Here is a 288,358-nt window from a genome sequence, read left to right on the forward strand (position 1 = left end):
CACGATGGGACATTAACTGCTGAATATTAGCCAACTAGCTTAATTAGCCAGTAATGGCTGCGTCCACGCAATATTAGTTTGCAATCTGGATGTGAAGTGGTGATTTTTAACTTAAGTGGTTCCAGGAACATCCATCCGTCCACTATCCATTTTCTAATCCGCTTATCCTCACAAAGGTCGCGGGCACACTGGAGCCTATCCCAGCTGTCTTCGGGCAGTATGCGGGCTACATCCTGAACTGGCTGTCAGCCAATTGCAAGGCACACATAGACAAACAGCCATTTGCGCTCACAATCACACCTAGGGACAATTTGGAGTGGCCAATAAAACTGTCATACACATTTTTGGAATCTGGGAAGAAACCGGAGTACCCGGAGAAACCCGAGGCAGGCATGGGGAGAACATGCAAACTCCACACAGGAAGGCCCGAGCCAGAATTGAACCCTGGACCTCTGCACTGTGAGGGCAATCTGCTAACCACTTGTCCACCGTGCCGCCCTCCAGGGACAACACTTATGTGTTATTTTTATTTTATTAACTGATGGAAAATTTGTCACCAAAGGGGTCCGAAGAGAAACTAAATATAGCAACATTGTTGCCAAGTTGGTAACACTGAGTAGCTGCTCACTTCTCCATACGCCTTACCTGTGCCTGAGTTTTCATGGTAACAATACTTGCCATTGGCATTACATCCCAAAACAATATGATTGTGATAATTGGATTTTAAATGTGCTGTCATTTTTTTTTCATTTGTGCATTTTGTCCGAAGAATGTCAGAGACTGCTTAAGAAGTCATCTGTGAACAGTTTAAAATTGTGAAACCAAGTGCTTGTGCACTTCACATGTCATCAATTAAAGCATTTCCAGTCACACATATTTTTCAAAACTTTGTGTTCCGCTTTCTAAGTAAAATGTGTTTAACGTGTGGGACTTGAAACATTAGACAAACCTCTGAGTAACATGAAACCTGTCATTGGAAAGGTTTACACAGAAAAAACATGACTCGTGTCTCTGATCAAATATGAACTCGAGCTCATGGAACAACTTCACTTTTACCTGCTGTTTCTCATTTTACCTTCTCATGTGGCTACATAGGATTGTGAATATTACAAACACCTCCCAATACCACGCGTATGGCTAAAAAAAAGAAGGCCTCCTATGACGCTGGCAGAAAGGAACAAACGTTTCACTCTTTAGTGCTCCCAAAATGAGATAACATAAAATAGTTAATAGTGGAAATATGCATAATTATATAACACTGTAGATAAATGTTTTGCTGTAAGTACACCATATATATAAAGTTATTAGTTTAGTGAAAGTTGAATGCTTGAATTGGAATTCTAGCCCCTCCTCAACCCCGCTCTGTGGTTTTGTTTGTAATTTGTTGTTTGTTTCTATGTCATTACTACAAGAGTTTATGTATAAATATTGCTGCTCCGGCAATTGAACTTCCCTCACAGAATGAATAACGTCTCTTTACCACTTTACTTAGCATGGCAGCAAAACCGCAGTGGGTGCAGCTTGTCGACATGTAGCTTCCTGTGTGCAGGTCAACTAATGTTGCAGCTCAGTGAGATGTCAGTCCTCATGAAGTGATTACACCATTCCTCAACACGGCATCATTATTTTCACCACTCGTGGAAATGAGACCGAATTGTTACGTCAAAGGATATAGGGATGAAAGCGTGACACCTAGTGGCTTCAAATCATACTGCAAGCGTCCATATGATTCGATCCAACTGCCCCATCTAACTAAAGAGATGCAATACACTTCAGATCAACAATTGATCCTTCAGTTAGGCAGTGGTTAAGAAGTGAACTGTGTTTCTAATATTTTGTCCCTACCACATAGCTCATTGAGATATACTCTGATATGAAATCATCTTTCCCCATTGTAATGAATGGAAATTCTATTAATCCGCTTCAACTTCCTATAAAACACCAACAAAAAAGTTTTTGGTTTGTTTTTGAGAAAACACTAATTAGTTTCATGCCTTATGAAACCATGGTCATAATATACTTAAATAGAATGTAAACAATTAAACAACTATAAATACTATAGAAATATGAATAGTTTACTGTAATGGGGAAAATAAGGGTTTGAGGTGTATTCGTAAAATTAGATTATATTGATGGGTAAGTGATACATCGAAAGTTAATGAATTATTGTGGATAACTATATAATGGTTGTTAAATTGATATTGTTCCACAAGATGTATTGTAATTTGGAATATTGTGTATAGTCTATTTTATGTATGGGTAGCTATGAATATTCCGAAAATACTCGGACATACTAATAATGACATAAATGTGCTCCTGTGTTCAAATGCTAAATGCTTAAAGGCTTATGACACTCCAATTTCAATGCTAGTATCGCTAGCCTATCTATGCTGTTTTGCATTGAGTGTTAGCATTAAGCTAGCGGACTTTGATAAGACATGGTTATGTGATTAGTTTAAATCCACAACAACACAATTTTCAGATTCCTAAAATTAACTACTCACAACAGGTACTTGATCAGAACTTCAACAGATTTTTAATGTAGCAAAAGGTTGTTTTATTTCATGATAGAATTATTCAAAATAATTCATAATTAGGGCGCATGAGAAAATACGTCGGTGACTGACCTGTGATCCGTGAGGATGCAGACGGCTAACGGGTGGCTGGAGCAGTAGGCCAGGTAAAGGGACTTGATCTGACACATCATATTTAAGAAGCATCCGGCCAGCCGCTGTTGGCCTTCTGGGACTCTGCAATGACAAAGTCAAGGTCAGAAGAGTGGCATGACAAGAGAGAGCAATAAGAAAAGCAAACAGAGGAAACCAAAAGGGGACATCCTTGTTTTATTCTCCAGATGTCTATAAAGATAAACTCCAGCACGAATAAGAAAGTGGGGGGAAAAAACATCTTGTGTTTGATGACATTAGAGCAGGTGTTGCGACTCTTGTGATCAGTGAATGTTAAGACTCATAATGAGGTGATAATTTCCTCCCTCCAGAATGAAATGCTTCAATAAATGATGACTTACTTTAGACATTCCTCCAAAGAGGCAACCAAGCCCTGCTGGAAGGTGAGAATCTCCTCAAGGTTTCCACAAAGAGTGGCGCTGTCTGCACTGCTCAGCCTGTGCACACAGTCATTGAACACTAAGTAACTAAATATTCAAATATTCCACTCGGAGAAAAGGTGGCAAAAATACTCAAACGCTATACTTTATACAGGATGAGAAATATGACCTTAGTGCTTGTATTGGCAAGGAAATCAAAACTAAAAATCATTGGACATAGCTTTAGTGCAAACTCAGTTCTGACATGATAATCAGGACTGAATTGATGAGAGTTCATTGGCTGAACTGATGTGATATGAATGATTGTACCTAGAAGAAGTGATTGGTGGGTCATTCCATGCTAAATCACTTGTACTTGTGATTCTGATGGCACAACACTAAATCTCAAATTTGAGGTCAATAAGAGCACGAGTTCGGGAGCTACGGCCCACTGAATTTTAATTACCGGTAATCCTGCAAAAAAGGGCCGTGGCCGACTTCCTTTAAACCCCTATAGCTCAGGAACTACTAGAGCAATCTTCACAAAACGGGTATTGTTGGAAAGAGAATACATCAAGGGATCCTTTACAAGATTGTTGCATATTTTTCGACCTTGAAATTGACCTTGTGGATCACATGACCTTCAATGTTTTCATGAAATGTAATCTCTCAATCTCCTCAAACACAGAAAGGTTTCAGAGATGTAAAAAAAAAAAAAATTCGGGCCCCTACTCCAATTGACCCACAAATGTGAAATTTAGTGTTGTGCCATCACTAGCAACGAGCGCAGCAAGTTTAATTCAAATCAAAATCCGCTTGGTTAAACCCACTGGGTCATTTGGCATGGAACAATACGACCCTGGTGAGGAAAAAGCCGTCCCCCTTACTTGTCGCTGGCTTGTAACGGTCGCAGGTAACAACTCAACACCGTTTGCAGCTCTTTGACAAACTCGCGCTCGTGTTCCAAGATGTCCTGCACCACCTAAAAAAAAGGCAACAGACACAGTACAGTGGTGGCATTCACGACTCACTTGCTAGTCATATAGGGAAATATACTTATTTTCCTGTTATTTTCTTAGATTATTTGTTTTTTGAATATACAAAATATGTTACTTAATGTCATTTTCCATTTTGGAAAAAAAAGGTCAACATTTGATTTTGCTGAACAGTTTTATGATTGATAAGCTTTAACATAAAATATCTTGTCAATTAAAAACAGGTTGAACATGATGCTGTAAACTCACCACACTGTAGTAGCTTTTGGTCAGCTGAGCTCCTTTAGGAGACAGTGTTTTTTCTACGGGGGAGAGATTCACAATGAGTCTTTTAATGCAGCGATTCCCAACCACTGTGTTCAGACGGATCATCAGGTGGGCCACCAGAAATGACCAGAAGTTGTTTCCAATCTTGTAAATTTTTGTCACACAAAATCAATATAGAAAAAATGGTTCACTTTTTTCCCCCCCAGAAATAAATAACGTGGCCGTCATTGCGCCATCCGACTCACCGCAGGCCTTGACCTCGCGCACATAGTTGCTGGGGAACCATCCCGTCTTTCCATTGAGGTTGCCCTCCCACCAGCCGCCTTCTTCCTGCCGCGTCACGACGATGACGTCGCCTTTGGTGAACGACAGCTCGTCCTCGTTGTTCTGCTTGAAATTGAAGCGGGCCTTCACCATCAGCTGCCCGCTGTTACTGCTGCCATTCTCCGACATCTCCTGTCATGTGGGTGTTTACATATAAGAGACGGTCAAATTCAGTTCACTCGTAAAGGTTATATCACCTTTTAGGTGCATCCTGAAATTTCAACGCAAAGCTGAATATCCCAAACTTTTTGTGACGAGCGTATGTGAGCTTGTAACAGAACAAGAGAGAAGACGGAGAGCATACCACAGATTTGGATTGTCGCCGCAGAGAGCCTTTGGACTTGGCGGAGGAGATTGTGTGCAAGGATGATGTCCGACTAAGTGATTGTGTGCCGGACTGCGGACATGATCTCTCTGCAGCACTGTCTGTGGACACACAATATGTAGCCTTGATTATCGGGTTTTCTTATCTCATTCAAACTGGATAGTCAAGAACTCCTGGCATGGGGTGAGTGTGCATATGCTAAAATCATATCAAGTCAAGTACAACTTTATTGTGAAATGTGCTGTATGTTTAACACACATCATATCAGTGACTTCTGAATTTCTGGCCTTACAAGATAAACTGATGTCCAAGACGCATTGCTGTTATTTTCTCTCTCTCTTTTACAATGAGACGTGAAGATTTGGGCAACACAGTGGTTAGCACGACAGCTTAAAAGTTCTGGAGTTTGAAGTTGGAATATCTGCTCCAGCCTTCCTGTATGGAATTTGCATGTTCTTTCTCACTGTGCTTGCATTGGGCCTTATCCAGGTACTCAGACTTCCTCCCATATTCCTAAAACATTCAAGCCATGTTCATATTCAAAAACAAAGATCACAAGGGAGAAAACACAAAGGCCTCTTGTTGGATCAACTAACTCATGACTGATGCACCTCAAGTCATTTTTGCAACCCCTATAAAAAGTCAACCATCCTTGTAAAAACCACACCAAAGTAGCTCATTCCGTTATCTTTCATAACGAGACTCACAACAAAGTCTCCTTCCAGCATTTAAGTGCCTGCTTTGCAAGTTGGAAGTTCTGTCAAGGATTCTGCCTCGCCACAATCCCGTTTTGTCCGCTGTGGCCTATCACAGGGCTGCCATGGTTGCCGCAACATCAAGTAAACGTAACACATCGCGACTTGTTTCAACCAAGGTTATTAGAGTTAATAAAAACTAATAAAATAATTCAAAGTAATATTTTTTTGAAAACTGTCCTTCAAAAATTAAAATACTAGTCAAGTCGACAGTATTTATAGAGCACTTTCAAACAGCCATCGCTGCATACAAAGTGCTGTACATGGAGCAATTTAACATGCACAATAAACAGTAAGACAAATCGGTAATAAAGGCGGTAGAAAGCACCAAACAGTAAAACCAAGAACAAATCTAAGTCATGCTGAGTCGAATGCCAAAGAATACAAGTGAGTTTTGAGGAGGGTTTTGAAGATGGGCAGCGAGGAGGCTTGCCGAATGTTCAGTGGGAGGTCATTCCAGAGAGAGGGACCAGCAACAGAAAAGGCTCGATCCCCTCTGAGCCTCAGTTTAGTTCTTGGTACTTCTAATAATGTCTGGTCCACAGACCTGAGGCGCCGGGCAGGTGTGTAGGGGCGGATGAGCTCAGACAGGTAAGGTGGCGCGAGATTATTCAGAGATTTGAAAACAAATAAGAGGATCTTGAAAATAACTCTAAAATACAAAACGAAAACGATTTAAAAAGGCCGCTGGTGGTGAAGTGGTACACTCGCCTGACTTGTTTGCAGGCAGCGGGGGATCGCTTCCCACTCAGTGACGGTGGGGATGTGGGTGTGAATGTTTGTTTGTCTCTACATGTGCCCTGCGATTGGCTGACGACCAGTTCAACATGTCGTCTGCCTTCAGGCCAAAGTCAGCTGGAATAGGCTCCAGCAACTCCCCGCAGCCCTGTTCAGGATAAGCGGTGTTGAAAATGGATGGATGGATATATGATTAGATGGTTGTTCGTCCGGCAATTGGCTGGCAACCGGTTCAGGGTGTCCCCCGCCGAAGACAGCTGGGATAAGCTCCAGCACCCGCGGCGACCCTTGTGAGGATAATGGATATATATAATTAAAACATAATGATTAATAATTAACTGACACCACATCCTACGTTTAATGAACGTGTACAGCGAAAATATATTTTGCTTTTGTCTTTGTCAATTAATATCATACCTGTTAAAAGATGTTCAGTATTTATATTTATTTTTGTCTTGCTGTAAGTGCATCCAGAAGAAGGAAGGTCGAATAGCTATTTGGCAATTGCACATTACTTTATTACACAATGCTTACTGACTCCATATACCAAAAACAAACGAACAAACAAAAAAAACAAATGACTAAAAAATAAAAACTAATACAATCTAACAACCGCTAGGAACCTACCGGTAATTAAAACTAATTTTTAAAAAAGTCAAAATAAAAAAGTAATTATAACGAAAAATTATTATAATCCTCTTCGGAACTCATCTCCACAGTCATTATGTCATGATCAAGACAAAACAAATAAAAAAGTGATGTCCAAAACGGATCTATTCACAGAGCTGTGAGTCTGCAGCAGCATTCGGTGATGTGCATGGGAAGCAGATTTTGTCTGACAAGTCACCACTGACAAAATAACACTGAGACTGAGGGAAGAAAGTGAGCAGAGACCAGTTCTGCCTCCTGAAGCAATTAGCCCCAAAGCACTGCAGGCCCACAGCACTGTAAATATTTTAAGCTGCAACCTGAGAGTAGTGTGTGTGTGTGTGTGTGTGTGTGTGTGTGTGTGTGTGTGTGTGTGTGTGTGTGTGCGTCTCAAGGGCGATATTAAAGTTCACATTAATGTACAGTATCTGTGTAACAACACCAAACCCTCATTTGAATGGAAAATGAACAAAGCAGGATATTAGTATTGCATCAAGCAGAGCAGGCAAATCTGGCACCTAGCAGGACACAAACACACACCAGCTGGCCTCTGCCAGTAAAGCCTTGATCAAATGTTGCATGACACCAATTGAGCAACACAGACTGTGTTGTTGCCTCTTAGCCCACCAAGTGGTACAGTTTGCCGCAGTACAATTTGAAATTGCAAAACTTGGAGCCGACTTGTGTCTCCCCCGTGGACTGTGGGATGATCGCTGCATGAGCCACACAACACAGTGCACTACCATAAAAGCAGTCAATTCATTCCACAAAGAGGATATCTTACTTTTATGTGTTCTTGTCTTGCCAGTCTCTGCATGTAGAGTTTATAAAAATAAATAAATATATCGATAGATAAACGAATATTGAATTACTGTATGTTCGATTGTAGTTCTATGGTCCATGCTTTACTTTTTTTTTCATTGATTTTGACATTGTTGGCCTTTGTATTGCCAATATACAGTGTGTATTTTATCACTGGTGTACTGCACATGTTGACGTTCAAGAGTCCGTCCAATATACAATACAATACATGCTGATTTATATCGTGCTTTCACAACAGCGGCAGCTGTAACAAAGCGCTGAACAAAACAGTTAACATCAAGTAAAATAATAAACACGACACATAACATAAAACACGGACAGTCTGAATGCTCAAGAAAATGCACACTGACACCCTGACACCACTCTGAGAGTATGTGTGTTCTGAGAGGCAAAGCACGCTCCCTACCCATTAATTTCCGAACGCCAGCTGATGTTATAAACGAATCAGCAGCGCATGCTTGAACTGTTTCCATCTGTACTGTCTGACACACGGTGCTACAGCACTACTTTTTGGGGCAGTCTGAATAACCAAACGATACAATTAAACAACATACACTGAGTTGCCGAATTGACGGCGTGACGCAGCGCACGCTCTGAGCGTATTTCCGAATGCAGCCACGATTCTGGAACGGGGATTTTCAGTGCGAGTCCTAGCTTTATTTTCTCTCTTTTATTTTTGTCAAATTAAAAGGATTTTAGCAATAAATTTAAGTCACAATGTTGTGGTTCAACCGCCGGACTTGAATTCCCACTGGGATATGACTCAGAGTCACTGAAAAGTGAGTCTGCTTACTCACAAGGACAGTCCGTTAAAAAGCAGAAGAACCTTCCAAGAAGTCACTGTGTCCTCTATGCCATTTTGTTTTTGTCACAATTATGCAGCCCACATGCATAATTGATTAATTGTGGAAAAACTGGTGAAGCAATCGATGGTGTAAATTCACCGTGGCCTTGTTTGCGAAGCAGCGGGATGCAGGAAGGTCACGGAAGGACGGCGCGGGCTGCCTCTTACCTTGTGTGGCAATGTTGACAGCCAGCAACGTGGTCAGGACCTTGCCAAAATTCTCCCCGCTGTACAGGCAATCAGGCTCAAACCCCTGGAAAGGTACACACACAAAAAAAAAGCTATAAAATCACCATGTCGCAAACAGGGTGCTGTACGCCAATAATTGGATGCACAATTGAACACTCACTGGAATTAAACAGGCCTCGGCTGTACACACACTAACTATGTGCACATGAAGCATGACCCATATTCTGTGAATTAGTAGTCTATAAAACAGCCAGACACCATTACGATTCACTGCACATGCTGGCACGCAGTGCCGCGTCTCAGACAGCTATCTCATTTCCTTCAGAGCTTTGGGTTTCATATTTTAAATAAAACATCTTAAATATAGAGTTTGAGTGGCCCGGCTTCAATCTTGCTTTTGTCTGAGGACCATCACATCACCTTCGTCAGCATCACATCCTGCACCGAAGCACGAATGCACTGAACTAATTGTCAGACAATTTTTGCATTGGTGGTGATTTTAGAGAAGAAACATTTTGTATTCTGATACAAACGTGGTATTCGGATCATGATAATGATACTCATGAAAACAATACCGGAATTATTTCCAACAGAAATATGCCAACTCATTTGGCATGACAAATGTAACTTTTATAAATAGAAGACCCACCGCACACAGAGCGATGAGGGCGATTGAGGCAAAAGTGTACAATCATGATTCATGAAAGTATTCAGTCGGCACCTCACAGCTGCCAACTGACCATCACACACATAATCACTGCAACAGAAAATCCGTGACTCTGGTGGTCCTATCGAAAACAACATTTTGAAATGCCATATCCTATGCAACTGACCCCCATGCCCCCACCCCAAAAAAACTGGCATGATTATGGCGGCAGAGACTCTCTCCGCTTAGCTTTTCAGCCACACTTTCATATAAAATTTTCCACAGTGATTACGGGTAAATACTGTAAAACCAAATATGCATACACACCAAATGCTGTGTTGGTACGGCTTGAAATTGGGACAACATTCATTTGCAATTCGTATTTCAAATTACGGGCTGCCGCTCACGGAAACTGTCTCAATGTTCTGAACTCCTATTTCCAAGTAAATGTTGTATTGAGCAAAACAGTAATGCAGTAACATTACATTGGATTGGATACAACTTTATTGTCAAATGCACATTTGACATGTCCTGAGAGGTTGTGCAGTAGCATGGATGTGATGACAAGGTCTTGTGTTGACATCATTAACCCTTTCATGCACAAATAATAACCTACATCGGGATTTTTTTTCCCCTCAAGTTAATTTATTACTCTGTGGGCATGAAAAAAAAAATAATGGCAGTGAATGGCAACACACATAAGGGTCCATTGTAGTGGTTGAAGCACAACTGTGACATGAAGATTACGGTAATTAATACAAGAGAAAACAACATGTGAAAAGTTGTCCACTCGAGTAACCGCTGTGCCCGAAAGGGATAAATAACTAGTTTGCTGTAATTGAACCGCACCTCCATCGCTGGCAGCCAAATCGTGAGCTCCATTTTGCCCCAACTACTTTTTAAACAAACCGAACAATGAATTGTACAAATTCCAACATGTGATCAATTATCACCAAGTGTGTTTTTATGAGCATTGCCAATAAACTCACAAAGTAATTTGAACAGGTATACTATATTGAAGTTTGTAAATTTCTGATAAATGTTGCACAGCTGTATGTAATGTATCAATCTCCTTGTATGTCTTTTGCAGTGGTAGGAATTAACGAAGTAGAAATACTTTGTTCGGTGTTACTCTACTAAAATCCTTTTTTTCAGGTATATGTACTTGAGTGTTTATTACTACAAAGATGTTTTACTTTTAATACCTGCATTTGAAAACAGATAGCTGTACAGGCTTGATGTATTTTTCAACCTCTACGAATAACGGCACAAGAAAATAAAACGATGTAAATCGCGTTCGATAAGGGTCCACCGTGTCTGAGATCTTAACTGATTGAATTCTTGCCACGATATAAACGAAAGTAAAAAATATCACATTTACTCACCTTCGTGTGCGTCCGTGATACATTCATGCAAACTGAATCGATGCGGCACGACACGGGGGATCATCCCAAAATAAGCGAAACGTGCCCACAAGACGTCATATGAACTTATTGGACATAACAAAAATTAAAATCCAACCATGACCACACAATCGCACACTCTAATAAATCATCCCATTCAACTGAGGAAAGGAACAAGAGGCCTTGAGCTCTTCATGCCACTACCTCTTTCGGTATGTCAGTGCAGAAGTGAAAACAGTATGACTGTCTTCTTTGTGGAGGCATAGGATAAACAGGCACTATTTGCTGCAGTGGCGGGAAAAAAAAAAAAGACACAATCACGTCAGCGACCAAAAGATGGGCAGGGCTGGTTGGAGGGCCTCAGGCTGGGTGGCCACGAGCTGCTGCTGGCTTCACAAGGTCTAATTATGGTCTGAGGGGGACCTCCCAGACATAACAAGCCAGTTAGGCATTGGGAGCTCCAACACTCCATCGTGCAGTGAGTCAGACTGGCATAAAGCAGATGATGTGATTCAAAACCAGACCAAGATTATTTATAAAATTAGAGAGGACGTGTCCAGTGTGGCACACACCGAGGGAGCGGACACTCCCAACATCTGCAACATATTCCCTCCATGATAATGGAAGCATTCTTCGAAACAGTCTGGGACACTTCATTGTATTACAACTGATACGACAGCCATTACTTTCATTGAATTCTTCCACCACAATCCTTTTTTGTTTTGAAACTATTTCTATTTATAAGCTTTATTATGACACATAACGACACATTCCTAATCAAAAATGGATCAAAAAGTATATACAGAGAAGTTTCACATACTGCATTTGCTGTTAGGGATTTGTAGAGTTACGTATTTTTTGATTTGTTTTTGGGAACCTCCACTTCGATTTTTACTGGGAAAAAAAAACACCGAGTGAGTTGAGGAGTTTCATTTCGACAAAAGATTTGGGACTACTGTAGAAAACATTTGGGAGGTATCAATTAAGTGATTTTTTTCTATTTGGGGCAGGGCTCGGTCCATATCCGCAGGGAAACACTTCACACAGAAATAATTATCTTCTTTTGGTGGTTTCTCTTAAACAAGGCCATGGATAGGGAATATCTCACTTCTCTCTATGTGTTGCGCCATTGTTGGCAATACTCCCTGCTTTACATTCCTTCATGTCACTGCTGTCCCCTTTTTTCTGCCTTGTAGGACCCCCTAAAACCTCAGTCGATCAAGATCTCAACCGCTGGTGACTTTACTTCTCTTTAGTTACATCTTTGTTACATGACGAAAAAGTAAGGAGTTAAAAAGTACAGATATTAAGTTTTCAAATGTAGGGAGCAATAAAATACTTCAGTGAATACAGTGTACAAATTCTCAAACCCTGCAGGCTACCTGGTTAATCCTGCCAGTCGAATACTGATACAATATCAAAGATTAAGACTAGTTAAGTTTATTTATTAAGACGAGTATCTAAGGATACTTAGATCTCTACTGTGTAACTGTTAATGGCTCGTAGGGTCAATGGTTCCCTTGATTGTTCCACTGTTAAGAGTTTAGAACTAAAATGCCTTGTTTTAGAGGCTACATTAAAGTTCAATTTTGTGACAAGACAAGCTATTGAAAATTAAAAGTCCAGTACTGAGAGGTTATAGCAGAAAGTGTTACATTTGAGTAAAACCTACGCCATGTTCACTAAAGGTTTGCATTTTAAAGCATATTTGACTAAAATAAAATTCATTTTCATCAAAATCGCAACAAATTATGCAATTTAAGTACAGTATATTACTCAAAGGAACAACCGGTTCCGCCTCCTGCCCGAAGACAGCTGGGAAAAGCTCCGGCACGCCTGCTTCTGTCTGAGGATAAAGCGGTTCAGATAAAGTAAAGTAATTCAACTGAAAACGCTACGAAAGTACGGTACGAAATGTCCAACTACACTTTACTTCCTGGCAGACAGAACGCCTGTTTATGTGGCTCACTCCACATGGACGTGCTGCGAAATCCGATACACTCCAAGCAGGCTCGGCTGATCACAACACAAGCAAGCAGGTCTAAGTCCACTCACGGGGAAACCTGCACCGGTGCTAAAATGGCTAATAAATCGACGCAGAAGCGGTGGCAAGGTTTCTTCGCTAAATCCAACCGCAAACTTACCTCCACTTTCAAGGACGAGCATCCTCTCAGAAACTCTCGAATGTTGCCTAAGCAGTCGGCTTCGGTTCGCGGATCCGGGCAGTACTAAACACAAACACACGGGAGAGAAAATAGCACGCTCGAGCACGAAGGGCAAGCAATACTTTTTTTAAACACGCCGACTCGAAGCTAACGCCACTATAGTAGAGTCTGAAGTGGTCGCAAGAATGAGAGTTTATGAAATATGGAGTCAATCCGCATCCTCCTCGTTGAAACATAGCTATTAATGACATCAGCGTCAAGCTTACGCCGACGTATACAGTTCCGCTTATTTATACAACTTTCGAATTAAAAGACAAATAAAGTTGTGTTGATGATTGAAAACCGAGATGTCGCGCTCTATAGATTCAATTATACCGCAAACGATAGGCCAACGGCGAGAGGTGTGGGACAATCGCTGCACGAAAACTTCATTATAAACCTACATTTCACACGGTTAATTTTGGTACTTTTTAAAAATAGTTGCCTGCAAATCCGTGAGGTGCGGTTCTTCTTACTAATACTTCCCTGTGCTTATGGTTGGTATACTGTTCGTTTAATGTGCAATAAAATATATCCATCTTCTACCGCTTATCCGGAAATATACAGAAAACCAAAACGTAAGAGCTATTTCCGGTATTATTGTTCTACACTCTGTTTGACACCGTCTTCCTGCTTGCCGCCAACTTTACAAAAGAAGAGGTCGAAGCAAGCAACCGGGAAGAACCTTCGAGGAGGAAGTGACGAACCCTGCCTGCAAACTTATCAACTTTACCATCTATTGGCATTTTAAGTCTGAAATACCCCCCCATTAAGTTTAATAAAACCCACTACCTCTCCATTTGATGGTGTTTAACTGTATTTGGCAAAGCGAAGGTTCTTCCCGTTTCTGCTTCCACCGCTGCATAAGCGTCGAGAATGCGGAACATTATCAAAGTATTTCTTGGCAATAGTACAGCAAATATTGCCCTTTAGCCTCGTATCATATACATTGGCGACGTCATTAAAAGCAAAAATTTCGTTGCAACTTTTAAAATGGGCGGCCTGTGCGTCTGTGTTGATATCAAATCCCCCCCTTCGTGTCTACTATCGGACCACATTATGTCAACTTTTTTTTTCAAACTTCTCTACCTTGGCACTGAAACCGGGCACAATCTTTTCGACCAGCTTGCATAGTACGAGGCCATCCTTCAGCGAGGCTTTCAAGAATTCCTCCGGGTCAGCGATGTTCTTCTTGGGGGAGCCAAGCACTCCCAGCGATATCAACCACGTTACGGTCTGCTCCTCGGGGTTCATGGCGCCGTCAAACGGGCATTGCCTTGGCGACGGTTGTCCGCCTCCTCCTCCCTCCGGTGGTCAGGTTCCCGATCGGCGTGCAGTGCACCTCGAAACCCCGTACTTCTGCTTGAAGTTCGGCAAAAGGCGTCAGAGGGTGGGGGTAGGGGCCGGCTGTGTTACTACATGCCAAAAATGATGATCACCCCTGCTGGTAAGCAGACACCTCAACAATAGACAGCAGCAGAAGTGCACTGCCAAGTACAGTAGCGCTTTTCTTACAAAATAATCCGCCCCCATTTCTGTACATTTCTGCAGGATATTGCGACTAACCGAAAGTCACAACAGATCAAAGATTGTGCCTTTAAATTGGCAGTTTGTTTACACGACCTCAGATCATTTTTCTTTCATCTCTATTTTTCCGCCTTTTTAGTCATTTGCCGTTCGTTATGCGTCATGTAAACCCATTACGGACAGTTTTCCTCATTTTTGGACATGACATTAATGAGAGGAGAGTATCAGCACTTGTTTTGGGCCACAGCCCCGTTTTTCATGAACGGAGAATGTGGGCGCTGTTTGACTGTTCGCAACAGTACAGCTGCGAATGCCAGGACGAAACGTGCAGCCGAATGCATCCCGGCGGAGATAGAAGGATGGGAGTCAGTGCTCAAACAAAGCAGGAGACACTTAAAACTGGTCAGAAGTGAACCAATCTGTGCGTTACGAACCCACAGACGAGCTATTAAGTGTTGGAAACTAGAGTTGCTTGTTTGCTTTCATATACTGTATAACCATTCATTTATATTAACATTGAATATGTCAACATGTCAACCCTAAGATGCGAAATTCACGTCTAACGAAATGTAGTCAATCAAAGCACACTTCAAGGAAGCACCGGTAAATAAAAGGGTCTGTCTTAACCGGTGTCGTCTATTACATGAAAGTGACTTCGCCTGACAGCAGGGATTATTTTACAAATAAAAGTTTTGTCTTGTCGACATCGCCATTTTATAACGCTGTTGCCTTCGGTCCTCTGTGGAAACACTCGACAACCATCGTCAGCGACATCCAGTGACTGCTCGTCTTCATTGTTGATGTGTGATCACGCGAGAGCAGAAACTTTTTTTGTGTGTGTTGAGATTATAGGAGCAGGCCACACACAAAGACCAAAACTGTTAAAATGCCCGATTTTCTGTCGTTAGTGTCTGTCACGATTTAAAAAATCTTTGAAGATTAAAAAAAAATAAAAATCCCAGGCCTAAAGCACTTTCCCAGCCTTCTTTGCCACCCCTTCACACATTCCTTGAAGTATTCTTCCAGGATCCTTCATGGCTTCATTGTCATGGCCATCTTGATGTTGTCCAGATCTTCAAAGCAGGACCCCTTTGTGACTCCCTTGAGCTTGGGAAAGAGGAACAATATATCTCACTGACCCAGTGAGGGAGGTTGCTCCATCACGGCCATGTTGTTCTCGGCCAGGAACTATCAGATGCTCAAGGGATTGTTCGCATGCGCTAGTAAAGGCCACAATTCCCGCGTACTAAGCAAAGCAAACACAGCAGAATCTCTTTGTGGAAGTACTGGCTGAGCATCTGGTCCACATTGAAATGGAAAACTTGGAAGTTGGACTTGTGTGACGCCAGTCTTTGAACTTTTCTGTCACACCTCGTACATCTGTTCAACAACTTGACTCATGCAACACGACATGCACAGAGGAGAGCCCCAGTCATGTGTGCAAGTGTATTCGCGCCGGATGGCTAGCTGCCGCCACTAACCACAAATAGCACTCGGTCTCTAAATTCCAACACTGTCGGTTCGGATAGTATATGACAGACACTGCCAGTCCTATGCTTAACAGGATTTGGCACAGAACTGCAGCAAACTAATGATTACACTCACTCGTGAGGCGAACCATCTCAAGCTTGTATCAAATTTTGGCTCATGATATATAGACCCCGTCCCCTCAAAAAAAAAATAATGCAACAGCTTGTGCCTCGAAAAACCAATTGGGGGCACTCTTAAATCAAGGCACCACTATGCAGTCTGTAGTAGTGTTTGCTGCCGTCTTCCTTTCCGAAATTGTCACAGTGACTAGGAAGCGAATCTGAATGTATCAGCATATTTTGCAAAAAAAAGATTCTAACCAAGCCTCCTCAATGGTGTCTGTCAAGTGTGAGCTCATATTTCCCCCTTCTCTTTGACTAGTCTGCATTCGTTTCAGAAGACTCAATCCAACTAGCCATCCAATTTCAGTCATATCTTAATTATAACCTTGAGCTCCCTATCCCAGCGGAATCATAAATCTGTACCACCATATTACCCCAAAATGCCTCAATGGATTTTTTTTTTTTTTGCAATATGCGTTGGCCAGAGACCTACTTAAAGTACAAGTGTCAAATTCAAGGCCTGCACACCAGATCCAGTCCTATATGTAGTTTTAAGGTAATCTGTAACAAGAGACCACTATTGAATGCAAAAGTTTATACGTGTAAACATTTGCATGAATGTATAGGTCTGTCATCGACCCATTCTGTAAAAATATATTTTAAATCACAGGTGTCAAAGTTAAAGCCCAGGGGCCAGATCTGGCCCGTCACATCAATTTATGTGGCCCGCGAAAGCAAATCAAGCATGCCAAGTTCCATGATGCTTGCTAAAGTCTGAACCAAAATTTAAAATTGTTTTGTGTAATCCACAATAACAGTCATTATTCGTGACTTCTGATTTTAAAACTAGTTATCCATCAATTTGTTGTGTGCTGTACATGTAATATGAGGCGATTAAACATTTATATGGTTTCCCAAAATTCACAACGGCCCTCCAAGGGAAACCGTAACTACAATGTAGCCCGGGACAAAAATGAGTTTGACAACCCTGTTTTAAATTATCACAGGATAGGCCAGCTGTAGTTTGACAAAAAGTTTCGAGGTTGTGCCCTGTAAACTAAACGAGCTCAGAGGGTCCGTAATTTATGTTGTAGAACTCTGGTCAGATAACAGTCATGGGAAAAAGCACTCATGGTAAGCCGTTCAGTTGATAGATGAAGAAACTATATAACTTCAATCTAGGTTTTTATTTTTATCAACCCAATACTATTAAGCCCCTCCGTGAGTCGTCACCTTACCGTGGTGGAGGGGTTTGTGTGTCCCAATGATCCTAAGAGCTAAGTTGTCTGGGGCTTTATGCCCCTGGCAGAGTCACCCATGGCAAACAGGTTCTAGGTGAGGGGCCAGACAAAGCACGGCTCAAAGACCCTTATGATGAGAAAAATATATGGACCAAGGTTTCCCTTGCCCGGACGCGGGTCACCGGGGCCCCCCTCTGGAGCCAGGCCTGGAGGTGGGGCTCGTTGGCAAGCGCCTGGTGGCCGGGCCTACACCCATGGGGCCCGGCCGGGCACAGCCCGAAGAGGCAACGTGGGTCCCCCTTCCCATGGGCTCACCACCCATGAGAGGGGCCAAAGGGGTCAGGTGCAATGTGAGCTGGGCGGCAGACAAAGGCGGGGACCCTGGCGGTCCGATCCTCGGCTGCAGAAGCTAGCTCTTGGGACATGGAATGTCACCTCTCTGGCAGGGAAGGAGCCCGAGCTGGTGTGTGAGGCAGAGAATTTCCGACTGGATATAGTCGGACTTGCCTCCACACACAGCCTGGGTTCTGGTACCAGTTCTCTCGAGAGGGGTTGGACTCTCTTCCACTCTGGAGTTGCTCACGGTGAGAGGCGCAGAGCAGGTGTGGGCATTCTCATTGCCCCCCGGCTCAGTGCCTGTACATTGGGGTTCACACCGGTAGACGAGAGGGTTGCCTCTCTCCGCCTTCGGGTGGGTGGACGGGTCCTGACTGTTGTTTGTGCATATGCACCAAACAGCAGCTCAGCATACACACCCTTTTTGGAGTCCTTGGAGGGTGTGCTGGAGAGTACTCCTGCTGGGGACTCCCTTGTTCTGCTGGGGGACTTCAATGCTCACGTGGGCAATGACAGTGAGACCTGGAGGGGCGTGATTGGGAGGAACGGCCCCCCCGATCAGAACTCGAGTGGTGTTTTGTTATTGGACGTCTGTGCTCGCCACGGATTGTCCATAACGAACACCTTGTTCAAACATAAGGGTGTCCATATGTGCACTTGGCACAAGGACACCCTAGGCCACAGTTCGATGATCGACTTTGTAGTTGTATCATCGGATTTGCGGCCGCATGTTCTGGACACTCGGGTGAAGAGAGGGGCGGAGCTGTCAACTGATCACCACCTGGTGGTGAGTAGGCTCCGATGGTGGGGGAAGATGCCGGTCCGTCCTGGCAGACCCAAATGTATTGTGAGGGTTTGTTGGGAGCGTCTGGCGGAATCCCCTGTCAGAAGGAGTTTCAACTCCCACCTCCGACAGAGCTTTTCCCATGTTCCGGGGGAGGCGGGGGACATTGAGCCCGAGTGGACCATGTTCCGTGCCTCTATTGTTGAGGCGGCCAATCTGAGTTGTGGCCGTAAGGTGGTTGGTGCCTGTCGTGGCGGCAACCCCCGTACTCGCTGGTGGACACCAGCAGTAAGGGATGCCGTCAAGCTGAAGAAGGAGTCCTATCGAGCCTTTATGGCCTGTGGGACCCCAGAGGCAGCTGACGGGTATCGACTGGCCAAGCGGAACGCAGCTTCGGTGGTCGCCGAGGCAAAAACCAGAGCGTGGGAAGAGTTCGGTGAGGCCATGGAAGCCGACTTCCGGACGGCTTCGAGGAAATTCTGGTCCACCATCTGACGTCTCAGGAGGGGGAAGCAGTGCACCACTAACACTGTGTACAGTGGGGATGGGGTGCTGCTGACTTCGACTCGGGACGCCGGTGGGCAGAGTACTTCGAAGACCTCCTCAACTCCACCAACACGCCTTCCTTGGAGGAAGCAGAGCCTGGGGACTCTGAGGTGGGCTCTCCTATCTCTGTGGTTGAAGTCACCGATGTGGTTAAAAAGCTCCTCGGTGGCAAGACCCCAGGGGTGGATGAGATCCGCCCGGAGTTCCTCAAGGCTCTGGATGTTGTGGGGCTGTCCTGGTTGACACGCCTCTGCAACATCGCGTGGTCAACAGGGAGAGTGCCTCTGGATTGGCAGACCGGGGTGGTAGTCCCTCTTTTTAAAAAGGGGGACCAGAGGGTGTGTTCCAACTACAGAGGGATCACACTCCTCAGCCTCCCTGGTAAGGTCTATTCAGGGGTGCTGGAGAGGAGGGTCCGTCAGGAAGTCGAGCCTCAGATTGAGGAGGAGCAGTGTGGTTTTCGTCCCGGCCGTGGAACAGTGGACCAGCTCTACACCCTTAGCAGGGTCCTCGAGGGTATGTGGGAATTCGCCCAACCAGTCTACATGTGTTTTGTGGACTTGGAGAAGGCGTTTGACCGTGTCCCTCAGGGAGTTCTGTGGGGGGTGCTTCGTGGGTATGGGGTACCGAACCCCCTGATACGGGCGGTTCGGTCACTATACCACCGATGTCAGAGTCTGGTTCGCATTGCCGGCAGTAAGTCGGAATCGTTTCCAGTGGGGGTAGGACTCCGCCAAGGCTGCCCTTTGTCGCCGATTCTGTTCATAACCTTTATGGACAGAATTTCTAAGCGCAGCCGAAGCATTGAGGGGGTCCGTTTTGGGGGCCTCAGTATTGCATCCCTGCTTTTTGCAGATGATGTGGTGCTGTTGGCTCCTTCAAACAGGGCTCTCCAACTCTCACTGGAGCGTTTCGCAGCCGAGTGTGAAGCGGCTGGGATGAAGATCAGCACCTCCAAATCTGAAACCATGGTCCTCAGTCGGAAAAGGGTGGAGTGCCCCCTCCGGGTCGGGGAGGAGATCTTGCCCCAAGTGGAGGAGTTCAAGTATCTTGGGGTCTTGTTCACGAGTGGGGGCAGGAGGGAGCGAGAGATCGACAGGCGGATTGGTGCAGCGTCTGCTGTGATGCGGACGTTGTATCGGTCTGTCGTGGTGAAGAAGGAGCTGAGCCAAAGGGCGAAGCTCTCAATTTACCGGTCGATCTACGTTCCAACCCTCATCTATGGTCACGAGCTCTGGGTCGTGACCGAAAGAACGAGATCCCGGTTACAAGCGGCCGAAATGAGTTTTCTCCGCAGGGTGTCCGGGCTCTCCCTTAGAGATAAGGTGAGAAGCTCAGTCATCCGGGAGGGGCTCAGAGTCGAGCCGCTTCTCCTCCACATCGAGAGGAGCCAGATGAGGTGGCTTGGGCATCTGATTCGGATGCCTCCTGAGCGCCTCCCTGGTGAGGTGTTCCGGGCATGTCCCACCGGGAGGAGACCCCGAGGAAGACCCAGGACACGCTGGAGAGACTATGTCACCCAGCTGGCCTGGGAACGTCTCGGGATCCCCCGGGGAGAGCTGGAAGAAGTAGCTAGGGAGAGGGAAGTCTGGGCTTCCCTGCTAAAGCTGTTGCCCCCGCGACCTGGCCCCGGCCGGATAAGCGGTAGATGATGGATGGATGGATGGACTATTAAGTTTGGTAGCGTTCAAAGTCCATTTACTGAAATGTTATCGGGAGACACAAACTGCGGGAGGCGGCAGGGGCAGATCACAGTCCTGCCATTTCAAAGGTGGCACGGTTTCCTCTGAAAAGTTTTTTTCCCCCGGTTTTGACATTGTATGGTTATAGCCCGAAATGTGAAAACAGTGTTTTCTAGAAGCAAAATAATCAGAAGTCCTGACCGATTCTAAACATTTGGCAGTGGTGGTTAACCACTGAATTCTTAAAGTGGCCTTTTGCATTTCCCTTTTATCATCTTACTTGGGACATGCTGAATTATTGGAGAGGGGGTCACTTATTGAGGAAAGTACAGGTAATGTGTTTGTACTGGAATAGAACTTCAGTTCAGTTTTGAAGTTCATTTCTATCAGTCTTTGATGACGACACACTGAACAGAGTCACTTTTTGCCATTTATTAAAAAGTACAACATTTTGAGCCCAACACTCAACCTCTTCTCATTATCCAGCAGTGTTTCATGGAGTTGTCTCAGGGCTGTGGCAGACACTAAAGGACAACAAGCATTCAAAGCATCAATGCACAGACAAGATTTGGACCACCCAAACAAATTGAATAGTCTCACTACCTCCACGGATTGGGACGTGTTCATCATCGGCCTACTGGTCTGACGGGAGTACCAATGGACAGAGTTGCAGTGTGTATCGAGGTTTGTTTGCCGTCCAGTGTTCATCCTGCAACGAGAGAACAAAATTAACCTCCGCCCTTCTCTTTGTGTATTCACTAAACATGCACACACACAAAAAAAAAAAATCTTTAAAGTCCTTGGTCCGACTGCCTTTCACTTGAACGATTGTTTCCAGTTGGGTGGTGGCAATGGTGGTGGTCTTCCAGAGGTGTCCTTTTTGTTTGAGGAAAAGGTTTTGAGACTGACAATGGACGTTCATTTTATTGCAATTTTACAGTGACAAAGACAGCCTTGGAAACTGTTTTGCCTAGAGCATTGAAAGCATTTATGCCAACCTTGCTTACTTTAGACAAGTATGAAAAGGATCTCCATTTTCAGGGTTCAGTTGGCAAAAAAAAAAGGTTCGTTGCGGGCAAGGGACAAAAGGTCTTAGCTTGCCTTGGAGCCCATTCCAGTTTTGCCAAATGTAGCTACAATTATCAAGGCGCATTCAAGTTGAAATCCATTCTTTTTTTTGTAGTCCTTTGAAGCCCTAGTGTCTTGAATTCAGTGCAATACAGGAACAATGAAAGGCATTTACAGATGTGAAACAGAAGAGGGTTGCTTTGCTTACCAGCAGCTGCCTATGGTTCTTGTAGGATAGAAGCTTGCATTTGGTTGCTCTTGCCTTTGGTTTTGTCGTAGGGTGCCAGCGAATGGCTCTAGGATGACAGATCCATTTCCGAGGGAACTACATTGGAACATTTTGACAGTGACATTTGCCTAACCCTTTGAACACAACAGTGACGAGTTTCTCTTTTGAGTGAAGGTCCAGAGCAGAGACTCACCAGCTAAACTTTACAGAGAACTTCTACACAATGCTGTTTTTTTTTAAAAATCATATCCAGGCGTTTGGTCTTGTTGGAGTATTGATGCTCAGTGGTCAGGGTACAACTAATAACTTTTATTAGAGTCGGAAAGCCAAACTTATAGGGCATTGCAGATTCCAGCAGCAGTGAACGTGTATTAAAAAAAAAAACCCTCGGTAACTGTACCGTCACATGAGAAAGATATATTTATAAAAAAAAAAAAAAAAGGCGTGAACACATGAAAATTTGGAAAACTAGGTACAATTTAAAGCTAAAACGCAATCCACAGATTTAGACATGGTGGGATTTTGTTTTGTTTTTGTCAGGCTTCTCCCACAAAGCTTTGAACGCTGCAAGAATACTTCCGTCTGCTTCAGCGAGACTTCCATGTCCATTCTAATATCTGTTGCGAGCCATGCCTCTGTCGGGTCGACTGCCTCCACGGCCGCCCCGTGGCCCTCCGCGGCTTGAGCCGTACGAATCGCGAGGAGGGTATCCTCTCTCGCCAGGGGGAGGAGCCCTCTCCTGCCTACCCATGCGCTCGCCACGGGGAGATGGGTACGGCTCACTCCGACTGCTGTAACTGTCGCGCCCGCCATAGCCATCCCGGGAACTGCCGCCATAGTCGTCGTAACGACCGCTTCCACTGCCCCCACCGAAGGACGGTGGGGGCCCCCGTGAAGGTGGGGCGCTGCGAGAGTTACCTGCAGGGTCAACGGGTCAGGTAATTGGCAAGATACAATTGACATTTTCTGTTGTTCTTGCAGGTTTGCTTCTCTTTCTTTGCCAGTACATTGAATTCTGTGATGCGCTAATTGAACAGATGGTTGCATTTACATCTACCATCTGGTGGTGGTGCTGATGGTAGTTCTAAATTGAACACGGTCGTTGCAGGCATTTGGGGGCAGTTAAGATCCAGCCACATGGAGTACTCGAGTTATTGGTTTCAACATGCCATTGATTTCTGAGGACACTTCTCCTTTTTAGAGCTCCAAGTTTTCAGAGTAGTCTTGATGGTTATTTGAAGGAAACTCCTTGAGGGAGAGCTTTTTGTAGGGCAACACGTTCTGTTCTGCGGTTTCCAAGGACTGTTTCTGGCTCCTTATGGTGGTCAACTCTGGCCTTATGAACAACATTTCTGAGGCACATTTATCTTTTGAAGAATGCAGCGGTAATAGAAATTGGACAAACAGATGCCAATGCTTGATCAAATTAATAGCTGGGGAAAAAATGTTTGTTGGCAGCAGCAAAGGGTCTGAGAACATTTCAAAAGTTGTTTCCTTTGGGTGGTTCTTTCATGGAAACAAGGGTTGGGTAAGTATTCAGCTCCTCTTCGTGCTTGTTCTTTCGTCTTAGACCTGAATAGAAATATCTTACCGTAACCATCAAACGAGTCTCGGTATGAGCCGCCGCCTCCGCCGCCACCACCACTCGAACGGTCCATGTAGCTTCTGGAATCCCGTCCTCCACCATAGCCATCACGGTCACTGCAATTAGTACAAAAAGTGTCTTGATTGTGTGAGGTGCAAGGATGAACCTTTGCGAGGCACCCTAACTGGTGGGCTGAACCGGTTAACATTTAAAGCTTGGTGTTGACTGATCTTGGCTTTCTGACATCTTCTCTTCCAGTGAGACAATTCACAGAGGAATTTCAACGTGCCCTTCTGCTGCACAACTTTATTGACAGAACACACACCAACATTTCAACACTTGTGTCGCAGTACAGCTGTCTAATGCTATTTTAGACAAAAAGGAGTTGTAGCATGGTCGCTTTCAAAATGTATCCTAAAATACAATAACAGCACAAGTGAAATCTTTATTTTTGGACCCTCCCTATGATGGCCCGTCTTACATGTTATGCTTCAGAACTGGCTCCTGGAGAAAACCATCCAAAGGACCCCCGTTAATTCAAGCAACTATATTGAGCATAGTGGGCATTTGTTTTTATGTTGTCCATTGTGCAAACAAAAGGTCGGGGACTCATGTACTCTGCTGGAAAATCAATGACATTATTAATTAATCAATCTGACTTTCCAAACATAATAGCCCACGAAAATAAACAAACAAAAAAATTAATAAAACAGCTGTACAATAAAAAGTTGTTCAAACGGCAAACACCCTTACTTGTAACCCCTTGACATTGAGCCGTAGTCATCCCGGGAACTGGAGTAATCGCGGTATGAATAATCCCTGGGAGGCGGACCATAGTCCCTTGAATCTCTTGAGTTATAATCTCGGCTGGAGTAGCTGTCAAAAGATGAATCAGATTCATACTGGTAATATAAACTGATTTTAGCATTTTAAATGATTGATTCTGTCTAGCTACATGCGGTGCAATGCATGAGGCTACAAATACAATTAGGACATATTTGTATGAAGAGATGATGGATGAACGGTACAAAAAATAAAAACAAGTGGACATTCGATTTTAAGTGCCCTACCCATCCTTTGAGTAGTGGTCATCTCTAGGTGATGGATAATCATCCCTTCTGGACATCATGGAGTCTCTGCGAGGAGGTGGACCATAGGGGTCCCTGTCCCTTGACATTGGGGCTGAAAAGCAAAGTGGTGACATGAACATTTTGTCATTAAAATACAATATTTGGATTGGGATGACGAAGAAGAAAGTAATCATTTAACAATTTAATAAATACAAATATAAATGTTTTTTTAACCTAAAATTATCCAAATCCCTGGAAATCTAATTTACCACATATTTTTTTTCTCCAAGAACGCAAACCGATCAGCTTTAAATTGGATAAATATCTGCTTGTCATCAGAAAATGATCAACATGATCAAATGCTCTGACAATTGATTATTAAAATAATAGTTACCAATGGAGGACATAGGAAAAAACTTACGTCTGTTCATTGGACCAGATGGGGCAGATCTCTTTGGCGGGGGGCCTCCATTGCGTATTGGGGGTCCTCTCTTCATTGGCGGGGGGCCTCTTGATGACATCCCCTTAAAGAAGGGTTCGTCGTCGTCGTCATCATCATAGTAATCTGCAAGCACAACAAAAAACACAAAAAATACATACATTGACCGATATTGATATTCCATTCCAAAGTCCACAAATGAAGAATTACCTCTGGATGGGCCTCTCATTCCACCTCCCCTTGATCCACGGAGGCCCCTGGGTGGGCCACGGCTGCGAGAGTGTATGGGTGGGGGTCCTCGTCTGCCGCCATTGTCATAATTAGGCTTGGTAGCCTGCTCCACTTTGATGGCCTTGCCATCAAGAGACTATGTAGTACATAAAAAATGAGAGCCCCAATTGTAAACATCATTTTTTATATATCACGAGAATGCATTAGTTATTATTACTTTTTGTAAAAATCCATACCTTTCCATTCATCTCACGTGCAGCATCCTTTGCATCGGCTGGACTATCATATGTCACAAATGCAAAACCCCTTGACTTGTTTGTTTCACGGTCTTTCATCAAAAGAACTGGAAACAGAGGAAAATTGAATTAGTACATTACTGGGGTACGCCTTCAGTTAACCTCAAATCAAAATTTGTCTATCTATCTAGATAGATAGATCCTGTTGGTTGCCCCATGTTAGAAAATATTTAACAGCATCCAGTTGTGTGGTTTGGTGTTACCCAATCATTTTTGAGCAATGGCACATACATTACGTATTGCACATTTTACACACACGTGTCCCACATTTTCCAAAATAACAATAATTGTAGTGAATTAAGTATATTAGGAATCATGAATGAAGATGAATTACATTTTCTATTCTCTTTTTCTGAGATGCAACAGCTAAACAACAACTTATTAATCAACTATTTTGATCACTAATTGTCTACAGCAGCGAACCCCAACCTTTATTGTGCCATGGCACACATTTTAGAAATCGCACAGCACACCACCAAACAAAATTGTCACAAAAAGAATATATACGTCAAATTCATCCTTTTTGCCATCTAATAGAAGATCATTTATTTGTTCTTTCTGTCACTATAAGGCCAAACAAAAAAGATGTGTGTTTCCGGTAACAGGAAATTTCAGCATAGTGCAGTAGGTCGGACACATTTTTTTAAATCTTTTTTTTTCATCAAAAATGTAAACAAAATAACCATAAAACATAAAACAAGAAGACATTGAACCCGCCGCTCCGTGACCAGCGCCACCGCCACCTATTTAGTTTTCTCTCCACTCCGGACTCGGGGGGCCGGGGCGCGCCGCCGCCCTCCTCCGCTCTCGGTGTTTACTCGGCCCGTGGTGTTCATCAAATAATTCGCTGATTTTTTTTCGATACATCAAAGGATGCTATTTTCTTAACATTACGGTGTGAGCATGCAACTGTAACACAGAAAACGCGGTTTAAACTGTCGTCGCAGATCGCGGCCGCCGCCATGTTTCAATGTTGTTGACAGACGACAGGGCAAACGACGCACGAGTGTAGAGGGTTGTTTGAAAAAAAAAAAAAAGCCGACCGTAAAGTTTTTTTTCGACGTAGAAATTCTCGGTCGGTCGGGTTACTGGAAACACACTACTTTTTTTTCTACGCCCAAGTTTCTGGCATAGATAGAGGGACAAAGATCCATTATTTGTTATTAATAAATATTTTTCTCACCAATTTGGTCCGCGGCATACGTGATAGCTCTCATGGCACACTAATGTGCCCCGACACTGGCTGGGAATCAGTGGTCCAGATAGAGACTGTTCAACTTAAAATCATGCAGAGCCTCCAAATTTCAGCCTGCCAGATTCCTGTAATCCCCTCTCATGTACATGTATAATACTTTTAATCAAATGTTTTTTTTTTTTTTTACAAAAAACAGCCAGAGTTACTAATTGAAGATGAGCGCACCTACCCTTTTTTGCAAACATGGTTAAGAAAACAGAGGTCTTCCAAACGCTTGTTACAAGAATGCTCGCTGACACCGGCATAAAATTCATTCGCTTGGGAGAACGAAACTGTGTCGTTCCGATTTTCTGGTCTACAGTATTCACGTACCCTATACTTTTCTTTTGGCCACTCCAACAACCTTTTGCCCCGAATGTGAACAGGGCATCGCTACACAGCACGAGACATTTCGTCAAACAACTCACTAACAATGGCAAAGCGCAGTTAACGGAACAATCAACAACAATACTGTACAATGGCTTACTGGCACTCTGCATTCTGTCAACAGAATTGCCAACAACGAAAATACTTTTGTTCAAGTGCGTTACGATGCGTCGACCTATGAATCTGGGTTGGTTACGTAAAAAAAAAACTAACGAAACTATGCTTGAAATTGTCTTAGCTGTAGCTTTTACTCAAAAGATGGTTGGCCAAGTTTACGTCACTCTTGACTTCTAAGGACCCTGTCATGTCTAGTCCTTGCATTCAGTAACCATGTTTTTACCCCTTGAAACAAGTTGAAACTCCGCCAGCTAAGCGCAATCGTGGTGCTCATGCTGTGCTCGCACGCGGGACGCTTCTTCAATACTGTACTTCACGCTGTAGCGATAAGATGTACCCTATAACATGACATGGTGGCTGTTGTGAACGGATGATAAAGCTAAGAAACAGCCATCCTCACCTTGAACAATCCTGCCATACTTGCTGAAGTACTGCTCCAAGGCCTTCTCGGTGGTCTCGGTATTCAGCCCGCCGATAAACAGCTTGCCTGGTCGGTCTGCCTCTGCCATACTGCACAAAAATCAACTTCTATAAACAAAATTGTCTAAGGAATTGTAAAAATTTTTCTTTTAAAGAAGCGTGCGCCATAATAGGTAAATAATGAGACATGAGGCGTAACCTACCTTGCTTGGGTTGTTGAGGAAGCAAAATGGCGATAACAGTGCCCCCCCCCCACCCCAGCTGCAGCGCGTTCGTTACTCGAGGCGCGAAACGAAGCGTGCGTTTGCTTGTAAACAACAAGATAGCTTTCCGTTGGCCACTCAGGATGTTCTAAAGGAAGAGACAATACCTCGGTATGAGTCCTCTGTCTGTTGATGTGGCACAAAAAGTCGAAAGGCGCCACAAAAGAGAAAAGAACGCTTTTCAACAAGCGTACTCAGGCTCCACCCCTTCTTCTTCGCTGTCTTCTTCCTGTTTGGATTTGATTGGCGTGTGGCAACCAGCATACAGGCGCATTACTGCCACCTACTTTACTGGCATGTGGTAAAGAGGAAACGTCAACAGCATCTGTCAATTTAATTATTCTTTCCGATTTGAGCCACTGAGAGCTCGAGTGGGTTAACTCGTTTTAAAAATTTGAGATTAAGTGCAGAAAATAAATGGGAAAATATATATTTTTGTTATGCAACTCAACTCAATTTTATTAATATGACACATCAAGAACAACCACGGTTGAAAGTGCTACGCATAAACACACCGAATTCGACGGCAATACTTTTTCAAGAAAAAAATAATTAGAATCAACAAAACAATACCATTGTAGCAATTAAAATACTGTAAAATATTGTTACTGTTAAAATAGATTACATTAAGTGGATTTAACAGTAAATTACTGTTATTTTATAGCGAAATTCTCTTCAGCAGTGGTTTTCAATTTTTTAATGGTAATTTTCTACTTTTGATAAAAAGGAAGAAAAGAAAAAAGACAGTTATATAAAAATGTATGATATTGGTGAGGTGCCTTTTGATTGTCAAATGAAGATCGAAGAAATCGTGAGTGACTTTTATAACTTTTATTGTGAATTCCGCGACGCCAGCTTTTGTGTTGAGCGCATCGTTTCCGCGTCACGTGCAAGAGTGAAACGTCACCGTTGGTTGTGCTTGAGGCAGACAGGACAGAGAGAGGCAAGGCGGAAACTGAGCGCAGCTATTGCTGACGTCGCTGCGTTTCGGCCAGGCAGGACAAGAACCAGCTATCCTTGTTCCACCAGCGCACCTTTTTTTCGGACAAGATATATTCCCTTTTGACGCAGGCTCAAAACTTGACGACTCGCACATAAAATGAGACGGCGAATAGAGTTTCGTTATTGGCTGCTTTTCTTTTTCGTCTCACGTTTCTGCCCGTGCTCGGCGTTCTATCTTCCGGGTTTAGCCCCAGTTAGTTTTTGCGAGGTCGGCAAAGGTGAAGCAGATTGCCAGGTAGGAAAGAAGCGATCAGTCTCTCGTTTCGGTAACGATGCAGTGGATTTTCGGCCGAATTCGGCGTCTTTGCCTATGTTTGGTTCAATGTTTACGTTGCTAGCTAACGTTAGCATTTCCTCAAGGCCCCGATTATCGGGTGCAAACAGCATGAGCATTGTTGTGTCCCTTGCTGCTAGCTGGGCTTGTTGCACTTTTTCCACCCTGACGTGTATTTCAGCGAAATTCTGAATCCTTTATGTCGTGAGCAAATCCGCCGAATTGATAACAATACGTGTCTAAAAAGCACCCATGAAAAGCTGTAAATTTCCCCAGTGTGGGACAAATAAAGGATATCTTATGAGGTCCATGATGGAAGTCTGCTTCGATTTACACTACGAGAAACAAAGCAGTACTGAATCAGTCTCAATTTGTATTTAACCATTCCGTTTAATTTCATTTCAAACCTTTATTTAAACCTCGAAGGCTCATTTAGGGAAGCGCTCGTTTTCAATGATATCGAGAGGACTAAGATAAAGACCAGTAACATTAAAAACATTTACACAGAACGTAAAATAGTTCTTGTCTTCCATCCATCCATCCATCCATCATCTACCGCTTATCCGGGGCCGGGTCGCGGGGGCAACAGCTTTAGCAGGGAAGCCCAGACTTCCCTCTCCCTAGCTACTTCTTCCAGCTCTCCCCGGGGGATCCCGAGACGTTCCCAGGCCAGCTGGGTGACATAGTCTCTCCAGCGTGTCCTGGGTCTTCCTCGGGGTCTCCTCCCGGTGGGACATGCCCGGAACACCTCACCAGGGAGGCGCTCAGGGGGCATCCGAATCAGATGCCCAAGCCACCTCATCTGGCTCCTCTCGATGTGGAGGAGAAGCGGCTCGACTCTGAGCCCCTCCCGGATGACCGAGCTTCTCACCTTATCTCTAAGGGAGAGCCCGGACACCCTGCGGAGAAAACTCATTTCGGCCGCTTGTAGCCGGGATCTCGTTCTTTCGGTCACGACCCATAGCTCGTGACCATAAATGAGGGTTGGAACGTAGATCGACCGGTAAATTGAGAGCTTCGCCCTTTGGCTCAGCTCCTCCTTCACCACGACAGACCGATACAACGTCCGCATCACAGCAGACGCTGCACCGATCCGCCTGTCGATCTCCCGCTCCCTCCTGCCCCCACTCGTGAACAAGACCCCAAGATACTTGAACTCCTCCACTTGGGGCAAGATCTCCTCCCCGACCCGGAGGGGACACTCCACCCTTTTCCGACTGAGGACCATGGTTTCAGATTTGGAGGTGCTGATCTTCATCCCAACCGCTTCACACTCGGCTGCGAAATGCTCCAGTGAGAGTTGGAGAGCCCTGTTTGAAGGAGCCAACAGCACCACATCATCTGCAAAAAGCAGGGATGCAATACTGAGGCCCCCAAAACGGATCCCCTCAACGCTTCGGCTGCGCCTAGAAATTCTGTCCATAAAGGTTATGAACAGAATCGGCGACAAAGGGCAGCCTTGGCGGAGTCCTACCCCCACTGGAAACGATTCCGACTTACTGCCGGCAATGCGAACCAAACTCTGACATCGGTGGTATAGTGACCGAACAGCCCGTATCAGGGGGTTCGGTACCCCATACCCACGAAGCACCCCCCACAGAACTCCCCGAGGGACACGGTCAAACGCCTTCTCCAAGTCCACAAAACACATGTAGACTGGTTGGGCGAATTCCCACATACCCTCGAGGACCCTGCTAAGGGTGTAGAGCTGGTCCACTGTTCCACGGCCGGGACGAAAACCACACTGCTCCTCCTCAATCTGAGGCTCGACTTCCTGACGGACCCTCCTCTCCAGCACCCCTGAATAGACCTTACCAGGGAGGCTGAGGAGTGTGATCCCTCTGTAGTTGGAACACACCCTCCGGTCCCCCTTTTTAAAAAGAGGGACTACCACCCCGGTCTGCCAATCCAGAGGCACTCTCCCTGTTGACCACGCGATGTTGCAGAGGCGTGTCAACCAGGACAGCCCCACAGCATCCAGAGCCTTGAGGAACTCCGGGCGGATCTCATCCACCCCCGGGGCCTTGCCACCGAGGAGCTTTTTAACCACATCGGTGACTTCAACCACAGAGATAGGAGAGCCCACCTCAGAGTCCCCAGGCTCTGCTTCCTCCAAGGAAGGCGTGTTGGTGGAGTTGAGGAGGTCTTCGAAGTACTCTGCCCACCGATTCACAACGTCCCGAGTCGAAGTCAGCAGCGCCCCATCCCCACTGTACACAGTGTTAGTGGTGCACTGCTTCCCCCTCCTGAGACGTCGGATGGTGGACCAGAATTTCCTCGAAGCCGTCCGGAAGTCGGCTTCCATGGCCTCACCGAACTCTTCCCACGCTCTGGTTTTTGCCTCGGCGACCACCGAAGCTGCGTTCCGCTTGGCCAGTTGATACCCGTCAGCTGCCTCTGGGGTCCCACAGGCCATAAAGGCTCGATAGGACTCCTTCTTCAGCTTGACGGCATCCCTTACTGCTGGTGTCCACCAGCGAGTACGGGGGTTGCCGCCACGACAGGCACCAACCACCTTACGGCCACAACTCAGATTGGCCGCCTCAACAATAGAGGCACGGAACATGGTCCACTCGGGCTCAATGTCCCCCGCCTCCCCCGGAACATGGGAAAAGCTCTGTCGGAGGTGGGAGTTGAAACTCCTTCTGACAGGGGATTCCGCCAGACGCTCCCAACAAACCCTCACAATACGTTTGGGTCTGCCAGGACGGACCGGCATCTTCCCCCACCAGCGGAGCCTACTCACCACCAGGTGGTGATCAGTTGACAGCTCCGCCCCTCTCTTCACCCGAGTGTCCAGAACATGCGGCCGCAAATCCGATGATGCAACTACAAAGTCGATCATCGAACTGCGGCCTAGGGTGTCCTGGTGCCAAGTGCACATATGGACACCCTTATGTTTGAACAAGGTGTTCGTTATGGACAATCCGTGGCGAGCACAGACGTCCAATAACAAAACACCACTCGAGTTCTGATCGGGGGGGCCGTTCCTCCCAATCACGCCCCTCCAGGTCTCACTGTCATTGCCCACGTGAGCATTGAAGTCCCCCAGCAGAACAAGGGAGTCCCCAGCAGGAGTACTCTCCAGCACACCCTCCAAGGACTCCAAAAAGGGTGGGTATGCTGAGCTGCTGTTTGGTGCATATGCACAAACAACAGTCAGGACCCGTCCACCCACCCGAAGGCGGAGGGAGGCAACCCTCTCGTCTACCGGTGTGAACCCCAATGTACAGGCACTGAGCCGGGGGGCAATGAGTATGCCCACACCTGCTCTGCGCCTCTCACCTTGAGCAACTCCAGAGTGGAAGAGAGTCCAACCCCTCTCGAGAGAACTGGTACCAGAACCCAGGCTGTGTGTGGAGGCAAGTCCGACTATATCCAGTCGGAAATTCTCTGCCTCACACACCAGCTCGGGCTCCTTCCCTGCCAGAGAGGTGACATTCCATGTCCCTAGAGCTAGCTTCTGCAGCCGAGGATCGGACCGCCAGGGTCCCCGCCTTTGGCTGCCGCCCAGCTCACATTGCACCCGACCCCTTTGGCCCCTCTCATGGGTGGTGAGCCCATGGGAATAGTTCTTGTCTTGATTATCGAAATTGTTCATGGTAATAATTGTGCCGAGTTTGAGTGATTCTCACTTTCTAAGTACAATACAGTTGTATTTAGGTACAGTTCATGTACGCCCCCCCACCCCAGTTTTCTTTCAATATTTAACGTCACTATTAATGTTTGATTGTATTATTGTGTGGCCATAAAGACTAATTATTGCTTAAAAATCACTAAAGTCATTAAAGTTAAAAAAAAAATATCACTGCGAAGATATAATTGAAAATTCCCTTTGAACACAGACTGCCCATAAATGTGATTGAATAATTTGATTCAAAACTGTCAGAGCCAAAAGGTTCAGTGAGATCACGATTCTTTCTTTTCCCTTAAATTGGATAAAGAGCTGATCTACATGGCTTGTTGCCTTTAACTATTTTGTAAATACAGTTTAGTTATACAAGAAATTTACAAACAAAACTTTAGCCAAAATGTTGGCAACCTGATCTTGTCTTTTATTTATGTAATTCATTCCTGCCAAATTACTCTGATACACATGTTTTGCTTGCCTGCAGACACAGATAGAGCTCTTTGTCAATCGCTTGGATTCAGTCGAGTCCGTCCTGCCTTATGAATATGACGTGTAAGTGACTCTTTCTCCAACTTTTTGAGCACCCACTGTCCTAAGGAGTGTGCCTGTGCTAATTGTATGTTATACATTTATTCAAGATTCGACTTTTGCAAGGATGAAAAGGAAATGAGGCCTTCGGAGAATCTGGGACAGGTGTTGTTTGGCGAACGTATCGAGTCCTCACCGTACAAAGTAGGTGTCATGCGAAAACAAAGCATGTGTAATTGTGTTGCTTATTTTAGATGCGCATTCATCTCTCTTGTGTCCAGTCAGAAATGGATTGCTGATTCAACATGGGCGCTTTCCCCTCTTTTCGCAGTTTAACTTCAAACAAGATGTGAAGTGCAAGGCGGTGTGCACCAAAACGTACAAGAAGAACAGCCAAGAAGACGCTACCCGACTGGATTTCATCAAAATGGGAATGCAGCTCAACTATCAGCATCACTGGTTGGCTTGGTCCCAGTTTAGCTGAGCTTATCTCGATACTTTCTTTGCTTAGGGTGATAACAAAAAGAAAAGTTTGGTGTTTGAGTGGTGCTTGCTGTTGTTTCAGGATCATCGACAATATGCCTGTCACGTGGTGCTATGAAGTCGAAGACAACCAGAAATACTGCAACCCGGGTTTCCCCATTGGTTGCCTTGTTACTTCTGACGGGCGACCTAAGGATGCTTGTGTTATTAATGTAAGCTGTGACGACCATTTCTGAAATTATGTTTAAATCGGTACACAAAATGACACCAAGAGGTATTTTTTGACGCTGTGTGTTGAAGTCCTTTGAAATATGTAGCCTTGTAATCTTTTGACATTTTTTTCCCCTTCCCCAGGCTGAGTTCAACAAGAAGAAGACATTTTACGTTTTCAACCACGTTGACATCAAGATCTTTTACCACAACGGAGCCGCTGACGGGTGGACAGGAGCTCGGCTGGTTGCTGCCACACTGGAGCCCAGGAGGTAAGCATTGACGATGGTTGCATACACACTACAACCATCAAGGGTGAACGGGATCCATTTGGGGACAATTATGCAGATTTGTTTAAATTTTAAAAGCGTTTTCCATTTTAGGAAACAAAACGAATAAAAATAATCTTTGGAAGAGAACGCTTGCCATCATAAAACATGCATTCACTGTAAAAGATGTTTGGAAACTCAATTGCAATCTTGCTTTTACCATTAAAAATGTCAGATCTTTCTGTTGTAACTACTTGATGCTCACATCACCGGGAAAAGGCACCAGGCTACTTCCGATTTTTCTTTGTAAGCAATGCTTAATATGGGCCCAATGAAGGTAACCGTTAATGTTCACTTTCTCACAATAAAATTTGAATTTATGTGGGTTTCAAGGGTAGATCTGTTAAAGGTGGTTTTATGTGGCTTTCAAGGCATTTTTTTTCCTCCTAACAATACTCGTTGGATTTCCCTTGTTGTTTTTCAGTGTATAAAGTATCTTTCGATCGTTTTAAACCTTAGAGCTGCATTAGTAGGAATAAATATATTTGGACATGCTTTGTGCCCCTCCTCCACCACAATAGTATCAACCATGCAGATGAGAAGACCCCAAACTGCGAAAGCACGGCCCCGATGGAGGTGCCTAGCCAGTTCAATAATGACGTGTCCATCGTTTACACCTACTCAGTCACGTTTGAAGTAAGTCTTTGTATTTATTTAAGACACGTGTATTACAATACACGATTACTATCATGGAACTTTTCGCCTCCTTCTACAGGAAAACAACTTGATCAAATGGGCATCCAGGTGGGACTACATCCTGGTGTCTATGCCACACACAAATATCCAGTGGTTTAGGTAGGAGCGCTTGTTTCACATTCATATTTACACCATTTTTTTTTTTAAATCAGCAGGCGCTAATGCATATTTATGTATGTCTGGGTCTTTAGTATCATGAACTCCTTAGTCATCGTGCTTTTCCTGTCCGGCATGGTAGCCATGATCATGCTCAGAACGCTGCACAAGGACATTGCCAGATACAACCAGGTCGACCAGGTACAAGCAACATCCACACTCTACATGTGCATGATCGTCACAAACGGGTTAGCGGAGGCGTACGCAAATTGTCTGACTCCTGAAAGCTTACATGAGCCTCTTGAAACAGAATTGACTTGCCGCAACAGAAGATTGAGCATTAGCCACCATTGCCTTTTACACAGAACTCAGCAAAGCGAGATATTAACGCTGTGTGTGTAGTTTCATACTGTATTCCACAATCGGATACCATCGTGGGGGTTATGTTGCAGATCACCCCCGCAATTATTGAAGATTCAAGTCCGCGTCAAAGAAATTGCCTATTTCAATACTCACTAGGTATGTTTTTGTAGCAATTACGGAACATAACTTGGGGAAGTCAAGTCGAAACATTTCTTTACAATACTTGCTATGTGGCCCCATGAGTTTAAACACAGCATTCTGATTAAAATTATAAACATTGTTAAAAATGTTTTAAAGTTTTTAGAAACATGTTGATTAAAAAAAATAAAAATAGCCCCATGACATTTGCTGGATTCTGTGTAAATGGCGAAGACAGATAAAGGATCTTCCGGTGACTAAAGTTAGAATCAAAATTATGATTTATAAATAATGTCGTCATATAGTTGAACGAGTAAATTTCAAAGCAAAGACTTGTTCCATTTTAAAAGGCATTTTAATTGGTGATAGCCTTTAATTGAGTACTTCGCTGAAATCCCTTCATCTCTTGAGGGTGAAGGATTCCCCCCTGTATATCAGTGAATTCTACAGTGTGAAATACCTTTGAGCCCTGAACATGTGTCAGGGAATTCACCCGAATATCTTGAACTTTGAATAAAAAGACTCGACTCAACTCAGGAACAGATGTCTTTTGTTGATCAGCAAAGGGGGCGAAGTTCCTCGAAGGCAGCACAAGTCGTGTTTCCTCTCAGATCGAAACCCCACCTTCGCACCTCCGCTGAGCACTTTTTATTCACATGATATGCAAAATACAAGTAACATATCAGAATAACATTCCTCCTTATTTGCATTTCGCGCTTCCCAGCCCAGCCCACCGATATGCCCCTCAGTGGACACCTGGAGGCCAAAACATCTTCCCGTGCAAACAATGGATACCTTGTTAATTCAATGGGTAGATTTCGCATGAATCGAGACACTGTAACAAACTGAAGGACATCTTGTCATGCTGCCCTCCTGAAGTTGAACCTTCCTGTCTATATTATCAGTTAATGAGGCCTTGGCTTCATTCAGCTCAAGTTGGCCCTTTTTTCCCCGTGTGCTCCATTGTGTACAAGTTGTGAGAACATAGCGTTCGAGGTCAATCAAGCATAACCTGAAATGAAACTATGAAACATAATATTAAGTTTGTCTTTCTCCATCAACGTGTTGTCACATTTCGCAGGAAAACTTGATAAAGCTTCCATCGACCAAGGCGAAATCTACTCCCTTTTATGTAAGCCTGCTGAAAAGCAAACATTGTTGTGGTCCTTCGATCAGGTGTTGGGGTGAGATTGAAGCACAAGCCGACACCCGAGAGAGGAATGTAAAATGTGGTGTGACTGCAGGTGTATAAATGTATTAATTTCAAAGGTCAGACTGATCGTAGTGGAAGCACACCAAATTTTACAGCTCTGTGTTCACCTCTTGTCGCTTTGCTAGCAAATTTTGAGCGAGCAGGTACAACTCACTGCGTGGTGGCTGGTTAATTGTAAGCTTTTCACCTCACACCGTAGACTGCTTTGTTGATTTTCTGTCTCGCGTTCCCCTTTTACAGGAAGATGCACAGGAGGAGTCGGGCTGGAAGCAGGTGCACGGCGATGTGTTCCGCCCACCCAGGAAAGGCATGCTGCTCTCCATTTTCCTCGGACAGGGAACGCAGATCTTCATCATGACGTTCATCACGCTGTGTAAGATCACGCAATAGATAGAAAATGATTTATGAGGCAAACAGGTACAACAAGAAAGACAAGTCAGAATTTGACATGAGACCTTGCTGTGTGAGGTGACTATGTTTTTTTTTGGGTCTAAACTTGACCCTGTCTTTCAAACATCTGCTTGGTTTTTATGTTATAGAACAATTGATTTGGCCGTTCATGTCCCGGTATCGTTGTGCGTGAATGCAAAGCATTTCGTCAGTTATGTATAAAGTTTTCAACTAGGGCTGTCACTGTTAATATTTTTTAGAATTAATTCTATCTATTAAAAAAATGGCATTTGAGCAGGGCTGTGTAGACTTTATTTATTTATTTATTTTGATCTACAGGAAGCAACTTGGCAGTGCCGCCCGGGTACAATTAAGGGAATGTAACGATGGACTGTGCTTCCTTTTTAGTCCTGGCCTGCCTGGGCTTCCTCTCCCCGGCCAACAGGGGCGCACTCATGACGTGCGCCGTGGTTCTCTGGGTCCTGCTCGGCACCCCCGCCGGCTACGTTTCGGCACGCTTGTACAAAAGTAAGATGGCTGACAAGAAGCTTTACGCAACTCAAGCTGTGACCCTTTTCATCAGGTTGTTCTGATCTTTTATTTTATTTCAGCTTTTGGAGGAGAGAAGTGGAAGACAAACGTCCTGTTGACTGCGCTCCTGTGCCCCGGGTTTGTTCCCTGACTAGAAATGTCTCCTCTGTGCTGGACTCATTCCCTCACCACCTCTTCTTCTGCAGTATTGTGTTTGCTGACTTCTTCCTGATGAACCTGATCCTCTGGGTCGAGGGGTCATCGGCAGCCATCCCCTTTGGGACCCTTGTGGCCATCCTGGCCCTGTGGTTTGGAATTTCTGTGCCACTTACTTTCATCGGTGCCTACTTTGGATTCAAGAAGCCTGTACGTATCATGGGAAATATAGTTTCACCTCTTAATACAAACTGTGGAAGACCGGTTGAGACCCCTTTTTGTTGTCGAAGGTGACTACTTAAAAATAATAATTTCCGGGTTCAATTTGGAAGTTAACCACGATCAATTTTATTATTTGTCTAGATAATTGGTTTCAAACTCGCTGCCTGGGGGCAATTTGCAGCCCATAAGATGATATTTTACGGCCCACTGGTGGACACCAAAGTTTAATTTTAGTGGTTCCTCCACCCTTTTTACCATATCATTGCCTGGGTGGTCTTTTTTTTTTTTCATTAAATAGTTTATGGGCTACCAAAGCTGTGGCTTATAACAGATTTCAGCGAAACCAAATTGTGAAGTGACACCAATTGGAAGGAAAGGGTATCCCATCCCAGAGTTTGGGACATGCAGTTGCATTACAAAAGTAACACGGTACAATAAAACATGTAGCCATTAACGGCGTAATATAACGGTCCTCGTCATATTTTTGTAATGTTCTTACAGTTATTGAGTCCCTTAACGCATGAACAATTTCAGGACCACAACACAGATTTGATCACTTAACTTAGACGGGAAAGCACTCCAAATACATGGTAAGTTATTACCTAAATCAATCATCACACCCAGAATTCCATTGGCTGTCTAGCAAAGTAATGCAGCAAAGTTGTTTGGATTGCCCATTCTGTCCCTCTTCAAGCGTTTCATTTGTTCTCACGTGATCGTCAGCAGTTTTCTTGGCTGAGAAATCATTGTGAGACAAATCGCCGTCATGGTTCCATGGAATAAAATTCAAACCATACACCCAAAGTAAAAGCTGGGACAAACCAAAGTAAAAAGCAAGTGAATACATTGTGAGGAAACAATAGTCGTGCTTTTTCATTATGATTTTCGTGAATTTCGTGCCAGCAATTTCATTATGAAAGATGCTGGTCATTCTGATTGAATGTGAATGTTCAAAATGCAAAACCATTTGCATCTTTGCCCAATACGCCCAGTCTGTCTCTCTCTACATGCAACCTTCATGCCATTCAAATGTTTCTACTGTAAATTCCTGAGAGAATTATGTGCTTTTTTGCGATTTTTTTTTTCCCCCACTTCTTTTGAAATCCACATAGGCAATTGAGCAACCAGTGAGAACGAATCAAATCCCACGTCAAATTCCCGAGCAGTCGTTCTTCACGAAGCCCATCCCGGGCATCGTCATGGGTGGCATCCTACCCTTTGGCTGCATCTTCATCCAACTGTTCTTCATCCTCAACAGCATTTGGTAAGCAGGCACAGCACGACTCCTCACCACGTTTGAAAAAGGGAACGCTGTGACAAATACGTTGCATTTGTTAGGTCCCACCAGATGTACTACATGTTTGGCTTCCTGTTCCTGGTGTTCATCATTCTGCTCATCACGTGCTCCGAGGCCACCATTCTGCTCTGCTACTTCCACTTATGTGCTGAGGTACCTTTAAAACAATGTACCGTGCCGTCACATACATTTCGGTCCAGAATTATTAAGAAAATGAGTTTTCATTGTTGTATTTAAACAACCCCACAATGGATGTGAAAGAATACAATCAAAGTGCAATTGCAATTTCGATGCTCAGCTTGATTGCAGACGTCTTGCAATTATGTCATATACGAGCACTAGATGGTGCCAGTATACTTTAAAACTAGGAGTAGTTTGGCTGACTATGAACAATTCTTCAAAAAATATGCTTCAGGTTGGTAATTACCACTCCCAGTTGGAATTTACCATACAAACCAATGTAAAACAAAGATTTCCATGTTTATTTGAATCACTTCACGTCTTTAAAAAAATGGGTGACTTCAATGCAAAGAAAAAAAATCCAAAACACCATAGAGAAGCTACAAAACTCACAGTGGTGTCCTGGTGGTGTAAGCTTTTGGGAAACGTATATTTGACTCACATATGCCTATTTTATATCCTCAGTGGAAAAAATATTATTACTGCATCTTACTGGGTAGCTGTGACCATCTAATTTACTTTTAAAAAAATTGTGTAAAAGTCAGCCTGAAAGAATGGAGTAAAAATTCAATTTTTATTATGTAAAACTAAGTCATAATTACATTTTCAATTATATGTACAGTATGTATGTGTGTGTCAGTGGTTCTTAACCTGGGTTTGCTTGAACCCTATGGGTTCGGTGAAACAGTCTCAGGGCTTCAATGAGCCAGAGTCGTAATTACTTCAACTGTGTGTATTCTGGAAGCCTGACTTGTCATTCCTGTCTCACGCGTGTGCAGGACTACCACTGGTGGTGGCGTTCCTTCCTGACCAGCGGCTTCACTGCGGTCTATCTTTTCATATACGCTGTGCACTATTTCTTCTCCAAACTGCAAATCATCGGCGCAGCCAGCACGTTCCTCTACTTCGGATACACCATGATCATGGTCCTCATCTTCTTCCTCTTCACAGGTGAGCCTCGATCGTCTTGTCACACATGAAATGGGGTCATTTCTCATGGCACACCTGATGTAGTCTCACAGCAGAGCGTGTTTGTCAAATTCCAATTGGGGTGTGTTGGGAGCACATCCTGGTCTTGAAGAAGCACAACACCAGGAAGTAGTCTGCGCTCTATTGTTTGCTCTTTCTTCCGTCAGCACAGATAAAAACACATTCACTTGCAGCAGTCATGCGTTTACAGTTGTGAGCCACTTCTCATCTTAGGCTGTCCATAACAAAAACAATAATGCTGACCTTTGATTGATTTGTCCAGCCGGGTGAAAGTACAACTACGATCAAATTGGGACCAACTCACAAATGCTATTGTATAAATATCTCACATTTTATTTAAAGGAAGTCTTGGATCCTGACAAATGGAGAAAATTATACAAAACTAACTTGGAATGTCTTGTAATGTCACAGGGAGGAAGATGATCTGCTCTACTTGCATCACTATTGGGCCAGATTAAAAAAAAAAATTACAACGGTTGACGTTATCTTAAGAAGGAGGCTGCAATGTCGCAAGGGGGGACAAAATGTCAAAATATTATCAGCGGAGAATAATCCAAGCCGCATTTTGGAGCTCAATAATCCTTTGCCATTTTCCCAATTTCTATTTTGATCTTATTCATCCCATCCTCAACTTTGATCTCACCGTAATTCAGGCTTGGACTGCAAAGCTCGCAGAGAGAAGATTGACTTCTTAATGTTTTCAAAAGAATAAAGATACATTCTTTTGGCTAAAGTTTGTGTTGCACGAATATCTTTTTAGCTGTCAAGAAGCAAAAGTTTAGGAGATGCAGCGTCTCACAAAAGGTAGTGCAGTATGCCCCTCACATCTTTGTGACGATTGTATATATACTTTATACACGAAAGACTGACGTTGTTACGAAGGGACGGTGAATTTACCCTCTTATGTAGAAGTACAAAAAGTCACTTTTTATATAGCTTTTTATGATTTCAGCATTTTCACTTCGGGGTGTACTCGTTTTTGTTGCCAGCATTTGAGACATTAATGGCTGTTCAGTTGTCTAAGAAAGAAAAAAAAACCCACCGGCTATTCAACCCTGAGGCAACAAAATGTTGCATGGTACCTGCCATTTCTCAGATAGTTCAAGCGTGAGAGAGTTCATATATTTGTTCTCAAGCCATTTTCTACCCTTTAAAGTGGTAAAAAAAAATTTTTTTTTAAACAGATGAAGTGCATATTGCTGTTAATTTGTTGTTTGCCCCCCCCCCCCCTTCTCAGGTACAATCGGCTTCTTTGCTTGCTTCTGGTTTGTAAATAAGATCTACAGCGTGGTCAAGGTGGACTAGAGGACGAAAGGGGAGCGCGAGAGGGAGCTAGTGAGAAGAGACTGTTGTGGCCGTCCGTTTGACGGCCACATGTTTGTAAGGACCAGAAAGAAGTGAGACCACCATTCATCACCTACAAGACCCCCCGAGCTAAGCCCGTCCCCTTTTTTTTGTGCTTTAAAAACCTCTGTCCAATAGTTTTTCTTTGGCGCGTTCACTTTCGACTGCTAATATTCAGAGCGACACTATGACAGACTAACGGGGGGACCTCGTTATCATCGTGAGCATTTTGCTTTTTGTGGAATAAAAAAACAAACAAACAAAAGCATTTTCTTGATTTATGAAGAAAATGCAAATGCCTTTTAATTTTCTATTCCCCTTCCACAAAATCTTTTTGGGTCTCTTTTTTGTTGTTGTTGTTTACTGAAGCGATGGGAGAGAAAAAAAAACCCTTGCTTGTACATACATTGTATAGACAGAACAAAGGAAAGAATGCTCATGACTTTTCTGTTGTCATTTTAGGGCTTTAAATCCTGAACTATATCAGCCTGTATTGTAGTTGAGAAAACATATAAAAACACTGACATTGTTGCTGATACATGTCTTTTTTTTTTTCTCCTCTTTATATTTATGTGTTTGCTTTGAATCAAAGGAGAGGGTGCCCAGCGTTGTAGATTTCGGCTGCAGCATGTTCCAAAATGGAGGATCTTGTAATTCCATCTTGTCTAATTCATTCGAATGAGTAGTGTCTGTGAATTTTACTGATTAATTGCTTTTGTTTCTGACACTGTTTGCTTCAGTGGGGCGAGGGGGGTCGTTACCCACGGTGATAATGCTTTGCAAATATATATGAGTAATCGAACGTCACGTCTCTTGAATGTATACGCAAACATGGATACGTGATGTATTTTCTTGTTTTCACTCTGGTTTGGAAAATGAAGTCAAATGTCATCACTCGGCTCCTTCTCTTGCTCACAAGCAAAATGCAAAATCTTTATTTGAATTGTCCTTTCTCTCTCTCCCAATATTGAGTCGCTAACCCGCGTTTAGGATTTAGTCGCGTGAGATGACGGACAATGTATTATGTCGGTTCTTCACTTAAAAGGTTTAGTGCGGTACATACACCCATTCAGATTTTCTGAAGCCCCCAATTGCTGTATTAAATGGTTGACCAACTGCACAAATATGAATTATGATGAGCATTTGTGGATTGTTACATGTATTTGGGGGCTTTTTAATAACCGTACCTCAGTCTGAGGGTTTGTTTTGGCCACCATAGGCATGAACGTGACCCGTCGCCCACCCCCTCCAAGTTTTTATTTAATTTAGGGATCATTCATGTCATTTGAGAATAACCTGCATATACATTACACACAAAAAAGCCAATGACAAACTATTCGATGTTTTTTAATTGTTTTTGTCTGTAAAAGCACATGTAACACTTACCAGTGAATATAAACCCTTACAGACATTTTCTGGTGATAATACAAAATCACAAAAATACATTAAGTCACATTAAAAAAACAACAACCCAGCAGCACTGTATGAGGTCGATCGAGTGTACAGATGTAAAATGAAATTGTAAAACTAAGAAATACGGCTCGCGTCAACTGCTCATCAGATTTCTTAACACTCAGTAAATTTTATTGTGCTCAACTATTTATAAATGACTCGTTCCATGTAGGGGTTGCAAATACTGTTACCAATTATTCAGTTTTGAGTGCAACAGTCTCTTGACGGGTTTGAGCGGTGACTGCAAATTTAAACTCCAGAATTCGTGCCTCATCCCATTTGAAATGAACAGCAATCAACTATTGCAAAAGACAAAACATCCAGTGACATCTCTGCAATTACACCAGGAAGTAATTCCTTATTTCTTTCAAATGTCATAGATTTTTCTCTCTGTCAGGTAACATATCAGCCATACAAATCAGTAAATTATCAGTGTCTGTTGGAATTTGCATCACTAATTATTTCACACCATCCGTTGGTTAAAAATGTTACCAATTGACAGCAAGGAAGTCATGCTGGTCCTTCACGTGTTACTGGTGATGACTTAAAAATTGAATACAATCTCATCTTTGGACTTGTTACACCCAGGACGGAGCTTTGTGTGTGTCATGTAAGTAAACAACCCTTATTTGTGCACTTGAGTGAAAGAAAATGAATTATGACAAACCTTTATTATACGGCCATAGGTCCCTTGTGTGGATTGACATGTGCAATGAATCACTCTAGATTCGATAATAAGATAATAGATAAAAAGGTACTCTGAAAACCTGTTTGAATTACAATGAAGTAAAATTCTTCACTGGCTCAACCAGATTTATTCCAAACATGAGCTCTCGTACAGACATCACTCTCGAATACACACCCTGAGACGACTGGCTGGAGGCAAAACTTGGTCTCGCTAAAATATTAACCATGACAATCGACCAGCAGGATGTCAAGATTTCAAACATCCAATATAATTTACCAAACAACAGCAGACATTTACATTTGGCCTAAGCCACAGTAAATCTAAACCGGTGAACTGAATGTCTATGCACATACCAAATTGTGAACATTTTAACTAATTTTGAGAATGAAGCTTCAGGTCCGTTACTTATTGGCAATTATTCCATTTTACGTCACATTTGTGGAGTCTATGATCTGGCTGTTGCCTACATACATCATTTGCGATTGTTAATACTGAATGACCCGCACCACATAATCGTTCAGGATAATCTTTCAGAAACACAAGAGAAGCGGGGCCTTTTTTCTGACTTTGATCAGAAAATGGGAATATAGTCCATTTCTGTTTCTCAAGGTGCAGGTCCTGTACCACATCAGGCCAATGATTGAAGGCCAAGGTGTCTTTGAACGTTTTCACCTCAAAAAGAAAAGGCTACCAATTCATGCTACTCCTAAATAATGGATAAAGATCCCGAACAATAATTTAATCTGTGAATGTTAGTTCAAATAAACTCACAAAAAAAGTTTGGGATATTTTGGGTGCACCACAACCTTTGTAAAAATTACACAGTGATTCTGCCCCTCCATCGTGGGGTAATGTTCCAGACCCCACTCCGCAATAAGTGAAATCCGCAATATAGATATATCCTATTTAGATGTATGTTTTCATAGCATTTATACACCTTCAAAATAATAATCACATTTTAAAACATAAAATATATTAAGAGAGAAAGCAAGAGCAATGATGACAAAAAAAATATTGCACAGTGTAACTATATCAATCCCTCTGGGTTTACACTAAACAAATCTCACAATCTACATCAATAATCATGCCCGAAAATGTACATTCTAAAATAAACGTACGACAGTCAATTTCTGTAGGCATAAAAATCAGGATTTCCGTGGATTACATTCAATAATTTTCAACAAAAACTAGCCTGTGCTGAAATACTTTTGTTTTTCATCTGTCAAATTTACATCTCAAATTAAATAAATGTGCCGCCATCTAGTGGGTGAGAATGGACTTACAACCAATATAAAGTTATAAACCGTATAAAAAAACTAGTGGGACCGCGAAGGAGGGGTATTAAGTATCATCCATTTGAGTTTCAGCCTAAAATTTCACCTGAAAGCCAAATATTCTTAACTCTTTGGGAGCAGTGTACAGTTCGATTCGATCGATACATCCAAAATTTCACGTCTTTATGTACTCGGTTTGCCATGGACGGTGGGCTCCCGGTCCGAGCTGACACTGGTCATGGTGGTCTCCTTGCGGCTGTCCCTCGACCTCCTTTCGAAAGTGGGCGAAGACGACGTGGTGCACTCCTCCCAAGTCTGCAATGGAAAGACCCTGCCGGCCAGGCTAGGCAAGTGAGAGTGCGCCCCGGTGCGGCCCTCCACTGCCGTGGTGAGGCAGTTCTCGGCTGCCGAGCTCTGTCCCTGCTTGCAGAATATCCCGCAGAACAAAGCCAGGAATTCCTTCCTCACACTGCGGTGCATGTAGCCGTAGATGTACGGGTGCAAGCAGCACTGCAGGAAGAAGAGCACCAAGGCCAGAGAGGACAGCCAGGCGGGTACGACTTCTCTGGCGCTCATGGATATGGTGTTGAGTATGCTGTAGGGTCCCATGCTGAGGATGTAAGACGCCATGATCACAAAGACGACACGCGCGGCCTTGCAGTGGTAGTGGAAGCGTCGGTGCCTCACACGGGCGGGGTAGCCATTGGCTGATGAGGGGCCGTCCGGTGAACTCGCCTGCTGGGGTGGCATGCTGATCTGTCCTGGAAAGTCCTGAGGGCAGGGCTGGGAGTAGGATCGCGTCTGTATCGGGTGCACCAGGGCGTTCTGTCTCCTAGCCGCACGGAATACCATCCAATAGCACCCGAGCATGACGAGAACCGGGAGCCAGAAGGAGAAGGTGGCTACTACAACCGAGTAGGACAGGCTGTAGGACCACACCACCGAGCACATCTTGTGATGGTGGTTGAAGTCGATGGCGCCCCAGCCGTACAGGGGTGGCGTGCTCTGCAGGATGCTGAGCACCCAAGTGCCGATGATCAAGTTCGTGCCCAAATGAGGGGTCATCCGGGTGGGGTAGGACAAGGGGTGGATGATAGCAAGGTAGCGATCCACCGAGACGACGATGATAGTGTTGACGCTGGCAAACGCAAAGAGATGCATGAGCACCACCAAAGCCTGGCACAGTCTGGCATCCAGAGGCCAAACGCCCGGCACGGTGGCGGCGATGGCAAAGGGCATGACCAACACCGTCTGGAGAAGATCAGCCAACAGGAGGTTGAGGACAAAGCGGTTGGCCACGTGCAGAAGCTGAGGCTTCCTCTGGAAAACCAGCAGCACCACCACATTCCCGAACAAGGAGACGCACACGATCACGGATATGAGCGTGATCTTGAGAACGCTGTTGGTCACCGAGTCCCACACCGGATCTCCACCGAGAAAGTCATAACTGGAATCCGGGGGAGCGTCGGTTACATTGGGGCCGACGGTGGGTGCCTGAGTGCTTGGCATAATTGGCGTCTCTATGCCTGCCTGTTAGGCCTCGTTAGTTCATCGTGAATAACACGGGATACATTTCAATTCCATGCTACCGGCGAAAGTTTACGGATTCTGTGCCGGGGTGGAACCGTTTTGGGTTCTCAGTTTGCATTTTGTGCGCACATTGAGAACTTCCTCTCACAGGCCAAAAATATGTTAGGTTTACCATAGACCGAAAGGTGCAATCAGGCCACCGTTTTTCAAATCATGTTCAGGAAAATGGCTGTTGGCTTACATGATAACAATCCTGAAAATTGGAACATTCAAAATCTACTGCGTTATCGCTACGGTACAAACGGTCATCTGAGGAAATGTTGACATGCGATTGGGCGAAAAATGTCCCAGACAAAACCATAATCGATGATTGTTGCAGTGTTGCTGCTTATAATTGCATTGCTGGAAAACTAACATCCAAGTACGGATTCAAAAGAAGGTTTCAAATAGGTCACCTCGCCAACTCCAGGCTCGGCATTCGTATTTCAGCATTTTCACTCAGTTTTTTTTTTGAAGGGGGGGGGGTGCAGGGGGTGAACGGGAATAGTTTCGTCAATGTCTGTCCACGAAAAGTCTTTTTTTACTTGATTGTTGCCATGGAAACAAAATTGGTGTGAATTAGAGTCTCGCTTGCTGCTATTCCTGCCCGTGACTGTCAGTCTTGGGTGATCCCGTGTGCCTTGGGTGATCCCAAAGTCAGCAAGAACCAGCTTTGACCTTGTGATTAGAAGTATAAAAAAAAGATGTTCGAATATCAGTTGGAGGAGAGCCACTGGATATGCGATTAGTCCATGATGGAGCATGGAGGTCCAGGTGCAAAAGTCTTGGAGCAAATGTTAGCAAAATGTTCACTCAGTCCACTTATGTGTGAATATGTAGTCTTCACTCCTGTGATAGACAGCTAATCAGTCCAGCGTGTTCCATCCGCAACTCACCCAAAGTCAGCAGGAAGCAGCAGCATTAAAAAAAAAAAAAGAATTTGAATATCAGTTCAACAAACTATTGGATGTAAAGAGTCCATTGTGCAGCATCCAAATGCAACAGGCCTCTTGTGGCTCACATCTCCACCCAAAATCTTTAAACATTTTTTTCATCCATATATGAAACTACACGTTTCGACTTAACCCCTAAAACAGCACTCGGGTGTGAATGTCTGGTCGTTCCTCCGGTGATTGACAGAAAGCCGAATCAGTCCAAGGTGATCCCGCCTCTTTCTTCCCCCAAAGTCAGCAGGAACTATCAGCATAACAAACGGGTTGACTATCAGTTCAGCAATCAACAACGATTTGATGTAACAAACAAGCCATTTGCAGCAGCCAGATGCAAAGGGCCTCATTGTAGCTCACATCTGCAGCAGCACACACGCAAACGTCCACAATGGACGCTCCGCTCAGCCACACACGCAGCGGCGAACGTCGGTGAGCAGGCGTGCACAAAATAACGTCTTTACCCCTCAAATGATATTGGAGCAGTCGGTTCCGGTGAGGTGGCTCGGTCTCGTCATTCCACCCCCCTCAACCTCCACTCCCAAACCTCCCCCGCCTCCATTTCGGAGCTCCGGTCGATGGCAGCGAGCAGATGCCGCGCGTCTTCACCGCTGCGGGGGTCTCTCATCCAGACGAGCACATCCTTCCTCTTTCGGATTTGCAGCCTCATCAAATATTTAGGATCGGATCCGCTTTGCCGACTTAACGGTCCGCTCGTGTCGCCGAGGTGTCACACATCCAGAAGCGAGGACACCTGCATGATACCGAGGACCGGCTGGGAATTTGTCACCAGCCCCCTCCTCATCATCCAACATCCACCCCCTCCTTTTTGTGTGTGCTAGCACGCTTTTCAACACCATGCCTGACACTTCGGATTGTACACGTCAAACATTTTTTAATGGTTTAATTTGTTCTTTGTTATCCTCAGTGTGAACAAACACATAAGCAATATCTTTTAAGGGTCATTCCAGAACGGGAACTGGGAATTTTAAATAGTTGGCTTCACAAAATATAGAACCATACATTTTTTCAAATTTTAGTTGTCCTGACACAATAAGGAAAAGTCGTGAAGGTGATTACGTCGGGAAAGCGATTTCTATGTACAGTATTTAAAGTAAAAATACTCTTGAGCACCTCCTAAAGGCATTTTACTATTGTCCAGTCGTATTGCAACTTGCATTTCAAATATAACATCCTAACATTCATATCATTTAAATATTTCCACCTATATGTCATCCGAGAATCACTTCAATTCCGTTTTTCTTTTTTTATTGTACAGCAAATTTTGTTCTTGACGAGTTAGCATAGCAGCTAACACAGTTAGCATGTACTTTGGAGCCAAAATGATGACATTAGCACTGATTTGCAACCCTGTTACTGGAATTACATTAACACTAAAATTATAATTAAAACCAAATCCTTCCAAAATACTCTTTAAAGTTTGTTTGGTGCCTAAATAGTCCTCCAATTCTGGAATTTTTTATGTGTTTGGTTGTATCATATTTGTTATTTTATGTTAAATGTTCTGTAAAGTGCTTACTTCCAGCTGCAGCTGTTGTGAAAGTGCTATATTAAGATGTATTGTATTGTATTGTATTGTATAAACTAAACAGCCTCATTAAAACGTCCCACTCATCTTCCCCTGCATGATTCAATCAGTTGTTTATGAGCTCTTTATTTAAAACTGCATGACTGGCCGTCAGGGGCAACCCGAGCTGAATAGCACTCCAATTTTTATTTGGTGCATGGGTGCAAGAACCTACTGAAAGATGAACAGTTTGCATCAGTTATTTATTACTGTATTAAATGACACTTTTTCCCCTGTACTGTGTATTGATGATGCTTTTTCATTTAATTTTTGGAATATGTATGAGGGACAATGGAGGGGAATTCAGTCACAGAGCTACACTCCGGTGCAAAACATATTTTCTTTCTGAGTAATATTTGCAAGAGATCCCAACCAAATAAAAAAATAACCGCTTCAGGGTGTCCCCTGCCTACTGCCCGAAGACAGCCGCGACCCTTGTGAGGATAAGCGGATCGGAAAATGGATGGATGGTTGTTTGATGGCATAGTTTGGCCAAGGAACTGCAGAGAAGCAGTATCATGACAAACCCAAAAAGGTAAGCAGAGCTGCAATGTTGATACAATACAATAAAATACATCTTGATTTATAGAGCGCTTTCACAACAGCTGCAGCTGTAACAAAGCGCTTTACAAAACAGTTAACAGAAAGTAAATAATAAGCACAACACACAACATAAAAACACGGACAGCCGTGCAATCCTAACCACTTTTCCCTCACACGCTTTGTTACAAATTAGCATTGGCTCATAGCGAACTTGTTGACCTGGGCATGTACTGTATATGTGACCTGCAAAATGCACAGATCAAGTGCAGTTATGAGTGTAAAGACCAGTGTAATTCATTTGCTTGGTGGTCAAGTGCTGCCTCCATCAAAGTCAAAAAAAGTCAGTCGTGTGAGCTCACTTCTCTTGTTCTTTAATTTTTGTTTGTAGGTTTTGGAGGACATTTTGAAAGGTGGTAAAGACATTACCATCTTAATATATACACTATTTCAGTAAAAAAAATCTGTTGCCAATTCATGTTTCCTTACATAGGTTATTCATGAGCATATGTATAATGACGATGCTCACTGTCCACACTTGCATCAACTAATGACATTCACTCTAAGAGGTGTGACATTTGCAAAGATAAAGTTCAGTTTAGAAAGATATTAAGTGCATTATATAATTACATTTTTATTTTATGTAATTGTATTTAATTATAATTGTACTTGTAGCCTTGTCTTTATCTATTTACTATTCTTTTTAACGTTTTGACCCTCTTCTGTTAATAATAATAATAATAATAATACATTTTATTTATAAGCGCCTTTCAAGACACCCAAGGACACTTTACAATAACAAAAAACACAAAACAATACGGGTTGAGCAGCGGCAGCCAAAACGCGCCAGCGTTCACTCAACCCGGAAGTCAGAAAGAAACCACAAGGGAGGGAGAGGGGGGAAAAAACCATGCTCGAACTACCCTCATTTCTTAGTGAGCTGTGCTTATTAAAAAAAAAAAAAAGCATCATAATTAAAAAAAAAAATCCACCTGCCTACATGTTTAGAAATGTGTTTGATTTTTTTCTCTTTAAGATTTCTGATGCATCGTATGTATGCACAGTTAAGCTATTTCAATTGATTGTCCAATAATAACGTAAGAAAGAAAACTCTTTGTATCATTTGTTTGGCTTTTACAAGCCAAGACTTGTATTTGTACTGTCAGCATGGTGGATATTATTCACCTTTGCTCCATTTAAGTGGCTTTGAAACTCAAAGCATCCCCTGAAAGGTTTTTTTTTTAATATTACACAACGCTTACTAACAAATCAAACAATTTATATGCTGTCATACAAGCGCAAAACAAATGTATTCGCTTGTATTAAGATGTGCTTCATTCATGATTTCCAGTCAAAATGTAATTGACATGTTGTGCCATCCACGAATCAACACTGTTGGATTGATTATTTTTAGTCATCATACATTCGCTTATGCCTGACATGATAAATTGATTATGCTTGCAAAGAAGAACGCTTATGCTTGCAATCATTAATTGACTATGCCTGCAATGAAGAACGCTTATGCTTGCAATCATTAATTGACTATGCCTGCAATGAAGAACGCTTCTGCTTTTAATAAAGATACATTCTTTATTATGTACTCACATTTTATCCATTATATACTTACTTTTATAATTAAGAATGCTTGGTGCACTGTGTGGAAGTTTAGGGACGCAACCACCTTTCCGAGGACGTGGTTGGGACGAGATAAGTGTTAAGACTAAACAGTGAGCAAGGGTGAACAGTGAATGGAGCCATCAACACCAGCTGCGGCGTGATGTTTTTGTGACAATTGCACACATGTACGGAATTTGCACTCACATACACACACATAGTCAAACAAGTTCAGTGTGTGTTCAACAGCCCCCACCCTTTAGGTTGGACACACCTATGTAGTAGCTTTCCCAATAAATGAGGAGGTGAAGGGGGAGATCGTTAGGGTTACGTGCGGAGAACTGAAACCGAATGCTTCTCCTCGTTCCCTCCTGGTACCAGAATCGAGTCTCCTGTCTCCTCCTTTTGTTTATTCCTGAGTGTCAAATTGGATAAACCTGACAAACACTCTGTAATGAGCCGTTTTATTTCAAGTTCATCAGAAAGGTCTTTTGATGTGATGAATTCAGATTGCAAATGACAAGTACAAAGGAGCCAGTGCTGCTCTTTATTATGTGCACGAGTAGTAGGCTTCAAAGGGACCTGACGCAGAAACGCTCCAATTATGCCTCACATAAAATGGAGTGGAGCATCCATGATTTCCTGCCACTCACTGACACCTATTGGTCAACACAATGAAACACAGGACAGAAGCAGAGTCCATTCAGTGAGTCTGAACTTGTCTCCAAAAGCGTGCGTTTCATTTAAATCAAATGCATTATTGCTTACATTATTGCTTGTACGTACATACACTGCGGATGTTCTATTCTTACGCCGCAATGTTCAGATTCTACCTTCAAAAACAATACTTAAGTAATTTATAAATAATAATATTCCGTTCTCAGAGATAGTGTTTCTACGTGAAATTCAGGTTTCTTACGAATTAGGGTATCAAGGAAAAGTTAGGGTTTCAAACAGGCCCTGAACTGGCCGGGTTTACATGGATCCTTGTATTCCAATTTGAATGAAACCGCTTCATGTAAATACTGCATCCGGAATATAAAGGCCAAATGGAGACTCGTCAGGGCACATATAACATAACTTGACTTCCACTTTGACTAAAATTAGAATTGCATCAACATTTAATCGTGATTTTGATTTTGGCTTCCCACGTTCTGAAAAACATGTGTAGAGGGCGTGGTGTTTTCGACGTTCCGAAAGAACCCTGAATGCACCCTTTTGCTCGTGCAGCGAGCATGATTCTGCCGTCACGTAGCATCCTTTAAACTTTTGAACGACACCCCGTTAGTTAACTGCAAAAATAAATTACACAACAGAAAGGATAACACCAATTTTATATATTATATATATTTGAGCTAATGGTAAAGTCAATGTAATATCGCATTGACGTGCTACTGGTCAGTTAGCATCACCCTACGGGAGTGATATTCTTTGAAATAAGGAATATTCACACTCAAACGCTGTCGGAACGCATCCACACAGGTAACATAACAACACTTAAAGGCACATATTCTTCCCAATATGCGAAAAACGAGGTATATTTTCACAGTAGAGCTCTTTGGAGCATTTTTCTTATTCTACTGTTCTTATCTCAATGTGTGTATTCCATGTATGCACGATAACACACTGCCCCTCACAGGCCAATTCGCGCACACCAGGAAGCAGTACAGTATTTATTTTTATTTATTATTAAAATTGCAATTGTAATATATTCCTATTGGACTTTGCTCCTATTTTAAGTTGTGGTTGTTGTTTCATATTGTAGTTCAGGTTTCGTTGTTGTTTCAAATTGTAGTTCAGATTTCAAGGATTAATTGAATGAATGGTTATGAGGCTATGATGCTAATTTGGTGTAGTTGAGTTTTAGTAGTTCACTAAATATTACATTTTGAAGTCAATGACTAATCGTTTAATGATCACAATTTCAATATCAATCAAAGTAATCCTGATCATAATTTCTTTCCGTAATCACCCAGCCCTTGTGCACTTGATCTCACACGAATGTGCACAGTGGTTGGGAATGACTGGCTAATGGAGTGGTGGGAAAAGAAATGAACTTGACCTGAAGCTGACCTGAACATAGAACCCTTTCCTTATGGTTGATGGCCTCCTGTCTCTGAGTGAGAAATGGGTCAAACTCGTGGTCACACAAACAATTGCACACATACATATGTGATGGCGGTGCATGCAGCAAAGGCTAAATCTTTGTAAACACACAGATTGAGAGTGAGCGTCAGCCTTTCATTTCTGAGCACAATAGCAGTTGTCTCCTGAGCCCAAAGAGTTTAAAAGTAATTACTAGTGTTTTCTCCCAGGAGTAATCAGAAAGGTGATTACTCCGCCACACTTGGCCGCCGTTGTCGCCGGCCGTGCACTCACGCTCTTGACACTGACAAAGGAGGTGAGAGAAAAGTGCTTTCAAGAATTTAAAAGTGCTTTTTTTTTTTTTAACAAGCTTCTTTTGGGAGATTAACTTGCAATGAGGGCTACCTGCCTCTGACTGACACATTCCCTCTCTGCATTCACGGCGAAAGGCCACAAAGAGGAGGCACAGCTGCATGAAAGCGAATGGTGAATGGCTATACTCACTACAAAAGACAACAAACCTCAAGCGTAAGGAAATAATGTTTTTTTCTTTTCTTTTTTCTTTAATGTGAGGCTTCCATTCACCGCCAAGGTCATTCCTTCTTTTTTGAGCAGACACTCGAGTCCACAAGGCCTCAATCTAATTATTTTAGGATGTAGGTGGCATGTTATGCTGCCAAAAACGGACCACTACTTACCACTTTAATTCAGTCATTCCATTTGACTGCTCCTGCTTGCCTTCCTTTCCTTTTTCCAATGGACATCACACAGCCGTGAGGCCCTTTAGTATATATAGCCTTGGACTCCGTTTTTACATATAAATCATACATATCTCACGTACAGCTGGTGTAAGTTTATAGTTTAGGGCAATGATTCCCAACCTTTAATTAACCAAGTGACATATTTTGAGTTTGAAAAATTGCACGGCACAACACCAAATGAAATTGTCACAAAAAGAGGATACATACTGTATGTCAATTCCATCCTTTTTGCCATCTAATAGAAGATGATATTTTTGTTCTTTCTGTCACTATAAATTGCTGGCATAGATAGATGGACAAAGATATGTTATTTGGTATTAATAAATACATTTCCCACCAATTCAGTAAAATGTAATAATTTCCCATGGAACACCTTTAGAGCTCTCATGGCACACTAATGTGACCCGACACATTAGGTTAGGGGACATTCAAACTCATGTGAAATGGAAGTAGCACACACCCCCAACCATTAAAAGCACCTAATCAACCCAAAATCCAATTCAGCTGGTCTAGTAGGCTCCCCCCCCCCTCCCCACAGTTTTGTAGTAACATCCTACAGCACAAGTCTTCAGAGAACTTGTACAGCATCAGAGGGAATCTCATTTCTCAAAAGTGAAGAGTGCACTTCCAAGGTGTTAAATATAAAATATGTGCAGTGTTCACAGTCATCACCAAGTGGAGAAACAACAGGCTGCTAAGAGGCCAACAAAAACATTGAAGGAGCTGCAGAAATTGCTGGCAAGTACCTGCTGTTTAGTAAATACGTGCGCTGACTTGCTTCAACATGAATTCATTTTTTGTTTAGTTACAACTTGAGTTGCAGAAGTCAAATTAATGATGGTTTTATACCACAAATTTGAACAGGGGTGTGTAGACTTTATGTCCACTGTATGTTGTTAAATTGTCAAGTTTTTCCACACCATTTTGCCAAACAACCATCTGCGTGCATTCGTAGCGACTTTATTGGTGAATTGTGGAACCCAAACCATTCACCATCAAAGGCAGATTAGACCGCAGACACCCCTCCAACTGCACTGGCCCCCCTCCCAATCTGATCCCATTCATTATGTCCATTATGTCCACAGAGAGAGAAACTGCATGTGTCCTCGCTTGTAATGTGAAAATTGCACATTCCTTTATTTCAGATGGGAAGGCGGGAGCTGAATGGATTTGCTTTAATATAGCAGACATGGGATACCACATACAGAGAGAGAGAGAGTGTGTGTGTGTGTGTGTGTGTGTAAAAGGTGGGGGTTAGACTTCTTTGCTTTTTGCTCACATAGTGGAAAGGCCCTGACAGGTGTGCTTTTGTACACGGTATATGTCTATGTGAGCATTTGTGTGCTTGCAGATGTGAATTAACACAGATAGGAAGGTGTGTGTGTGAGTGCGTGTGAGTGTGGATGTGTGCTTAACCGCCACTCCCTGGTTGAAGCCAAAGGCCTTCTCACTTGCGCGTGCTGTGGTTTTTAGAGCAGGCCAAGATTTGATGCTGAATAACTGGAAGTAAGCGCTCACAATAAAAGTGTATGTGCACACGGATTGAGTTGGCTTCTTTGGCATTATCTTGAATTGGGAGTGATGTCGGATTGAGTGGGAACACCAAAGCCGTTTTGGTAAGCAAAGTCCCCTTCTGCTTGTTTCATACAAATTTATTGTAGAAGTGACAAATTGTCGTGTGCAGTATAGTGATGAGTTTTGTATTAGAAATGTGACAGTTGTTTTGAATTTTTAAAAAATGAATGAAATGTATACATAAATGATTAATTACTCCAAGGAATCAGAGACACTCAATATGGCGTGTGTGTGTGTGTGTGTGTGTGTGTAGGTACTTTACTAGATGTACTGTACATTGTGAGAATATAATGAATATTTTCTCTCTGTATCAGTATGTTTTAAAAAAATAAATTCTATTATTGATAGGGATACTCTACTCTTGTATACATTAAATCAAATTATGTACATTTATTGTTCATTTAGTGGACCAGAGAGGCTCAAAATGGATACAGCTTGATGTTGGAAAAGTGAAAGTTTGTTTGTTTAAACAAAAAACACTATTATTTCAGGCAGGTTTTATGTATTTCAAATGACATTAATTAAATCACATAGAATTAAATACGTTTTGTAGTTTGTGTACCAGGGATCAGACAAAACTCAACATGGACTAATTTGTATAATATATATATTTCATTACGATTTGGTGTGGTATTATGTTGAACCTCTGTGTAGTTTTACATTTGGCCACTAGATGTCAGGGTTCGCCTTAACATCCAAAGCCTGCAACCCCCTCACGCACTCTCCACTTCGTTCTCCCCTCAGTAGTGTGTACCTGAGGGGGGTAAACTTGCGCAATCCTCCACATGCTTTGACAGCTTCCCCAGGAAGCTCTGCTGACATTTGCCTCACTTAATGACACAAGCTAATTAATCATTAGCTGTCCCCGAGGTATTGCAGTTAGAGGGGCTTTGTCATGCCTGCGCCCAGCGGGGGGGCACCCGGCCTCGACACGTTATGTATGCATAACTGCCTCGTTTCCACGCGGCAACATCTTAATTCGCCGCCGTTTAGCTGCTTTGACTGAAGCGCGTTCTCCCTCTTTTCAGCCCTTCATCGCGGATAAAGTGTAATCTGCTCACAGATAGGGGAGCCACCTTAAGTTTCCCGTCAGCTTTCTCGTGTAATACGACGTCGAGTGTCTGTCCAAAACCCAAAGGGGTGCCCTTGGCCTCTAATGGTGTCTGCCTTACAGATCAGAGCTACAAAATACAGCGGAAGGAGTCCCCCAGTTGACATGAGCTTTAACAAAGTCACAATAAGCAAATACTGTTTTCCCATTTGATTGGTTGACATTTCTCAAAATTTTTTGTTTTGGTCTGTGTTTCCAGCCAAAACTGGAGTTAAGACCAACTTTCAGATACTCAAGTGAAGTGGAAAAAAAGCACCAATGAAGGTACTGTAAAACCCTCATCTGAAGGCAAGGAGAGACACAGTTGCTGATGCGCTCTCATTTTTTCTATTGAACAGGACAAACAAACAAACATACAAATACCAAATGAAAACACTTGTAAAGAGCTCCTGAATGCAACATGTGAGCCACAGGGTAGCATCAATAAGAAAAGCTCAACAGGAGCGAGTTCGCAACGATAACATGGCATAGCTCGAGTCACCTATCTAATAATCTGTGCCAAAAAACTAACAGCCCTTTTATATATATTTTTTAGTACAAATATTTACTGTACTGCAATAAAGATTTGACTACTGCTTTCGATGTACAAAAATCATGACCCATTTCATGTCACTCGGCTTTGGCGCTGTCACACTCTTATGCAATGAATGCCAGATGCAAAAATAACGCATAAAAGGATGTGACCATTGATGCATAATGACGCTCATTATTTCCATGTTGTAGTTTGATGTGGTTTGTTGTGTCTGAATAAAGGTGGTCGAATATTTGAAATGTGTGTGTGTGTGTACACACAAACCCGAGCTAACAAGGCCACGGAAGTCGGGAATAATGATCCCTCATGGGGTGAAACCTTCTCCAGCTCGGCTTTGACGCCGACATGTGTAGGAAAAAAAAAATAACCTTTGTAAATCTATGACGGAAAGGAAAGGTGCCCCCCACCAGCTTCTCTTACCGGGGACATGAGTGTTGGGTGGTGCATATGTGCTGCGGGAGGGGAGGCATGGGAGGGTGGTGCTGGTTGGAGATGGGGGATGAGGGGGCTCTCTGATGAGGGGTCGGGCAGCGGGGGGGCTTTAAAGTCTTCAAGGTTTTGGGATGAGACTCAAGGTACCCTTGGGTTGCTGTGACCCCTGACACCCGCTTGCTTGCCCTCACTCTTTGTGGCGTGACGGGGAAATGGTGTGTTTGTACTGTGTGCATGGGGATCGCTTACATGTGGACATCATACAGCGCACGTATGGAAAAAATGCATAAACAAATACTCTGTTACGTTTAGATGTATGTATGGCACCGGTGGGATAAATTCATAGTACATGCGGAGAGATAAAAGACACGGGCTGACATATTTTTTGCTGCACAGGAGGGCGCACATGAGCACTCGCGCATACGAGTACCTTTTAGTGTACACAAATGGTGGAAAATCTAGGTCTCATTTTATTAACCCTTTCATGCACCAATAATGGCAACCTGATAACGTGATAAGCTGTCCACTGTAGTAACCGCTGTCCCCGAAAGTGTTAATATCACAAAAACAGGGGTGTGTAGACTTTTTATATACAGTGCATGTGGCATAACGACTCCGTTGAGAGTATCATGAAGAAAAACTTTGCTGTACTTTTAATTAATTTTCTAGATTTAAAGACGGGCAGTAACCTATGTTTGGCCCATTAAAAATAACCCCTATAATCAAAAAGAGGTTTTTGAATTATTCCATGTCCCACATGGGCCTAATTATTGATATGCAAAGAATAATTTGCCAGCTTTGGTGACCCTGCTGTGCAAGGTATCATTTTATATCGCTTGGATACACAGAAGAAATCTTTCCTCCCGACTTTAATCACGGCTCTGGTTTCACTTCGCTATGAGCGGCCATTCTAATTGTGCAAGTCAACAAATAGAGGCAAGCGTTTTAAAAATGAATTATTCATAAACAAACACAACTTTCTCAGCGACCTTGTTGGGCAAATGTAAGAGTTGTACTTAAGTAGATTTTATATCATATTTTATTGTGTATTTTTACTGTCATTTCTATTATTTTGCCCCTCAAAAGTAATTTCATTTATTGTAACACTTCAGTAGTTCGGTTGACATTCATTTTGTGTAATTTGAACAAGAGGCTCTGTAATTTCTCAAACGGACTAATTTGGGGAGTTTGAAGATATGATAGCCATTTTTGTTTTACTAGATCTAGTTTATTTACAATTTATATTATTCATAAAGAGGAATTAATTTGAAGTTTTTAGCACAGTGGTGTCTAAATATAAAAGTAGTACAGTACAGGTAATTGGTGCCAAGGAAGTGTGCTAAAGTGATGCATACTGACTGAAAGCTGAGCTTTAAATTAGAATGACAGTTTTTATGCTGCATTAGGTGAATGGCCATTCTGCAGCTCTGTCTCATTCGCCCGCCTCATGCACCTGGAGGCAATAACATAAACGTTTCATTGAGATATCTCAACTCCTCTCAGCTCATCAGTGCGGCATTAATAAGAGAGGATAAAGAATATATGCCGACGAGTACTGTGATATTTGTTGGTAAAAGGAAAATAACACTGCAACATATGTTCAATTCAGCATTTTGTGTGTTGTGTTGTATTGTGAAGGTACTTGAGTTAAGTTCACTGCCACCATATAGCGCTCGTCTCTCAAATCTGCCTGATGCAAAGATAAAATAGGCCACAATTTGTTGCAATCGCCTTCCCCACGACACACCGGGGCGTGCCCTTCCCATGGGAGCTCCATCTGCAGGCCCTAAAGTGATGGCCCCGCCCCTTCCGCTGCTTCCACCGCCGCTCGGCATCTTGAAGGCAAACACGGGCCCATGCTGGGAAGCCGAGTTGGCTGAGCAAATGTACCCGACAGACGCAGCGCTTGTGCCTGGAGAACATGTTTAACAATGCACACTCAACACCTGTCTCGGAACGGCGGGTGCGGAGGAGTTGGGTCGATGGGACTACATGATGGGAGCCCTCAGCATTTATTCTGTATCCTACTCGTGAGGCAAAATTGTGCATTCGTCTGCACACTACGAGTGAAGCACTAGATGATAACCGGTAGAAATATGTCACCAGTAGTACTAGGAAGCACACAATTGTCAACTAGTGTGCAATTAAGTTTCAGTGGTAACAAGTAGTTGTTCTACTAGTAAACAGAAATGTCATACAGAAGTGGTACAACTGTCACGGGACATCCAGCTTGTGCACGGAATTGGACGTGCACTACTATGCTCTTTTTCATCACTTGTAAGATATTTCAGCATCGTAGAGAATAGAGTTTTAAAATTCTGCTTCTGGTCTATAAATTGCTGAATGGCCTGAATACATTACGCACATATTAATTGATCGCAGACACGGGTCAATTAGTGGAGCCCAGGTTTCACACCGAAAATGCTGAAGTGGCATTTAGCTGTTATGCACTACACAAATGGAATAAGTTACCAACAGAAGTACAAATACAGGTTCAAAACATTTTTTCTCCTCACATTTGAAGCAGTTTTTCACATCAATTTCACTGTGTGTAATTTTAGAAAGCTACTTTTTATTTCTTCACTTTGCTTTTAATCTTTGGTTTGTAAATGTGCATAAGTGGTGTCGATGCATTTAACATTTTTTTTTTAAACAAGGTACTTTTGTTCTCTTTGCCTTTGAATGTCTTCAGCTACTCTGTTTGTACATGCTTTTAAGTGTTGTGGTTTTGCTAGCGTGAAGCGCATTAAGTTGCCTTGTGTATAACCCCCCTCCCCATTTTCCAAACCGGTTGTCCTCACTATGGAATTGCTTTATAAACAAACTTGCCTTGCCTAGAACAACAACTTGGGCGCACTCGTTGGGTGATTACAGTTCATGTTACTAGTGAGGCAAATCAGTGCGCTAATTGATAGCTACTGTATGTGCTACCAGTACTGCTAGTGAATTGATACAATTCTACTAGTTACCATCTAGTACTTCTCAAGTCGTCCTACTAGGCTGTAGTACGAAAAATGTTACTAGTAAGACAAGATTGCTCCACTATGCCATAACCTAATCATTCTACTAGTGCACTTAACTGTCTAAGCAGTGAAGAGAGAGTGTACAGGAGATAATTCAGGACACTAGAATATGGAATACCTCCCCTCACTGCTTTCTACCTGCTAGGCACTCAGCTTAATTGTGTCTTCTTATGAATCCTTGTGGCTTTCTAATGGCGTCTGCTCGTTTTGGCTGCATGATGGCCATTGCGAGTGACATTCCAAGGCCTTCCCTCTGTTGTTTGTTTATTGAAGGCAACTCTCCCGTCCTCCCTCCCTCGGCCTCGTCCCCTCGCCGGTGTCCGAGGGTGGAGCGCTCTCCCGGAATCACGCAATTACATCTGGCACAACTCTGCATGAAGTAACGCTTTAAGAGCCTTTGTGCGTTCCGCCTTTGAAGATCCGCCGCCTTCTTTCTTCAACTTTCTCCTTTTGTCCACCCCCCCGCACTCCCCGCCTTCCTTCACCGCCCTCTGTTGTACATCCCTCGCAGTCTCAGCTTCCCCCGCCCTTCGCCGTCCCTCGTTCAAGACACAAGACAGAATGCGATGTGTCGTCTCCCTCGCCGCACAAAGCCCCGACGCATTGGACACACCTTGGCGAGCATAAAGGCTTGACAATTGCGAGCGGGCTTGGACACGCAGAGACCGTGCTGCCAAGCCCGATAAAGACACTTCAAAAGTCGGCCTAGCGGACGTTAGTGGGCCTTCTTCTCTTTCGCTTCCCATGGAAATAAGGCGTTGCGGTGTATAAAGAACTTTGATTACCATTTTCTTTGCCCCATATAATGAAATAATATATTTTAATATTCTGCTTCAGGTCTATGAATCCCTGAACGGTTTGGGACTTGAATACATTGAGAAAATGATAATTGAATATATAAACCCAGGCGGGCTCTGAGGCCTGCAGGCTTGGGTCAATCAGGGGAGCCCAGAGTTCAAAGCAAACACGGTGAAGCAGCAATTGGCTGTTATGCCGCATGCAAATGGAGTAAGCTGCCAATAGAAATGAAGTCAGCCCTGAGTGAATGTTTTTAAATTCAGGTTAAAAACCTTGCCCCACCCCCTTACCTTTTGATTTTAAACGGTTTTAATTATTTCACAGTACTGTCGTTTAGTAAATTTAGAAACTTTTTATTTCCTATTTATTTTTACTTTTAAATCCTTTCAATGTTTTTAAAAGAGTGGTGATGTGTTTTAATGTTATCAATGTAATTTAATTTTTATGTCTCTACTCATGCTTTTAAATGACTTGCATTCTTCTGTTTTCAAAATCTCTGAAATTGGTTTGCATTTAAATGTTGTATTTTACCTTTAAATGTTGTTGGGTTTTGGGATTTTTTTTTGCCTTTAAATGTTGTTTGGTAACTATGTGAAACGTATTGAGTTACGTTGTGTATGAAATGCGCAAGATAACGCTGGCTTGCCTTGCCTAATAACATCATCGCCAAAGTCATTTTTAATGTTCTCAGAAGACAAGGGGGGAAAAAAACCTAATAACTAATTCAGAGGCCAATTGCCTTGATGCAACCTTTGCAGATAACTATGACCTAGATGGCTAAACAGACACTAACAGAAAACATTTTTATCACTTTGGTAGTTTTTTTTTCTCAATATTATGACAGTAAAAAAACCAAAACAAAAACCAGACAATTATGCTATCAGCCAAACAATTTTGACAAAACTTTGACAAAACTGACAGAACTGATATTCTGCAAAGAAAGTGAACCCCGGTTTATCGCTGAGGATAAAAATGCACCTGCAATAGGTGAAAACCATAAATGATACCCATTCGCTCTCAACACATTTAAAGTCTGTGTAAATACATACATTTGTCACACCACGGAGAAGTGTTAAAATCCTTCCAAATCTGAATGATTAAAATCAATATATCAATATATAATGAGGGTTAAAAATCATGAAAAAAAAATCAAGCCACTCTCTCCTCTGAATGCGCTGAAACCACGCCCTTGCTCAACTTTCAACTGTCAATTAAGTACCATGACTACGACCTGGAGAGATACTACTTCATCCAGCATGTTATTTTTTCTTCAGTTTTTTTTGTATTTTAACTTGCATGTGAAAATATGCTGAATGCATGTGGTGGCTGGAATACAGTATATCCCATTTCGTTGTCTCAGGTCTTTTCCATGCCATGACAACGATATAAAATGTCAATAATATACTGTATATCTTTTAATTTATATTAAAAACGTGGTTTTAACTATTACACTGGTGAACAGCTAATTCTAATCTGAGATGGGTTTTTTGTATCCTAAACATATTTTTGACGTTGAAAAAAGTCTTTTTTTTTTTTCTTTTTTAAAGCACATCAGTTTATGGACATACTTTCATTTTTTGTTTTGAGATGTTTTTACACCTATAAAAGTTTGTCTAATACGAATTTCACTATGCGTTGTAATTCACAGCCATGACGTTTCAGAAAAAAACCCCACTTATTGCTAAACCTAACCTTTAATTCATAAATATTACTAAATATATAACTATGGAGTGTTGCATATTATTGCATCTATATTGTTGTTATTGTTATTATATATGTTACTATGATGAAATTTATGAGCCAGGTTAAAAAAATGTAGCAGGCCGAGTGGGTGGTCATTCTTTGCTCGCCCCTGGTTCAGATGTTAAAAATTCTTATTCGTGTACCTTGCTTCAAGATCCCCCCCCACCTCCCGACATCATAAAACATGAGTCTTCACGGGTAGCGCCCTCCTCCTTGTAAGTCTCTCGCTCTCTGCCTCTCATTGAAACAGATAGCGTTTTATGCTGGGCACAATCAGGACTATTCAGCGTCAGGCTGAGCAGGGCCTCCCCACCTGCGCTCGCAGTCCAATCGCAACCTAATGAACACATTTGGGAGCAGTCTGTTCCAAATTACTACCAGTTGGAGCCCAGGCCACAGGTAACTCACCCGCATCCCTTAACCTTTTTTTTTTTTTTTTTTTGCCGATCAAACTCTGCGCCTTCATGTCAGCCCACCCGCCTCAGCATCACATGTCTGCTTTGGAGTTCTGAGCTTCCAGTCTTAATCAAATGAAGACTGATATTGGGGTGGGGGAGGAGGGGGTGGCACCGTCAGCATTCCGACACAGCGGCCGGGGGCTGAGCACACAGCGCCAAGCGTATATGTTACATCCATGCAGGTCTGGATTGACAGCTAAGGCGTCCACGTGTTGGGAGCGCAAGTGGTTCAACTGGATAGGTCTCAAAAGGGGACTTTTTGAACTGCATACAGCTTACCTACATTTATAAAGTATAACCAAAATTCTAATACAAGTGGCAGCTTGACAAACAAGTGACTTTTTTTTTAAAAAATCCTTGCGCAACTGCCATTGTGGAGTAAATCGATTGGACTGGTAAATACTTTTGAACGTACCTCACAGGACCACTGAGGTGGACGTTGATGATGTCACCATTTTTCCGTCCACTGATTGATTGATGAGAGGAAAATGAATTCATAGGCAACTTTGACATGCAAAACTCATCTGAAGCAATCTGCATACGTTAATACATTTGACAATCATCATCCTTGGCTTGTATAATATGTTTTATTTATTTTTTGTCATGTTATATGATGAATATTGATTTTAAATTTCAGATGATGAATGTGGGACGGTTTGTGCTGCCATGTTTCATTTTTTTCATAGTCCACAATTACCGATAGTCGTGTCATGTTATCTATTGACTATATTCCTCCTTGACTCCCGTCTTGCCAATCACAACATATCCGCCATAAAAATAATATAATAAAATTAGAAATCCAAATTGAACTTTGGAAGCAGTGTAGTGTGGTTCTTTAATTAAATTGGAATGTTAACCCAATTTGAATACAACCAGAGCAAAGAATGGCTATAATTAAGGTAACAGAGAACAAAACGACACAAAACTTGCATTATATAAGTCAATAAAAATTGCATCACTTTTACTCCCGGCAAGATCACTTCCTTTCATCATGAGAATTGGATTGTAATTTTCAAAATATGCAAAATCCTCTTTCTGTTGCATGAATAGATGTCAATAAACAAAGTCTCGAGCAGAAATAAGGCCAGAAATGCTTCCCTGTCTGGCACCCCATTTTGTACATGCCAAACTGTGGCCCTATTGCTTAAACACATTAGGAAAAGGTCACCTTTAGTTTGTTTTCTAGTTCAGGTATGTGAGCATATGAGAAGTTGTTGTTTTAGGTGTACATGGCAGGCAATTGACATCAGAAGTGTGCTGAAACCAAAGATCCTCCAACATTGCGATACATCCTCCGAAATCTCTGGGCACAAAAGACGGCAAAGCAGGGTGCCTACCCCGCCACGTCCCATCAATTGCAGCCGGCCCCCCGAAACCGCAGGCCAGCCAGCCATCCGCCCCCACTTGGGTGTCCATCACTGCATTTGACAGGAGCGCTGCCCCTTTCCACACTGTCCTTCTGGTCAATCTGCACCTCAATTGGCCTACTACTGATGAGTCGGGCCTGTTCCTTCTGCTGCATGTCAAAAAAAACAAAACCATGGAAAAAAAAAAGCCAGGAGCCACAGAGGAAGTGCAAATATCCTCTAATGGCCTTGATCCAGATGGATGCGCCCATGACAATAGGCTGTCGTGCCTGCGGTTTCCCTGGTTTTGTCAGTGAAAATCGCAGCGGCCACCACAATAACGCCGCAGAATTATGCATGCGGGCCAAGCACCATTGACATGTTAAGGAGAGCTGCCATTTGCCATTGTAATTAAGTTAGCTCATTCCAAGGCAAAGCGTGTGTCTTTTAAAAGGTAACCCCAAAGACAATGGGCTGCGGTGAAGAGGTAATGGATTCACTAGGTAACAATTTCTTTGCTCATTTGCTTAACATAGGCCCCCAGTGAATACAGCTTGATGGGATTTCCTCGAGGGGGGTGTTTTGTGGATTTTCCTTTGCATTGCCCAAGAGTGACCACTGCTATGACGTCCATATGCTCGTCTTAAAGAATGAAAGCCTATGAAATATTTAGCCACTCTGACGCGAGTCGGGGTGTGCAAACATGTTCTGCCGAGGGCCGCCCACACAAATGATTGCTAGAGCCAATTTGACTTTAAGAAAAAATAGCACTTGACAGCATTGTGTTGTATAAAAACAAACAATTAAATAGAAGGTAAAAAAACAAAAAACAAAACAGTTTATGTATCATGAGGTCATGCTTCAATGATATCCAAATTATGCTGCTCCTTCTCCCGAGTGTACATGCATACCTATATACATAATGTAGATTTGGTCATGAAACACCAAGAACATGGCAACTAAGCTGCAGTAATATCACAGAGCAGAAAGAATGAATGGCTGTGCTTATTACATGCTGTCTGCATGTGTTGCTGTACCATTTTTGTTCAAATAGCAGGTTTTCAGATTCAGATTCAGAAAACTTTATTTATCCCCGCGGGGCAATTAGAGTTGTGCGAGAGCGGCTTATTATAGAGGCAGTCAGAGCAAAGGAAAAATATAGGATGAGAGTGGGGCTGTAAGCTTAGGTTTGCACAGCAATATCGATGCTAGTTTGGCTAAACCTGTGTGGTTTAGCCATCCTTTTTTTTCATTTTAATCAAGACTTGAAGGATACATGTTCTATTTTTTTGAAGACCATTTTGCCCTAGTTCTGCCAAACTGCTTATGTTGTGCTTCACTTCGTTATGACGTTTGCAGTTGTGTGCGTGAAACTCCTTCACGTTTCAAGTATTTGCCGATAACGCAAAGCATAAAAACATGACCGAGCGACAGGTCCTCCCTCCTAAAATTTGGGTGACTTGTAAATCAAGTTACCAATGTCACATGTTAGCGGGCCGTTAAAAAATGGACGACGGTCGGCAAATGGACACCCTTTCTGCCCTGAGCAGCCTTCCAAAAGGCCTCCTGGCTTTTGACCGCCAGGTCTACGAATGGTCTCACTTTTGTGTGATACACGCGTGCCGCCATTCTTTCTTTTGTGGTGAGCAATAACACTTGTGGCATCTAGAGGGTTCACCCCACTTTTAAGTGCATGTTTGCCTTTGCCAGGGGGGTGCTTGATCTCCCTCTGCCGGCATCAACTCACGGCGAGAGTGACCACTTTGTGTACAGCTGCGCCGTGTTTGGCCAGTAATGGAAAACCAGGAAGCCTTTGAAACACAAGCAAAGGTGCTTCATGAAGAGGTTGGGGTTGACTCATAGTCGAGGGGATAAAGTTTCCTCTTTGGACGAACCGGGGCAGGTCAGGAAGATGGAATGGAGATTCTTTTCCTGCTGCACTCGCGCAGCTGTGAGATGCAACTCCCAATATATGGCACAGTTTTGTCTTGGGATCCGCTTACATGACAACTACCGAACACAAACATTTAGTTGTTTATCCATTGTCAAAGTCGCTCATGGTGTTGTGGTACACTGGCTGGACTTGGGTGAGCATGCGTGGCATTGGTTCTCATTCAGTGACAGTGTGCATGTGACTGGTTGTTTGTCTCGATACGTGCCCTGTGATTGACTGGTGACCAGTTCAGGGTGTAGTCCGCCTTCTGCCCGAAGTCAGCTGGGGTAAGGCTCCAGCAACTCCCCGCGACCCTCTTCAGGATAAATGGTGTTGAAAATGAAGGGATGGATGGATGGCTGGATGGATACATTGTCAAAACAATCTTTGATCTCACCAAGCTGGGAAAAACGAATGAAAATGCTGTAATGTACATGCCGGGCCAGTAGGTGGTGATAGCCTTAAATAACCTTCCTCAATGTACACTTTCATTCACAAGTTGTTTTTTTTTTTTAAATAAACAACTCAATCATTACATTAATAAGAAATACAGACGAGACAATGTTTGATGTGGGTAAAAAAATGCTTTTTTAAAATTATATAATAATAATGAGGATTGTAATGGGCCCACAAAACAACGAGAGTAAAGTGCACCGAGCGGTACAGAAAATGTATGGAAGGGTTCTTGTAGAATTGTCTGAAATTGTTTTTGTTTTTTTTGTTTTTGTTTTTTTGGTGCCTTTGTGTCGTATCACGTTGTGCCACAATGTGCTGGCTACACTGAGCTCTAGTAGAAGATATACAGCATCAGAGAAGAAAAATAACAAAATCTTATTTTCAATTTTTAGAAAAGCAGTAGATTAACAAAACAAAATTACCAGTAATTAATACATCGTGACAGAATTACCAAGACAAAATTAGCCAAGAAGATAACAGCAAGTAGTGGAAGAGGCGGAGAAGAGACTCCAGTAATATCTGTTGTTCCCATAGAGAAGGAAAAATAGACATTTGCAAGTACTGTCGTGTGTTCTTTTTCAATGTTTTGTTTCTCCACATTTAAGTAGCAGTAAATTGAAAGTTGATCTCTATTAACATAACGTCTATGTTAGCCCATTTGTGGCGTTTTACACAATATGTTAGCATTAAGCTAACAGACGTTGGTTGGAATTATATGGTTTAGTTGAACATTTTGGTGTCTAAATGTACAATGTTTGATTCTCTTTTATACGTCGGACTTACAGTAAACCTAAATTGACAAGTAAGCAGCTCACATGTGGAGAACTGCGCAAGAGAGTCACTCTGTTATTTTTTTCCAAGTTTAGTGTCTTCAGTGATATTCTATGCTAGTCTCACATTTGTTGCTAGTAAGAGATTGAGAACAACCACTAAGAGATGATTACTGAATGTGCTACATCTGTTTAAAATGTTTTTTTACTTCCATATTTTGTACAAGATTACAATAGAACGGTGTCCTAATTGGAGTGTTTTTTTTTGTTCACCCTGTTAGTTTTTTGGGGGGATAATTGCTCTAAATGTTGCTAATGGGCCACAAAAGACAAGTGCTGAGTGAAAGCGTTTAAAAAAAAAAAATGCTTTCAAAGCAGGTCCTGTATGTTAACAAGCTGCTTGTTAATGTTGGCACTTTTATTGTGGTGGTCGCATGTATAATTAAGCTGCTTTATTTGTCATAAAATGACAAATAAAAAATCAATGTGTGGCACATCAAATAGTAACTCATGTGGTGGTGTTTTGACATCATTCCGATCTTTATGGCTTGTCTTGTTTGCGGTTGACTTGTGATTGTTAAAAAAAATAAACAAACACCAAGGTGCCTTTAGTTGTATTTTCTGGGGGTTGCAATGTTTGCACAATGCAAAAACGCTTAGTTCACCGTTGACTTCAGGGTGGTCTCGCCTGTGGTGCTTCTTGTTGGCAAACATTATAATTGGGGGTGGGGGGTGGCTGACTATTACCTGCAGCATAGCAGCTCATGTAACATGATGTGATCCGCTCATAGTTCCATCATATTAGGGGATTTACTTCTGGGGCAAGTCGCGGGTATAATACCGGGGCAGCTCTTTGAAATGGGCGGGAAATCCCAGTCAAACTGTTTTTTTGCAAAGCCACACTGATAATCTCTTAGCCGAGATATTGGCCACATATCCCACAGATGTGGATTCATGCACGCGAGGAGCAAGAGGAGCAAACAATGGTGCCTGAGTGGCCCCAGCATGATCCAATTAGGATGCCAGCAATGAAGATTTTTACAACAATTCAATTATATTTTTAAGGCCAAAAAAAGTTATTTTTATTCGTATCACACTTGTTCTGTACATACATCGCTCTCTATAGACAGGCACCCTGCTGCCTTTCACCCTTTCAGGAACAGCGGTTACTACGGTGGACAGCTTGTCATGTTATCAGGTTACAGGGTGCATGAAAGGGTTAAATGTATCCTGGACATCAAATCCTTGATGGCAGAGAATTATCCCCAGTGTTTTTTTTTTTTTCATTAAATCATTTGTTTGCATTAAGATAAGTGGACTTTAGTAAGGCAAAGCTATTTGGCTGTTTAACATTTAGCAACATGTAATTCTCTTTGTTTCATGAATAGTTTGACAGTGTGCTTCAACCAGGAGGGATTTGAAGTCTTTTTGCACCATCTGCCAAATTGCTGCTTGTTATGAAATGAGTTGAGTTCACTGCCATATTCCAGCGCTAGAATCTCAAACTTTTAATGGCAAGTCAGTACACAAAAATAAATTAGAAATCACACGAACAGCAGCTCATATCTGTTGTACTTTTAAGTTAGGTCACTTGTATCTCACTTTATATTTTCATCAAAATAGCTTTTGTTATTGAGAAAATAGGACTCCATTCCTGTTGAAATAAACCTTTTATTCGAACCCCTTTGCCCAATCTTTTTTTTCACTCACGGATTTCAGAATTCAGCAATACGCCTCGATCACAACACAGATTTTAATTGGCCCAAAAACTCATCTCGAGAGAAATCATTAAAATTTTTTTTATCATGTTTGTTTTATTGGCACGCCGCTCCTCATATGTATGTTTGCCGACCCCCATTGCTCCGACTGGCAGACCACCAGGGGTGCGGAGACCCCCGTTTGACAAGCCCTGATGTGGTGGTGGCATGGCCCCCCAATCATATCTATGGAGATGAGGCATCATGTTGATGACTGTGTATCTATGCTAATACGGGGATCAGTCGGCTGGGAAAGACATCTGGCTTGTGCCACCTCTTTATCTTATCAGCCGACACACCTCAGTGCTGCCTGGCCCGTCGCATACCTGGCATGCTGTGCACATGAAAAGAACGCGCCACTTCCTCTGACCCCTCATCTCTGCATGTGACACTTGTCTCTTGAAGCTGTGGAGTTATTTTTTTTAAGAGTGCATGTAACATGGAAACGATTTAAGGAAAGCCAAACTGTTACTGTATATGCCAGTCATATGAGGCCATGTGTGACTGGAAAATTTGACGCACTGAACCGTGGCCAAAGTTTGAGTTAAATTCCATTTTTGGTGGTTGAACAGGTCATATTGATCAATATTTTCAGAAAATATGACAACTGAACAGGGACTGAGTCATGATAGTCTTTTTTTTTGTTGCAGCTTTTAATTGTGCTATTCTGAGATGTCTTATACATGCTAAAAAATGCAAAATGCCATAAACCAGCTAACGAATAGCCCTGGTGTTGCAATATTATTATAAACCTTGAAGTAATGGATATTTGAAAGCAAATGATGGCACAACAGATGAAAACATACGATATAACAGATACTGTAACTCACAGGCATATAGACTTGATCCTCGCAGTGTCAATTGAGTTGAAGCAAAAATGTGTCGAGCACTGCTTAATTTGACATGAATATGTGCTTCTGTACATTGTGAAGGTCTCAGCTTCTTAATCAGGTCGTGAACATTAACCATTTTTTGCAGAGGACAAAGAATATATGCCGGTGAGTCTCGTTATTATGCCGGAATATGATTTGCTCGATTGTTTGCGTGCAAACATCTGTTGCGTTAGGCCTTATAACTGCCACATACAATAGATTATATTAAACAGCTTGAAGCCTCTTTGAACAATTGTTCTTTATTTGCCAATCCGCTGCTTGTTGTGAAATGAGTTGAGTCAGGTTTTCTGCCACCATAAAACGGTCTTATCTCAAGCCAAAGTAACAGTTAGTTGAACTACAGGTCGTACCTTGAAAAATGTGTTAGACAGGCCACTCGTATGTCAAGGCACCACTTTTTAAAGAAAGTACAGTATATATCTGGATGTATGAGTGAAGTCACAACAAACAAACTTGCAGAATGACCATATTCTTGTTTTTAGTCAAAAATAGGATCATGAAGCAATCTCTTTCATCTCATAAATGTCAAAACTACAAGCTGCCCATCTTCGGCCCAGCCTACATCTTATTACAATAGATTAGATGGAGTCACCCCTTTACCATAACAAGTCATATCTCTAAAGGTTCTGTCTTTTTTGGCCAAAAAGGGGCGAGTCCAGACAGTGAATCCTGACTTAGTGAGCCCCCACCTCCCATTCGGCATTCCCCCTTTTAGGCTCGTTGTCTTCACTCTGCTCCCCGCCATGATTATTTCTTATCATGCATTTATTTGTTTAATCCGCCCCTCCCCCTACCACACTTGGCGGCCCTCTCCTGATGCACAAGCTGCCTGTCTGGCAGAGAATCCCCCCCCAACCACCACCACCTCCGCACCCCAATGCCGGCCCCTCGACCCCCACCTGCATACTGCCCCAACTGCCCCAGCGCCCGCAGAGGCCTCGATCGACCCTCACACCTTCCCCCACTTGCATGAGGCCAACGCTATGGCTTGCCTCTACTCACAAAATAAATAATGGATGCATTAGCATGCATGAATATCTTTTTTTTGGGGGGTGTGTGTGTGTGTGTGTGTGTGTGTGCGCGTGTGTGTTTGTGTGTGTGCGCGCGCGCACGCACGCCTTAATTCATTATTAATCCACTTCAAGGCAAAATGGGCCGCTGCCCTTGCTGAGCTGATGGGCCTCAGCTAAAACCTGCACCATCTCCCAAAATGTAATGCCCCCCCCCCCCCCCCCAAAAAAACCCTCCGCCTCTTTATCAGCTCTTAAGTACTTGCAATCTCCTCTGCGATATACATCTGGAAGGGCAGGGTATTCTGAATTTATTTATTTATTTTGAGAGGGGAGCGGGTGGTTGTGATCCTTTTTTTTCCATCAAGCAGATCATCACCCAAAAAGTGATCCAAAATGGGCAACAATAAAAGGAACACCTGCACCATTGAATGCTGGGTTGTCAAATTCTGGATTCCTCAGAAGCCGAGTATAATTCCCTTCATCATATTACACTGATTGTTACATACAGTGGTGTGTGCGATTGGCTGGCGGCCAGTTCAGGGTCAGCTGGGATATGCTCCTGCACACCAGCGACCCTAGTGAGGAAAGGCAATCCAGAGATTGGATGATAGGGAGCACTCTTCAATATGCTGGACGGTGGACATTGGGCTGTCATTACAAAATCTTTTAAGGATTTATTCGCCTGACGATTATTGCATCCCCACCTCAGATGTTTTTCTGGGAAAATGTCCAACAGTGATAAACATACCTTTACAAATAACACTTCGGGATCTGTTGTCACACAACGACACATGATCGCGTTTGGAAACAGTCTCCAAATGCCTACTTTATAGCTGTCAGCTCTACATGATATGCAAGTCAAGATCGTCTTGCACTTCCTCATTAACATACTTTGTGTGCGCCGATCTGCTGCATGGACTCCAGTGAGCGAGTCTGTTGGGCTTCCACTATTTAGACCGCGCGCCTCACATGTACTAATTTTAATGGGAATGAGAAGAGCTGCTTTGATTGGCCAGGAATCAAGTGAGCTGTGTTAACTCCTGAAACGGCGCAAACGCCCATTTGTAACAGCGCCCGTTTAGGAAAATACCAAAAGAAAGTAAACTCCATCGTGTGCACAGTTAGACTGCACTTTGCACTGTACTCGCGGCGGGCATGAAAATAGGGGCCTTAAGTTTGCCAAAGATGATGTATAGCAACAGCGATGGAACAAGCAATGCTAAGCTAATTTAGCTGGGGAAGCTTTAACATGCACTGAGAAAAGTTTAACCAGGCACGGCCAATAAGTGAAAATATAATCTGCTCCTCTAAAGTATTGATGGGACATACTGTGATGAATTTTGAGCTTCTTCAGTGCTAGTTCCATTTAAAAGCACCAAAATTAGGTAAACTGACTTTATTAAAGCGGTGTGGTTACTTCAAATACATGTGTAGTTCTTTTTAAAAATTTTTTTGTAAACTTCAACGTCTTAAGGGCCAACTACACGAACTGATGTTGTGGCCGGTGCGCAACTACGTGCAAAGTGTGATTCCCACTGTTGGGCGGTGTGAACGAGCAGCAAGGTGTGTCTGCGTGTTTGATGGAATAACAAATGTCTGCACGCTTATTTAGTAGGCGCACACTCATACATGTGGGCGTCTTATAAAGACCCTTTGTGTTTACTTGTTTGTTTTCTACACTTGGGAACACCCCGTCAAGCATTGAGGTTGCAAAGTGTATGTCTGTGTGTGTGTGTGTGTGTGTGTGTGTGTGTGTGTGTGTTGGAGATAAATTTCCATGCATGTAGTTTGATTCAATTCACAGAATGTGCTTGTGAAGATTAAGACACAGTGTATGTGTCTATTTTGTATACCGTATGCATGTGATCTGATGCCCCTGCATCCTACACACACCCTCAGTACACACATATCCACACATGCACGCACATATAGGCCCCAAGCTCCCTTTCCATCTAGTAGGTCGCAGTGCGTGCCTTGCAGCCTTTTCTCAAATGCTGCAACCCATCTCGCTCAGCCCACCACTAGCAGGCCTTTAAAGCAGAGACACAACCGATCAGAAACTACGACATGACACACACATTGCCACATCTATACACACACACACATGTACACACACACACACAGAATGTCATGTCCTCGAGTAGACACACCATTGATTCCTTTCTGCAAGCCTTGCTCACGCTTGCATAACACAAATTCGACTCATCAGGGGTGTCTCTAGGTTTCATGGATGCAGGAGTGTGGTGGGGGGCCGCATAAAAGGACAGAGAAAAAAGCAACACCATGCTGTTTAAACAATATAGAGTCACCATTAGATTTGAGGATTTACATCAGTCTGTACACAAACACAGGGCATATGTTTACTAAATCAACACCCCCCCCCAACCACCAGAAAATATGCATTTCTTGTATACTGTATACACAAAGTTGCATGCAAATAAACATCACCATGTGCCTCTTCTTGCGCGAGCCTCCCCAGGATACATTGAAACACATTTAATTATTAACTGAACAACATAGAGACAAATGAGTGTTTTTTTTTTTTTTGCTCAACAATGATTGGTTGTTACCTGAGCCCTGAGCGACCGTGATGTCATTTTCAGTCGACAGCAAGTGAGAAAATGGCCGCCCGCTGAGAAGGTTGAAAACAAATTGAATTTGCTGCTTAACTCATATTCCACAAACACAATATGAATGCCGTGTTTAGACATACTGTACTTTGGGGTTGACTTCATGTTTTAAAATATTAAAAAATATTTGCAAAATGCTACAGGTGATGTATTTTATACACATATATGTATAAGCAACTGTAAAGGTTTCTCCACACTGAACTCATCCACCCTTGTGTCAAAATCCTGCCGTCCATCAGGCAGCGGGGGTCTGACCCGACACATGGTGGACCCGTCTTTCTGGAATGTTCTTCAACCCGATGTTTTGGTTTGGCGCTCTTCAGTAAATTGCCGGGCCTTGTTGTGAGAGCGAGCGGGAGACGGCACACTGTGCTGATGAACTTTTTGCAACCTTTCGAATTCCTTCTTCGATGCAGGAAATTGAAATATTGTTCGCCAGTGGCATGCTGATGGTCATCTATCACCGAGGCCTGAGCGGGATGCGAGAGGAAACCTCGTGTAGATCAGAGATGAACTGCTGGGGGTGGGTTCAAAGGTAAAAGAGCAGAAGCCAGTGTGAGGGAACACTTTCCATCAAGTGTCACTGAGACACTTAATTCGGTACAGCAGCAATTCCCAATCTCAGTGATGTGGGAAATGATCCAATGACAACAGCAAATTTTAATCAGAGATGGCTTCATGTGTTACAGAACGTATTGATGATGCTGAGGTAAAATATTCAGTCAGGTTGGCTGTTTATGACATGGCCAGCTCAGGGTAAGGAGTTAAGAGTTCGTCTCCATACTCATTGCGACTGTATTCTTTTTTTTTTTTTTTTTACAAATGAACCTTTCTTGACACTGTTCAAGAGTCCAGTGATTGAAGTATAATAAACTCTGCCATTGTCGATAGGTGTACACTTTCTGACTCTTTTATACAATGCTTTGCTTTAAATATTGAAAGACATGCTAACAATCCACCAATAATCAACGTTGTTGTTTCTTTTTTTTTCCCCATTATTTGTTTGATTTCAAGCTTAGAGTACTCGGCATCAAGATTCATGCGCCTCTCTCGATTAGGGGTTCTTGAACTTTTTTGGGTGAGGGGACCCCTTTTTTTTAATGTAAAGCAGTTTGCGTCACATTTTATGTATGAAAAGCATTATCTAAATAAAATCGGATTGATTGATTTGATTGAACAAATTCATATTTTTTTTCCAACGGAAAAGTTGGAATGATACAAATGTAAAGTTGTCACAAATTTGAATCTTTACAAACTGTTTACTGTCCCTCTTGTGTTTTTTGAAGCAACCACATAGATTAGCCTTAGGTAGTAAGTCCACTTAGCTTAATGCTAACAGCAAATGCTAAAGAATAGCTTGTTGTTGCATTGTTCTAAGCCTTGAAGCAACTAATATTTGAACACAAACAGTGGAGCAACACATGTAGGCGGACAATATAAAAACAATCACAGGCATATATTCCTTATCCTCTGTTAAAAACTTCAGATCTTACATTCCTTCATGTTTTTATAGAGTATGATATTATAAAGTGCATTTTTGGTGGAGGTGCGGGGGTTGGAACAAGTTAATCCATTCAATTTAATGGACAAAGATGATTTGAGCATCACCACTGCACCAAGCGTCAGTCAAATATGTTCAAAGTGATGCTTCCACTATACACAAGTGAATAATCATGACCAGGAATTGCAAGTCGCAGGCGCATGACGGAGGTGGAATGGGGGTGGGAGTTGGGATGATGTGAATGTGAGTGTTATATAAAACGTATAGTGCACAGTTGGAACCAGCCCGCATAGCGGTGATGATCCTTTTCTTTCATTTTCAGTGTTTTATAATCTCTTCTCCTCTTCGCCACATCCTTCTCCTTCCTCTGCCGTGAACTTTTGACCTCCGGATGCCAGCTTCCCATGACATCCCCGGGCACCATCCTCACAGGAAGTGACATCAACGCGACTTAAAAAGTAAAAAAAACAAAACAGTCACAGGATGGCAAGTGTCGGATGTCCAGCTCTGGATTGTTGTTGTTTTGGATGGCGGATGAAGGATGACGCTGAGTGGAGCAGCCGGACGGACGCGTGCGCTGGAGGCTGAGTGAGTCGCTGACTGGGTGCTTTCTTTTCTTCTTTTTCCGATCCATTCATGCAACTTCCCATATGAGACAGTTTGCGCATCTCATGTCGGTCGTGACGGGAACCCGCGTGGGGATAACGAGTTTGTCTTTCGCATTGATGAGGGAGAGCATCCTTGTTTTGATTGTGAGTGGAGGATGAGGAGGAGGGGGGGGGATACTGATGAATGATCCGCGCGTGCGTTTTGTTTGAACATTCTCCTCCGTCTGGTCCTCAGAGCATCCGAGTTGCATGACAGTCTGACGTGCGTCTCGCCATGCATGTGGATGGCGTCTTTTCATTCGACCAGCCGTGTGCTCGTGCCTCCTCTTCCTCACCGGGGAGGAAGAGACAGTCAGACCCTGACGTGCACCCAGACAGAAAGTGCTGCAGTCACGTGATGTCTGCACTCTCACGTTCGGCTGTCTGCAGCCTGCGAGGCACGCAGTGCCTTCACTTTCACTACTCGCTCGAAAATATGCATTAGAAAATATGGGAGGCTCAAGAATCATGTTAGGCTACAAAATGGTAGAGAATATATGTTACAGTTTGGGAATGCTTTGGTAACTTGAAAATTAATCCACAGTTTACCGTTTATTTGATTTAGCAAAAAATGCAAAAGGTTACATACAAATGTGGCGAAGACCCTCCATAACTTCCACTAACAACCCAGGCTAAACTGAGCTTCTGCCCCAACATCCAAAGATGTTCGTGTCTCAGTCGAGATGTATCACTTCAACATGCAGTGTCCTCTAACTTGTGATACATTCCATGATCCCCATGACATGTGAATTTACGCAAAGTTTAGAATTTATTTTTCTAAATTTACGTTAAGCTAACCCCACCACATGGGTCACACCCATCTAAACACTTGTTACACTCAATAAATGTAACTTGTAAAATTCAAAGTGAAAAGTAAATCCGCTCTCTGCAATGACTCTGCAATTCTTCTAACTTCCGTACTTCCGGCCAAAGTTCCTTTTCTTCGTCTTCCATTTAGAAGACAAAGTAGAAGACGTTAATCTTGGCAACTAGCGTTTGCTTTCAGCAACAATGATTTCCAGCACTAGAAGGCGTATTGATCCGCCAGTATTGAACCTTTTGGCTACAATGCAACACGTGACAGAACTGGCTAATTTTCCTGGCAAATATGATACCCTCATTGCCAACTGTATTTCATGTCAAACATACACAATACAAGTGATAAGCATTCAATTTTAACAGGGCGGTTAATTGTCCGTGTTAAACCCAATTAATTTCTTAGGTTTCTTAGGTTCGCAGTTTTGTGGTACAAAGGGTTGTCTTAATTGTATCAGCTGCCCCAAATAATAGAAGGCCATATATATATAGACATGCACCTCTGAATGAAACCTATACGCAAAAGTTTTAACAGCCTCTTTAGAGTAAATAAAACAGTTGCCTCCAGTGGATCCCATAAGCCCAAAATGGAAAGAACTTTGGAGGAACCTCACTCAGCACCTGCTGTTCTGCAGCACTTGGGCCTCACTGGAGAGGTCATATTTAACTGCTCATAATTATTATTTATGGCCTTACAGAGGCACGTCTTCCACTTTCACACTGGTGCCGTCATATTGCTGGCTCACACGGCTAATGCCAAGGGGCTAATTTGCGCCTCGTAAGACTGCATTGAAAGTACAGCATTATCTATCTAGCTAGCTAGCAAGATAGCTAGCTAGATAGCTAGATAGCTAGCCAGTTACCTGGCTAGCTATCTAGCTAACTACACAACCTTGCCTACTGCTAGCTTGATGCTAGCACACAATACAAATCACTAACGAGCTTTTGTTCTATTATAAGTTTGAACGTCCAACCTTTCTAAGCAAAGATATTTGAACAGCACATGGTACATGTAAGTATACGTTTTAAGTCAACAAATGTAGAATAATTTGAATGTTTTTAAACAAACTTCCCAATGATAACAGTGATTTCCCCCACAAAGTAAAAACAAAAACTATGTTTTTATTTTTTGAAAAAATACTATCACTAGGAAGTTTGTTCAAAAGAAAAAAAATTCTCTAACCATTGATGACTTAAAAACTATGCTGTGTGCCATTGGTATTGTTTTGTGTTTTTTGTTATTGTAAAGTGTCCTTGGGTGTCTTGAAAGGCGCTTATAAATAAAATCTATTATTATTATTATTATTGGCATTGACTGTTTATCAAAATCAAAGAAAAACATTTGCACAATAACTTGAAACATGGTGCATACAAAAGTGACTTTACTGAATCAAGTAGGTACCCAACATGTTGTGAATGGGTGCCAGTCAACACTGTTGCTTCCATCCATTACCGCAGCGTGAAATAATGCATGACACACACACACGCGCGCATGTGTTCGTCTGTAGGTGTGGCACATTTGTGTGTGCATGTGTATGTGGTCAAGTTGCATGATTCTGGTTGCGTGCGTATAACTCACACTGCTGTTGCCCGGCCGGCCGTTCGCACTGATTGCTTCATTATCCGAGCCTTCCGTGTAGACGCCAGCGCCTAATCTCCCCGGGTGAATGGGTCAGCCCGCTACAGTGGAAATCACAGCTCAGCTTTTAGTTACTCGCTCAGTCATATCGGGCCCGAGGAGGTGAGGAAACCGCGCATGAGCTAGGCCTGAAGAGCAAGAGGCCATTTAGGGAGTAATTAGGCAGACGGGACTGACCGAGCCGGGCCATATATTCTCTGTGGTGACAGAGAGCGGACGGGGGGGTCTATTGGCACTCGACAGGTGCAAAAGGGGAGCGGGCGTCAGGGCCTGGTGGGGGAATGGAAACCAGAGATGAGGTCGTGCCAAATCATAGCTGCATTCTACGGAGTCACATGCTCGCCGCTAGCCTCTTCCTGCCTCCCGTGCGCATGCTACTGTGCGTGTGCGTTTGTGGGGTCAGAGGATCAACGTGTTTAGAGCGGCAGTGGTCATCTGTCATTGTGCGTCTAGCTCACGCTGCAACAAAGAAGACTTTGTTTTGCGTGTCTGCGACTATTATACAGCCCCCCAGTGAGGCGCTTTGATTATTGGGGTGTAAAAGCAGCGCTGAAGCAATGCTGCCGTGATTGGTTGTGACATATTTGATGCTAAAAGTTGTCACATTGATTCTTCTGTGCAATTACATGGAGGAATAATCCACTTGCCATTGTAGCGTCCGTTATGGGAGGAGAATTGGCCACTGTGTGATGTTTTTTTCCACTCACCGTACTTCCTGGCTGGTCTGCTTGAACTCAATAATCCTGGTTACAGCCATTACAAATCCTGCTGTCTTGACGTGAGACCCCAGACAGGAGACAGGATCTGAAACTGGTTTTCATTTAGCATTCCTCTGGGCTTTATGGGCAGGTGTATAACATTACAGACAGGATCTTTATTGGCCTACTTTAAAGGCAACTTTTATTTATTTATTTATTTTTGCTTAGCTCTCAATTAAGGACAAACACACAATGCACACACAACGGATGCAAAGTACGTATGGGCTTACTCATTAAAAGGACTACACATGGTGCATGTAGGCAGTATGGATGCTCGCTGGAGTGCAGGGGTCCACATCATCTGAATGGGACGATGACCCATGACCATCTGTATGTGTGCCCCTGCCCTTCCCCTGCCCTCCCTAGGCCAACACCCATCATGTCAGGTGGTCATGTAGGGTGGCTGTGGCCTGTCATTTTCTAACCTTGGCGTGGTCAGCACTTTGAGATATAAATATTAAACTCTGCTTTGGTCCACAGATACACAGCTATGTCTACATTTTAATGCCCTATAAAATAAATTCAGACGTGTTTCGAAATACTATATATGTGTGTGAAGGTATACATGTGCAAAGGCTAAGAACTAAATAGTACTCACTTGTGGCGATACAGGGTTAAACGACACGGCCGCTTTAGAGCGCATCGTTGTTGGCGGTGAGTGCACACACGTCATGGAGAGAAGGCCGAAGAGCAAGGGATTTTAAAAAAAAAAGAAAAGAAAAAAAAAGTGAGTTACAGCCAGCATGTGGACAGGGGTTTTCCTGCTTGCGCGGCAGCTTCAGAGCGCCTCATTGTCTCAGCGACCTGGTGGGAGATATTCCCTCCATTGTAGGCTTTAAGTGGATTTGTTTTCACAACTCAAACATGTAGTAACATGAAGGCGCAAGAAAGATGTTTGAAAAAATAGCATCCATTTTTCCAGGTTGCGGTAGATTTATTGGACTGACATTTGAGTGGGGAGTGGTTTCAGCGCATTCAGTTGACACGCACACAGCATAATAGAAAGGCTTGATTTTTTTTTTTCTCAAAAATAATTTGAACTTTAAAATACCTGAACCGAACTGATTGGTAGACTAGTCAACTAGTTGACTATATTACTCTGCATCGACGTTTGAAGCTTGAGCACAAAAATAAAAACAGTTGTGGGTGTGAATAGCGATTAGCGTCACTCGCTAGCATCAGACTGGTGGCAAGGAACAAGGGCAGTGGCGCAAAGTGAGGCGTTTTTGTCGCCAAAAAGTTATAGCTAGTAACCAAGAAAGCCAAATGTGTGATAACGACAACTTTGCGCGTATCACAACCCAGAGGCAGTCTTGAAATCCTCTTTGTACGTATCAAGATTTGCCACAACCACTCAATTTATCCTCCTTACCCACAGGTGTTGCTCTCGTCAATGAGATTTTTTTTCAAGGAAAAATATGTCATCCTTTTGGGGTACAATCTGGCAGCGTAACTCCAAACACAAAGAGTTTTTGTCATCATTTTCAGTTACAGTAAGTGTTGTCAATCATTTTTTGTCGCTTGAAAGTATCCTTGCGCCTCTTGTTTACAAACATCGTGAAATAGTCTGTCAAAGCAGGAAGCACATCATTTCTCCCTGATTGTATGTGGGGTGTCTCATAAATTGGTTAAAATGTTAAAAATGTGAATTGTGTCCACCCCCCTCCCTCAGCCCCCCCTCAGGTTCTTCAAATAGCCCTTTTCAAACCCAAAATGTAATTTGCTTTCGGTTATCCAGGCCCAAAAGCGTTGAAAATGTTCTATTTAAAAAAATATCCTCCCTCGTAGAGACATGGCTTCATCCCGGTTTACAACCACATTGCTGGCGGTTACAGCAGGCGGCCAGCAGGCCAACACACAGAACCCGAAAAGAAGGCGTGACCAAAAGTGATGAGGCTTTGGGCATGCTTAGAAGACGCGAAGCTCTTCCGACTGACTGACCGACCAACCGACCGTTTCCTCTCTCCGACTTGTGTCAGAGCAATGAGAGGTGAAGGTGTTTGTAAATTTAATTTTTCTAATCCCGGATTTAGAAGGATCCACTCGAGTCCAACAATGCAGAACTGAAGTGCGGGTCAGCACGGCTCGAACTCCTCTCCGGCCTAAATCTTCCTAGGTCAGCCTTGTACATAAATCATGCCGCTACAGCGCATCCTTCTCATGTTTTTTTTTTTAACCATTTTTGAGCATCAAACCAAATAAGAAGAGGATTTGCGGTATTGAGCACGGTAGTCAGATTAAGATTTATTGCGTTGCCGTTGTGGCAGTTAAACACATTCTTTGTTTTGTGAAGGCCATTATTCCTGCCTCTTAATCACCCCCCTCCACTTTTATAACCTCCCCAAGTCTTGGTGTGTGGCTGGGCAGCGTGGTGGTTGTGGTGGTGGGGGGGGGGGGGCAGAACCACATGTGAGCAAACGACAAGGAAATAACATGCTGCCAGCACCGCCTCTTCAATAAACGGAGCACCACAAACGATGCACAAGGTCCGTGTGCACACTGTAACCTTGAGCACCAAAAATGTTGCACAGATCTTTTTACTGCTACTTTCTAGAAATACACCGAAGTATTTTTTTGTATAATGATACATGATATGATCCATGATAGGACCTCATTCAAACACATTGAATAGCAAAACTGAGAATCAACGGCCGGCTGTGTTCCTCACGTCACGTCACAGGTTGAGGCAAAACTCACCGTCACTTATGCAGCACCAGCTACCTTGAAGCGAGGTTTGACTGGCTACTATTAATGCGGCGAAACATTTCGCGGATTTGTTCCAAAGTCTGTAATCATCGCCTCCGTGGGAACGAATCAGCTGCATTTCTGACAAGTATCGTTCTTAGGGAGGGAGAAGCCATGCTAACTGCTAAGTTAACCTAAAATGGAAACATAAAATTGACACGACTAGCACGTTGAACACGCTAGTTAAACGCTCCGATGATGAAATCCACTTTTCACAGACGTCTGGCTTAAAGCAGAGAAAATCCAACTTTGAACAGCAATAAGTCTGCCACATAAAATGATGCGTTATGCCAGAATCTGGCCCCTGGGCCTTGAGTTTAAACACCTCTGGTAGACAGTATATCAATGTGCTACTAAATCTGATGTAATCTTCATGGGGGTCATCCATGAATGGTTTGTGATTTATTTATTTAATTTTTAAAAACCCGAGACACCTGGGAGCCCAGACGCCAAATTGTTAGTGCCGTAGGTGACACACAGTCACACCGGGGCTAATGGCTTCATTTACGCAGGTCACGGCCAAGCAAATTGTTGGTGTGATGGGGTGGGGGGGGGGGGGGGTTTAGGTGGGAGAGGGACTGGGTGACCAGGCACCCACTGCTTGTTTACTCTGTGCTGGATGCCCAACAACCCCCCCTGTCAGCAGCGACAATAATTATCACCTCATAGGAATTTGGAATCCTCGTGTTAAATTCCCTTTGACAAGTTCCTCGGAGGAGGTCAGGGAGGTGGGCACCGTCTGGGGGGGGGGGAGGACATGCCACCGGTGGGTGCAGGGTGTAGTGCCATGCTTATGTGTGTGGTGTCCAAGGGAGAAGACTACCACCATGGCCCTACGCTCACCCACGCAACCTTCGGACCCCCAACACGGCAAACATGATTTGCATGGTGTTTACAATGCTAATCGGTTTTGGAGGGGCTGAATTTCACTTTGGAGAGCACCAAAGGTGGTCTTTGGGCTGGTGTGTGTGTGTGTGTGTGTGTGGAGGGGGGGTGGGTTCAAATGTAGATTAATTGCATTATAGGTGGTTTTAAAAACAATTAAAATTAAACTATTGTGTACATGCAAACAAGCAATTATTGTAGAATCTGATATAAATAGTGCCACTGTGTGATGTACAAATAATTTCAATGTTGACTCATCCATCTATGATCTACAGAATATATTGTCAACACTGCGTATCTAAACAACCAATGAAATCGTGTTTAAAAAAAAAAATCACATTTTAAAAATGTTGTTGCTCCAGAACTTTGTTTGTATGTACCAGGCTGAGGATAAAAAACAAAGGGTTGATTTCAAGCGCTCCACAAAGATTGACTGAAATATTTTCCGCGTAATCCCGCTAACGGCAAAACAAACAAATGGTAAACGAGCCCCAGCACTGTTGCGATTTTGAACACCTCAGCATTTGGGATTTTTAATATGTTTGTCTCAAGCTGTTTTTATTTTTATTTTTTATTTTTTTAGTGCACAAGTGTAAATCACTGCTTTACAAGGGAGGTGAGAACGCCGCAAAATAAAGGTGGCTGTTAACGTGGGGGTGACTGGGCCAGTAAGCGGAAAAGAAGAGAAGGAGAGACAAGGGTGGCTTGTGAAATACATGAAGGGCACAGGTGGCCAAAGTACTGACACGCTGAACTCAACTCCTTGACTTCAGTACAAAATAGGGCCCAAACGATTTGGATTTTCTTTCGGCCGATAACTGGCAAAATGAATTCCTGATAACCGATTCATTAAAAAAATATAAATAATGAAAAAAAACCTTGGTACCTTAAGGCTTACAGCAATAAAAAAAATTGAATTACAGGCAGAATATTTGACTAGTTGATAATTTTTTGAGGTTGTCTCATCTTGTGATGTGGAAATCGACTGGATAGCGCATTGACCTCACAGTGCAGAGGTCGGGGGTTCGTGGATCCCGGCTCCGGCCTTCCTGTGTGGAGTTTGCATGTTCTCCCCGTGCCTGTGTGGGTTTTCTCCGGGTACTCCGGTTTCCTACCACATTCCAAAAAACATGCATGGCAGGCTGATTGAACACTCTGAATTGTCCCCAGGTGTGAGTGTGAGCGCGGATGGTTGTTCGTCTGTGTGCCCTGCGATTGGCTGGCAAGCGGTTCAGGGTGTCCCCCCATCTTCTGCTCAAACACAGCTGGTATAGGCTTTAGCCACCCCCGGACCTTTGTGGTGATAAAGGGGATTGGAAAATGGATGGATGGATAACATCGGCCCATCACATTGGCTGGCCGATTAATTGGTCGGATCTTCATCCAAAAACAATACAATACATCCTGATTTATATAGCGCTTTCACAACAGCTGCAGCTGTAACAAACAAAACAACAGTTCATTTTTTTACGATCCATTATATCCAATGCCCGTTTTGATAACTTGGCACAAAACCCCCCCCAAACAAACAGAAAACTGCTCTACAAACACATACTGCCAGAAATTGCAAATTTTTAGACTGGCACATGCAATTCTATTAAAGGTCATGGATGGGAAAATATCCTGCTCCGAACATAACCTCAACCCGTGTTTACCAGCCTTATAGAGCCGAGGAACATACTGTAGTTTACAAAAACAAAAAAAACCTCATGGCACACCAAACTGTCACAAAAAATGGATACTTAAATATTTACCTCCTGCCATCTCTCAGGAAGAGCATTTAATTGTCTGTTCTGAGAGAGCATATTGATTAGGGATACATTATTGACAGTGTATTAAAGAATTTTTAGATCAATTTGGTGACGTAGTATCAAATCCCACGGCACACCCAATGATCTGTCACGGCACCACTTGCGAATCGTTTCCCTACATAAAATTTGTGCGTGCGTTTGAGGATAGTTGTCAGGAAATAGCGTCATCCACGCCGCAGCGGCGACAGCGAGGAAATGGATTGCATATGGAAAGCCAATATTCCAGCCATGATTGATGTCCTGAGCTTATGCATTTTTATTTTTCTCCTTTACACGCTCCCCATTCAGTCGGGATGTACCGCAATTGGTGGCACGTCTGATTTTGATGATATCATTCGTCGCCACACTTTTCAGTGCGACGCGTCCGCGGCGTTAGAGTCTGCCGTCGAGCGACATGGCAGCTTCAAAGCCGGTGAGGGAAATGGGTGCTGACCTGAAATGTCTCGCTCATTTTAACCTTCACCAGGCACCGGCGACTGCGCTCTGCTTTTAGTAATCTGCTGCAAACGTCGCCGCTTCTAATCTCGACCTTGAGGGGCAGCCACCCTCAAAGTCGTGGGGCTTTCACACGATATGACAAACCAAAGTATCCCCGCTGTGTCATCGGGTCAAATCACCACTTCTAGCCGAAAAAGTGCGATCGACAACGACACGCTGTCGGCAGAAAGTGATCCAACCCTTTTGGCAAGAGAATCGGCGAGTAGGAAGCAGCAAAGAATGCAGTGATCTGAGCAGAGACCACTAACTTGGCCCAGAATCTTGGTTGGGATGTTAGAACACTTGAGCTAAGAAAAAGCAATCCTCAAAAAGGTTGAAGAAAATTTAGGACAGGTACAGTAAATGACAATTTTGTCAATGTCAACGACAGCTCCATACTTAAGATGTACAAAAAAACGGCGTTGAATGTGCACCAAATAACCTTTAAAACATTAAAAAATTCCTGTGCAGTTCCAGAACAATAATCCAAAACTTTGAAAGAGAAAGTTGTTGAACATAGTGACTGACACCTGTGGCGCCGACTAAATTCGCAAATCTTTTGAAATCATTTTTAAGGAAATGTGGCGGAAAGATGATTGCTTGAAAATTGGCTGCGCGTTGTCATGTGTTTTCAAAAGTATTCAGAAATCTTTAGGGCTGCGGCACTGGCAAATAACAACAAGAGCGGCAATCATGGGGAGACAATGTAGTAAAAATAAGAACTGCGGGAGCACGCAATAGATTTATGGACCCATTTCGACCTTTGGAAATAATTTGAAGTGATTTTGGGAATGTTTCAAGGACGGCTGTTCTGACCGCAATACCTCCCCCCATCGTGATGAGATACCCCGCCTTCCAATACACATCTTGCATATTACGATATTACAATTTTTTAAAAAAAAAGACACTTCAACAAGACTCTGCCATCTGAACCATCGGTGCAACTGTTGTCATTGATTAGTGAATGGAGGGGAGACGAAGTGTCATCATGCATGAGGCCTACTGCCGCCGGTTATAGGAGGCGGAACAGCGGAATGGCGAGCACTGTCTTTTCGGGAATTTGTTCGCACTGGCGTAGCGACATCTACAACTCACAAAAAAACGTAGGTGTGTATTTGGTGTTCTGGTGAAATTCAGGATGAACCTCCTTTACAGGTGACCTTCATTTGACCGTCTCGAAACTTTTGAATACACAATGTCCATTTCGTCAATGTTTAGGTACTTGCGCAACATGCTGTTCGCCAACAGCCAGCTAAACGGCAAATTTCCTCAAAGCGATTTGATATCTGGAAGTTCCCATGGGTATTTTCCTCCATGCCTTTCTGTGACTCTTCCAGTGTCTCAGTCGAAACCTGCTGAGAGCACTCGAAGCTGAAGGTCCACTTTTCTATGAGAACATCCTCTTTGATTACCATTGATCAATTTTTAGGCATCATCTTGGTCACCCTGATGTCAAAATGGGAAGGATGAAGAGGACTGTTTAAATACCAATTCTCGTTGAACGGGCAAATGTATTGGTTCGATCCGGGATGAAACATCTCATGTGAATTTTTGAGATAAGGTCAAAAATCAAGTTCACATGAGAAGATGAGCATGCATTTTAGGTTCATAGTGAAATTTCACCCAAATGGGCACTAACCCTAACCTCAACCCTAACGCGAGTGTAATTCCGTTCCTCCGGTGAAGCTGTTGGCAGTGGACAGGAAATGGGATTCAGGGGAGGGGGGGGGGTCGTCAGGGCCCGTGGGGCTCCCTTGACTTCACTCTGATAAAGAATTCTTTGAACACGCGCCGATCCTGAATTCTTTTGATCTCGATTTGTATGCTAATGAGCAAGGTTTTATATATGGAATGCAAAGCAATAGCTCTCCCGTGTTTGTTCAGACGCTTTCATGGTGGCGCCTTCATCCTTCAGACATCACTTTGTCGTTTGCATTACCCTCCTTGTGAGGATAATCGCGACCCGTGCTGCGTTTAGCCTGCGTGTACGTACGTGGCTGCAAAACTCACCAATGCATGTACACGTCTTGTCGCTTCTTAATTCAGCCGGCGTTCCCTCGGCCTTTCGCAGACTTGTAGCCTCCCTCAGCGGTTCTGGCGACGACGGAGGCGTTCATTCACACGAGCTCTCGCATGAGCGCACAAATGCAGTAACAGGACTTCAGCCCCGACTGGCTCACGCGCGGCACTCGCTCGCTGAGGTGGCAGTGGAAGAAGAGGGAAGAAAAAGATGGAGATGAGAGTCGACTGACTGCCCCGACAAGCACTTAATCCCCAAGACGTTTTTTTAAACGCTGTCATGTTTGTGACCCAGTCATGGGAGGTCAAGCCCTCCTAAGCCCACTTTTCACCAGGCATTGCACTTGAGTCGACTCTTTTCATGCAGTTCCATAACATTGTCAGATGTTGTTAAGGAGGCTGCAGAATCACCGATACTACATCACGTCTTGGTTCACTTAAATTAGGATTTAACCGCCATGCCGGTTCGCAAACTGTGGTCCCTGGACCTCCGTGGGTCATTCAACTGTCGCTTTGGAGTTGGGGGGGAAAAAAAAAGTTGCAATTGTTTTGAGAAAAAGCAATAGTTCTAAATGACAAAGCATTTTTGGGGAAGCTTGCATTTTGTGCGGGAGTTTTGAAAATAAGAGTACAGTGGTACCTCGACTTACGAACGTCTCTTCATATGAAATTTTCAAGTTATGAAACGCCTCAACAGGAAAATAGTGGCCCTTGTTACAAAAGAAATTTCAAGATAAGAAAGGTAAAAGTACAACATGGGCTGCTACTCGCAGCTTCGAGTTTCCTGAATGCAACATACTTATAGCTGCTCTGCCATTGGCTATTATCGAGCGTCATCCTGGCATCCCATTGGCTAAGAGGGACCTCTACCGAATGTGTCCATGTGTGAAGATAGATGTGTCCATGCAGCGTCCTAGTCATTCGCCCCTCGGGTCATGAGGCGTTCCGAAAGTTTTATGTAAAAGGGAATCACCCAGAAAAAGTCTTCACCAGTCGGGCGATCGCTCACTAGGCTGATGTTTGCCTTGGACATTTTCAAAGGATTGTTAAAAGCTGACAAAAGCAAACATCCTTGGATCAGTTCTTGACAAAACACCAGGCAAAAAAAATACACTTCTGAACATGAACTAAAGAGGGCAAAAAACCCCGATAGGAACGTAGTTAAAAGTTAAATGACAATCATTTTTATTCTTTACTCTGTCATGTGTTTTTTTTTTTTGACATTGGTCAGAGTTTTTACCCGGACAAGTTTAAACAAAAAAACTCACACAGAAGATTGTCTTTCAGTCGACGGAAGCACATTATGCACAACTCTCATTTATTCTGCAATAATCTAATTGTAACATGTATTTGTTCCATATTTCTATGCTTTAGAAAACATTTATGTCTGAATTTGGGGGAGGTGGCTTGGAACGGATTAGGGCATTTACATGGAAAACGCGTCTCTACTTACAAAATTTTCTAGTTAAGACATTTTTTCCAGAACCAATTAATTTCGTAAGTAGAGGTACCACTGTATATGTACCAAATTTAACCCTTTCAGGGACAGAGGTTACTACTGGGCAGCTTATCATGTTAAAGGGTGCATGAAAGGGTTAATGGTCGTGTCACCACTTGAACGATTCTGAGCTCCGCTAATTTCTTTGCTTCCTTTACTCGTGTGTGTGTGTGTGTGTGTGTGTGTGTGTGTGTGTGTGTGTGTGTGTGTGTGTGTGTGGTATCTCCGCAGCTTTGGCACCAAAAGGAAGTCCAGTTTGTCCTTTGTTTTGTTACGCTTCTGAAGGGGAGCCTGCAGCAAATTGTGGCTCCATGAGGTGTTGCTCCGATAAAGTACAAACCAAACCATCTGCACTACATCGGCCTGCTGTGAATGTTGGTCTACTGGGCTCGGAGTCAGCGCCGCTTATTAGGAGGTGGCCTAGTAATAGTGGTAAATGGCAATGGGAAGGAATTGGAAGGATGAGAGGGCCATCGTGCTTTCTTTTCTTTTTTTCAAAGGTTTCCACATCCCGAATCCTCTACGTGACACACATGTCAAAGTGATCATAGCAGGGCATACTGTATGTGCGGGGGCAGATTGAAGTGCGCGCGGGAAGTCATTTGACTTCAGCGCATTCATCCAGCACCTGCGCTATCTACTTAGAGCGTGTCAGATGCAAAATAAGCAATCATTTTGGTGGAGATTGTGCACTTTGAGCAAAATGGCAAGCAGATAGATCACTGGGAAAACACGTCACAAGCAAGGAAGAGGTGCAATGTATTTCAACAATGTGCTTATTATTGGGGGTGGTGTACAACTGTACTGCAGCATACTGAGGACCTCGTGTGTCGCCTGCATATTTTCCCAGTGTGGGACGAATGAAGATTTTCTTATTTTAGCTAAACCAAAATATTACTAACAGTTCTGACTGTGATGGGTGGCAGTTTTACACCACTGTAAACTACAACACATCTTTGAATGAACTGATTGGCCCAAAAAGTTGCTAAAATGAATAATTCAAAAATATGGCAGTTTTATTAAAAATGATTGGTTATTAGTTTTTTAAAAATTGAATAAGTCATTATATATGTTTTATTTTACTATTGAGGTGTTTATTCACAATTCATTCATTCTTATTTTTTAATTAAAAATGCATGTTAATTTTTTTCACTTTTTTATGACAATTAATCGATTTACGCATTATTTAATGAGATAAAGGAATTAAAACATGATTTATTGCATTTTAATCAACAGATTTCAATTAAAAAATATGACTAAATAAATGTAACAAATTATTCACAGTCAAATTATTAATCAATCTATATCTATATAGGATTGTCAACACATTTTTCTGTCGTGTTTGAAATGTAAAAGAGATTTGTTTTCACTTCACAAGGACTTGCATTATCGTTGCCAAGGAAACAATTTTGATCCAGCAACTGCCCAAGTGCAGATGTACTTAATGTTGAGGCCAGTTAGTGATCAGCGAATATGAATGAAGAAGCGTGGCCTGCAGGGTGCGGGGGGCGGTGGGGTCGCGGGACCCGACGATACAAAGCCCCTCATTCCCTGCTCTTTCATGTGGAAAATGTCCGAAGAACCCAAGGAGGACTGGAAAACCAACGGCGGGAAGGAAGAGGAGGAGGTGGAGGGAGACCACAATTAGTGGGATCTTCAAATCACCAGGGCAACACTCATTTAATTGACATGTGAAATGTGAATTTGTCCAACAAGTGGATATGACAAAGGAGCGGTCGTCTGAGGTCTGCTGGTGGAAGCGGCAGCTGCGGGTCTGAGGCCAGACGTTTTGTTAGAGGTACCAGTGTTATTGGGTTGGAAGGTTGCTCTCGAGGAGACTATAATCCATTATGCCTTTGACCTCTTCCGGATCGGTAACATCATGGCATTAACACACTCCATGGCCTTGTTCCTCTTAGGGTCTGTTGACACAACAAAAAGCGGACAAAAACAGGAGACTTCATTCTGGAGAAAGGTTTTACATCTTGCAAGCATGTAAAAGTGGCTCCAAGATAAGATAAGAAAAAGAAAAAAAAAGAAAGTAAAGGCTTGACTTGAGTGCATAACCGCAACTGAGAGAAAAATGATTTTATTTCAGAGTTAATCTGTTGCTCCATTTAAAAATCTTGGTCAACTGTTATACCAACGTTGGTGAAACCAGGCCTCATAAAAGGTGCGAGGGTGATTAAGAAGTAAAGGGGGTGTTAGGGGCACTACAGAGTTCAAAATGTATAACCTTCTTACTGTCATTGCAACTTTGGATGTTTAAATTGACTAAATGCTGAACACAAGCGCTGGGGATATTTTGCTCCGGTGAGAGTTGTCTGCATAAAATTTAAATGAAATGCCATGCTTTTTAATCACCCAGGAGGAGTAGGTACAAAGAAAACAAAACGGGCCCCTGAATTGAACCCTGGGGCACTCCATGTAAAAGACCATTTTATATGAATTTTAAAACGTTACATACGCCACACATGAATGAGAATAAAATTGGCACATGTGTTTACTGCTGTGTGCAGTATGCACAAAATCGCCAACATGGGACACCGAACACATGACAGTATCTCCCCGGACGGTCGCGAGTGTACTCTCCTATACCAAGTGCCTGAAGTAGATGTGACAGTTAAGAAGTTAAGATTTATCTGTGAAAGGAAGCCTGATGCTACAGGGCATCCAAACTGCCAAAAAGACAGAGAAGTAAGACTAGCATTACAAGAAGAAATAGAAAAAGCTAGTTGAACGGCGAGCTGATCTGGTGACCACACTGCGGTTGCAAACAATGATCCTAGTTTTTATTGTGGTAAATGATTCGAGGTGGACACTCATCATCAGTTCTCATCATAAATATTGAACAAGTTGAAGATTTATGATTCTCTCTCTCTCTCTATCTCTCTATCTCTTTTTTTAGTAGACCAGACACACACTCATATGTGAGAATTGAGTGTGTAGAGCACCGATCATGAAGAGCAAAGCAGCAGACATCATGTGTCCTCCAGTATTCATATATATGACCTTTTTATATACTCTGGGGTTTAACGAGTCAGGTACAAATCCTCCAAATTGAAAGCCTTCTCATTTCGCTCATGTTCCCACTTTCTATGACTTCGTTTCATTACATTTGGCCAGGCAGCTTTGTAAGTGATGCACAGAAATCAATAAGCTATTTCAGGTCAGAAATCATCACCTCTTTGAGCCATCTTCTGCAGGATGTTAAATAATCTGCCACTCAGTAAAATGGGCTCACTGCTCATTTCTGGAAGATATTATGTCTTTTAGGTGGTTGAGGATCAACAGTGTCCAAATAATCTTTTATTTATATAGCTATATATATATATACAGTATATTTGTATGTATGTATGTATAATATATATTTGTATGTATGTATGTATATAATATATTTGTATGTATGTACTGTATATAATAAATTTAGTTTTTTTAAAATAAAAGATCAAGCGTGATTGCTGCTCTATTTGCTGCTCAATCAATCCCCCCCACACTTAGGTCATATTTGGTATGCCCCAACTAGAGCATTACCATATAAGGAGTGCAAATTGAATGGCACAGGTTTACTAATTCCTTATTTGAGGAATGGAAGACATTTCAAACCAAATTAGCTTAATGAAAAGTATTGTGCACAAACCTTTCCATAAAATTTGCTTTACAGGGCATCTTTTTACATTGATGCTAATTTCCGTTAGCCCGTATATGGTGCAAAGCACTCTTGTTAGCATTAAGCTAGCTAGTTAACATGGTTTGGTTTTTTTAAATTTTTTAATTTTTCAATATACCATGTTTAAGTTAATGTTTTTATTTCCTCAATCACCAGGCATTAAGGTATACTTTAAAATGTGTGTTTTAACCCTTTCATGCACCCTGGCAACATGATAAGCTGTCCACTGATGTAACCGCTGTCCCTGAAAGGGTCAATCAGTCGAGGTGTGTTTCAATAACTTTAATGTATTAAAAGCATGTCGGAGGGTTAAAACTATACTTTTTTTTTTAATACGGACTCTGTCGCGCAGATTTTCAACGATTACGGGGGAGTCTCAGAGATGTATTACTTGTGACAATTTGGTATTCATTGTACTGGTATGTATGATGTCACAGCGATATCCCTTCCACCCATGACACAAGTACTTTTCAATCAGTAAAAATATGCGTACAGCTTGTTCGACCTTGCATATTTCCCAAATGATGAAGTGTTTTTTTCCCCCTGCGTGGTTTTGATGTGTCAGCATAGCAGCAGATGGTTTCATTGTCAGAGGTGACTTTGTAGAAGTGGCAGAGAGTCAGAGGAGACTTTTAAGTGATTCTGCCAGAGTAATCCTCTTCTTTTATCTCTCTGGCTGATCTGGGCCAAATCTCTGTGTGAGAGTGGTTGTGTTACTTTGGCTGCTGCTCGTCTCTCTCCAACGCTTGCCCTCACTTAGCGTCTCACTACAAAGTCATGTTTTCTATCAAATGGTACAATACAGCAATGCCAGCCCAGGTCAGCCATGATACTGCTTGTAACAATAGTCTACGTGTGATTCCATCATGGAATGTAGAGGCTGGGGATCAGTGTGCTTGATAGCCGGATTTTACGCAGCAAGCCTGTATTATGACGATTCAGACACATGATGACATAAGCGCTATAAAATATGTACGTGTGCGGTACTTCTTCATATATCTTTTTGTTGATCCGCTTGATATTTGCTTGGTTTGCTAGTTTCATTCTTGTTTTCTCATACCAGTCATGCTTAGTATCCAGTAGGTGGTGACATTCCAAGGTACAAAGCCCTCGTTAGCAGCTGATGGCAATGAAGCACCCCCACAGCATTTTAGGGATTTTTTTTGTTTCGAGTGGTAGTCTTTTGAGTTTTACTTGTAATAAAGAACTTACACCAGGCAAAAATTCCAATTGTTTGATTTCGGCTATATTACTAATAGTATTTGTTTGTCTTTTTATGCCAGTGTCCTGTAGTGACGGTCACAATTACTCTTCCACCATTTGGCAGAAGATTTAGTGAACCTGTGGATCAGCTTGTTGCCACTCATATAACAGAATAGCTTTGTATTCAACTATGATGAGTTTTGACAATATACATGCTAAATAAAATTTTCTGTGTGATCAAGAGAAAAGAGGCAGAGAAGGTTCCCTACTAAGCTCCCGTAATAGTCATTGTTCCCACTGAGCAGAAAATGCCTGTGAGTCATGTTGTTTGCTCTGTTTCTGGTTTGCTGCAGTTGTATGAAGGTTTTACAATTACAGTGACATCCACGCTAATGTTCGTTAGCCCTTCTATGGAGCTTCACATGACATGTTAGCATTAAGATAGCCTTTTTATGTTTCAATGTACTGTGCAATATTTAATTCTCTGTTTAATGTTTCTAGTTTTACAGTCAACTCTGTGAGCGAGAGAGTGAGTACAAAGAAATACCTTCAATTTTACGACGAATACAACTACTGCAGTTGGTACATGTATGGTAAACTGCCAAAAAAAAAAAGGTACAGAAAGGATTGTTGCTTGTGGTGTATTTCTCAAATGTCCACTTGGTGCTTAATTAATTTTTCTTCCTATCCGTCCTTGTTGAAAGTAAACCATAAGGTGATAAAGTGATGCTAAATGATTGAAGATTTTATCTGATCACAAGCAGATGCCACCTTGCTAGACATTTTGGGCCCCGACAGGCTGCTTGGATTAGGTCCAAGAATCACAGCTGGACTGTCGTGTGCATTCCCGTTAAGGGGTGTCGAAACGGGGGAACTGCATGTGTCATTTGATTGGCCGCGCTGGCACGGCCGCCATGCAAGATGCTGATTGGATAGCTGGATGGAGACGAGCGTGCAGGTCTGTGTGTCTGCTGTGTAGCTTTGCCTCTCTGAGTGCAGGCCCGACGCACATCGGGTGCATTTCAGATTAGAGTCAATGCGTCCGCACGCAAGAATACGTGTGTGTGCGCGAGGTGGATCCTGTGTGGCTGAACTGCTCATCTGTGCAAGAGCACGTTTATCCGCTGTGAACAAATGTGCCCTGTCTGCGCTCGCCAAAGCGAATGGATTGCCTCTCCCCAACCAATAATTAATTATTAACGGCAGATTTGACTCCAGCATCCCCGATCAATGAGGCGGGGTGGCCCACTGTTGGATGATTAAGGCCACTATGAAATACAGTTTCAGAGTCATTAGTAGCCCTTTACGGCCCAAGGAGCCATATAAGGTAGTCCAACTGTGTGATTTCTTCCAGTGGATCAGAGAGAGAATGGTGATCGTGCGGGATGATTGTTGTTGTATGTCAAATATTCTGTAAAGCGCTTTGTTTCAGCTGCAGCTGTTGTGAAAGCGCTACATCATATTTTATGATGACAAAGTTCTGATGAAATATAATAAAAGAAGAGTATTTTATTATAGGATGTTAAATGGACTAAAATTAAAAAGTCCGATTGACTGACTGATTTTGTGCAGTTAGTGGAATGTCATTGTACAGTTGAACCCTTATCAAGGCGGATGCATTCCAAACCCACTCTTGATTGGTGAAAATATGTTAACTCGAGAGATCAATAAAAATCACGTTTTTAAAAATAGTTTTACCCTTCCCAATTCATTAAACCTCACTTTTTAAAGCATTCTACAAATAAGATGCAACGCGTGCTTGCTTCGAGCTTTTTATTTGTCACACAGTTGAAGTTGACTGTAGAACGGACACCAAACAGTAGAAAATCAATTGTATATTTTAGCACCAAAATGTTCCACCAAACCGCAGAATAATGAAAATCGCTTAATGCTAACGTAGGCAAAACGCCACAGATGAGGTAAGTTCACGTAGGTGATGACAAATATTCAAAAACCTGCTGATTAAACTTTTGCAGCAGCATCTCTTAGAACAAATTAGGCTTAAACATTCTCCAGTATGTTGAAAAGACAAAGAACAAAATATTCAACCAAACCTCATCATTTTGTTTTGCTACATCTCAGCTAGCTTCATGCTAACATAGAATGTGTAAAGTCAGTAGGCGTTAGTGCTACGCGGCACAGCGCGGTACTGCACTGAAGGCTCGTAACTCTATATTGGACGTTTATTAATTAAGTACTGTAAAATCCACAAAAAGTTGAGAAGTAGTATCGCATTCACTTGTGCATTTTTTCACCACCTTACTGTGCCGTTATGTACTAAACGTGCTTTTTACGAGACTATTTACATCCCCCCACTCAAAAAAACCCAGTAAAGTTCACGTATTGATCATATGACACATAAATGTATTTTTGCAGTTGCCTCGTGTGATAGCTGCTGTGTAAACAAAACCGCTGAAGACTAGTTTGTTTAAATCCCGGTCTTTAGCGCTCACTCAAGGTTTTGTAAACTGCACCGCTTTGTCACTTCTGGATGGAAATTAGTTGCTGACAGTGAAGGAATCACCTCGCTCATGAGAAATTTGCCCGCTGTGATGAGACTTGACCAGGACCTTGACTGTGAAATGTGAACTATATTGCCCCCCCCCCCCCCCCCATGTGTTTGACATCTTTTACGTCAGGCGTTGTCGTTGAATACACTGTAAAAGTAATAGACAGTTGCCATGACAACCACAGCAACAACGCACCGCCTCCGTTGACCCAATTTGACTTTGCAAACTGCAAAACATGCATGCGCTGGATGTGAAAAGTCTTCCCACCTCTGCTCAAATGGCAGGATTTTGTGATATAGAGAAAAAAATGAGACCAAAATAAATCATTTAAATTGTTAGCCTTGTGATCTGTAACCTGTACAACATGAAGTGGGTTTTTTTTCCTCATCTTTTTGAGCAGGGCATTAAACATAAACAGCTCATATAATGTGTTGCACAAGTGTGAACACCTTTAAAACTGGAACATGGTTGTACTGCCACCATTTCTTGTGCCTCCAATTAACACCAAATAAGGTGCAGCGGTTCTACGAACATTGTTTTGCTTTCTATCAGAAAGGTTTTGTGTTCACACAGACTGCTCTTATCACACATTATGGTCACATGAAATCAAGTTAGATGTTTTTTTTTGCCATGTTTGCTGATTCCTAAAAGTATGATTGGCACAAACACAACACTGCTCATCACCCCCACCCCAAAATAAATAAATAAAAAAGCACCATACCGAACAAAATAACTCAAATTAAAATTGAACAAACATTTTCATAAATGAAACGTGTGTGTGTGGGGGGGGGGGCTTGTGAAAGCATTTGGCCCCCCATGAACTTTTTGACCACGTTCCACACTCTAGGCTTCAAACATGAAGAAAAAAAAGCTGAAAAAAATCATATGAATTTTCTTTCCCGTCATGATTGTGTCCCACTTGGTGTTGATTCTTCACAAAAACAAAATTCCAATTTATATATCATTGTGTTTGAAGCCTGTAATGTGTGGAAAAAGGTCAAAAAGTTTAAAGGGGCTAAATACTTTTACAAGCCAGTGTGTCTACCTATCATTCAAGAAATACACAATATTTAAAAAAAAAACCTAACTAACACAAAAACTAAACTAGAACAATGCCTTTTTGGAAAAAAACAATCACCACTAATAAAAACAAACAAACCAAATTAAAATTATGTCAATTTAAAAAATAAACAAACAAAAAAATAACTGCAGTGAAAAATACAAAACTCTTATGATTTTGAGGTTGTCATTTTGCACAATCTTTTATTATGGTCCGAACCTTTGTTTCATTTGTTGAGCATTCATCAAATTCAACCCATTTGGACGTGCTTAAGCAGATTCACATACATATTTACGCACACATAAAACAGTCACACCATTGTGTGTGTGTGTGTGTGTGTGTGTGTGTGTGTGCCACACGATTCAGCACAGCTCATCCTTATCCAAACCATGGCAGCGCTTGTCAAGGCCAGACGGCTGGCTCTGCTTTGTCCACCTGTCAAAAAAAAAAAAAAAAAGGTCGTCACCTGGCCAAATGTCTCAATCTTCTTCTTAGCTTAGCTTAGCTTAGCTTGCAGCCATCTGGCTCAGCAGCCCTCCTCACCAAACTCTTGTCACTTTCGAAGCAGGTCAGCGCTTACCTGGCACAGTAGTCTTAGCAAACCTGCTATCAAGGCAGACAGTCCCATGCAGGACCGCGTTTCTTGATGTGTGCGTACGCCTCACAGATGGTCATGGGAGGAGGAGCAAGAGGTGGAGGTGGGGTGATGGAAGAACGCTTGTCTGAGGCTTCGGAGGCTTTGGTGGCTCTCAGGCGAGCCGGTGTGTCTCTGGGCATCTGGAATGGCAAAAGCTTTCGGTGCTTTTGCTTGGCAACATCCGACGACGACGCGCCGATGAGCTTCTTTGACCTTGTCACATGTTGCCTTCGCCATTCGCTCCAGTAAATGATTATTTTGCTTAATGATAGGTGTGGTACAAAGAAGAGGGAAAGTGGGCATATGGTATGTTGGTATCCTTGTGAACACGCTTGTCACAGTTTTTGGTTAATGTCAGGGTTTGCGTGGTTTGCGATGCAGCTGCGATTTTACTCATTCTTTTTTTTTTTCAGCCAAGGCATATTAAGTGACACCTTAACTTACAGCTTAATTCATAACTACATATACACATATAAGGAAACCTCGTTTTACAATAGATTTCGCTTGACAAATAATTTGGTTAATGAGGAAAGAAAAATGAACGTGGAGCTACACACCATTTTCGGTTTTACGAACAGTCTTGTCATGGTCAAGGAGCGCTGACAACTTTGTGCCTAAATATCATCGGCCCCATGCGTTAGGTGTTGTTTTCGGGGTTTTTTGTGCCTAAAATGGCCGCCACAACTGCATGATACAACATAATAGCTGCATTGACGCGAACCACAGCGAACATAAACGTGACTGCCCGGTACTGAATTTGAACCACGCACCAATCGAAATAATGTAAATATGTTATTTTGTGGCTGGAATCGATTACTTGCATTTTCATTCTTTTCAATGGGGAACATGTTTGAGAAAATGTTTCGGTTATAGAATGAGGTTCCACTGCACTGTGTATCAAATCGAAATTTCCCCATGGAAATGAATTGAACTGCTAATAATCTATTCTATTGTTTTGAATAAATAAAAATAGCACTGTATTATAAAATCAAAATTGAAAAATCGAATTGAAGAGAATGTAAAACACCTTTTTTTTGCGCATATGCACAGAAACCGTGTCACACGTGTTGGTGTGCCTTTAAGAGGCGTGGCCAAGTGTATGACAGCAAGTTGTCCGATTGGCCGATTGCCATTCAGGTAGCTCAATGAGTGTCTGCTCCTTGCAAGTGGTTTCATTTTGTATTTCTGTGTTTTAAATACTTTGGAAATGGCCCAAAGTGCATCGTAGTTGTAGTTTCTTACCAAAGTGCCATTTGCTAATTATATTTCAGTGCATTTGCATATCCAGAGGCATGGTGATTGGTTTAGATATTGCCGTCCTTAAAATTCAGTTTTTCAAAAATCTCCAAAGGGAAAAACACTCCTGCTTTTCAACCCCTGGTGTCATAAACTCAAATCTTCCGGCTCCTTGGTCACTTTCCGCGGTCACCTGCAAATGATGTTCACCGTATTAGAGAGTTCACCTGTCTATCTTCTTTACAGTCTGTATCTTTAGGCCGCAACAGTCGAGTAAAGCTGTTTATTTCAACTCTTTGCACCTCTCTTAACAGAAGGCCGTGTGCCCTCAATTGGATTACGGCTAATTAAATACTCCACAATTAACAGACAAAGGTGTCGTGCTGCCCTTTGCCCCCCCGCCTTTGTTTTCGTACCACTCCTCCTTCGGGACAACAGAAGTTAGAGCTTGATTTTTCTTTCACCGTCTTCACTCGCAGGCCACGACATGGACACACTGGTCCCCGTGATCCATGTCCATGATGATATTGCTCCTTTATTTCCTTGATTTGCAGGTGTACCAAGCATTGTGGCTGGTAACTGTGTCTTTTGACCCAGGTTGCACTCAAGTTGGTCAACTTTGCGTCAACACATCTGTTTTTCAGCTTGTCACGGAGGTTTGAGTTTCCGGAAGTGTTGGTGTGCCGTGATTAGCATGGGGCCGTCGTTACATGACCAGCAGGTGCCCTACTGGGCTTCCATAAATTGGTTACTAAGGCGTCTGTTGCCACCGTTGCTTTATAAATCTTTATTTATTTATTTATTTTTTGGACCGTTCAGATTTAGTCATTCCTCAAGAAAGCCTGTGCCTTCTGCATCAACCAACTGTTGCCCAACTGTGCCCCTCAGACTGACTGACTGCTAAATCGCTAACTGAATTGAATTGAATTGCGGTTGCACCAGGATGGCCATGTCTGCTCGTCTGGATGCGTCTGAGACAAGTGAGCAAGCTGACACCTTTGGCTCGTGGTTGCATTTATGTGAGATAATGCTTCAAAAGAAACGGATCACAAGCTTAGGTCGGTGACAATCGGTACCACTAAAATGAGACTTGAGGGGGATAATTTGCTTTGTTCCCGTATAGTGTATCATTGCCATTGGGTGGAATCCTTGCATCTACAGTCACGACTTTTCAAGGGGGTGGGCGGAGGGGGGGGGGTTGCCTTCTTGATCATCAGATCACAACACCACTTCCACAAACGATGTTCAATCTCTAATTGGATTTGCAGAAACAATAGCTAATTTATGACGTTGTCATTGATGTCTGTGCCCTCAATACCTGTGGCTACGTCATTTCCCCAAATTCTTGTTCAACGGTCTTAGAGCCATGAATGATGCAATAAATAAAACATTGAGCTGATTAAGCGCGCACATACCTTATTTCTTTCACTTTTCTTTCTGCACTGAACAAAACATCCCGCCATACATTCATTTTCTAATCCGCTTATCCTCACGAGGGTTGCAGACATGCTGGAGCCTCTCCCAGCCGTCTTCGGGCAGTAGGCGGGGGACACCCTGAACTGGTTGCCACCCAATCGCCGGGCACACGTAGACGAGCAATCATTCGCACTCTCAATCACACCTAAGGACAATTTGGAGTGTTCAATCAGCCTGCCATGCATGTTTTGGGAACGTGGGAGGAAACCGGAGTACCTGGAGAAAACCCACGTAGGCACGGGGAGAATATACAAACTCCACATAGAAAGGCCGCAGCCGGAATCCAACCCTGCACCTCTCCAATGTGAAGCGGAGGTGCTAACCAGTTTTCCACTGTGCCACCTCTGAACAAAACGGGTGCATATTATACCCGGGTTTTTAACATGACGTGGGAACAGACAAATGCAATTGATGTGTGAATAAATATGAAATTGACCAGATTTGGTCAAATGAGGTTCCCACCCAGCAGTGAGGATAAAACAAGTTACTGTACTGTCACTGTTGACCTTATTCTGATTGACCTATTGAGTACATAAGAGTTTCATAGTTTGGTTCAGTGCAGTATAGCACTCTGTCATGTCACCTTTTATCATCTTTGTATAAAGTATTTCACTGTTTGGTCCGAGGTAGCTGTGATCAAAAATGAAAGCTAATGATTTCGAAGCAATTTGCTTCTTCATTTGAAACGTCTGCGGCAGGTTCCGCTTGATTTTTAGATTCCGCCCGAGGAGCAGACCGATGCTCATCGTATCAGTGAGGTCAGCGGTTTATCTTCCTTACAGGCTGTTGACTATATCCGTAGGCTTTAATAGTACCGTAAGCTGTTTATTTCAAACCTTTGCACCTCTCTTAACAGGAAGCCGTGTGCCTCAATTGGATTACGGCTAATTGAATACTCCAGAGTCAACAGGCAGTGGTGTCGCACTCCCCTTTGCCCCTGCCTTTGTCTTTTGAACCACTCCTCCATCAGGACACCGAGGCGAAGCAAACTTTGCTTTTAGCAGACGAGTCATTGGCCAGTTTGTCTGTTTTGCGGCGTCGCCTGTAACTGACGTGCGACCGTCTCCGTGTTAAGATAATCATTGGGCAATTAATGGGGACCAAAAGGTGACCGTTGATGATGTGTGATACCTTCCTGTGTGCGAATGAAAGGGGGGTGGTACGGGCACCCAAAACAAGCAAACATCATCCGAACATCATTTATTAACAACGCTATTCTGTTCTTCTCTAGGCGAGTAATTGTTGGCACGTTTCTTTGGTGCCTCTGAGCCAGTGTGATACGTTTTACAATCCAGGGCCTTTCTCACTGAAAAGTCGGTCAAAACTGCAGCATTCTGAGAGAGCTGCAGCTATTTGATGCTCGTTTGAGGGAGTCCAGTAAGAAGACGATTACAAGTCTACTCCAGATAAAAATATGGATTTTATTCAAGCTGCAGATTTTTAAGAACGGTTGTACTGCGCCATACACAAATGTATTCTCTTTTTTTTCCTTTTGAAAGCATTGCTGAAGTATTAGATTGGGTCTCGGTATCAGCAGACACTGAAAATCTAATTAGTGGACTTGGATTCAAAAAGAGAAGGAGAAAAAAAAAGATCTGTCATGTGTCACTCTAAGTAATCAGTTCAAATGAATAAGTCTTGCTTGGACTGGACAAAAAATGTGTTTTCAAGAGTTTTTCCTCGCAAGAGGAAACAGACTTCTATTGTCACTCTTGTTGTGGGTTTTCCAAAAAGTTCTAAGAGCTTAATGGTACACCTCTGCCTCCGCAGTGAGTGACAGCGAGAGGAAAAGCGCCTTGAATACCCAAACATCAAGCATGCTGGAATCTTAAAGACTCTTCCTCATCTTTGTTAAACCCCCTCGAAGGGTTCAAGCGCTGCCGAAAACACTTTACACACATACACAATGCAAGCGGTGCGCGTGTGATTTCCTAAAATCCTTCGCGCACTCTCACAGGCTAAAGCCTTTGAAAGACTCAGGAGAGTTGTTGACTTTTTTTTTTTTTTTCCATTGCGCTTGCAGCAAGTGCCGTGCCTGCGCGCGTATGCATGCTTGCATTCGACTACAATCAAAATACTTTTCCCTCTTTGTTTCTGCTTGCCCTACATTTTGGAGGTGAGATGCAGACCCATCAAGGAGAAAGCTTGAATGGACAATACTACAATTCTTGTTCGGGCAATTTGATTAGAAGACAGCCTCCTGCCTTTCCTTACTTTCAGCTACGTTCGCTGCGATCTGGAAACGTCAGTTGCGGGCAGTGTTGGCGGGCTGGAGATAGCTGCGTCAGCCTCGTCGCTACGGTGACATCATCGCATCGCGGCACTGTTGCAGTCTCCAGATTTTTCGGAAACTTGTATTTATTAAAATCAAATTGCGCTAATTCAACACATTTTTTTCACTGTGTGCAAATAAAATGAAATAGGATTCATACTGTAAAAAAAAACAACAACTAACGAAATTCGAAAACACATTGAAACAGGAATAGATGTTGTAACTCGTTTGAAAGACGGTCTGATTTGATTTCACCTGAATTTTAGCTGCGTAGAACAAGAGAGGTAGCTTGTAGACGGACTTTTTAACCTTCTAACCTTAAAATGTATCTTAGTACGTAATACCAGAATATAAAGACGTCACAAACAGGAAATCGGGGTTTAGTTGGCAACCCAAATAAAAGGCTTGCCAGAAATGTACAGCATATGGTACACATCAACAATGACGTTACGGCGCAATCAGTTGGTGGCGAGAAGCATGATAAGAAACACTCAGCTGAAGTCCGGGGAATGTTTTGGGCTTGCTCTGCCACTCCACTCGGCAGTCATCTGTCGTTTGAAATCCTATTTGCTTCAGAAAATATACTTTGAACATAGTTGGTCCCATATACTGTAAATTAAAAATAAAAATAATAACTGATTCCAGTTGTTTTACTCTTTAAGGGAATCTCACCCCTTGCAAAGATGATGGAAACGAATGAGTGGGGAAAAAGAACCTTTAAAATCGAAGTCGGCAGCGACCATCCTAATACTATTAGATGGTTGCTCACAGGTTGATATGCTGCCTTGCCATCTTGTTGTTTTTTTTAAATTACTTAAATATGTTATAGCAGCTGCACATTTCACTCGGCAATGACAGTCTCCTCTCCACCCCCTCAAAAAACCCCCCACAACATATTTCAACACACGCCTTTTGGAGTCTCTTTCAAAGAACATGTGACACTTTTCAGAAAAGTGTTTTTTGTGTTAACAAAATGGAAATCTTGATTTTGCCAAGCTAATTATAGCTTGCAGCGGGTTGCTAGGCAACTTAATGATGGCAGACAGCGGGGAGTCAAGAATTTAACCTTTGGCTGGATGGAGGCAAGCGGTGACATTTGATTTTGCTTTTTCATATCCTTTTATTTCTCCCTCTTACGAAATGTAATGATATTTTTAAATATTGAGGTCAAATTATTTTAAATGAATAAGTATATTTCTACGTAAATATATTTGCTCTTTATATTTAGGTGCATTTGTTTTCCGGTGGCTTTATGACGCAGAAAACATCTGATGATTCTAAGTATTGCAAAATAGAAGACGGGATGAGAATGCCGCAACAAATGGAAAATGTTTGCTTGCACAACCTACCAGAATATTTTTTGAATGTTTGTGGTTTATTCTTCTCGAGAGGCTGACATCTTCTGGCTACGGGGGTGCATGGCTTGTCACCAAAATAGTTCTGAAGTAAAGGGTGACCCAAAAAGATGCGTACCCATATTTTATTCGATAAAAAATCCATTTTTTAACGAATGTCTTTTCTGTTGCAGGACGTGAAAGGTGAACCTGTGGATGATCGCTTTTAGCTATAGTTGCCCCAAAAATGTCTTGGACAAATCAGCAGAAGATATTCTCCCTGGAGATCTATTTTGCAACAAAATCATACCAGAGTGTACAGATTCAGTTTCGAAAACGTTTCCATTGTCGCAACTTTCCGTGAGAAACCCCATCTTAATCCATTTTATTTGCTCTGCTACCTCCAGCCATTTGTCCAGCTTACTCTCCCCCTCAAAAAAAACCAAAAAAACCCACTCAGCTATCGTGGGGATTTAGTTTTGTAGATCAGAGGTGCAAGAAAAGAGAAACAGACAATTACAAAAAAAAAAAAAAAAAAGCCATCTGGTCGAGGATGTGTAGAAAGATAGGGGAGGGGGCGGGTGGGTGGGGTTCGCTGTGTTGAGGAGTCGTGCTGGGCAATCAAGATGACGGACAGTGGTGAGGAGTGTTTTACATGCTCCCGCGTTCATGCTAAGTAGTCGTACCTGTGAGCTTTCACGGCTCCCCCTGGCTCCCAGGTAAACATTGAGTGGCCGAGGTATGCGCACCCCCACCCCACCCCACACCTTTGTGTGCATTCTTGTTTGTGTATGCTAACGTCGACCCGCTCGGGTGAGAAAACCTGTTTTCTTGCCGTCTGTGGGGTTAGGGTTACCAAAGTTAATTTTCTGCCGTTGCTAGATCAGAGAAGTCGAGTTGAGCAGGTGAAGCAAACGGCATCCATTTTTCATGAGATGACCCCCCTGTAACCGCCCCCCCCCCCTTCCCCAAAAAGAAGAAAAATCCCTTCTCGGATTCGACACAGGCTCAATTGTAAAGATACTGTGAAATGGGCGCACAATTGTTTCTCTTTGCGCTGAGCAAATATTATAATCCTATTCTCTTATGCTTTTCCATCTTGCCCTCTCCCTAATGTTCGCCCCAATGGCGGCCCCCTTTCCCTGAGTGAAACCCCTTTAGTGTGTGTGTGTGTGTGTGTAGGCTTCATTTTTCACTCTCCCTTTGGGGCTCTGTTGTCAGCGGGCAGGCCTTAGGAAGTCTTTATTTCTGCCAGGCTGGGCCTCTTGCGTTCCTCCACCCTCTCCTCACTCCGTTCTCATGGATGCCCCCCCCCCCCCCCTTACCCCCATACACCCCCCCTCCCCTGCCCGTTGCCCAAACCCAGCCCCACCTGCTGGGATCCTGATCCCAGGCCGGGGCAAGGCTTCGGCAGGGGGACAATTACTGCTGCTAAACCACCTCACCACCCCACCCCCCTCACCCCAATACTCAGCCCCCCCTCCTCCAGCTTTGATCATCTGACCACATGGAAGCATAACAGCTGACCACATGTTTCAACAGACAAGACGAAGAGAGAAAGGGGGAAGAATTCAAATGGAAAAGAGAAAAGAAGAAAAGCCCCCCCGCCCCCCTCCACACCACCGCCACCTCTTTTCATTCGAGATGAGCCCAATGCCACTTTGGATGGAGCCTTTTCAGCCCGTGAGCACTAAACTTTCCTTTTGATGGCTACCATTTATTTGGATCAAGCCTTCTTATGTGCACCAGTAAAGTTGCTCATCAATTTGCCAACACTTTTTCTTAAGGGGAGGGGGTGCCACTAAGAGAAAAGCAGTTAGAATTTTTTTTTTTTTTAAGTGAGTGAGTGCTAAGTCTGCTGGTGTTACGGGCCAAATTGTCCCATGGCCAACTGAGCTCTGCCGCTGCTGTCGTGTTCTGCATGGGCACTGTCTGGCATGTTCTCAACCTTGGGCCCCCACTGCTTTCTTCACACAGCTTCGCTCGGCAAAGTCACAGGCTTTTCATGTCAACCCCGCCTGACGTTACCCTGGCAAATTGGCCCGGTCACCGTGTCAGATCACGTCCCCTTCGCAAACAAGAAACAACACAGGAGCCACTTAGATGCTGGGAGGGCTAATTAAAGGTGGCTGCGTGTCATCACAAGGCATTTCAAGTTTTATTTTTATTTTTTTTGATAGTTGGAAAGTTGTACATGATTGATTGGTCATCCACCTCTTGGGTTATGTCTCCTCTGTTTTGAGTATCGCTTAGCCCGATCTGTGCCAAGAGGCTGAGATGGAAAGTGACAGGCCTGAGGGGGAGAAAGAGGAGGGAGTTTGCTTTTGGTCCGCTTGTCAGGGATGGCCTCTTGGAGTGTCCCAATTGTGGAGGAGATCACTTAACCACATTAAGGAGCGCCTCAAAAGAAGCTCTTCAAGCGCCACTTTGGCTCGGCCTGCAACAACAGGCCTTGTTTTGACTGCTCTGCCACCTCGCATTGTCGGACCGCGGCGAGCTGTATGCGCAAACGCTTGCGTACTTGCGAGCCAGGTAGCGGACTGAAGCCCTGCTAGCCTTTTGTATTTCTTTTACAATTGTAGACGTGCTAACTCTTGTAGTTGCTTGCGAACGTTCATGTGAAGACAGCATTTCATATTTTATATCACGTTGCCTTGAATTAGTTAAAGAGATGGTCTAATCGTAAATAGAGAACAGTGGACGCGAATTTTGAAAAATTGATGCCCCTTATACTTGCCATGAAAAGCAAACCAAAAAAAATATTTTTTCACCCCCACAAAAAAAAACATGAGCAGGAGAAAAATCTGTGAATATGCGAACCATCAAATATTGAGCTGCAAATATGCGGAGGGAGGCGGAGGCATCCACTGTAGCCCCCTGTAGCGATCACTCTGTAATTTTGCGGCGCCTGAAAAATTCTCAAAAGAGAGGAGTTTTTAAAAACTGCAAAAGTCATTGGGATCGCTGAGTGTTGATGCAAACAACAGAAGGAGGTGAGGTCGTGTTTTTTTTGCCTGCCTTGATGACAGAAACAAACAAATAAATACTTTTTTTTTAAAGGAAAATGCTGACTCCGCTGCTGGAAACTGTTGATGTTTGTGAAATTGTGACTTTTTAAAAGTGCGGTTTAGCTGGCAAATGGTAACCAGCTCATGCCTAGCCTTGAGCTAACATGAGTACTCTCTTTTGATGAAATTGTTGTTGTTTCACAGCGGTCGATTTTAACAGAGTCAAACAGTAAAAAAATTCCAGTGCAGCCTTTTGAAAGTTTGTTGCATGCATCAAAGAAGAACCTGATACATTTTGGTGATGATCCGGCTCAGTGTTGAACTCTTGCTGTAAATCACCAAAAACTATTTTTTCTCAGTTGCACTTTGTGAAACAGCAGACACAAAGACGCCACCATAATCAGTATTACATTTGCTCTGGTATTCAACACGGCAGAAATAGCGGCAGGTCTTGGATTCCTCTTGGATTTTGTCCTGTGATTACACACGCACACACAAACACACACACTTTCACAGCCGCTTAATTGAATTCAAATAAAGATGAAATAGCAACTCCACTTTTTCCTCTAATTAATAAACCCTGTTAGAGGGAAGAAAAACGAGAATGAATCACTGCAATGCTGCTATTACCCGAGTGCGATTGTAGCTTCATGTCGTTTTGGTTGTTTGTTATATTTTATGATCTGCTGATGACCCACACTTATCAAGACTTAAAACCTTTATGTTTGTACTTAAACATACTGCTAATGTGGTTCAGTCAGACTGTTTAAATTGTGTGTGAGGGGCAGCATGTATGTTATTGTGGATCTGTTTTGGTACAAGTTCACGTTGCCCCCCCCAATCGTAAAAGTAAAGCTACAGTCGTTAATCTGCATTTACACTGGCTCCTTTTCCAACCATTTATGACCCCTCCACCTCACATAATATATGTTTGTATTTTTTTTATTTGGCAGTTCAGAGAAATCAAAGAGCGTCGTGATGTTTGGCGTCGACTGTTTCGGGGCCCTCGACGCGGCAGTGAAAGGCCTCGCCATCAGCGCGGCCAAGCAATAGTGTCAGGATGCATTTTTAAGTGCAGTTATTCAGTGCTTTACACGGCCTCGTAAAGCGCCGACATGGCCCGATAATGAGAAGCATGAATGGAAACTTGCAGTTGCCTCTGGCCTTGTGTGTGTGTGTGTGTGTGTGTGTGTGTGTGTGTGTGTGTGTGTGTGTGTGTGTGTGTGTGTGTGTGTGTGTGTGTGTGTGTGTGTGTGTGTGTGTGTGTGTGTGTGTGTGTGTGTGTGTGTGTGTGTGTGTGCGTGCGTGTGTGTGTGTGTGTGTGCGCGTGTGTGTGTGTGCGCGTGTGTGTGTGCGCGTGTGTGTGCGTGTGTGCGCGTGTGTGTGCGTGTGTGTGTGTGTGTGTGTGCGTGTGCATGGACTTGTAGAGAGCGGGAAGAAAGGAAGCAAGCACGAAAGAAACGTTCACCCAGCTGCTTCCGAGTTAACTCTACAATGACGAAAACATAAAAATGAGAAGAATCTGCTTGAATAGAAAGCCTGCTTGGAACCCGTCGTGTATTTTTTTCTTTTGTTTACTTCGAAACAATTTTATAAAAAGATGCATTATCACCACATTCATATTCTAGCTTGCGGAAATCAACTGATACTGAGACATAAAGACAATGCAGCAGCAAATATAGATGCTAAAATATGCTACATGCTAAATGCTAAGTAAAGTTGTTATCGCGTCATGTCTTGAAGTAATTATTATCTCTTCGTTTGAGTAAGCCACAAAGTTTACACAAGCGCGGCACTCGATCAAAACTCAACAGAACCTTTGAAAGGCAAAATTTTCGATGCAATGAATCTCATTCGACTGCTATCTCCCTCGTGAGTGAGCCAATGAGTGTGCTTAGGCTGTGGTTAAGTGGCCTTGTAAGTGAGTGTGTTGTTTACACCCGGCAACATGGTGAGCGGCGTCAGAAAATCTCGTCTTCATCCCGGTGGAATATAAATGACGACGCGGTGAGTAGGTGGCGGGCGGGCGGGCCAGTGGGTAAGACGGAGTCAGAAGCCGTCTGCTGGCGAAACAGCAGGTAGTCTGAGGGCAGATTGAAAGTAACTCAGCCTTTGCGAAACACAACACCACCATGAGAGATTCACTCAAGAAAGGCACTCGCTTCCCTTTATTGTAAAATAAATTGCGGGAGTTCTCGTTTATTGTGTGCAGCTGGAAGGAGGTTTGAGGCTGCCTATTTGTTATCGCATGAGCTGTATTGTGGCTTTCGTTTAAAAAAATTTCCGAGTGCAGCGTTGCTTAGGTAAAGAAACATATTCGGTGCATCTTGAATGCTTTCCATTTGTCTATTTCAGTATTTCAAACCTTTATTGAGACAAAGGCACTTACAGTGAGTTCAACGAACATTCCTCAAATCGATCAATCAATTTTTCCTCATTGAAATGAAAGTCAATGCACTTACAACAACAAATTGAAGGTTTTACAGTGTTTTGCCCTTTAGTGTTTGTTCAGCTTTTCAAGAGAGAGAAAAATCAGCCCAAACATGTTTGTTGGATGTCATTATGTCTTAGTCCCCCACCATCACCCCCTCCCTCATACATTCCCTTGTTTCACCGTCTTCATTGTTTATGTCTTGTGACCTGTTGTAACTGTCATATGCTTGTGCAGGAGTTTTTTGCCTCACTCAAATTATCCTCAAATGAGGGTAGTTCGAGCATGGGGTTTTTTTTCTCCCCCTGTCCCTCCCTTGTTTCTGACTTTTGGGTTGAGTGAACGCTGGCGCGTTTTGGCTGCCGCTGCTCAACCCGTATTGTTTTGTGTTTTTTGTTATTGTAAAGTGTCCTTGGGTGTCTTGAAAGGCGCTTATAAATAAAATCTATTATTATTATTATTATTATCTTTGTCCTGTGCTGTTTTAGTTATGGACAAAATGTGTGCATATGTGCAAGAGAGGTGCTCTTAATATATTTCATTTTTCAATCATTCACTTCTTAATGCAAGTTTAAAATATCCACAATCCTAACCAACGACAAAAGAGTTAAAGCAAACAACAGAATAACCATGTCCTATAATTCTCACCCCCCCCCCCCCCATACAAAGGGGTCTTTTGTGTAAAAGTTACCATTCAAGGGTGGCACAGAACTGCTACATTGCAAACCAGCATTACATGCAATAATTCATTTTTAGCCCGCCCCCCCCCCCCCACACACACACACAACAAGCAAAACACTCAAAATGTTAATATTATTTTATGACTCTATGTTGTCATCATGTTGCAGTTTTGGGTAGCATAAGACCGTTGTAAGCGCTAATAAACCATGTCTCCCACCAACTGGTGAATGGAGATTGATACATATTCACAGTTTCAATATTTAAAAAAAATCTATCGATCTAGCTAGCTTTCTTGCTAGCTACCTACTCTAGCAAGACTAAACGTACCTAAACTAAACGTACTCTAGCTAGAGTAGGTACGTTTAGTTTATTTTCCAACATGGATTGTGGATGTGAGCACTTGGTGCAAGTTAGTTTAGCATCTAACAATCCGCTGTAGCTTGAGAGCAGGCGGGAAAACAGCAAGATAATGTGACTGTTTGACTCAGATTTACAGTTTTTATGTATGTATTTAATTTCTTTTCCAACCGCCTCAAAGCAAGTGAAAAAAAAGACTTCCATCTTCAAGGTCAGACGTGCTTAAAGCCACGACATCATCAACAAGCGTTATTGTGATTGGTCGATTCGCGTAAATGATATGTACACCAGTTCGATTTTGGGGGTCCATATTCCGTACTTTATCAGAAAACACAGCTGTTATAGCGTTTCATTAATTTCATCACCAACTACTGGCATGGCATGCACACTACAGATTTTCATTTGACGACTCCAAAACTTTGAAAGTATTTGATCGACCCCTTATTAAGGTGCCCTGAACATAACTGGGTAAACAGACATGCTAATTGTATATTACGACTCATCTTCTGAAAAGTGTCTCTTTTCTGACATCTTTCGTCTTCTTATGGGCATGGCGGCGTGTAAATCAGTATTCCCGTGCAGGGAGGCAGTTGCTGGGGCCAGCGCCAATGAGTGTGTGAATTACACCCGTGCATAAAGCTGTCCTTGTGTCCCGCTGGCCAAGTGCTTCAGGGAAGCTGGAAATGATCGTAAATTAAGCAGCACTTGGCTGAGCAAATCATACAAAATCTGGAAGGGTGGGAGGGGGTTTGGAGGTTAAAAAAAAAGGGGGAAGCATTTGGGAGCGGTGAGAGGGGTTCCCATAATACGACATTGGGCTCGCAGAGCTGGAGCATCGGGATGTTCACTATCGGGGCGCTAGACGACATAACAGAGTGCAGGTGGACATCAAATTTGGGCTTTCGGGGCTTTTTGGTTGCAAGCATAGTTGGGCTTGACCGCTCGGCCCCAGCTGATGCCTTCTGCGAGAGATGAATTATTCACTCACTTGTCAAATCAATAATGACCCGGTCTTTAGTGGCCTACTCTCTGCATGCCCTACTTATTGGTTTTGGGAGAAGGGAGGCAGGGGAGGGGTTGGGTGGTGGGGTAGGGCAGTGGGTGCTGAGGGGGGAGTGAGCGTGTGTACGGGGGGGGGGCATCATTTTTGACAACAGCTTGTTATGTGTAGGAAAGATATTTTAGCAGTTTACATCCATTGAGGTGGACACTCGGCCCCCTCGCTGGGATGAATTGGCTGTCATTTGTTGCCATTTTGAGGATTGTTTCTGGGAAAATTGGAACTTTGAATGGTCCAATACCCCACACACAGACACACACACACAGCCCCCCCCCCAACCGCTCGTCACACACAACCCCCATCACACACACACACACACACATATATGAGTGCATTATTAATATGCCTGTTTTGTTCAAATGGAATGTGGCGGGGGGATGGGCGATGTTGCCATGGCATTAAGAGGGGGCATGAGCATGTTTAGATGGCACGCCCAACACTCCCATGCCCGCTGACTTTGAACCCCCCCGCCCCAGCCCATCTCACTCTGCCTCCGATCACGTGTCACTCACTGTCTCCCACTCTGTAATTTTCCGGCTGCTGTAACATTCGCGGGGCACATCGCCACCCGGGGGGATGAAACTTTTTAAATAAATAAAGAATTAATTAATTAGCAGCCCCCACCACCACCACAATAATCTTTCTTTGTTGTGGTCCCATCAATCTGAGCGATTCGAGAGACGACGAGGGAGCGGAAATAGTAGTGAGAAAATCAATTGGGGGGGAAAAAAATTAAAACGCATTGAATTTTTTTTTTCTCTCCCTGAAATGCTTTTTACTTCTCCGCCATTGATCAGTTCTTTTCTGAATATCAAGCCTGTGTGAATATTTCTGACATTTCCTAATGGTCAGGTGCATACATGATAACCACTTGGCTTGAAGACACGACGCCATGAAAGGCCTTCACTCAGCGCGCCGACAGCTATAATGGCCTCGTGATTGTGTGTGTGTGTGTGTGTGTATATTCATAAAAGGGATGATGATAAGGGTTCACACTTTGAGGTAGTGCTTGGGGAGTGGGTGGCGTTTATGTTATCCTAATTCCAAGCCATATCCTCGCTGGGTGCTCATACATCCCATGTTGCTGGTATGGTGTTTACATTGGAAGAGCTGGAGCAGAACCACCTCTTTGTCCCCTTTGGAGGGTTGACATCGACCCCCACAACCTCCCCACAAAATGGTCCTGCCTGGCTACATGCGAGTGTAGCAGCCTGTAACATGCTTGTGTTCATGAGCATTTGTGTACACTGCATTACACAGAGGCCCCTCATGGAGGAAGAATTCTGTCAGGAACAGAAGGTGAGCTTGAAGCTGGTTAATTTTCTCCAAACCGGAGGTTGGGGTCTTATGACCTGACTATTAAACTGTACCCATATTTAGATTTAATTTCAGGTTGCTTCATCACTCACTTTATCCCCGCGAAGAGAGTTGAAGTTTAAAAAAAAAAAAAAAGTATCAATTTGACACTCAATCAAAACGAGTGTTGTATACCACCTTGGAATATTTGAAGGCAAAAGAATTCAGCAAGTTTATAAAATGAGGTTTCCAAATCATGAAAAATCTCACCGTTGTCCCCACTTTCAAAATCTATGGCCGTGTCTGCTGAGTATGCAGAAACCATGGCCTGCTCAGCTAGGAGCTGTCAATCAAGTACCACCGCTGTGACCTGAAAAATGAATCCTCATCCGTCTCGTATCATTCATTAGCTTACACATTCATACATGTTTGAGTCACGAAAATATATGTTGTACCATGCTGCTTGGCATGGCTAGCGGCTGGCTAGCTTGCACGTTCATTTTGGGCAGCTGACAGGCAATGGGCTTTCAATAACGACGCAGAGCTGTTGACAGAGCTAGCTAGCTAACAGCAGCTTGTAGTGGTAGAAATTGACCAGGCAATAATAGTAATTCGCTATTGCACCGGTTGGCCAGCTCATTCCAGACCCCACATGGTCACTGTGCGCCATTTACACAATGTATATGACTAAAATACTTTCCAGAAAGCCCTGTGATAGTTTAGTTCTGATTCCCCTCGACGCTCTGTGTGAGTGACTTAAATGAGTAGTTTTCCTTGGGCCTCTTTGGAAAATCAAACCTCCCTAGCTTTATAGTGTCTTTACTTAGCCCGTGTGGAAAAGGTCATCGAGTCAAGGAGAGATGAAAAGTCGCTTTCTTGAAACTTTTTAAAAATGGCGTCCCGGCACAATGGCGAATATTTCCGACGTGAGCCTTTAGCGTGAAACTACTATTTTCCAAACATGCGCTTACCTTAAAATTTAGGTGTGCTTGTCATATACATTTCATTTGGGTCAACGCCAACTGCGCAATTGACATCAGAGGAAAATTTATGCGGATGAATATGTTCACCGTCCCCAGAAATCGTTCTTAAATGTTTCGCTAAACATTGCTGGAGACCTGTTGGTGTGTATCATGGTTGGCCAGGACATATCGCTCAGATCAAGAGAGAATTTGAAAAGGTTCTTCGCTTCTTGAAAGGCAACGATCGTGGGCGTGGCGTTTAATTTGGTGTACATTGAAAATGGAGGATTTGAATCCAAACTTTAGTGCGGGTTGAGGCATGATTTGGGTTTGAAAATCGGAAATATTTATATGGCTGGAGGACATGTGAATGACTCTGTCTTGGAGGATGGTCTTTATTTTACGCCAAATAACATCCAGTCAGGACATCCGACAGATGCTGCCGCCATATGATCCCTCTTGTATCTTCAAGGTTGCCCTCCCCCTTCCGACCACAGCTTCCCTATCTTCCATTTATTTGGCCCAATGTCAAGACTGAACCATTATTTCACATTTTAGTACTTGTTTCGGTTTGTCAATTTTGCGCTTTCACACTCTTCTCGCCGTCAAAAAGCACTTGTCGCTCCTCTCTTTCTGTTAAGTCTAAAGCACTACATCGTGTCGACATTTAGGGTTGCCCCCCCAACCCCCCACCTCCGAAATTAATGGGGAATTAATGATTCCGTTATCCCCCTGCTGTGCGAGGAAGGGGGGCTTTTGGGATTCTTTTTTTTTTTTTTTTTTTAATCGCCCAACCTCTAGAAACTGATTGGAGCAGAAAAAATACGCCCAGTTCCCCTTCTGCCAGGCTTCACAATGGAGGCGCTGATTTTTTTGATAGGGGCCGATGTTGTCGGGGGGGCCAGCTGGAATTAGAAGTGGATTAATAATTTTAAACAAGGCTAAACCGGCTTGGACTGTCTGTCTGTCTGCGCTTTTCCGATGCTTAGCCAATAGTCCGTCTGCTGCGAGAACACATCAAAACAATTTAAAAACACTAAATGTTCCTAATGAAGAGGTTGGGCTTTAGTTTATAAGCTTGCCATGGCATGAAAACATACTTCTTTCGACAGATTTCATGAGGTTCAATGACTGAGAACAAACTGGGATTATTGATACGCTTTTTTTTTAAACTGCTCTGCGATAACATGACCTTTAAACAAAAATGACCAACTTTCCATTGAGTGCTCTATTAACCCCACGGTTGACATGTTTTTTTTTCTTCCCAAAAATGATATAAAATATTCGGTTCAGTTTGGCTTCTCTTTTTTACATTCTACATCATTTTCTCAACTGTTTTGTTTCCAGGAGCTTGACAACTCACTCTGTCAGTACTGCAATTGAAATAAATCATCTGATGAGATCCGGGATGTCGCACTTGGACTGTCCGGTCACTCAGACGGCTAAAACCAGCACAACTTTGACCCGGCCGGAGTAAAGATTAAATTTAGGTGCCAGTCGGAGTGTTAACTGGTGAGTTTCTGGGATTTTCAAGGGGGCGGGTGAGGAAGGGGAGGGCTGGGGTGGGGGGGGGGGGGGATGATCTAAAAGCAGACGTATTATCATTTGAATTTGGACACAGAACCAGACTTCAGTAATCTCCATGTAATATAAATGTACAAGTGCGTGTTTGTGTACATGTGTGCTTGAGTTATCAGCTTTGTGGTGAGTTTTGTTCAAGCAGTGAGGAGCACACACACACACACACACACACACACACACACACACACACACACACACACACACACACACACACGTACACGTACATGCATGCGCGCACACAAGCCAAGGGCCCCTTGTTTTCTATCTTTAAATTCCCTCTTGAAAATACACCTGCGCCGCAAAATAAACGGCGGGCGCATTGACAGAACAGACAATAACAGAAATTCATAATTTTCTCCTTTTTAATACAGTTATTATAAAAATGTCCTGTGAATGTAGCGGGGGGACATCAGCCCCCTTCTGCGCTATTATCCCGGCTGTCTGGTGTTGCAATTTTACACTCCACTGATTTCGACAAGTACAAGAGAGTCTGCGTTGCCCCAGATTTCACCTTATTGAGGTAAAACTGAGAAATCACTCCCCAAGACAAGCTAATTGCGAAGCCGCAATTGTCCGGCGCCCGTTCCCCCGATTTCAAAAGCAAACAGTGAAAGGGGAACTGTACCAAGTAGCGCGCGTCAAGTCCCACTTTATAACTGTGGAAAATGAAACAGAGCTCCGTGCGGACCTCATAAACGTTATCCCGCGTTATTTTACCGCTGGAATTATTGCTTGACGTATCGCCAAAATGGCCTCCTTTATCACACCGGAATGGTCAACTTTTCCTTTTGTCTCATGCGAGGTTTGAACATTGACGTTATTGCACGTTTGTGTCAATTGAGGGTGTCACGTCTTATATCACATTTTACATCAGCTTCCTTCATGGCTAATGTATGAAGCGCTCCATGTTTAATGCAGCTGACAGACAAGGCAGCTTTCATGCATAATTGAAGTCCCGCAAGAATGAGAAGCAAAGTGGTGGCGCGCTGGCGTTTCACTCTGTTAAACTGTTATTCGCCTCCACTACTTCTTGCTCTTATGTAATGTCGCGGATTCTATAGATGAGCCGCTGCTGTTGTGTGAAGTATATTTCTGAATGTCAAGAAATGTTGTGGATTGAAAAGAAGACGTTCCAGGCTTTTAAAGCATGTTTACTTTGATATCTTAAGACTGAACGGGACCCTCGTTTAAAATCCGAATTTTACTCTCATATTATTTTCTCATTTCAATGACCTGAATTTTTAACCCTTTCATGCACCAATAATGAGAACCTGTAACATGAGAACAGGAATAGCTGTCCGCTGTAGTGACCGCTGTCCCTGAAAGGGTTCATGTCAACAATTTATTCTTATCACTAGACACGTTACTGATAAGTCGACAACAAACTGATAATCAAATTGACACACATGTATTTTGATCATCCTTTCGAGTCATTAATTTCAAATTTCGCCCTCTTTGAGTCCTTCTTCTCTGATACCGTCCCCCGCAAAGCAGACTGATTATCTTTGTGTTGACATTTTGGAAGACATCTGCTTTTACTTCGGAAAAGAATGATCAACAGTTTTGTCGAGTTTTCCGGCATGTTATGGACCAAAACAGGAACTGAAATATGATCCATTTTTGTCTGTGCAGTTTTTTTTCCGCCATTCTCAATTTGAAATGATGCTCTGTTTTTTTTCAAAGTATGGATTTATTAATTATTAAAATAATTCGTAGTTCCAGGCTTTCTTATTTTATGACGGCATCTCCTGCCTACCTTTTTTCTGACTTTGATATGCAAATAAATGTAGGGTGTACACTTTTTATCAGGTCACAATCAAATCTGAACACAAGAGAATCAAAAATTATCTTTTGTTTTTTTTTTTGGGAGGAGGGCGTTTTTTTGTACATTTTCACCCTTGTTAAAATTTGACAGCTTCAATGTTTTTCTCCCCAAAACACAATTTCCAAATATGACTTCGCCCCGCCCCCTCTCCTCATTAATGCCGTTGTCTGTGTTTTTCAACTTTGCTTGCGTCTTTGCAACTTTAACTGCCAATTTTCCTTCTACCCTTTTTTCCCCTTGACTCTTTTTGCCCAAATACTCATTATTAGTTTTCACCCAATAGTTCTGAGGAATTTCAGTGTCCTTTCCAGTGTTGGTTTCCCCCCGCACTTTATCACTCTGGACAGCACTAGCATGGCCACTTCAGAACCAATTAAGTCCGCCCGAATTTTTAATGCATCTTCATGCACACCAGGTGGCTATTTTGAAACAACAATGCCATAATGTCCCCAAAAACATAATTTGACTCGATGGGGTATTACATTGTGAGAAGATGTGACTATTATTGTTTATTGGAGCAACAAGTGAGGCTTTACACCAAAGGGAGGTTTTGGGTTTCTTTGTGCACCCCCCGCTCTCTTGCCATGAGGCTCTCGTGACCCATCAAGAGGTAAAAGGTGTCACGGGTCATCATAGCAGGGGGACGGATCGAGTGTCCGTGCAGATGCAGATGAAAATATTTGACTATGATAGGTTGGAGCGAAGGAGCTTAGTTCTTAGTTCCACTGTTCTTCGCCTGTTGGAAAATGTGTGATTTATTAGGGAAACCCTGCCAATCACACCAGTGCACACTTTAACACCGCCCTCTGTATTTTTTTTATTTTTATTTATTTTTTAAATACAAAACAACAATCACGCTGATCTGGGTTCGTTAAATAGCAAATTAGCAATCGTGAGGGACAAATGTCCGTTGTGCTGTTCTCGGGCCCCGTGACGGTATAGAAGCCAAAGAGGAAAAGGCAATTATTGTGGAGGCAATTGTCCTATAGTGGCATTCAATAGCTGTCAGCATGAGAGGGTTGGGATTGGTTTGGTGGATGCACACCCATGGGCCCCCATACATTATCCTGGCATGAGGTCGCTCTGCACCTGGCTTCTCCATCCGTCCCTGCCCCCGCCCTCCTTCTCAACTGACTCTCCTACCTGTCTCTCCTTCCTCCAACACCACCTCTTCCCCTTTAGTTATACCCCCCCCCCCTCCAAAACAAAACAAAAAAAACGATTAATATATAGATATTTAAACTCTAAAAACAGACACTGGGTTGAAGCTTATGGTTCCAAAATAAGTAGCGGAAGACTATTTGACGATATGAAATTAAAACCCAACTTAAATTATTTACCTCCAGCTCGCCAAATATTTGTGTTGCAGCGTCATCATATCACATGAGCTGTCATTGGTTTAAAAAAAAAAAGAACTATTTTACTTCACAATGTAAAATGTATACTTGCTAAATAATAGGCCATACATTTTTATTTATTTTTTATTTTTGGGGCTCTTGTAATGCATATTTCAGATGACAATAAAAAGAAAGGTGTTGTTTTAATGTTACAGGAGCACTGTAATCTTCAAATTCAGAATTACATTTGAAAAATGTAAGAACGCTGTTAAATCCGAATCAAATATTTGTATTCCAAAGTCACAGAGAGCAACAGCAGGTTTGGGCTTTGGAGCTGCAGGTTGTAGACCAATGGACTATGTCGTGCAAAACAATTTGTGATATTTTTCCTACACTGCAGAATTGCTGAAATATGATCCCATCTGGTGCAAATAAACAGCATTAAAAATCTATATATAAACATTTAATGAGTAAATTAGTATTGGAGCAGCTATGTATTTGAAGCCCTGTCACCCAGCAACCAACCTGCTGCTGCAGTTGTTGTTTCTTTTCAGCAAATCATTACAGTTATAAAATAATAATAATAATAAAATCACCTGCAGCTTTGGAGGCACGATGTATGGAAGAAAAAAAAACATTCCGCTATTGGTGAGGTTGTTGCGTTGCTTTTGATTATACCTCATGCTTCACTCTTTTATCCCCCCCCCCCCCCCCACACACACAAAATCACATTTCTGTTCTATCATTTCAGCATTATTTAGTCCACTCTGTAATTTTTTTTTTCTGTCTTAAGACACAAGCGTGCGAGGGGCCACTTTACTGATGACGTTCTGCCTTAAAATATGATTTAAATTCCTACTGTGACCAAGCTTGGAAGTCCATTTTTCTGTTTTGAAATTAATTGAAGTTGCATCGATCCATTTCAACCCCAAGAAAAACATTTTTTTTTCCCGGTTACACGTTTTTCAAAACTTCAGCACCTTCAATGGCATCACTAGCACAATTGTAAAATGCAGTTAGCAAGCTAGCGACGCCTATACTTTGAAAAGTCATTTTCTTTTTGGATAGTCTGCTGATGTGGCTGCTTTAGAGCGCCTCGTTGTCATCTTTCCCCATTGTAATGAATGTAAATGCCATCAATCCGTTACAGCTCCTCCACCCCCAAAAATTGCATTAAAAAAAAGATAAACATTCTATCATATTATAATTCATACAAACATATTGGAATGACAGTGAACCATGTAAAGAACTAGACACTTGGTACATCATGACTTTAATGCTGCATTTCAATTCATTGCGCTGCTCCCTCCAGTGTGCTTGCCTTGGCCACCAGGACGCAGTATTATACATTCATGCGGACACAAATGAAGAATAGCACTTTTTCTTGTACTATTGTAAGTAACTCGGTAAGATGCTGCAATACTCATCATTCTTTGTAGAGGATGAAGAATATATGCCTGTGAGTATTTACTATCTATCTTCTTGTTATGAGAGTTTGATGAATAAGGCGGGGGAAGGGGGCGGGGGGGGGGGGTGTGACGGCTGGGGGCGTGATCTCAGGCGAATGGCTTTCTGCTGAATCAGCCCCATTCGCTTACCGTATAAGCGGATATTAAGTATGATAAATGCAAATATTTGTGCTCCATATATGTGCTGTTCAGTATGTCAGAAAAGACTACTTTGCTTGAAAAGCGCCCAAAGGCAAGTCAATTGCTCATTTAGTACCACCCTCTCTCTCTCTCTCTCTCTCTGAGAATATGTCTGCACAAGACAAGACGAACTACAATCGGAGAGCATCTGCTTGGCTGAGTGTACATGAACACACACACACACACACACACTCTCGGGGCCCATTAGCGCAGGTGTGTGGGTTTAGATATTCATCAAGTTTGTTCAAGTACTCCCTCCCATGCCAGATGTTAGGGAATTAACGCTATGGCACTGTGTATGAGTTCATCTATCAGGTGGTAGCGTCGTTGCTGTAGGTGCGCTTTGTGACAGCCAGAGGTGGCCAAAGCACTCATACGCTGCATTGAAGTAGGAATAATTGTGTGGAAAAAAAACAACCTGTCTCCAATATTTCAGTCAATCCAGATTTCAAATGTGGCTGACTGTACTTTTCTCCATTTAAGTCTCTTTTTACAGAGTGACCTCCTCTACTTCAAAAAGTAACGAGTCTATTTTGACAAAGTACAAAGTGCAGATGTTTTGTGAGTAAAAGTCAAAAATGATCAAGTAGATTATGTGAAAATCTACTTAAGTGCAACACCGAAGTATTGCCTTACTTTCCGCCTTATGAGAAGTCATTTGAAATTCTGCAGTGTAAATAGCTTCAAATGATGTAACGTCATGTATGAAAAGTGGCAGCATATAAGCCGCTTTCACTCACTTGCTGGTCATACCTGCAGGCGATGCGCTTGTCTGGTGACGGCCTCAATAGTAATGCCTCTTAAATGGGGGCAATAGCAGAATAAATGAACTGGCAAGAAAAAGCCATTGTGCTAATGTGCGAATGGCTTTGCATGACAAAAAGGGCACACATAAAGAACGCCACGTTCGGCACAGAAAGACGCACCACGTGGATTGAAGGTGTTTTGCCCGCCGTATAGTCAACAGGCCACTGGAGGGGAAATAGGCGTCAGGAATCGGCAGGGCGCATCATCAACTTGTGCGCTGTCGAGCAATCACACCGCGTTTTTTTTGTGATGCTTCTGTTGTCTTATGAAGTCATCGCTTGTGTTTATTTTGCACCTTATAATTTCGCGACACGCAGTTAATGTCAATAGATGCTAATCTTACAACTGTTGTGCAATACGGTGCAGTCTAAAGGCTTGGCTTATTTGCTGCTTTAAGGGTCACAGGTTCGAGTCTCACTTAGGAGCCCAGAAATTGCTGAGGTTTTTGGATCGTATGGGTTGACGCCATAATAATTTAAATATCCATGCATCCATTATCTGTACCGGACAGGTCATGGGCGTGCTGGAGCCTATCCCAGCTATCTTCGGGCCATTGGAAGGGTGCACCCTGAAGTAGTTGCCAATCAATCCCAGGGCACACAGAAACAAACAACCATTTGTGCTCACACTCACACCAAGGGACAACTTGGAGTGCTCCATTAACCTGCCATGCATGTTTTTGGAATGTGGGAGGAAACTGGAGTACCCGGAAAAAAACCCACGCAAGCATGGAGAGAGCATGCAAACTCTACACAGGAAGTGCGGAGCTGGACTCAAACCCTGCACCTCTGCACTGTGAAGCAGGTGCGTGCGTGTGTGTGTGTGTGTGTGTGTGTGTGTGTATATATATATATATATATATATATAGATATATATATATATATATAATGACAATATACAGCAGGACATTTTTTCCTCGTGGTGATATTTGACTCTCTGGATTGTTTGGCCACATGTCACCTGCTCAGAGATCAGCTGTTTAAACGCCCTTGAGCGTTATAATGCATCTTGTCAACTTTATAGCCCCACAAAAGATTCACCCCCCCGCCCCCAAAAAAACTTCCCTTGCATTCACTTTTAAAAACAAAGGTGCACATATAAAGTGTATTAATGCGTGTTGTGGTCGTATTCATTGATTGCCCAGCTCCATAAAGGTGTGTGTGTGTGTGTGTGTGTGTGTGTGTGTGTGTGTGTGTGTGTGTGTGTGTGTGTGTGTGTGTGTGTGTGTGTGTCTGCTCGCAGCCTCGCTTGCGTGACAAAGGGCGTTGGGGACTTGCTTGTGTCGGGTGATCCTCTTATAGAGCTCGCTCCTCTTCCGCTTAGCCAGCAAATACTCTTCACTGCGAGGAAGGTGGGAGGGGAGGCTTTGGGGGACAGTCTTGAGGGGAGAGGGAGGTCGCGTAGTAGTTTAGGGGAGGGTGTGGGGGGGAGGGGGGTTGAGGAGGGGGGTGACCAATCAATCAGACCTCAAACTTCAACCTGCAAAACAGTCAGCCACAGACCCTCACTCACGAGAGGTATCAACAGCCAGCTGCCATCATCCGGGTACCCACTGTTGTAACCCACAAAAAAAGACCCAAAAATAACTTGAGAGGGAAGACTGTATATCTGAGACGGACAATACAGACGGACAGCACATGCATGTTCCAGCATTGTTGGGCTAGTCTTTACGCTCTGCTTTCTAATCCATTATTGAGAATCAACCGCAAGATCCTGGCTTTCGTGTGTGTTTGTGTGTGTGTGTGTCTCTCTCTCTCTCTGTTTTCCCTCTCTCACTCTCGGCTTTCTTGAATTTCGTCTGCTGCTCCACTTTCTCGTGTATTTATATCATTGTCTACTTGTATGCGTGTTGACGGAGGCACGCTCAAATGTTTGTTTTCCTCAGCGGAATTACTCTGAAATTAACACGTGCTAATGGCATCTTTACGCCCGGATTTGTCTCGATGATAATGCGGGTCAGAGTGCAGTCACCAATCCTGCCGAATGACAAGCGGCGTGTAAAAAGCGTAAACAAACGCAACATTGACGCGTGCGTGAAAACGCATCCATCCATTGTCGCTTTCTCTCTCTCTCTCTCTCTCTCTCTCTCTCTCTCTCTCTCTCTCTCTCTCTCTCTCTCTCTCTCTCTCTTCAGCAAGCCGGGTCTCTTTCATTTGACGTCACAGCATCTGAGAGGGGGAACTTGAAATGCGCGACTAGACGAGCTGGGGCGGAGGGGGTGGGGGTAAGGTGTAAGGGGCGGGGGGGGGGGGGCTGAAAGAAAAGAAATCAAAGGAATGATCGCGCTTGCGCAAACGTGGGGAGGAAAATGTGAATCAGTCTCCAAAGATGGCTGGGGAGGATGCTGGTGTTGATGCACTTCGATTTTTTTTTCAAGAAAAACAAAGCTCTGTTTAAGTCAAAACTATCACCACGTGTTCATTTGTTTGTTTTTTAAAAAATGTTTTTTTAAGTTTTGCAGCGAGCAAATGAGGAAAACCTATTCGGGGCATGGGGGTTGGTGAAAGACTTTAGGCAACACACACACCTCCTTTGACAGTCAGACGGTGTCCTCACTTGCCCGCCTTCCGAACACGTTACAACCACGGCCAACCCTCTCGCTTTTAATATTGAAAACAAATTCCAGAGAGACCAAAAAAAAAAACAACAACTTTTAACGCGTGTCCAACTTTCACGTGAAATGAACCGTCTGTCACGATGATTGAATGCGAGAGAAGACACCAAGATGGCGCCTCCCTTGGTGTCAAGTTCAAGTGACTCCTTTCAGTCTTGACTTCATTCGGCTTCATAATAACGAACAGGAAAATAGTCACCGGGAAGGCTCGTTTGCAGAAGGTTTTGCTTTTAATTCCAGTCCAAAAAAAAAAAAATCACATTTGATGTCTTACAAGAAAACAATACACAGTGGCCTTTAAAAACAAGGGAGCGATTTTTGTATTAATACAGGCTAAGGCATTGGCGTGGGCCTGCTCTTAAAACATTTGCTTTGCCTCAGTGTGGCACAGTGACACATTTCATGACGAAAACATTTTTTTTCTCCTCCTCGTCGGAATGTGACCCATATCTTCAAGAAAGTGTTACAACATCACATTCTCGCTGGGTATTTTTTGTTTATTTGTTCGTTTTATACAGACGCTATTTGCACATTTTTGGGCTATGTGGATGAGGGGCGGGCGTAAGAAAAAGTAGTTAACGTTTGAAATTAAGGTATAGAAAATAGCATATAAAACATATACTCCTTAAATTATTTAATTAAATAAACGTATTTCATATATCACTGTCACGAGGTACCGTTTTTTTTTACATTTTATTTTCAAAGTTAGTGCTGGTGGTCTGAAATTGTTCTCACAATATACTTTGTGTCTGCATAATATTTAATTCTTGAGAATAGGTTACAATGCAATGCTGTAACTCTTTTTGAAACCCCTCAAAAAAAAGTCCCACATAGATCTAAAATTCCTTTCACTAGATTTTTTCAACACAAAAAAATGCCATTTTGACAAGTTACTCACACATTTTTTAAAAACAGGCATCATCAAACTGCTCTATATGCAAACACAACAACAGACAATACGCTTAGTTATCCACGGAAAATTTACGTTTAAAGCAACTCAGGCTGACAGACAAAACCCCCCTCCTTTTTTTTTGTTTTATTATGTTTTTTCTTGTGACAGTTCCAATGTTGCCGATGCACACATTTATCAACGTACTTGCACAAAGACACTGCTGGAACTATTCGTGAGGGGGAATAAACCATGATTGGACGAGTTTATTTGGGTCGGGAATCCCGATTTTGAAATTCTGTCACCTTGATTTGTAAATCGGCATACACTCGTCTGTAATACAAAGAGTGCAATAGGCGTTTTTTTTAATGCTACAGATTTGACATCTATGTCCGATTCTATAAAAGTAAAATATACAAAAGCAAAGTTCAAAATTGGCAACCCCCCCTACCCGCCCCCCTCCCAAATAAAGATATCCACACACGCGTTTTATAGCTTCCCAGTTTAACTCCCTCCTCCAAGGTCACATGTACATGTCAATGGTCTCATAAAGAAAATATAGAAGTGATGGGGAATATCTTGCATCATATATAGACAAATCCATAATATCCATCCATATAGACTATTTATTATTCGATGCAAATAAGACACGTGTAGGCCTACTAGTTATAAAAAAATCAAAATAAAAGAAAGGAAAAGACAAAAGGATACAATCGCCATGTTGGAGCTTTTCGTTGTTATTGTAGTGAAGCTGAGCCCAAACTGTACAGTTGTTAGAAAAAAAAACCATTTCCATAAATATCATTTTTCTACCCCGGAACGTATACCCATAATTAAATTACAAATTGATAAATATGGCATCATGGATATGTATTTACAACGGCATATTAACAAAAGGCAACGTTATTATATTCAACGGCAACAATCGTAACCTAATACCACATTGTTTTTCTCCACCCAAAAAACGGACGATGACAACAGATTCGACCCCATCAAACAAGGAAATACATTCACGAGTATAATATTTATTTATGATTTTTTTTGTCTTTTGTTACCTTTTAAACTGTGTTCAAGTTCATGACAAAAAAGGACTTTGGCACGTTTTCTTAAGACTGAAGTTCCAACAATCATTTGACGGGGCGACACAACAGTTGCTGCCTGCCACCCTTTTTTAATAATATAAAACAGAGTGAAATAATTCTCCCTTTTTTATTCTTTTCATTTTTAAATAAAATTTTGAGAAAATACATAAAATGAAAAATAAATCATTTCCTGAAACCTTTTTTTTAACTAAAAAGGGAAACAAACAAAAAAAAACCAACAACAACAAAATGACGTAATCTGAGAACGTCTTCTCTTTTCCCATTTATTTTCATTTGAATCTCTCCGAACTGCTGAATAAAAATGTCCAACTTGAGTAATCCTGAGCTCGGACTTGGCCCATTTGCTTGCTTCTGCTTGTCCCGTTTTCTTCGCGGATGCTTGTGTGTGTCTGTGTGTGTGTGTGTGTCTGTGTGTGTGTGTGTGTGTGTGTGTGTGCGCGCGTGTGTGTGGTCAGGAAAAGTCTTAGTTGTTTTAAATTCCACATCCTCGAATGTCGAAGTGCAGCCGCTTCCTTGTTCTCCCCCTTCAAACGTACCATTCGTTAAAGTTCGGCGCCAGCCCTTCGCTGTGTCCGTTTGTGTTTTGCACGGTTGACGGGGGCGTTTTTGTCGGGTCTTCGCTGGAGGCTGAGCCCAGAACCGGGGGTGTGGACGACTCGTATCCGGAACTTGCTGCCGGGGACGACTCGGACCCTTGGGACTCGTGAACCTTCGGAGGACAGAAATCAAACCAAAGTTTTGAACTGAATTGCATTAAGTAAGCGGTAAACTAAAGGTGACCCCCCCCCCCCCCCAAAAAAGAGGGACGGGCTATTGAAGAACCGTTACTTGCGTGCGCGCTGCGTCTGCGTGCGCTAATGTGTCTAATGTTAACGTTAATTACCTTCATGTGTTTCCTGAGAGAGCTGGGGTGCGTGTAGGACTTGTCACACACTTTGCAGATGTACGGCTTGTCCGACGTGTGCACGTGCATGTGCTTCTTCCGGTCGCTGCTGTTGGCGAAACGGCGGTCACAGCCGTCGAATTCGCACTTGAACGGCTTCTCACCTGACGACCAGGGGGGGGGGGGGGGGGGAACAGGTGCACGCAAGTCATGTACAGTAGATGGCCACGCGAGCAGACACACACACACAAGCACACAGATACAGGCGCGCACACACACTCGCGTGCACGCGCGCGAACCGGCGCGTGTGCCGGTTGTGCGCGCGCGCGCAGCGTTATTATATAGCAGCGTAACCTACATTTTTGGCTGCACAACTGGGCTAAACGCTGCTTCCGTCAGCTTTTATTTATTCATCGCGTCTACTCTCACTTTAGTCAACAGTGAAGCAACAGTTTACAACTCCACTCCAACTGTGCACGCACACGAGCGGACCGCGCACACACACGCGCAGTTGACGCACGCTCACGTTCCAACAACACACAACTTTGCACAAACGCGCACTTTGCGCGGTCTATTGGCCTTACCCGTGTGCGTTCTTTTGTGGATTTTCAAGTTCTCCGAGCGGGCGAATATTTTCCCACAGCCCGGGAAAGGGCACGGGAAGGGCTTCTCGCCCGTGTGCACTCGGATGTGGTTGACGAGTTTGTACTTGGCCTTAAAAGACTTTCCCTCCCGGGGGCAGTCCTCCCAGAAGCAGATGTGGTTGCTCTGCTCGGGCCCGCCGACGTGCTCCATGGAAACGTGCGTGACCATTTCGTGCATGGTGCTAAACGTCCTGTCGCACGTCTTTTTGGGTCTGTTCATCTGGTGCTCGTCTATCCACTTGCACGACAGTTCTTGCTTGATGGGCTGCCGCATGTAGCGAAAGAAGGCCCCCGGCCCGTGGTGGCTGGGTACATTCATGCCCATGTTCATGTTGATGGGGTGGTTGTAGTTGTGCAGCTGCGCCGCCGCCGCCGCCGCCGCCGCGCCGTACGGGTCTGCGCGCGGACTGGCCACCGGCCGGTACGGGTCGGTTCGCCCGAAGATGTCTCCGCGCAGGCCTAGATGCATCTGGCTGTTGACCACGTGACCGCTCGGCGACGAGTGGCTCACCCCCTGCTCGTGGAGTCCGGGGAAGAGCAGATGTCCCGGGTTATCCGCGATCCCCGGCGGCCCGTGGAGGCTCCCGGCGGAGGCTGCGAACAGCCCGTGCTGCGCGCTCGGCGCGGCCGACTCCCCGACACTGCGGTTCCGAAAGAGAAAGTCCCGCGTGGAGTTGAACGGCCCCCCGCCGTACGAGCCCACCTGGCCGCCGTGCGCGTGTCCCAGGGCCGCCGCATAGCCGCCGGCTTGCGGAGTGAAGGCTGAAGTCTGACCGGAGGCGATGTCGTGGCCCACGGGGCTAATTTTGAACGCCGCCGCATGCGAGGACTCGCTGAACGGGTTGAGTCCCAGGCTCGCGTCCCTGTTGCCGATGTCGTGGTGCCTTGGTGCTCCGAAGCCGCCCACTCCTAGCGACGCGAACTGCGGACCGCTATCGAGAAGCATAGTCATGAACGTGGGAGGGGTGAGGGGGCAAAAAAAAAAAAAAAAATTTAAGAGGAAATAAATTTAAAATCCAGTTTAGCGGATTGCGCAAGCTGCAAGCGCCGCGCCGAGATTTGCCGCACCGTAAAGAAAAAAAAAATCGAACCCCCCCCCCCAAAAAAAATGAGCACCCCGAAAACGGGGAAGAATCCTTCTCGAGAGTTGGGAGGAATTTGCCAAACTCCCGTTGAGCGCGCTCCGTGAGAACGAGGATCAAACTTCCCCCCTTTTCCAGGCGGATGATGTCCTTGGACTGATAAAGTCAATCACTCACTCCCAGAACATAAATGAACTCGGGAGGCAGTGCTACGACAGCCAATCGCGGGCCGACTTCCCACTTCACACGTGATTCTCAGCCAGGCCGCTAATTGGCCGGATTTCCTTTGATTGGCAGCGTTGCCTATTGAGGGTGGCAGCTCGTCTCAGCTGCCTCCTTTTGATTGGCTCTCGCCGGCGTTATTTTGCAGGTAAATACGAGGTCTTTGCTGCACCGAGCGCCAGTGGGGGGGGGGGGGGACGCGCAGCCCGAACCCAACTTGGACGCCACCGACCCCCGAATTACTTCAACTTGTGGACGTTAACCCTGTTGCGTAACAGGATGGAGAGCACGCGAGACAAAGCGCGTGAATTGAAATGAAGAATGAAAAGCTAGCTATCTCATGTTTTAAAACCAGCCAATCGAATCAGGTGTTGGTTCAGGGACGGTCTGAAATGAGATTTTCTCACATAACTTTTAATCTATCTATCTATCTATCTATCTATCTATCTATCTATCTATCTATCTATCTATCTATCTATCTATCTATCTATCTATCTATCTATCTATCTATCTATCTATCTAAAAACTTGATATTTCTGGCATAATTCCAAATTGTGGCTTTCATGAAGCAGTTTTAGAGGTTTTGGGAGTGGGAGTTGGTGTTTTTTTTTGAAAGACAATCTCAAAAGGGTGTAAGACTGAAGGAGGGGGTGCTGAAGGGAGGGTTTTTGTGTGTGTGTATGTGTGTGTGTGTGTTGGGGGGATAAAAGACAGACAGAAAGATGTCAGTAATCGTAATATCCTGAGTTTTTGGAGGGGGGGGCGGCGTAAAAAACATTGAGCATGTTTCAGAGGAATACTGCTGACTCTCTGCAGGACGCTTACAATCTGATCAAGTTCAGAGACCCGTTGAGTCCTTCAAGCGGCGCTTTTTAACCGGCGAGCCTTTCACAAGCAAAACAGCACCCTCCCCTTATGCCCCATACACACATACACTCGCAATCTATCCCAGGAAGGAGCTCCTCACATTCTTTATTTTATAAAGAGACTTTCTCTGTACAACCCTCCCCCCCAAAAAAACTCTTCTAAAATCAGCCCCTTCATTTCTAGTCGCGCCCTCATCCCATCATCATCCATCAATCCACTCTCCTCAACTTTTTCCTGCACCCCCCACACTCATATTACACAGAAGAGGTGAGTTGTCTGACTTTTCTGCATGACGGCGAAGGCAGCATGCGTGATATATGTACAGTAGTTGTTTCGCCTCGAGGGGCGGGGCTGCATGCGGGATCATTATTTTTTGCCACGCGTGTGTGTGTGAACATAGTTTAGGCCTGTTTGTATGCTCGAAGTTGACACTTTGCGGCATTTTCGCACAAAAACTGCAAAATTTGGAGCAAAAAAACTGAGAACGTAGCACACACACACACACACACGCGCGCGCGCGCGCGCACACACACACACACACACACACACACACGCTCACGCTTGCTTCCCTTGCCACTCTCACGCGCGTGGTCGTGCACGCGCACAATCGTTGAGTTCGCCGCGCGAGATTTACGGCGACCTTTTTTGAACCCTCGACGAGTGACGAGCAAGCTGTTTAAGTTCTCCTCGTTTCTCCTCCATATTTTATTGCCTTGTTGGCTGTGCGCGTTCACGAGGCCACGCTCGCTCTCGCTCCAAGGGAGAATAAATGTTAGGAGGGGAAAAAATATATGGCTTTTGGAAGGAGCGACAAACGGAAACAAGACGTGCCTGACGAGCACAGCTCATGTAGACTTATTAAATGTGATAGATTTTGCTCTTTCTGACAATAAAAATGCAAATGTGAGCACTCAGGTCTTAAAAACATTTTCAGAACGTTAAAAACAAAGATATATATATGAACATGCTCTGACATTTTGCCTCTCCTTTTCAATTAATTAATATTCTGTCCATTTTTAAAATGTAATATTTCCCTTTAATATTTTAATTCCCTTCCCCAGGTTAAAGGACTTTCCCATTATTTCAGCATGCAGCAACTGTACTAATTATATCATGTGTAATATTATATAATGGTTTTACCATGGGTGTGCTGTGTATAATTTGATTATTTTGTTATCTCGGCTCGGGATTACCTCATCGCCCGGCCGTTTGTGGGGGTGCCTCATTGGTTATAACATAATCTGTTTGCCACTGAGCATGCGCGCCGTGCAATACGATGACAATATTGCAGTGGTGCAATAATCTAGAGCACAACTCACGTGAGAGGGCAAGCACGCCCATCCATCCATCCATCCATCCATGCATGCTGCTGCAATTCAATGGTAAAGCCGCATTTTATATTGCGTTTACAGTAGACTGTAGTGGAGTGCATTCAGTAGAAGAAATAGATACATTGGAATGATTATTATTATTATTATTTTTTGCTTAAAAAATTGATATGTGTGCTTTTTTTATGTTTTGTTGTAGCAAAAGCTGTGCTTGGATGATTCAAAAGAACTTGCATATCTAAAAAAATAAAAAGCATTTAGATAGACTTGAATTACATGAATTGAACCATATTATGGCGGTCGACTGGATTGCTGCAACATACCCAAGAGTTATATATATATATATATATATATATATGCAGTACAATTGCCACCATAATAAACACATTGTGAAATATTTGCCAATATCTGAATTTGTGTGAATCAAAATGGAGTCTAATTGTCTTTGTGGAGTATATTCTTGGCTCTCATTGGGTTCCCATCATAAAGAGTCAAGTGACTTCATGTGCACGATGCTGTTCATCTTTCTCTCAATGCAGACACTGCGTATGCAGAACTGTACTGCCGAATGAATGCAATGTTCCATTAGTTGTATTGTTGGGTTGACTGTATGCATGTTTTTGTTGTTGGGCTGCCTAATCCCACTCCCGGAATTGTCGTCTTGTTCGCGCTCTCCTTCAAAGCACGATGGATTTCCGACAATATCCCAGCAAAATTATGATGCCATAATGGCTCACTTGAATTTTTCTCGTACAGTCATTTAGCATGCCACATTTGCATCCTGTCTTATTGTCTCCACCCCCAACCTCCAAAGCTAGTTGTGCTTTGGCCAAATTCACCATTTTTTATTTCGTTATTTTTTTAAACAAATTTGGTATATGTGGCGCCTGTTTATCACTTCATCACATTTTTTTAAGCTGATGAGTCAGATGTCCTGTGCATAAACAATGGTGCTTGGACTAACTTGTCATGAGTTGACTTTTTCTATTGGAGTACACCATGCATGCATCATGATGTGCTTTGTCACTGCTTGTTCTCAGTGGATTCGTGTGTAAGCAGGCTATCACACTTGTCCAAGAGTCATGCTACCATGTTCGTGCAGCTGTCGTCATACATGTTATGTGGTCTTCTTGAGTGACTTCTTTACCGTCTGTACATTTGGTGAAGCGCAGGGATTCTCAAAGTGTGGCATGCGGGCTTGCACAGCAAGCGCAGGGCAGCTGTGTTGTACTTTGAAGTTCATAACAGTTGCGTTTGAGCTTTCACAACTGTTTGTTTTTTAGTATTTATTTCGAGGTGTGACAATTAATCGCATCATCGACGACTCTCGTTATGGACGAATCAAGTAGAGACCAACTACATATTGTTCATATTCTCGGAATTGAAAATGTTCTCTAATTTCTGTTGTCCTTCCCCCCAAAATTAGACATTTGCAATCATCTGCTTTTACATTGAAAACAATTCTCAACATTTTTGACATATTTCTGACAGCTGTTAGAAAACCAAACCAGTAGCTGAAACATTATGACTTTGCTTCTGCACTGTCAATTAAAAAAAAGAAAAAATCATTTTTCTGACAGCTGTTTAAATGTTTTCATCAGATTGATCAAAAACCGTAATCTACTGATTCATTGATATTGACAGTAATCATAATCCAATTGCCTCGATTCCACCTTTATGGGTTTAGTGAGCTGGATGACTGAGAATTTACCCAGACATAAAGAAAAAAACAAAATTCCGAGCAAACACATTTGCTTTTCTATTTTTATTGCTATTGTGACTAAGTTGAAACGACATTGCTAAGTATGCTATTAGTCTAACAACATTCAAGTGTGGGGTTCATCTTCAAACTGTGCATAGAGTACCCAAAGTATTAAATCTACTTTTTAGGAATAAAATGTGCCTGATTTTTGATGAACACTTGGGCCTACTACACTACTGTACTCAATCTTGATGACGGTCGTGTTTACTTGGAGAACTACAGAAAGTATTCCAGGTATTACTTGGAAGTTTGACACTCACTGATGTAGTGGAATTAGGCAGCTCTCGCTTGATTTATCGAAGCATCTGTCTCCAAGCGGACACAGCTACCTATAAATATATACACACACACACACACACACACGCACACACACACACACAGAGTAATACTACATGCATGACCACTCAATAATAAGATGTGAGACACAAATGCAAGCAAGTCAAGGTCAAATTGTCTAAAATGATTTATAGTCGAAAAAGGATGCAGGCTTTGGTTCATTAGAGCAGGGGGGCGGGGGTGGTGAACCTGCAACCTGTGGGCCATACACAGCCCATGAGGGCATTTGGCCTTGGCCGGTCATCCAATTGTAAATACAAATAAAAGCAGAGGAAGTGTTATAAAAAAAGAGCCTGGAAACGTGGTGACCACAATTGCCCATAAAATTCAATATTTTGTGAGCTAGTTTGATGGTCTTTTTTTCATAAATTTAATATGGCCCCCATGGGAGTCTCTCTCTCTTTCTCCCAAAAAAAAAAAAAGAACCTCCCATGAATGAGACGGTGTTCATATATTGCAAAAAACACCGGCGTGTGTTCTTTGTCATCCGTTTGACATATTGTCACTGCCCCACCACTGATTTTTGCTCCCTTTGGATGTGACACCATTAATCATTGAGGTGAGGCACATATTTAAAATCACAAAAGACTCGATGTGGCCTGTCTCACAACGAATCGCCATGGAAAGCGTGGCATTTGTTCAAATACAAACAGGTGATAAAAATCGCACGGGCTTGTCTAAAAATCTGAAACGATACTTCAACGTTGCTTTATGCGATGCGTGGGAATAAATGAAGTTGGGAACCATGTTGGGTTATATTTTTTGTAATTTTAATGTACACCTGTGTGTCTGTTCAAAGCACGGCACAAATTGTTACTTAGTCTTGCAGTTTTGTCCATTCATCAATTATTAAACTTGCGAAGAGATGAATTAATGTAGTGCACATGCAATGGCAGATTTTAGATACATATATGCGTTTGTCAATATATAATAATTCAATAGACAATATAAATGTATTTTTTTTTTTTTTACTCAATCCAATGCCAGAAGGTGAACCATGTTTATTTATTTTGTGTCATTTGCGTTTCTTTTAAACCCAAAGAAACCCAAAGAAAGGCAGATTGTCGTGTGCAGATTGTCCTGTGCAGAGAGATTGAAACCTTTGCCTTTATTGCCCTTCAATGACCTTCAACCTCGACTCATTTTCGGAAATACACGGGGTCAAAGGTTGACCTGCACCGGCAGTTGATTCCTGTCACTTCTGTCATATTTTGTGGCCCCACTTGTGATTTTGGCTTTGTCACTGTCGAGGAACCTCCGCAGATGACGTCAGCATAAAGGCTCGCGTTTATCATGTACCATAAAAATGTCAGTGCTGCCTGCTACAGGACAGTGGGATTCATGTTTTGAGTTTATATTCGTCGTAGAACAAATCAATATTTAAAAAAAATCTGTGCGTGGATGAATGCAATGTTTGTGCAAGTGAAATAGTTGGAAAGCGAGTTTGTCACATGAGCTCATTTGCATTTTTATAGAACCGAGCTGCAGCAAGAAGCAAATCGCACCTTTCATGGTTATTAATGAGTTGAATGATTGTGCAGCACAGGGCTCAAACGTGTTGCATTAAATACATTCCGTATTTTGTTCCGTAAAAAACAAACAAACACGAGTGTAGAAAACACTTAGCTTGCGGTTTGCACAACTTTCCACGTTTTGAAAATCTGGAATTCCAATCAGAAGTTGACGGTAATCACCCTGGACGCACGGTGCCTTTTTCTTTCTTTCTTTCGTTCTTTTTCTTTTTTTTTGTTGGGGGGGGAGGGGGGGTCGTGGCTAATATTTCCAGAGGAATTAAAAACCAACTCAGACGTGGGACTGCAATTGTCTTGTGTTTTGCTGCAGTCATAATCAATCAGCGGACTATGCAGGTGATGAACGTTTTTCTTTTTGTGCACTGCCGGTTTGTCTTGGTGGGCCAAGAAAAGCGCCCCGAGCAATATTTGGGAGTATTGCTGGCACTTTTCAAAGCATTTTCTCTGCTCGATTTGAAAAGGGTGTCGTGCAGCGAGCGCCCGCGTTGTGCAGACCGCCCCAACCCCCTTTTTTTTAAAAAAACAGACCCCAGTGGCTGTCAATCACGGCGCATTCCAGCCAATCCCAAAGCTCCCATTTAAAAAAGCCGCTCTGCCTGCTGTGCTTTTATATTTTGCGCCGTGGCCTGTTTGCGGGGGCACTTTTACTACCACGGTTATTGGCACAAATCAAGAGGGCAAAAGAAAAGTGAGGCGGGATGGGACTCGCGGCAACTATGAGCACTCCGGTGCGTCTTTCCGCAGCGAAGTTCACGGCCAACAATTTCACATGCAGATGATCAAAGGGAATTTGGGAGCAGATATTTTGAAACCTGCTATCCCGCTTTGTGTGTTTGTTTGTTTGGGAGTTTTTTTTTTCCTCCAAAAGAAAAAAAAATTCCCCAATTCGCCGCATGCAAACTTTGCACCCAAACATGACAAGCCTGGCTCGGTTCAGTGGCTGCCCTCTCAACCCCGGGGAGAGGAGCGGCGAACCCAGCGTGGCGCTGCCACCTTTGGCAGGGGAGCACACGGGACTCCCCACTGGCACTTCCTTAAAACTCTGCCCCTCGCACTCTTTGCGAGACTACCCCGAGGCGAGGTCCAGTGCATACGCTGACCACACGCTCCCCCACTTTGCCGAGCCGGGCTACTTAGAGCACAGCGGCCCCAGGGGCTTCCTCCTCGGAGGCGGCATGCCACCGGGCACCGACCAGCTGGCATCGTCACGGGGGAACCAGCATGGCGGGATGGCGCGCTACCGCGACTTGGCCGGCTGCAGGGACGCCAGAGCCGGCGCCTTTTTCGCATGCGGCTTCCAGGAGCAGGCCTCCGGCAGCGAGCCCGGCCAGATGATGCTGAGTCTACCTGGGGACCTTCTCACCCGTGGCCACCCATACGGGGGCGCCGTGAGTCCCAAGGGGGGCGGCCGGCAGCTCGTCACGCAGCTGCTGGGGCTCTACAAGCCCTTCGCGCACCGCGGCGGAGGCGGAGGTGGAGGCGACGCGCTCCTCAGGTGCGCCAAAGTCAAGAGCGAGCTGGTGTGCAAGTGGAGCTCGTCGGACGGGCCCGGCGGCAAGGCGGTGCCGTGCTCCAGAGCCTTCGGGACCATGTACGAGCTGGTCAGCCATGTGACCGTGGAGCACGTCGGCGGAGCGGAGCAGGCCGAGTACGTGTGCCAGTGGGAGAGGTGCGCCCGCGACAGGAAGCCCTTCAAAGCCAAATACAAGCTGGTCAACCACGTCAGGGTCCACACCGGGGAGAAGCCCTTCCCGTGCCCCTTCCACGGCTGCGAGAAGTTCTTCGCCAGATCGGAAAACCTCAAAATCCACAAGAGGACGCACACAGGTTCGTTCGTGCACTTTTGACGCAATGTGGAATTTTCACAACAAACTTTGCATATGGCTCTCCGTAGGTTCTAAACTGCTTATTTATTCGTTTAGGAAGCTATTAAGTCATTAGATGCTGTGAGGCAAACAGCATTTCGCTGCACTTTTTATGGCCCCTCGTGCAGCATAAATGTTTATTATCGTGGACGTGCCAAATAGTGACCCCACGGCCCACACTTGTAGGCCACGATTCTTCTTTAATGATTCATATTATTATGATGATGATGATTATTATTATTCTTAATTCTCGCGGCCATGCAGCTGCAAGAACGAGTAGAGCAGCGGAGCGCCACTTTTGCGTATATATAGTCTGTGCAGGACAGGGGGGCCGCTCCCACTTCATTCAAGTGAAATTATTAAATAAATCCCGGGACACCGGAGAGCTCGTGACGTGGCCGTTACGCGCGTGATGCGCGTGCCTCCCAGGAACGATCCCCACCCTCGTGTGCACATCAGAGGGGAGACATCATGACAGCGTGGGCAAGGAGGCAGCACAGAGAAGGCCCATCGCGTAGGAAGACAAGATGTAAAATGACGCATTTATACGTTGACACTATAAGGCCCCTTTTTTGGTAATCACGATGATCTATTTTAATATCATTTTTACTGTCCTTATTCACAATCCTAATTCGATGTCAATACGTTGTATTGGCCTCCATATTTTTTGTAACGTTGGATTTTTTGTTGTTTAAGGCATCAATAAAGCCGCTGTTGCGGGGGTCATAACTGTGAAAATAAACACTCGATTAATAATATAATTGTTACCACTGTTACGACCACTACCACCACTAATGCGAGCACTTGCAAGAATGGCGGGTGACGATTCCCTTCATTTTCATTATTTCTTTTTAAATATTTGATTTAAAACTCCATTTGAAATCAATGAAGCTGCTACTGTGAGCGTAAAATCACACAATGCAGTGAATCATAATAATTATAATAATAATTATAATAAAAATTAATTAATAATTATAATAATAACAATAACAACAAGGAGTTTAGTAAAACAAATATGCTATTACTTCCCCCGTAAATTGTTTGCCTAATGAAAGCAGGAAACGACCTGCCCCCATGCTGTGAGTCTTATATCCGGAAAGTACATTCACTGTCTCGTTTTTAGTTTTTATTATTTCAATAAAAGTCATTCACTTGGAGGGATCTGTGAAACCGAATATGTATTTATGATTATCTGGCCCATGTGTGCAGTGCAGTGCAAGAAAAGAAGGAAGAGAAAAAACCCCACAGACATTGCAATAATTCTCCCTGGCAACCGCGAGGCAAACGCACCAATGCAATTTGACCTACATTTACGAATGAAAGTCACTCTGTCACTTGTTGCGAGCGTCCTTTGGGGTTGCTTGGATGTGACGAGGCTGAAATATAATGATGATATAATAATAATAATAATAGTAATATGTTTTGTGTTCATTATTTTACTTCATGTTCACGGTTTCGTTAAGCGCTTTGTTACAGCTGCAGCCGTTGTGAAAGCGCTCTATAAATCAGGATGTATTGTCTCGTAAATACAAGTACAACTTACAACTCGAGTAAGAAAGGTGACTTCAGGATACGCTGCACGAATCCGCGAAAACATTGGCTACACCCGAGGAGCTGTCTTTTCAAAAATAACAATGCTTACGTTTGATTACCTTAGATATTCACTTACAAGGAGGACGGGGATTTATTTCTGCCTTATTTAACACGAGGGAGGAAATCCACACCATGATAATTATCATGATATAATTACTTCTCTGGTGCCAGTCATGCTGGCATGTGCAGTGGTTCTAACCTCGCCGCCTCCCTTTCTCCCCCATGTGCACGTCCAGGTGAAAAGCCTTTCAAATGCGAATTCGACGGCTGCAACCGGCGGTTCGCCAACAGCAGTGACCGCAAGAAACACTCGCACGTCCACTCCAGCGACAAGCCGTACACGTGCAAAGTGAGAGGCTGCGACAAGTGCTACACGCACCCGAGCTCCCTGCGCAAGCACATGAAGCTGCACTGCAGCGGGGACGCTCGGAGCGGTGCCAACGCCGCTTCTGGTTCGGCTGGTTCCGCTGACTCGCATCCGGGCGATCCCGGCTCCGACTCCCCGCTACTCAGCCCCATCCAGGACGTGACCTCCTTGTCCCCGGGGAGTCCGGACGACTCGAGGTCACGTCTCCCCCTCGGCTTTGACAACAGGTCGCAGCCCCTGCTGGACGCGCTGCTGCTCCAGAGAGGCTCCTACAGCACCGGTAGCTGCGGCGGCAGCCCCAGGGCCCAGTCCGCCCAGTACCACTGCAGCCAGACCGGCCACACTTTCCAGCACCAGAGCGCCTCGTGCAGGACTTTCCCATCAGCCCCGCACTTCCAGAAAGGCTTCATCAACGGGTGGTATACGTGTCACAGTGGCGTGGACTCCTAACCGTACGTCTGACGAGCAGCGGACATTTCATTAGGTACACCTGCAGAATTCAATTTCATACATTGGTAATCTGTCTCTAGCGCATATATATATATGTATATATATATATATATATATATATATATATATATATATATATAAAGTTGTCAAACCTGAAGCCCGTGGGCCAGATCTGGCCCATTCACATCATTTTGTGAGGCCCACTAAAGCAAATTCTGTCCCCCTCCCCAACCCCCGCCCCCCTCAAATCTATCCCAAGATTGCAAATTGGCTTCACTTAATCGTGTAGGGATCACATTTTTGTGAACTTAATCCCAAGCTTTTGAAAATAATGTGGTAAAATAGTTGAAAGAACTTTGACTATTTTCCTCTACTTCTGACTTTTAAGATTGAATATGTTTATTTGTCATACGCCTGATAAAAACACAAAAGTCTCCCTCCAATCATAAAAAGACTAAGATAAAAAAATAGAGAGCAATTTAAAGAACAAAAGATGAATGCTGATCATTTTATCAACAAAAAGGACTTTCGGAGTTTGGCAGTTGTACTAGCCTAGTTGGAACAAAAAAGACAAAAGTGTGAATACAATGTGCAAAGATTCAGATATTCCTCCGTTGAAGTCTTGCAAATTGCAGAGTTATTACACAGTGTAAATGTTCAAGTGAGCAGAATGACAAAAGAAGAGTATTGCACAACTAGTTTGAAACTAGTATTCCATCAGTTTGTCATGTATTTTTAATACGATGAGGCCAATATACGTTTCCTTGGCTTTTGATCGTCATAACAGCCCTCTGAGGGAAACATAACTGCAAAGTGGACAAAAAACATGACATTCAGACATACGTAGAAAACGATAAACACATCCATCTCTTTGCACATGCAGCCCCCCCCCCCCCCAAATAAAGCTGTAGTTAATCCATCCCAGACAAAGTTGGAAAAATGCATCATTATGATGTGTAGCATGACTTCACCCCCCCCCCCCCCAAAAAAAGAAAAAAAATTCTACAAATGTGGTTCTTTGGCTTAGGAGAAGTGCTTTTTAGTATGACCGAGCATCGGTTTGTAGCGGTTTTATAAATTTATATTGAAACAATGATTTTCCAATTTTGGTTCTACAGTATATAACACTTATTGAGAACCAAATAGTTACTGGATATTATATGTACGAGAACCTCTAAACCAATAGTTTTCAAACTTTTGCAACTCAGTGGCCTACCAACAGCATTAAAATACAGTAACCTATTAGGCCCAAGTGTTCAATTAAAAACAAGGCAGCAGTTTTATTTGTATGAGGTATATTGCGCTTAAATACTTTATCAGAAAATAAATATGTACTTAAAATGTATTACATAGGTTCCAAAAACAAAATACTTGAATTTTTAAAACCAACTCATTCATAACAAATGGAAATTTTATATTCTACCGTACTTCAAAATTCAGGAAAAATTCAACTCTACTTGAGAAATGCATTGTACTGGATTAAAAAAGGTTCAACAGGATCAACACACAACCGATTCAGGGTGTCCCCCGCCTACTGCCCGAAGACAGCTGGGATAGGCTCCAGCACCCCCCGCGACCCTAGTGAGGATTAAGCGGTTCGGAAAATGGATGGATGGATGGATGGAGGATCAACACATGTAAGCTTCATTCAAATGTGTTTATTACATGATTTGAATCACACACATTTGATGTGTCTTAAATTTAGCCATTCTTTATGCGTACCGCTCGAGAGGCACCAAGACGAGCCCAAGAGTTGTACTTGTTGCAAACGTTGGTTGCAAACGTTGAGAATCAAAACTCTAAAGCACTCCATTGAAGTATATCATTGAAAATCATGGGTCGCGATACAGAACCAGGAATAGGATGTAGCCGACAGTGGTGCTATATAGAACCAATAGTGCACATCAGAATCTCCGAAGCTGCTTTACGATTGTTGTTATTATTTATTTATTTTTTACAGTGTAGCCTACCATCATTGAATGTAATTTTTTTCCCCCATTTCGTATTATTAAAACGCTGCTTGTATTGGCTCTGTCATTGCGCAGGTGTACCTAATGATGCGTCCGGTGGGTGTGTTTCATAGCTCGAGCACTCCGTGTACCTTTTTGTGCTTGTCGTGTTACATATTTAGTGATCAGTTGTGAATTGTGTTCTAATAGCCCCCCCCCCCCCTTTTTTGTGTGTTTGCTTTGACATACCCACTCCCACAGTGGGTGATGACATATTTATTTTTTTACATCCTGCACATGTCTATTTGTGGGCTGCTGTGCGTGCGTGTGTGTTTTTCTTAATCATCATGAAACCTACTTCTGCCTTTACATGTATGAATATAAACCCTTCCAATGTGGGGATCTTTGAATGTAAATTTGCCGTCAGACACATTGTATGTTGCTATATCTGAGATATCTTCTCATAACAGCTCCTATTCGTCACATAGGCTTAAGCATTGTAATGGTGCGAGGCTTCATAGTTTTCGATATCGTGCATTGCACACGCGTGTTCTCGTATGTGTTTAATGTACATTTCCGCATTTGTGTGCAACGTGAGCATCCACTTGGGTGTTATAGATGAAAAGGCGTCTTGATTAGCATTCACTTTTACTATACTCTGCTGTACATAAGCCTGCTGTATAATTAACCATGTATTCTATATTTTATTAAAGTGTCTCTATATTCCCTTTGATCAGATGCGCACTTGTGGTCAACTTCATTGATTTATTTCGTTATTTATCCCCATAGGAAGCTCACAATTTAAGGGGGCGGGGGGAAAAAAGCAGGATTTCTGATGAATTTATATCGTGGGTTTCCGTTGTTGGTTTGCCACAAATGGTTTGAACTACTGGCGTGGGTGTCAAGTGCGGGAGGGTTGAGAAGCCTTATGCAGTGATGTCATCACCACCACGCGGCAATTGTTTGTCGAATATTTTCAGGTGTTAAATAAACGCAGCTCCCTTTAATTATTTCTTCGTTTGTCTCATGTCGTTGACAGATTGTGGTTCCACTTGATCATGCGGTAACTTCTCCCACACACAAACACACTTGGAGCTCCTCACTTTGACTCTTAAGTCTTTATAAAAACTAAAATAAGAAATATTTCAACTTCTGCTGCACTGACAAGTCGTAAAATGCTTTGTCACTTCCACAGTGCGGAAATCCAACACAAGATGAGATGACACAGGATACTGAAATAGAGTTGTATTGTCCCAGGTAGAAAAAAATTATCTATCTATCTATCTATCTATCTATCTATCTATCTATCTATCTATCTATCTATCTATCTATCTATCTATCTATCTATCTATCTATCATTTTGGGGCAGCACGGTGGAAGACTGGTTAGCACGCCGGCCTCACAGTGTAGAGGTGCGGGGTTCGATTCCGTCTCTGACCTTCCTGTGTGGAGTTTACATGCTCTCCCCATGCCTGCGTGGGTTTTCTCTGGGTACTCCGGTTTCCTCCCACTTTCTAAAAACATGTGTGACAGGTTAATGAAATGAAAAAAAAAAAAAAATATATATATATATATATATATATATATATATATATATAAACGTATGGCGTTTTGGAGACTCCAACCTTTTTATACAGTGCAAAAGCTTTTATTTATTATGATTACATTTCGACGTTCACCTGAACAGTAGAATATTTTCAATGAATATTGTTTGTTTACATCGATGGGACAATGGATGCCTTTTTGAGGTACTCTGTAGTATTGTCATGTCATGTCATGTCAATAAATGTGAGCATTGTAACACCAATACATTTTGTGCATGTATCTTTGACCCATAGTTTTAAAACTGGAGAACCTAAAACTTCAAGAAAGAAAGATCAAGTGAACAGAAACCAACTAACCAATTTGTTGAGTTGATGACATTTCAAAGTGTGTGTGTGTGTGTGTGTGTGTGTGTGTGTTTGTGTGTGGTATTGCAGTGACCGCACTGGCTGCACATTTGACGAATGAGGTCACTTGCCGGCAGCCAAACTTTGTACCTGTCGCATGTCAGCATTTTTAACGCCATGAAACACGTGGATGACGTCTGTCATTATATGGCCCTCCATCAAAAAGACGCGAGGTCAAAAGTATCCCATTTTAACATATCTTTGAAGCGTTCGCTTACAGTGGCCCGACTAATTCAAGCATTCAGTTGAGTGACAAGCGGAAAAGTATGTTCAATTTTCCCTGCGGTGTTGACTGTTTATGAATTCATTTCCCGGTTTCCATTCATACCAAGTTATGATGAGGATTTCCTCATTTAACCTTCTGACTACTGTACAGCAAACTTTTTATGGTTCAGACATTTCTTGCCTTGCAACGTAATGAAAACTAATCTCATGTGTCTAGATGGTGATTAATTGAAAGTTATGATACAGCATGGCGGCACGCTGGTCCAGTGGTTAGCGTGTCAACCTCGCAGTGCAGAGGTACCGGGTTAAATTCCAGGTCTGGCCTCCCTATGTGGAGTTTGCATGTTCTCCCCGGGCCTGCGTGGGTTTTCTCCGGGTACTCCGGTTTCCTCCCACATTCCAAAAACATGCATGCCAGGCTGATTGAACACTCTAAATTGTTCCTAGGCATGAGTATGAGCGCGGATGGTTGTTCATCTCTGTGTGCCTTGCAATTGGCTGGCAACCGGTTCAGGGTGTCCCCCGCTTACTGCCCGAACACAGTTGGGATAGGTTGCAGCACCCCCCGCGACCCTTATGAGGATGAGTGTATCGGAAAGTGGATGGATAGGTGATACAGCATGTGAGAAGAGGGGAGGGGGGGGTGATGAGGTTGTTTCTGCATTGTGATTAGCTGAATGTCGAGCAGCATGACGCTTTGGGTTACATCTGCAGGCACGTTTACATGTTGTTGATGCGCTTTTTGCATTTTAGGAGCTGCTTTGCCCGACAGTCTCTTGGTGTTCACACACATGTCACTGTGTATTGTAAGATCAAGATAAAGTGATTGATGTTGCCTGCAGACTGACAGACCTGACGAATGTTCTAATAGTTTTGGGCTTTCTCATGTTAAATAAGTCAACAAATGAAGTTTGGTTTCGTCATTGAACTAGAATAATTTTTTTGTTGAGCAAAAACCTGCCTTTAAAACATATAAATGCTCAGTTTTAATGTAGCTTGAGAGATATTATCCGAAAGCTATTGTAGCCTAAAAGCATTTTAGCCAATGTCACCTGCCCCCCAAAACAATTTTAAAAAAATGAAACAAATTATGCATATTGTCCAAGGGTTCAGTTGCCTCCATTCAGCCTTTGTCATCTGTACACATATGAAGAAAAAACACTGTTTTAACAAAATCAAAATAACAACGACTTGGACAATCACACTATTAGGCTAGCAATATGTTTATTGTCGTGGTTGTTTGCTGAGTGGGGTTCCCAATATATTGCCTTTCTGATGTTGTTGCGATATTAGAAGCATTTCGACACCGCTAAATACTATAACTACAACAAATCGAGTCACTGGGATGGTAATATTTCCTAATATCATCATATATAGGATGGTTCGTGAGGGATTGTCTTATTGGAGATTTTGGCATCTCTTTTGATGTTGCAAGCAAAGGTGCTTCCAATCAAAATATGCTCAACTTGTCATGGATCTGTTTGTGACCAACAGGTGGCACTGTAGGGCTCTGCCTGCAGTTGCACACCTGTTGGTCATTGTGTAATTAGTGCCACTTTAAAAGACTTGATGCCCGACCACTCTGTGTTGGGTCATTGTTGCTGTTTGTTTGTTGCTGTGTGCACGTGTCATATTTTGTTTTCTGTCTTGGGTTTTTTTACTACTTTGATTTTGCTGGACTTTATTTGGGTGAGTTTTTGGAGTTTGTTTCTTCTACGTACTCCGGTTTGTGTTTTTGTAAAATATATTTTGGTCAATCCACCCTGCTCCTCCCTGCTTTTTGGGGTCCTCCTAACAACTACCACCTTGCAAAACATGACACAAATATTACCTTTTATGTGATATTCACAACGAAAAGACACAATTGAAGTGCTGAAACGTTATTTTATGCAAAATGAAAAAAAACCCCCACCTTGCTACGTGTTTTGGATATTCCGTTGTCATGATTGTTCTTATAAACCTTCGTGACTGTGTGAAACATTTCGGTTACAGAAGATGAGTCGGCTGCCTGTCAAGTCAGTAAAACGGGCCACGCCCTTCTCCCCTGCAGGCGCGACGATCCTCGCTCTGCGAGTTCGCCGCTTGGCTATGGGCCCACCATCTTTACACGGGCGCGTTCTGCCTAGCGACAGGCAGCCATTTTGGGCGTTACGTCAAGCTAATGTAAATAAAGCCATTCTGTTTGGGGCGCCTATGTGTTGCGCTTCTTCCAAGCCGCGGCGCGTTTAAGCCCCAGCTGTGCGTCGGGCGGGGAGCTGGTGGACCCATTTGTCACAGCGGCTCTTTGGATTTTCTGCATCATCATAACGGCGCGTGGCATCTTGTGTAACGTACGCTGGGCGGCGTCTGCGGGGTTTTGAGGGCTGACTTGGCGACGGTTGGGGGAGGTACAGTCTTCGGCTTTGACTTTAAGTGACGATAATGGCCAAACTGAATGTCTTTTTGACTGCATGTATGGCGACTCCCCCTCAGATTAAGCCAATGGTGCTACTGCCCCAACCGTCTTTGTCTTTCATCCGCCCCTCAGTGCTAACTCTTTTTTTTTTCTCCTTTTTTGTCTTGATCTCATCCGTTTCTATTCATCGCACGAAGCTTCCTGTACGTTCCCCCCGCCCCCTCCCACGTCCTTATACATAGCCCGAGTTTTCGAGACCCTGTCAACAATGCATCATGAAAATTCTGCTGTAAAATAATTATGAAGCTATTAACAATCCCTAAAAGGATGAAACAATGGAATAAAAAGGCGATCTGCGTAGAGCTCACGTCGGCCGCTCTTGGCAAAAGTAATCTGCTTCGCGTCTGAGCTGTTCTCTCAATTAAAGCGCTTGCGGGACAATGTGAGGGTTCACCACTGTAAGGGTTTGTTTACACATCACACAATGGCAGTATGCAGCCACTACATTAGGAACAGTAGAACTGCACAATCTAATGCAGCGGTGGGGGAGCTCGGACTCAAACTAAAATAAACTTTGACTGGTAAAACATATCTTTAGCAATTGTATACATGAGTACATTTAAGAATGAACATCTATGGTGAGTATGATGTTTTGTTTTGTTTTTTTATCGGATAAATGAGGATTCAGAACCTGCTCCAGATAATGTTTATGGTACTTATTATATATGTACTGTTCTTTTGCACTTTTTTCATACGTATTGTTGGCTTCTGTAATTGCAGCGTGTGGTGGCATTGAGGGGTGGATTAAGTCATTTAAGTCATCACTGAGGGCCTAGGTACCAAATGACTGTCCCGCCACTGATCAAATGAGATCCATCACAAGCTGTCTCAGATTCCAGCTTTTTAAAAAGGTATTAAGCATATGTCCCATTTCTGCAAACATTTGGAGAGTTGTAGTCTTGGTCAAGAAAGAAAACCTTGTGGATCATACTTCTGGATCTGGATCAGATTATTTTGTGTGTGTGTGTTTTTTAAAGGCAACAGTATGCTTATTTTTCTGCTGTATCTTAATGCAGAGATCTTAGGGTGCATTATTTAGTACTAATGAAACTGTAGATCGTTTTGCATGGTGGACAATTGACAGAATGATAGCTACTTCATTCCGTGAGCAGCATATAATCATACTGATAATTGAGACTAATTTCAGCCCCCCCCTTAAAGACCCAATTGTCGGGTGTCGCTTAAAGGTGATCCTAAATGATTATCTTCTGGTTTGCTGTGTGTTACGAGTAAGTTTTCCTCTTCTGTCCAGCCGGCCATTATATGTCCAAAAACAAAAGGAGATATGTCAAAAATGAACCAAGTTGTAAGGACGAGTCACTGTTGATCAACTTTTTGGGTGTGAAAAAGACAAAATCTCAGCACGCGTCTGTACGGAGTTGTAGGAGAAGCCTCGAGAACACTTTCTCTCTACTAGTGTTACCATATCCCCCCCCCCCCCCCCCAAAAAACCCCTGCAGCCAATGAGTTGGACTCGCAGGCAAAGGCTCCGCCCCTCCTCATATCTAATACATGGTTGTCTTTTTTGAAGCATCGCAGTTTGCCCCTGCGGATGGTTCTTAAAAAGATGCCCTTTTCCTTTCTTCCCCTCCTTCATCATCATCATCATCATCATTCGTGCCTTGCCCGACTTCACCCACTTCTTGACAGTAGGTGATGAGGCACACTTTCCGGGAAATCTACTCTAATGGTCTCCTATGAGCTCAGCGACTCAGGATGTACTTCACGATTAAGTCGTGCCTTGAATAAACAAGTCACCCGGAAGGATCTTGATGCCGCCTGCCGGTGTTTGTTGACGCATAGTATGAAGGCTGCTGTTGTTGGAAAGTGTAGTGAGATGTGTTTGGGGACTATCCCCCCCCGCCCCCCCGGTCTAGTTAAAATACTGTCAGTTGTCATTCATGCTATTAAAGCATCAGTCAAACGCCATCATTACTTGTCATTAATAAACCAAACAAGATGCAACAGAGTGAATGACTGTAATTCCACGCACCCCCAGCTTGAATCCCAATGTCCCCCTTTTCCCGGCAAGGTCACCTCGTCGTGTTCATACGTTTGCTTCGCGCAAGACTTTTTTCCTTTTATTTTTAATCCTCACGCTTCCCTCTCTGTACTTCTGAGGCATCTTAACGAAATTATCTGTTACAATTGAATGCCGCCGATTAATTATTCACATTTTACCAAGTCCTTTTTTTTGTGCAAACATTTGTTCGAGGATGTCAGGTGCTCTGATCGTCGCACCTAAAGAACACGACGACGCCTCAGATTTGACACACAAAAAAAGAAAAGTACATCGCAAAGAGGTCTTGTTGTCTTTGCTTTCTCAAAACTATCGCGTTTCATTAAGCGACAGTTTAGTTGCAAGATACTTTTTTTTGCTCACTTTATCAAATCTCTGCCGTTTGAAGTTCAACTTGGGGAAAAAAAAAGAGGAGAGAGAAAAAAGGAAGGTACTGATCATGATCCAGGAAGTTTCAAAGCGGTGCGTAATCGCGAGTGTTTAATTTTATCTGTTGCAGTATGCATGGCGAGGCGGCTGTGTAATCAATCCTGTGAAGTCCACATCTGAAGGAAGGATTTCTGTTTCTGATCGCGGCCCCCCCCTCTTGAAGTGGCTCCATTCGCCCAGCGTGTTCGCATCAGATTCGCCGCAACGCCACGCAGCCCCGCCAGATTTGGATGTACCTGACATGATTCTGTTTTATTTCCTAGAGACCCCCAAGGGTCCAACTCAACATTGATGGATGTAGAGTGGCTCTGGTGAAGGGGGATACTACTCACCCCCCCCCCCCCCCCCCCCCCCCCGCCTACTCTTCCCATGGTACAAAACCTCAGGAATTCCCCTTGGGCCTTTTCAATTACAGTTTGACCAAGCTTTACACTGTGATGATGTGTTGCTTTAGGGAAGTGACATTAATGAAGAGGACAAATGTGGCGTTGTCCCTAAAGAGCATGGCGCTGGCACAAAGGGACTTTAATGGGGAGAAATTCACGCTAACCCATTGTCATTGATAGTATAAGCCGGGGCAGACTGCTGTGTCTTTAGGATTCGTCTCAAGTTAAAGAACTATTGATGCAAATTGTTTTAGCGCTAGCCGACGGCTGAAGGGAGCACAAGGGGTGCGTGAGAGAGTAATTAGCGACTAGCACTGCTTTGAGGAGCTCAGGTGATTTTTGAAGGATTTCGGAGCAACGAAGAGGAAGGCGGTGGACCGAATGGCAATCAATGGGGCAGCCTTACCGTGTATCGGAGATATGCGAATCGGAGACGTGTCGGAGAGAGCGAGTGGCAGAGGTGGAAGGGAAGTTCCACTTGAAGGGAAGTTAAATCAAAGACGTCAACGCTTTGTCGTATTCCACATGTGTATATCTTGTTTACTTAAATCTATGAAGTATTTATTTTTTCAAAAAAATAGCTCACTGACATTTTTAGGTTTGTTTGCACTCATAAATTCCTCTTCGCAATTCCTGCCCACTTTATTTACGTTGTACTACATAAAGCATGCAGTCAGTATTCAGCAATGACAAACTTACAAATGATAAGTTGTAAATTTCCCCAGTGTGGGACAAATAACGGATATCTTATCTTACACGTTCAATTCCGTTACATTGTATGAACGCTACATAATAAACCGCGATCATAATCCTCATTGTCAGCATGCACTTACTAAGGTGTTAGCTGATCTGGACCCCTTTTTGCAAATCTCTTTCACATCAACAAATTGATGTGTGATTCGTTCACTCTTCCGTACCTTTTCATATTTTCCATCTTGGCTTTGGCATACACAAATGAGTAAATCCATTGCTCACTGTTCAGTGCTACACTCTGTTAGCAGGTCGTCTCGCTATTCTTACTTTGACATCCTGTTCGGTGTAGCCAATAATGATTTTACCCAATATGGTGCACCCCCCCCCCCCCCCCCGCCCCCACCTCCCTTTTATGGATGAATTAGTTGGATTAATTCTTGCTTAGCTAAAACTCTGAAAGCTGCAGATCTGTAATGATGCAACTTGCTTGACATTTGGAGGGGATTTGAATAGGCTGGCAGGATTTGGGCCACAGTAACTTGGGACTTGTTTGAAACTTTACGGTTAGGACTTGAGGCTTACTTATTACTTCCACACACGGTATGTGATATAGGCCTGTTATACACATAATCAGACTGTTTGTTTTTGTCCTGATTCTGCCTATTCCTGACCAAGGACATCAAAAGACAGATTAAATGTTGACTAAGGATCTTTTATAAAATTATCCTTTGGTCTGATGTGTGTTAATAGGATACGCATTAACGTTAAAATATAAGACGTGCTCAATAGAAGTAAAAACCCCGAACATAAAGGACAATAACACCAGCCGTAAATTTGACAACTCACATACTCGCTCAGTAGGCTATTAAATCTATTTCAACGCTGTCTCCAGAATTTTTGCAACAGTCTTATTTTTGCTGTCAATCCATGAAATTCAGGTTGTTTCCAAAACAAACAAAAAAAGTCCCAGACAACCATCATTCCCTTCTCTCGTGTTTCCCGATTGTCATTAGGATTCTTCTTCTTCTTCACTTTTATTAATCACATTTTATCGTGTAAGATTTCTGTCTTGGAGGACTACATTATCGGGAGCACACAAAGTACGATCAGATGTTTTAATGGCAGATATTTCATATTCATGTGTAGGGTCTGTAACTGATAAACAACCTCCTTAGATTAAAAAAAAATACTGCGTAGTTCTGCCCTCGCCACGTCCCCGCTGCGGCTAGACAGACGGATAACTCCTTCAATGACCACACCCGTTGATGTTTCTTGCAATTTATTCACCGTAGAGGTGATTCAAGAAGGTATAAAACTGTAACAGACACACATAAAACACTTACACGTATTGCAAAGTAAAACGTGGTAAAACAATGTGCCCCACTTGTCTGACACATGACGAACGCCTGACTACACTAGTGTTGCTAACGTTCGCAAGCTAATGCGCTAATCGCTGTACGTAAATGCTAACTGTAAACCATTGGAACGTCCCTCAAATGTAAATTCACGGTGAACACACCCCACTAATTAATAATATGGCATAAATTTACATAATATACACCTACAGGCTGTGCGTAGTATAATGACCTTAGATTATTTGCTAATACATTGACACTCATCTTGACCTTCATGCTAGTGCCATTAGAGTGCATTGCAAGGCTATGGGGAGTATAAACCCAATTTTTTTCCCCTACAGGAAATTTAGCTAGACTGCGGTTCACTTCCCTTGTGGCACTTTTCCACTGGCAAAAAGAAATAAATCCACAAGGTACCTCCAAGCATCCTGACTATCATGCTATCATGACTGGTCGCTTATTGGTTGAGCAGATACCTCAGTGCTGTAATGTTAGCGTTGCTTTTCTGTCTTTGTGGGTTGAATCACGACGGGTGAAGTTCGGTGTTGGACTTGTTGTGGCTTTCTTGTCCATGAGTTGCTCCACTTGCATGTTGCTATTCTTTTCAATCTTGAATGTAAATGTCGTCCATCCACAATGCATGTGTCATGACGTTCCATCGACACTCTGAATCATAGCATGCTGGTTGGTTGCCAGCTTCGCAAGCGCTGTACAGAAAAGTAGCTGATTTTCACACGTAAACAAGACTCGTCACGTCATGTAGTTTCATTTGATTCCCGTTTTAGCCAAACAAGTCACGGGTCCTAAAAACTGGTGACTGTGTTTATCATGCACATCTTTCATAAATCTCAGCTGTTATTCATTTCTCTAAATATGGAAGCAGTTACCCTTTTTCATCGTATTCTGACAGCTTTATATGCACTCTACCGAATCTACTGCACCGCAAGTGCCATGAATAATGCCGAGGACAGTAACTTATAAGACTGCAGATGCAGCAAGTTACATGTTTTATGAGGTGTGTACATCAAGATATGAGCTTTAAGTTGGTTTTTAAGCCCCGCACAACGCGAGGAAAGCATGCCAGAGGCCATGATATTCTTAATCATCATCACAAAAAAAAGTTAAGCGCTTATCTTCTGCATCATCTGATACATACACTCTTGCTCGATGCGTCATTTCGTACACGTGCATAATCGAATGAAATCCAATATGACCACATTGACACTGTCAGAGCGCTAATAATGAGCCGTATGTGCATTATTATAGCATGCAGTGATTGGAATGGTAAATTACTAAAAGCACTACGTTGCACCACTGCAACCACAAAAACAAAGTGTTTGTGTGTGTGTATATATATATATATATATATATATATAAATTAATACCCCATCACAAGTGAGAATTATCTTTTTAATGTCTCAATTTTGGATACAGCTCCTGTATGAGATCTCATTAGATTGCACAGGTGTATCTAATGTTGTGTTATACTGTATTTGATCATATCTCATGAAAACTGCTGCTGCTTTTTTTTTTTTTTTTTGCCCCGCTGCTAATAACCGCAGTCATTTGTGGGCAGCCTGAGCAGCAAGGAGGTTAATACGTTTCTGTCGTGCTCCCCCGAGAGCGAGCGAGAGACAGATGTTTAGGGTGGAGTAGTGGTTTGCTTGTCGGAAGTGCAAGCGTGTGAGTTCTAAATGAAACCCGGCTCGTAAAGACTGAAGTCCCCGTGTGCCGGGCCCTCGCGGACCGCCGAGGTTACTAGAGATTTGATCATTTTCGACGACCCCAAATAATTTTTCCCTTTGAACATTTCCAGTCATTCGTGCTTTTATTTATATGATGAAGCCTATTTAGACAATCAAGGAGTGGGGCGAAATAATGAGGCCTTCCATCCTCGCACCGTCGTCAGCGTGGACACAGGCTCCCTTTTCAATCAGTTTAAAAGCGCCTGTGTTAATTAAAGCTCTGCCCAAATAATTTTCATATAACTTGCTCAATTCCTTCAGATCTGTTGTCAGCAACAAGCCAAGTTTCTTGTAGTCCCCCCCACTCTTGGAGAAATCCCACTGACCCATATAGTTGATCTCATTTTTGAAGAAGCGCATAATAATATAGATTCCATGTTAAGAGAGTGGAGGCTCTATTAATAGTCTCATTTGAGGTGCATATCCTCCTCCTCCTCCACCCCTTTGCTACTGCTGCTGCTGAATTCCCAGTGTAGTAGCATACATCGCATCTCCTTTGAGTAAGGCCGAGATTATTACCTCATGCAGGCCTGAGCCGTTTCATCAGCCGGCGTACAGCTGCTGACTGTTTACAGGCGCCTTTAGCGCAAGCATCACACGTGACAACCTGCGATGCCACCTCAACTCGTGTTTCCGCCGCTAACAACAACATCCTATTGATCTTTCGCACCGTTTTAACAGCTCCGATTGCACCCGCGCTCACACACGTGCCTGAGTGGCTCCAGATTGAAAAACAGGAGCAGCTGGAAAGGCTTTTTTTTTCCTCTCACCCTCGCGTTTTATTTAAGGTAGTGGTTTATCACCCGAAATAAAAAATACTTGGCTCTCCAAGTATCACCTTAATGGCCAACATTAAAAATACAATAGTGTCGTAGGCGCAAGTGTTCACCTAAAGCACAGGTGTCAAGCTCAGGTCCTGGAAGGCTGCTGTCCTGCATGTTTTCCAAGTCTCCCTGTTGCAACACACCTGATTCAAATGAACAGGTTCAATGTCAGGCTTCCGCAGAGCTTGCTGATGATCTGATCATTGAATCAGGTATGTTGGAACAGGGAGACTTGGAAAACATGCAGCACAACGGCCCTCCAGGACCTGAGTTTGACACCTATGACCTAAACCATGGTTTTATTCCACAAAAAGTATACAGGGGTGCCCTAAGATATGAGTAACCTGACTTAAGACTTTTTTCCAAATATGAGACGTCGTGTGGCCAATTCTTTAGTTTGACATGAGCAAAGGTTGTCGGTACGAGCTCTGTATGATGGCACTGAACTAAATTCGCATCGCGTCACAGGAAACGGACAGTGACCGATTCTTCACAAAAATGGCATCATATTTTGATTGAAACTGCCATTTGAAGTTTACTTTCAAACCTAACACGAAACAAAGAGAATTACATCACGGGGTTGCGGCGTTACAACCCTTTAAGCAATGGATATTTGAACACAAAAGGTGGAGCAACACGCGAAGACAGGTAATGTGATTATACTCGCAGAACATATAGACCTTATTCTCTGGGAAAAATTACTTCTATATTACTGCAGCTTACTGAGTAGTGACCGTCTCCATGTAAATTTGTACAATTTGTATTATGCTGCGTGCACACGAGAGGGATCAGCAAGATATCCATTAAATTGAAGAAAAATGTGACAAAAACAGTTCATTCTTTACATTCTTTCTATTATGTCAGTACCGTATGTTTTTAGTTAGTTAGTTCCGCCCGCTCCCATTTGGAACATTGGGCGACGAGCCTCCTCCATTTGTTCCGGTCACTGGCGACCTTTCTTGCTCCATGCCAGCTGACACCCATCTCACTGAGGTCTTCTTTGGCAGTCTGTCTCCACGTCTTCTTTGGCCTACCTCTCTTCCTCTTTCCACCCTCTGGCATCCAGTCCATGGCCACACTTGCCGGTCTCTCTCTTGGCAGCCGGAGTACGTGGCCGATCATTTTCCTTCTCCTTCCAGAGACAATGTCTGACAGTTCAGCCACTCCTGCCCTCTTCATCACCTCCTCGTTGGTGATGTGGTCTCTCCATGAGATCCTCAGGATGGATCTCAGGCAACGCCGATGAAAGACATCTAACTTGTTGGTAATGTTGGCTGTCTTCATCCATGTCTCACAGGCGTAAATCGCTGTTGGGATAACCACTGACATATAGAGGCGTAGCTTGGTGGTCGTAGTGATGGCTTTCGATGACCAGATGTTGCGGAGGCGTTGGAACACTCCCGCAGCTTTACCAAGTCTACTGTTGACGTCTTTCTCCACACCACCTGTATTTGAGATGTTACTCCCAAGATATGTGAAGCTGTCAATGTACTCTATGTCATGTTGGTGTAGAGTGAGTGGTTGAAGGTGTTGGTGCTGTCCGACGGCCATGGCCTTGGTCTTTTCCTGGCTAATTCGTAAACCGACCTTAACTCCGTGCTCATGCAGATTGTTGGTCAACTCCTGGAGTGCGGGCTGGGTGTGACTTAACAGAGCCAAATCATCTGCAAATTCCAGGTCAGCTAGTCTGCTCCCTGTATGTTTTTATCATGTACAATTTTATTGAAGGCTAATTTTCTGATTGTAAAGTACCTGAACATTTTGTGTGTGTGTGGGGGGGGGGGGGGTTGGGGGTAGGAGGTCATCCTAGAACAGACAAATGGCTATGAATGTGGTCACAAAATGAATTCAACTTGTATCTCGTGGCACCACTATGTTAAATATTGTAAGCCACAGCCACATTATGGACAGTTTTGAACATTAACGCCGTGCTTAAACATGGGAAAGCATAAGCGCACTAAAATCATTGTTCAGTTAAATTGTATTCCACATAAAAGTGAAATATAAAAGGAATCGACGTGAGAAAAAAAGTACCGAGATGTCTGCCAACAAACGCAACTCGTACTTCAAAGTTAAACACGTCTGAGCTGTACTTAACAAAGACTGTAAAAACGATCTGGCAAACAACACGGATGCTAAATATTAGCGCGCTGAACTCCACCAAAGACCAAACAATCCAAATCTGGATCAGCATCAAATTGGACACATTCTACTTCCTGTATTAGCTTAAATTTTGCCATTAAGATTCAAGTCACTTAGACGTGAAGCAACATGTCAACAAATCACGCAATTTCGGAAACTGGTTGAATCGTTTTGCACTCAAAAGCTACAAACATTCATCTTAACAATTGCCAGACGAATGAAGCAATTGGTTGCAGTGAATACAGTCATCAAAAAAGTAGAAACTTTTGAGGCTTTTTTTCTTTTCGCCTCAGTCTAGAATTTTCTTTTTTTTATTTTCCACCACACAATTTAAGACTTTAGAAAAAAAACAGCTATGTGGTCAAATGGTAAGATCCAGCATACATCTGCAGCAGTATGAAAGTTTAGCACTGGAGTGTGCTGAATTGTTTCGTGCGCTTTTCCATGCCTGATTCAAGTTTGAACACTGAAGGAATAGCGTCGCAGTGCGGTTGTGTCACAGAGAAAAAAAAAAAAAGAACAAAAGAGCAAAGTTTTTGTCACACCCATAGCTGGAAAAGAGGCAAAGTGAGGCCCATTTCCATCATGCAAAGTTTACTTGGTGACATTTTGTCATGCCGAGATCTTTTTTTTTTCTCCTGCAATTGCGTCTACTCTCTCGTATAAATTTGCTTGGCAAGTACAGACGAGTGCCTCCTCCATCCAGTCAAATGTACATTTTTTTCGTGTGCTATGCATAATTCTGGAACGAGCAGATTTTGACGGCTCCTGTCCAAAGGTGCATTTGGAGTGCACTGGACATTATTTTCCGGTCCATTAAATCTGATAACTATGAAATCAAGGGTCAATTGTTTAACTAATAATAAAAATGTTAATTAATCCGCTGAGGCCGGCAGTGCCAGTTACTGTACATCAGCAAATTCCGTGTTCCCCACTACGCTGTGGCTATCGACGGTTTCTTCAGTCGGACTCATTATCAGGATTTGTCTCCTCTGGCACATTAACTTAATTGGGGAGAAAGTAAGCACTGATAGTCGGGTATTTTTCAATGTTCGCTGGAGTTTGGGAAAACCTGTAGGTTGGCAAGATCCCAAGACCCGCCCCTTTTCGCAGATCGACCAATCGCAGTGATTGTTCATCTGTTTGATCTTCTTGTCAGTCAGCAAAGCAGCATTTGCTCATTTTGCCAGTGTTGGCCTGAAGTGCGGAGAAGATATTTGTCAACAACAACAAAAAACGGCTAGTTTATTGCTTCCACATGTGCGCGCGGTTGAAAAATTGACTCACGCTGTTTCAAATTGCCAGGGGTGAAATAGGAGCATTTAGTGGCAGTCTGGAGTTCTGTCGTCACTTGTTTCGTTGACTCACCTTGCTCGCTGGTCAATTTGGTCGGAAATCATACCAATCGTGAAAATACGATAGAACGCTTATGAGCAAGTGACGCGCTTTACAAATGGCAGGTTATATTTGTCATTTTAAGAAAGTACTTTTGAGCTCTTTGCATTGCCTTTGAAATTCTTCAGCTGTCGTGTTTTGTAAATGCTTCGAGGTGTTGCGCTTTTGGTTGTGTGAAGCACATTGAGATATCTTGTTACATTACTTCTTTAAGGGACCAACAGAAGAAGCTAGCAGCCCTTGCACACTTCCTTAGCGATAATCAACTGAATGAGACGTACGTTGTCGACGACTTGTAGTGTGTGCTGGTTTTATTTAGTACCCCAAAGATAAATCAATACTATAGTGTGGAAATCACATTGCAAGCTTATTAAGACAGAAAGAACAACAGAGTAAAAGTCATTACTGTCGTTTTGTGTTACTGTAGCCATAGCTGCTTAATTGTGTCATATATTAAATCGTGTGACACCGCACGTGTCGTGTAGTTTATAAATGCGTCTGTATTTATACTCCCAGATATTTTGGTGCTTCAGCACGCGAACTAAAAACACACTAAAAGCAAAGTGGGTGTCACTTTTAAGCAGTTGCTTTTGATTCCACTCAGTTTAGATGTACACCCCCCACCTCCCCCCGATTCCTTTGGCATGCCCCCCCCCCTCGCATGTAGTTCTGTGAACAGGCAGCGGCGCTTTTGCGTTTTGCATTGAAATGGAGCCTCTTCCAAACAATCCATGCATCGTCTCCCGCTGCTTCTGATCCGCTTCGTATCACCCGATGACGATCATTTTGACTTCATCGCCCGTTTAATTGTGCGCTAATAATCCACCGCGGTGCTTCCTGACGTGAAAATCTGTATTTGCTTCTGTTTTTATCCATCGTCTTGCAGCCTTTCTAACCGAACACATGCATTCACTCTCTTACAGAGACAAACAAGGACGCTTCATTCATCCTTTTTGGGGCGGAAGGCATTAAAAAAAAAAAGGCACTCGCTCTGCCGTTTCTTGGCACACAACGACAAATGACGGTAAGACAAAACGCGGCACAACACAACATGCTTGCGTCATGGTGTCAGTGTCAGGACATTCTGAGCCTAAGAGGTGTGTTTTATTTCTTCTTCACATTCACTGCCAGCTAAATTGTTTAGCACGGACTGTGATTTTGCCTCTTTTTGTGTGCGCGAGGACATGTTTATGGGCTAATAGGCCTTTGTTAGTGCTCCTCTATTTATTTAATACAATTGTAGTGTGAACAGAAGGAATAATAAACAGGCTGACGAGACATACGATTCGTCTTTAGGTCTGATAAACCCCTGTGTAAGGACACAAAAGGGGGACGTTTCCACTGCGGAAAGTAAATTCTTTTGAAGTGGAACTAATCATCTGAGGGATGGTTCTCGTTGTCCTAACAACGCAGCTGAATTGGAATGAGCCTCCCTTTTTTCTTCTTTTTTTTGTGGCAGATATGTTTTCTTTTTTGCATTCAGGGCTGATGATGATCGTACTTTCACGCCCTGTCCGCCCGCATTGTGCGTCCCAACTCCTTTGCGGATAAGTCTTCACTTGGAGACGCCGAACGCACGGTGGGTGACTCCCGGTCCGTGACGTCAGCCCCCCCCCTTTCCCATAGTAACCCCCCCCCTCTTACCCCCACACTCCTTTCAGCTTTTTAATACTGTCAACATGAAAAGGGGCCGAGCAAATCCTCTCCTACAACACTGTGAAAAGATCAAGACTTTTAAACTTGTCATGTAGTATAATGCACCGATCACGCTTAAAATGGCGCCCATGTCGATCGTCGGATAAATCGGGAGTTTATGTGTGAGAAAATGCTCGCAAGATATTTGGAAAAAAAAACATGCAATTTTGTACAATTGGCGTCAACCCCCCCCCCCCCCCCCCCATTCTTTTGATCCCTGTTTTAAACCACATGACTAATACTACCTGGATACTAATTTGTGCAGGAAATAGCGACAACATAAATACATCCAGAGTGGGTAAAAATGAAGCAAGCATCAAAATGTGGTTATAACATCTTTTGCCCAATATCACAAATTAATCAAAACAAATGATGCGTGTTCTTTATCAGATGGCGAAGTTATTTTACATACTCCAATGTAAGCATTGGTGGCGTCAACAATGAACAATTTTCATCAAAATCCATATGCATAAAAAAAATCCAATGAATAAAAACAAAATATGTTTACCAGCCCAAAAAGTATAACATACATACAAAAATAATTTACCTTGGCACATATCTTCGCATACATAAAAATATTCACAAAAATAAGAAATAAATGACAATGAACAACTTAAATGCAAATTCGTACACATAAAGCAAGGAAAGAAAGAAAATCTACCACCTACCAAGTAAATACATAACTGTAATTTTTTTTTTTAATCTCTCAAAAAATAAAGCTTGGATGAAAACAAAAAGCCTCCTAGAACAGCTGAACTAGTTCTGTATTCCTCATCTAATTTTAAACAATAGTGCAAAGTGACCGAGCATACTACGATGGTTTTTTTTCCTCCCTGCCCCCCCCCCCCACCCCCAAATAAAGGCATTCCTGGCATAAATCAAGTTAGTAATTATTGTCCGAGGCCTGTGATTCACCACGACGGCTCTTTTGTTTCAGTCTGAAGGGCCACAACTGTGCCGTGCAGTTTTGGGTCTCCCCCTGCGGGCGCCCTGGAGGGTTGGGGCGGAGAGGCCCCCGGAAAGGTAACTGGGCCGCTTGACCTCGAGCCGACAGAATTCCAATGTTTACTGTTCCTAAATCTACATTTTCACACCGGGCTCGCTATAAAGTGTCTGCCTTCTTCCTGCTTGTTCCGTTCAATAGCCACTCGGCCATTTTATTGTCTCAGTGGGGCTATTGAGGGGTTCAGGCAGCAGTCATCTGCCGAGGTGAGAGGTTGCTGTGTCTTCCACGCTAGCGGCGCCCCTCAAAATATCCAACTCTTGACCTGCAAAATGAGAGAAAATAAGCCGCTAATGTTTTGTAATGGATGATGCATTATTAAGTGCATTTATGTCACGTTGATTCGAAATAAATGTGGCACACTCCTCTTTGTGACCCTCCTCAAAGCTCACACGGTGTCATGTTATCGCATATTATACAGGATACAGTATGTACACTTGGCGATGGCGCTGCATTATTCATAAACTCTATTCTTGATGATTTATTAAATATGATATCACACGACGGGGAAAGGGAATCTAAGAACAATAGGTTTCACTTTTTTGATCATTTTTAAGCAGAATTCTTTGAGGTGGGGGGTGGGGGTGGGGATCGGCCAGTTGGTGGCACGTCTGCAGTGTTATTTCTACTCCGTGGCCACAACATTAGGTACGCTGGCGCCAAGATATTAATTTTGATCAAGGGTCACTGACCTTTTCTTAAGTGAGAGTTACTTCTTGGGTATTGATTAATGCGTAGGGCTTCCAGTTTCATACACACGTCTGAACTAACAAAAATGCTCAAATCACCTTGAATTATGTGTTAGTCATGATAATTGTTGATATTTAGCTCCATGAAGACGCTGATCATGTTCATGCTTTCTCACAATCGGTGTTAACAAAGATTTAATGAGCGAGGACACAGATAAATATCAACAGGTTTAACTTCATTTATATAAATCTTTCCAAGTGGTTAAGATTTGAATGATCAGTTCTACAATTCACAGAAAATCACAATGTCCCACCGCTGGTGAGCTGTTTTTAGAATCAATCTGTGGGATACTTATGTGATTCCTCGGGGCACCCTGATGAGAGCAGACCCGACATTGGGGTCAGCCATGTTTTTATTTGCCAATATGGCTTCCCAGGGTTACACTTTGCAATCATTCTGTTTCTAATATTTTGGCTCTGTTCGTAGCTGTCCTCGCTTGAATGGTGCCTTGTGCAAGATCCCACTTTGGCGTCCTCCTGCCCCTCCAACACACATAAATACCAATGAAGCACTCATTGGAAGGGGATTGATTGATTGATTGATTGATTTATAAAATCGATCGGCTTGTAAATCGATTAGAATACAGCAACAGCAAAGAACAATTTGAAAATTAAGCTAACAAAACAACACAAACAATACACGAGTAAGTGGAACAGACAACGACTCTTCCACACCATCAAGCTGCCATTCCACTTGGTGCGGCTCCTCATGCCACGCATGCCAAAGTGTGCAAACTGCTTTGTTTATATGAATGATCTTTTTGGGTGTATTTGTGTGTAACTCAGTATTCTCTACCAATGAGTTACTGCAACACGACCAACACAAGTGTAAATTATGATCTTTTGGGGCCAGTGGCATAGCCCCGATGCTGTCACACGAAGGGGCATGTCCAAAAACGTTTTCCTCCACCCATGACGACAGCAGTGAAAAAGCTATCAATTGATGTTGAATCCCTTTTATTTGGACTCATCAGTGTTGTGGCACATGCATCCTCTGCTGATGTTACACGCTTACTACACACACACACACACACACAGTCAGACGCACTGACTGTTAATGAAGCCAGCAGTTTAAATGAGGACACGGCAAGAGTGGCTGGTGGCAAACTTAAATGTAGGCCATTTTTGGTTGTTAGAACTTTGAATAAAATGCAATACTTGAGAGGATAGAAATGCGGAATCCTCACCAACGCTCTTTTCTTCATTCGACAAGAAAGTCAGCGTGGAGCTCAAAGCTGACGTGTAGTCTCAAGTCCTATCAGTCGCTTTTTAAAAAGCCATTTTCCTTAGAGGAGCCAACGGACCAGTCGCGTTGCTTCCTGCAGAAAACTCTGCCGGCCCGCCTGCACTTTTTTTTTTTTTTTTTTTTTTTTTTTTGTGTGGTTTTTACATGCCATGCAAGATGGGCTCACCATTGTCATCACGGCAGACTGGGAGCTGTGGGGAGAGGACGCCCGCGCTGTGCCAGTTGGCTCCGGTAGTGAAAACACAAGGCAGGCACAGCACCATTCTAATCTTCGGCGTTGCAGACACAAAGGTCACTTAGTGGCGATTGCACTTGGAGTGTTCCAACAGCTCGCCGGGCATATTCGCAGCGGAATGTATAGAAATGTACACAGTATACACATGCTGTTGGCTGCCAGCATGTCAACATTCGGCCGCTGCGCCATGTGCTTCGGTCTAAAAATGACTGTTATTTAAATCAGGCACACTCTCGAGGGGGCGCTGGGACGCCACCAACATTTAAATATCCCGCAATGTCAATGATAAATTAATGATTTCATTCAAAATATATTAGGAGATAAACATTGTTTCATTTTGAAATGGTCCTTTTGTTTGCCAGCGGTTATAAAAAAATGCAGTTTAAAAAAAATGCAGTTAATGTTTGGACTGAATAGAATACACAATGCAGCAGCAGGCAGCTCACTCAACAGGAACATTCTAATTAAATCGTTGAGTTCTTAATTTTGTGTTTGAATGTATTAGGTTGAGTACTGACGACTGCAAAAAAGACTCTTGCTCCAGCCCCCCATGAGCCAGGCCTGGAGCGGTAATTTGGATAATTCTGGCTATTGATTGATGGGCCAGGTTGCTATGTGTGCAACTTGGGGTGCTATCCCAGCATGCACATTCATTTGTTCTCCCCCGTGCCTGCGTGGGTTTTCTCCGGGTACTCTGTTTTCCTCCCACATTCCAAAAACAAGCATGGCAGGTTCATGGAACACTCTAAATTGTCCCTCGGTGTGGACGTGAGCGCGAATGGTCGTTTGTCTATGTGTGACCTGCGATTGGCTGGCAACCAGTTCAGGGTGTACCCTGCCTACTACCCGAGGTCAGATGGGATAGCCTCCAGCACGCTCACGACCCTCGTGAGGATAAGCGGATTAGAAAATGGATGGAAGGATGGATGCTGTATACTGTCTAGACAGTATATGTGTGTATGTGTATCTATGTGGAGCATGTGTGTTTACAGTGTGTGTGTATATATATATATATACACACACACACACACACACACAGAGAGTAGTCCAAATGTTTGCATTTCATTTTTGATGCAAAGTTGTGGTAAAGCCACAAATTGGCTTGCATTGTTACTGTAGTCTGATTCCTGATTTATGTTTACACCACCCTGGTTTGGTAGAATTTTGTTGTCTGAGCGAATGCTTAAAAGACTGCAAGTCAAAGCATTGACTAAGTTAGCAAGTCTTAATAAAGTAGATCAATAAATGTTTTTCATACTAATTCATGGTACATTTGCCTTTATTTTCGCCTGAGACCAAAGACCAATATATGTATGTATAATAAATCTGATAGTTTATTTTACAACAAATGAATTGATTGTTTGTGTTTGTTCAAGAATGGAAAGGAAAAAAATATGGAATGTAAAATTGCAATCACAACATCCAGGGGAAAAAAAAAATGCCATTAGATTATTTTTCAAAATCATTCATCCCTCAGCAAAATGTACCATAAGCTAAACTGCACCACAGGCTCTTAGGTGTGTTGTCGCCGACTTAAGCAGCGACGAACAAGCCGACAGGAATAGCAGGACTATTGTTGGAAGGTAAGCTACCATCAATAACGTCCGTATCTTCTCTCTGTCCTGCGCGACGCCACGGGCGGAAGATAGCGAGCGTCGGTTTGTCACGAGCTTGTAAATGCCAGTTTATTTAATGAGTTGCGTGGACGAAAGCGGGCCAAAATGCCTCTCGCTTTCCCCGCCGTAAGTTGCAGCAAATAGAAGGCGGCCTGGTTCGCATTGTGGAGCTTTATCCGTTTTCACGCAGCTCTCCGCCCTCCTGGTGGTGCTTGGCTTACAAGACAATCGTCCTGCAAATATCAGGGGGCCAAGTCATTATCTTATGCTCAGCAGGTGTACACATTATTGGAGTGTTGAACTAATGATATGTAATGAGCTCTCTGTGACACATGTCTAGCCACCGTTACTATCACGAGGCCCATTAATAGATAACAGCATCCTAATTAGCTTCACCAGGAAGCCAGAACCACCGCTTATAAATACATCAAGCTATATTTAAGTTTAGTTTTTTTTTTCCCCTTGCCCCTCCTTGTCGTCGACTCACGAGGACGGAAAACGTGCTAATCCCGTTTCACGATGCTTGTATTTAGTTTGCGCGAGGTGGCGCGTTTCGAAAGCGCTCTGGAGCGACGTCCTTGACGATTCCGTGACTAAAAGACAGGCTGATCCACGTTTGTCACTTTCTTCCTATTTTCTGGCCAAATTGAGCGTCGAGGACTGCCTCAAATTTTATTTTGGAAATGGTTTTGAAGTTGGTACCCCACCGCAAACACTTTCAGGCTGGCGCCTGTCGCCTAGCAACAGCAAACAAAGGCAGGACCCATCTCAAGTTTCCCGTGGAGCGGCCAGTCCGGCACGCCTTTGATCTTGACTGGGAAAATAGCTGAGTGGGCACTACTCGCATTTGTCTTTCATTTAGTCCGGCCCCCCACCAACTCCTACCCAATATGCTCCCCGCCCCCTCCTCTCCCCTCCCCAAATGTTCCCTGAAATGGACAAATCTTCATCTGTCCCCAGCAACCAACACCGCCACTTATAAATAATCGACCGTAGCACGGCAAGTGTTTGGATGTTTGTTAGCTTTCCCGAAGACTGATCAAAGTCTTATTTCATCTTTCATGAGCACGAGTGCAATTTTACTTCCGCAAATCAGTCTCAGAATCATCTTTATTACTCAATATGCTTAAAAACACACCAGCAATTTGTCATCGGTAGTTCGAGCCACTCTGGTACTTCATCAAACGATAGAAATATGTACTGTACATGTAGGACGTAAATGTACAGGGAGTCATTAACCCTTTCAGGGACAGCGGTTACTACAGTGGACAGCTTATCATGTTATCAGGTTACAAGGTGCGTGAAAGGGTTAAGCAATATAAAATGTCCCATAGTGTGGCAGTACGGTGTAAAAGATGCATCAAGTCAAGCAATTTAAAGGCTAAAGCTATATATTTAAGGTTTTTCAAGCCTTTTCTCTTTTTTTTTCCTAGTGCATTTATTCGAGAGCTTGGTTAGTTTTATCCTTGACCCCAACAAAGACTGGCTTTGGTTCTGCATTTGAAAAGTAAACATCACAAACACGGTAAGCAACTGGTTAGCACATCCGCCTCACAGTGCAGAGGTGTGTGGTTCGATTCCGGCTCCGGCTTTCCTGTGTGGAGTTTGCATGTTCTCCTTGTGCCTGCGTGGGTTTTCTTCGGGTACGCCGGTTTTCTCCCACATTCCAAAAACATGAATGACAGGCTGATGGAACACTCAAAATTGTCTCTACATGTGAGCGCAGATGGTTGTTTGTCTCTGTGTGCCGTGCGATTGGCTGGCATCCGGTTCAGGGTGTCCCCCGCTTACTGCCCGAAGACAGTTGGGATAGGCTCCAGCACCCCCCGCGACCCTTGTGAGGATGAGTGTATCGGAAAGTGGATGGATGGATAGGTGATACAGCATGTGAGAAGAGGGGGGGGGGGATGAGGTTGTTTCTGCATTGTGATTGGCTGAATGTCGAGCAGCATGATGCTTTGGGTTACATCTGCAGGCACGTTTACATGTTGTTGATGCGCTTTTTGCATTTTGGGAGCTGCTTTGCCCAACAGTCTCTTGGTATTCACACAAATGTCACTGTGTATTGTAAGATCAAGATAAAGTGATGTATAATTAAATAGATAAATGTTGCCTGCAGACTGACAGACCTGATGAATGTTCTAATAGTTTTGGGCTTTCTCATGTTAAATAAGGTCGACAAATGAAGTTTGGTTTCGTCATTGAACTAGAATAATTTTTTTGTTGAGCAAAAACCTGCCTTAAAAAATTTATAAATGCTCAGTTTCAATGTAGCTTGAGAGATATTATCCGAAAGCTATTGTGAGCCTAAAAGCATTTTAGCCGAAGTCAGCCGCCCCCCACCCTTAAACAAAATTTTAAAAATGCAACAAATTATGCATATTGTACAAGAGGTCAGTTGCCTCCATTCAGCCTTTGTCATCTGAAAACATATGAAGAAAAAACACTGTTTTAACAAAATCAAAATAACGACTTGGACAATCACAATCCGTGTTTCCGTGTTAGATTAAGAAAACGAAAAACAAAATTATCAGTCTCCTTTTTCATTTTTTGTTTTCGATTGGCAGTTGAAAAAAACGAAAGAACAAATGATACACGGATTAATCACACTATTCGGCTGGCGATATGTTTAATGTTGTGGTTGTTTGCTGAGAGGGGTTCCCAATATATTGCCTTTCGGATGTTGTTGCGATAGAAGCATTTCGCAACCGGTTCAGGGTGTCCCCCGCCTACTGCCCGAAGACAGCTGGGATAGACTCGAGCAAGCCTTGTGAGGATAAAGCGGACCGGAAAATGGATGGATGGATGAATATGTCTCCCAGGACATGAAGTGGGAAGTCAACACCATCTCCATCCTGAAAAGGGCCCGGCAGATGATGTACTTCCTGAGGCTGCTGAGGAAGCATGGCCTGCCACAGGAGGTGCTACGACAGTTCTACACAGCAGTCATCGAATCAATCCTGTGTTCTTCCATCACGGTTTGGTTTGGGGCCGCCACAAAAAAGGACAAAATCCGACTTCAACGGACAGTTAGGACGGCGGAAAAAATCGTTGGCACCGCCCTACCCACTCTTGAGGACTTGCACACTGCAAGAATCAAGACAAGGGCACGGAAAATCCTCCTGGATCAACTGCACCCTGCCCACCACCTTTTCCAGCTACTCCCCTCAGGCAGACGCTACAGATCCATGCGCACCAAATCCAGTAGACACTTAAACAGCTTCTTCCCTCTAGCCATTAACTCCTTAAACAGTCACTGACGTAGTCACTCTTCTTGTACTACAAATACTGCTACTGGTTACTCTAAAATGGTTCAATGATTTGTTGTTTACGATGATACTAATGCAGCGTGTTATACCGGAGACAAATTCCTTGTGTGTTCTACATACTTGGCCAATAAAGATGATTCAGATTCTGATTCAGATTCTGATATTACAGACAATTAGGTTAATTTTATGGTGGCAGCCAAAATTATGATTAATTGTGCATCCCTCAGTGTAGGTAAAACCAGAACTGTCACAAGGTCATGCGCATGCCAGTGCAAGACTCATTTTGTGTGTTTGGGAATTTGAAAATTTAAGCAAAGAAACTATTGAAAGTGTCTCATCTAACACAGCTTGGACTATCTCAACACGCAATTTCTTATTCAAAACTGAAAGTGAGGCTACACTGAGCATTTTCCAATGTGCTGCTTATTGCATCATGAGCATCTTCAGAGTGATGCTGATGTGGCATTTGGCTATTCATGTGGATCGTGTGTGTTGAAAGTAAGCTGTGCTTAAGGGAAAAACATTTTGAAGTAACATTTCCAAGTCTTTAATAATTCTTTCCCAGTCAAGAAAAAAAAACCTTTTTTCCTCAATGCATGAACACAAGCGAGGAGAGACATCTTTGGGCTATTGAACGTTATCTTGTGCCAGTGCTCCGCTCGCCTTTCATCCAAAGCGTCTCAGACAGCAGCAGAGATTAAACAAATTGAAGTGTTACACACTGTTTTGGTGTAAATTACAGTAATTGATGTTTCTATGAGGTGCCGCGGACCCTCCGGAGCAACTTCTTCCAGTTTGCAGGAAGACGTGCGGCTCAGTAGGGTGTATTGACTCAGACGGTTTTAATGCTCCCCATTGTTTGGGGAACATACCCTCCTTCGTTCTCAGCCGAGCACGAGCACACCTTGCGCAAGCAAGGATGTGGTTTTCCTTCACAGTGCGCCAATTACACAAAAACGAGTTTGTCCTTTCATTTGAATGAGTGAGTTGTCTCAAACAATTCTGTTGACCACAAAACAGAAACTAGAAATTACATATGAATGCTGAGTCACGTCTACGGGTTCAAATGCCCCCCTCCGCATCCCCCCAAAAATCTCAGACATCTTAAAAACATGAAGAAGATCATGGCCAATGTTCCCTCTAATTTTCCATCCGTCTGAGCATTCACACAAACTCCCTGAGCATTCATTGGACCGCGGTGAGCCACATCAGACATGCACCCGACAACCAAACCAGTATCACACCTGTCCAAAACATGCCATCATAACAAGATATGTGATGCAGTATGTTCTGAAAAAAATAAAATAAATAAAATGACCTTTATATCAACATAGAACGAATGTCGATTTATGACATGAATGAAATTAGCCCACATTTGTTACTTTAATTTTAGCACGCAGGTTATTTTAAGCATAATTAATTAAGCCAGTCTGGACAACTATCGTCACACATTCTCCACTCATAAATAATGGAAAACGTGTCATTTAATAAAACACAAAAACTCTTTTAAGTCAGCTGACCTTTGAAACGCGCGAAAGAGCCTGATTCAAGGGGCTCGTAAACGTTGCCCGTGTTTGGACTTTCTGAATGGAGCCAGTCCGCGAGTCGCCTGCAGCCTCTCGTCCGTGGTGAGTGTGAGTGAATTTGTGTCAATGAATGCACCGAACTATTGTACAACAACTCTGTCGCACCACTGGTACTGTTATGGAGGTGGGAATAGTCTGGCGTCCCGTTTGTAGATTAAAGTGTGGTGGAAATGAAGGAATGAATGTCGAAATGTAGTGCGTGAAGTGCGGCGTTGTGTCAACGTGTGCTTTGAGAGGATGAGATAAGTGCGCAATGGATCATGACCAATCTGCACTTCGAACCGTCCACAGATGCGTAAGAATACTGGCGGTGAAGCCAGCAAACAAAGTAGAGGAGGTTTTCCAGAATTTATTGAACAAAAAAAAAGAAATACTCTTCAATATTGTCTTCCGGTCTCATCGTCCTCCGAATAACCCGCTGATGATAATCGCCCGCAGGTGCGTTGCAGCAGACTCCGCCCACCGACACTCTTCCCCAAAATCTACGACAGAAAAAAAAAAAGAATGAACCAGAAACAGGACGGCAACAAAACAGGATTGTGACACGAATAACATTAAATTGACTGAATACAAAGAATAGGAAGTTTAAAAAAAACAAAACAAAAAAAAAACTACTTTTGGGGTGAAATGAGGAACTCTCAACTGCACCTTATGGCGATATTGATTTCGCCACATAACGAGCTAAATTTTGGAATATTGCAAAGTGATTTTTAAAGCTGCACAGGCAAACTTCTGAGGGTTCTCCTTTTACCTCATAGCTTCGAGAATTCCCTTTTCTTTTCCAAAAGGATTCTTCTGGGATGGAACAGGAAAATAAAAGTCTCTTGAAGACATTCTTCTTTCCCCCTCCCCGAAACCCATTGTGATCCTCTTTTGCATATTTATTTATAGCGTGTTTCTCATTCGCAGCAATCCCATGCAAGAGAATTGTTTTGCAAGAGGTGTTGACACATTACCCCAACACACAAATGAGCATCGACTTCACACTTTTTTGTCTGGTGTTGCCGAGGTTCTAAGAAGAAAAGACAAAGTCAAGCTCAAACGCCGACAGGCGCCATTTAGACAAAATGGAGTCACGCCGATTCCCAAGAAGCCCATCTCAGCGTCCGTCGATGTTGCATTTACAAACGCCTCGATAATGGTTTTATTTCAGAAACCGATTTTCATGCGACTTGAGTCATCTCCACCGAAGCCGATCACAAGCCCGAACGTATTTTCATCATCACAAACTCATCACCTCCAGTCCTTCTGAGAAAAAAAAATGACAGCACGTAGTATGTATGCTCTTATTTGGCATTTTCTTTTGCGGAGTGGAAGCAGCCTTGCATTCCAGAGGAGTGTATTGATACAGAGCAAATGGAAGCCTCTGGGGAGTTAAGCGTTACCGTATTCAGTTTGGTAGATGCAAATGCCCAAGAAGCACAGTGTGTTAAATGCATATTTTAAAACATGCTCATTGATGTCAGATTCTGTGATGCCGCTTTGCCTGCAACGCTAAGGAGCCCCTCTCAGATTTATGTCATGTAAGAGTTCTACTTTATCTCCAATTATGTCATGAAATATTGATTGATGCAGAGATGGATACAGTGGATGGATGCACGGACAGAGAGACAAATTATATATTATAAGTGCAGCATGACATTTGACTTGATGTGGATCAAAGATTGAGGCTTATTAGATTACAGTACTACAACATCAGATGAAAACAAGCATGATCCTCAAAGTATTTCACCATGAAGATCAATCATATAATGTTAAACTCCTTTCCTAGAGAGATAAAGTTAATGTTAAGAGGTTTTTTTCCAAGTTGTCAGGCTCACAAAGCCCTATTTGAGTGGAACCTCTAGAGTTGACAGCAAATATTAAAAAAAATAATAAAATAAAATCAGACTGGCAAATTGGTGCTGTTATTGAATCAAACTTATTTTTTTGTTTTCGTTTTCTTTCACAACATCACATCGAAACAGTAAACCAAGCCTTGGTAACATCTCAGCTGGATTACTCTTATGCACTTTATTTTGGAGTCAGCCAGTCCTCCCTCAAGCATCTCCAGTTGCTCCAAAATGCCGCTGCTCGCCTCCTAACTGGTACACACAGGAGGGAGCACATAACTCCAAATTCTCGGCCTCCCTTCACTGTCTCCTTGTACACTTCAGAGTTCGTTTTGCAAGTATTTTAGCTGTCTTCAAATCTTGAAACGGTCTTGCCCCAACTTAACCTCTCTGAGCTCATCCACCTCTACGTACTTGCCCGGTGCCATAAGTCAGTGGAACAGATGCTACCAAGGACTAGGGGCAGGCTAGGACTATGGGGGATGTGGGTAATAAATAAATAAATATATTAAAAATGGCACACATGAAGTGGAAGTCAAAGACTCCCAGGTCAGTTTTTCTTCCAAGTCCACCCCTGCTGAGGACTAAGCAGAGACTCAAAGGGGATTGAGCTTTTACCGTTGATTTTGCTGGTCTACTCTTTTTGTGTTATGAATCAATTGTTTCAACTGTCTTTGCTTTCATATGTCTGATATGTACTTAATGTAAAGCACTTTAGGTGCAGCTGTGGTTGTTTTTCAAGTGCCCAACAAAAAAAAAAAGAAAAAATAAATCCAACAATCAAAGTTATATTGTCGTCAAGTGAACAAGAAATCATAGGTACATGTTTGAGGACACATTGCATATCTTTTAATTGTCTGGTTTTAAATTTGGTTGGTTTCATATTTTTTTTCGCAAATCGATCCTTATGGTCAAGTCTCCACGTGTGTGGGTTTTTTTTTTCCTTTGTGGTTTCCTAACAAGTGACGCTTTTGGCGATGCAAAGATTCCACCTGATGCTAGCGACATTAACTTAGATTGCCCTAAATGCAAATCATTAGCTTGTACCTGCAACCTGAAATAATAAAAATTTTAAAAAATTCATTCCGCAAATCTCAACGAGTGGTCATGTCCGCCTTTGCATTTGAACTCTTCATATCATGAAAGCTCATGTGGCTATTTCGAGTAAGACTCAATCTGTGTGTGTGAGTTTGTGCCGTATAGATTTATCACCTCTTAAATATATGACATTTCTGCAGAGAGGCCCCAAAAAAAAACCATGACAGTCATGCTATACAGACGGAGAGGGGGTGGGGTGATGGGGCGTCATTTGTCAGTCCTCTCATCGGCGTTCAAAAGTAAGCTCGTATTTGTCTAATTCAACACGTTTTATTTCTGTAACTGAGAAATCTGTTCAGGGGCCCTAACGTTTTTCCAACTGTCATGGTGTCATTTGTCAGGGGGAAAAAAAAAAAAAAGACGAAGTGAAAGTGGATGCCCACCCCCAGTCCGTCTGTATGTTGTGAGGTTATTGCTGTAAACAGGCAAGGTGCGCATGTGTACGAGGCTCACACTTACACAGAGCAATCTCGGTCAACTTTCCCTCTCCAACCTGCTTTTCCCTACGAGAACTTTTGCAATGGATGTGTGAATCGACATTTGTCCACTATTTCCCGTCAATTCTTTGGCAAATCCGGAGTTAGACGATGTCAGTCCACTAGCGAAACGCTAGTCAGTCCACTAGCGATGCTAGTGGACTGACATCATTATCTGTCGACGTCTAGTCCGAAGCGCTAGTGGACTGACAACCGACAGAAACTGTTACACTGACGGGATAAGCACCGACAAGTGATTTTCGCCCGTCTCTGGAGCCGTCACTAAGCAAAGACGATCTTCGGCAAATAACATTATGCATTAGCACGTTGGTATGGAAGTGTGGAACTGCCAATGTGGATTATTTGCAAAAAAAAAATTGGGGGGCTGAAATGTTCAAAAAATAAACAATCCCTATGATATTTAGGAGTATGCAATGTAGTTGGAATTATGTGAGGGGTCCTTTAGGGAAAAAAAAAAAACTCCTACACATGTGAGAACCCCTGCTCCACTGTAACTTTCGAGACTTTGCTGGAGTCAAAATCGGAAGTCGATCTTAACCGTACTGTTCTTCTCTTTCCTCCTTGGCTCTTCCTCGTTTTGCTTTTCACCCCAGTGTGTGTGTCAGTAGCCTGGGCGGGGACACTATCAAGCCATTATCAAGCCCCGCCGCTGATAATGAACGCAGGGAGGTGGTCGGGTCTTGGGTGGCACACTGCTGGAGGAAGGCTACTTTCGGGTAATTACCTGGCAATGGCGACGCCAATGTTGGTTGGCTTTCCCGTGGGCTGAAGATGATTACGGCGCAATCAAGCATGACACCTGTCACTCATTTCATGTTACAGGGGTGTCAAACTCATTTTTTGTCACGGGCCGGATTTTTGTTACTTTTTCCCTTGGAGGGCCGTTATGACTGAAACCATCTGAAGAAGTCAAGAATAACTGTTTATTCACCTTGTGTTTAAGTTACTGTAGTGAGGGGTTTGGTAACAAGAAAATGCTGACAGTATCATTCTTATTTATTAAAATTGAACATTTTAAATTTTGGTCGAGATTTTAGCACGCATCGTGAAAGTTGACATCTTTGATTTGCTTTCGCGGACCACAGAAAATGATGTGGTGGGCCAGATCCAGCCTGCGGGCCTTGTGTTTGACACCTGTGATGTCGAAGATCATGGCAAATTGACACGACCTGAAATTCACGTGCAAATTGATTGCCTTAAACCACGATAGTTTGAACACATGGTGACACTGAACATGTTCAGCAGCATACAGGAAATGCAAGCAAATCTGCTACCTTATACTGTATGCTGCAGTGTTTAACTGAGTCAAGGCACATTTTGCATTGGTTAAAAATTCTCAGGGCACGCCACCAAATAAAAAAGATGTGACAAAACGTGGACAATCAGGTCGATTACATAATTCAACCATCTGGGACAATATCAACTCTAAATCGCCTTTGGTGTCTTCATCAGAATCACTCAGCCGTCATGAAAACATAGCAGGAAAACGAAAGTCTGCGGTCCTGTTTGAAGTAGCCAAACATTTGCATACATACCAGGACAGGAAGTCTCTTAAAATGTGAATCCTACATTTAGACCATTTTCTTTGCTCACTACACTGTGTGTAAAATCAGTTTAAAAGATATTAAATAATTATTTACATAATTTTACTGTCGATACCCAGAGAGAGAGACACACACACATCCTTTGGTCAAAAATGGTCATTGAGAGATTTTTTTTCATTTTCCAGCAGCCCAAAGGTTAAAATGGTAGCCAACGTTTATGAAAATAAGCGAGTAGTTGAGAATGTGTGTCATAACTACACTCTAGTTCTTGTTTTTAGCGAATGTTAGCTAGCGTGTTTCAGGCAGCCTAGCGGCCTAAAAATAACACGCCTGTAACGTCTAACAACTATTTTATATAAATGTATGACAGTGTATTCAATTGAAAATAGGTTGAAAAGATTTGAAAAATCACGATATTCAGTTTTTTTAGACACGTTTTATGCCATTTCTTTGGACCTGAGGTTTGTGCTCTATGTTGCAGGCATAGATCTGACCGAGGCATTATTTTTTGTAAATTATTCATTTTTGGCCCAATTAAGAGAAAATGCAGAAATGTCCATATCATACCTGATGATCTTTCACAGCACCAGAGTGGGGAATGGCTGCATTTGCTGTATTTATGGCTCAGGTGTAGACTTTGAAGAGCCCATGAGGTCAGGTTTTGAAATGGCGGCGTGCACACGGCGGCGAGCTTCCTCTCCTCGCTCCTGTAAATCCATTTTCCTCACAACACGTTTCAAATCAAAGCGGCGTCATCATAACACGCCTTAGGAAACATTAAGCCATAGTGTGCCACTTTCATGTGTGATAGCATGGCCCCGTGTCTGCTTTGATGTGCTCACTTTTTTTTTTTTAATGCTTTATTAATAATGCCACACCCGACTCCTACCATCACCACATCAGATTCTGCTACTCCTTTTTTTTTCTGTTTTCCGGAACTGTCTCCCTGCTTCCATAATCCCGCCCCGGCCTGTGAGGGGGCTTTTGGGATTGGTCTGTTTTTCTATGGGAGGGGGGGGGGGGATTGTTATAGATAAGAGCAGGGGGGTGGTCTCCTGGGGGTGGGGGGTGGCTAAAGGCCAATCAGAGGGCGGTGAGAGGCAAGTGCTGCCTCGCTATTGGTTGTCATGGAGATCAGACATGTCTTCATCTCCTCCAGCGGGCCTCCTCGCTGACTTTTATTTCCTGGAAACGGAAACAATCAATCTTACCAGTTTCTCAATGTTTGCACAAAACAAAACAAAACAAAAAAAATCCCCGAAATGGATGCTCAATATTTGCTCTGATGTTTGATATCGTGATCATGTCAGAGCAATGCTGACAATTTTGGAGCTTTCTTTTTGTGCATTGTTTTCTCTCACTCTGGTATGTAGGAGTGTCGAGACTCACTTTTGCTTGTGATGATTTCTGCAAAACACTTTCTCAAGTCATTCACTTGCAATCTGTGGTTCTACTTTGTGGCGGAAAATAATATATTCATGCGCTAGTTCCTCTCAAAATGTGCTCTATTCTGGGTGCCCATCTTTGAATGCAAGGCCTTCATTGTGAGTTTTGAGATATGGCAAATGTGATGGCAGAAGGCACTTTTCTGGCTCCTCCCCTCAAGTAATCCCCCGTCTACGTGATCTGCAGATCTGTCCAAGGACATCGCAGCTCAGAGGCCGGAGGTTTCGGGCTTCAAAGGGCCTCCTGCCCACTTCCTCCCATCCGGAATTGCGCTTCCTCGGACGTAGGTTGCGTTTGCCTTCCGCCGCCTCCGCCTCCTGCTGCCCTTCTAGCAGAAGGTGAAGGACACTGAATGAGTGGAGCTCCTGGTGGTGGGATCTCCTTGAGTGTCCTCCCCAGACACCCACACTGGGAGAAGACACCTCCCATGGAAGCATTTGATGTGAAAATTTGCTTTGGATTTACGACGGCATTCGAATGCACATGCTTCACCGTCCAATGTTGAAAACCCTGCAGGTGAAACACGTCGAAGGCATCGAGTTTGTTTGATTTTAGTGTGATGTGACACACAATCATCCTGAAAACCTGAGAGAATAGATTGCTGAGAATAGGTCTGCTCCATACTACTTTTTTGCGGGGGTGGGGTAGGGGGAGAATGATATTCGTACAAGTCATTTTTAATTATCCACCAATATGAGACAGAATACTAAGACCACAAATACTTTGGAAGCTAAAATTTTCAATTTACACAATGACAAATAATTGTGAACAACTTTTTGACACACAGGATGATTTTCTACCGCCACAGTGTAGTGGCAACTGCTGGCAAGCGGGTTATACTCAATGTCAAATTTTTTGTTTTATTTTTGCCTTGAGTATCAATGTCTGGTATGTGCAGCCTTTCTGAGTGCCCGATACATTTAAATAAGAGCCCGATAGCGATATACATGGAAGTGGTACCATTCTTAGTTTACAATGGTTACAATTCAACTAAACTACAAAGGCTGTCATCTTAAATGTTCCAAGTTAATTGTGCCGCATGTAGTTACGAGTCACAAAATTTGGTGCAAGTGTACAATTCGGTGATCGCCAATTCAAGGGCCATATCACATAATGGCAATTGAGAAGAATTCCAAATGGTATGCATTATTCACTGAAAATAAAATCAAATTCATTAGCCTGATAGCATAATTTGCTTTAGTGATTAGCTTTCCTAATTTTTCAAGCACCACCTCAAAAAAGTACTCTCCAAGTACTACCATCGTGACCAACATTGAAAATGTAGTAATACGGTAGGCCAGTGTTGATCAAAAGTGAGAAAGAAGTCTAACTCCTAAAATATATATATTTAATATCATTTTAGGACACTGTAACAATCTTACATTAAGACTGCATTTAAATCAAAAACTATTTCAATAATTAATTTTAAAATGTACCGAACGTAAATGTCCAAACATTTATAGAGGAAATATGAATCTATTGGACTTAAAATAATATTCCACTGTATTTTACTTGAAAAGTACAAAATGTGCTGCACTTGATTTGGGGGAGGGGAAATCTTGATTTGAAAATGTTGTGTTTTAATGGTATATCTCTTCAAATTCTTTCTTATTAATTAGGTGATTGTTTCAAGTACCACTCGAGGGAGTCCGTTTACCACCAGTAAGTAACCCAGTAGTTACTCAGTACTTGAGTACTTTTTTCTCAGAGTATGCCATCTTAAAGGTGAAGTCAATTCGAAAAAATTCCAAGCAATATTTTCTATGCGGCCCCAGCATATCTGTTTATGGAATATGAATCAAGTAGCAAAAGCCATCCATTTTTATCCAACTCAGGGGGCGGCCATTTGGCCACTTGCTGTCGACTGAAAATGACATCACACTTGCTCAAGGCTCAGATAATGGCTAATCACGGCTAAACAGTTTTCCCGAGTTTGGTCATGTGACACTCATAAGCTGAGCTGTGATTGGTCGTTACCTTACCCCTTAGGCACTGGGATGTCATTGTCAGTTGACAGCAAGTGGCAACATGGCCGCCCTCTGAATTGAATATAAACTGGTGGATTTTATTGCTTAATTTATATTGTCGACAATTTTCAGTTGACTTCCCCTTTAAAGTTTTGTAAAAATACTTTTACTTGTGCCATTTGGTATCATTCTACACGGAGTACTCTTGTACGTGTGTGAAATTTTACTTATTTTACATAGATTTTACTGGACCCACCTTTGATTGTTGTCCACAGATTTGTCAGAATTTCTGCTACATTCCTTGCACTGCATCAACTTAGTTTGGCTGAGGTACCTAATGACGTGTCTTTTGGGTGTATATAACAGCATCTCATTCTCTAAAGGCACATTACACGTTTTGAAATCTGTTATGGGCTGCGCCAAAGATAAAGTCCATATTATTCCATTGTATGTATTTTTAAAAATCTGTTTAGTAAACCCAGAAATCCCCCCCCCCATCCCCCGTCCAGCCCCCCCCCCCCCCCCCCATCCAGTATATTAGCAGATCTCAGTATGTCCACTCCTCTTGTGAACAGGGATGAGAAGGAGCTGGAGGGAGAGGAAATAAAGGTCTGACGAGTCTTGGCACGGAGAGGATGGAGGCTGAGACAGATGGCATGAAGTCTGCAGCACTCTGGCGTGGCTCGCCTGGTGCTAAAATCCTCCTCTCTCACATTCCAACAAATCCTACCAGGAGGCCGGGGAGTCTGTCACACCACTCCAATGGATCCACACTGCCCCCCTCCTTCTCCCCTTCCACCGCCCCACCTACATCCCCACTTATTATTTTACCCCAACTTGTGTGTGTGTGTGTGTGTGTGTGTGTGTGTGTGTGTGTGTGTGTGTGTGTGTGTGTGTGTGTACATGGACATGCACATGCATAGAGATGGGATCCAGCAGGGGTCGGAGATCTGCAGCGACTCATGTCAACCCCCTAATGGAAAAAGGGGGAGCTTAGTTGAGCGCAATGACCTTTAGCATTTAGGATAAACTAGGACGAATCATGGAGGGGACAATTCCATGTATATCAGTCCAAGGAAGGAAGGCATAAGAAGCTTTTGCTTTTTCTTTTTTTTTCTTTTTTTTTTGCTTGGACAATCACAATCCTAACAAACCAGAGCCATTTTCCAAGACTCCCCGTGGGCCTCGAAATCCAAAGTGGACAGTAAGTGTAACTGTGATTACACTTCCAAGCACAAAACCAACAACTGGATCACGAGCTCGGCGTGACATCTCCAAATATCACACTTGTGGGGATTGGGTTTTTTTTTCTTATTTTATTTTTTATTTTTTCAAAGTGCTTCCTCCAATAAGAACAATCTCATTTGTTTTATACTCGAGCCTCTCCCTCTCCCTTTCTCCGTCTCACTCCCCACGCCGTCTTTCCGCTGCCCGCCTTCTGTTTGTTCTAATGAATGACTTTGGAAATGAGGTGCCGCTGTGACGAGGTCACATGGGGCCTCAGCATCACATTACTGTTAATGATAATAAAAAGAACAATCTGTACTAAAGCTTTGGGATGATGTTTTTTTTTGTCTTTCCCTCTTCACTTCTCATATGGAAGGAATATTTTTATCCGAATTGATGTTGATGCAATTAAAATGCACCATAAATATGATGTTGCTGTAGCTTGTTTTGTGTGTGTGTGTGTGGGGGGGAAAAGGCTGCTGTGATAAAAGGTTTACAGCAGCGTACCATCTGGATTGCAAAGCACACACTGAGCAGCACATCAGGCACGCGGGAGAACACGATAAAACAATATACGTCGTATATACCCTGTGGTAATGTTTTAAGTGCATACCAAAAACACCGAAGGAAGTTTTGTGATGTGTTGACAGGACTTCAACACAGGCGAAGCGGTCACATTGCTATTTCATGTTATTTAATAGGCTTTGAGTATTGCCGTCATACTGATGTTGACGCTGTATCAATATGATTGACGAGGAGGGCATTGTTTTCTGTTGTTTGCGTCAGGCATGTTGTGTTTGTGTGGCCCTTTTCTCTTGTGATGTCTATGGGGAGGAGTACGCTTTATCAATATAATTGACGAGGAGGACATTGTTTCCTGCTGTTTTCGTCGGGCTTTGTGATTGAGACTATTAAATGCAACCAACACAAGAAATCCTGCTGTGCGTCATCAATACTCTTAAACACAACGCAGTCGGTTACACTGATGCCTTGAGACAAACAATTATTTCAATTCAAATCAGCACTCGCAATCTAGTGGAATGCAATTTTCAAATCACGATTTAGGGGGAGAAAAATCTTAATTTCATTTCAGTTAGTTGGTAGGCTTTCTTGTTTATATATGTATAAATGTAAACACATTTTCAAAAAATGTATATGTATGTATGTGTGATTTGTTTCTTTGTTTTGTTTTATTTTTTAAAATTTGTCTTTCAGGTAAGCAACTTAAAAAGGGAAGTCCACATTCATACCATTGTTTCATGAGAAGATGAAGTTTTGTTGGCATTATTGTCATAATTTGATTTATTTTCTCACTGACTTAATGTCGACGCCTCACTTGTTTGGTAGAATTTTCCAAAGTTGTCAACTGGAAGTCAAAGTGTTGACTAAGTTAACAACTCCAATAGAAATAGATCTTTTTTTTTTTGCCATAATAATTTATGGTTCATTTGCCTTTACTTTAGTGCAAGCCGAACCTGTATGACCAAAACATCGGCAGGGTGCGACAATAACAGTGGCCTGATGGCCCGGGGTCATCACGTGACTGTGTTGGGCCACTGATGCTAAAGTTCACTGATGTTGGCCCGACCAGGCTACAATTAAAAAAAAACTCAAAACAATAAACGACATGAGGCTCTTGCTTGCATTTTGGCCACTGTCTGCATTTCATTGTCAGGCAAGCCTACATATATAATTATAAATGCTGTTGAATATTGTTTTGCATCACAATACCTGTATACTGGAGCATGGATAGTGCACATATTTTTTTAAGCAGATCAAGTCTATTTTAAACACAGATTGGGCTACATACAATTTGGAATTCTGAATTTCTTTAAAAATTGTTTGAAATCAGAGCCAGTGCCAGTTCCTGTTGAGCCACCCACCCAAAAGATCTTATTGCTGCACTCTGATCTTCGCATAAATCTAATTAGAATCATGTTGCTTATTGTAATACAGATGAATTCATTGCTTGTGTTTGTGAAAAAAAAATAAATGGGAAGAGAACCTTGGAAAAAAAGATCGTTTATGAAATCACAATCGAATTATTCAGAGAGAGAGAAAAAAATCACAATTAGATTATTTTTTCCAAATGGTTAAGCCATACTTAAAGTGCAGGTCATTTTTGTAGCCGGCTTGTTCAGATTGAGTGTGACATTCACAAGTAGTTTATTTAGCCACAGAGAAAGATCCTCTCTTCTGGCCGTCCTTTCCTACATGGCAGGGCAGCGCAGCGTCCAAACCGTCACCCTGCGGAACGGCCGAGAGTCAATTTGGACGGATCCGCTTGGTGGCGATGCTTCTGGCAGCGTCCGCACCTTCTTGGCTCGGGTGAACAGAGCAGGGGACGCGCAGGCCGCTTCCTCAGTTCATTGATCGGGCGCCAGGCCGCCGTCAGACTTGGCCAAAGTTAAAGGTCAGCTCAGACCAATCTTGTTTGCTCATCCTGTAAAGAGACCGAGGGGTGTTAGTGAGATATTATTAGGTTAATCCAATGTTTCTCAACTTTTATTGACTCGAGGCACATATTTTACATCAGAAAAATCTAATTTGCAAAATAAGAATGATTTGGTCTCAATCTATTTACTGGGAAATATTGACCTGTTGAATTGGAGACTTTGCTATTATAAGTTGGATGAATGGCAACAGGTGGATGCACAGGTTTCTGCCACCTTGTAAAAGAGCATATCATTGTTCTGCCTGTCACTATATGTTGCTGGCATGGATACATAAATTAATCGTTTTCAGATGAAGTACGTGAAAATGACAGTCAGTCCATTCAGGTACCCACAAACATTTTGAAATGTAGCACTGTGACTGAACACAATCAGTTCTGGACTGACATTTGTGTCAAAGTATAACTCGCTGTGTGCTGTTCACATTCTCCTATTAGTGGCTTTTTTCTGTGTCCCTGGCTAATAGGAAAGTAGCAATGCGTATCAAAGAAATATGCTGAAGTGATACATCTCCATTGTTCCAAGATCTTTGTATGTCGGGAAAGAGTTAAGCTAAGTTTAGCCTGGGTTGTTAATGGAGAAAATTCGGAGATGTTGTTTATTTTTTTTTCCTTGTGAGTGGCTATTAAACAAATGAAATGTAAGCCATTTTTAAAGGTAATGCTGTACGTAGAGTTTGAAATGTTATATTGAAGTTTTGTGATCCAATGTCGGGGAATACTGTATTTGTAATTTAAATTCTAGACAAAAATAAATATTTTTAGTGGTAGTTTGTGTCTCTATCTCGCTATCTAGCTAGCTATCTAGCTATCTATTTTTTAATGTTCCCTATTCTCATCCAGTAGCAGGGGTTTACTTTTGATCATCTTTGCAATTGTGTTATCCGCAGCGTAAAACATGAAAGGACAATCTTACGTTAGCTTAGCAATTAGCATAGCTTCTCCCTTCTTCATAATGACACTTGTCGGAAATGTATATTTTCCTCTGCCACAGAGGCGATGATGACTGACTTTGGAGCGACTCCGCAACATGTTTAGCCGCAGCAGTAGTCAGCCAAGCTCGTTGCCAGGTTGCTGATGTGGTGTAAGGTAAGGAGCACCGAACTGTGCCTCAACCTCCGACTAGCAGCGGTGAGTGACGCAAGCAAAGCAGCCCACCGAAGCTTTTGGGGACGGTGCAGCGGTTTATTCTTAGTTTTGCTATTCAGTATGTTTTAACAAGGCGCAAAATGCAAATTTTGCCACGCAAATTGCCTATTTTTAGCCTTTTGAAGACCGCGTCACATTGTTGGCCAGACATTTCGCTGGTCCACCGACCGGTCTTTTCTGATGACAGCGGCAGATGGACAAGAAAGTCAGCAGTTTGAAACACGAGACACCAAAAATGGGAATAGTGGTTCCTCGATTCATCGGTTCAACTACTTTAAGTGTATTGAAGGTGGACCTTTTTGATGAAAAAAATGGATTCACTTCCCATGCATTTATCTAATGCAAATGGTCCTGTGTTGCTCTGTGAAAGCCCCCCCCCCACCACCACCACCACCACCAAAACTCTTTAGGCCTCTTGCACTCGATTCGTCCCATGGGTGTTCATATGTCAAACTTCCTCCTATTTTTGGTGTCACGCCTCTTATAATTGCTGTTGCTTTTTAGAGATATTACCGTCCCCTGGCAAATTAAAAGTGCCATCCCGCTACTTTCCTCGCAAGGAAATTGCTTAATAAATGAGCAGACCCCTGCTTTGCGCTGATGATCACAATTGCAGCAAAATTGCTCACCTAGGGGATGAAGCGCCACATTGTGCTCATCACCGCCTCACGTGCAGCACAACAACACGATTAGGTTATAAAGAGGTGGGGGTGGGGGGATAATTGTCATCCCTGACAGGAACTCTCACTTGACTGGTGGGATGGGTTTTGGAGGGGTGGGGGAGGGATGCAGGGAACTCAACCATCAAGAGGGGCACACCACACAGGGTCCATAAGATGATTGTTTGTTCACACACGAACAAGCCAAATCAGGAACGTCACACATGGAGATGATTGTCTCCTGCCGCTGTCAGGTTGCATTTTTTTTTTTCAGCAGCGGAGACCTCATCCTGGGAAATTGAGCAATTTCTGATTAAAACAGTGTTGGTAATTAGAGCACTTATTATTTGTTACCACTTGCATTAGTATGCAAAGCTGGCAGTCAGCTTATCTTGGGGAAAACGTTTGTTTCCTTAATTGCCCTCTTAGGACAAAAGTGATAGGGTGGGGGTTCGGGAGGGGGCAGGGGGATGCAGCAGGAAGAATAGTGCGTTCAGGGTAACATAGGGGTTAAACTGCAGTAATAGGCCACCAATATGAGCAAACACACTTGCAAGGGTACAAAAGGCACTGCGTTCCACAACACGCAAACACACACGCACACACACAAACACACACACACGCACACGCACACACTCACACACACATATTAATGCGCACATCAGTCCAGACACAAGTGGAGTTCGAATGAGACTTGTCCAAATGACTATTCAGCAGTGTCTGTTTTTAATGACCCTGCTTTGCACTTGAAATGAAGAATTCATCATGCGGTGATGCAATTCGTGGACTTTTGACGCTTGCTAAGCAGAAAAAAATAACATTAAAATAAAATAATGACTTCGTGAACTTCAAGGAAGTTTTCATACATTTTCCTCATATTCCTTTGATTCAGTTGGGTCAAACTTAATTTTGTCTCGGGCCATTTTGTACTTATGGCTTGTCTCAAGGGGGTCATTATGCCGGTGAACCCAAATAAATATTCAATCATTATTGCATATTGACATTGACATTGACAGATTATTAATTTTGAAATCAGAAGTCATGGAAAATAATGTAATTATATTTCAAGTAACTATACAAAAGGGAACTTTTTTTTTTTTTTTTTTTACAAAATCTCAACCTTATTAATTATTACACATGACAATTTGAAATTTTGAGACAGATTTTAGCAAAGACCGTGGAAGTGGACACACATGATTTGCTTTCGTGGGCCACATAAAATGATGGATCTGGCCCCTGGGCCTTGAGTTTGACACCTATAATTTAAATTCTCTTTAATATGTTTGTTTTAGGCGGCATGGTGTTCGATTGGTAAGCACTGCAGCATCACAGTACAGAGGTGCAGGGTTCGATTCCGGCTCCAGTCTTCCCCGTGCCCGCGTGGGTTTTCTCCGGGTAATCCGGTTTCTTCCCACATTACAAAAACATGCATAGCAGGTTAATGCAACACTCGAAATTGTCTCTAGGTGTGATTGTGAGTGTGCATAGTGGTTTGTCTATGGGTGCTCTGCGATTGGCTGGCAACCGGTTCAGGATGTACCCCGCCTCGACAGCTGGGATAGGCTCCAGCATGCCTAAGACCCTTGTGAGGAAAAATCTGATTAGAAAATGGATGGATGGATCTTTGTCTTCGGGCTGGACAATTTTCAAAGATAATGATTGTGCTCCCCCCCCCCCCCCGCCCCCTCCCTCCTCCTTCCCATTTAATATTGAGATTGTGATTTAATATGTGATTGGATTTTTTTAAGGTCCACTTCCCATTTTTTTCACAAACAAAAGCAATAATTTAATTGTATTACAATAAAAAATATCAAATATAATGCACATGAATGAGTCTTGTTGATAAAGATGGTATCTTACTGAGCGGCAAATGCTTCTGAATGCTTGAGAACGGAGTGAAATTTGAGTGTTGTTAGGATTTGTAAAAGGTTGCGAAAAGTTTGCAGACAGGTTTTACTTGCGACAAGAAAACCTGTTTGAGATGACATATGTAATTCATAAATAGGTTAAAAGATGGCATCGAACTCTGAATCATTGCATTATATTTTTTAAATTATCGCACTGAGTGGCACAGCTATTGCGTGGGGGGAGGACATGAATTGTTGTTGGTGGGGGGCGGTGTCCGAGTGCCAGTTTCACGGCACAAATGTGCTCCGCCATGCCATGTTTTATTTGATAATTTGTTGAATTGGACAACTTAAAATTTTGTCACCTCGAAATTTTGAGTTCAAATCTTTTTAACAGCGTGTTTGCTAGTCTTATGCCCAGTTGTCAGCAAACAAGGGAGAGGCATTAAAAAAAAAGGATATTCCATCATAGTTTCAGCAAATCTCCCAAAGTCAGGTGAATTTTTTTCCCTAAAACATCATAGCTATAAATTACAATGTCAGGTAAAATCTGCATTGTGCCCGCTTTTATAAGATAAACTTTAAGATAAAAATGACAATATCTCCAAAACGTAATGTCCTAGAAAAAAAAAGTAAAAACATGTTTTTAAATCTGCGCCAAAAATATGTTGATAGACATTTTTTAAAACAGCATCAAAAATATGTTGAAGAACATAAAGTCATCTGTAATTCAAATATGCTGTTGGCCAGTGTAAATGACACCTCACCGGCCATCTGTCTCTGATTGGTTGGGGTTTATTTTATTTTTTCATGGTGATTCCTTAAAAATAAAATTAGACGGACAAAGACAGTTTAAAAACACAGCTTTAAACTAGTACTTTGATCAAATATGATATGATACATGTATAAAATCGCACACTCCACCTACAAAAATGATTATTTGATGAATTTCGCCGTTATGTTGCTCAGTATTATCTTTGTTGCAGCTAAATGGGCTGAATTCAAAATCCAAACTGGAGCCTGATGAAGACGAAAACATACCCATGTGTTATCCCTCTTTTACCCCCCCCCCCCGCCCCCCCCGTCCCTCCACCCCAATAAATTAAGATTTGGCCTTGAAAAAAAATGCAATTAGTTGAGTATTTTTATTTATTTATTCGCCCGGATGACTCGGGAGGCTCATCATCACTTTGAAGTAGTTTCGGAAATTATTTTGATTCTTCCTGTATTTTTGGACAGGAGAGAGTAGCTCATCTCCGAGGACAGGTAGCAAAAGCACCCGGGGGGATTGTTTTGGCTTTTTAGGATATACAAAGACATTTTTTTAAACCGATCTGTGCGTATGAAATATGAAACTAGTCTGCTGCACACATTCAGGAACACTTCCAGGATGGCTGTTAACAAGCGAATTTCCTGTTCGTTACCCGTCTCGTTTTCACACTTTGACAAAGACAAAACAAACTTCTGCAGCAGTGCGATCCTTTATTGTCTTATTTTCCTCTGTTGGCTTGCGCAGCTTCCCATTAGAGACAATTACCCCCGGCCCAGTTTGTGACCCGCTGGGGTGAGAGGAAGCCTGATGTTATTTTTTCTAATGTGTCTATCTCGTGGCAAACTCTAATGGGAAATGAGAACGTGTGACGACCCGGTGACATCATCTCCTGTTTGAAGAGATTATACCCGCGTGTTGAAATGATTCTTTCAAAGTGCGCACAATCTCCAACACTCATTTGCAATGCACAATCAAAGTCGGGAGATAATGTGCAATTGTTTAAAAAAAAAAAACAACAACAATAGTTGGGACCCCCTCCAAGGTTTAATGGTGCGACGTGTTTTTTCTAATCATAATTAAACTTGCATGGACCAGCCTGCCGGCATTTATTATGTGCTATTTATGCCAATGTTTCAATGACGATAACAAGTGAAGTTTGTATTCAAGTCTCAACAGAGTGAACCAACTTGGCACCTTAGTGTTACATGCGTAATTATGTCAAGTAGCATTTTAGACTGGAATGATAAGAGAGAATAGCATCCAATTTTCTAATAATACAGGCAAGGATTATACAAAACGATGGATAGGGTGCACATATAATAGGCAGTCCAATCAGCTGCAAAATGTCCTTTTACAAAGATAATAATGCTTACTTCTGACTGGTTGCTACATTCACAATATGTTCGATGCTGTTATTTGTTCAGTGGCGCAGCAAGTAAACTGCATCATGCTGAAATATATTTCGAATAGTTTGGCTGTCTGCATATGAGTGTCAATCAACACGGAGTAATATTTTCTTTGTAAAAGTATCATCTTTCTGAACACTGCTTTTGGCTGAGATCGAACTGCAGGTGTGCCTAATCAAGTGTCCGATGACGGGCCTTTGAATCGAGCCATCCTTTTTCTGTTGTGCTTGTCCTCATTTTCAGGGAAACTGAAATCCAAGTCTATATATTGTAATAACTAAGTATAAAGAAAATATGTATCGTTAAGTTAATCTTAAAAGAAAGACAGTGAAGTGTTATTTAATAATTAGCATGCATTTAATTGTGTTTAATTAGACAGGGTGAGTGAAACAATGTTAATATACTGTATATTTATAAGATAATTTTCGACGCAATTAACAGTTTAATTTCACTTTCTTGAAAATTATATGCGTTTTGGGTAGAAATTGCGCAGTTGTGATGTGTTCAAGTTAACTCAATTTTTCTTGGAAACGAAGTCATAGAGCAGATGACATCATATTTGGCAGGGAAAAATTAACGGGGGCCCTAAACACAGCACCCCACGCATAAAGTGTGTGGATTTGTTTAATTCCCGCGGGCCAAAAAGGCTCCGAGTCAAACGTAATTAAGGTTCCGAATCTTTTTGCAACGTTTGACGCCCACGAGGATTATTCGTGATACAGTCATGGGGCTGCAGTGAGCTCAAATTGTTCGTCCCGCAACGCTGAATCAGTTGTGGTGTGTACACAGCATGACCAACAAAACGCAGCGGGGGTTCATCCACCCAAAGCACACAACGCGCTGGCTTACACGGGCCGGGCGGCCCACCACCACAGAATTTACATTTTTCCCAGTTCCTTTGAACGTAACAATAAACTCGCACTGAAGTTTCCGAATTGGTCACACAGTTTACAATTATTTATCTTTTTACGATGATCCAAAACACTGTCGTTTCCTGGCAATTAACAGTTGTTTGTTAACGAAGAGATGAAAAGTGAACATACATTTATTTGAATGAGAAGAAGGACAAACGTGAACGAATATGACACGTAGTAATAATAATAATAATAATAACAACAATAATAATAATGATAATAATAACAATATGATTTTGTCTTCCATGGCTGATTGTACACCAAATAGGATTTTAATGGCAGCAACAGATTATATTTATATGTACGCATAAATTCTTCACCGAAATTGAAATTCAATACTGTACAGTATTTGTTTTAGATCCACTTTGTTAACACTAATTATTCTATATTCTTGGCTTTTAAACCAATTCCGCGACCCTGTTGTGTTTGAAAACGTGTGTTTAGACGGCGGGAAACGAGAACAAATGAAAGATTATTGAATGCTTATTTCAAAGAAGCTTCAGACTGAGTCTCCAGTCTGTAAAATCTGGAAACTGCGACGTTTTTTTCCTCCCTCCATCTCTTAATAATGACTTCCATTAAAGTCCCAGATTTGCGCTTTATTTGCCATTGAGCCATTTTACCTCATCCCCGTCGGAATGTGTGCTTCTTTCCATAATTGCATTTTTTTTGCCTTCCAGACGGGGGCTGGGGTAATTACTTTGTCGCAGGTAGGTAAATTGAAATCTAATATTTAATCCTCCTTAAATCCCAGTTTTCCGACGCTGCGGCGAGTTGAGATCTTCGTCAGGTGTGTGTGTGTGTGTGTGTGTGTGTGTGTGTGTGTGTGTGTGTGTGTGTGTGTGAGGGAAATCTTTTGTCGTCATGGTGTAGTGGTACACTCGCCTGATTTATGAGCGGGCAGCATGGAGTAGGTTCCCACTCAGTGTAGGTGTGAGTGTGGATGGTTGTTTGTGTTTATATGTGCCCTGAGACTGGTGACCCGTTCAGGGTGTAATCTGCTTTGCGTCCGAAGTCAGCTGGGATAGGCTCCAGCAGCCCTCGTGACCCTGTTCAGGATCAACAGTGTTGACAATAGTTGGATGGATAGATTAAAAAAAAATCAATAAATACAGGCCCACGTACTTTTGGAGGGGTGTGGCATGCCCCTTAAAGGTACCGTTCCGTGGATCCAGGAAACAAAATTTATAAATGCACGATAAAATGAATAGTAGCAATTTTCAAACTTATTCTATACATTGATGTGATTGCATATTTAATAAACACAATTTAAAATATTAATTGAAATGATCTTGAATGCTTGGGAAATGGCACTTCACCATGAAATATAACGATTTTCTTCCTTTAAAAGGGTTATATGTTTGCATATGTATGGTTCTTCTTTTCCAACTATTCTTAAATTTCAGTTTCTAAACACAAAACCAACAATATATAACGAATTCGCTGTTTAGTCGTGTCCCTGGTTTTTCATTCAGTCTGCCCTCCTCTGACAAATTTGGACTATTCCACGTCACGTGGTCCACAGGAAGTTGCAGATCGTCTGCAAACCACAGGAATACTAAAAGTAAGTCAATCATTCATTTTTCAGTGTATTACAACTATGATTTCAGAAGGGTTAAAATATCAACCAAGTCGTGTTCCCAAATTGTTTTTTTGTCGTTGCTATTTTTTATGAAGTCGCTGAAACGTGCGTAGTGTCAAAACGCTATTAGCATAAATACCATGCGGCTATGTTTCATGGACAGTAAACCCCCTTGCAGTTGCAGTTCAACATCGCAGATTCACGTACCCGCAGATTTGTTTTTTGTAACCTATACTCATGATTTACAGCTATTGTTATTCTATGCTTACTTGCTGTTTTTGGACCAAATCCCCACTTATTTGCAATTTTTTTCCTCGTCTGTTGGGGAATCAGGACAATTATAACGAGTGTCAATTATTCGCTGATATACTGTATGCTGCGTCTGACTAGGAATAGAGCAGGTCTACTGTATTTGCTCACGCTATGCTAAAAAAAAACTCCCTGATAAGTTCAGTTCTGATACTCGATTGACTTTCAGTCCAATTCTCTCTCTCTCTCTCTTTTATATATATATATATATATATATATATATATATATATAAATTCACATCATTATTTTCATAATTCTCTTAATGACAACATTAATCATAAAGAAAAGACAATTTTGAACAGGATACATTCACTGGAGCCTTTATTAGGTACACCTGCATTCATAATTTAATGTGAGGCCCATTAGAGGAACTTTATGAAATCTGCATAAACTGCAGTAAAGATGCCCAGTAGTTAATTACCTCCACTAAAGTTTACAGTATTTGTCATTTACTTATAATTTGAACAATAAATATGATCACTTTTCAAACACATTACAACGCAAATTACGTGCAAAACATTCATAGTTAAGGCAATCCTTATTGATGGAGAATGGGTGGGGCCCATCTTAAAATCCACTTTTTGCATCACAATGAAGACATAAACAGCTTCATAAAAATGGTGTAAGTTGCTCACTTTACATGTGTTGGCTACTACTACTCATTAAAGCTCATTACACTCTTGTCGTTATAATCGTAACGTCATGGGCGGCCCGGTAGTCCAGTGGTTAGCACGTCGGCTTCACAGTGCAGAGGTACCGGGTTCGATTCCAGCTCTGGCCTCCCTGTGTGGAGTTTGCATGCTCTCCCCGGGCCTGCGTGGGTTTTCTCCGGGTGCTCCGGTTTCCTCCCACATTCCAAAAAAAACATGCTTGGCAGGTTGATTGGACGCTCTAAATTGTCCCTAGGTGTGAGTGTGGGCGTGGATGGTTGTTCGTCTCTGTGTGCCCTGCGATTGGCTGGCAACTGATTCAGGGTGTCCCCCGCCTACTCCCCAAAGACGGCTGGGATAGGCTCCAGCACCCCCGTGACCCTAGTGAGGGTCAAGCGGTTCGGAAAATGGATGGATGGATGGATGGTAAAGTCATGCAATAGTTCAGATACTCTCAATTTCATCCATCCATCCATCCATCCATTTTCAACAGCGCCTATCCTGAACAGGGTCACATGTGGTGGTTGGGGGCGATGCTGGAGCCCATCCCAGCTGACTTGGAGCAGAAGGCTGATACCCCGAACTAGTCACCAGTCAGTCGCAGGGCACATAGAGAAAAATGACCATTCACACCCACATCCACACAGTGTATTTCTTTTTTTATTGTATTTAAATCGCGACAATGCTTCTCCTGTCCAGCCTCGGTGGAAAGCTTCACTCCACCATTTTTTTTAACCATTCTAGTTCAGCATCATGTTCTATTACTCCGCAATTGAATGAATACTTCACTTTTTCCTTTTTTCTTGTCACGTCGCTGCGTGAATCCGTTGGCCTTGCGTCTTTCAAAAAAATTGCAGTCACGAGCAATGAAAGGCAAGCGTGCATGAGGCGGTTCTGGCAGCTCCTCTTCAGTCTTTTTTGCAGGTATGCAGTGGGTGGGTGACAGGCAAGAGCGCAGGCAGGTACCATGCTAAAAATCACTTCACTGGAGACCTCACATCAAAGTGGAAGCAAACCTCATATTGATTGAACTTTCAAGCTAGGAATAAAAATATGCTGTGACATCAGAGCAGCTAAAATGTGACTGTCATGTTTTTCAAACTTGGCTGTACAAGTGACTCAAAAGAACTATTGGGTGGTGCGCACACACACACACACACACACACACACACACACACACGCGCGCTTGCAGTAGACAACGAGCCGTCTTTGTCTTACGTGAGCCTCAAAGTCCGATTAGATTGAGAGACACGCGTGAGGAGTTTGTCAAAAATAAGATGATCGACAGCACTTTGGTGGTGCTGCATGGGGACTTCTCTGTCACTGTCAGAAAATCTGATGCAGACCTGCCACTTGACGGGGAGGTGACACGGGACTGAGACTGATCAATTCCCAAACTGACAACTAGATTCTGATGCTGCGGCAGTGCTTTATTTTTAAGTTGGGATTAAAAAAACAAACATTCAAAAAAAGTCCTGGTTGCTTGCGTTTGTGGTGTAATTGCCATGACAAGACTTGGTAAGAACGGCATACAAGCAACCGTGCAGCAAAGTCCAGATAAAGAGCACAGTGACAATTTGGATCTTGACCTTTCTAGTTCCATCAAAAAAGGTTGAAAACTATAAACGCAACACTTTTGGTTTAGTTCCCATCTGAACTCAAATTTCAAAAGCAGGACTTTTCTATGAATGCAAAAGGCTCATTTCTCTCAAATATTGTTCTCAAAATCTCTCTAAATCTGTGTCAGTGAGCACTTCTCCTTTGCCAAGATAGTCCGTCCACCTCACAAGTGTGGCGTATCAAGATGCTGATTAGACAGCGTGCTTAGTGCACAGGCGTGCCGGATCCGCGGTACGTAAACAAGGAAATCAGGCTATTTTTGTTCCGTTTTTGCCTTGCCCCGACCAAGGATGTCAAGCGTAGAACTATTTCAAATCTTATGAGATTGTCCGATCAGATCATCATACGGTCCGTGGTGTGTTATGAGTGAATTTCTCCCGATAGGGTCCCAAGTGGTCCAACAATCTTAAACAAATATTTGTATCATAAAATACGTGAATACAATCAAACACATTTATATAATTAAATACATAAATAACACGTACAGTATTTAAGACCAAAATTCTTCATTTGTGTGGGGAGTGATTTCATTCCGCGCAATGTAGCTACGCATTCTGATGGAGGTCTAATGAAACGACCGTAAATAAAAACAAGCATCCCCTGACCCAATGTGTTTTTCTTTTGTATAAAAACGTGTTTCCCAGATGGCAGGCTTCTTTTTGACGACATCACCATTCGGCAAGTCATTTCGGAAACACTTGAGCTACATCAGCGCCACAAGGCCACTCATGTTTGCTCTTCATTTTTATTATTATAATTCTTTTTTAATCAAAATTTCTTCCTTAGAGGAGTTGCTTTAAGATCAGCTATAGGAACCGAATCTTTATGTGCATGGAGTTCAGTGTTGAAATTATTGGCGTGCACCACACACAACATGACAAAAGCATGCTCGATTCTTGCACACTTGAACACTGTAGCACTTGAACGCTCAGTTTGAACATTAACACTCCTCTATATAGGAAATGAGAATAAATATATTCTCTCTCTATCTATCTATATCTATATCTATAATATATACCTGTGTATATATAATAACAATGCTTGGATGATTATTGTATTGCACACCAGTTAAAGTAATTACACGTGTCCACTCCACATTTCCATCTTCAATTAAAATAGCACCACCTGGAAAGAGCCATGACCCCTTGCGATAATCATGGTGTTGGAATTCCTTTTGAGCTCTTGTATGGTCAATAAAAATGATCAATATTCACTGCTAGTGTATTGATAATCTATCAGAAGATATTGTGAGTAGCATATTTATGGATTTTTTTCACCAGCCAGAGTTTGGCCATATGTTGCCGTGTTGTTCAACATACATTCCACGTGTGTTTTCCGTTTGTGATGCGAAAGCCGACACTCTCCGCACTTTTCCCCTTCAAAGTCGCCTCCTGTTGTGCATTGTGATCACAATAGTGCCAATCTTGTACCTTCAAAGCGTCACCCCCGTTTGCGGCTCTGAGTGGCTGCCTCGCCCGCTTGCAGCTTTGATGGCAGCTCTCAAAACAGCTGGATGGAGTGTGACAAAAACACACCAAAAAAAATCTAAGGAAGATAAATCATTTGTATTGATTTTTTTGGGGGGCGGGGGGAGGGTGACACCTGAAACTTAATCTGGCTGCAAAGTACACATTTAAGATTTTGTCTATACAGTTTCCCCACTTCAGCATAACCACAACAAAACACACACAAAATCAACTGGTTTAGTAAATGTCTCCTTGAAAATGCCCAAACACAAGCTGGTTCATGTAAAGCCTCCCAGGTGAAGTACCCACACATAATGGCACACAAAAAAATTAAATGTGCAAATATATTTCAATAAAGGTAACAACATCAACTTGGGTAAACAAACAAGACCGTAAAAGAGACCAAGATAAATCATAACATATTTTTTCTAACAATTAATGCGACCTATAACTGAGGCTGAATGTGTACTGTAAGCATTTGTCAAACTTCCACCGTTCCATTAGCAACCTCTTTCCTCTGTGTCAAAAATTTCTCATACACTGAATAGAAAAAAGTCGACACAGCCCTGTTAGCTCAAGTTTTATTGGACAGTCACAAAATCTCCTAAATACATTAGGCAAAATGCGTTATGGCCCGAAAACTGCAAGGAAGCAGAAAAAAGGTGTCAAGAAAAGCCAACTAGAACAGTCAAACGTTATTTGGCGTTAATCAAAGGCACTTTAAATGGTGCCAGGTGAGGGCTCACAAGGTGGCTAGAATTATGTAACGTTCAAAACCACCGTCAGTGTCAACAAAAATCCTTCAGGAAGCAGCAAAATATCAGAAATATCTTACTAGAACTGAAAAGAAAATATTTGGAGTTAATCAGAGGCAGTTGAAATGGTCTCAGGTGTCTGCCAACTCCTATTTAAGTCAAAGGGCCCTTTTTTCATTCCCAGGACAGCAAGTCTTGCGTAAAGCGCAGTCTAACTGTGCACATGGGTAGAGTTTTCTTTCTTCAGCGCTTTGCTGGACTTTTCACACATAGGATTGGGATTAACACGGAGTTAGCGCCATTGTGCGCCGTGGGATGGCATAAGTCTTTTCCTGGCCAATCGTGCTGGCATCACTCATTTGCATTAACATCAGACCGGTCAAAGCGCAGTACGCATGAGTAAACCATGCTTGGCATTACGGAAATAGACTCACTGGAGTCCGTGCATGACATTGGCAGGTAACCTGCATGATCTCCCCTTGCGGATGATGTAGTCAGCAATGCATGTGATGTGGGCAATGGGAGACTGCCACACACCTGCAGGACCGTATGTCTGTGCGCCCCTCCCCCATTCCCTCTCAACCTGCCCAATAGTGACAATGGTGCTATAAAAATATCCTTAAGATGATAATGATCATAAATTGTTCAAAGAATTGTTTTCTACAATAATTTGGAGGGATTGTCCGACACTAGTGCCATATTTATGAATGAAATCCAGTAACATCCACTACACACATCTACGGAGCGCCAAATTTGTCCGCCTGCAGCTCATTCACCAATATCCCGGCACACCACCTGCGCCACAAGACAGTATCTATCCATCCATTTTCTGATCTGCCTCATCCTCACAAGGGTCGCGGGGCGTGCTGGAGCCTATCGCAGCTGTCACCGGGCAGTAGGCGGGGGACACCCTGAACTGGTTGGCAGCCAATCGCATGGCACACAGAGACGAGCAACCATTCACACTCGCAATCACAACTAAACACAATTTAGAGTGTTCAATCAGCCTGCTATGCATGTTTTTGGAATGTGGGAGGAAACCGGAATACCCGGAGAAAACCCACGCAGGCACGGGGGCTACATGCGAACCCCACACAGGAAGGCCGGAGCTGGAATCCAACCCGGTACCTCTGCACTGTGAGGTCGACGTGCTAACCACTGGACCACCGGGCCGCCCACAAGATCGTATTAGTGTGTCTAAAATATAGTCTCTTTGTAATGAAATTTGCAGATGCACCGGGGGGGGGGGGGGGGGCAGGAATGCCCACTGAGGCACAACATGTCTACCAAAGTCACAAACACACTGAACTAGACAATTGCTCCAGCACGAAAATGATGATGTGCCTGTATTTACACCGAGCGCAGACTACTTTCTCTTACCAAATGTAAAAAATGCAATCCTCAGATGACTCGGCGGCGAGGCAAATTGGTGCGCCAAAACACCCACGGAGCAGCAAACACAGCACAACATTACACCCAACTTGCACCAGCACGATAAAGTTTTTACACCGAGCGCACAGATGCCAGTGTACCAAAATAGGGACCAATATGTAATTTACCGTAAGCCTGAATGTGACTGATTCATTTTAAACACGGTCACTGCACGAGGGGTGTGCACAATTGAGCAAACAACCTTATTTCAGTGGCTTATTTTTACTTCACCGCTCAAAGATTTTGTAAAAATTAATTGGAGGTGTACAGGATGTATCTTGCATTAATAGTTAGAAAATAATTCCCACTTTACTATGCATGGTAGATTGTCTAGCGACGGATCACATGAAGTTACCCAAAACTAAATATTTTAATTTACTAATCAAGTAGTGTACACATGGGTTTTAAATGCATTATTTCCTGGAGCCTTGGCAACAAGTACATCACAGGATGCTAAATAAAGGAGAAGGAAGCCATACATGCGAAATATCAAAGATATCACTAAAACTTTTCGTTGCGTGTCCTCAAAAAGCCACAACCAAATAGAAAAATCATGCCATTTGAAAAAGAACAACAAGAGCAACACATTTTCAATCATAGTCACAGTTGAGACAGTTTGAAATCATCAGTTAGGAGAGAAAAGAAATAAATAAAAGTGCTTGTGGAGGGAAGCGCCTCAAACGATACCCTGACACATAAGAGCCAATGGCCAGTTTTGTGAGAGAAAAGTATCAAAGCTCATGGTCTCACCACCCGTGGGAGGGGTCAAAGGGGTCGGGTGCAATGCGAGCTGGGCGGCAGCCAAAGGCGGGGACCCTGGCGGTCCGATCCTCGGCTGCAGAAGCTAGCTCTTGGGACATGGAATGTCACCTCTCTGGCAGGGAAGGAGCCCGAGCTGGTGTGTGAGGTAGAGAAGTTCCGACTGGATATAGTCGGACTTGCCTCCACACACAGCCTGGGTTCTGGTACTAGTTCTCTCGAGAGGGGTTGGACTCTCTTCCACTCTGGAGTTGCTCATGGTGAGAGGCGCAGAGCAGGTGTGGGCATGCTCATTGCCCCCCGGCTCAGTGCCTGTACATTGGGGTTCACACCGGTAGATGAGAGGGTTGCTTCCCTCCGCCTTCGGGTGGGGGGACGGGTCCTGACTGTTGTTTGTGCATATGCACCAAACAGCAGCTCAGCATACCCACCCTTTTTGGAGTCCTTGGAGGGTGTGCTGGAGAGTACTCCTGCTGGGGACTCCCTTGTTCTACTGGGGGACTTCAATGCTCACGTGGGCAATGACAGTGAGACCTGGAGGGGCGTGATTGGGAGGAACGGCCCCCCCGATCAGAACTCGAGTGGTGTTTTGTTATTGGACTTCTGTGCTCGTCACGGACTGTCCATAACGAACACCTTGTTCAAACATAAGGGTGTCCATATGTGCACTTGGCACCAGGACACCCTGGGCCGTAGTTCGATGATCGACCTTGTGGTTGTATCATCGGATTTGCGGCCGCATGTTTTGGACACTCGGGTGAAGAGAGGGGCGGAGCTGTCAACTGATCACCACCTGGTGGTGAGTAGGCTCCGATGGTGGGGGAAGATGCCGGTCCGTCCTGGCAGACCCAAACGTATTGTGAGGGTTTGTTGGGAGCGTCTGGCGGAATCCCCTGTCAGAAGGAGTTTCAACTCCCACCTCCGACAGAGCTTTTCCCATGTTCCGGGGGAGACGGGGGACATTGAGTCCGAGTGGACCATGTTCCGTGCCTCTATTGTTGAGGCGGCCAATCTGAGTTGTGGCCGTAAGGTGGTTGGTGCCTGTCGTGGCGGAAACCCTCGTACTCGCTGGTGGACACCAGCAGTAAGGGATGCCGTCAAGCTGAAGAAGGAGTCCTATCGAGCCTTTATGGCCTGTGGGACCCCAGATGCAGCTGACAGGTATCGACTGGCCAAGCGGAACGCAGCTTCGGTGGTCGCCGAGGCAAAAACCCGAGCGTGGGAAGAGTTCGGTGAGGCCATGGAAGCCGACTTCCGGACGGCTTCGAGGAAATTCTGGTCCACCATCCGACGTCTCAGGAGGGGGAAGCAGTGCACCGCTAACACTGTGTACAGTGGGGATGGGGCACTGCTGACTTCGACTCGGGACGTTGTGAACCGGTGGGCAGAGTACTTCGAAGACCTCCTCAACTCCACCAACACGTCTTCCTTGGAGGAAGCAGAGTCTGAGGACCCTGAGGTGGGCTCTCCTATCTCTGTGGTTGAAGTCACCGATGTGGTTAAAAAGCTCCTCGGTGGCAAGGCCCCAGGGGTGGATGAGATCCGCCCGGAGTTCCTCAAGGCTCTGGATGTTGTGGGGCTGTCCTGGTTGACACGCCTCTGCAACATCGCGTGGTCAACGGGGAGAGTGCCTCTGGATTGGCAGACCGGGGTGGTAGTCCCTCTTTTTAAAAAGGGGGACCAGAGGGTGTGTTCCAACTACAGAGGGATCACACTCCTCAGCCTCCCTGGTAAGGTCTATTCAGGGGTGCTGGAGAGGAGGGTCCGTCAGGAAGTCGAGCCTCAGATTGAGGAGGAGCAGTGTGGTTTTCGTCCCGGCCGTGGAACAGTGGACCAGCTCTACACCCTTAGCAGGGTCCTCGAGGGTATGTTGGAATTCGCCCAACCAGTCTACATGTGTTTTGTGGACTTGGAGAAGGCGTTTGACCGTGTCCCTCGGGGAGTTCTGTGGGGGGTGCTTCGTGGGTATGGGGTACCGAACCCCCTGATACGGGCTATTCGGTCACTATACCACCGATGTCAGAGTTTGGTTCGCATTGCCGGCAGTAAGTCGGAATCGTTTCCAGTGAGGGTAGGACTCCGCCAAGGCTGCCCTTTGTCGCCGATTCTGTTCATAATCTTTATGGACAGAATTTCTAGGCGCAGCCGAAGCGTTGAGGGCGTCCGTTTTGGTGGCCTCAGTATTGCATCCCTGCTTTTTGCAGATGATGTGGTGCTGTTGGCTCCTTCAAACGGGGCTCTCCAACTCTCACTGGAGCGTTTCGCAGCCGAGTGTGAAGCGGTTGGGATGAAAATCAGCACCTCCAAATCTGAAACCATGGTCCTCAGTCGGAAAAGGGTGGAGTGCCCCCTCCGGGTCGGGGGAGAGATCTTGCCCCAAGTGGAGGAGTTTAAGTATCTTGGGGTCTTGTTCACGAGTGAGGGCAGGAGGGAGCGAGAGATCGACAGGCGGATCGGTGCAGCGTCTGCTGTGATGCGGACGTTGTATCGGTCTGTCGTGGTGAAGAAGGAGCTGAGCCAAAGGGCGAAGCTCTCAATTTACCGGTCGATCTACGTTCCAACCCTCATCTATGGTCACGAGCTATGGGTCGTGACCGAAAGAACGAGATCCCGGATACAAGCGGCCGAAATGAGTTTTCTCCGCAGGGTGTCCGGGCTCTCCCTTAGAGATAAGGTGAGAAGCTCGGTCATCCGGGAGGGGCTCAGAGTCGAGCCGCTTCTCCTCCACATCGAGAGGAGCCAGATGAGGTGGCTTGGGCATCTGATTCGGATGCCTCCTGAACGCCTCCCTGGTGGAGGTGTTCCGGGCATGTCCCACCGGGAGGAGACCCCGAGGAAGACCCAGGACACGCTGGAGTGACTATGTCACCCAGCTGGCCTGGGAACGCCTCGGGATCCCCCGGGGAGAGCTGGAAGAAGTAGCTAGGGAGAGGGAAGTCTGGGCTTCCCTGCTAAAGCTGTTGCCCCCGCGACCCGGCCCCGGATAAGCGGTAGAAGATGGATGGATGGATGGAAAAGTATCAAAGCAAATCTCGACAACCAGCTGCTAAAAACTTTTGCCCGCAGACTGCCCAAAGTCAAACTGATTGAAACATGTGCCAAAAAGTCCTTTTTAGTTACCTGAAATGGAATTTGCCTGGATGGAATGTACCCCCCGAAGCAGCTTGAAATCATCAGTGTGTGACTTAAAAAAAAACAAAACTGCATGTGAAGCTAAGCTCTTCTTCAATGTCACCATCTTAACCGCAAGCCCAAGTTACGTGTCATGAAAAAAAAAAGTGGCAATCGGATCTCTAAATGCGTGAGTCGAAAAGCCCAAATTTGACCGCACGACACATGAATCCACTTTGAACGAAAAGTTTGATTTGCAATAGATGCTCATTTGCTTACTATGGAAATAAAAAAAATAAACAGTAAAGTAGAACATACTTCTGTAATGCAGTCATATTATTCATTCCAAATTAAAATTTGCTATTATTTGCCCTTGATGCTGTTGGATGGCGAATTCCAAAGCTTTTTAACCACACTGTTGCCAGATGGCCTCTTTTGTCTTTTGTCAGGACACTTTTTGGGCTCTCATTCACTCTGTTGACAACGTGTTGCTGCTCTGGCCTTTTTTATGGTTTCTAATTTGCTTTCGCTTTGCTGTGCCATCTGACGTCATTGCTGGAGTTTCAGTCACCGTTTTTAATATTTGTGCACAGCCAGTAAGAAACTTGACAACTAATGAGCATTTGTTAATCTAGTGAAGGCGGGGATGACAAATCATTAAAGGAAAAGTGGAAATGACTTATTTGTTTACTTAATTTTAATCTATAATGGTGTGAAATAATTTTTGGTCGTGGTAGTTTGTGTATATTTAGAGCAAGGGTCCCAAACTTAGGTCCGGAGGGCCTTTATCATGCATGTTTGAAACATACACATGTGATTCAAATGATCCGGATCATTACCAGGTTCCTGCAGAGCTTGCTGATGAGCTCATGGTTTGAATCGGGTGGCTGGAGGACAGAAACATCTCAAACAGGGCTGTCCAGCTCCGGCTCCTTTAGAGCCCCTGTCCATCCGGTTTTAGATGTCGCCCTCTTTGCAAAAGCCTGATAGCGATCCGGATGTGGAGGGAGAGACGTCTACAGTAACACAGACTAGATGGGGGCTCTCGTAGACCGGACTTGTGACAACCCTGATCTAAAACATGCGGCAAAGTTGCCCTTGGATGTTGAGACCCCTGATTTAGAGACAGTAACTAAGTACTTTCAATTGATCGTAACTATTTATTCTCTTCAGAGTCAAATTTTGATCCACAATATACAAAACCAGTCAAAAGTTGTTTGTTTGCTTTTCTTTTTTTAATATATACTGTATATTTTTTTAATTGAAATTCATGCAGATCCTTTTCTCGTTGTTCTGTGAAATGAAAATTCAGAACGATTCATGGAATCATTCTATAAACCAAAATGTATTTTTAATTGTTGACTCATTAACCCTTTCATGTACCCTGTAACACGATAAGCTGTCCACTGTAGTAACCGTTGTCCCTGACAGGGTTAAAGTTGTCATGAAAGGGTTCATCCCAATTTGTACAATTCTGAATGGTAATATATATATATTTTTTTTAGTTTTGGGAAACCTTACATAGTTTATGTACAATCTCAAGCTATTAATTGGACTTGATCTGCTGGACTTTCAATAAAATAAAATAAAAAAAAAAGGAGGGGGGGGGGGGGAATTGGGGCGTTCCAAAACTGACACCCGTGGCTGGATCTATTCCAAAATGGCTCCCCCAAAAAGATTACTCGTCGAGAATGGGTCAAAACTTGTTTCCCCAAAATACGTAAGATATTTTTTTATCACTTTTATTTTTGTATCACTCTTTTGTGATATCACCAAGTATTAAAATCAACAAAATAAAGATCTGCTGTCCGGTCCATCAAATACTTTTTTATCAAAAGTAATTTTTTTTTCTTTTACCCTCCAAAGTGATCTATTTTTCCTTATATCAGTTGGAGAAATGTTGTCCTGGGCCAGCGACTGATTCGTGTTTTGTCTCCCGCAAATGGTGGACGATAGGAGCTTTGCGGAGGTGCCGGAAAAGAAAAGCTCGGCGTGGTCCTTCACAAAGCGTCGTTTGAAGCCGTGCCAAGTGATTGGAAATAATCGAGTGACAATAATCAGATGAAAAGAGAGGCAATCTCAATAAAGTTTGTCATTCAACCATTCAAGGCTCAATCATATCAGAGGTGTTTTGCATAACTAAGAGACCCTGCTTTTAATCCTCAAAGGATGCGGGGGCGACTTGGCTTTGCACTGTAGTCATTCAAGGTCACAACCCGGTAGGAAATATGGGCTACCATAGCAACACAAAGATGGCCTCTGAAGGCTTAGCATAATTCTGCCCTAATAGAAAAATAACAGCGGCAAATCCCGTCCTTAGTGAGCGCGCTTCTTTGACCCGGGCCGACTCCCACCTGTGAAGCGCCTAGTCACCAAACCCAGTCGCTAAGGCTGCGCCGAGATGAAAAAGAGCCCACCTCTGGATGGGGATGGGCGTCCTAAGCCGCCGCCAAATTCTTTCCCCTCTCTGAAGCCGGAATCAGCCCCGCCGAGCGTCTAGCGGCGAGCTTTGGCTTTTTTTGAAGGCGGACAACATGAGCTGCCAAATGAATCGCACTCTCTATATGGCTCTCCACTTTGAAGTGCTTGAGCCACACTCTGAGAAGACGAACTTTGGTGGAGGAAATTGGCTTCTGTGGGATAAGATCTCAGCGCGGTTCCCCTCTTTTTTGGTCCGGTTTTGCTCAGATGAGTGCCGCGTCACAGTGGGAGCCCACGTGGCTCTAAACCTGCCTGGTAACCGTACCCTTCCCTTCTTGATTGCGGCTAATCCCCCCCCTCGCAGACTCCCGCATTGTTGCCAGGGACCACGGCGACCGGTGAATCCTTGTCGCTGTGAGTTGCATCCCGATTGATGAGAATAAATTACCCCGCTCTGGAGTGGGAGTCATGTAAGCACGCTGGCTGCTTGTTGCCATCAGCGAGGAGTCGTATATGCGGCCATGTTGCCGCCGTGGTGATATCTGGCTGCGAGCAAAGGCCGGGAGGAATCATTACTGTCAGAGGCGGCCCTGGAAATCCAATCAGTGCTGCGTGGCGCTACTGCAAGGTATATTGTTGACGTTTGTCACACGGAAAAGGATAAAGAAGTGTTGGCGCGATGCGTTGCTGAGTGCCTGACTCAGCCATTTTTGGCTCGTATGAATGTCCTTGTCTTTTGGTGCAACGTGGGGATCCACAACAATCGAAGAATGCAAGCTAACTTGAGGTTTTTTAACTCGGATGGGCTAAATACACTAAAACAAACCTATCAAGCAAATCCACGCATCGCCACAAACACTACTTCAAACACATCGCTCATGTTCGTTTACCTTGTAATGCTATTAGGCATGTCATAGTATTCAAAATATGCATCGATATTGTCGTCGTCTTGTCTCCATATAAAATAATGAGCCATTGTGCTTGATAGTTTGGGGAATCTACACCAGGGGTCCCCAACCTTTTTTGCCCCACGGACCGGTTTATGTCAGACAATATTGTCAGGGACCGGCATTTAAGATGCGGCGGATTAATACAACAAAATAATATGGTATGAGCTGCATGAAAACTGTGGTGTTTTCGAAATATAATAATAAACACAAGGAGCGTCTACTCTGGCCACAACACTGATCGCTATGGTAATGTTTAATGCCTTCAAAATACGATACAACGCAAATTCAAAGTGCATGAAAATGACGACTCACCACAGCCCCGAGCTTGATTTTCTGCAACTAGACGGTCCCATCTCGGGGTAATAGGAGACAATGATACCTCAAGTGTGGGGTTTATGTCCAGAGTACTTCGTAATTTTGTTTTAGTCGCCGTTGCTGCAGACTACAGGTAGGATGTCAGAAATAGCAACAGTGCTATTGTGGCGATCTCAGAGTATTCAGCCATAACTTTAATCCAGTTGTGTCGAACGTACTTTTAAGGCCGCCGTCATTTGCGATCTCCAGCAGTTTTTTAACTAATTTTGCGACCTCCAACGTTTTGTTTTTAGCATAATCGGTCACGTGACGGAGAAGCGTGGTTTGACGTGAGTCAAGCGTGATACAGACGGATGTAACGGAGAATCCAGTATTTCTTTCAAAATAAATCATCTTTCGTATTCCGAAATAAATAAAACGGAATTAAGGCAAGTTCTTTCTGTGTGGCCCAGTACCAAATGCCCTGCGGACCGGTACCGGTCCGCGGACCGGCGGTTGGGGACCCCTGATCTACACACACAAAGACAAGAATCATTCTTAGCAAAAACATTGTAATTTGCCATTGATATTGTGACGTTAAGCTTAAAATGACATGGGCGCTTATGGTGTTAGGCTAAAGATGTGGTGCGGGTTGCTGAAAAATGGATAATGGGTCACATATGGCCCGCGGGCCAGACTTTGAAGAGCATGCTCTAAGCGGTATTCATTTTATTATTGTATAAGTATGAGTATTATATGTTGGTGAAGAGGAGCATTGCATCATCCTGAGACCTGTTTCTAATCATTTGCCGCCAATACGGCAACCATAAACATTGGAATCAGCTCTCATGATTACCGTCAACTACGACCAGAATTGGAAATACTCGTCAAATCAATACGAAGTAATCGACATTGTCTTTGAACTCTAAGCAATTGCCAAAAAGATTGTCCAAATTGAAAATTTTCGGCCTTGGCACCTTCCTTTGTCAAGGCAGAATTGTTTTGACATCTCTTATTAGATTTACCAGTGTACCGAATGATGTTGCCTGTGACTGTGGGTGTCAAGTAACATTTATCTGTTACCGACAGCTCTGCAGATGCTCGATATGATGATTTTGCCATAATTATGTTTATCTTAACATGTTGAGTTAGATAACGATCAGACTGATGAATTCTTGCTTTATTTTTTTTTTTCACGTTATGGTAATGAGACTTCCCTAGCTTTGTTGCCTTACCGACTTATAGCTGTTAGGCAAATATAAAAAAAGCCACATTGGCAATCTTTTTTCACCCCGCATTATAGAAATACTGGAGCTATATTAATTTAAAAAAATCACTTTGTCTTTGTCCTTCACACTTCAGAATTCCGCTTTTGGCGATGAATCTTTGGGTTCTCCTCTGCATTATGGAACGATTCTCAGCGTGTCTTCCCATTAGGCGGACGGTGGCTTTTATAGAGGTGTCAAGTTGGACCCTCATTTATTTCACAGCGCTTATGTCCGAGCCAAGTAATTAAATCAACAGCGTTAAGCAAGACCGTTCAATAAGAAGCCGAACTCTCGTCCCTGGAGGCCACCGCACCGAACGTCTCCGTGTAAGCCTTCTTTGTCCGTCTTATGGCTGGCACCTTTCGACATCAAAGCAGGGTCAGGCACATGTCTAAAAGATTCACATCTCCATGAAAGAATGGCCTCCGCTCAGATATGGACACCTCTGGCCTCATTTACCGCAGTCGGTCCCTTTCCTGTCTCGGGGCCTGGATCCAAGTATAGAGCGGCGATGTGACGAGATCACACAGAGAGGTGCCGGGGACTTGAAGGTAAAGAGTTAGTGCGCATCTTACCAGGAGTCTCAAAAGGCTTCTATTAAAACACGCTCAATATGCCGGTCAGGGCTTTCAAAGTGCTGCGCAGCCTCTAGCCCCGGCAAACTCAAAGGGCAACGGTGCACGTTGAGTATAAGGGGGAATCAGGCTCCCATTAATTTAATGAGTCCAGGGTATTAGTATTCTCTCGCCAGCTGTGAAGTCTCCCTTTTAAGGAGTTCTAAGTCGAGATCCACCATCTTGGCAGGGACAAAGGAGGAGAGTGGATGACTCGCCCAACTAATCTGAAATCAATTTCTTGCCGCTACCCCTCTGTGGGTGATTTCCAGTGGTTACTTAACACATCTTTGTGAAGCGAGAACTCGTCAACGGCATCTGCGCTAAACACTCAATAGATTCCCCAAACAGCGTGCCATGAGAAATCAGGTGTGACGTGAGAAATTAGCCAGTCTCATTTGATAGGTCCAAACATTGACTTCAAGTAATGTCATAATTTCGTGAGCATGTGACTTTTTCGTGACTTTTTATTTATTTATTTACTTACTTACTTACTTACTTACTTACAGAAATCAGCAGGTGAGTCGTGATGTTCGCAATGTGAGCTCAAGGGCACTTTGACATCAATTTCAGTCGACGGCAGAGAACGACTGGATGATTCTTATTCCGCAATATGCAATATTCATCAGTTTCGTGTTAAGACTAGTGGTTACTCATCGAACATTTTGGCGCTGACTCTTTTTGCCTTGAGTTCCCCATGAAGTTTGTCGTGGCCCAATTAACCATAGCACAGTTCTCAGTCTTTGTGTCTTTTCAGCAATGTTCAAAAACGGACAATGCATTAAAAAAAATAAATCACAATTAACTTTCCAAGATCTTTAAGTAGTCAAGTACTTCCATGCTTTTTTTCCCCCACACAAAGTATCCGTACTTCTGTTAAAGTACAGATCTTGAAAGATCCCGAAACAGTCCCAACCTGTAAGAGATTACAGAGCCCCAGTTTGCCAGGACGTGTCAACCAGGAAGTAGCAGCTGCAGGAGCTAATTAAAGCCATAGCAACACGGTAACATAGCCCAGTCCGGCGCCACATCAAACACCAGTCCTCATGCCAGTCCGCCATCTCATCTCCGGCCTATCCCAGCCCTCTGTGACCTGCGCTCGGGGCCCACTGGGCCCTCGGCCCTGACCTGAGAGCTGCGGAGCGGTGGGGGATCCCTGCTTGGAATGGGGGTGTGGGGGGGGGGGGCACCTGGAGCAGACCTACCTGCCTCTGTGAATCTGCGTACAAAACTGTGGCCATGCGTCTGACTGTGTCTGTCTGGACTCTGACCTGCACAACAAAGCAGAAGAGAGTGTCTGGGTCAGAGGTCACTGGAGTGAGGGCAGACTTGGTGAAAACACACGTAAGAGGCGCATTTGGCGTGATGTGATCAGAGGAGCACATGTGGCTCAGCTGAGGGAGAACCAGATGCCTGAGATGTCTTCATAAGCTCTGTCAACATGCTACCTCGGGTCTGGGTGAATGACAGGGTGCATAAATACTGTTGATCTGCAATGACACCCATCGGTGCCACTGGCTCGCAGTCGCGCTGGAGTCCAACATATGCATGAAAAAAATGGTTTGTTGAATTTATTCAATATTATATCAAGTGGCTCCACAAAATAAAATCATCTGGATCCAGATATATTTTTTTGAGTAGATGTATACTCTTCCACTTGACGAAATAAAATAGATTAACCCTTTCGTGCACCATGTAACCTGATAACATAGGCTGTCCACTGTAGTAACCGTTGTCCCTGAAAGGGTTAAATTCAACAAACAATCTTTTTTTTGGTTTGTTAGCTCTACACGTATTTTATGATATCCAGTGCAAAAGTTTGTATGTCCATGACTGAGCAGGTGACTTTATGGTTCAAGGAGGATGTTGTAAGCTAACGATCTAAGATTTCAAATGACTTTGTATAGAAGACTTCATCGTGGAGTTTCAAACCATTAGTTGACTAGTCAACGAGTCAACTTGACTACACTGAAAAACGGTTTTGTTTAATTGATTTTATTTTGTTAGTGGTATCACAAAACAAAATCATCTGGATCCAGATACATGTTTTTTTTTTTAAGTAGATGAATAGTCTATGCACCATTTTGTCCTGTGTACATCAACATTTAGCGTTCAAAAGTTGACCAGTCGGACTTACCACCTGCTCATCTACTGCACTCGGCAGACTATAATGCTCCGTGTCTGCTGCGAAAGTCCAAAAAGGGCGAAACCTTCTTCATGGTTTTTCACGGGTACGAAATTTAGCTGCTTGTGGCTGAGGAGTTAGCTAGCCTTGGCTATTCTGATCACCGCTCGTCTTCCAACACATTATCCTATTTTCACAAGATAAGTCAGCCGGCTTGTTGTATTACTAATCATTTGTTTTTATATTTTCCTGTTGGCCCGTCAAAACATGTCTTTACCTGAAACCGGACCGTGGCGCAAAAAACAAGATTGCGGACTCCTGGAGTACTGTGCTAAAGAAAAAAAAATCAATGACATCATCGATTAATCGACTGTGAGACAACTTTCATTGCATAATATTCAACAACAACAAAAATCTTTTGTCATTCAACCATATCTCCTTTATGCTTCTGATTTGATCGCACAGCAACTATCCCCCATTCACAAACATACTCGCGCTAAATGGTCGGTATTTTAGGTATATCTCTAATTAGTTTCATCTGAAAAAATAATATGTATACTAGGGTTTTAGATGAAAAGAAAAAAAAATATGTTTTCCCAATATTTTGGTGACCCTCTATAATTCCATCAATGGGTCAAAACATTAGAAAACGCTTGTCAATAGGACTTGCAGGTAATGCCGTTCTACACTGCACAGAACAATCTCAGTTCGTGATTGTATCTTCTACCCATTCAGTGTGCTTCTCGATATTAACAGAATACTTGGAACAAAATATGTGCTTGCGAGAGCTCTTTGGGTCTATGGTTGCAACAAGTGCAGTCAACACTGATTCAAATGTATAAGGAACGTGGCAGAAGGGTGTGGGTGTTGTCGATGTGAAATGGCCGCCGTAATGTCACACTCTTATCGTCCATAAGTAGGATGGCATGTATGGCCATTCTCCTACAGACCACACTCAATTATGTGTCAAAAATCTCCCAACCTTCTGCGTTTGGCCATATTATTTTGAAGACGTAAACTTGATTCAGACAGCTCACATGGTTAGCTGGACAAACATTATACTGTTCATACAAGAAAAAACTCATGGAGACAATGAAGTCCAACTGGAATGACTGTCCAAAACCGATGTGGTTTTAACAGCTTTTCAAAAACGTTTCCCTGAAGAGCACCTTCTCACTGAAGTGGAAGTTCAGTGAGAGTTTTTAATCCTTGTTGGATGGCCAGTAAGAAATAGAAAACCTAGCAGGACAATAAAATGACACCAGATCCACCAAGTATGATGAAACCTGTCTGTTAAAAATTTGTATTGAATTCTAAAATGAAAAGAGGAGGCCTGTTCAACGACGGTAGAATGGCAGCGATGTAGCCGAATCTCTAAGATCTGGGCCAGTAGTGGTCAAACACCAAGCACCAACTCCCCAAAGTAATTCATGACTGAAATTAAAATACAGTTGTTTAGAAGGCACATGTGTTCATCAAAAACGAGTCAGGGGTCTTTTTATTTCATATTATTGTAAACAACAGTTTCAATATCAATACTGCGCTAAAATATCGGAAAATAAAAAACTATGTAGACCCTAAAAATAAGACATTTGTTACCGCAGTGCCAGCTTTAGAGTGCCTCGTTGTCGTCCGTGAGTGAGTGCATGCTTGTCATTCAGAGCAAGCACCTGGAAAAAAACTTGTCAGTCTGCCTATGGACAGGGGCTTTTCATGGCCGTGGCTACTTGAGAGTGCCTCGTTGTCTCTGCGTGGGTACCACAATAACCTGATACAATATTTTCCAGGCAAGTGGATATATTTTCAAAGCTCAAACACTATGTATAGGCATAAGAAAAATACTTGAAAAAGTAGCATCAATTTTCAAAGTATTAGCTCTGGTATTTGATTGACAGTTGACAGGTGAGCAGGGTGTGGTGTCAACACACAAAAACAACAAAACAACAGCTACACTCAAAAATATTTTTAAGAATCTTGAAAAAAATTCAAAGCCGCATGTATGCAGGGCTCCACTGTACCAGTTTTTTGTCAGTAATCATAACAATGGCCATCATAAAATTTGAATCATAGCTGACCTTGTGTCCTTTAACATATTGATGCTGATTTCAAAAATGTATTTACTAGTCTCGAGCACATTAGCTTTTTGAGATATTTTCATTAAAAACGTTTTTTTAAGACCTATAAAACCTTGCACAATATGGATTTAACCTCCCCCAAAAATCTACCTGTTGCTGAACATATCCCTTCATTCATGAATAGTAATGTATTGCTACATTACATATTACGAGCATCTCCAATCAAAAAAAAGGAAAAAAATGTGTCGACCAGTGTAACCCCATATTCATACACCGGAACGATGTGACAATAAATGATACTATACAAAGCTGTTTCTAATCTGATTGTTACCTTTCAGTATTATGCGCCGAGCTCCAAATATTACCTCTCATTTAAACCGCACATTATGTTCGTCGAGACAAAATGTTGGATTGAGCTCTTGTTGGACTGCGGAGGCGTGCCTAATGTTGTGTCCAGTGGGTGTACATACGTCCTCATGTTCAAGGTGACTGACTGCGAGCGTCTCTTGTTCCTGCCGTCTCTCTTTTGCACGTTTCCCTGCCAGGCTGGTCTCTGTAGCAGTCCTCTCCCCAAACTGTGCAATCAGCAGATGTCTTTATAGTGCAGCCCACTGCCACATGCACTCCTTGCATTCTCTGCCAGTTTCGTTTTGGCCACAGATAATTATTTTTCTCTCTCTCTCTCTCTCTCTCTCTCTCTCTCTCTCTCTCTCTCTCTCTCTCTCTCTCTCTCTCTCTCTCTCTGTCTCTCCTCTCCCAAAAAATATTCTTCCTCTTTCAAGCTCAACAGACAAGCAGACACATTAATTTGCTGCTCCTTCATGCGGCCTCAGGTTGCTGCTTAAGTCAGCGCTCGGAAGTCACGCGGCTCAACCGACGCAGGTTGTCCGTCCCATTGTCGTGCAGAAGAGCTGATTTAAACAAACCCAAGCAAGTCAATGAAATCCGCCGCCCTTTGTAAAAACTGAAGTCAAACCAACTGATCCTCGTGCTGGGATAGCTTCTATTATTCCGTCACAAAAGGGCTGAAGAAAGACCCAACTAAGCAAAAGCTGTGTTGCCACGGCGCACAAATACCGCACAGATACCAGTGAGCGGTACTTTAACGTTTGGATAAAAAAAATTAGGCATGTTTTTGTGTTCATTTTTCTTCCCCACATTGCTCATCACTGTTACTAAGCGAACTGCTTATGCATCTACATAATTCATAGAAAAACATTTTCAGAGTTACTAGGCTTACAGGGTGCAGGTTAGATGAATTTTTAGGGACCGTATATGTTAAAATGATACGTTGTTTCCCAGCAACCTCCATCTAAAAATGGCAGTTTCCGACAACTGCGCGCTGATGAATATTCAAAATCTCATCATCAAGTCATCAGAACAGAACCTGTAGCAAATCAATACAGTGAACCATTCAAGATTAGTAGTGTGGTACCCCCCACCCCCCCAAAAAAGAATTTGGTAAGAAAATACCAAGTGTGTGAAAGTTTCAGCCTAAAAGTTCAAAATGTCCCAAAATGGTGTTAAACTGGGTTGAGAATCCCAGTGAGGAGCCCTGCCTCTTGATCCCAAACCGCTACTTTTATCTTTCCCAGCAGGTAGTTTGTCACAGATGTGCTATGAAACCCACCACTTTTCCTCCATTCCAAATATTAACACAAGTGTTGCAGCTGTGTTGCTGTAGGGAGGAGAATTTGGATTTTATTGGACGGAGGAGGAACAATGACATGTTTTTAAGTGTCAGAAAAGTTTGCTGGTCATGTTGCTATATACTATAAAACCATTTATTTAAATCACGATTATGTTGGGTAGGAACTTATGTCTTGATTTTGGTCAATTTAGGTTTTTTTTCCCATAAATCGATACTATTGGTCCGTCCCAACATGTTTGTTATTTCTGTTTTAACTATTCGGCAGTCTGTAGTAGTGGACATTTCTTGTTCTCTTTGATGATTCAATGTTAATCGTTCAAAAATTTTGTTTTTTTTTTTCTTTAGATGGAAAGTGATGCCTTTCGAGAATCTGCCTGATGAGATTTGGAAAAATGAAGTTCGATGAAAGGTATGTGACATCACGGGCTGCAAGAGTGCATTCTAATAAAAGGTGCAGTATTTGTCACAGAAGGAACTCGCGTACGATGATACACAAAGTCAAATTACAGGCTTGTCTTTGTTGGAATAAAAATAATAATGTGTTTCAGTGAGTTTAATTTTGCCAGTAACATTTAGAAAAGCAATCTTCCACATATAGTACTTCGACGACCGATAGTTTAACATGCCTTAACTTTCTGCGCCACACGCCTCCCCCCGCATGCAAGCATGTTCGCGACATGTCAGCGACATGTCGGCGCCATGCCAGAGATGCCTTGTCTGTCACCGTCACTGTCAGATCGGTGCAAAAGGGTGGCAGACGTGCGAAGGCTCGGGCTCTCCTCGCAAAAAAAAAAAAAAGGAGTCGTCCAAATAACCAGTGAGAGAGCACGGCGCCGCAAAACTCCTGATAAAAGTTCTCCGAAGTGTAAAATAATAAGCCAGTTAGCAGAAGAAGCGCGGAGACTTTTTCTTTAAAGAGCTTACATGACCTTTTTTTTTAAGAGCCATTCTGTTAATGTGTTAAGAGAACTTCATGAATCCACATTTTTATGAGCCATTTTGTAAGTGTAATGAAATGGAGATAAGGAGGTGTGTGTGTGTGTGTGTGTGTGTGTGTGTGTGTGTGTGTGTGTGTGTGTGTGTGTGTGTGTGTGTTAGCGAGGACGTTAGACTTGCGCTCTTGGCACGCCATTTGTTTTTCACTCCATTTGGTGACAGATTGGGTTGAGATATCGTCCTATCTTGGCAGCGGTGCGCCACTCATAAGCGTTACAAAGTCAGGGTGAGGTTTCGCACCTCGCCTGACGACCCAAGTCGACCTGGTCCCTTCACTGAACACTTTTTATGTTCGGGCCTCCTCTTCAGCATCTGCGGCCCAGTTTGGGAAATTGTCTGATACACTCGCACCATGCAAAAGAACTCAAGAAGTACTTCCTGCCATTGCCCTTAGTAAAGGAGGAGTGATTCTTCTCCACTTTGATTGCGAGCAAAAGCCAAATCATTTTGTACGATTTCATACGAAAAGTAATTTTCTCAAAGTTGCGAGTAGACGTGAAAAGGCAAAAATATCAATAAAGTTATTCACAAAGGTGGCAGATTTGTGCATGTGTATGATTGGCGCGTTAAAGTTGGGGCATAATGAATTGCGTGTGGTACATGGCAAAAGCAATGCCTCAGTGCAATTCAGTTGTATTTCGCTTTTAAGTTCAAAACATTTGCATTAAACTTTTAATGTGCAAGACATTTTAACTGAATCGTTGTTTCAGTACATTTCTCAGTGTAAATATTGAAACAGTTCCTCCCACTCATACCTTTATTTTAATGTTGGTCATGATGGTGGTTCTTGGGGAGCAAACATTTTTTTTAAGTAGTACTTAGTGTAACCAAAAAAAAGAGAACTATCCACACAACTTTATGTATGAATTGCTACTAAATCTCTTTGCTAACCAAAACACAAGGAACAGTGAATGCGCTTTTGTAAAAAAAAAAAAAAAAAAAAGCAGTCCCACATAGATGTATTTGCTCATAGCATAGCCTAGCATAACACAAGCGTTACTCATCTTTTTGAAAGTGAGAGCTACCAATTTGATATACAGTACACTTCTAAAATACTTTCTCAAATTAGCTATACACATGCAGTATTCATAATTATGAAGACACTGCACATGTTAATTATATCTCAATGACAACCAGTAAGAATTTAAACAAGCTAGCAAAATGATACATTTTAGCAAGCCACCCTTTATTTCTGTCAGTCTCTACAAGAGATTACATTACCATAGTTTACAAGTGGCAGTATGTCTCCCACTTTTGGAAAATAGCCCAAAATACTACATAATAATAAAATCCAGAATTACAGTTGAATTATCCAGGGCAGATTTCTTGTATAATTGTTTTTACTTTTCATGAAAATACACACACGTATGTCAGTGGTCTTCTGTGTACAAGGGTTTAGATTTCCCAACTCTTTTTAAACTGCCACATTAGAGATTGGCCTGGACACAATTGTACAAAAAAAAATCTTGCCATACCTATAAACAAATGAAAAAGAAGCAGACATGTCATTCAATAAATCTGAACGGGATTCGCCCCTCAACCCAACCCAAAGTTTTAAACCTAACATACTTTTATTTTATTTTTTTAAACATTTTGTCTTGTAGGATGCTCTTGAGCCTTTACTTTGCACATAACTTCCTTCCTCATGATACCTAAATCGCCCAAATTATCCAAACCTGACCTGTCCTTTGTGATTTTCGCAGCACAACTAATTTGCTCTTTCTGTAAACTTATTCTGAGCTAAAAGCATCCAAAACTCTCCGCTTTGCAAGCGTGTGCGTCAACGTCAAAGTCCATCAAGTGAGCACCTGCGGTCGGGACGCGTGTTTGCGTGCGCCCGTGCGTGCTCGCTAGTCCTGTTGTCATTCCAAGCAAATGCTGAGTGACGTGCAGCAAACTTTCCAGGAGCGAGCGGCGTGGTGTGACGCCTGACAGCAAGCGGGGCTCAGACATGTGTTGTGATGTGTTCGACATTCAGCGTTGACTTGACAAACACATTTTCATGCTCACCATACAAAGCAAAGTCAACAAAGTGGAACCAGCCTACACACACTTATTTGAACACTGAAGTCCGAATGACGAAGTATTAGCAGGGAGTGAATTGTGTTTACAAATTCTGTTAAATCACCTTGATGAAATTCAACTGACAAATAGAGGTGACCTAAATTATAAGTATGTCATCGAAAGGTAGCCCAGAGAGCAAACTGGCTTCATCAGGCTAAGGCCTGAAATACGAGGGGACTTTAATTTGACAGTGTGAAATTGGAGCACCTTTAGAGGACATCTTTGCTATTTTTCTCTTTGTCAGCAGTCCACATTTGTCTCATGAATCTTTTCTTTTTTTTCTTCCCCCCTCCACCTCTCAAAAAAAAAAAGTACAGTGGAAAGGTGGTGGGCATCATTATTATTTGAAATCCTCCAGGTGAGGGCATTATAAGCTGCACCAACGTGAAGCCCCTTTTATTTCAAAGAGGCTGTATTTTTCCCTCATTCTAACTTGGCTATAAGGCTAATTGTTTTATGTATATACGCATATATTCTTTCCTCCCATTTTTATATTCCAACTGTTCAGATTTCAAACAATCCTTTTCAAATTTCCTTCAGAAACCCCCAAAATATTAGCACGAAAACAAAAAAAACTTCCTATTTCACTGACTATTTTTCTCTCTCACTCTCCTAATTGTAAACCCAATCAAATGAAAAGGGTGCGGAAGAAAGAATACATTTCTACTGATGCGCAATGATGTCATATGACAATGATATATAATAATGTCGCATGATCTCATGTTGTGCTCTCAAAACACAATCATAATAATAATAATAATAATAGTAATAATAATGGATTGTTTTTGTGCTTCTTTGTAATTTACATTTTTGCCAAGTGTAAGACATTTTCACGAAATGCAAATACTGTTCCCAATGAAAAAAGTATTTGTTGAATTTACTCAATTTTATTTTGTGAAGTGGTTGCACGAAATAAAATCATCTGGATTTAGATTTTTTTTTAAAGTAGACTGATGATTTTTATTTGTGCAACCACTTGACGAAATGAAATTGAGTAAATTCAACACACCATTTTTTTCCCAGTGATAAGACGTATTGATTGATGTTTGAATTGTGCACGTGTTTTTCTTCTAGTATGTTGTCGTAATGAAATTATGAAAAACGTGATTGTAATTAAAAATACATTGTACATATTTATTATGACTGTTTACTCAAAAGCGATCAATTAGAATAAATGTCAAACCTACCAAGCATGCAGCACGATTTAAATATTAAAGTATATTTTTTCACTTTTAATTTCGACAATAGGAACTTGAACTTGAATTGCAGTCTATAATGTAAGAGAAAACAAATAATGTGCTGTATATTTGAAATATAATTCCCGAATTATTCCCAAACGATGGACAATTTTTGAGTAGCGTGTGAATTAATGAACCCCTTCTCCAATTTACATTTAAAAAAAAATAAATAAAACATCTGAAGTACTTTGCTCTCGTTCATGTTATGGTTTGCTGGAGATGCCATCTGTTTTCAAATTGTATTGATTCCATTTCTTTCTTTTTTTTTTTTTTTTTACTTTTGTAAAACTTATATCAAAAGCAAAGAAATTCATGAGCTCTTGAGTTGAAGGTGGACCACTCTTTCATTTGCCTTCTTCAAGAGACTTTTGTCTGGCCGCTCCCATCGTCAACCATTATTAGTATGCAAGCATAAATGCAAGCTGCAGTTGTTGATCAAAAGCAAAAATTAAAAAAAAAACTACAACAATGGAGTCCAATCAGTTCTTTAGTGAAACTCGTCTCACTTTGCAACAATGACAGTCCCGTCCGTGCCAACTGTTTGACTGATTCTAGCATCAGCAACTTCCCATCTTCTGATTAGCACACTTGTTCAACATAAAACATGTTTTTGCACTACACATAGCGTGCGACAAATCCCAAACATTTTTAAATGTCGATAATTTTATTAAGAAAATGCATCAACATCAATTTCAAGTATCTACTGTCATCCGTTTGTGTGTGAATTACCTCAAAAGACTCAAATAAATAAAAGTGACATCTTTCTTGTGTTTTTTTTCTTTGTAACTTTGAAACCGGCCTCTTCTCCAAAATCTCTTAACCTCCATCCCCATGTTTGAAATGTGTGAAAAAGTAAAAGTATAGCGAGGGAAGAAAGTTAGCAGTCCTCCGCCTTTCTATGAGGCATCCAAAGAAATCTCTCTCACATGATTACTCAAAGTTAACCTTACGCATGGGAAGAGTGGGGGTGTGGGGGGCGGGTGGAGGGGGGCGTTTGAAGACTTTCCTTGTGTCATACTAGCAAGCGCTTTCAACTGCGACGACTCAAACAGACTTTCATATGAAGCTGTCACATCACAGTCATCTCCAAACTCCACATTCTGCCTCAAAATATTTATGTAATCACCCATTCTAATGCAGAGTTTGTGTTATTTTATTTACGTCCGTTTCTCAAAATTTCACGCCGTCTGAAAATGAAATAAAAGTCCCGTCGTGCGAGGCGGACATAATTGAGACAATTTAGTATTCCACACCAACTTGTGTGTGCGTTTCTTGTCTTTATTTATTTTATTTGCAACATAGGGCAAGGGTGGTGGGGGTCGGGGGGTGCTTTTGGTGAAAATCTTCAAAGAGCAACAGCTCCATCTTCTTCCCCTGTTTGCTTAGCAACAGCGGCCATTTTGTCTGCATTTGCATTTGTTGAGGCTGTGCTCTATGATCATGGCATTTTAAATACTGTACTTTTTTTTTTATCTTTACCATTGCAAGTCAACATTTTTTGGGGGCGTTTACATTTTACACAAGATTTTAAGTCGACGCTAAACGATTAAAATGTTGGGGTTTTTTTTCCTTCTACAGCCCTATAGGGGAGGTGCACACTCACATAATGGGCTGATCCCTTTTTTAGCGTGCCCGTCAACCACCCAGCGCTGCTGCAGCCGCCAGCGCCCGAGCGCACAGACAGCTGAGCGTAGTTGAAATTCAGCTGGCCACGGGTCGCCTCGCCTTTACTCGAGCAGGACGTTCGCCATCCTTCCCGGTTCCTCAGTCCGAGCCCGACAGGCCTGCTCGGCCGAGACGACTCAATCGTCTCGCTCTCTTTTGAAATGTTTCAATTCACTCCGATGCCATCAATTAGTTATAATTCCTCCAATTAGTGGCTTCCTTTTCCACATGGCCGGAATAATTTACTGGGAATCGATATATTTTTAATCACGTTTGCATAGTTGGAATGCCATGCCAAGAGGATACTTTTTTTTTTTTTTTTTTTTAAAGTATCGTCTCAGGTGGCTTGTGAGACCGTCAACAAACACACACTCACAGACTGACAGCGTGATTTTTCTGGACAGTGTTTCACAAGCTGCTTTCTCGGCCCGACCCTGACAACTCCTGAGACATGTTCACTTCGAGGGCAACTCCTTTAGACAGTGAGATTGGATTTTTACACATCCGTAATTCCGTTTTTTTTTGCACCAATCAAAAAAAAAAAAAGAACATCACAGATATTCACAACTACTTTCCACCTATCTATAGTTGTCCTGTCAGATATCTGCAACATCATTTTTCCCTATTTTCAAATCACTTAGTTCAAACGTTGACTAGTCAGAATCCTATTGCAAATATCTCAAATTTGGTTGCAGATATCGATCTGACGTGTAAAATATCGGTCATGGCAAACACCATCCACATGAATGGCAACATTGACATCATTTGCACTCGTGAAATGACGTTGCCGAGATCATAATTCAGGTTTGACTGGGCAAAAACTGTCTTCCACATTTCACCTTCTCATTCATTCACGTTCTGTTCCAGAACACGTGAGTGACACGTCTGATGATTTAAATAAGATATAATATAAATAATCGAATTACGACTCCTCAGACAGATTTAGATCCGGCTAGCTAAAGTTACAGTACATGTCGAATCTGCTTGCCATAGAAACCCAACTTGGTGCCCCCACCTTGCCACCCACCCCCATCCCAACACACACGCACACGCACACGCACACACACACACACACACACACACACACACACACGCACACACGTGTGGACATGTGAGCCTACAGACTCACCTCCACACTGCAGGGACACATCCATCCGCAGAGAGAACCCAAGTTCCAGTCAAAATGTCCGTGTTCTTGTCACACAGGGTCACCACAGCAGTGGCAATTGTGGTGGCTGTTGAGGGGGAGTTAGGGGTCCACGGGACGGGGCTGCAACTTGCTCTCCCAAATAGGGGAAAGGAGTCCGAGATGATGCTCAGGTTGCGAGGTGGACACAGAACTAAAACAGGCCCCAGCCCGGCTCAGGATGGGGCGCGCCATGGGACCGGGAGGCGTCTCTACGGCCAGGATTTTGGGGAAGGATTATGGATTGAGACGTACAGCTGGGAGGCTAAAGTTACACTTTTCATTAGCACTACCGAGGGGGTCCTGCCTGCTTTTGGGAAGCTGGTCCCATTTGTGAGGACCTGGCAGACCCCCCCGCCCCCCCAACCCCACCAATCACCCGCCTGCCTTTCCTTCGGAATTGTTGTCGTTCTATATACACATTCTTCACCTGAGGATAATTCTTTTTGATATGCCCAAAACCGGAAGGGACGTGCTGATTCACTTTTTTTTGTTTTTGTGCCAGGAATGAAAAAATATGAAGGGGGGTGTGGTGGACGGGTGCGGGGCTTTGTGAAAAGTAGTCATTCACCAAAGGAACCAGAGTAGAGAGGGAGAGAGAAAAAGAGAGAGAAAGAGAGAGAGAGCGCAGTATGCCCCCTTCTGGCTCTTTTCTTCTCCAACTCTTTTCTTCTCTTCTTTCCCTGCCGTTTGGAGATGTGAAGAAATGTCTTTTGATCAGCTCTGTGAAGAGGCTTGCTGGCGGGTGCTCTGCCAATCCGTGCAAGGCAAAAATGTCCCTAATAAGAGAGTAATAAGCTAACGAGTGGCGGGCGTGTGTCTGATCCGCGTTGTGGTGAAGGGCCTGTGCCAGGACACTGACGTGTAGCCGCCTTTGGAGTGCCTTGCCAGGTCGGCGGCTTTCACCTGCGTGGACGCTCCCATATGCTCCCTCACCGCTGGCACAAGGAGCCCAGCCTGCATTCAATTTCCACAACCTGGTGGCTAATGCTATTGAATTCTCAGTTTTGAGGATGGTCGGTAGAGGGTGGATTTGAGTAGAGTACAATGTCAAAACTAACTACTAAATCCAGAGGTTCTGATTCAACTGTTTTATTTAGGTGAAAGTAAATAGTACAGTCTGAAGGGAAGTTTGCAGTAAAAATAAAAAAAATAGTAAAGGTAGTCGTAGTAGTAGTAGTAGTACCGCTAATTTGATTTTTACAACAGTTTGTATGAATGCCTATCACAAAAGTAATGGGACAACCCAAATCCAACTTTCATGTTTAAATACTTGGTTGCAAATCCTTTATGGTCAATTATAGCCTGAAGTCAGGCGCGCATCTATGACATCATCAGACGCTGCATTTCACCGTTAATGACCTATAATGATACTGGACTGTCGTCAGTTCCTGCTTGTTGTTCTGGGGCACTTTCCCTTCAGTTTTGTCTCCTATAAGTGAAATGCATGCTCAGTCGGATTTAGGTCAGGTGATTGATGAGCAATTGCATAACCTTCCACTTGTTTGCTTCCAACAAAAACCCCCTCTTTGGATGCTTTTGCAGTATGCTTTGGGTTATTGTCCATCTGCGCTGTGAACTGCCATCCAAGAAATTCTGGATCATTTGTCTGAACGTGAGTTGATAATCATGCCCAAAACACTTTTGTCAGAAGCTACACAAGGAAAACAGTTTCATTGCCCACCACCGTCCTTCGCTGATGAAGTGACACATTAAGTCAGTCAATCAAAGTCTCATCCATGTAGATTTGACTATCTTGTATATGTCGCATCATCATCTGTGGAGTTTGAAAACAAATCTGCCTATTTGTACAAAGTCAGAAGCAGAAAGTAAAGAGTAAAAAAATAGTCTTTAAAACAAAAAAAATTCTCAAGTTGGTTGTTGAAGGCAAACCGCGAGGTTTTCCATGCTCACAATGGAGCTGTTGCTTTATCAGATTGGCTTTTCCGAGTACATACAATACAGTGCAAAAGTCACCGCTAGCTTTGTTGTTTTAATGACCATTTTCACAGCGGTCCATCTGACACAGTTAAAGCACACACACATACAGGCAACCGGCATTAGCTGGGCTTCCATTTCATTTCCATTTAATAGAGTCAGGATCATGCCATTGCCAGGCCCTTTGAAGCAATTGTTCTTCTTTTCGAATGAAAATACAGTATGTGGTTGTTTGAACGCTGCTATGGTGGTGGTGACCTTGGACTGGTGCTAGTACTTTATGTAAATTAGCCAAACACTTCTTAAGGGACACACGCGCGGGATCCAAAGCAGAAATGGTGTCTTTATTTTGTGACTGGTGAGTTTATATTGCTTGCTTATGATTGTACAAAAAGCTAACCGAAGCGTTAGAAACGCCTCCTGACATGATTCTGAAACTGCCGACGGCCGCAATTTAGCATGCGCACAGTTGTTGGTTAGATTGTGAGCATTATCATAGGGAGAGCAATTTCTAAATGACATGGAGGTAGAAGTTTGTTTTCACATTTCAAAGTAAGGTTACGGTTTCAAATTAAGGCGAGGGTTTCAAGTTCAAGGTTTTCAAGGGTTCAAGTTTCAAAGTTGTGTCATGATTTCAGAGTGGCGTTTTGAGCTATCCTTTGAAAGGTTCTACGATTCAATGTGAGACAAAATACGGTGCGTTGAGCCTGATCTCATCTGTCTTTGTAAAAGTGAAACCTGAGTATTGGATCTCGTCAGAAAATATTGGTGTCCCGAATATTTTGTCCGTCGTTGGAAAAATAATCAAGTGTCTGTTCGGTTTTGGACACTGCCAAGAAAATTGCTCTCACATTTCTTGCACAGCATCAACTTGGTATTTTTCCACTGGCACACTCACAGACACACACACACACACATATGCACACTGGTCTCATTGTGCTTTTGAAATGGTCACATATCAAAGGCTTGTGTCCCTGCAGGGTGGATTTAGTGGTGAAGCCCAACAAGAAGATAGTTACCGCTCACAGCTTCTTCTCATGGCCTTATCCAAATAAACACGTCACTTGCCTGAGAGTGCGGGATCACGCAACAGTTGATGGCCCATCTCTGCACATCAGCAGGTGTACTAGTCAGGAGTCCGGGCCTCAACGTAGGCCCGTTTCCAGGCCTGTCGCGGTTGTGCGAGAGCCCCGGCTTAGACTTGTATAGTTTGCTCAAGTCCCGGGCTCAGTCAGCACTGGTAATTACGGTGCAGGGGAAGCCGATTAGGCGGCCCCGGCAAGGTGGGGGGGAGAGCAGCCCCACGCCCAGCGGGGAGGGGAGTCCTGCCACGGGAGGGACCAATCATGTGTGAAGCCTGGACGCCGAGCCCGGGCCGTCGCTTCAGTGGGAAAAGGCTTGGCGGCCGGTTCAGAGCGCCGCAACTTTCACGGATTAGTCGAGACGCTATTCTGAAGACTGAAAGGCCGCGCACAGCACGGAGGCGGCATCAATGCACGCGTGCACGCACACAAACGCGCAAGCGCTCGGCCGGCCGGCCCAGCTCGACGCACACAAAGCCCACTAACAGCTGGGAGGAGGACTGCGGCCGTTGCAATGTTACCATAGCAATAGAATATTTCACATTTGAGCCCAAATTAAGACACTTTAGGCTTTTTTGTGGGGCCCCACCCATTAATCGTCTGATATTAAGCCTTTTCAAAATAACAATAATTGGCCAAAGTTGTGCCAATTTAATGCCAATGTAATCTTGTTTTCTTATGGGAGAGTACCGTATTTTCCGCACTACAAGGCACTTAAGGAGTGAAGGCGCACTGCATTTTTAGGTGCATAGAATAGAAGCTACAATAGTGGTTGTGGTTGCATTATCCATCCACAAGATGGAGTTACGCTAAAGGGAATACAATACAATACAATACAGCTTTATTTATATAGAGCTCTCACAACCACTGCACTTGGAACAAAGCGCTTTACAGAACATTTAAAATATTACGTCCAAGAAATCTGAATATTGATCCATTTGTAAGGCGAACTGGATTATTAGGAGGACAATTTTGAGAAAATGGAATGCTTATAGGTGCACTTTATAGTCCGTAAAATACGGAAAATGATGTTCAGAAGATAAGAGCAGTTGGTAAAGGAAAGGCATGGCTGACAGAACTCATATGCCCATTAAGATGCAGTGTCACTAAGTACATATATTTTGTTAACGCTTTCCTTAATGCTTAACGTCCATTATTTGTGTTAAACTTTGTTCCGTATGTCATATATTTCAAATGCAACTCTGTCAAAGATGACTTCCTTGAAGTCATCACTTCACAGCAACGAAAATAACGGAGTTGAAGAAATGTGATTTAACAATGAAGGGCGTCATGCGTAAATCATGTTTTGCCCTTAAGTTCACTCATTGGGCCCGATTTTCGTGCCTAGCACAAGTTGTGTGCAAAGTGCGGTCGGTCTAACTGTGTTCATGGGCGGAGTTTTCTCTCTTTTTGGTGTTTTCGTAGATGGGTGCAGGTGGAAAGATGCGTGTGTGCCGTTGTGGGTGTAAACACAGCCGACTTGATTCACGACTAGTCGGAGCGTCTCCTCACATTCCCTTTAAGTTTAGCACAAATGAAATGTGCGGTCTACATGACGGAATCATAATGCACTCGCTCACTGGAGTGCATGCAGGAGATTGTAAAATGAAGATGTTATGTTGGCCGCTATAAGGTCACCCTAACCTTATATCTCTGTTTGTGACCCCCCCCCCCCCCCCCCCCACACACACACACACTCACAAAAGTTGTATCGCGGTCAAGTGGCCACTTTTAAAATATATTAAAGATAAAAAGATGGTCATGATAATTATAATGCAATCATTTATTTCAGTTATCTGATTCAGAGGCTTTGATGCTTGCTGTTGTCACATTTCTGAAGTAAATATGATGACATCCTCCACACATATCACAGGAACACAGAAATCCGTTTCATCACCTGCGCCAAAACTTCGATCAGCTCTTAGATGATCTATTGTCTTGTGTACTTTCTGTCACCAAGTTGTCGTTTGAAAAAATATAAATAAATAAATCCTTCAGTCTGCCGGTACGCCCAGCATGGCATAGCGCAGTCTGCCAAATTCCCAAACACGGTCAGCTAGACTTGCCCCGACAAAAAAATGAAGATGGGCCCGTTTTCACGCAGAGAGCATGTACACCTGTCTATGGAAAATGGAGACCATTGTGTTTCTTATGTACTACATACATTTATGGCCTAATTATGAAGCTGCATGCCAGTAAAAAAAAAAATAGAAATCGATAAATAAATAAAAACAAGTGGTAGGCCGCAACTGACTCGCAGACCTCGATGTGGACACGACTGTGTTCTCGGCTCCCTCTTTAGCTCTAATCAATTAGTCTGGACGGATAGTAATTGTGGATTGGCTCTGACTTCCTGGGGGCTGTTGGCAGAAGCAAAGTTGCCCACGGTGAAGACAAATCAGCAATTTGCACTCGAACACTTTGTTCAATTTAGGTGTTTTCTCTGCTCAGCGCCTTTGGCAGCTCCAACAACTTTGAAGAAGGCAACCACGTGCTTCTCCCTCTTGTTCTTTTTTTTTTAAATTGCTGTGGCTCTTAATGGAAATTTGGGAAACTGGATAACAGCCATGATAGTTAAATTTCTTTCAATATGTAATGGTGACTTGGAATAATTTTGACGATTCACAACCATGATGGAGTCACTGAAATGGCAAAGATATACCTGTATTTGTTTATTTTTCTAGAATTAGATGACCGACGCTTCAGGTGAATCTCATCTTACTTCACAGTTTCCTCCACTGCAAGGTTCTTTTAGCCAACGAAAACTAACGAAATAACTTGAAAAACAATTTTGAATACGAAATAAGGCACACTTATCGTAGGGACAGCCCAGTGGCTCATACTTACTGTGCAATACAGTTCAAGACATTGTAACTGTTTCAACAAGTGACTGAAAAGTGAAAATTTCAAACTTCCCCTTTAAGTAAAGTCAACTTATTTAATTGAACTTTTCAGTATGGATCCAGAATTTTTGGGGGGTTAATTACCTTAATACATGTTGCAACCCCGGATGCCCAGCCCCAACCAACTTTATTCGAATCATACATTTCCAAATCTTTAGGATACATTCACATCCACCTTCAGGCCAAAATTCCTCTTTAGGTAGTTATTCATTTTGATTCTTTGAGTGTGGATCCATTTTTTTTTTTTGGTTCGCTTCGCTTCATACTGTGACATTTCTACCCTGACACTCACCTCAAATTAACTACGTTTATTGATATTTGTAAAATTTCTCAGGGAGTCTTAAAATGGAGGCAAATGGGAGAAAGAGCGAATGAAAGTGCTCGATGAATCCAAATTAGGGTTGTTTAACCTTTGACCTGTGTGGGTTTTTTGGTATCTATGCAGCAGTGTTTACATGAATGGGTGGGAAATGATTGTTCAAACTCAGTATCTTTACAGCAGGGGTGTCAAAGTCATTTTTGTCGTGGGCCACATTTTAGTTACCGTTTCCCTTGGAGGGCCGCTATGACTGAAACCAAATTAAAAAAGTCAATAATAACGGTTTATTCAACTGTTGTTTAAGTTACTGTAATGAGGGGTTTGTTTATTTGAAAATGCTTGCAATATGTCTCTTTTTCTTTGCATATGAGAGTTTGAAATTTTGGTAGAGATTTTAGCAATCATCATGGAAGTTGACATGCTTTCGCGGGCCACATAAAATGATGTGGCAGGCCAGACCTGGCCCCGGGGCCTTGAGTATGACAAATCTGCTTTTCAGTACCTCTCACTTTGGAATGAGTACATTCAATTTAAATGTTTGAATTTTCGGCTGTAAATGACTTTGATTTGTTTCAAAGTGAATTTTCACTTTTTCGGGTTTGCAGTGCAATTTTGGTTTGATTTTGTTCTGCATTTGTTTCTAGAAAGCCTTCTTGGAGGAGTGTGTTTTTTTTTCTTCCCTCCCATGTTTGCGTGTGCCAGTGTGATGTAGCATAATTTCACATGAGGAAGCGTGCCCCTTCCATTCGCAGCTTGCCTTTGCTAACATCATCCTGTAATGCTGTCATTCTTCCACACGTGCGCACACTCACGCACACACACACACAGACACACTGTCTCTCTTCTTGTGCATTGCACATCACACTGCGACTTTGAAGTCGCTCCCTTCTTCCATTTTGGTGGCGCCAGGTTGCTTTGATTCGCTAACATTCTGTGAATAGTTCCTCACATGCCCGTCGTATCCTTCCCCCTCGCCCCTCCTTCTCCTCCTCCGTCCATAAATTGCAACTTGTCATGTGTCATTTTATTTTTGGCGTGTTTACGGCCATTTTGGGCCTGCATGACCAACCACCCTCCCTCTCTGCCTCTTTCCTTGTTCACTGTTGTCTTCGTACATATAATTGGACCAATAATACTGCTCAGCAGCCCCACACTCATACTTGCTGTGTGAGTGAGTGGCCTGTGTGGCGGAGAGCAGTTTTTTTTTTTTGTGCAAGGTTTATGTGTGTAATTTGTGTGGCTACATCCCACTGAGCTACCACCAACCAAGAGAACAGGCAGAAATTGTGTTGTGGCCTGTGTTATGATGACAGGAGAGAGGGAGAGTGAAGGAGTCGCAGCGGAAAGGGGGGAGAGGGAGAGCAGTCTTTATAGGAAATGTGCACTAAGTGTTACTAAAGAGCTGTTTTGTTTTGTTTTTTTTTCCCCTCCCCTGCTTAATTTATTGCATGTCTGCTGAAGGCAACAGCCCTTTATAACCCAACAATAATTTCCCATATGTTACACATATCACTACAGAGACAGGCCGGTTGGGGAGGGAAAACAAACACACGCGCACACACACGCACACACGCGCACACACGCACACACAAACACACACACACACACACACACACACACACACACAATGACTGAGGCAGCAAGTAGATTATTCTCACACACACATGCTCACACACTGTAAATACGTTAAGCTTTGGCCCGTTGGGTCCCAGTACTGTAGAAGTATCCGTATGTGCGATTCCCCATGCGCCTCAGCAACCATGGGTGGGCCAGGAAATATAAAACATTGTCGTCGGTGTTATTTGCTTTCACCATTACAGGAGCATCCTTGATAATAGAAATCTTCACAATCTTGCGGATTTGCAACAGGGAGGAGATGGTATAAAAAAAAAAAAAGGTCCAGTCTAAATGCCACTTCTTCCACAAGTTCTGTTGCATTTGATTTAACCCCCCCCAAAAAAACTGAAAAACGTGCGGCACCACAGGCTGTAGCAGTAAAGTAAGACATCCAGGCATCCTCAAATATGTCATGTTTTTATTTGTCATTTATTTATCATTAATAAATCATTTAACATAATGTCGAGTTATAAATTGACACAAAAACGGGGGATACATCAGTTAATTATGTACCTATTGTCATCAAATGGAAGAGCATTTCATTGTTCTGCCTGTCACTACCTGTATACATCATTGGAATAGACGGATGAAGAAAGGCACAACATGCTAAATGATATATTAAATTTTGGACCTGTTGAGTGAATCACACATGTTGGGAATCACCAGTTTAACATGTTCAACAACATGCCACAATGGCACGCCCCAGAAAAAAAAGGAGTCTCTTGAACTTCCCACCTTAAAAAAAAGAAAAGAAAAAAGTTAGACTGAGAGCCCTTTGCTGTCCAACCACAACATTGATGCTAGTTCTATTAGCCCGTCTATAGCGTTTTATATGGTATGTTAGCATGAAGCTAGCGGACGTTCAAAGTAATGCGTTTGTTTGAAATGCGCAGCGTGCAATTTTTATTATATTATTTGACAGTAAACCTCAAGTGGGAGTGGCAATACACAGCTTAAAGCTTCTTTTTTGAAGGGTGATTCTCTTGATGTGTCAAACTGCTGCTTTCTGTGAAGTGAGTACATACATGTATCTCTAATTTCATTTTTGAATTAAAAATGTGTTGGATTAGTTTTTTTTTAATGCAAAGAGCTACAAGGCATTTAATGACTGAATGTAGTCCTATTTCTAAGTCCATTTGACGGATAATTACCAATTCCATCCGCTATGTATATGTGTGGTATTGCTGCTCAGAGCCGAACAGTATTTGTTTTTTTTTTGTTGTTTTTTTAACAAGGTAGTCATGATCTCCGTGTACATTGAGGTGTTCGTGTGGTTTGGAATGAAGCATCAAATTAAGCGCGAGCGTAAAGTCACATGAGCATGCGAACATCAGAAATTAAGAAGCATGCAGCCCCCTGTTGGCGTGCTTGATATATCCACTGATGGGGTGGCTTCTGAAAGTGGGGGTTGATGTCTGTATGTGTGTGTGTGTGTGTGTGTGTGTGTGTGTGTGTGTGTGTGTGTGTGTGTGTGTGTGTGTGTGTGTGTGTCGTGGTGGGGGTGGCTCCGTATGGTCAATCTGGTGGTGATGGAAAGTTGATCGATCCTGACTGCAGGTGGCCCAGTTCTGAAAGAGTGACTAATGAGCAAAATACAGGCACAAACATGTAAAAAAAAAAAAAAAAAAAAAAATTCGGCTATAATTAAAATAAATGTACGCGCTCTGATGTGATTAAAACATAGAAATGTTGATATGCCGTTATGGAGTGTCACGTTGCTCTTTCTGCAGGTCCAAGTCGCTTAATGAATGCTGACAAGTCATCAAATGAGTGCGATGAATGACAAAACAGGAGGATTTTTCTTCTTATTGATCCACTAAGGGATGAATCATCACGTTATATGGCGAAGCGCAGCCCCCAAGCATCCCCGTACGCAAGTCTTTATTCATAAAGAAATAGGTTAAGCCTTGATGTTTAAATCACAGGCGGAGTGTAAATCTCCTGAAATCCTTTCATGCTTGTTAGGACAAAAGGCGCTTGTTGGAAAGGCGTCTTTAAGATGATGTTGGAATCAATGGCCAGTGCAAAAAGGTGCCATGCAAACAAGAAGACGGGATAAGAATAAAGAAGGCACTTCCGCTTTTAAGTGAGTGCCAAGATACGTATATACGCCTTTGAGTAAAATAATGATTTCGTGTTCCTCCAGGTGAAGGAAGTCGAGGGGACCTCATAGCGGATCAATATCAATTCTCTGTCAAATGCACGCTGCATGCACTCACTTATGTCCCACACAAAGCATGATTGAAAATAAAACATGGGATGCTGAATTCAATAGCAGAAGTGGAATGCAATGTCAATATTTATTGGTTCCTATTTTGAGTTCACTTTTGATAGTAAGTAGTCACAAAAAAAAAAAATGAAATGAATCTGTTCCCGGGTGTAAACTTTTGCCACTAGTACATGTTTAAGAACAATTTAGTCTTCATCTGACTGTATTACAAGAAAATAAGTGTGTTTTTAAAATTGACTTACGTCGATCTTGGAAATATGCAACTTTGTTCTCAACCAGATGTTATCCCAGCAAAATATCTTTGTTGCTCTAAAGATTGACTTTTTTTTTTTACTTCCAAAATATGAATCTGTTTTTGTAACGTTTTCATTTTTATCGCAGTTAGGGGTAGACTGTACTGTTAGAAAGTACAGTTAAGTACTGTAATTAAGTGCTGATTTTGTATACATTTAAGTCTTTTTTAGTCACTAAACTACTGATAAAATAACTCCAAAATTTGAAATTCAAATAATTGGGAGAAAATGAATAATATTCAAAATAATATGCTCAAAAGGTACAGTGCCTTTTTGTTCAGTGTATTTTTTAAAATAATTCTGATTCTGATTCAGAATCTGAATCTGAGCTGACCTGCAATAACTTAAAAGTTTTCATCCTCTGGTCAAACAAAAAAACAACCGAGTGCTCCTTGAAAAAGTGAACTTGCATTTGTGGCAGTCCAGCGTTTGCCGCAATCGTTTTCATTCGCTTTCGCTGTATTGCAGCACCTTAATTGAGGCCATTGATGGGCAGCCTTGACTTCACGGCTGTCTTCCAGCGCGCTCAAAGGCAGCACGCAAACGGGAGTGTTAATGCCACCGCGGAGAGGAAAAGGAAAAAAAAAGCAGCGAACAGGCTTTATTTGCGCTTTGCCGAAGACAAGCGGGGAAGTGATTACGGCAGACGTGAGATGGGATGTTTAGCTGCTGATGAATCCAGTGTGACGCAGCTGAGGCGAACAGTCAGGCTCATCATGACTTCTAGCAGATTTTTCGAAGAAGAATGAGGAGAAAATTGGATATAAGATGAAATCCCGAACCACATGATGAAAAGCCGCTTTCTGGGAAATGTGTATTAATGCCCCCCGTGATAAAGACGGCGTCAAGATTAGGGGAAGATGCCCAACGTGGCAGAGTAGCCACGTTATTCACAGGCTCCAAACCCCGCCTGTCAGATGAGAGCTTCTTCTATTTCCCCTCCGGAGTCGCTTGTAACATATCACATACACAAAGACGCAGAAAGAGAGGGGAAATCACAGAGTTGATTAGAGGAAACCAGCGCATGTCAAGGACTTCTGTTCATTAGCAAGAAAGCCCTTCTCCAAACTCTTCACGGTGAATGAACCGCCGTGAATAGGCCGCGCCATTCACTCGCCGTCCTATGCAAACAAGTTGTCCAAGTGGCGCATTGTTTCAAAAGACCTTGTGACACGCACACAAAAAAAAAAAGCGGGCAATGTCTTGGACACACATGCTATCCCAGACTCTTTCATGGCCGGGCTAAACGTTTAGCCACCCCGGCTAATTAACCGCTTTGAAAGAGAGCTCATCAAAAGCGGGGAGGCGGGATTCGGAGTACCTCTGACCAAGCCTCGGGTCCAGAGGTCAGCCCCTCTCTGAGACACAAGTGGTGATGGCCTGGCCCCCGGACCTCTGGACGCTAACCCCTAACCCCCGCCGGAGCGAATCAAAGCGCCGAGAGCGGATGGTTGCACAGAACGGGGTCTTACAATAACAGGAGGACATCAAAGATTGGGCTCGGATAAAGACGACAGAGAGAGAAAGGCAAAGCAAAAGACATATGTGGCAAAAACCAATTCCTTCGTATTTTGCAGGAAGATTAATGAATGGCGTCCTTCTGCCACTTGAGAAGAATTAGACAGTGGACGTTCCGTGACCACGCTCTAAACACTAAAATCGTGAAATGAATTTAAATGCCAATAATCCGTTCCAGCCCCCCAAATTGCCGTAATAGGAGTCATTTTTCATAGATATGAGAAAGAATATACACTCGGACTCAGAAAATTGGAATGTGCGTATCGCTGGCATTAGCCAGAATCTGCTGTCGCCATTGAGTCAATTTCTTTTCACAAATCTATTTCGCTGCTCACTCCACGTTTGTGGGTGTTATTTTTGCAAATAACTGACATATTGAAAGCGTTGAAAATGTCTGGCTCACTTGATGATGCATTGTTAATGGTTGAACAACAAATATAAGTATTTTGGGGGTCCCAAAAAGTGATGATTTTGGAGCTTCAAGGATCAAGCTATACATATAGTTGCAAGAAAAAGTATGTGAACACTTTGGAATGGATTTCTGCAGAATTGGTCATAAAATGTGTTCTGAACTTCATCAAAGTCACAGCAATAGACACATGCATTCTGCTTGAACTAATACCACACAAGCAATGTGTTCTCATGAATTTTTATTGAACACACCACGTAAACATTCATTGTGCGTGGTGGAAAAAAGGACGTGAACCCTTGGATTTAATACCTGGTTGACCCTCCTTTGGCAGCAATAATCTCACCCAAACGTTTCCTGTAGTTGCATGAGCAGACCTGCACGATGGTCAGGAGACATTTTGGATCATTCCTTTTTACAGAACCGTTTCAGTTCAGCAATGTTCTCAGGATGTCTGGTGTGAATCGTTCTCTTGAAGTCATGCCACAGCATCTATTCTGGGTGGAGGTCAGGACTCTGACTGGGCCACTCCAGAAGGCATATTTTCTTCTGTTAAAACCATGCGTTTGTTGATTCACTTTTGTGCTTTGGGTTATTGTCCTGTTGCACGACCCATCTTCTGTTGAGCTTCAATTGGTGGACAGATGGCCTTAAGTTCTTCTGCAAAATGTCTTGGTAAACTTGGGAATTCATTTTTCCTTCGATGATAGCAGTGTGTCCAGGCCCTGAGGAAGCAAAGCAGCCCCAAACCATAATGACCCCTCCACCGTACTTAACAGTTGGGATGAGGGTTTGATGTTGGTATGCTGTGCCTTTTTTTCCCTCCACACACAGTGTTGGGTGTTCCTTCCAAACAACGCAACTTTGGTTTCATCTGTCCACAGAATATTTTGCCTGTAGTGCTGTGGAACATTCAGGTGATCTTTTGCAAACTTCAAGCATGCAGCAATGGTTTTTTTTTTTTTTTGCATCAGCAGTGGTGTCCTCCCATTCACTCAATTTTTGCACTTGCAAATCAAAGCAAAAACCTGACCAAATGACAGTTTGTGTTTTGAAAAATGCCAGGTGACTGCTGTCTCAAGGCTGCTCTATACCACTAAACAGACGCGTGAATTCTGGACTTCTCAAGGCTTTCTTCATAATACCCCTTAATCAAGTGTCTGGTGGCTCCATCATCCCTGGCCGGGGCCTTGTGCAGCCTGTTCACAATCTGTCGAACGACAGAGCGGGAGCCGCTGAGCGCACCAGCGCTTCCCAATGAGCTACAAAGGGAGATCACAGGCTCCATTGTGGCTCGGCGCAGCAGCTTAACACTCATCAGGCCCAATAAACCTGTCTCCAGTCTGGGAGCGACACACCCCTCGTCCGCAGCCGGCATAGAGCCTGCTGCACAGGCCTCCTACCCCCCCAACTTGCCCTCGTCACGTCACTCTCTCATTATGACATCAGGCTGACACAGCTTTAACACTCTGCGCTATATGATTTTGTCCACCTCGCTTCCTTATTTGAACCATTTTATCTGCAGTCATAAAACTTGCCAAGGGTGGGGAAATTTGTCTAATTTGCTCGTTCCCAAATTCAGGTCTTTGAATTATACATTCATTTTCAAATTAATCTGAAATAATTTTTAAACAAGTCAACAATTTAATCCTTTCAGGATCAGTGGTTACTACAGTGGACAACTTCTCATGTTATCAGGTTACAGGGTGCATGAAAGGGTTAAGATTTGCCAAGGAAGCGTTCATTGAAGAAATATATGCTTTTATCTTGTTTAAAGTCAGTGTCCAGACGATGAACGTTGATCCCTTTCAGTGGTTGTTACATAAGCATCTTACTGTAGCCTTACCCATGCATTTGTGGGTAATGGTGGGTAATGGCATGGTGGTTGGATGACAATTGGTTAAGGACATTTTTGATCAGGTATGCCGTCGAACCCGAATTATAAATATAAATATTGCCAACAATAAGGTTAATGTAGATGTCATTGCCAAACGCTTAATAACGATTAAAACGTGTGCAGCATTATCAAGGGTTTTCAAATCTTTTGAAACTGTGGTCTGCTTCTCGGATACTGATTGTGAAGTGCAATCAGTTTGAGACACATTTCTGAAAAAAACAAACAGATTTGCTCAAATAATTTGGGGTTAATCATCTCATCCTTGTTGTCGTCTCTTCATCGTCGTAGCTTGTCTCTACGAATGGTGTGGTTTGGTCACGCCTTACAATATTGTCCTTTGACCTATACTGGTTCTTATGAAATTGCATTATTTCGACATTTTTGAGGGAGCAGCAATTTCATGACATATTCTTTGTTTCTGAAAGTGACATTTACTGCATTCTAATGGAGCGAATGAATGATGCAATTTTGATTTGAAGAAGTGGTGACCAGAAAGTAGAATTCACTGCATAGCCCCATCAGGAATCTGTGTAGCCCCAGTTAAGCGCCTCCGGCATTTTACTTGATATAATTGAAATATATTATCAACCTATGTATTGGTCTCGCACCCCTTTATCCACGGAGAGAAAAAGTCCCTGGATGCATCCAGCCTTATAAGCATTATTATGAACTGTACTTATTTCACTTTACTTCACATTTATTTCACCTGTATTTGATTGGTAAATGGTTGTTATTAAAATGATCTATTTTATTGAGTTTTTAAATACTGTACACAATATTTAATTTGACCTTTTTAAACCTTGCACCCAAACTGTATTTAAAAAAACTAAAGCTAATACCGAAACGTAAGAAAAAAAAACTGAACTAAAACCAAACAATTTCCCAAAAATAAAAAGTAACAAGGATTTCTGTAAAAAGTGATTGAACTTGAATTTACAAAACATAAATCAAAACGAAATTAAATATAATTTTCTGAAAATACACTGCATTAAATGTCGTTTTTGAAAGCATAAAAAAAATTATAGGCTCCTACATATGAACGCCAAGAATAGATGTCAGTAAAAAAAATTGCCTGTTTGACCACATGCAAGCTGAAAGGATACTAAAATCCAAAAAAGGCCTGACAAACGTAATCTCTCAACTGTTTATATTTACACTTCCCTAGAACACCAACACCTTTTTCTTGTAGGTTCGCACTTGGCTGAGTGCTGCGTTGTAAGTGCAGATAATGCGTGACTATGTATCTGCGTGCGCTAGTTGTTTACTTGCCCGCCCTTTTGCCTCCATTTTCTAAAGCGGGCTGCTCATTCTTGGCCCCCTGCGCCGCCTTCCGGAGCTCCTGCCAAACGTATGCAAATCAGCATGTCTACAATGGCGCCCACAGCTGCACGCAGGCGGCCAAAAACAGAGGACGAGGCGGCCGTACCTTTCATCCTTAACCCCTGATCTCCTCGCGGTGACACGTCATGTTCGCTCCGAGAAGCGCGTCCTTCCCCCTCCCCATAACCACCCCCCACCCCCTCCCCAAACGTGATCTTTTGGCTATCCACAACGTTCTACATCATGGCTCTGATTGCTCTTGAACCTTTGTTAAGTGCAAGAAAAGTAAACAACTTGTGCCTTTTTCCACCCTCCTCCCACTTTATTCTGTAGATTTTAATGACTGTGTGGGACAAGAGTGGAGGGAGTCAGGTGGGGGAGGAGGGGTACCCCTAGAAAAGGGCTAAAGAACCTGATGGCTTTAATCTGTGTGCTCGCAGCGCACCCCTTTTCATAAAGCTCTTTGGCCGTGTGATTCAGACCCAGGCCCCAGTGTTCCGTGGCCTGTCATTGTTCTCACATGAAAATCAATTCCCTTGAAGACCCTCCTTAATCCTGTCTTTGGCGTCAACAATGGCCACTTGTGCACAGCCCTGGTAGACTAAGAGCCGGGATGATGCGGCTGTCTGCTCTGATTCCAGCCTATTCAGGTAACGGCGGCCCGCGTCACTTTGTAGTGCCAAGCGCGGGACTCAACAGGAAGACGTTTGCGATCATAATTTCCTGCCGAGCGGCGGCCCAGACGGCCCGTCCGTCCGCAAGACTTTTAATTAGGACAGACAACCAAAGAGATTAGAGATCAGCCTGTAACAATGAACTGTCCCTTTGAACGCGCCTCAGCCGCTGTCCCCACTGAGCCCATATGGAGGGCCCGGTGCCATGATCACGCTAATAAGCAGCACCTCAGCGCACACCACACTCTGTACTGGATGGCATCATGCACACTCCTCTAAAATGTATGATGAAAGATAAATTGTTCCACAGGAAGACTGCAGTATTACCAAAAATAAAATAAAATAAAAATAAGGATTCCTAATTAAATCTTCCCCACTCAAATAAAACATTTGATCAGGTTTTAATTGGTCATTTTATTTCTTCTTGCTTCCATCACTTGTTGCTAGGCAGAGTTCAAAGGGCTCCATCAGAATTACCCCCTCATATACTGATAGCATGCACCATATTCAGAACCTTCCAAGTGCACTGGAATCATGACTTTTATTGTATTGCCGCATTTAAAATAAGACTCGTACAGAAACTCTGTTTAATATTTCTCACATATGTATTGCTAGTACAAAGAAGCACGCCTGCTTTGAATGAAGTTATCTATCTTTTCAAGTGGCTGGCGTGATCATGCACCTTTAATGACATTACTTGGTCCACTATAATTGCACTACAAGTTTATTCCTGCACATGTATGTCCTGGTAGTTGTTTTGTAATAAATATAAAATCAAAATGAAGAAAGGAAAAAAAAAGTGTCATTTAGCGGGGGCACTGACCTTAACTTTCCCCATTCCTAAAAGAAAAGTCACTTTTTATCTTTTATCATGTTTTTATCTTGAGGGTTACAAATGTTTTTTTATATTCATGGACTGGAATTGTTTACGACGTTACTACGTCCAAACTTCTGCGAGCTGCTTTGTGCCGAGATGTCAAAACACTTTTTTCTCTGTCTTGTCAGACCTTCTTCTTCTTTTCTTTTTCTTTTCTGGCTACTTTATGTTGGATTCGAACATAAAAACAGGAATACTAAAGTACTCACAAATGTTCTGACTCACATAGATAAGACAAAAAAAAAATTCCTGGTCATTTCTCATAAACAACACAAAAATAAAAGTTGTAGAAGCTGCAACAACATAGATACAGAGTGCATACGTACTGAATGTCTGGACAAATGTGAGCATTTCTTCCCCTCCTCCGATCAAAGTCAGGTTGAAGTAGCTCTCAGTTTCAAAAAAAGGTTGGTCACCCCCTGCTCTAAAGGATTGTCCTGAATGATTATCCTTTGCGGTGTGATTTTTCTCTCTGATCTTTTCGGAAAACGGTAGGGGCCAACATTCGCAAACGTTAAACCCGTTAAATTGTTACGATGGCAAATCCCTCCGTGGAAGGTCAAAACGACAAGTTCCGCTGAGCGACAGGTTGGGTTGAGAAATGTAGCGATAGTAAATTAGGAAGCTCGCTGACGCTTGCGCTGTATGCCTGACACAAATAGAAACTGGTTGTGTTGACTAGTGGTGTAACAAAACGTTTGAATAAATATAGCAAAAATGAAGGAGGACAAGAGTTTATAACTTCAATGTAGCTATCGGCTAAATTAGTAGTTAGCCTAGCTTCTTTGATTTATTCTTCTTCTTCTTTCTATTTTACTTTGTATTTCCTTGCATTCTAGATGCCCCGTGGCACCATGCCGCCTCTCACAGTTCAGTCTTGGCACTGCGACAGACATCGAGTTTGGGAGAGAAGACTCCTGATTGTCGGTGGCGAGATCATTATGTGTGTTGTGCGCTGTGATGTTGTTTCAAAGGAAGTAGGCACGCGCTCGTCGGTGGCTTGATCATATCGGCCTCATACACCAAGGAAAATATTTACATATGACAGTTGCAGGAAGGCCAGTCTACTACCTGCACTGTTGAACTACAAAACCGGGCTGTTGTAACACATGCACAATGTGGTTTGGCATTGCCATGCTGACATAAGCAGGGGCGTCCATGAAAATGACATTGCTTGGATGGCAGCATGTTTTTTTCAAAAACCTAATTGTACCTTTCAGCATTAATGGTGCCATTCACAGATGTGCCCAGGTTAGCACCAACTCTTTCTTTTTCCACCACCCAAATTAGCTCTAGCTCCAGCTGCGGTGCTTGAAACTGTTGCTTAAGCTGGCCCCAATTACTCCCTCCTCATACGTCAGAGGGTGGGGGGGGGGGGGGGGGGGGCTGGGGACGGTGGGCAGGGTTATCATGACGATCAAAGATGTAGAGGAATGACTCCCTGGACGCACGAAAGTTTTGCACAACCTGTTGAGCCGTGAACTCCGGCACGATTGTGTCTCATCAGAAGGACACCCAGATAGCATGCGATCTCCGACTCGCAGCCGGCCTCGTAATCATCGACAATGACACCGAAAGATATAAGTGTTTTGTTGATTGCATGTTCCTGACTGTTATATACGAGATACAAGTATCGATGCGATGCTAAGTTGCCTAGCAGATGCTAGCAGCGCAGTATTATTGTTCTTATTATAATAATTATTATTAATAAAACAGGCGTTCTTAGGTAAACGTTGACTTAAGCAGTGGCCTTTTGGATGCTTTACGATGACGTAATGATGTCGCTCCTACTTGGCTCTTTGCCGGTGGCAAACTAAAATGAAAAAACTGTTATATGTAGTGGTTATTAAATCATTTGAATCTGAAATGCACGAAAGGTGATAGATGACCTACAGCGATTTAGGACAATGCCCCATCCCAACTTCTCGAACTGTTTTGCGCGTATTTGAGAAAAAAGTCTCATCTCAGCTCTGTCACGCCTCGTTTTGTCGCTCCTTTAACACTGGACCAGGACATAAAAACAAGCAGAGCTTCCGGAAACGCCGGGCTCCAGATATGCCAGATAAGTCTACAGAGGAGATTTCATTACTCGTTCCTCTCCTTACCTTTTCTGTGTCTGGCCAAGAAAAGGAACAAAGGAGGAACCCTACTGATCGAAAACTAGCAGAACAGTGAAACAACAGGACACAACTGATCGCTCATGCATGGCTGGATTAGGCTGGAACTAGAAAGAGCATAGAGAAGAAAGCGCACAACTAAAGAAACAGTGGACTGACAAACTTTTTGCCCCCCCCCTTTTTTTTCTTTTGTGCTGAAAAGGACGGAATGAAAGGTCCGCTCATATGAAAAGATAGAGAGAGAACCATTACCAAACAGGGGCGGTTCCTTTCAGCCCGTGTACGCCTCCAATCTTGTCGCTTTTAAGCAGCCACATGAAAGATGGTTGTGATCTCTCCAGTTTGCCTGCCTGAGACAAAAAAAAACCCAACAAGAATTGTTTATTATCTTAATCAATTCATTTATTTGCATGCCAACAATCTTCAATGGGAATTTAGAAGCGCTTGTGACTCCCATCGACCGAAATGTCTCGCGCCTCATTCCCCCCCCCCCCCCCCCCCCCCCCCGCCTCCACTAAATGGAGAAAGTCCAACAATACTTCAAGAGCCTCCCTTGGCTCCGGCCTGGGCTCAAATTGTATTCTTTTCTTCCTTTATCTGCAATGCGAGGATATCACAACGAAGGCAAAGTGACTTCTCCCTCATTTAAGGCGAGTTGCGTGAATGCTGGGAGGCGATGGCGACGCCTCTGTTTTGCGACGGCTCCTTTTAAGTGGCGCATCGCTCACCCTTGCCCAGTTGGGACGCAGGCCGAGCTGGGAGCATGCAGTCAACTTGTCCGGAGGTGAAATAGGTCATTGTGGCGGTGTGACGCCCCGGCGCACGGCAATCGGCGCTTAAGTTTCATTCAGCGACGTGTTTGTACACACACACTGAGCTCACGCACAAAGTGCAAGAGAATGATTTGATCTCACGTGACAGCGCACACAATCAACTGACGGGCAGCGTGTTTAATCTCATAAGTCTTTCTTTCAGCGGTTCTTCTAAAAGGGAGTAGCCCTCTTAACCTTTCTGTAAATATATTTGTCATTGGAAACGCAACTCATCTTTATTTACAGAGCATTTTAAAAATAACGGAGCCGCATACAAAATGCTGTATGTAAAGTAAAGATCGGACATATAAAACAGTTAAAACAATAACTTTATAACCCTCAAAACAGTGACCTCAATTAAAAAAAAACACACTCAAGCAATGCGGAGTCACATGCTCAGTCAAAAGCCAAAGACTAAAAATTTGTTCATGGATGAGAAAGGCACTTTTCTGCAGTCGTCAGTGTACATCTTGCCCCCTCAAAATAACTCGACACAGAGCCTTTAACACCCAAACCACTGGCAACAAAAGTGACTACACCCCGAAGTGAAAATGTCCAAAGTGTCAATATTTTTTGTGGCCACTATTATTTTTCAGCACTGCCTTAATCCTCTGTAGGGGGACATTTACAAGATCTTCACAGGTTGCCGGTGGGATCATTCCTTCATCTTTGATGCACCACAGATGCTCAATAGGGTTTAGATCTGAAGACATGCTCAGTCAGTCCATCACCTTTATACTCACTTTATCGAGCAAGGCAGTGCTTGTCTTGGAGGCTGGTTCGCGGCCCAGTTTTTAAATTGAGAGGATCACACGTGGATTCGGTATGCCAAAATACATGTTATCATTCATGGTTCCCTGGATGAACTGCACCATCGCCTCATGCAGCCCCAGATCATAACACTACTGCCATCGTGTTTTTCACATAAAACGCTAAGTTATTATTCCATCCATCCATTTTCTGAACCGCTTTGTCCTCACAAGGGTCGCGGGAGGTGCTGGAGCCGATCCTAGCCGTCTTCGGGCAGTAGGCAGGAACACCCTAAATTGGTTGCCAGCCAATCGCAGGGCACACAGAGGCGAACAACCATCCGCGCTCACACTCACACCTAAGGACAATTTAAAGTGTTCAATCAGCCTGCCACGCATGTTTTTGGAATGTGGGAGGAAACCGGAGTACCCGGAGAAAACCCATGCTGGCATGGGGAGAACATGCAAACTCCACACAGGAAGTCCAGAGCTGTGAGGTTGACGTGCTAACCACTGGTCCTCTCGGCTGCCCTAATTATTATTATTTTTGTTTTAATGTCAGGGGCGGACTCACCTGTATCCCTCAGTGTTTGATGAAACCATGCCTTTCGTGATTCATTTGTTCCAAACATATGATTAAAACTGAATAGCGCAAACACTGAAGCAATATTTCCCATAGGAAATAATGTCCATTTATTTAAACTGTTCCAGAGGTGCGAAAATACGAACAAAAATGCATTTTAACAAACAAAACAATCTGAAATAAATGTACCGGTAAATGAATATTAAAATGGATAAATGAACATTTAATATTGCTATTGGCTTTACTGAAGACTATTAATGGCGCACAAAAGATAGCGAAGGGGAGACCGTTGCAGAGGAGAAATTGTTGTTTGAAAGGTATTTTGAAGGTGGCGCCATTATGATTGGGGACTCTTCCATTCGTGTCTTATGTAAAGAAAATGCAGAGCCGAAGTCCTGCAACTGCACCTGTACTCTCTCAAGCTTTTTGGCGGGGTTTATGTCAGGCTGCGAACCCACTTTGTCCTTTTAGTTTTTGTCTGTTTCATTATCCCTTCTGTTGAAAAAGCTCTATGTGGCTTAAAACTTTTGCACAGTGTTCTACTGAAAACTTTTCGGATAAAATCATACCCGTGAGAATTGAGTCAAATGAAAAGACAAGCAACAAATTCACAGTGAATTTTTGAAAACATTCCCCCACCCCAAAATACAAAATAAAGTACTTAATGGCAATTATTCCAGGTGAAATCAATTCATCACACGTATTTAATAGTTGTTCATTTAAGTGGAAAAAAAAAAAAGTAACGCGAGCGTATGTGCGCTGTATGGTTGCGTTGGCCTTTGAGGGTAACGCGATTGATCACGCTTCAGTGTTGATGGCAAGAATAGCCCGCATGTCGCTATCCTTATTAAAAGGAATTAGTGAAGAATCACCCACACGCATGAATCATTCATCAATAACAACCTCGTTTTTCCACACGGCCCGTCGCGATGGTGAAAAGAACGAAAAACACCAACGTACGGCAAATATGATTCGATGCGCTCACCCCCCCACCCCCTTTCGATCATTTTAAGTCGAAGTGTTTAAAGCTTTCACTAACTTCATCAATCCGCGGGACGTTAGCTTGTTAGCACGAATCATTGATGGGAGGTAACAAAGTAGAAATACTTAGTGACCGTCCTGAAGTAGGTTTTGGTTCTCGGTATGAGCACTATGTAAGTTAAAAAAAATAAAAAGAGGGAAACTATTTTTGAGTGCAGAGAAGTTTGTTTTGTTCGCTAAAGTTATCAAAACGTGGTGTGACAGCATCAATTGGATTTCTGTACTTGAGTACAGTTCAGAGGCTGTACTTACATTTCATTCAGTCAAGGAGTTGGATCAGTATTTGTACTTGGTTATGAAAGTGTGAAAGCATACAAATCGTAACTGAACGGGGCAAAAAAAAAAAAAAAAGAAGCGCGATCACAGATTTCGTATCAGGTATATACTGTTGGTATTTCTGTATTGTTAAACGACAATATCGAGATGAATGAGGTCAATTGTATTCTTTCTTGTAGGTTTATGCGGTCGTTTGATGCAGAAAACTGAATCGATCGACCCAAAGCGGTGTGGACTTTAGGAACGAAGACGTTGATGAAACTGCTGGATCGGAGAATGAGGGTGGTGGTAAGTTTGATGAGCAGAGAGTAAAAACGAGGTGGAGTCCCTTCAATAAGTACTTTGTTTGTCTGCTTACAGTTCATTTTGATAACAGTATGAGAGATTGACCAATATGCATCATTTGCACAGCATATGATCTACGGACGTTGTATCGGTCTGTCGTGGTGAAGAAGGAGCTGAGCCAAAGGGTGAAGCTCTCAATTTACCGGTCGATCTACGTTCCAACCCTCATCTATGGTCACGAGCTATGGGTCGTGACCGAAAGAACGAGATCCCGGATACAAGCGGCCGAAATGAGTTTTCTCCGCAGGGTGTCCAGGCTCTCCCTTAGAGATAAGGTGAGAAGCTCGGTCATCCGGGAGGGGCTCAGAGTCGAGCCGCTTCTCCTCCACATCGAGAGGAGCCAGATGAGGTGGCTTGGGCATCTGATTCGGATGCCTCCTGAACGCCTCCCTGGTGAGGTGTTCCGGGCATGTCCCACCGGGAGGAGACCCCGAGGAAGACCCAGGACACGCTGGAGAGACTATGTCACCCAGCTGGCCTGGGAACGTCTCGGGATCCCCCGGGGAGAGCTGGAAGAAGTAGCTAGGGAGAGGGAAGTCTGGGCTTCCTTGCTAAAGCTGTTGCCCCCGCGACCCGGCCCCGGATAAGCGGTAGAAGATGGATGGATGGATGGATGATCTACTGAATGCAATGAAAATGAAGTTCAATGGAAAATCGCAACTTTCTTGGGGGTTGAAACTGGGAAGGCTCAAACCGATGGCGATATTGAGGCTGCAATATAGAAAATGGACAGATGGACTCACAATAGCACTTGCGGATTCTCAGTCAGCAAGCCAAGACATTGTTCCATGTTTCTTATACGTTTGTTGAAATGCTGCTTTTCTCCCCGGACGATGTTCTCTCCATTATGTGTAAATATACAAGTCATGTCGTCAAAAGTGGCATTTGCCAAAACAATGGCCCGCTGTCGCATGCACGGGGGACTCTTTTGTGCCCCCCACCCCCTGCATCTTGTCGATGGCTCTTCTAATCACCATGACTGGCTGACCTTTAGGCAGGTCCCCTTTTCTGGGATTTACAGCTTTCACTGGATTGACCCTTGCCCCCCGTGCCCGCCCAGCCGACACTCCAACAGACACTCCCTTCACGTGAACGCCTGGACAAGGAGCTGCCGCGTCGGGACGCCGCGGCCTTCTCAGCATGTCAGAACCTCTCTAGGTGGTACAATTCAGTCGCTGGTTCATTAAAGGCCCACCTCCGACTGCCCCCTTACCTCCCACCTCTGTAAAGAAATACCCCCCACACCCCCAACCTACCACCCACTTTGGCCTGGAGCATGGTAGACATGCTTAAAGCTGGGCCTAATGATGTGTGCCATGGTAGAGGAGCTAAATGCCACCACCACATGTGGGGATGATTACAGGAAGTGGTGCAGAGTAGCAGGGGAGCCCGGGACTGATGGTAGGAGGGCGTGATGGGGACACAGAGAAATTCCCAGAGGCTATTGTTGGGGGTGGGGGGGCGACTCAGCAAAATCCTCATCCTGGCCAGGTCACGCAAATTTAGGAGCCAATGTAGGTGTTGCGGGGGTGTGCTTGTCTCTTAATCTTTAACCCTTGCATGCTGTTCATTTTCCATGCGCACAAGTCCAGTTCAACCCGCGACCGCAAGATTGTTATCATAATTGTATTTTTGAATGCTACGGGTCTTTTTAAAATTTACTAACAGCCGATCTGAAAGCGCAAAGCGCCAGTCTTCTTTCTGAGGGAAATATCCACACAGAAGGGGTTCAAGATGGGCTCTTTCGTCACTTGTGAATTAATCATGCCCAGTCGTACCTCTTCATTGATGGCCCTACCCACTCAGAAGCGCTGCAGCCTTTCCTGTTGGCGGGTGCACTTCATCAGCCCTGAGCTAATGTGTAACAGAGCGTGAAAGTACCGCTTCTTGCGCATTTCATAAGGAATCTACAAAATCGCTTTTGTGCCAATACAGAAGTCTTTTTTTTTTTTTTTGCAATAACCGGGACATAAAGTACAAGCTATTAAGAGACTTGATCTTCCAGTACACATTTCAAGTGCTAGAACAGGGACGTTTTCTTTAAAGGGCGATGTAAAGAATATTCCAAGGATGCACGTAGGGCAGCCCAGGCCAAAGTTTGGACACCCCAATGCTCTTCCGATCAACAATTGAACCCTTTCCACTTTTCAATCCCGAGGGGTCACAAGTTATTATTTATGGCCGTGTTTGACTCCCACCTAATGAAATCGGCCCTTGAATGTCTCGACAGAGCAAGTTGGTAACCTCCTACCCAATGAAGTGCTCCTTTTCGCCTCTTTCCTCCCAGACACACAAAAACAAAACAACAAAGAGCGGCGGTACATAAAGGGGCTTTCGGTCAGATGGGTCACATGCTGCCCATTGAGTCGCGGGTCCATCAAGACCATTCAGGGAGCTCTATAAGACCGGCAGGCCGCTTAAATACCTGACAGTACGAAAGGAAACAAAAACAAAGAGAAAGGGGAGGAGGTGGAGGGGGGAGACAACAGATAAAATAAATAAGACAGCCCCTGTGACTGATGTGTATAGATGGTGCCGGAAAGGCAGTGACAATTCAAGAAATGTGGCCCAGGCCACAAAAGGCAGCTGGAAAATAGCGAAGGAGCTTGCTTGGCACATTTTTTTTTTTTTTTTTGGAGGCTCTTTCCACTTGGGACCCCCTTTTGAGTCTTTGTCCGGGCTGTGGCTCCATGAGAAAAGTCAATCACACACACTCGTCTGTAGCTTCTGGCTATTCACGTCCCTTTGTAGCCGGCAGGATTAATCAAGCGCTCACGCGTTCACTCCGCGTTTACATTAAAGATGACGCCGGTGAAGCAACAATTAAAGGAACTCGGACTAATAGAGTTATTTCCCGCATCCTCGCCCTGATCGTATTTTACAACTGAAAACACATCAAAAAGATCAGTCGGAGAACAAAAGATATACACTGGCCGATGATAATAATCCATATTCATGTGGGCCAATTTTCTTTACGAGGAAATTCAACGTGTTGGTCGGCTGCTTCTATTTGATCTGCAAGCATGTGATCGCCGACTAACGCTTGGGTGAAAACAGTCAATTATTTTGTCCGATATGGAGGAGGAGGTGTCATCAAGGCTGAACATTGCCGCGGACCACACAAAAATATGGAAATAAACATTTGGCGGAATCAGTGGCTTTTAACGGCAGCGAAGGAAATGCCAATGACAGAAAGTAATTGCACGGATTCGCTGGCCACTTCATTAGGTGCTGTCAGATCCAGTTCACCCAAAATGTTTTGACCGTTTGAAAATAGAATTCAATTCAACAAAAATGAGATATGGGTTTTATTCTTGTCACTGTAACTACACTTATTTAGGGGGAAAAACTACGCTACCTAAAGGGGAAGTCAACACCAAAATGTTCTTTACAGCAGGGGTCCCCAACCTTTTTTGCCCCACGGACCGGTTTATGTCAGACATTATTTTCAGGGACCGGCATTTATGATGTGGCGGATTAATACAACAAAATAACATGGTATGAGCGGCATGAAAACTGTGGTGTTTTCGAAATATAATAATAAACACAAGGAGCGTCTAATCTGGCTGCAACACTGATCGCTATGGTAATGTTTAATGCCTTCAAAATACGATACAACGCAAATTCAAAGTGCATGAAAATGACGACTCACCACAGCCCCGAGCTTGATTTTCTGCAACTAGACGGTCCCATCTCGGGGTAATAGGAGACAATGACACCTCAAGTGTGTGGTTTATGTCCAGTCGACTTCGTAATTTTGTTTTAGTCGCCGTTGCTGCAGAAACCCCCCACCTCACACAGGTAGGATGTCGGAAATAGCAACAGTGCTATTGTGGCGATCTCAGAGTATTCAGCCATAACTTTAATCCAGTTGTCTTGAACGTACTTTTAAGGCCGCCGTCATTTGCGATCTCCAGCAGTTTTTTAACTCATTTTGCGACCTCCAACGTTTTGTTTTTAGCGTAATCGGTCACGTGACGGAGAAGCGTGGTTTGACGTGAGTCAAGCGTGACACAGACGGATGTAACGGAGAATCCGGTATTTTTTTCAAAATAAATCATCTTTCGTATTCCGAAATAAATAAAACGGAATTAAGGCAAGTTCTTTCCGTGCGGCCCGGTACCAAATGCCCTGCGGCCCGGTACCAAATGCCCTGCGGACCGGTACCGGTCCACGGACCGGCGGTTGGGGACCCCTGCTTTACAGTACGGTGTCATAGGCACCTCCACTCGTGATTTTGATTCATCTTGCGTTTGTGAAGTATGACGGATGGTAACTTTTTTCTGATCATTCGTACTTCGATGCAACACTATATTTTTGGACAATGTTTATCATGGTGGTTTTACAACGGGGCGGCATACGCCACGAGAATTGCTCTTCTGCAGGTGTAGCTAAATGATCCCAAATGCTGAATGTTGAGCAAAACTCAATGTTTAGAATCCCCGCTTAGAAAGATGACTACGTTGCGCCCAGTCAATCACAGTGACCTTTATTAGAGTGTTCACTCGCGAGAAAGTTTTCCCACCTCTCCTTCGTGTTTGCTGTCAATCAAAGCGAACGTGCCCTCGGGCTTCACTCACACCATTTACGTGGTGTGAGAGGACTACTCAACTCCATCTAAAGTTCCGTCTGACTGACCTTGAACTGACAAATCCCCCCCCCCCCCCCCCCCAAAAAAAATCCCAACTCAATGCTGGCCAAATTACGAACGTGTTTGTTGTCATTGAAGAAGTGGTACAGGGATTGCCCATCCACAGAGCAGACAAATGCTACTAAATAAAATGTTCTCCGATGTCTGAGATGCGTGAGTGATGCCGTAAATAAAAAAGATGAACTGATTAAGCAGTGCCGTAGATAGAAATGAATTTGCATGCAAACGTAACTTTGTGACTGACCAGGTCCTTCTGCACTAAACGCATTATAGCAATCAATTTTGAACAAAACAAGTGTACTCAAATGTATTTAGGACTCTTTAAGACTAATATTAGTTGGTCTTCACAGCGGATAAAGACTGTAAGACAGTTGGTACTGTTCTATCATCTGTCTACTATCGTGATGTGAAAATGAAGCTTCAAATTTGCTTCATGAACCAGTTGTATTTTTGACTCCTCTAGATGGCAGTGTTTGTTGAAATAAAGGGGGCTGAAATGGCAAGTCACTGCGTTTTCAGCCCAATGTTGAACAGAGAGTGTCATCTAGAGGAGTCCAAAAATATAACAACTCGTTGATGAAGCAAATTTGTAGCTTCCTTTTTCCATCACTACTGTCTGCGAAGGCGTCTCCCTGCAGCCTTTTGATCTTGCTAATATCATTGGAGCTAACATTGTATAGTACGAAATTGTGTCAAATGTTGCCCAGTCGGCATCCATTGCAGCCTGGTCATCCTGGAAGGAGGTTGTCCCATCTGTGGCCCCTTCTCAAGGTTTCTCATTTTGCCCCAGATGTTGTTTTTTTTTTTTTTTTTTTAGTTTTTCCTTGCTCTCCTGGGGGTTAAGGTCGTGAATACTTGTCAACTGTCGGTATGTGAAGCCCTTTGAGACTGTTTGTGATTAAGGGCTATATAAATAAATGTGGCTTGACTTGACCATGTGTTGTGGTCAAATATCCGCTTTTATCATTATCTTTCACATTCATCCTTGCTCGATCAAAAGCTTTATCAGCTCGATATGATTTGATGACAATGGAGTCATCCGAGAGCGAGAGAAAGAGAGAGAGAGAGAGAAAAAAAAACTACATTTATTTCAAGCAGATACTAGCACACATTTGAACTACCCTCATTTGAATCTTTTGCCACAATTTCTCTCCCCCCCCCCCTCCGCCCACCCCCCCCCTTAATGACCATTGGGCAAAAGTAAGTAAAAGTTAATTCGGTGCTTGAAAGGAGCACATACATATTACTAATCATGTGTCATTATATTTCAGTAATGGAATAGAAGGTCTGTTATTTCCGCCGTGATGAGATGTGGCCGGCTCTCACTTTGATCTCACTCCCTTGCCAGGATGAGGCAAAATAAATGTTGGAATGCTCTTATACATACATGGGGAGTGCATGTGTTGGGGAGCGGGGCTGGTCGTGATGAGTTTGATGCACAACATCAGGGGTTATACCTCGTTTGAAAGGCCCACATGTGACCGGAAAAAATCCACACTTTTAGGTTGCGTTCAAAGACGACAGTCCATAAAATAAAAATCGTGTTTCTGTGTGGTCAGAGGAAAGATGAGGACTCCTTTTAGGGCAAGCATGATATGGAGGAAGGCTCGCATGGGTGGGGGCTATTTGAAGTGACCAGCAGGTTTGATTGGCTAAATGTAGGACTTCACAGAGGTGCCCCTTGCGACAGGAGGGAGAGAGTTTTTTTTTTTAAATATACACACATGATTAAAAAAAGAAAAAAAAAGATGGGCACTGGGGCTTAACTGGAACGTGATCATAGGACAGCAAGAGAGAGATTCCCATTAAGGTTTTGGGTTAAAAACAGCATCTGTTTCAACTGGGCGTGGGGGGGGGGGGGGGTGGAAGTAAAAATCTGGCACTCTTATGCCATCTCATTGTGTCTTTATTCTTCCTCCTACGTCAAGTTTTCCTCCTCGCTCATTACGGCCCTAAAAAAAGAAAGCAATTGTTTAGCACAACAAAAAGCTCAGCGCGCTTGGTTGATGTGCGCCTCCACAAGTTGGAGGTGCGAATGCTGCAAAAAGTGACACGAGAAACCACTAAATGACCACTCCTACCCACTCACCGCCCCCTTAACCATCTCCCCCATTCAGCTAAGAAAGTGAGGTGAGGTATGAGTGACTCAAATGATACCTTGGAACGCATCGACAGCATACACTGATTTATTTGCACAGAAACCTTTCCAGCAGCTCCTATATATTGTTGTTCTACTTCTTCCTTTCATAACTTTGCTGCTGTGAATTGTGAATTTCTCCATTGCGAGACTAATAAAGATATTCTTATCTTATCTTATCTTTTCTTTAAAAAAGCATCGGAGCGTATTTCGACGCTCACAAAGGCTCCGTGCTGCCCTCTGCTGGCCACTACACAGGCATGAAAATCGTTTTGCAGGCTGATTTCAACCAGTGGCTCTTCTTTTTTGACGCCCAATGCCACCTCAAAAACTACTTGGCTCTCCACGTAGAGTACCATGTTGAAAATTGTAGCAGAAAAAATGTAAACAGCTGTTTAAAAAGATTAAATACAATTGTATTGTACCTAAAGGTTAAGTAAAACTGAATTGTAAATATATTGGGGATTTTCTGACATGCCACTAGAAAAAGCTGACGAACCGCGATGGCTACTCGCACCACAATTGTAGAATCACTGATTTTGTCAAATTATATCGACACAATAATGTACAGTTCTGAACAAATGTTTTAGATTACCACAGAGACACAGGTAAAGGTTCAAATGTCAAACTAAAGGCCTGGGGTCCAGATCTGGCCCGCCATGTCATTGTTTATTTTGACGCACCAAAGCAAATAAATCATGTCTAGTTTGTTGTTTTTTTTGCAATTTTTCCTCATATTTTATTTATATTTCAATCATTTCCATCACTTATGAATTCAATTTGTTACAGCACATATATTACAAATAAATTAAAATGGGGTTAAAACTTGGGAATTGTTGCTACAAAGGCCCCCAAATTATATTTTGACTTTGATTAATGAGCACCAACTTGCCAAAATGATCATTTAGTCCTAAACTATAATACTATCACCATGAATATTTAAATAAAAATGGCACAAGTAATGCACATCACCCATGTCAATTTATTCCTCTCCAGAAAAATTACTTTTCCTGGTTTGATGTTGTACGTTTCTGACTTCAGAGAAGAGATGTGAGCTGGTTAATTCAAAAAAAAAAAGACAGTATGAAATTCCTCGTTTATCTTCAAGACGTGTAAGATGCTGAAAGCACTCGAAACGCAAAATAGTCCCCTGGAAAGCAATTTCTGATGCTGGGTGCTTACTTCGGACGACTATAGTCTCAATGGTCCAAGAAATGTATTTAGCACGCCACCTCTTGATTTAACTGCCGCATTGTGACAGACTGCTGCACGAGCACACTCACGCATCAAGTGGCGCATCAGCGCAAACAGGAAGTGTGTAACATTGACCAGTATAGGCCCCATTAATCCTTTCCTACGGTGTCATTAGAAAGCAGTAGCATTACGGACAGTGGCCACTAACAACCACTGCCGTGTAGATCTTGTTGTCGTCGTCCATAAATCCGTCAACAGTGGACAAGTCTTTCACATTTAAATGCATGGGCAATTATTTTGGCCATTTGGGAAAAGGAGGGGGAAAAATGTCCGTTTATTCAAACTCAGCATGCTTTTGTTAGAAAGAGACGAAGATTTGAAAGCGGTAAAGGCCAAATGGAATGTAGATGAAAGATTTTGTTCCCAGCTTGATGGGGGGTTTTTTTGTTTGTTTTTTTGCATATGTGTGTCGTCAGACATCTATCCCAGCTGACTTTGAACACAGTTGTGAAGGCGTATCGCTTGTTTACTGCTGTTTAGGTTTGTACAGTTGGTACGTTAAGTCACTTGAGAGACTTTGCGCTTTTATTGGTGCTGCTGTTTTGGTTAGCCACAGAATTGAAAGTCGTTTTTTTTTTACTGATTGATCTTGCATTTTTCTGGTCGCTTCCTAATTGGCTAGCGTGATGTTTCACATGACCGTCACAGAGACCGTGACTCGGCGCTACTCTGTGTCGACCACGCACGTCGGGATTTGCTATCACACGCATTGGTCACTCCTCATCACAGAATAATGACTCTGGATAATCTTTTAGAGACGTCTGACAATTTTGACAGAATTTAATTGGGCAATGATCAAATCTGGCACAATTATTAGTATGAAAACACAACCTGATTGAGCAAAAATCTAAAAGAAAAAAAAACTGAGCGCCAATTATCAGTATGTGATGGTAAATACATGCAATAAGCCGCTCCTGCTAACATTCAGGACACATCTTAAAAAAACAAAAAGCTCAAATTACAGTAAGCATAATTTTTAGTAAGTGAGTGTAAATACTGCTTATCGGCCTCTCAGAATCAAATCCAGCAAAAATGTTAAAACATTTAGTCCTGATTACCAGTAGGTGAGGGTAAACACAAATCGATGATTGCCCCTTTTTGTTCAAATACTGTACACTGATAATCGGCCGCTCGTGATCAGATTCAGAATTGAAAAAAACAAAACTCAAATTTGGCCCTGTTATCGCAGAGGTTCGAGAGATCAAGGCGAGAGAGAGGGAGAGAGAGAGAGAGAGAGAGAGAGGGAGAGAGAGCCCCTCCCCCCCAAAAATGTAAAGAAATAATATCCCATTCAGACATGACACCGCACAAAGCCGCTGCTTTGTTCGTCCCCCCCCTGACAGTGTGACAGGCGAGCTGCAGCAACAAGGAGCGCGTATGTACACTAAGCCGCTCCCTTTTCTTGACATCCGTGTGAATAGCAGCCCGAGTGGCCCCTCCCCCACTACAGTTGGTTCAATTGGGCTGATATATTAAAAAAAAGAAAAGAGAAGCAAATCTGCGATTGAATGAGGAGGTCTAACAAGGTTGTCCCTGATGCTTGGCACGAAAGCGTTGGCTTCTACGATCACAGCTCACACTGTCTGGCCCTCGACTGGCCAACAGATGGTCACCTGGATTAATAGAGGCAATTAATTCATCTCATTATGTAATTAAGGATGGAGCCTGATGAGCAGAGTGGGCCAGACTCGGCCGCCCTAAGATGCTAAGCACTCGCTTTATCTCCCCCAAAGAGGCAAAGGGGAAGGCGATGTTATCCGTCAAACAGCATCGGAGTGGCGTGGAAAACATTTGTTTACAACGAGAGCACAAAGTGTACTTTGGATGCAGCCAAACTTTACGTAGCGTATTATCGGGCCACCCCGGGGAGGATCAAGGAGTCCACTTTGGTCACCACAACAAAATACACTTGAGACAGGTTGACTGTATGCCTTGACTAACTTGCTTTAATCCTCACCATCGATGGCTCAGACGTCCCCCTTTGTTGGCTGAATTCATGTGCTATTATTGTGACGTGCGTGCGGCTATGCCCAGCCGGCGACGTCTTATGGGACACCATACATTTGTATAAGCATGTAGTGAAAGCGGCAAACAGAGAACAAACAGAAATACCGTTTACATCCCTTTGATTTTTGGGTTGTTTCTGACAATATTATTAAACTGTGAACAAAACGTTTTAATGGCGAGTGCGCAAAGGGCATGACGTACGCATTCCATTGTGAGTTCTTTATCGGGTGATTGAGACAAAAGTTGCAGCTAATAAGCCCGCCAGTACAAATTGGATCGGGTTAAACTTCATTTTGAGTTATTGCATATTTTTTCCAACAATTATCAGACTTTCAAGCGTTCTACCCTACACAATACACACATTCAACTACTTTTTGAATCCCAGATTCTTATAGAACATTAAAATACTTGTTCTTTTTTTCTTTTCTTTTTTTTTTAATTTATAGTAACTGTGGAAATGTATGACATCATCTGTATGTAACTCACAATTGATTGGCGACCAATCCAGGGTGTACCCCACTTCCAGGCACCAGTTTCACATGTGACCTGAATAAAAACGCGCATGATGGAAAATAGATGCAACCGCCTTATATTTATGGTCATTTCATCAAACTACTATAACGTCAATAGTAATCAATGACGTCATAACTCTTCTTTTTGTTGTGGTGATGAATATCATGGATGTTGAATAAAAACTCAAAACATCTTTCCACATGAATGATCTGGAATAGATTTATTTTTAAATCCGTTTGGAACATGAGCATGTGGCCACTAGAGGGCGCACCAGGGCAGATCATTCCAGGCTGTCCTACTTGTACTGTACAGTACAGTACTTGAAGAGCAAAGTGAATGTGAGGTGAGAGAAACCAAGCAGTGCGATGAAATGTATGTGCGCGTGGAGGAAGGGGAGCACATGAAAGTCTCGCCATCTTGACGATCAACCATAACCCCCCCCCCCCCCTGCCACCACCCCCCTCACCCCAATCCGAGCTCCCAAGCATTACATCTGAATTCAGACGGCATTAAGTCATCTTCATTAAGCAGCTTGCTTCCCGTTTCTTTCAAGTGTGCGTATTTATGTCTTTCCGTGTGTTTACTCATCTGGAATTGATGAAGTCAATAACAGAGGCTGGGGGAGGGGTTCAACTTCCTGTCAACATTGTCACGAATTAGCTCATGTTGCAGCTGTCAAACTTGCTAGCAAACGTATAGTGGTGAGAATTAATGAAATACAACTACTTTGTTACTCTACTTGAAGACAGTATTTCTTTTTCAGCTTATTTCTACTCCCAGCATTTCAACAGGTATTTTTAAACCCAAAATCCTCCTCTGTCTAATATGAAAAAGCACAATAAGGCAAGAACGAGCACATTTTTTTCAGTTGCTATCATTAGCTAATTCAGCATTTTTTTCAGCATTTCACAACAGTAGCAAAGCTTCTACTTTTACACAAATAATCAAAAAAAAAAAAGATAAATCACTTTTTGTTATACAGTCAAACCTCGGTTTTTGTCCATAATCCGTTCCAGAAGGCTGTTCGAAAACCGAAATTGTTCGAAAATTGAAAGCACGCTCTTTTTAAAATAAAAATGTTTCCTGAACACGTCTGCTCACAATGGAAAGCAACACGACGAAGCGTCACTTCCTCGTCTACCTGAGGAAGCGTCACTTCCTCGTGTAAGGAAGGCGAGAGGAGTCAAATGGTGCATTCAAGTGCGCTCAGTTTGTTCGAGAACCGAATTTCCTCGTATCAGCTGAAACTTCAAACCAATATATCGTAAGACTGTACTACAAAAAAAGGTGATTTTCTGGGCTAACAAGGTAACAGGGCAGAACCAGGGAGCACAATGTAAGTACCGTATTGGCCCAAATATAAGACGGTGTTTTTTGCATTGAAATAAGACAGAGAGAGAAAAAGTGGGGGTCGTCTTATATTCGGGGTCTAGACATTATACCCATTCACGACGCTAGATCTTGACTCCCCAGGCCAAAGCGAACCCCTGTCACGAAGAATAAAAATAAAAAATAGTCGTAAGAAAGAAAAGAGAAGAAAATAATAGAAGAGACACCAGAAAATGGAGAAACATAGTGACAATCTGGAGAAAAGTGGGTCAAAGATCGGCCAGGTTAATCGGCAGCTGAGGTGAAGTTATGATGTCATTTACATTTCAAAAACCAGAAGCCATTCATTTACAAATGTGATTGCACTTTAGTTTACGATTTAAATGTTCAGATATTAAGATTTGAATGAGGCAAAATAACATGCTTTTTCTCTCAAATATATTGTTATAATCATTTGTTTCAGATGTACTGTAATTATTTTCTGTATAAAAATTAATTTGGTGTTAAAAAGTACTTGAGTTTTGAAAAAGAGGGGGTCGTCTTATAATCAAGGCCGTCTTATATTCGGGCCAATACGGTACTTTTGCCACCTCTGCCATCATGTATCCAATATCACATTGGAAAAAAAAGAACGTCCTTGTTGTCATTGTATGGTGCTGGTGCGGATCCAATTTGCATATAAGGGTTTGTGCAAAAGTGTACACATTGACATAGTGGCGGTAACACTGTAATAGTCAAATGATGTCTAATACGGAGCGAGGCGAGACGTTTCCCAGCAGGGGCCCGGTCAGCAGGGGGTGGGGAGGTTTACAGTTTGTCTAGAAAGAGACCTCCTGCCATGTTCGATATCCCAAGATTGATAATCTGGCCTCGCTCTATTAATTACCACGACGTAATCTTCCGGGGTTTTCTGACGGCACACGTCAAGCTGCTCCTGCACGCCGCCCCTTCATTTAATGATGGTTAGTAAGAGCGGATAGAAATGGTCGACGGATAAGCTGATATCTTTTTTGCCCAAGCGCCCACCTCCTTCCATCCTATCCTATCCTGCCTGTCCTCCAGCCACAGCATCGTGCCGATGAGCCAGGAAAGAGGATGATGTCTGAGACCTGATCATCTGTGAGCAAACTCTCTGACTAGCCCTGCGTTGTGTATTGCAGGTTAGGTTTTCGTGACGTGGACCAACAATATCTGTCACGTAATGAACTACAGATCTTTTCAAAATGTATCAATAGCCTTTTTGACATTAAATAAATGGATGATCGATCCTTGATCAGTTTGTCAGAGAAAGTCCACCCATCCATCCATCCATCCATCCTTATCCTCACAAGGGTCGCGGGCATGCTGGAGCCTATCCCATCTGTCTTCAGACAGTAGGTAGGGTATACCCTGAACTGGTCGCCAGCCAATCGCAGGGCACACACAGACGAATAGCCATCCATGCTCACACTCCCACCAAGGGACAATTTAGAGTTCTCCATTCACCTGCCAAGCATTTTTTTTTTGGTATGTGGGAAGAAACCAGAGTACCCGGAGAAAATCCACGAAGGCACGGGGAGAACATGTAATCTCCCACACAGGAAGGCTGGAGCAGGAATCAAACCCCACACCTCTGCACTGTGAGGCTGACCTGCTAACTAGTCGCCCACCGTGCCGCCTCAGCGAAAGTCTAAATTTTAAAATGTTTTTCGCACCGCATATTTTTTGATCTCCAATTAAACATTACATTGCATCTTATCTTAAACATCGCTCCATTGCAGGTATATTTTTACTGGTGCCTCTAGCACTCTTCCAAGATTCTCTATTGAACATTCGGAGACCAACATATGCAAGTTTTTTGAACTCTTTGATTCAGGGGTGTCATCAAACGGTTTTGTTTGATGACCGACAACATCAAAATTGAATGAAGCAAGGGCCATTTTAAAATTTTTAAGGCACGCCTTTCAAGAATTTGTGGTGGCCAACAGCCCTACTTGACTAGATCCACCCCTGCACTGAACTGCAGCCGAATCACATCTCCACATTCAAAATGGATGGCCGGCCCTCAAATACCCCCGGCCCCTTAGTTTGGGCACCGATGCTTTAATTGTTTCGAGATTCTCACATGGCCCTTCAAAGACCAACAGGTCAAATATGGTGGTGACAAAGACAGTTCACGGACTGTTTCAAAGTCAACTGTGAACACAGACAAACGGGTCCAACATGAAGCTTGGAAGACCATCAGGTGCAAGTTTTTGTGAGACCCTCTTCTAAAGGTGCTGGAGAAACATACAGATATTTTTTTTAGGACTGGTTCAAGCTCGCTCTTGAGCAATGTTCAATAAAAAAAAAAAAAGGAAATATTTTTGGCATGTGTGCAATTTCAGTTTCAAGATATCAAGATCATCTTCCTTGATTCATCAGAAATTGATCTATCTAAAATAATTTTTGGTAGACACAGGGTCAAATTTGAAAGTGGACAGTCTCAATGTACGCAAAGTTTGTTGATCCGTGCAGAATGATATGTAGTTTTTATCTATTTTGGGTCAAGTCATGACATCATATTTCAGGTTTCCCTGTATGCCTCGCAGTCAAAGGTTCCAAGCTTGATTCTCAGTTCAGGTCTGCGCCAAGTTTGCTTTTGGATGGATGCCCAAACTTACAATTAGTGCCCGCCCAGTGCATTCATCCACCCAAAGCAGGCAACTTCACTTAACACTCCCTCCCCACAACCCTTATTAAATATTTCCATTGCGCTTTCATCAATCACTTCCTTTTTTTCTGCAGCAGATGGCAGCATTGCACATCAAATCCAATCCGCAGTTTGCTGAACCCACACGAAAAGGCTGTCACTTCAATCGAGCTCTTTGGCATATTTGTATCCCAAACAATAAGTTCCCTTCTATGAAAACAATTGTCACATTAAGCTTTGGGGAGCTATTTAATGACTAAAAATGTGCCGTTGTTCCATTTTAATTCTTCCAGAAAGAAGAAAAAAAATATTTTGACACTGCTTATTGACCCTTCAGTGTGGTAAAATGGTTCCTAATTCTACAGAGAGTAACACTAGATGTGAGGTGGTGAATGTGAGTGTGTGTGAGGGGGGTGGGGGGGGGGGGGGAGCATGTCCTCTGGAGGCGCTTTGTGAGAGCACTAATGCAAGTTGTGGTTGGATACGTGGCGACTCCTAATTGACCAGCCAAATACTGTAAAAGGTGCAAAAGTGGCTTTAGGGGATGTGGTTTCAGCCACAGAAGATTGCCCATTATAGTGCACAGTCAGAAGGGGGTGTGCAGACTTTTCGTGTTGGGCCAATACCAAAAAAGGAAAAAAAAAATTGAAGGATGCAGTCCTCTATCATATCTCCTCATTTAGAAAAACAAAAACAATTTGTTCTAAGCTGAAAATTTTTCAGTGTTGAATTGCGGGTCGTTTTCGATGGCCTCAAAATTCTGAACTCGACACCTAACAGGAAGGAAGCAAACCGTTTTTGCTTCTGAAACAGAATTATTTTTATTCACTAGGGTGGTTTGAAAAAAACATTTGTCACCATTTTTTATGTGAATACTTTCTTTGCATATCTAGAAAAGCTCGAGAGAAAATCAGTTTACCGTGTTCCCTTGCAACTACAAACACAATGTAAAGTTGTTGTTTTTTGTTCAATTCAATGGAAATTCTGTTGCTCTTCTGCATCGTGCGTCATGGCTACCTACGGCCGGTAAAATACAAACATACAGATATACTGTACATGAAGACGGTCACAGCTTCTCAGTAGGCTGCATTTATATGAGTCGTTCTTCGTAGAAGATAAAGAATATATGTTTGCGAGTATTGTAGTGTTGCTGCACTGTTTGTGTTCAAATAGCGGCTGCTCTTAGCATTAAGCCAAATATACTTCCCCTGGGCAAAGCTGTGCGCTTGTTTTCAATTCCCAACGTGTGATTCTATTCGTTTCAAGTTTAATTTGCCAGTAATCTTCACATGGAAGTGGCATTTACCCTGCTTGAATTTTTCACCATTTTCCAAACTGCTGATGGCTGTGAAGTGAGGTGAGTTCACTGCCACCAAATCAGCACTTCAAATTTTTTGGATGAATGTCAAAGAAAAAAAAATTGGCTGGCATCTTAAATATCTTTTAAGCCGAATCACTCATATCTCAAAGCATTACTGTGTTTGCCACAGGGTGCTACCAAAACAAACAAAAATATGACGGGCCGATAATGGCCCCCGGGCCTGACTTTGGACTGTCATACAGTATGTGCAAATGAAAGAAAATGTGTATATTTTGGTGTCAGCATTCGATGTTGACTGTGAGGTACTTCTATTTGCTTTTCAAGAGAAATCTTCCCACATCTTTTTTTTTTCCCAACGCTTGTATGCCGGGACAAAAGCGGCTTCTTCTTCTTTTTCACCTTGTTCGCCGACCCAGGCCTGCTTCCTTGATTCATCATCGTGCTTTCTCTCGCCATCTCAGCGTGGTGTGTGGCGGATTGAGATGTCAAAAAATATATATATTTTTTGTAGAGCGCCGTGTGTCTTCTCGGATGTGTTCCACATTGATCCAGATGACCACAGCTCCGAGTTTTCTTTTTTGTTGATTTTCTTCACAAAAGAGATCCAAATCTGCAGGCCGACATCTAATCCTGCCAGCCTCCATAGGCTCCCGCTTGGGCCCCATTACATAAGCACGCTCGGAAAATGGGGAGGGAAGACAGGAAGGAGCGGACTTAACTGCACTTGTGGTAATTATCTCGCACTCCACGGCGGCACTTTAGCTCTTTCTGATCATGCTGACGCGAGCGCTATAGATTGTAAGCCCAAACTTTCATGTTTCCTTCCAATTCTTTTCAACCCTCAGGCCTTGATCGATTTTCAGCTTGTTTGTGGCCTCTCTTTTACATAGTCTGTAATTTATTTAAAAATATATATTTTTGAAACTTCTTTTACGTCTTAAAATATAAATATCATTAATTCCTGTCATCTGTATAAAATATCCATGAATTTTTGCTTTGTCACCCTTTAAATCCCAGTGTGTTTGCCCAATTCCTGAGCTCCATTGGATGTAAGTGAAGCGTTAAAAAAAAGGACACGGACAGGTGGCAGAAAAGGTCCATAACTAAACTGCAGGAATAGTCATTGTTCTTGCGGATTCTAGAGCTGTGAGTAATGTTTTATAGTTATTGTGAGTAATTTTGTCGACTATTACTGTATGGTTTGGTTACAGATACAATGTGTATTTATTCTGTCCTATGTGTTTGTTTTACAGTCAACTTCAACTGAAACACCTTGAAGCAAGCATGCTGTGCCTCTGCTTTGCGGGATCAGTTTCCTCACAGTGATGTTGTACAATAGTCTCCTATTATGAGACGAAAGAGGGAGAAACAGGTACGAGGGGATACTGAGTGTTTTCAAGTTTAAGTGTGTTTTAACAAATTTAAATATATTTTTAACACCTCTACATGGGTTTAATGCATGTGGGAATGGGTGAACTACTTAAAAACAACATTGACCAAGCCTAACCCAGCTCTCTTCGGGCAGCAGGCGGGGGACACCCTGAACTGGTTGCCAGCCAATCACAAGGCACACATAGACGAACAACCATCCACGCTCACACTCACACCTAGGGACAATTTAGAGTGTTCAATCAGCCTGCCATGCATGTTTTTGGAATGTGTGAGGAAACCGGAGTACCCGGAGAAAACCCACGCAGGCACGGGAGAACATGCAAACTCCACACAGGGAGGCCGGAGCCAGAATTGAACCCTTGCACCTCTGCCCTGTGAGGCCGACGACGCGCTAACCAATCGACCACCGGACCGCCCTTCACTCACTCACTCTCTCTCTCTCTCTCTCTCTCTCTATACATATATATATATATATATCACGGTATATAGATGCAATGTACAAAAAACAAAACAAAAAACATGTTCATTTGAGAGTAAAAATACACACTCACTGGGATCGAGAGTAAAAATACACACGCTCACTGGGAATTGAAGCTGCTGTAAGTTGTGCTTGACAGTCAGCCAACTCGATGCCGTCTGATTTTTTTTACACACCGTGGAAATTTATAGCGCATTCGCTCGTCCCGTAGTTGTTTTTATGAGGCCAACTGTGCCTGATTACGAGGCCCTAAACGTGGGGTGGGTGGGGTTAAGTGCCATCCAAAGGTCAAGAGGGGGTTTTAGGACCACGGATGATGCAGCTGAACACGTAAATCACATGAAGGAAGCATGTCGGCAGGAGGAAAGTGAATACCGTGTAGGGAAGCAAATGGAGCATTTCATGCCCCCTCTGCTATGTGTAAAACTGCCGGCGAAAGGCTGTAGAGCGGCGCCACGAAAGCTCTCGGAGGGAAGGGAGAGCGCAACTGGCAGACGACCCTGTTGTGGACCTCTGCGACTGTCTCCTGGTTGCCTTACTATAAAGGAAGACGCAGTAACAACCATCAATCATCATCCATAAAATGACAAATGTTTTGTTTTTTGCTGTAAGATGACCCAATGTTTAAAACCGATTCCGGGCTCCTCCTACAGTTCAATTTAACCACTATTAATACTCAGCAAATTAAAATTGTAACACCGGATTTTTCGGGTTTTTTGGCATGACAGTATTCAAAAATTATCACTTGAATTATTACACCAATTCAATGTAATTTATTTAACAAAAAAAATTGTGTTGGTATTACAATTATTACTGTTGCGATTAGCTTGATAATGACTATTTGGATTCTTCTTTTTTTAGAAACACCAATGGTTAGTAAATAATTGCATTTTATTTAGATTTTCCTTTTCAGAGATGACTCAAAGGGCTTCACATTGTTATAGAATATAGTCATACATATTGTATGGAAGTGATCATTTTACATGTTGCTGTAAATACAAGAAAAAACACAAATGAAAGAAAAATAAAAATGAAAACGAAAAAAAGAAACACAACACATTAAAAAGAAATTAAATAAAATTGATAAAAACAGTATAAATTCATTGATACTGGATCAGTTTAAACTGAATTATTGCATTTTTGGGGACTATAAATTGCACTCTTTTTTCATAGTTTGGCAGGTCCATGAAACTGCAGGTGCAACTTAAATATGTTAAATTTAGAGCTTGGACTAACCCAAAATCTGTATGTGTTCCTTATTCATTTTGTCTTTCCTTTGGTGCGTTACTGCCACCTTCTGGTCACTGATTGGAATTCACCTTATGAGTCATCAACCGCCAAAAGAAAGTTGAAGACGATATGGAAGTGGAAGAAGAAGCAGTATGTATGGTGCCGGATGTGTGGTGTACCGCTAGTTTAGCATGTGGCTTTCTTACGGCACATCAAGGATTTGCAGCACTAAAAGATGCAATCACCAACCAGGATTTGACCACAATGTGATGAGGGATTCTACTTAAGGGAAGCCATTTTAACCCTGGAGAACCCAAGAACCTTTTTCTTCTTTGGAAAATGATGACTTATACATTAAATGACTGCTATATGTTCACTGAACACCAAAATATATGTTTTTTCAAATATTCAATGCTTTAATCCTAATTTAGGATTAGGGCCAAATTTGACCCTTTGGGATTTAAGGGTAGCATTTGAGTAGCAGAATTTATAGGGGCCAAATTGATTCCGTTAAAATGAAAAGAAAAACTTTTCCATAGTTAAAATTGGAAGTGGCATCCAACCAGAACTTGTTGGATTTTGTTGAAATTTACTCCGATGCCTTGACACCACTCTGAGAGTATTTGTGTTCAGAGAGACAGAGCGCGCTCCTCTCCCATTAATTTACGAACACATGTATTTTAAAACAATCAGCAACCTGTGCTTGAACTGTTTCCATTTGTACTACCTGATGCATTGGACCTTGGCGCGCTTTTTTTGGGGGGGGGGGGTACTCTGAATAACTGAATGGAAAATTTGCCAACGGTGGGAGTGAAACAGTGCACGCTGGAGAATATTTCCAAACACACCCACGATGAGAGAACAGGGCTTTACAGTTCTTGGTCTCGGTTTTTGTAAAATAAATTTCACCCCCAAAATCCGACTTGTGCTCCAAAGCTACTTATAGTCAGAGCTACAGTATATTAACTTAAAGTTAAATTTAATACATTTAAAAGTGAGGTGGGCAGCACGGTGGGCGACTGGTTAGCGCGTCGGGCTCACAGTGTAGAGGTGCAAGGTTTGATTCCGACTCCGGCCTTCCTGTGTGGAGTTTGCCTGTTCTCCCCGTCCCTGCGTGGGTTTTCTCCGGGTATTCCGGTTTCCTCCCACATTTCAAAAACATGCCTGGCAGGTTAATATAACACTCTAAGTCTAAAATGTGTGAGGTCGGATGGTTGTTTTGTCTGTGTGCCCTGCGATTGGCTGGCAACCAGTTCAGGGTGTGCCCCGCCTACTCTCTGAAGGCGGCTGAGAGAGACTCCAGCACGCCTGCGACCCGTGAGGGTAAGCGGATTAGAAAATGGATGGATGAATAAAATGAGGTGAGTACTACAACGACACTGTGTGATTTGCAAAAAGATCATGCCTAGTTGTGCTTGACGTCACCATGAAGTGAGCCTCGCAACACATTGGCCTCCATCCTGTCTGCCGCCCGATCCTCCCTCTGTGGCTCCACAGATCCTGTCCATGTTGTCCTGGCTGACATGCATTAATCATAAGAGCAGCGGCTTCTTGAACTGGCCTTACGTAAGCGCGCCGGTGTCTGACTGCAGCCGCCGACCCGTAGTTTCCATCTTCGCCACAGCCTTGCCCACCTTAACACAACACAAATTACATTTAGACACTTTCTATCGGCAGTGCAGAAACTTCCACATTACAAATGTATTTTAAAAAATCACATTTCCCCTGAAAATGTCCTTTGTTGCCCTTATTTATATACATGTTCATACACATTTTCTCAGAAAAATGCTTTCTCCATAATAATCCACTAATAATAATAATAGTATTATTTTTATCATTTACCCATATTATTATTTTCATTATTATTATGGTGGGAAGTTGCGTCCACAGCGTCATTAAACAAGGTAGTTGAGTTAATCAAATTTAATTAAATCTGCTCAATCCCCTCAAGATAGCCCCGCTGTCATGCAGCTTTGCACACAGAGGGGCGGTAATGCGACAACCATGGCCACCTCTTTTTCCTCTCTCTCATTTGTGTGTGTGTGTGTGTGTGTGTGTGTGTGTGTGTGTGTGTGTGTGTGTGTGTGTGTGTGTGTGTGTGTGTGTGTGTGTGTGTGTGTCACTGTTCCTGTTCCCTGAGTCTTCGGGGGTTTGAATAGATCCGGTATTTATTTCAACTCCTCCCCAATTATTCAGCCAGATTGACATGCTGTGAATGTGTTGTTGATGGCGTCTTTGTTTTGCATCAAATCATCACCGCCGCTCTGATTGGTCCCAAGAAGAAGTTCTCTCTGCCTGCGTCCGAGGTGACAGGTGAGACGTGATGTAAAATGCAATCGGTCGAGTAGGACAGCACTGCAATTAGATTTTCGCAACAACTTTGAACCAATGTGGTTATTGCCTTTCCAACCCTGTGCACCTTTTTTTTATCCATTTCCTTCCCTCATCAGCATCTACATCCATTGTAAAGGAATACCGGAGCCATAAAAGCTGCTAGAAGAGCTGTGGTAGTCCATTAACAAAAGACTGGCCTGAACAATTCCATTTCCTCCTCCTTTCTGGTCCTCTTCATATGCATCAAACATTTCATTATGAACTGCCTGAATCACAGTTTTAGAGCTGGATTCACTCACGAAACAGCGGGATGTTTGCCGATTACTATTACAGTAATATATATACTATTTATTGGAAATTATTTTTCACACATGATAAAATGACAGCTAGCAGACCCCCGGTGGCTCTGAGGATCCCAATTTGAGAACCAGATGCTTAAAAGCTTTGATTCAAGTGTAATTTAGCAACATTTCCACGAAGGTCAATACGATACTGTACTCAAATTACGCTGGCAACCAATGACGTATATTGGAATGCATGAGGATTTCTTTGCTTACAAAGCAGCTGAGGGAACATCTTAGTGGAAAACAAAAGTCTGCACACCCCCTGCTCAATAAGACCAAGGTAATGCATTCAGAACCTTTCCACCATGAATGTAAACTATAACCTGTACAACTCAATTGGGGAAAAAAATGGGAAATACAAAATATTTTTTGAGGTGAAGCAAAAATAAATGTGATTGCATATGTGTGCACACCCTGTTATAACTGGAATTTGGCGGCGTTCCGAATTCAGCAATCACATTAAAATTCATGTAAATTGGGAGTTATCACACACCAGCTACTATTTATATTGACCAAAGTTCAGCTGTTCTAATAGGCTGTCTCTGTGTTCTTTTTTTTATATTTTGCAGATGCCAGAGGGTTTTGTGTTCACACTGACTGCTATTTTGAACTGTTCATAATTCCCTCCACCTTGCGTCAACGTAGGTACAATATCGAGTTCTTTTGGTAACGAGTCGACTTGTTGCTTATAATTGAGCTCTTTTAAAGCATTTCAAAATAATTTTCCTTTTTTTTTCTCTTTGTAATTTTGTAAGCATTCTTACTTCTTGACCTTGTTTTTAAATGTTCTTTTAAATGTACTTTTTATCATGTAAAAGCTGCCTTGCCTTGTGTATGTGCCAAACGTACCTTTTGAAATGACATCCGAAAAGTTCATCCTTGGTTTCATCTGATCGTAACACATTTTCCCCACATTTGTATACGTGTCAAAAAATAGCCTTAACCACTTGCAACCTGTGCTACAGTAGCAGGTTGGGTCCGGTGTTACTTAAAAAAAAAAAAAAAGGATGAAGGACCTCAAAGTTGTAATGAAAGTGTCCTAAATAGTACATTGCAATTTTCCAGCTGCTACCTGCTCACCTTGGAAGCTCAAAATTGCTTGGCCTCTGAGTGGCGATTCCTAGACTTAAATAATGCACCACCAATGTGATTTGTTCTTCAATAAGGTGGCACAGAATACGAGTGATGCTTACGTCACATGGGCGATGATACACAGTAAAATATGCCTCAGGTCAAATAAGCGAGGTTGGGAATTTTTCATAACCGTATAAACAGTTTTGGATTATACCCGCAGGGCTCCTGGATTGTACTGCTTTTGTGAGGAAACGGAATCAAAGTTCTCAATTTTCCATATCAGTGAATAGAAACCAGATTAGTTTCGAGGTTTTGCCCCCAAAGGATTACGGCCAAGACCTCATATATGATATACACTACACAGCCTGTAAAAAAAAAAAAAAAAATTCTGACTTTTATCCTGTGTTGCTGTTCTGTATAAAAGGCACTGACACGGAATAGGAGGCAATTTTCCACCTTTGCAGTAGTATCAGAGGTGGGACTTCCACAACATTTGCAGCGGGATATAAAGCACACCAGACACTCACTTCCTTCATTTCCCCAGAAACAACAATTTGCACATTAAGGAGAACCTATCTCGCCTCACCATCCCCTGCTTAGAGAGCCTATTGATTGCTTTGGGCAGACGCCGATGGATCGTCCATCATCAGCAGTTAAAATCTAACGTAACTTTCAATAGAGGCCTTCCTAATGCAGTTCTCGCCAGAACCCGAGGGTGAAAAATTACTGTTTGTGTGTCGAATAATACAAAGAGACAGAAATTGATGAGGGAAGCAGATATAACCACATCGACAGCTTGCTGCGGTCGCACGCTATATGGAACGATGCATTTTAATCTATTGTTTAGTTTACATTCGGACTGATGAGTTTGCAAGTGATTGCTAGCGTCTTTCGGAGTCGCCCGTCGTGCAAAATAATTCCTTGGCGTTCATGGATCGTGCCATTTGTCATACAGTAAATTCCAGGAGTGATTATACTATTTAGACTTCTGTATTTCTTGATCACCATCATGGATTTGACAAAAATCCTGCATGTGATTGAAGGGCAGACTTCTACGGTCTTTTCACCATTTACCTTTGCAGGCATGATGGCCCTTTTATGTAGAGCACCTTCATTTTGCTTTAGTAGACTTTGGATCGTGAGCTGTTCGTTTTCATTCTCTCATCTATATCTTTATCTATATCTACATACTCACTACTAGGAGTTTAATGACTAGTCGACTGTCATGTGAGGAAAGTCCAGTTGATGTCGATTAATCGCAGAGGTCGTTAATAATTTTTCCATACAGTACAGTGGGCCCCAACTTTTTCGCTTCCTGTTATCCCAGTTTTGCCCCGCCCCTTATTGGACATAATATTTTGGCAACAAAAACGGGAACTTCACTTGGCGCCGCTGCCCTCGTTCCAGTCTCATGGTCCCGCCGGCATGAATACTTTAGGACTAGCAGTTGATTCGCATAGCTAAAGCTAGCAAGGCTAACCTCATTCACAGCGACTTTATTTTCATACTGTCGGGCTTGTGTGGATTTATGAAGATTGTGTCCTTTTGTTGGGTGGGCCTTTTGCTGCTCCACTGAGCGTTATAGTGCTGCAACAGCAGCAGATGGCCGAGTCGTAAGTCCTCTGTAAATGCCAGCAACATATAGTGACAGGCAGAAGACTCTTCCATTAGCTAGCAGAAGGTACAATAAACCTGTGCATCCACCTGTTGCCCTTCACACTTCATAATAAGTCTTGACTTGTTTCCAAGTATATTACCTTTGTATTTAATTCAACAGATTTCACATTGAGCAGCTAAATTGAAGATCGGCATTATTATTTCAATATTCGTACTTTTTGTGACTGTTTGTTTTGTAGTGTGGTGTCAGATCATCAAATATTAAATGTGTACATTGGCTCATTAAAGGTTGGGTAGCACTGTCCTAAACAACCAGGAGGACATATTCAGGATATAAATAGATCTCTCGTCTCTATTTGTCTTGAGACGAGAACATCAAGACAGATGTATCTACTTTGTGTCAACGAAGTGGCCTCTTGTGCCAACGAGTGGTGATGGACAGGGGTGCGCTTGGCCCTCCTGGTGGGGCGCAGCGGGGGGCTATGTAAAGGTGAGGTTCTGGGTTTCAGAGCCCACAAAGCGGACCCCCCTGGGAGGGTAATCACCATGAGGCTAGCCCCAGTTAGCGTAGCCGTGGCCCTCAGTTCCACAAAGACACTCCTCTCAAGAGACATGCCTGTGCCTTTGTGCTCCTCTCCCCTCAGAGTGTGCCCCTCTCCGGGGGGGGGGGGGCCCGAGAGGCACAACGGGGTGCCCATTAAGCCATTAGGAGTCGAGGGGGGTTGTGGGGGGGCAACTCTGACAGCCTGGTATACAAATAGGCACAAATACACCCAAGGGCGACATCGTGTATACTGTAAGTACTGGGATGACAAAATATTGTTACACTGCTTCACGTTTGTTATTTCCAGCCTTCCGTGACTGAGCTAATGAGGTCGGGACATGAATTTAAGCCAGTGTCATGTTTTGGCAACTGACGCTTTGTCAGGATAATGTCTTTAAATTTGCAAAGATAAAGCCTGTTTCAACTTGAATCCCTTCACACTGCGCTCTGTGTGTTAGCATGCGATTCGTTTTGCTCGACTCATGATCATTAATTAAAGTAACCCCGTGCGCTAATTTTCCAATCAAAAATAACATGGATTGCAAAACTGGCTTCTAACAAAGAGAATAGCCATTCATTAGCATGGAAAACCAAAATACTGTATTTTAATTCAGAGGTCTATAAATGGGTGCGCCCTTATGCTAAATGCTAGTGCTAATGTTACTGTCTGGGATTTCATCAACTTTGTGACACCAGTTCAAGCATAACAAATTGACGAACACCTAATGGAACCACTTGTTTTGTTTTGTCTTCAGAGGACAATGAAGAGAATCATTTTGAGTCGAGACAAGCGTACTTTCAACAATGTGACCCCCATCTGCCTGTTGTTTGTTTGGCTATCGAAGCTTGACGGCTCTCCTGTGTCTCCTCCCATTCAAGGTTAGGTGACACATTTGTAACTTTGTCTGCATGTCCCCAAAACCCTCAAAAGTGGCTGTGACAGATTGATATAAATATTCCAGCTAGCTAGCAACACGTTGGGGGCTGGATCAAAGATGAGTTAACCCGCCTTGTGTGTAAACATCGAAATACTGCAGGAAAATCATCCAATCGAACACGAGGCGACAGAGGAGGATCCACACTCATCACATCTAAAAATAGATACGGAAAAACATGTTTTGTACAAGCCAGAGGTAATCTTTTTCCATGAGGAATGCAAAACAGACCTTCAGGAAAATGGCCCCATAAAGAAATGTCATAAACGAGTCAGTGTCTGGAGCAAGCCTTTCAATTTGAGGCCAATTTTAACCATTCATTTAATTAATTAGCTTTTAATTTAATGCTCCAGCAAAGATTCTTGACAAATTAGCTATTATTTTTCCAAGTCATAGCAGTTTTCATTCAACAGCAGACAGTCTATGTGTATCTGTGCCCTATGATTGACTGAAGATGAGGCCAGGTTGTACCCAGCCTCTCACCCAAAGTCATCTGGGATTGACTCCAGCTCATCTGTGAAAATAATGAACTATATTATAATAGTATTCTCTATGTTGGATTTTCCTCGTCAAATTATGATTTGGGCGGGGGGGGGGGGGGCATTGCTGTGGTGCAGATTATCTAATACTTTGACTAAATTGTGCTCGCATTCAATATTATACCAACAAACGAAACATCTTTCTACGGCCAATTACTTCAGACTGAATCGATGCATTGAGTTCAAATAACGTTTCCATAGCACTGCACACATTCCAGACAAGAGCGGAGGACTTGCTTGATCATCGCATGTTCCCATTTCAAATCTTGACTTCCTGCTACAGCCCGAAGCCAGGCGCAAGACTTTCAACATTTGGCCTCCTCCATCTTTGTCATGACCAGGGTTGTTTTTGGATCCGGCCTCCTCATTATTAATAAGGACTGATTCATTTTCATCCCTCTTGTTCTTTGGGGAGTCTTTACTGTGGATTTGGGGGTCAATTTGGATGATACTCAAGATATTAATTGCAGCAGTGGCACAAAGGCAGCAGTTACCTGATGTATATTTCCGTGCCTGAGCAACAGTGCTGGGAAGTGGAATTACCAACAGTTGTCACTCAACTTAATTAGATTTTTTTTTTTTTTTTCCATTCATTATTTATTTTACCCCAACCCTTTAGCAATGCTCTGTAATTTTAAAAATTGTACTCCTTTTGTCCAAATAAATTGACTCCTCTTTTCAACCCCAGGTGATGACGGCAACCCATAATAAGACTTCAATAGTATAATTGTCTTTTGTTAGGCTAAAAGCCACCAGCTTCGGGTGTTCAGAAATTCTTTCTAATTTGATAAATGTCACATTCAGGTGTATTTTTTTACAGTGTTTGTCATGACTTACTTTAGCATATTACCAGCTGTCATCCGTTTTTCTGTCTTGCAAGCAATCATTTTAAATACAGTCGCTAGATGATGGCAGTGAACGCAAAATCCTGACTGAACAAAGAGCAGTTTGGCAGAGAGTGAACAATTCTTCTTCCTATACAAAAAAAAAAGAGGCTTTTTGTTTATTGCTCCTCCGCGTTGAAGTTTGCTGTCAAACTAAACATAAAACAAAGTGAATTACACCTTTGCCTTTTTAAGTCAGTTTCGCTTCATGCTAAACAAAAAAAAAAAACATGGAAAATGAACAAAAGTAGACAGAAAACATAACAAAACTATCAAGCATATATTCTTTATACTTCACCAAAAATAAATTTTGGCAGCTTACTGATGAACTGTCGAGCTTTCAGACGGTATACTTTATTATTTTAACATCCGAAAATCAGCTACCTCTCTCACTTATCTGTGCTTCCATTTTTCCATCAGGGGTCAAGTTCACTCTGTAACGTTGATTAATTAACAGCGATGAGCAAACAACGTTCCCACAGCGCAGTCATCCGCGGGAGGTCAACATGAAGAAAGCCGTTGCTCCATTCGCAGCGGCATCGTGCTGCATCACATTCGCTCACGCCGCTCATCTCTCTTCTTTGCTGCGGCCCACTCTTTACAGCGTGCACCGTGACCCGTGCGGCACCGTGGAATAAAGATGCACAAACCAGTTGGCACGACGCAGGCCTGCCCTCTAATTGGAAACAGACTCATCTTGCTGGACTTTAATTACAGTTGCCATGGTAACCGCACAAAGAGAAATGATTCAATAGTCGACTCGTGACAGATTTGTGGAATGGTAATGAGCAGTACTGTTCATTTAAAAAAAAAAACTCACACAAACAAAAACCAACAACTTCTGTCTTTGCCACAATCTGTGATCATCATTTCATGTGATCTGCCACAACCCAAGAAATGAAATGGGGGGGGGGGGGGGGTTCGGGGGGGGGGTGGATTGTGTGTGGAAGCAATCTATAAGGCGAGTTTTCTATTTCCTTCTGCCAAGCTAAGTTTAGATTTGTCTTGAGCAGGGTGAGAGCAGGTCTGCGAAGTGACTGAATTTCACAGTCGTGGGTTCTGTGAGCCGCCAGTTTTGCCTTTCAGCTGCCTCCTCTGCTCGGCAACTTGTCTTTTACTGGAGAAGAGCGCCATGCCATGCTCACGTGCACCGACGTGTGCACATGCAGCGAGCGCAGAAAAAGCCAAACTAGGATTTTGAAGTTGATTTTTGAAAAGTGTTTTGGGTAAAGTTATTTATCACAGAAATGACAACAAAGTGTGTACAGTCCATCAAATCAACTCTACTGCCAGCACTGTACTGCCAGCAATTTTCAAAATACATTTCCTCATATTGGCAGCTGTTTTTGTGCATATCTAACGGAAAAATATTACCTCGGTGCCATCTTGTAGCATATTGGGGTAGAGAAACTCTTGAGGTGGGGGGAGGAGCGTAATTTAGCCTGACCATAGCCTTGTCTCAACGAAAAAAAGCACTTTGCCTACATTTTGTAGTATCTACAGACAATTGTCAACATTTTTGAGTGGGCTTCAATTCCTTGAGGATTTTTGTCAGATGTCTATCTCAATCTGTTGGGAGTCCACCTTAAGGCCCCGCGAGCCTTTACATCACAGGTGTCAAATTCAAGGCCTGGGGTCCAGTTTTGGCCCATCACATCATTTTATGTGGCCCGTGAAAGCAAATCAAACATTTCGACTTCTATGATCCTTGCTAAAATTTGGACCAACATTTCAAATTCTCGTATGTAATATATAAGAGAGCTGTTCTAAGTGTTTTTGTTACCAACACCCGTATTACAGTCACTCTAATTGAATAAACCAGTCTTGACTTCTTTATATGATTTCGCAGCCATAACGGCCCTCCAAGGGAAATGGTAACTTTAATGTGGCCCGGGACAAAAATCAGTTAGACACCCCTGCTTAATATGAATTATGGTAGTGACTTCAAACTAGGAACCAGTGTTTTGTTTACACGGTAACTAGTTGCGCGATGACAATTACAAAAGTGTTGTGTCCCCATGACACGTAAAAATGATAATACAGTGATCCCTCGCTATTTCGCGGTTCGTTTATCGCGGCTTCAGTGCATCGCGGATTTTTTCAAACATATTCATAAAAATAAAAAAAAATCATATACATGGAGTACACTACTGTATATGTTGCTCTATGTGACTCGCTGTTGTTTTGCTGACTTTCTCAGCTTCTCACGGACCGTTTGCGGACTTGTTTTTTTTTAAAACATATGTTAATTGGGCGCTACTTCGCGGATTTTCATTTATCGCGGGTGGTATTGGTCCCCATTAACCGCGATAAATGAGGGATTACTGTAGTTCTTGTGACACTGCTCTCAATCTTTAAGTGGCACCCGGCGAGTCTTCTAAGGTGGTTTGGCGTGATGCGTAACGCTTTCGCCCTGCAATTGACCCTGCCTTTAACCTCATGACTGCCAACCCCCCGCACGCTTTACAGGATAAGAGGTGTCAGTGACGGACGGAGGACACAATGGACCTTTGTTGACTGTAATCTGCCGCATAAAAGGCTAAAAGCATGATAAAGCACCATCAACTCCCAACTGAGGGGCGTGAGGCGTGCGCGTGATGCCTCGTGGGTAATGACGAGGAAGGATGTGACACATGTAGGCGAGGCGCCGTGCCTGTGTGTTCTCGGAAAACCTGCGTAGCTCCATCTGCTGCTGTTCACCAACCAGCTGCCAGCCGGACCCAGCAACACCAGCTCTGACTACTGTGCTGCCATGGCAACCGGCTGCCTTCCGCGGGCCGCCCAGAGTGACTGACCCTGCTCCTCCGTCTCCTCCGCATCTTCTCATTGTAGAATTATGTCAAGGAGGGTTTTTTTTTCTGAGATGTACAGTGACTTCTTCAAACCTCTTTAGTGCATGAGCTTCAAAAACTCTACACTACTGCACAATGCTGTGGGCTATATTTACATAAATTAGACGCATCCTGTCAGTATAGTGTAGCACTGCGAATGTGTCACTCTCGCTTACTAAAATAAAATAAAAAAAGACTTCTGCCAAGGCGATTATGTTTATCATTGGTAGATCACTGTCCAAGAATGTAAATGATATTGTTCTTTTTATTTTTTATTTTTTAATCTGTATATCAGGTGTCACTAACCTTTGTGAAAGTCAGAACAACGTCTTGGATATGGATTAAGGCAAAGGGCTGTCACTTTGAAACAAACTGCTGAAATAGCGAATGTGCTCAAAAGATATTTAATGAAATGGTATTGCGAATAATTAATGATATCAATCTATTTGAAGACGCTGATGTTGTTGATTATTATGAACAATAATTGAAGGAGGTGGGAAAGATAATGATCAAAATGCAAACATATACCGGTATTTCTATATATCTCTGCATGTGTTTACATTTTCAAAATGATCACTTCTGCAACATTCCGAGGAGATTACATTGTCCCAATGGTGAGGTATTTTGAGAACCGGTCCATGGGCACCATTTGTTGTCATCATGGATTGTCATCATACAAACCCTATATAGGTTATCTGATCTCACCTCGACAAGTTTGTCCAATTTTACTGCTCATGTTATGTCAGTGCTTTGCGGTCTGTGTGCAAAATAAATATAACCAAAAGATACAAAATATAAAAGTGTCACCATGAGCTGCCTGTGACCATGATCACCCACCACAACCCTAGGGAGGATCAGCACTATGGAACACTGATAAATTAATAATATACATACAGCTATAACCTCACAATCTGCTTTTCAGATTTGTTTCAATCAATGATCTTGAGTATAGCTATGATGCAACTAGAGTTCAATATACACTTACCATTGCAGATGGGAGAATGCTCTGATATGATTAATAAATCCATGATACAAACACTCCTGCTTCCATTAGCAGCACTGACAAGAAGAAGATTAAGTTGCATTTAATGAGGCATATTTGAAAACGGGGAAAGCAATTCTGGCTTCAAAGGGTTGTTCATTGACACGAATGAAAAGCCTCTCTGTGCTGTAATATGTGTTTAGTCGTAATCCGTCATCATAGGTAAGAACAACTGGCTAGCAAAAAAAAAAAAGATTGCAGCCACTCACACATTGACAGGAACACTTGATAACACGTTTATCAGTGATGTCACAGTGAGTTGTCTCATAACAGATGCAAGCACTGCTGTTACTTTGCTGACAACAGCCAATATTAAACACACACACACACACACTAGCCAACATGCAGCAGTAGCATTTCGCCGTCAAAAGTGTGACTCAGTGTTGAGCTGTGCTCGTAAACAGAGCACAAGAGCAAAATAAACTTGGATAAACTCAAGAAGGAGCAAAATGACAACCAAACAAATCTTCACAAAGTAAATGCCCAGTCAGCAAAATTGGTCTGGCCCAGCTCTGGGGCAGACACGGCACGTACACTCGGCCCACATACCTCAAAGTAACGAATTACTCCAGCAACAAAAAGAGCTTTTTACGGCGCTCTTGCAACAACAACAGGAAAATTTCAAAGGATTTGTCAAGATGATAATAGACTCAACAAACTCACGACTTGACACTTTTACCAGGGAAGTCCAATAAATAAAAACCAGCATCAACTTTACCCAAAAAGAGGTAGACGACATTAAAAAAAATCTAATCTGTCAAACTGGCCATTCCAAAGACATGCAAACAGAATTCTACAAAATATGTGACGGCATGCTTGTATTAACAGACAAGATGGACTACTTGGAAGGACAGTCAAGAAGAAACAACTTGGTAATTGATGGAATTGAGGAAAAACCGGGAGAAATGTGGACTGAAACAGAGGAAAAAGTTCAAAAAATCCTCAAGGAGAAGCTGCTGATACAGGGGCAAATTGAGGTGGAGAGAGCTCACCGCACAGGAAGACAAGAACCTGGAAGACCTCGTCCGAGGCCAGTTGTGGTGAAATTTCTCAAATACAAGGACAGATCAAGGATCCTACAAAAAGCAAAATACTTAAAAGGCTCCAACATCTACATCAACGAAGACTTTACAGATGCCGTACGACAAAAAAGAAAAGAGCTCCTCCCAAAATTAAAAGCTGCACGTGACAGAGGGGAAACTGCCTACTTAAGACATGACAAACTTATCGTCCACCCCCGCACCAGTACTCCAACACAACAGGCTCGAGTTCAACACCATCAAGCAGCATACTGAGAATTATTCACCACCCGAAGATAAAAACTCTGACCCTACTGAAGCAGGAAAGTCACATACCAAAAACATGGACTTCGAACCCTTTGATCACCCTTCCAACCCTTTGATGACTTCCAACCCTACTGACCACAAGACATTTGACCCTGAGAACAACTTGGACCCGGACAATAACTTTTTCAAGACCGACCGACCGCGAGGGAGCCAGCGACGACCGACCGTGAGGGAGCCAGTGATGACCGCGAGGAAGCCAGCGACGACTGCAAGGGAAGCAAGCGACCGCGAGGAAGCCGGGAGACAACCAGCCAGCGACCACCGCGAGGGAGCCAGCGACGACCGCAAGGGAGCCAGAGACGACCGAGAGGAAACCAGCGACGACTGCAGGGGAGCCAGTGACCGCGAGGGAGCCGGGAGACAGCGAGCCTGAGGGAGCCGGGAGACAACCAGCCAGCGCGCGTGAGAGAGCCGGGAGGCAGCCAGCCAGCGAGCGTGAGGGAGTCGGCGACGACCGCAAGGGAGCCAGCGACCACGAGGGACCCAGAAGACGTCCAGCCAGCAACCGCGAGGGAGCCAGTGATGACGGCGAGAGAGCGAGCGACGACAGCGAGGGAACCAACGACGACCGCGAGGGAGCCAGCGACGACCGCGTGGGAGCGGGAAATTCACATCCCAAAAACATGGACTTCCAACCCTTTGAAGATATTGACTATAAGCCATTCGATCCCGAGAACAATTTGGACCCAGACAACAACTTCTTCCAGAACAAACAAAGGGTAACAAACTCTGACTATTACCTGGATGAACAATTCAACACTAATATAAAATTGGAAAATGCACTTTCAGTAATACACTTAAACAGTAGAAGTCTCTATAAAAACTTCACAAAAATCAAAGAATACCTGACTAAATTCAATAAATTTAAAATAATTGCCATATCAGAAACTTGGCTTGATGAAGATAAAACAACTGAAATGGAAATAGAAGGTTATGAAATGTTTGCAACTAATAGGGAAAACAAAAAAGGAGGGGGGGTTGCAATATATGTAGACAAAGCACTTAAATGCAGTAAAATCGAGAGATTGACAAACACAATAGAAAACCTAATGGAATGTCTAACCATTGAAATACATAATAAAAAGGCATCAAATATCATCATAAGTTGCATCTATAGGACACCAGGATCATGTATTGACACATTCAATAAAAAACTAACAGATATGCTCAGTTACAACAACGATAAGAAAACACGAATAATATGTGGTGACTTTAACATTGACTTATTAAACCCAAATGGACACAAAAAAAACAACCGACTTCATAAATACTATGTACAGCAACAGCTTTTTCCCAGTAATCCTGAAACCTAGCAGAATAACAGTTGACACGGCCACATTAATAGATAACATATTTATAAATAAGATTGATCATAAAATGGAAAGTGGACTTCTCATTAATGACATAAGTGACCACCTACCTGTTTTTGCAGTTTTTCATAATTATTTTGATAGAAAAGCTAAGTCAACAACTCACATAACAGAAATAAGACTAAGAACCCAACGCTCCACCGACGCCTTTAAGCAAGACCTAGAAAAACAAAACTGGACCGAGGTCTACTCAAACGAAGACCCAAATACAGCGTTTGAAGTATTTCAGTCTACCATAATCTCCTTATATGATAAACATTTTCCATTAACTAAAGTCTCCAAAAAGTATAAAGACCCAAGTAAGCCATGGATAACGAAAGGCATAGAAAACGCATGTAAAAAGAAAAACAATTTATATAAATTGTTTTTAAAATTGAGAACTGAAGAAGCAGAAAAAGAAAATAAGACCTATAAAAATAAACTAGTAAATATTATAAGAACCAGTAAAACAGATCATTATCATGCACTATTAGAGCAGAATAAAAGTAACACACAAGAAATATGGAAGATACTTAACCAAGTAATCAGAAATAGTCCTAAAAAAATGGATTATCCAGAGTATTTTATCAAAGGCAAAAATACTATTTTGGAAAAAACTGCAGAAATAGCAACTGAATTTAATGAGTATTTTGTCAACATCGGCAGTAACCTAGCAAAACAAATTCCTGATCCAACAAACTTGTTTGAAATAGATAGATATGTAGAAAAAAAACTCCTCCACGATGTTCCTTACTGCTGTAAAACAAGAAGAAGTATCAAATATTATAAAAACTTTTAAAAATAAAAAGTCAACTGATTGCTTTAATATTGACATGACAATAATAAAGCAGATTATAGAATATGCAGTTCGACCTTTCACGCACATATGCAACCTGTCATTCAAAGCTGGTATCTTTCCATCAAAAATGAAAATTGCTAAAGTTATTCCAATCTATAAAAGTGGAGAAAGACATCGGTTTACAAATTATAGACCAATATCACTACTACCACAATTTTCAAAAATATTAGAAAAACTATTTTCTCGCAGACTTGATAGCTTTATACAAAAGCATGCGCTGTTAAGTGAGAATCAATATGGCTTCAGGGAAAAACGGACCACCTCAATGGCAGTTATGGAGTTTGTGGAAGCAATAGCCACTAATATAGACAACAAAGAATTTACTGTTGGGGTTTTCCTAGATCTAAAAAAAGCTTTTGACACAATAGATCACAGTATATTATTGAAAAAACTAGAAAGATATGGCATTAGAGGTGTATCTTATAAATGGATAAAAAGTTATTTAGAAAACAGATATCAGTACGTGCAACTCAACAATAAAAAAACGAATCAACTGAAAATCACTCACGGAGTTCCTCAGGGGTCAGTGCTTGGTCCAAAACTATTCATCTTATATATAAATGATATCTGCAAGGTCTCAAAACAATTTAAATGTGTCCTATTTGCTGATGATACAACTTTCTACTGTTCTGGAATAAATCTGAAACAGCTCCTGACAACCGTAGAAAACGAATTAAACAAATTAAAAAACTGGTTCGACAGAAATAAATTGTCACTTAACCTGAAAAAATCGAAGTTAATTGTTTTTGGCACAAGACCAATCAAACACCAAGCTAAAATTATGGTAAACTCAATTGAGATAGAAAGAGCGTATGAAACCAAGTTTCTCGGATTAGTAATAGACTCAAAACTATGTTGGAAGCCACATATCGATAACGTAAAAAGAAAAATAGCCAAAACCGTAGGGATCCTCTACAAAACCAAGGAAGTGCTAAATAAGAGATCTTTGTACACATTATACACTTCATTATTATTACCATATATGACCTACTGTGTGGAAATATGGGGAAATGCCTGCAAAACAAACACACTCCCTATTCTCAACCTACAAAAAAAAGCAATTCGAATTATTAATAGATCAAAATATACGGAACCCACAAATCCACTATTTATCAAATTAAATACGATGACATTTTATGACCTGGTTGACTTTAAAATCGCCCAATTAATGTACAAAGCACACAATAACCTGCTCTGCCAAAACATTCAGAAGTTTTTCGAAATTCGAGAAAGCAGCTATGATTTAAGAGGTACCAACTTATTCAAAAAACTCAAAACAAGAACAAACATCAAGCAAAGAAGTGTATCTATCAAAGGTGTTAATCTGTGGAATAATCTCGAAACGGACCTGAAAATGAGTAAATCGCTTGCCGAGTTCAAAAACAAATTCAAAAAAATAGTACAAACAACCTACATCAATCAGAGTTAAAATGATAAATTCAAAACATTAAATATAATGATAAATCAGAACTAAGTTGATAAATAGAGAAAGGTATATAAATATCCATTATGAATACAAGAGAAAATTGACACAAGAGTGTCAGGGTGTGGAAGTATATAATCCCGATACAAACCAAAAGTTGTAAAAATATCACGGTTAAGGGTAAAGTATGAGCCTTAATGGAGACTTCTTTCTTCTTACTTTTTTCTTTTCTGATTGATATAAAAATGATTTATTAGATACAATCACATAACGGGGTAGGACTAGATAAGTTTTTTACTTCTTCCTACTCCCTTGAACATAATAACTGTGTTGAATGAAGATTGATTTCTTTCTTTTTACTTTTTTTATCTACCTTATTTTCTGTCAAATTATTACTGTATATGTTTTATGTTCAATAAACAAACAAACAAACAAACAAACAAACAATGAATGACGGTCCTGCAGTAGCCCACGTCTGGCATCTATGATGTGGGCCGCATTCGGCCCAGATCTGAGCTGCATTGTAAAACCATATCTGGCCCTACTCCAGCCCGACACTGGGCCAGAACAGGTTCCTGATATCAGCCTGAATTCAACCTCAACTAAGCTACATCTTTCATGAGACATATTTGACCCACATTGAAAAAAAAAGTCTGTTAAAAAATATTAAGTCAACTGTTATAAAAATATGTTTATTGTCATAATTTGTGAACCTCATGTATAACTACACATACACTGGAAAAATGCACTTTTCTTTATTTAACAGTGAACACAAAGTCCAAATTGGGATGCAGCTTACTCTTGAACTGTATTTTTCTGTCCATCAAATTGTTGCGCTCTCCATGTCCTCTTTTCTTCTCATGCTCTCCTTCCTGTCACCATCCCGATCAGGAGCCAGATGTAGCCATCTTTTAATTGTGACATCAATTTCCTGGTCCGAGGCCCAAGATGTGAGGCTGTTAGGTCTCACAGCAGCTGTAAGAACTGTAAGAATACAAGAATGGACAGTGTGTTAGGAAAACAAACATTTGTACATGTCATGAACAATGAATAGTCGGTAAAAATAACCCCTGAAATTTCTTATAATAATAATAATACATTTCATTTATAAGCGTCTTTCAAGACACTCTAGGACACTTTACAACCAAAACTAAACGAGGTGTGACTCTGTGGGGCGGAATATTTGCCACCAAAAACTAAACGTGAATAACTTTTAAATAGTTATACTGAATTTGAATTACGTGAATTGAAGGTCAGTGGCAAGGATAATGGATGGATTTGTATATTTTACTCGGAATCATATTGAATATGATGATGTGTTTATTATTTTACTTTATGTTAACTGTTTTGTTGAGCGCTTTGTTACAGCTGCCGCTGTTGTGAAAGCGCTATATAAATCAACATGTATTGTATTGTACTGTATTGAATAACAGAGTCTGAATTGTACAATCTGAATTTGAAACGATCGACTTTTTTTTTCTTTGAAACTGTATTTGATCCTCACTGAAAATTAAATTGTTTATTCTCATATTCAGTCTTACAAATACAAAACGACATTTTTTTTCAACGTCAGATTTTGTTTTTGAATTGAGGTACTAAGTTTTAAATTAACTTTATGGTCAAGTATGAAGTATCCGGTTTGTATTGCAGCAAACGGAATAAAAAAATCAGTTAGCACGTCGACTTCACAGTGCAGAGGTACCGGGTTCAATTCCAGCTCCGGCCTCCCTGTGTGGAGTTTGCATGTTCTCCCCGGGCCTGCGTGGGTTTTCTCCGGGTACTCCGGTTTCCTCCCACGTTCCAAAAACCTGCATGGCAGGCTGATTGAACACGCTAAATTGTCCCTAGGTGTGAGTGTGAGTGCGCATGGTTGTTCGTCTCTGTGTGCCCTGCGATTGGCTGGCAACCGGTTCAAAAACCGACCATGGATACTAAGGCGTTTTAACCACCAAAAAACAACCATGTTTAGTAAAGCGTTTTTCAACGAAGAAAAACAACTATGTATAGGAAGGCGTTTTTAGCCGGGGAAAAAAATGACCATGGATAGTAAGGCGTTTTATCCCAAAAAAACGACCATGTATAGTAAGGCGTTTTTCGCCGAAAAAAACGACAATGTATAGTAAAGCGTTTTAACCCGAAAATAACGACCATGTATAGTAAGGCGTTTTAACCCGAAAAAAAACGACCATGTATAGTAAGGCGTTTTTAACCGAAAAAAAACAACCATGGATACTAAGGCGTTTTAACCCCAAAAAAACGACCATGTATAGTAAGGCGTTTTTCAACGAAAAAAAACAACCATGTATAGGAAGCCGTTTTTAGCCAAAAACAAATGACCATGGATAGTAAGCCGTTTTATCCCAAAAAACGACCATATATAGTAAGGCGTTTTTCAACAAAAAAAAAGACCATGTATAGTAAGCCGTTTTTTGCCGAAAAAAAACGACCATGTATAGTAAAGCGTTTTATCCCAAAAAAACGACCATCTATAGTAAGGCGTTTTTCAACAAAAAAAATGACCATGTATAGTAAGCCGTTTTTCGCCGAAAAAAATGACCATGTAAAGTAAGGCGTTTTAACTAAAACAAAAAACGACCATGTATAGTAAGGCGTTTTTAGCCGAAAAAAATGACCATGTATAGTAAGCCGTTTTTCGCCGAAAAAAACGAACATGTATAGTAAAGCGTTTTAACCCGAAAATAACGACCATGTATAGTAAGGCGTTTTTAGCCGAAAAAAACGACCATAGATAGTAAGGCGTTTTATCCCAAAAAAACGACCATGTTTAGTAAGGCGTTTTTAGCCGAAAAAAACGACCATGGATACTAAGGCGTTTTAACCCCAAAAAACGACCATGTACAGTATAGTAAGAAGTTTTTCAACGAAAAAAACCAACCATGTACAGTAAGGCGTTTTTAGCCGAAAAAAATGACCATGAATAGTAAGGCGTTTTAACCCGAAAATAACGACCATGTATAGTAAGGCGTTTTAACTCGAAAAAAAAACGACCATGTATAGTAAGGCGTTTTTCAACGAAAAAAAACAACCATGTAAAGGAAGGCGTTTTTAGCCGAAAAAAAATGACCATGGATAGTAAAGCGTTTTAAGCCAAAAAAGATAAGAATAAGATAAGAAAACCTTTATTAGTCTCGCAATGGAGAAATTCCCAATTCATAGCAGCAAAGTTATGAAAGGAAGAAGTAGAACAACAAAATATAGGAGCTGCTGGAAAGGCAGCCACTCTCGCGGCGCCATTTTGAAGTAAAAATAACAAAAATAACACAATACAACACATAGGGCACAGACAGTCGTGCAATCTTCACCACTTTTCTGCATACACTTTGTTGTCTGAAGCAGTTCTAGATGAAAGAGGAGAGGATCAAAGTGTCCTTTCACCAGTGGATCAGAGACGTCATGCTGAAAATGTGCACACGTCTGCTACAAGCTAAGTTTTGAAAGCAAACACGAAGCTGTAGCGTCCATTGACGAAAAGAGATGAGTTCACTTCTCCTGTCCCACGTAATCCGCTTCAAACTCCAAGTAGCGACTCCCAGTTCCAAATCCGCATCGGCGCTCTGCGCTAACGCTCCTTTCTTCTCATCGTCGGCTCCTCAAGACTTACATCCATCCAGCCGCAGACCGTTCAACAGCACCGATCTCTCCGCTTAACAAAGTGGGGCTGTGAAAAATGCTGCCCATTACAAGCGCAAGACACAAGCGCCCCGGACTGTCCAGCAACGACAGTCAAATGGCGCCGACATTCCTCCCAGTCAAAAACAGTGCTGGTATACCCATGCTGCCGATAAGGCGCAACCACCGAGCACAGAGTCTCCTCCTTGATGAATGTCGTGGCCAAAAAATGCTGAAAAAAGTCCACATCAGGTCCACACGACGTAAACAACACAAAGTGACAAAACAAACACAAAAACAAAAAAAAAAGCAGGGCTCATGAGAGCACTTGCTGACGGCTGCCGACTCGGGCGCCAAAAAAACGACCATGTATGGTACGGCGTTTTTAGCCGAAAAAAAATGACCATGGATAGTAAGGCGTTTTATACCAAAAAAACGACCATGTATAGTCAGGCGTTTTTAGCTGAAAAAAATGACCATGTATATTAAGCCGTTTTTCAACAAAAAAAACGACCATGTATAGTAAAGCGTTTTAACCCGAAAAAAACGACCATGTATAGTAAGGCTTTTTTAGCCGAAAAAAAACCGACCATGGATACTAAGGCGTTTTAACCCAAAAAAAACGACCATGTATAGTAAGGCGTTTTTCAACAAAAAAAATGACCATGTATAGTAAGCCGTTTTTTGCCGAAAAAAACGACCATGTATAGTAAAGCGTTTTAACCCGAAAATAACGACCATGTATAGTAAGGCGTTTTTAGCCGAAAAAGATGACGATGTGTAGTCAGGCCTCTTAGCCGAAAAAAACCGACCATGTAGAGTAAGGTGTTTTTAGAGGGAAAAGACAACCATGTATAGTAAGGCGTTTTTCGACGAAAAAAACGACCATGTATTTAGTAAGGCGTTTTAACCCGAAAATAACGACCATGTTTAGTAAGGCATTTTTAGCCGAAAAGAAACGACCATGTTTAGTAAGGCGTTTTTAGCCGAAGAAAAAACGACCATGTATAAATAGTAAGGCGTTTTAACCCCAAAAAACGACTATGTATAGTAAGGCGTTTTTTGCCGAAAAAAACGACCATGTATAGTAAGGCGTTTTAACCCCAAAAAATAACCATGTATAGTGAGGCGTTTTTCTAATAAAATAACGACCATGTACGTATAATAAGGCGTTTTTAGCCGAAAAAAACCCAACCGTGTGCAGTAAGGCGTTTAGCCGAAATAAACCCCACAATGTATAGTAAGGCGTTTTTAGCCGAAAAAAATGACCATGTATAGTCAGGCGTTTTAAGCCGAAAAAAATGACCATGTATATATAGTCAGGCGTTTTTAGCCGAAAAAAAGGACCATGTATAGTAAGGCTTTTTAACCCCAAAATAACGACCATGTTTAGTAAGGCGTTTTAACTAAAAAAAAACAACCATGTATAGTAAGGCGTTTTTAGCCGAAAAAGATGACCATGTAAAGTATATAGTAAGGCGTTTTTAGCCGGAAAAAAAACGCCTTCAAAATACATGGTCATTTTTTTTCGGCTAAAAATGCCTTCCTATACATGGTCGTTTTTTTTTTCGTCTTAAAACGCCCTCCTATACATGGCCTTTTTTTTGGGGTTAAAAAGCCTTACTATACATTGTCCTTTTTTTCGGCTAAAAACGCCTTATTATACATGGTCGTTATTTTTAGTCGAAAAAAAAAGCCTTACTATACATGGTCATTTTTTCGGCTTAAAATGCCCTCCTATACATGGTCGTTTTTTTCGGGTTATAATGCCTTAAGATACATGGTCGTTTTTTTCGGCTAAAAACGCCTCACTAAACATGGTAGTTTTTTTTCGGGAAAAACGCCTTACTATACATGGTCGGTTTTTTCGGCTAAAAACGCCTTACTATACATGGTCGTTTTTTTCGGCTAAAAACTTACTATTTATGGTCGGGTTTTTTCGGGTTAAAAAGCCTTACTATACATGGTCCTTTTTTTGGGCTAAAAACGCCTTACTCTACATAGTCGTTTTTTTTTTGGTCTAAAAACGCCTTACTATACATGGTTGTTTTTTTTCGTCTAAAAACGCCTTACTATACACGGTCGGTTTTTTTTTTTTGTGTTAAAAAGCCTTACTATACATGGTCGGTTTTTTTCGGCTAAAAACGCCTTCCGATACATGATCGTTTTTTTTTCGGCTAAAAACGCCTTCCTATACATGGTCATTTTTTCGGCTTAAAACGCCCTCCTATACATGGTCGTTTTTTTCGGCTTAAAATGCCTTACGATAAATGGCCGTTTTTTTCGGCTAAAAACGGCTTACTACACATGGTGTTTTTTTTCGGCTAAAAACGCCTTACTATACATGGTCGTTTTTTCTCGTTGAAAAACACCTTGCTATACATGGTCGTTTTTTTCGGCTAAAAACTTCTTACTATTTACTGTCGGGTTTTTTCGGGTTAAAACGCCTTACTAAACACGGTCGTTTTTTCGGCTAAAAACGCCTTACTATACATGGTCATTATTTTTAGGTTAAAACGCCTTACTATACATGGTCGTTTTTTTTCGGCGAAAAACGGCTTACGATACATGGTAATTTTTTTGTTGAAAAACGCCTTACTATACATGGTCGTTTTTTCGGGATAAAACGCCTTACTATCCATGGTCGGGTTTTTTTCGGCTAAAAACGCCTTACTAAAACATGGTCGTTTTTTTCGGCTAAAAATGCATAACTATACATGGTCGTTTTTTTCGGGTTAAAACGCCTTACTGTACACAGTCGTTATTTTCGGGTTAAAATGAATGACTATAAATGGTCGTTTTTTTTCAGCGAAAAACGGCTTACTATACGTGGTAATTTTCTTGGTTGAAAAACACCTTACTATACATGGTCGTTTTTTTGGGATAAAATGCCTTACTATCCATGGTCATTTTTTTTCGGCTAAAAACGCCTTCCGATACATGGTTGTTTTGTTTTCGTTGAAAAACGCCTTACTATACATGGTCGTTTTTTTGGGTTAAAACACCTTAGTATCCATTGTCGTTTTTTTTCGGCTAAAAACGCCTTACTAAACATGGTCGTTTTTTCGGGTTAAAACGCCTTACTATACATGGTCGTTATTTTCGGCTAAAAACGCCTTACTATACATGGTCGTTTTTTTGGGTTAAAAAGCCTTCCTATACATGGTCCTTTTTTTCGGCTAAAAACGCTTTACTACACATGGTCGCTTTTTTGGGCTAAAAACGCCTTACTATTCATGATCCTTTTTTTCGGCTAAAAACGCCCTACTATTTATGGTCCTTTTTTTCGGCTAAAAACGCCTCACTACACATGGTCGTTTTTTTTTTTTCCCATCTAAAAACTCCTTACTATATACATGGTCGTTTTTTTCGGCTAAAAACGCCTTACTATACATGATTAGAAATGAGTTTGTGGGCGATCAAGAAAACAAAGCGCCCCAGCAAAAAGGAGACGGTGGATGAAAATAATTCAGCCACCAAGGCTAAGGCACAGAGCTAGAGTTAGTTAAAGTTAGCATGTCTATTCATTTTCTAGAGTCTCTATTGTTAGGGTTTCTTTATTTTTTTCGTGACGTGAGTCAAACAAGAACAAAGCTTCATGTAAATTATGCGTTCAACTGAGAAGACGAGACAAGACCAAGACTTATTGAAACCATGAAAAAAAAAGTCATGATTGACACGATGCTAATATGGCTAACTAATACAAGTAGAGACACTGAGTCCGTGGCTAATTTGCTAATATGTCATGACTTGATTAATGACTTGCTCATTCATGGTTGGCACACTACTTTGCTTCAAGAAACACACCCAAAAAAATATTGATAGTGAAATTAAAGAAAAAAAATATATAAAATAATTTTCAGACAAGCGAGATAAATAATATATTCTGTACAGCGGTTCATGATGAGGGATGTGATTTCATTCATCTCTGTTGTCTGTTTTTGTGACGTAACATCTACTCTGGTGAGCAGATATTTTCCTCCTTGACTAATGTTTAAAGTTTAATATGCGCAGTAAGCTCCTCAAAATTTCAAGAGATAGGACAGAAGTAGGGCGCGATATGTTTGTACGGATGTCCACATATCTCCACTCTCTCCCTACGCAGGAGGTACTTTCGCCTTTGGTGTTAACATATCTGAATCGAGCGCGGCAAAGTTCATTCCTGTCTGAATTGCTGCTTATTTATTTCAAGTTTCACATCTCATCATACCTCTAAAACTTTGAAGTTGAAGTTGTTAGCTGGCTTAGCTAGCAGGAAAAAAAACTCTACCTTTTAGCTTATATTGAGCGATCCTTCCCCAAACACTTCGTTATGTCAACATTTTAGTCCAAGTCAGCAGTAGTCAATCACCTATTTGCCATCCAGAAGGATCCCCGTATCTATTGTTGCCAACCTTTACGGTCTATTTTTTCTTAATTCTTATTGTAGCACAGATAAAAACAGCAGCTGTCAAAAACTTTAATTGAATACCATCTTATATTTGACACTCTTATAGGCTTATGCGTCTCTCAGGGCTGCTGGCTCCAGATCACCTCGAGAGCTGGGGAGGATATCGACAGTGTGGCGCATTGGGTCCCGGGGCCTCAGCCCTTGATTGGGCTCAAAGCCAAGTGCGCACTCTCGCCGCGATTCCCACTATGGACATGTGTGGGGATCAACAGCAAAGAATTAGACAGGGAGGCGAAGGTGTACTGAAATGAAAAGCAATTTCCACAACAGCACAGTTGCACTGAGAAATAAAGACAACGGCATAGAACACAGGGACGCTCATAGCCGCAGGCGAAGAGAAAGTGAACAATGGAAAGTGCGCTCCAGATGAGAATGAGAGATCGCAGAGCAGAGAACCACCGGGGATGAGAGAAGCGGTGTGTAATTGTGTGGAAGAGCAAGGCGGGAGGGCTGGGTGATCGAGGGATGCGGAGTGAGGAAGCTTGAAGACGCTCGAAAAAATAAAGACATGAGACAAAAGTGGTGTTTTTAGCGCACCACTGCGGTAGGCTCCTTAACAAGAAATTATTTATTCAAAGCACAATCTTAAAAACCTAGTCGAAACAGTATCTTAACAGAATTTACTGTTTAACGTCATCTGACTTAGAATGTACCTATTTGGCTTTTTACGGACTATATGCCAGACAATAATAAGGGTAACATTTTTGCTTGCTTGCAACTGAGCTGGAGCTAATCCCGAGTGACAGAGTGGGAGCCAGTTCACATCCAAAGAGCAAAGAGAGAGAGAGAGGGGGGGGGGGGGGGGTTATTATGAATCCTGCAACAAAAACAAAACACACAAAAAAAGCAAGAGCCCCCTCCTCAAAAAAAAAAACTAACAAAAAAAATCAATATAAAATAGATATTAAAAAATATATTTAGGACAGATGATTTTCAGTTCTTGACCTAAATTTTTTATTTTGACACACTGTTGTGCGTAACAGTTTGGAACAGTATATTTGAAATGATTTTAAAATCTATATATGCTATCATTGAGAGGTTTATTTAAAAATGTTTTAATTGTACTCTTAATGGTGTTTTGGAATGACAGTTGATTGTCTTATTCCATGGGTTGGATGGCCGCTAAGAAGCCATTTTGTCAACAGGCAGGTGAACAACCAGTTGGTATGCTCAACCTTCATTCACTAGCCATGTCGGGCAACAACAAACAGCCACCTCATTCTGACCACCCTGACGGCATACGCCCGCCACACTTAAAATTTAGAACTGTCGAAGCCTTTTAGATGAAAGGAGAATTGTCTTCAGCAAAAAAGAAGTGAACAGTGGCCTTCTTTAACCTTTGCAACTTGCCACCACTTGGATAACTGAGAATCTAAGCAGATATATTTCAGGTGTAGATCAATTCTGTCCCCTTTCGTAAGGTGATTATAAAATGTGTTCTATTTCCTGTTCCAGAGGGGGGATGAGCTGCGGGCGTGAGCGACAACTGGAGGCAAACTGTTTTCCCCAAGTCGAGTTCCACCTTAAAGCTGTCTGCTACACTGTGGCACAGCGGGAGGGCAGAAAGCATTCACGCTGCGGAGGCTTGATAAATAATTGATCTGCCCGCTGCTTGCCTGTCTTATTGCTTTCCATGCGAGCTGACAGAGGTGAGTGCTGCTTGTCTGCTGCCTTCTCTCCCCACTTACGTAAGCGCTTGACCTCATCCACTGCAGAGAGGCGAGAGTTGGGATTCCCTCCTGCTCATGGAGAACAGATGGAAGGGAGCTGTGGTGGGAGCAGCGTGCTGCATGAGGAGGAAAACAGGTGATGAAAAGCCAACATGTCGCTTGGTTCTAAAAATGTGCTAATAGCAAAAAAAAAAAAGGGGTTGAGTGAGTGTGTGTTGACGTTGCAGTCTGCTAGGTAGGGATGAGATGAAAAAAAAAAAAAAAAACGGGCTGGGGAAACGAGTGGTTACTCCAGCCCGGAGGGAGACGCTTGGCTGTGCGGCAGCGTTTACTGCATGAAGCAATTCCAGTTGGAAGTAACAGAACACAAGCGTATTGAAGTGTCGTTCTGTTGCATAAGGATGGCTGCTTCGACGCCTCAAAGTTTTTTGTTTGTTTGTTTTTCCAATTGTCGTGTGACAGCATGCATGGTTGTTCCATTGCTCGCATTTATGAAAATGTTAAATGACTTTTAATTGAAATAACATGCCGTAAAGTTATTTGACAAGTGTATCAAATTACCAAAAGAGTCTCACAGGGCTTCAAAGGCCCACAGTTCACAAAAATCAAAACATTTCCCCTGGTCTCAACTCCAAACAAGGGAAAACATTTCATGGAAGAAAAAAAAAAGGGAGAAATCTTTGAGAAGAGCTCACAAATTTACTTACAAGGTGACCTTAGGCTGCCTGGGATGCCAAGCGGGCAACATTGATCACATTTGATGCTGTACAATAGTTAAAACCACAAGAGAGGAGGGGGAAGGAGAGAGGGGAAGTGGCAACAAAAAAGGCCAAAATCCAGATGTCAGGAGAAACTCTCAAGGAATTGCACACTGCAAGAACCAAGACAAGAACACTAAAAATCATACTAGACCCCCCCCCCCCCCACACACACACACACACACGCATCCTGCCCACCACCGGCACCACGGCAAGTCTTTCCATACTTATATATCATGTCTGTTTATCGTCATTGCTTGTTATTGCAATACTAGTGTAGCCTATACTACCGGAGACAAGTTCTGTGTGTGTTTTACAATAAAGATGAGTCTCATTCTGATTTGTAATTGGGTAGTGTATATACAGCAGTAATGGGTGTTTTCATGAAAGTTGTTTGTTTTGACCAAACACTTTTGAACTGTCTTCTTTTGATGGCTGGCAAAGAAATGCAGAAAAAAACAGGTGTCTGACCTCTCACTGTGGGAAATCACAGCATCAAAGTGGACAAAGTCTTTGTGAGGCGATGACAGCCACTAACCGATGCTGACGACGGAACAACACTCTTGAAGAGACTACAAAGCAACTGATTTATTGTATTTTGCTATCCTGATTCTGAGAGCACCTGCACAATAGGCTCGATTGAAAGGGTACGTTACAGAAATTTGACTTAACTGTTTGAATACTAATTCAGGTAGTTGAA

General features: G+C 42.7%; 6 protein-coding genes and 5 long non-coding RNA genes across 25 annotated transcripts in view; 6 read left to right on the forward strand and 5 right to left on the reverse strand.

Moving 5' to 3' along the window:
- Positions 1 to 14,653, reverse strand: part of arhgef6 (Rac/Cdc42 guanine nucleotide exchange factor (GEF) 6) — a 25,470-nt gene extending 10,817 nt beyond the window's left edge. For 2 of the 3 annotated variants that reach the window (XM_086101140.1, XM_086101131.1), the window contains exons 1-9: positions 14,296 to 14,650; positions 13,147 to 13,230; positions 8,933 to 9,017; positions 4,937 to 5,058; positions 4,554 to 4,764; positions 4,291 to 4,343; positions 3,934 to 4,028; positions 3,029 to 3,124; positions 2,628 to 2,750 (exon numbers count right to left, since the gene is read on the reverse strand). In XM_086101140.1, coding sequence (XP_085957266.1) covers positions 2,628 to 2,750; positions 3,029 to 3,124; positions 3,934 to 4,028; positions 4,291 to 4,343; positions 4,554 to 4,764; positions 4,937 to 5,058; positions 8,933 to 9,017; positions 13,147 to 13,230; positions 14,296 to 14,460 — 1,034 coding nt within the window. In that variant the 5' untranslated portion in view covers positions 14,461 to 14,650. Of the gene's footprint in view, positions 1 to 2,627; positions 2,751 to 3,028; positions 3,125 to 3,933; positions 4,029 to 4,290; positions 4,344 to 4,553; positions 4,765 to 4,936; positions 5,059 to 8,932; positions 9,018 to 13,146; positions 13,231 to 14,295 lie in introns of all 3 variants that reach the window. The other variant, XM_086101148.1, reaches the window with a different exon arrangement.
- Positions 14,654 to 21,331: 6,678 nt separating this feature from the next.
- Positions 21,332 to 28,483, reverse strand: rbmx (RNA binding motif protein X-linked). Of its 4 annotated transcripts, XM_086101192.1 has the most exons (11): positions 28,194 to 28,478; positions 27,971 to 28,080; positions 25,773 to 25,879; positions 25,516 to 25,672; positions 25,288 to 25,431; positions 24,867 to 24,978; positions 24,550 to 24,672; positions 23,803 to 23,912; positions 22,191 to 23,129; positions 21,518 to 21,623; positions 21,332 to 21,438 (listed from the first exon to the last, which is right to left on the reverse strand). In XM_086101192.1, the coding sequence occupies exons 2-9, from the start codon at positions 28,077 to 28,079 to the stop codon at positions 22,822 to 22,824; spliced, it is 1,170 nt and encodes a 389-aa protein (XP_085957318.1). In that variant the 5' UTR covers position 28,080; positions 28,194 to 28,478; the 3' UTR covers positions 21,332 to 21,438; positions 21,518 to 21,623; positions 22,191 to 22,821. The 4 variants fall into 4 exon arrangements, with proteins under 4 accessions (XP_085957318.1, XP_085957317.1, XP_085957316.1 ...); XM_086101191.1 differs by having other exon boundaries at positions 21,518 to 23,129; positions 28,361 to 28,483; XM_086101190.1 differs by having other exon boundaries at positions 21,518 to 23,129.
- Positions 28,484 to 29,184: 701 nt separating this feature from the next.
- tm9sf5 (transmembrane 9 superfamily protein member 5) lies at positions 29,185 to 43,220 on the forward strand. Of its 2 annotated transcripts, XM_086101195.1 has the most exons (18): positions 29,185 to 29,490; positions 33,645 to 33,712; positions 33,799 to 33,892; positions 34,020 to 34,147; positions 34,254 to 34,383; positions 34,526 to 34,653; positions 35,232 to 35,346; positions 35,426 to 35,505; positions 35,598 to 35,703; positions 37,085 to 37,135; positions 37,457 to 37,589; positions 38,015 to 38,134; positions 38,218 to 38,275; positions 38,344 to 38,503; positions 39,628 to 39,779; positions 39,854 to 39,965; positions 40,772 to 40,943; positions 42,220 to 43,220. In XM_086101195.1, the coding sequence occupies exons 1-18, from the start codon at positions 29,353 to 29,355 to the stop codon at positions 42,285 to 42,287; spliced, it is 2,013 nt and encodes a 670-aa protein (XP_085957321.1). In that variant the 5' UTR covers positions 29,185 to 29,352; the 3' UTR covers positions 42,288 to 43,220. The 2 variants fall into 2 exon arrangements, with proteins under 2 accessions (XP_085957321.1, XP_085957322.1); XM_086101196.1 differs by lacking the exon at positions 37,085 to 37,135.
- Positions 43,221 to 43,657: 437 nt separating this feature from the next.
- Positions 43,658 to 49,002, reverse strand: gpr101 (G protein-coupled receptor 101). The gene has a single exon (XM_086101197.1). The coding sequence runs from the start codon at positions 47,247 to 47,249 to the stop codon at positions 45,924 to 45,926; it is 1,326 nt and encodes a 441-aa protein (XP_085957323.1). The 5' UTR covers positions 47,250 to 49,002; the 3' UTR covers positions 43,658 to 45,923.
- A 28,124-nt stretch (positions 49,003 to 77,126) lies between these two features.
- LOC147208831 (uncharacterized) lies at positions 77,127 to 181,787 on the forward strand. Of its 7 annotated transcripts, none has more exons than XR_015097915.1 (7): positions 77,127 to 77,403; positions 158,530 to 158,630; positions 159,066 to 159,185; positions 160,239 to 160,324; positions 175,609 to 175,938; positions 177,042 to 177,084; positions 177,965 to 181,787. It is a non-coding gene; the product is annotated as an uncharacterized LOC147208831 (long non-coding RNA). The 7 variants fall into 7 exon arrangements; XR_015097885.1 differs by having other exon boundaries at positions 77,129 to 77,403; positions 159,090 to 159,185; XR_015097903.1 differs by lacking the exon at positions 77,127 to 77,403 and adding an exon at positions 128,191 to 131,073 and having other exon boundaries at positions 159,090 to 159,185.
- zic3 (zic family member 3 heterotaxy 1 (odd-paired homolog, Drosophila)) lies at positions 125,325 to 129,879 on the reverse strand. The gene is made up of 3 exons (XM_086101199.1): positions 128,576 to 129,879; positions 127,992 to 128,155; positions 125,325 to 127,817 (listed from the first exon to the last, which is right to left on the reverse strand). Exons 1-3 carry the CDS (start codon positions 129,585 to 129,587, stop codon positions 127,635 to 127,637), a joined length of 1,359 nt encoding a protein of 452 aa, XP_085957325.1. The 5' UTR covers positions 129,588 to 129,879; the 3' UTR covers positions 125,325 to 127,634.
- zic6 (zic family member 6) lies at positions 131,096 to 142,730 on the forward strand. Its single transcript, XM_086101198.1, has 2 exons — positions 131,096 to 137,591; positions 139,459 to 142,730. Exons 1-2 carry the CDS (start codon positions 136,658 to 136,660, stop codon positions 140,037 to 140,039), a joined length of 1,515 nt encoding a protein of 504 aa, XP_085957324.1. The 5' UTR covers positions 131,096 to 136,657; the 3' UTR covers positions 140,040 to 142,730.
- LOC147208834 (uncharacterized) lies at positions 180,680 to 218,330 on the reverse strand. The gene is made up of 3 exons (XR_015097926.1): positions 217,990 to 218,330; positions 206,252 to 206,317; positions 180,680 to 181,059 (listed from the first exon to the last, which is right to left on the reverse strand). It is a non-coding gene; the product is annotated as an uncharacterized LOC147208834 (long non-coding RNA).
- A 9,311-nt stretch (positions 218,331 to 227,641) lies between these two features.
- On the forward strand, positions 227,642 to 228,144 carry LOC147208835 (uncharacterized). The gene is made up of 3 exons (XR_015100174.1): positions 227,642 to 227,774; positions 227,871 to 227,991; positions 228,052 to 228,144. It is a non-coding gene; the product is annotated as an uncharacterized LOC147208835 (long non-coding RNA).
- A 28,534-nt stretch (positions 228,145 to 256,678) lies between these two features.
- LOC147208836 (uncharacterized) lies at positions 256,679 to 258,453 on the forward strand. The gene is made up of 3 exons (XR_015097937.1): positions 256,679 to 257,658; positions 257,947 to 258,075; positions 258,183 to 258,453. It is a non-coding gene; the product is annotated as an uncharacterized LOC147208836 (long non-coding RNA).
- A 2,740-nt stretch (positions 258,454 to 261,193) lies between these two features.
- LOC147208837 (uncharacterized) lies at positions 261,194 to 269,186 on the forward strand. Of its 3 annotated transcripts, none has more exons than XR_015097960.1 (4): positions 261,194 to 262,987; positions 263,277 to 263,348; positions 266,698 to 266,821; positions 268,721 to 269,186. It is a non-coding gene; the product is annotated as an uncharacterized LOC147208837 (long non-coding RNA). The 3 variants fall into 3 exon arrangements; XR_015097954.1 differs by having other exon boundaries at positions 261,194 to 262,342; positions 262,480 to 263,348; XR_015097948.1 differs by having other exon boundaries at positions 261,194 to 263,348.
- The last annotated feature ends 19,172 nt before the right edge of the window (positions 269,187 to 288,358 follow it).

Source organism: Hippocampus guttulatus, chromosome 2 (genome assembly GCF_054856545.1).
Source record: "Hippocampus guttulatus isolate MCC_2025c chromosome 2, RoL_Hgut_1.0, whole genome shotgun sequence".
Taxonomy (NCBI): domain Eukaryota; kingdom Metazoa; phylum Chordata; class Actinopteri; order Syngnathiformes; family Syngnathidae; genus Hippocampus; species Hippocampus guttulatus.

Excerpts from the sequence above, each read along its gene's own strand:
- rbmx (XM_086101191.1), bottom strand. The coding sequence starts at position 28,079 with ATGGCAGAGGCAGACCGACCAGGCAAGCTGTTTATCGGCGGGCTGAAT. Across the intron at positions 25,880-27,970 it reads GTATGGCAGGATTGTTCAAG|TTCTTTTGATGAAAGACCGT; the intron begins GTGAGGATGGCT and ends CTCTGTTTCCAG. Across the intron at positions 25,432-25,515 it reads AATGAGAGGCCCATCCAGAG|ATTACTATGATGATGACGAC; the intron begins GTAATTCTTCAT and ends TTGTGCTTGCAG.
- gpr101 (XM_086101197.1), bottom strand. The coding sequence starts at position 47,249 with ATGCCAAGCACTCAGGCACCCACCGTCGGCCCCAATGTAACCGACGCT.
- tm9sf5 (XM_086101195.1), top strand. The coding sequence starts at position 29,353 with ATGAGACGGCGAATAGAGTTTCGTTATTGGCTGCTTTTCTTTTTCGTC. Across the intron at positions 33,713-33,798 it reads CTGCCTTATGAATATGACGT|ATTCGACTTTTGCAAGGATG; the intron begins GTAAGTGACTCT and ends CATTTATTCAAG. Across the intron at positions 37,590-38,014 it reads CATGACGTTCATCACGCTGT|TCCTGGCCTGCCTGGGCTTC; the intron begins GTAAGATCACGC and ends CTTCCTTTTTAG.
- zic6 (XM_086101198.1), top strand. The coding sequence starts at position 136,658 with ATGCAAACTTTGCACCCAAACATGACAAGCCTGGCTCGGTTCAGTGGC. Across the intron at positions 137,592-139,458 it reads CCACAAGAGGACGCACACAG|GTGAAAAGCCTTTCAAATGC; the intron begins GTTCGTTCGTGC and ends GTGCACGTCCAG.
- zic3 (XM_086101199.1), bottom strand. The coding sequence starts at position 129,587 with ATGACTATGCTTCTCGATAGCGGTCCGCAGTTCGCGTCGCTAGGAGTG. Across the intron at positions 128,156-128,575 it reads CCACAAAAGAACGCACACGG|GTGAGAAGCCGTTCAAGTGC; the intron begins GTAAGGCCAATA and ends CCTGGTCGTCAG. Across the intron at positions 127,818-127,991 it reads CTCTCAGGAAACACATGAAG|GTTCACGAGTCCCAAGGGTC; the intron begins GTAATTAACGTT and ends TGTCCTCCGAAG.